Raw genomic sequence first — 249,155 nt, 5'->3', positions numbered from 1 at the left:
TATAGAAAATATTGTCAAAATTTTATATCTGTAAAAAATTTTGTCAAAATGTTATTTCTATGGAAAATTTTGTAAAAATTTTATTTCTAAATATTCTCTCTATAGAAAATTTTGTCAAAATTTCTATTTCTATAGAAAATTTTATCAAAATTTTATTTCTATAGAAAATTTCGGTTTTTTGCTATTTCTATAGCAAATTTTGTTAAAATTTTATTTCTATAGAAAGTTTTGTCAAAATTTCTACTTCTATAGAAAATGTTGTCAAAATTTCTACTTCTATCAAAAATTTTGTCAAAATTTTATTTTAATAAAAAATTTTGTTCAAATTTTATTTCTATAGAAAATTTTGTCAAAATTTCATTTCTATAGAAAATTTTATTGCTATAGAAAATTTCGTAAAAATTTTATTTCTATAGAAAATTTTGTCAAAATTGTATATCACTAGAAAAATTTTTGAACATTTTTATTTCTATAGAAAATTTTTCAAAATTGTATTTCTACAGAAAATTTTGTCAACTTTTTATTCCTATAGAAAATTTTATCAAAATTTTATTTCTATAGAAAATTTTGTAAAAATTTTATTTCTAAATATTCTTTCTATAGAAAATTTTGTCAAAATTTCATTTCTATAGACAATTTTGTCAAAATTTCATCTCTATAAAAAATTTTGTCAAAATTTCATTTCTATAGCAAATTTTGTTAAAATTTTATTTCTATAGAAAGTTTTGTCAAAATTTCTACTTCTATAGAAAATGTTGTCAAAATTTCTACTTCTATAGAAAATTTTGTCAAAATTTTATTTCTATAGAAAGTTTTGTCAAAATTTTATTTCTATAGCAATTTTTTTTTAAATTTTATTTCTATAGAAAATTTCGTCAAAATGTTTTTCCATTGAAAATTTTGTCAAAATTTCATTTCTTTAGAACATTTTGTCAAAATTTCATTTCTAGAGAACATGTTATTTCTATAGAAAATTTTGTCAAAATTTTATTTCAATAGAAAATTTTGTAAAAATTTTAGTTCTATAGAAAATTTTGTCAAAATTTTATATTGTAGAAAATATTGTCAAAATTTTATTTCTATAGAAAATTTTGTCAATTTTTTTTTTCTATAGATAATTTTGTCAAAATTTTATTTCTATAGAAAATGTTGTCCAAATTTTATTTCTATAGAAAAATTTTCGAAAATTTTTATTTTTATAGAAATTTTTTTCAAAATTTTATTTATTCAGAAAACTTTCTCAAAACTTTATTTATATAGAAAATTTTATCAAAATATTATTTCTATAGAAAATTTTGTTCACATTTTATTTCTATAGAAAATTTTCTCAAAATTTTATTTCTATAGAAAATTTTCTCAAAATTTTATTTCTATAGAAAATTTTGTCAAAATTTTATTTCTATAGAAAATTTTGTCAAAATTTTATTTCTATAGAAAATTTTGTCAAAATTTCCTTTCTATAAAAATTTATTTGAGGTTAGGTATAGTGACAGACCGTTATTTGACAATTCAGCCAATTCGCTTAGACAATTCAGCCAATTACGATACCACAATTATTCTCTTATCAATGAGTGCTGAACGATTCTATATTTAGCTCATTGGTAAGGTCACTTTCCATAAGTTCACTCTTCAATAAAAACACATGCTATAAACCTTTCGATGCTTTTCAGGAAGAATAAAAAATAATAATTGGTAATCTACTCAGATGATGTGGCATACATCTGAGTAAAAATTTTACTAAATTTTCATTATAAATTTAAATTAATTTATCAATTTTCCAAAAAAAAAAACTCATCAAAGTCAAAATTTTTTACTAATTTTTGTTATATCAATATTATTTATTATATGCCATATAACATTTATAATAAAATCTAACATTTATTTTAATATATAAATTTAAGTTTAAATTATGTATTCAAATTACTATTCTTTTGTTTTTCTTCTCTATTTAATTAATAATAATTATAATGTTCTTCCCATTTATATAATAATATAAGTATGTATGTATATGCATGTATATAAGTATGCTTGTATATATTTATGTGTATATTAATGATTTTACATTTATAAGAATAATAATAATTTGCCATAAAGTTGCTCTAATTCCGTTATTCGTTATTGTTGTATAATATCCATGTATGTATTGTGTAAATGTTTTCTTGTTGCTTTATCAATTTCTTTTTAATCAAACATTGAATGGAATATTTTTGATTAAAAAAATAAAATAAAAAACTATGCTTCCTTCTTTGGAATTATAATTCTAAAACACTTAGTATTGTGATTGTTAATGCTTTATTTTTGTTAGAAAATAACAAAATAGAAAATAAAAAAAATTGTCTAATATTTTGTTGTTTTCTTTTTTTTAACTTTCTTTTATTAATTATTTAAATTTATTTGAAATAATTTATTGTTTGTGTTCTGGGGTTTTCCTTAGGGAAAGTTTTTGCAAAACTCATTGATGATGTTCAATTCCATGGGAAAATAATAAAAGAAAAACAAAATAATTGAAACTAGTGTTACATTTTATGTGTGTTGAAATCAATATAAAATTTAAAAACAATAATATTTTATAACAAATTATAAATGTAAAAACTGAATTTACAACAATATCACGCTTAAAAAAAGAATAAAAAAAAATAATAAAATAAAAATATAATATAGTTTATTTGTATATATGTAAATGGCAAATAAATTAAATTATTTGGTTTAAAAACTACACCAAAAAAAAACGTCAACCTACCATGACAAAAATTTTGGTTTGCTTTAGAAAATTTTTACTAAAATATTTTATTACTTGCAATATGATGCAAATAAGATAATACAATTTTAGTTTCATTAAAGCGGTATCCTGTCACGGTTGCCATAGTTAGTAAAATTCTACCAAAAATAAAATTTTGTCAAAATTTCCTATAGAAATAAAATTTTGACATAATTTTCTATAGAAATAAAATTTAGACAAAATTTCCTATAGAAATAAAATTTTGTCACAATTTTCTATAAAAATAAAATGTTGTCATAATTTTCTATAGAAATAAAATTTTGCCATAATTTTCTATAGAAATAAAATTTTGACAAAATTTTCTGTAGAAATAAAATTTTATTCTTTAAGCATTGTTGTTGTTTTTTTATTTCAGCTTAAAACCATACATTGACTAAACTACAAGTGTAGTGGGCAAAGCCCTATAGACTGCAAGATGGTTGGATGGACGCACGTTTCGGAATTACCTTCTTTTCCTCTGTTGGTTAAGCTACACTTGTAGTTTAGTCAATATATGGTTTTAAGCTGAAATAAAAAAACAACAACAATGCTTAAAGAACAAAACCAAAAATAACAACACAACACGAATGGAAAAAGAAGAGGAAGCACGCTCAAAATGAACCCAGCCAGCTACACTCAAATCGATGATTTGACAGTGGCATAGGAAAAGAGATATGTTTGTTTCGAATTTATTTTGGCATAAGCCGGCTATCATACAAAACCTTTTTTCGGAAGGTTCAAGTGTGGTTCATTGTTGGGTTTAATGAATTGCCTGAATTTATTCTGATAATTGGTTGATAGTTTTGCTGCAAGTAGAGGATGCTCATGAGGAATGTGGTAATTCCGAAACGTGCGTCCATCCAACCATCTTGCAGTCTATAGAGCTTTGCCCAAATAAATTTGACAAACATTTTTTTCCTCTGTTGGTTAAGCTACACTTGTAGTTTAGTCAATGTACAAGAAATAACATTTTTACAAAATTTTCTATAGAAAAGAAATTTTGACAAATTTTTTATAAAAATAACATTTTGACAAAATTTTCTATAGAAATAATATTTTGACGAAATGTTCTATAGAAATAAAATTTTGACAACATTTTTTATAGTAACAAAATTGTTTACAAAATGTTCTATAGAAATAAAATGTTTGACAAAATTTTCTATAGAAATAAAATGTTGATAATATTTTCGATAGAAATGAAATTTTGTAAAAATTTTCTATAAATATAAAATTGTATATATAGAAATACAATTTTGAGAAAATTTTGACAAAATTTTCTATAGAAATAAAAGTTTGCCAAGTTTTTCTATAGAAAAGAAATTTTGACATAATTTTCTATAGAAATAAAATTTTGACAAATATTTCTATAGAAAAGAAATTTTGACATAATTTTCTACAGAAATAACTTTTTGACAAAATTTTCTATAAAAATAAAATTTTGACAAAATTTTCTATAGAAATAAAATTTTGACATAATTTTCTATAGAAATAAAATTTTGACATAATTTTCTATAGAAATAAAATCTTGACATAATTTTCTATAGAAATAAAATTTTGACAAAATTTTCTATAGAAATAAAATTTTGACAAAATTTTCTATAGAAATAAAATTTTGACAAAATTTTCTGTAGAAATAAAATTTTGACAAAATTTTCTATAGTAATAAAATTTTGATAAAATTTTTATAGAAATAAAATTTTTGACAAAATTTTCTATAAAAATAAAATGTTGACAAAATTTTCTATAGAAATGATATTTTGTCAAAAGTTTTCTATAAAAATAAAATTGTGACAAAATTTTCTATAGAAATAAATTTTTGTAAAAAAATTTCTATAGAAACACAATTTTCAGAAAATTTTCTATAGAAATAAAATTTTGACAAAATTTTCTATAAAAATAAAATTTTGTCAAAATTTTCTATAGAAAGAAATAACATTTTGTCAAAATTTTCTATAAAAATAAAATTTTGACAAGAATTTTCTATAGAAATAAAATTTTGTCACAATTTACTATAAAAATAATATGTTGTCAAAATCTTCTATAGAAATAAAATTTTGTCAAAATTTTCTATAAAAAAAAATGTGACAAAATTTTCTATAGTAATAAAATTTTGAGAAAATTTTCTATAGAAATGAAATTTTGTTGTTTTTTGATTTCAGCTTAAAAGCATGCATTGACTAAACTACAAGTGTAGCTTAACCAACAGAGGAAAAGAATGTTTGTCAAATTTATTTGGGCAAATGTTCTATAGAAATAAATTTTTATAAAAAATTTTCTATAGAAATACAATTTTGATAAAATTTTCTATAGAAATAAAATTATGACAAAATTTTCTATAAAAATAAAATTTTGACAAGAATTTTCTATAGAAACAAAAGTTGGACAAAATTTTCTATAGTAAGAAATAACATTTTGTCAAAACTTTCTATAAAAATAATATTTTGACAAAATTTTCTATAGAAAGATATAAAATTTTGTCAAAATTTACAATAAAAATAAAATTTTGTAAATTTTTTTTAATAAAATTTTGACAAAATTTTCCATAATAAAAATTTTTGACAAAATATATAAATATATAGAAATAAAATTTTGACACAATTTTCGATAAAAAATAAAATTTTGAGAAAATTTTCCGCAGATTTTTTTTTATGGTAGATTATTTGTGGCTCGAGGGACAACCGTGTATCCTCCCAGCAAAAAATACTTCAGCAGTAAGACTTTAATTGCGCTTTTTGGTATACAATAAAGTAGGCAGTGCATCCACACTGCGTGAATCGGTGGCAATAACGTAAACGAGTAATCAAACTACTTTATGATCATTCGTTTACGTTATTGCAACCAATTCATGCAGTATGGATGCATGGAAGGTAGTGCTGTTTTCCTTCACGCCAACAATGCTATACTCAAGATTATTATCACTTCTGAGCAATATTTCTATTAAAATGAGCAATTATATCAGCGCTATGTTGAAGCTGCTCTAAATCGGGACATCGCCCACAAAAATAAGTGCTGATTCGGTTGTTTTGTAAGCAGTTGGTACTGCCTCTCTCCCTTACAATCCTGCTGAAATACTGCTCCATTTTTTGCTGGGCTGTACAACAAGATTTAAGGAATTTAGGAATTTTAGGAAAAATATGATTATCCTTTATAATTTTACTTGGCCCGCATGGCCCCTGTCCTTATGTGTTCCCAGCAAAAAATGGAGCACTATTTCAGCAGGATTGTAAGGGAGAGAGGCAGTACCAACTGCTTACAAAACAACCGAATCAGCGCTGATTTCTGTGGGCGATGTCCCGATTTAGAGCAGCTTCTACATAGCGCTGATATAATTGCTCACTTTAATAGAAATATTGCTCAGAAGAGATATACAAACTACTTCAGCAGTAAGAGTTTAGTTGTGCTTTTTTGGTATACAATAAAGTAGTTAATGCATCCACACTGCGTGAATCGATGGCAATAACGTAAACGAGTAATCAAACTAGTTTATGATCATTCGTTTACGTTATTGCAACGAATTCATGCAGTATAGATGCATGAAAGGTAGTGATATTTTCCTTCATATCAACAATACTATAAAATAGGCAACTCAAGATTATATATCACTTCTGAGCAATATTGCTATTGAAATGAGCAATTATATCAGTGCTATGTTGAAGCTGCTCTAAATCGGGACATCGTCCACAAAAATCAGCGCTGATTTGGTTGTTTTCTAAGCAGTTAGTACTGCCTTTCTCCCTTACAATCCTGCTGAAATAGTAGTGCATTTTTTGCTGGGGCGGATCCTTGCGTTTTCCGATTATTCGTTGATCAGTTCGCGATCGAATCGTGATGACTGCCATTGCCTTCATTGCCCTTCGGCAATATGTGAAATTTTCACGTTTTGTGTTATTGCCAAGCAATTTATTTCGCCCTGGTATCTGTTCTGGGGTCTAACTCCCCCATGTTCTAGGGTCTAACTCCCCCTTACTGGCGTCAGAATGTTACACTCGGCAGCCATGGCCAACTCAGGTATTCGATCATGGATTGTTGCGGCATCCGCCATCACAACCCATATTATCCTTTGATGGTCCGTCATGTTTGGTATTTCCGTTCATTCTCCCAACATCTTCAATCCCATCGGAGCCATCGCAGGTGGCGAAAATGGTAGACCGTGTATAGTTATTACCCACAGTAATGACGGAGTTCGCCGCCCGACATTGGCCGTTATGGTCACATGATTCGATCCACAGCTTATCCGTCTATTCGTTAGCATATGGCTTTCGCAGTATTTTCCCGGATATGAAATCAATTCTAGCCTCCTACTAGGAATGTGTAGTGCATGCGAATCGAAAAAATGCTGTATAAATTTCGCTTAAGTTGGGCCCTATGTAGTACACCCACGTTTGATGTAGAGCCGGAAATATTCTATAAAATTCAGGCGATTTAAATGAGTTATGTTTATGCCTACAATCTTCCTCTCAGAATCAGATCCCTAAAATATTAATGAAAATATCCAGATACTCGTACTAAAAAACGTACGATATGTTTGACATTTATTAACGAAAAATCTTTTAATTCTCCACTAAACCATTGCACGTCAAACAGCAATTTCCGCTAAATTCTTAAGACATTCTGTCTCATTCATTTGTTAGCTTCTTACTGCTAAGAAACAATCCTCCTCGGATTCCTTTGGAGGTGTAAAGCCAACCGTCATCTATGACTTTCTGCTCTTTGTATCATAATCACCCGCTCTGCTGACTCTCTCGTAGATCCACCACTTTTCCCGTGCATCTTGCATTTTGGTCCTTCGAGCCGGATCTGAACCAGTGACCTACTGCCTACGTAAGAAGCTTTGGGCACAAATGTGGAAACGGGGGTACCATAAACAAAGATTTCCTTTCGGAGGTAAAAAAAATATTTTTACGCGTAGCTAATAACGAAATACAATGGACCAATGATCCTCTAGAATTTTCAGGAAAATATAAATATAAAATCGAAGGACAATAAACAACCATAAAAAAATTATTGAACTTATTTATTTGGCAATTGTTAGTTTCTTACTGCTAAGAAACAATCCTCCTCGAATCCCTTTGGAGGTGTAAAGCCAACCGTCGCTCTGCTGCCTCTCTCGTAGATCCACCATTTTCCCCGTGCATCTTGCATTTTGGTCCTTCGAGCCGGATCTGAACCAGTGACCTACTGCCTACGTAAGAAGCTTTGGGCACAAATGTGGAAACGGGGGTACCATAAACACAGATTTCGTTTCGGAGGTAAAAAAAAATATTTTTACGTGTAGCTAATAACGAAATACAATGGACTAATGATCTTCTAGGAATTTCAGGAAAATATAAATATAAAATCGAAGGACAATAAACAACCATAAAAAAATTATTGAACTTATTTATTTGGCAATTGTTAGTTTCTTACTGCTAAGAAACAATCCTCCTCGAATTCCTTTGGAGGTGTAAAGCCAACCGTCATCTGTGACTTTCTGCTCTTTGTATCATAATCACCCGCTCTGCTGACTCTATCGTAGATCCACCACTTTTCCCGTGCATCTTGCATTTTGGTCCTTCGAGCCAGTGACCTACTGGCTACGTAAGAAGCTTTTTACAGTCCAGTCGTTGACCATTTCATTCGTTATAATAATGTCCTCTGACTCTCTTCACCTTCTGTTTGTAACACTATGTCCGTTCGTACTGATAAACGTTGGTGAAAATATTAGACCAACGAAGTTTTGATTTGTTGCTAAAATTTGTTATCTCAGGCTAAAAACACACAATTCGTTGGGCACAAATGTGGCAACGGGGGTACCATAAACAAAGATTTCGTTTCGGAGTTTAACAAATATTTTTACGTGTAGCTAATAACGAAATACGATGGACCAATGATCCTCTGGGAATTTCAGGAAAATATGGAATCGAAGGACAATAAACAATCATAAAAAAAATTATTGAAATTATTTATTTGGCAAAATATCACAAAAATTTTTAATTCACATCCAAAATATTGAATTCGGATCACACCTTAAGGAGTTATGCAAATTCAGTGCAACGGCTGTTGAAATGATGGACATGCGTCCTATGACAAGCTCATCGCTTCTGCATCAATTTTGCACCACTTCCGGATGCAAAGGGAACATTTTCACTACTGGCGACGCTTTTTTTGTTGCTGGATTATAGCTCCTATATACACACAAAAAAAAAATTTTCTGATTCAATCACGAAATTGATTTGTCCAATTAATTTTTTAATTGAAATGTCTTCAATCACAGAAATTATAGTATCAATCAAAAAAATTAATTGGTGGACAATTAAAAAATTAATTGATCCAATTAAAAAATTAATTGCTACTATTAATTTGTGTACACACAAAAAAATTTCACGAAAATTTTTCCAATTAAAATTTTAATTGGGTTTTAAAAAATATCCAATTAAAAATTTAATTGATTCAACAAATTTTTTAATTGAAACAAAAATCAATCACAAAAATAATAGTATCAATTAATTTTTTAATTGGATCAATTAACTTTTTAATTGACCTTCAATTAATTTTTTAATTGATACTATCATTTCTGTGATTGAAGACATTTCAATTAAAAATTAATTGGATCAATTAATTTCGTGATTGAATCAGATTTTTTTTTGTGTGTAATTGATTTTTATTTCAATTAAAAAATTTTTTGAATCAATTAAATTTTTAATTGAATATTTTTTAAAACTCAATTAAGATTTTAATTGGAAAAATTTTCGTGAATTTTTTTTCTGTGTATGTATCATTAGATTTGGACAAAATTTCGGTTAACATTTGAACCCCAAAGGTGTAAGATACAAATTCCCAACTAAAAACAAAATATTTCAAATAAAATAAAAACTTGTTTTTGTTATTTTTTTATATATATAATATTTGTTTCATTTTCTTGTTTTTTTTTTTGTATTTGTTGTTTTACATTAACATAATTATAAAATTGTATTTTATAATATTATAATAATAATAATAATAATAGACATAATAAGAACATAAACAAAAAAAATTAATAATAACATAATCATAATAATAAGCATAATATAACAAAAAAATTGTATGTATTCTCTTTTAAACATATGTAAAAATATTTACAAAAGTTAATTGAAAAGAAATGTATTTTCAAAAAATATTTCTATTTTCAAAATGGCATTTTCAAAAAACAATAATATGCATAATTATGTATTATAGAATTCTATATATGTATGTAGTAACACATTCATCATAATCGATGCTTTGTGGATGTCTATTATGTATACTAGTATGTGGTGTGGTGTTATATGTGTATGTTTGCGTTTTTTAAATTTTTAATTTCTTATACAAAAGAAAAAAAATTGTTTTTTTTTTGCTTTCCTCTTTTTTTTTATTGTTAAATAAATTTATTATGCATTTTAATCTTTTTTTTTTTAAATAATTAAAAAATAATTTAATGAAATCAGTCCATAGGGTGTGTGTATTTTTTTGATTACAAAAAACAAACAAAAAATATATATTTTCTTTTTTTTTTAATAATAATAATAAAATTAAATTAAGAGAAAACAATATATAAATTTCTGGTATATTTATAGAATTTTTTATGTGTTTGTAAATATATACGCGTAATAATAAATTTAACAAATATATCTATGTATGACAAATACAGTATTGTATGCAGTATATGGATATACACATGTACATATATAACAAAACAATCGATATAATATTATTAAAACAATTTTTATAACTAATTCATATATATATGTTATTCTTCTTCTTCTTTTTTTCTTGTTAACACTAACATTTGTCACTGATTATCTTGAAACGAGAGCCTAAACAGAGTTTGTAGTTTTTTTTTAAGGGAGACATAGAGAGAATTAAGTGAGGGAGAGAGAGAGAGACAGTGAGAAAGTGTAATCACTCCAAATTCAATTATAACAAAGAGTATAAATTTCTCCCGATGATATCATAGCTTTATTCGCCTTATATTTGCAATTTATTTATAAATATAAAAATTAAATAAATTGCTGTTAAAAAAAAAAAACAAAAAAAAAAGAAATAAAAAAACACAAAATCTTTGTTTGGTATTCAAAATTTACAAATAACATGAATGACATTTGCAAAGCATAAATATTTAAAATTTGAGTAAAAATATCCCTAATCCCAAGAAGTCAATATAGAATTCGAATTTTAAATGCTTTATTTGTTTTTATTATTCAAAAATTGTTTTATTTATATCTCAAAAAATAATTATAATTATTTTTTTTTTATTTATTGTTTATTTTAAGCATACAGTAAATGTATGATCAAAAGAGAAAAACAAGCATTGGCTGCTAAGGCCATCAGCTAATATTTATAATTACTATAAATGTTTTCATATAAAAATATTCGTTAATATAACGAAGTCATTAATTATATTTCTAAATGAAAAAAAAAGAAATATATATAGAAATATATTTAGTTTTTTTTTTTACAAAACTAAACTCTGGACAAAAAAAAGTAGATCTGTATTATCTATAGGAGCAAGTAAAAAAAAAATGATTTAGAGACACCTTAATTTAGGGTTGTCATTACTTTAATTTTTTATTGCCCATGAAATTTTGGAAGATCACTTTCTTTACCTAAAATTTAATGTCAAAAGAAAATATTTTATTTTGTTATGATTTGAAAAATCTAAAATATTAAAATGGATTTGCAGAAAATTTTCATTTTTTTTTGTTTTTGAATTTTGAATCCAGGCTTGTCATAATTTCCATTTTTTATCCCCCATTAAATTTTAGAAGACGACTTTCTTTATCTAAAATTTAGTGTCAAAACAAAACATTTTATATGGTTATGATTTAAAACTTCTAAATCTAAAACATTAAAATGGATTTGCAGAAAATTAAAGTTTTCATTTTTTTTTTTAATTTTGGAGACACACCAATCGAGGGTTGTCATAACTCCAATTTTTTATTTCCCATGAAAATTTAGAAGACCACTTTCTTTATCTATAATGTAATGACAAAACAAAACATTTTATTTGGTTATGATTTGAAACATTTAAAAAAAATCTAAAATATTAAAAACGGATTTGCAGAAAATTTAAGTTTTCGATTTTTTTTTTTTAATTTTGGAGACACACCCCTGGGTTGTTATAATTCAAATTTTTTATTGCTCATGAAATTTTAGAAGACCATTTTCTTTATCTAAAATTTAGTGTCAAAACAAAACATTTGATATGGTTATGATTTGAACCGTATAAAAAATCTAAAATATTAAAATGGATTTGCAGAAAATTGCAGAAAAAAAAAAAAAAAAATATATATATATATATATATATATATATATATATATATATATATATATATATATATATATATATATATATATATATATATAAGAAATCTAAAATTGACCCATCAAGTTAAGTGGATTCGATGATATAAGCCGAGGTAAGGTTCGCATATAAAAAAATAAAAAATGTCTAACATTTAAGTACATTTTTTTTCTTTATATATATATATATATATATATATATATATATATATATATATATATATATATATATATATATATATATATATATATATATATATATATATATATATATATATATATATATATACTTTTACTGAAAGAAAAAAAACGTACTTAAATGTTAGACATTTTTTATTTTTTTATATGCGAACCTTACCTCGGCTTATATCATCGAATCCACTTAACTTGATGGGTCAATTTTAGATTTCTTATAGAATTGCTATTGTTTAATATTATGATAACTTTTTTGCATTTATAAGCATATCCCAAATGAACTATATTCAAGAGCATGACAATAATTCATGGAGAAAATATCGAATATTTTGAATATAAATTAAAATTACCAGAGATAAATATTTAAATAAAAAATTTTCACGGCCATGATAGTCGATGCTTAAAAAGAAAAAAAATCCAATTAGTCTTAATTGAGTTTTAAAAAATTAAATTAAAAATTTATTTGATTCAACAAATTTTTTAATTGAAACAAAAGTCAATCAAAAAAATTAATAGTATCAATTAATCTTTTAATTGATTTTCAATTAATTTTTTAAATGACTTTCAATTAATTTTTAATTGACTTTCAATTAATTTTTTAACAGATACTATCACTTCTGTGATTGAAGACATTTCAATAAAAAATTAATCGGATCAATTAATTTCGTCAATCAAAAAAATTAATAGTATCAATTAATCTTTTAATTGATTTTCAATTAATTTTTTAATTGATTTTCAATTAATTTTTTAACAGATACTATCATTTCTGTGATTGAAGACATTTCAATTAAAAATTAATTGGATCAATTAATTTCGTCAATCACAAAAATTAATAGTATCAATTAATTTTTTAATTGATTTTCAATTAATTTTTTAAATGATTTTCTATTAATTTTTTTTTAATGACTTTCAATGAATTTTTTAACTGATACTATAATTTCTGTGATTGAAGACATTTCAATAAAAAATTAATTGGATCAATTAATTTCGTCAATCACAAAAATTAATAGTATCAATTAATTTTTTAATTGACTTTCAATTAATTTTTTTTAATTGATTTTCAATTAATTTTTTAATTGACTTTCAATTAATTTTTTAATTGATACTATAATTTCTGTGATTGAAGACATTTCAATAAAAAATTAATTAAATCAATTAATTTCGTCAATCACAAAAATTAATAGTATCATTTAATTTTTTAATTGATTTTCAATTAATTTTTTAAATTGGTTTTCAATTAATTTTTTTAATTGATTTTCAATTAATTTTTTAATTGATACTATCATTTCTGTAATTGAAGACATTTCAATAAAAAATTAATTGGATCAATTAATTTCGTGATTGAACACAAACAAAAATTTTGTGTGAACTGTTTAAAGAAATTTGGAAATTTCCTTCGGAAATTTTTTAATTAATTAATTGGACTGCTCAGGTAGAGACCATATTGAAGCAAATAAGCGTTTTAGAGAATATTTTATTAAGGTGACACTTTGGATTTCCTCTCTCTCTCTATCTCTCATTCATCTTATTATTAACTAAATTCCCTCACAATATTATTGTTGTATATATCATAACATTTCTATATACCATATATTGTTTTTTTTTTTCAAATTGTGTGTTTCAAATACTTTTTTATGGTCTGTTTCAAATTTTATTTCATTTAAACAATATTTCCATTTAGTATTATTATTGATGTTTAATGCTTTTTGTTATTGAAAAAGGAAATTCCTTTGCGGAAAAATATTTTCTCAGCTTTTGTTTTTTTTTAATTAATTTTTTGCCAAAAATTTCCTTTATAATTTTTTTTTTTGCATTGATGTTTAACAAAACTCATAGAGTATTTTATTTAGTTGTCTAATGTGTTTGTTCTGGCTTAAATAAATGGTTAAGGGTTTTTTTATTAGCTGGCTATTTCCTGTTTTTTTCAAATGTATGCATTTTTCAATTTTTCTTTTAAGGATAATTATATAAATGAATATTCATAATTATAGAATTATTTCTCTCATAATTTTATGGTTTTTTGTGTTAATATTATATCTTTTTAACAGCTTCACAATTTTTAACAGATTTTGTTTTAAGTTTTATAGGGAAAGCTTAAAGCTTTTATTACAAAAAAATATAAACACAAGTTTTTTTTAATTTCTAAAATTTGGTTTGGAGGGGTTTTAATTTGCATTTTGTTTTTTTTTTTTTATGGAAAACAAAAATATTAAAAACAAAAAACAGATATCCTATTTTCAGGAGAAACAAAAAATATACACAGGCTTAAGAGTAGTAGATGTAGTTGTAGTAGTAGTAGTAGTTAGTGGTAAAGATTCTACACTCACATACAAAGCAATACACCACAGAAGCTTTTGACAACATACAACAAATATAATAGCTCAATATTTTGGAAATAATTAATTTCCATCCTTTTCATATCGTACAGTGTGTGTGTGTAATTTCTTTTGTATGTGTGTGTGTGTTTGTATTTTTGAGGAAGTGGTTGTTTGCTTTTCTTTCTTTTTTCTACAAAAAAAAAAGACAATATTTTCCAAAAATAAGAAGAAGACATTATGTTACCAATACTCGGCGGGCTGGCTTTCTGGTTTTTTTGTTTTTTCTTATTTAGTTTTAGGTTTTTTTTCTTGTCTAGGTTTGACCAAAACTGAGTAGTAGTAGTAGTTGTTGTATTGTTGTTGTTGTAAGTGCAGGAAGATTTTTGTAGAAACGCAAAAAAATATAGCATATCTAACCAATAAAAGGTATCTCAAACAAAAACCATCTAAAAGCTTTCTCTACTTCTTCATCTTCTTCTTCACATCCAGTATGCTTTTTTTTGCATACCTTTTGGATTGTTCTCTTTTTCATTTGTATGAGGGGGTGGACGCGTGAGCAATAGCAAACCATTGTCATAAAGGTTTTTGTTTTCATCACTACCAGAAACAAAAAAACACTTGTAATAATTCCACAAATACTATAAATGTTGTGGTTCAATGTCTGGACTCAATCGAAAGCTTAAGCTCCAACAAAACCATAAACTTCCAGTACTCGTATTTCAAAGTCACCCGATGGACAAAGAGGGGGATTATTGAATGTTTTGCAACTATCCGTTTTACCAAAACGTATATTTTCATCCATCCAAATTGCTTGACCTTCACTGTAAAAGAAAAAGAAATATAAGAAGGAGTTCAGTAAAATAAAATAATATACAGTGAAACCTCTCCGTGAATTAAGACACAGAAAAAATTTTTCTCTGATTCAATCACGAAAAAAATAATTGATCCAATTCACCACTACTGTGCTACAAGGTATAATAAGTTTGTGCATTTGTATGTAACATCGAGAAGGAATAGTCATAGACCCATCTTTTAAATGGTGATACGGTCAAAATTTGGTCAATATAAACTTGACGTATTTCTTTCAATTTTGCATTTAAAAAACCTGAACACCCCTCATTTTGAAGGTGTGTGTGTGTAGAATGTTGCTCCTATTTTGATTTTGGAATTCATTCTTCAGTTGTCAAAATGCCTTCCAAGCAAGAAGAGCAGCGTATCAAAATTTTGCTCGCGCATCGCGAAAATCCGAGCTACTCACACGCAAAGCTGGCAAAATCGCTAAAAGTTGCCAAATCAACCGTTACAAATGTAATTAAAGTGTTTGGGGAACGTTTGTCGACAGCCAGGAAGTCTGGATTCGAAAACCGGAAGCCGCTGAGACGACAAAGAGAGTTGCCGGTAGTTTCAAGCGAAACCCTAACCTCTCTATCCGAGATGCCGCAAATAAGCTGGGTGTATCGTCTACAACCGTGCATCGAGCCAAAAAACGAGCCGGACTATTGACTTAAAAGAAGGTAGTGACTCCAAATCGCGATGATAAACAAAATACGACGGCCAAATCGCGATCCCGGAGGCTGTACACGACGATGCTGACGAAGTTTGACTGCGTGGTAATGGACGACGAAACCTACGTCAAAGCCGACTACAAGCAGCTTCCGGGACAGGAGTTTTATACGGCAAAAGGAAGGGGAAAGGTAGCAGATATTTTCAAGCACATAAAACTGTCAAAGTTCGCAAAGAAATATCTGGTTTGGCAAGCCATCTGTACCTGTGGCTTGAAAAGTAGCATTTTCATAGCTTCCGGGACTGTCAACCAAGAAATTTACGTGAAAGAGTGTTTGAATAAACGTCTGCTGCCTTTCCTGAAGAAACACGGTTGTTCCGTACTGTTTTGGCCGGATTTGGCATCTTGCCATTACGGTAAAAAGGCCATGGAGTGGTACGCCGCCAACAACGTGCAGGTGGTTCCCAAGGACAAGAACCCTCCCAACACGCCAGAGCTCCGCCCAATTGAGAAATACTGGGCTATTGTCAAGCGGAACCTAAAGAAGACCAAAAAAAAAACTGCTAAGGACGAGCATCAGTTCAAGGCAACTGGCTTTCTGCGGCGAAGAAGGTGGACAAGGTGGCTGTACAAAATCTGATGGCAGGTGTCAAGCGTGAGGCCCGGCAATTCGGATTTGGAAAAGCGAAAGCCTAACTGAATATTTTTCCTGAATTTTATACTAATTGAACTTGGAAAAGAAATTTAATTAGATTTTTTAAATAAACGATTTCACCGATTTACACGCGTTTTCCCTTGACGAAATTTTGACCGTATCACCCTTTAGTATACCGATTGGCTTAGAATAAAATTCTAAGTCGATTTAGCGATGTCCGTCTGTATGTCCGTCTATCTGTCTGTCTGTTGATGTATTTTTGTGTGCAAAGTCCAGCACGCATCTTAAGTCCGATCGTCCTCAAATTTGGCATAGGATCCTTTTTCGGCTTAAAGACGATCCCTATTGATTTTGGAAAAAATCGGTTCAGATTTAGATATAGCTGCCATATATAACAGGTTGGCTGATAAGTCCCCGGCCTGACACATAGATGGCGTCGGTAGTATTAAATGCATATTATTTTTATATAGTACCAACCTTCAAATGATTTGTGTCAAAATTTGACGTCTGTAAGTCAATTAGTTTGTGAGATATAGCGTCTTTTGTGAAGCAACTTTTGTTATTGTGAAAAAAATGAAAAAAAAGGAATTTTGTGTTTTGATAAAGTACTGTTTTCTGAAGGGAAAAAATACGGTGGAAGCAAAATCTTCGCTTGATAATGAGTTTCCGGACTCTGCCCCAAGGAAATCAACAATAATTGATTGGTATGCAAAATTCAAGCGTGGTGAAATGAGCACGGAGGACGGTGAACGCAGTGAACGCCCGAAAGAGGTGGTTACCGACGAAAACATCAAAAAAATCCACAAAATGATTTTGAATGACCGTAAAATGAAGTTGATCGAGATAGCAGAGGCCTTAAAGATATCAAAGGAACGTGTTGGTCATATCATTCATTAATATTTGGATATGCGGAAGCTCTGTGCAAAATGGGTGCCGCGCGAGCTCACATTTGACCAAAAACAACAACGTGTTGATGATTCTGAGCGGTGTTTGCAGCTGTTAACTTGTAATACACCCGAGTTTTTCCGTCGATATGTGACAATGGATGAAAAATGGCTCCATCACTACACTCCAGAGTCCAATCGACAGTCGGCTGAGTGGACAGCGACCGGTGAACCGTCTCCGAAGCGTGGAAAGACTCAAAAGTCCGCTGGCAAAGTAATGACCTCTGTTTTTTGGGATGCGCATGGAATAATTTTTATCGATTATCTTGAGAAGGGAAAAACCATCAACAGTGACTATTATATGGCGTTATTGGAGCGTTTGAAGTTCGAAATCGCGGCAAAACGGCCCCATATGAAGAAGAAAAAAGTGTTGTTCCACCAAGACAACGCACCGTGCCACAAGTCATTGAGAACGATGGCAAAAATTCATGAATTGGGCTTCGAATTGCTTCCCCACCCACCGTATTCTCCAGATCTGGCCCCCAGCGACTTTTTCTTGTTCTCTGACCTCAAAAGGATGCTCACAGGGAAAATTTGACTGCAATGAAGAGGTGATCGCCGAAACTGAGGCCTATTTTGAGGCATAACCGAAGGAGTACTACCAAAATGGTATCAAAAAATTGGAAGGTCGTTATAATCATTGTATCGCTCTTGAAGGGAACTAGCATATGTTGAATTATAAAAACGAATTTTGACAAAAAAATTTATTTTTCTTTGTTAGACCGGGGACTTATCAGCCAACCTGTTATGTCCACATTTTGGTAGTGTCCGCTTATTAAAGATTAATTTTAATGTGATAATATAGCAAACGTTTCACGAAAATTGTCCACTTTTGAGAGGTATCCTCTTTTTAGAGTGTTCACTGTAATTTATTTGTTTTTTCCCCCTTTAAAACTTACCCTCCTCCAATGGTAATCATTTTCGAATCGGCTGCCATAAAAAGCTCTGAAGCATGACCCAAATCTTTATCGTTTTCAATACCCACCCAAGGATATTTGGCACGCTCTGGATATAAGGAGAATAAAAATGTTTCACCAGTTCCAAAATAGGCCTGCCGTTGGCCTTTGTCATCTTTAACATTACGTTCGAACCAGCGAGATGAGCAATAAGCACCAAATACCTAAGAAATGACAAAAAAAACAAATATTTCAAAATAAGCCACCGATCTTAATTCATTTAGAACTCACCTCATTATTGCACGTTTTAATCATCATTAATGTGGGCTCATGTTGTTCAACTCGAACATAAAATGTAGTCAAAGAGCAGCCATGTTCCTCGGTGGTATACAATAAGACGGGTTGATACATTGTTATCCGTACAGGAAGCCATGACCAAAGGGTAAAAAGCTGATATGTATATAATTAAGAATAAATAAATTAATAAATAAATGTTTTCGGAAATATATTGACATTAAAAAAAAAAACTTGAACAAAATAAAATTTTTAAACTAATTAGTGAAAATTAAATTGATAACATTTAATTTTTTAAAATAAAAACTTAAAAAATATTGATCATGCTTTATATAAAATATGTAACTCTTGCATTCTCAAAAACAAAAAACAAAACGACAACAAATTAAAATAGTATACATATTTAAAAATAAACAATTGAAATGAATTATTATAAACTATTTCATTAAAATAATAATTGTAAGAGAGAGGGGAGAGTAAACCAAAAAGTGTAATAAAACTGACAAAGATGGATTTAATTTTTTTAATATTTATTTTTATTTTTTTAGGCTCTTATTGTTTTTATTTTCATTTCATTTATATGCCCTCCACTATAGGATGGCGAAATTCAGAGTATATGTCAGAATAGTCATCACAGTTGCCATACATGTCAAAAATAGTCAACCCAAAATTTGAAGAACATTTTACCAAAAATCTACCAAATTTTATAACATTTTATTTTGAAGTTTTTGATCAAAATTTTGCCACAATTTTTTTTCTCTAGAAAATTTTGTTACAATTTACCTCAACAGAAAATTTAGTCAACATTTTATTTCTCTAGAAAATTTTGTCAAAATTTTATTTCTATAAAAAAAAAAATTTTCTACATTTTCATCTATAGAAAATTTTGTCAAAATTTTATTTCCATAGAAAATTTAGCAACATTTTTCTATAGAAAATTTGGCAAAATTTACATCTATAGAAAATTTTGTCAAAATTTACGTTTATAGAAAATTTTGTCAAAATTTACTTCAATAGAAAATTTTGCCAAAATTTTATTTATATAGAAAATTTTCCCAAAATTTTATTTCTATAGAAAATGTTGTCAAAATTTACTTTTATAGATTTTTTTTCTATAGAAAATTTTGTCAAAATTTACTTCTATAGAAAATTTTTTCAAAATTTTATTTCTATAGAAATTGTTGCCAAAATTTTATTTCTATAGAAAATTTTGTCAAAAATTTTATTTCTGTAGAAAATATTGTCAAAATTTTGTTTCTATAGAAAACATTGTCAAAAGTTTATTTCAATAGAAAATATTGTCAAAATTTTATTTCTATAGAAAATATTGTCAAAATTTTATTATACAAAATATTGTCAAAATTTTATTTCTATAGAATATTTTGTCAAAATTTTATTTCTATAGAAAATTTTGTCAAAATTTTATTTCTATAGAAAATTTTGTCAAAATTTTATTTCTATAGAAAATTTTGTCAACATTTGATTTCTATAGAAAATTTTGTCAACATTTTATTTCAATAGAAAATATTGTAAAAATTTTATTTCTATACAAAATATTGTCAAAATTTTATTTCTATAGAATATTTTGTCAAAATTTTATTTCTATAAAAAATTTTAGTTCTATAGAAAATTTTGTCAAAATTTATTTCTATAGAAAATGTTTTCAAAATTTACTTCTATAGAAAATTTTGTCAAAATTTATTTCTATAGAAAATGTTGTCAAATTTTATTTCTCTAGAAAATGTTGTCAAAATTTACTTCTATAGAAAATTTTGCAAAATATTTATTTCTAAGAAAATTTTCCCCAAAATTTATTTCTATAGAAAATTCTGTCAAAATTTACTTCAATAGAAAATTTTGCCAAAAATTTTATTTCTGTAGTAAATTTTCCCAAAATTTTATTTCTATAGAAAATATTGTCAAAATTTACTTCTATAGAAAATTTTTTCAAAATTTACTTCTATAGAAAATTTGGCAAAATTTACTTCTATAGAAAATTTTGTCAAACTTTACTTCTAAAGAAAATTTTGTCAAAATTTACTTCTATAGAAAATTTTGTCAAAATTTTATTTCTATAGAAAATTTTATCAACATTCTATTTCTATAGAAAATGTTGCCAAAATTTTATTTCTATAGAAAATTTTGTCAAAATTTTATTTCTATAGAAAATGTTGTCAACATTTTCTTCAACAGTAAATTTTGTCAACATTTTTTCTATGGAAAATTTTGCCAACATTTTTTATTTCTAATTTTTTTTTATAAAATTTTGGCAAAATTTACTTCTATAGAAAATGTTGTCAAAATGTACTTTTATAGAAAATTTTGTCAAAATTTACTTCTATAGAAAATTTTGCCAAAATTTTATTTCTGTAGAAAATTTTGCAACATTTTATTTCTGTAGAAAATTTTATCACAATTTACTTTTATAGAAAATTTTGTCAACAGTTACTTCAATAGAAAATTTTGCCAAAATTTTATTTTTATAGATAATTTTCCCAAAATTTTATTTCTATATAAAATTTTACCAACATTTTATTTCTATAGAATATTTTACCAAAATTTTATTTCTATTTATTTTATTTTGTCAAGATTTTAGCTATAGAAAATTTTCTCAAGATTTTTTCTATAGAAAATTTTGTCAAAATTTACTTCTATATAAAATTTTGTCAAAATTTACTTTTATAGAAAATTTTGTCAAAATTTACTTCTATAGAAAATTTTGCCAAAATTTTATTTCTATAGAAAATTTTGTCAACATTTTCTTCAACAGATAATTTTGTCAACATTTTCTCTATAGAAAATTGTATCAACATTTGTTCTATAGAAAATGCCAACAATTTTTTTTATAAAATTTAATTTCTATAGAAAATTTTCTCAATTTTTTTGTTTACAAAATTTTGTCAATTTTTTTTCTAGAGAAAATTTTGTCAAAATTTTCTTTCAATAGAAAATTTTCTATAAAAAAATTTTGCCAAAATTTAATTTCTATAGAAAATTTTTGCAAAAAATTTTGTTTTCTATATAAAATTTTGTCAACATTTTTTTCTATAGAAAATGTTTTCAAAATTGCCTTTCTATAAATATTTAAGTACTTCTTAGTTGGAGAGGAATATTTTGCAAAATCTACCAAAATATGTTATCAAAGTTTCTACCAATCTACCAAAGAGTATAAAATCTACCATTTTTGGTAGAATTCTGGAAACTGTAGCAACCGTGATAGTCATTCGTCCGTCCATCGGTTGAAATCAGGTTAACATTCGAAGGGAAATTTACTGTGGGCTCTGGGAATTCAGAATTCACCATATAGAGCGGCCCCCTACATTTGATTTCCTGAGCGTTCTGGAGCGACTTGGAAATTTTGAATCGATCTAGCCATAGCCATTCTTCCGTCGGTCTGTTGAAATCTCGCTAACATTCGAATCGGCCCATGCATTCCCAGATTTTGAATGTCGGAATTCATCATATAGACCGATCTCCTTGATTTGATTTATTGAGATTCTTGGAGACTTGGGAGGCTACTGAAATTTTGAGTCGATCTAGCCAAAGGTCGGACAAACACCTTTGGCTAGATCTACTCACAACAGACTCCGTCTGTTGAAATGTCGATAAACTTCTAACGAAAATTTACTCTGGACCTCTGGGCAGCCAAAAAATTTTCAGGGGATTCACGGAATTCACGCGGTAGACATAGCCTCTAGGAAAAATTTGTCAAAATTTCATTTCTATAGGAAATTTTGTAAACATTTCATTTTTGTAGGAATTTTTTAAAAATTTCATTTCTTAAGGAATTTTTTATAAAAATTTCATTTCTTAAGGAATTTTTTATAAAAATTTCATTTCTTTAGGAAATTTTGTCAACATTTCATTTCTATAGGAAATTTTGCCAAAATTTCATTTCTTTTCTCTTGGAGATTTTGTAAAAATTTCATTTCTATAGAAAATTTTGTCAAAATTTAATTTCTATAGGAAATTTTGTCAACATTTCATTTCTATAGGAAATTTTGTCAAAACTTCATGTCTATAGGAAATTTTGTCAAATTTTCATTTCTATAGGAAATTTTGTCAAAATTTCATTTCTATAGGAAATTTTGTCAAAATTTCATTTCTATGGGAAATTTTGTCCTAATTTCATTTCTATGGGAAATTTTGTCCTAATTTCATTTCTATGGGAAATTTTGTCCTAATTTCATTTCTATGGGAAATTTTGTCAACATTTCATTTTTATAGGATATTTTGTCAAAATTTCATTTCTATGGGAAATTTTGTCAAAATTTCATTTCTATGGGAAATTTTGTCCTAATTTCATTTCTATGGGAAATTTTGTCAAAATTTCATTTCTATAGGAAATTTTGTCAAAATTTCATTTCTATAGGAAATTTTGTCAAAATTTCATTTCTATATATTTCATTTCTATATTTGTATGAATTTTGTGTGCAATCATAGTTTGTTTTTAAATTCTATTAATTTTTTGTTTATAATTCATATACGTATACAAATTTCTGTGTAGCTTTTATATAAATCATCATCTTTGTCAGTTTTAAATACTTTTCAAAAGTTTATCTGTAGTGTTTATTATTGTGGTGTTTTTTGACTGTATTGGTGGTGTAGTGTGATTTATTTAATGTAGTTTATCTTTTATCCGCTCTGTTATTGGTTAATTGTGGGATTTCGTAGGATTTGATGTAGACGGTTTTGATTACGAAACGCTCGTTTAACTCTTGGGAGGAGAACACGTTACAAGAAGAAAAAAAATATTATAAATAATTTTTATATCATTTGCTTACATTATATCTTTCTTGAATAAATTGTATCAAATTCTTAACATCCATTGTATCAAAATTCTAAAGAGAAGAAAATAAAATTAACAAAAGAATATTCCATAAAATTAATTTGAAAAATTCATTTTCGTTCAATCTCAACGGTATAAATTTTTTGAAGATATTTCATGAGATTGTTGTTTGGAGCGATTTAACAACACACACACACAATTGTTGAGTAGTTTGTTGTTAGCAATGTTTTGGTTTAGAAACAAAACAATATTCTAGGACAAAAGACTTGCAGCCTAACTACTTAGAGAGGAGTAATAGAAATTGAACCTATTGCGTATGGGGCTTATTAAGGGCATTTTAACGTTAGTGAAAATATTATGTAAAACAAAACATCTGAATATTATCAAAACTTGTAGATATAAAAACCATGTTTCGTCCGTTTCAGCTAAATTAGAAGCGCAAACCCTGCTGATCATAGTAAAGGGCGAGTACAGAAAACACATTTTAGATATATAGATTAGAAGATGTTTAGGTTAGTGAAAACAGGCAAACTTCTAGGACAATACTACAATAGTTTTTGTTGGTGCTCGTCTGAGGCACAAATTAAACACAGATTTTGGAAGTATTATTGCTTACATTTTCCTTTGTAAGGCTAAATTTGTCAAAATGGAAAATTTTCTCCATTTCATTTCTATAGGAAATTTTCTCAAAAATTTTATTTCTATACAGAATTTTGTCAAAATTCCATTTCAATAGCAAATTTTGTTCAAAATGCATATCTATATAGGAAATTTTGTCAATTTTCATTTCTGTAAGAAAATTTCTCAAAAAAAAAAAATTCTCTATAGGAAATTTTGTCAAAATTCCATTTCTATATGAAATTTTCTAAAAATTTCATTTTAATGGGAAATTTTCTCAAAATGTCATTTCTATAAGGCATTTTGTTCAAATTTCATTTTTGTAAGGAATTTTGTCCAAATTCCATTTCTATAGGAAATATTCTCAAAATTTCACTTCTATAGGATTTTTTGTCAAAATTTCATATCTAGAGGAAGTTTTGTCACAATTTCATCTCTATGGGAAAATTTCTCAAAATTTTATTTTTTTTTTTAGAATTTCATTTCTATATGAAATTTTCTCAAAATTTCATTTTATAGGACATTTTTGTCAACATTTAATTTCCATAGGAAATTTTCCATTTCTGTAAGAAATTTCGTCAAAATTTCATTTCTTTAGGATATTTGGTCAAAATTTCATTTCTTTAAGAAATTTTGTCAAAATTTCATTTTTTAAGAAATTTAGTCAAAATTTCATTTCTATTGGAAATTTTCTTTGAATTTCATTTCTATAAGAAATTTAGTCAAAATGTTATTTCTATAAGAAATTTTGTCACAATTTAATTTCTATAGTAAATTTTGTCAAAATTTTAATTCTGTAGGAAATTTTGTCACAACTTCATTTTTTAAAAAACTTTATCAAATTTTAATTTTTAAGCAAAAGTTTCTCAGAATGCCATTTCTATAGAAAATTTTTCAAAATTTCATTTCTATAGGAAAATTTCTGAAAAATTAATTTCTTTGAGAAATTTTGTCAAAATTTCATCCTAAAGGCAGTTTTTCAAAATTTCAGTTCTAACGCTAATTTTGTCAAATTTTCTAAAAACTTCATTTCTATAGAAAAATTTGCGAAAATTTCATTTCTATAGGAAATTTTCTCAAAATTTCACTTCTATAGGAAATTCTCTTAAAATTTAATTTCACAGAAAATAAATAATTAATTTCTATAGAAAATTTACTCAAAATTTAATTTTTGAATGAACTTTAAACGAAAATATATCAAAATTTCATTTTTATAGGAAATTATCGCAAAATTTAATTTTTATAGTAAATTTCGTCAACATTTCATTTCTTTATGAAATTTTGTCAAAATTCCATTTCTATAGGAAATTTTCTGTAAATTTCATTTCTATAGGAAATTTTCTTTAAATTTCATTTCTATAGGAAATTTTGTCAAAATTTCATTTTTATAGGAAATTTCGTCAAAATTTCATTTCTAGAGGAAGTTTTGTCACAATTTCATTTCTATAGTAAATTTTGTCAAAATTTCATTTCTATAGGGAATTTGTCAAAATTTCATTTCTATAGGAAATTTTGTCAGAATTTCATTTCTATAGGAAACCTTGTCAAAATTTCATTTTTTAAAGAACTTTATCAAACTTTAATTTTTAAGCAAAAGTTTCTCAAAATGTCATTTCTATAGAAAATTTCTCAAAATTTCGTTTCTATAGGGACATTTGGGACATTTTGTCAAAATTTCTTCCTAAAGGCAGTTTTTCAAAATATCAGTTCTAACGGTAATTTTGTCAAATTTTCTCATAATTTCATTTCTATAGGAAGTTTGGTCAATATTTCATTTCTATGGGAAAATTTGCGAAAATTTCATTTCTATAGCAAATTTTCTCAAAATTTCACTTCTATAGGAAATTCTCTTAAAATTTAATTTCTACATAAAATTTTCATAATACCGTCGAACTCTGTTTAACGAATATCCCATTTAGCGAAAATCCTATTTAACGAACGTCCAAATTGAGTATTCTAAATAACGAAATGTTGTGCAAAATTGACGTTCGATTTAACGAAAATGCTTTTAATCTTAAGAAAATTAACAACAAAAAATCAGCAATATTTCACGATTGTGCGAGTGGCTTAAGTCCTTCGGAAATATCAACAAAGTACGGCATTCCCAAGATATATAGATTCCATCAAATGTTTGGAAACAGAAATTCAATGGCCGGGTATTTAATTTGTGTTTCCAGGTAAACATAGGTTAGATAGAGTGGCAGCTCCGCTACGGGAAATGGATATACCCCAGAACCGGTACAGGACTACTCCCAGATGTGAATGGACCAGTGCAAGGCCTGGCCGAAACGTATACGATCCATATATGGACGGGATCTGTCACTTTAACACGGTTTGTCATTGACGGGATAAATTTACACTGCAGGACACGGCTTGGACTCATTCCAAAGGACATGACCTGGGACAAACCCTTAGGAACCGGTATTATTTTGCGCATCCCAATTGCACCAGAAAGGAAAACATTTTGGAATATGTTGACCCTTAGGTAAATGTCTAGATCCAATAAGATTTTAAAATCAATAGAGTATAGAAATCAATAAATTATATGAAAATTTAAAAACTGCGACAAACTGGAGCACTGGTACTAGTCCTGTGATAGGTGGAAATATGCACCAAATTTTCGTAGGATCGGCGGTTGGACAGGTAGTGAATTTTTCTGTTATTAATGAGGGCTACCCGATTGTATATTTATCTCAATGACAAGGAACCTGAAGAGAAACTATAAAATACACAGGAATATCAGCATAATTACTTAAAGGGATAAACTACCGCCGAAAAACTTTCTTGGTGCTCGGCCGAAACTATAATCTAGCTTTGAGAGTACATCTACGCCGACAGGAACAGCAGAGTAATGGTGTATGTTGGATATTTTAGGAAGATGTTACTATGAACACTACCTATGCCTGGCCCATTTTGAAACCGGGGACTGGAAACAAATTAGGGAATTCGTCTAAGAAGATAGAGCACACATCGAGGCGAATATTGTCATGAATCTTGGATCCCCTTTTCAACCTAACCTAACCTAGATATATCAAGTTCATCAGTTTTTAAGGATTATTTAAAGTAATATTTTTTAAATGCCTCTGTAGTTTTATTTTGCCACATGCTTCTGAATTTTTACCCATCTGTTAAAAAAAAAAACTACGGTTTCAATAAAAGTTAACGATTTAACGAATGTTTCTACATAACGAAAGCGCCTGACAATATATCGTTCGTTAAACCGAGCTTCGACTGTATTTAATTTCTATAGAAAATTTACTCAAAATTTCATTTTTAAGGAACTTTTATCAAAATTTAATTTTCAAACGAAAATTTCATTTTTATAGGAAATTTTCGCAAAATTTAATTTTTATAGGAAATTTTCGTAGAATTTCATTTTTATATGAAAATTTTCGCAAAATTTCATTTTTATAGGAAATTTTCTCAAAGTTTCGTTTCCATAGGAAATTTTCTTAAAATTTCATTTCTTTAGGAAATTTTCTTAAAATTTAATTTCTTTAGGAAATTTTCTCAAAATTTCATTTCTGTAGGAAATTTTCTCAAAGTTTCGTTTCCATAGGAAATTTTCTTAAAATTTCATTTCTATAGGAAATTTTCTTAAAATTTAATTTCTTTAGGAAATTTTCTCAAAATTTCATTTCTATAGGAAATTTTCTCAAAATTTAATTTCTGTATGAAATTTTCTCAAAATTTCATTTTTATGAAAAAGTTTCTCAAAATGTCTTTTCTTTTTGCCAGTATTTAATTCCTAATGAAATATTGACAAAATGTTCAGCATTTCATTCCTATATGATATTGTGTCAAAATTTTATTTGTATAGGAAATTTTGTAGAATTTCATTTCTATAAGATTTTTTGTCAGCATTTCATTCCTATATATTTTTGTCAAAATTTCATTTCTATAGGAAATGTTGTCAAAATTTCATTTCTTTAAGACATTTGTTCAAAATTTCTTTAAAAACAAAACCAATAAAAATCTCATTTCTATAAGAAATTTTGTTCAAATTTAATTTCTACATCAAATGTTCTAATAATCCGATAAAAATCAAATTTGAAGCTATATTTAATGTAGTGCCTAAATCTTTACAGAGAATCTGGAATATGTGTAAGTGTTTTTGTATATTGAACGGGTTTTGACAACTAAAAAATATTGGACTAAGAAAAATAATTCTACAAACCAAAAATTACGACACATTGACAGAAATCACATTCTAAATCAAGGTATATTGGAGTTTTTTTTTTTTTTTGTTTTAAATACATTTTGTTATACACCAAAGTAAATAATCACACTTACATCCTCGCTAGCGCAGACTTGAGATTTTAAATTGTGTATGGGATAAACACCCATGGCAATGGCTCGATGGCCAGGCGATTTTTCACCCTAATGAAAGTCAAAATTGTTGGAGGGCAATATAGATTATAGTTGAATCCAAAGAAAACCACCGAATTTAGGGGGTTTAGAGAAAATTTAGAATTGAAACATAAAAAATAATAATAACAAAATATAGAGAGAAAAAAAGAACAATAGCAGAAATATATTTATAATGCCAAAAGCACGCGCGCCGATTTAGCCATATTTTTTTATAGTTGATTATAGGCAAAGGCAGCATTTTTGTTTGTTTAGATTTTGAGAGAGAAAAAAAGAGAAAATCATATTATAAAATTTAGTTGAAATTCTACCAACAAATATCATAATATAGTCTTATCGAAGAACATAAAATCGTGATTTCCTTATAAATGAAACAATCTCGAATTGGTTCTGGGAAGAAATTGTAAAAATGAATTTAAGCAAAGTAAATGTATAAAGCTTTTCGTTGCGATGACAAACAAAAGACTTAAGAAAGCAACTTGATTGTGAGCATATTTTGACGAAAAACAAAAAGACTTAAGAAAGCAACTTGATTGTGAGCACAGCTTAACCAAACAAAAAGACTTAAGAAAGCAACTTGATTTTGAATACATTTTGTTAGTTTTCAGGATAGAAGAGGAGAATCTTTGATTTGGCAGGAACAGCAAATTGAACACAAAACAACAATTAAAACAATTATTAAAACAAACAAAAATTCGATTTTAAACGAAAAGAAATTAACAAAGCTATTTCATACCAAGTTCCGACAAGTCTCGGTGTGATGTACCTTCTAAGGAAAGGTAATATGGTGGTGGTGGTGGTTGATTGGATGAGTTTTTTTTTTTTTTTTTTTTTTTTTTTTTTTTTTTTTTTTTTTTTTTTGGAGATTGCATTTTATGTTGGCGCATAATGGAAGTAGAAATTGGGATATTTTTTGCATTTGTGAAATATAATGCCCAAGTTTTATATCGATTCGTTACCACATTTCAACACGCACACAAACACACGCACGCACACATAGTAATGAGATAATAATCAATGGAAAAAAAGGAAAAAGAGAGAAAAAAGAAATAAGTTTTGCTGTGAGTTTTAAAACTAAACTAAAATACAAAACTTAAAAATTATTATTTTACTTAGATATAAAAAAAAACTCTGAAAATTATCTACTCATCAAAGATGGTGGGTTAGTTACTTAAAATTAAAATCTTTTTTTTGTCTATACTTTAAATGAAAAATATGCAAGCTAGCTATATGTAATTATATTATACAATATAAGCCTTTTAACTATTTATTGTGGTCATATAAACATGTGAGGAAGCAAAGGGGATGGATGTGGGGAAGGTGGGTGTGTTTTTTAGATATACAGCTGGTGGAAATTTTTTTTAAATAAAATTAAAATTAATAATTAAATTAATAATGTTTGTTATATCGAGATTGTTTTTTTTTTAATTTGGAAAAATAATGTTTTTAAATTTTACGCTTTAGTTTTTAATTTAGAAATAATTTTTTTTTTACAGGAAAAATACCACCAATTTGAATTTTATGTGAAATAATTTGTAAAAAATTAGAAAAAAATAAATAAATGACCAATAAAGTGGATGTGTGTGTTGATACACAGCTGCTGGCTATTTTATTAATTAAAATTATATTTAATAATTTTTGTTATATCGATATTGTTTTTTTGTGCTTTTTAATTAAAAAAAAATAATTATAAGTTTGTAACAGTAGTGTTTAATTTAGAAATAAAAATTTAAATTTTTTGTTATATATTTTGTAAAATTTATCAGAAAAAGAATTAATGGCCTATAATTAATTTCTAATTTTTTAATTGTTTTTTAATAATTTTTGTTATAGCGAAATTGCTTTTTTCTATGGTATTTTTGTTTGTTATGGTTTGTGATATCGAAATTATTTTTTTTTTTTGTACTTTTTAATTAAAAATTTTGAAATAAATGTTTCCGCATTAAAAGTACCACCAATTTAAATTTTTTGTGAAATAATTTGTAAAATTAATCGGAAATAAATGGCCTATAAATAATATCTTTTTTTATTGTAAAAACCATTGTTAAATATTTTTTTATATTGGTGATATTTATTTAAAATCTTAGAACTAACTTAGTTTATTTAAGTTTCCCCCCATTCTATACCAGATAGTGTTCCTTAGTGCTTTGCGTTTAAAAATTAAAAATATTTCGAAAGAAATATAAAGCTTTCGTAAACTCACCTCACGTATGGTTAATGTATGTGACATCATTTGTATATTGACTTGGGATTGACTTGTTGGTAGATTATCGCTGGAACGCGATTTTACTAAAGTTTTATTACCCGTATTTAAAACGGAACGGCTTTTCAATAGCATTTCAGTCTTTAAAAATATTCTAGAAATATATGTGGAACTACAAAAATAAAAGATAGAGAGATCATTAATAAATCATAAATCTTAGAGGAGAAATTTTGTTTGTTTACCTTAGTCCCCTAATACTAAAAGCGGCATGTAATAATTTGGCCGGTGATACTGGGATTTTTTTGCAAAACTTTATTAAAGCATTGCCAATGTCATTTTTAATATTATCTGGACTCCATTCGTTGTTCGATTGACATTCCTTATGGAATAGATTCAGAATGACCAAAGCAATGCGATAGAGAACTTTAATGCCTTCGTGAAAGAAACAATCCATAATGCGTACTAAATGCTGGAAGGGTAGACCAGCTAAAATCCACCAGCACCAATCCATGAATACACGTTCTAGCTTAACGCCAGGACAAATACGTTGAAAATATGCTACGGCATTTTTCTGTAAATAAAAAAAAAAATAATATTGAATACAATATATAAGAAAATAAATGTAAAAAATATCTTGTCCAAAAAAATGTACTAGACCTCTTCTTTACATAATCCAAATTAGTTTTCAGCATTGTTTTAATATAATTAAAAAATAAAACAAATTAAATTAAATTAACAAATTAAAAATTGTTTTGAAAAAAATATATTGTAAAAAATAAAATAAATTACAAACAAAAAAAAAAAAATAAAGAAAATAACTTGTAGAAAAAAAGAACTAGACCTCACATTGTTTTTAAGCATTGTTTTAATATAAAACATAAAAAAATAAATTAAATTAAAAAATTTTAAATAATATAAAAAAAAAATTAAAAAAAAATACTTGTAAAAAAGAACAAGACTTCTTTTTTACATTATCCAAATTATTTTTCAGCATTGTTTTAATATAATTAAAAAAATGAAATAAATTAAATAAATAATTAAAAATAATTTTGAAAAAATATAAAAATAATATCTTGCAAAAAAAAAATAAAATAAATTAAATTAAAGCAATATGTAAATAAACAAAAAAAATCTAAACCTCTTCTTTACATAACCCAAATTATTTTTCAGCATTGTTTTAATATTGAACATATAAAAAAATATATATTAAATTAAAAAGTTCAAATTAATTAAAGAAAAAAATATTACAAGACTTCTCCTTTTTCTTTTTATGAATTATTATTCAGCATTGCTTTAATATAATTTAAAAAAATAAACAAACTAAATTAAATTAAAAAAAGAAAATTTAAAAAAAATTTTAAAACATATAAAAAAAATTATCTTGTAAACAATAACAAGACCCCTTCTTTGCAATATCCAAATTATTTTTCATTATTGTTTTTTTATACCCTCCACCATAGGACGGGGGGTATATTAACTTTGAAACACATCGAAATATTGCTTTAAGACCCCATAAATTATATATATTCTGGGTCGTGGTGAAATTCAGAGTCGATCTAAGCATGCCCGTCCATCCGTTGAAATCACGCTAATGTCCGAACGAAACAAGCTATCGACTTGAAACTTCGCACAAGTAGTTGTTATTGATGTAGGTCGGATGGTATTGCAAATGGGCCATATCGGACCACTTTTACGTATAGCCCCCATATAAACCGACGACTTGCGGAGCCTCTTGGAAGAGCAAAATTCATCCGATCTGGTTGAAATTTGGTACATGGTGTTAGTATATGGTCTCTAGCAACCATGCAGGAATTGGTCCAAATTGGATCGGCCCCCATATAAACCGATCCCCCCAGCCGGAGGGGGGATCGGAGGGGGGGATATTTGGTTGAAATTTGGTACGTAGTATGGTCTTTAACAACCATGCAGGAATTGGTCCATATCGGTCCATAATTATATATAGCCCCCATATAAACCAATCCCCAGAGTTGACCTCCGGAGCCTCGTGGAAGAGTAAATTTCATCCGATCCGCTTGAAATTTGGTACATGGTGTTAGTATATAATATTTAACAATCATGCCAAAAGTGGTCCATATCGGTCCATAATCATATATTGCCCCAATATAAACCAATCCCTAGATTTGGTTTTGGAGCCTCTTGGAGGAGCAAATTTCATCCGAGTCAGTTGAAATTTGGTACGTGATGTTAGTATATGGTCTCTAACAACCATGCAGGAATTGGTCCATATCGATCCATAATTATATATAGCCCCCATATAAACCGATCCCCAGATTTGACCTTCGGAGCCTCGTGGAAGTGCAAAATTCATCCGATTCGGTTGAAATTTGGTACGTGGTATGGTCTCTAACAACCATGCAGGAATTGGTCCATATCGGTCCATAATTATATATAGCCACCATATAAACCGATCCCCAGATTTGACCTCCGGTGCCTTTTGGAGAAGCAAAATTCATCCAATCTGGTTGAAATTTGGTACGTGGTGTTAGTATATGATATTTAACAACCATGCCAAAAGTGGTCCATATCGGTCCATAATCATATATAGCCCCCGATCCCGAGATTTGGTTTTGGAGCCTCTTGGAGGAGCAAATTTCATCCGAGTCAGTTGAAATTTGATACATTGATGACAGTCTTTCGTAGAAGTTTCTACGCAATCCATGGTGGAGGGTACATAAGATTCGGCCTGACCGAACTTACGGTCGTATATACTTGTTTTTTTTTTTTAATTTTTCTAGAGTTTTAATATTTTTTCAATTGCTTTAAAATTTACTTACTGTATGTTTTTTGGCAATTTGCATTACAGTTTTCCATGTAACTTCATGCAATAATTTGGTTTGATTTATGAAAACTTTTTCCTTACTACCCACTAGGACCGCCACACAATGGTAAGCTTCTTCCTCTGTAAGAAAATTGAAAATAATAAAAAAAAACACATAAATTAAATTATTAACAAAACATTAAAGAAGCTGAAGAAAATACAAAATCTCAAATTGACTTCAAATTGAAAAAGAAATTCTTGTTTTTTTTTTATTCAAGTAAAGATTTATTGCTATCACGCGCTAAACATGAATCCCCCCACAATTCTTCATTTTTCTGCGTAAAAGGCTAAAATATTTATGAGAAACATATCAAATATTCTGAGATTGGCATCAATAGGCATTGGTTGGACCAAAGCCAATAAAAATCTGAAAAAAACTCATTTTTTTTTCATTCTTGTCTATATACAAAAAAGCCATTTAAAAATGATAATTACATATTTCACAAAAAAAAAAAAAACGCGAAGTGTTTTTGTTTTTCACAATACAAAAAAAAAACTGAAATGGGAGCATTTTTTTGCTAATATGTAGGTTGCTGTGTTTATATTGATTATAATTAAATTTTATTATAAATAATGAAGAGGGTAATTAAATTGTTGTAATTTATGATGATAAATAAAAATGAAAGAAAATTCCACAATAAAGAAAAATGAAAATTTGTTTTAAACAAAAAAACAAAATCGACATAAAATCATAAAAGCTAATGAATGGAAAATCGATTTTATTAACAAAGAAAAAAAAATTTATTTATTATTATATTTTTTATAATCGAAAAAAAAATCAAAAAAGGAATCGTTAATTAAATTTTTTAATGAAAACATTAAAAATCTTTTGATGCTATGATAAACTTTGCACATATCCATTATACATAGTACAATTATTATAGTATTTTATTTTTGTATTTATTTATTTAGCCTGCCAAAGTATACAATAGAGGAAAAATAGATATCGTACAAAAAAAAAATTGCTACACCTATTATAGTAATCCAGATGTAAATGTTTACTTTTTTCCAACAAGCAGTCTGTATGGACCTTAATGAAGAAGAACATAGTACAAATATTTATATTGCAATTATAAACTTATTTATTTTTGTAATATAAATTTCGTTATCAACCAATTTATAATTTCAAAATTGTATAAACAAACATACAAGTAGACAGAGGCTTATATCAACTGTGTTATATTTATAAGTAAATTAGCACACATACACTCAAAGAAAATCATAAAAAAATATTATTTTCAATGATACAAATTAATTTAATTTAATAATTTGTATATAATATAGAATTTATATACATGAGGATAGGGAAAATTTGTTGCAAGAAACATTGTTGCGTTAAAAAAAGTGTATGTAGTTTGATTCATGTTTAAAACAAACAGTAGTAAACTTTGTTGCTGAAACACAACGAAAATTATACGCAGGTGAACCAATGGGACAGCCGATGATGTCATAATTCCAACCAAAAAATTCATAAATCACATTCGAAGGTCTTCTAAGAGCGTTGGTTCATGTTTCATTTCATTCAGTACACACAAAAATTTTTTTTCTGATTCAATCACGAAATTAATTGATCCAAATAATTTTTTAATTGAAATGTCTTCAATCACAGAATTGATAGTATCAATTAAAAAATTAATTGACAGTCAATTAAAAAATTAATTGATCCAATTAAATATTTAATTGATACTATTAATTTGTGTGATTGATTTTTATTTCAATTAAAAAATTTGTTGAATCAATTAAATTTTTAATTGAATGTTTTTTAAAACTCAATTAAGATTTTAATTGGAAAAATTTTCGTGAAATTTTTTCTGTGTAAAAAATATGTTGCTGCAGCATCAAACAATGTTATCGAAGAAGGAAACATTGTTGCTGAATCAGAAAATGTTGTTGCTGAATCAGCAAATGTTGTTGCAGAAGTGATCAATATTTCTTCACCGTTTAAAACAAGTTCGCCATTTCGCACGGAACTGCATCATAAAAATAATATGCGAAATTATAGCTCCCACAGTAGTGAATGTAACAAGAGAAAACTCAATTTTGTCACAAATTTTACTGGTATTTCTATAGAAAATTTTTGCAAAATTTTATTTTTATAGAAAATTTTTTGCAAAATTTTATTTTTATAGAAAATTTTGTCAAAATTGTATTTGTATAGAAAATTTTGTCAATATTTTATTTTTATAGACAGTTTTGTCAAAATTTTTGCAAAATTGTATTGTATTTCTATAGAAAATTTCTGCAAAATTTTATTTTTATAGCAAATTTTTGCAAAATTTTATTTCTATAGAAAATTTTGTCCAAATTTTAATTGCTTAGAAAATTTCGTCAAAATTTTATTTCTATGGAACATTTTATGACAATTTTATTTCTATAAAAAAAATTTGCTCAAATTTTTTTTCTATAGAAAATTTTGTAAACATTTTATTTTAATAGAAAGTTTTTTTCAAAATTTTATTTTTATAGAAAAATTTTACAAAATTTTATTTCTATAGAAATTTTTTGCAAAATTTTATTTCTATAGAAAAATTTATTTCTATAGAAAATTGTATTTCTATAGAAAATACAGTTTCTAGACGCCCAAGAAGCAAAATCGGGAGATAGGTCTATATGGGGGCACACCTCTTTATGCTCCTCAAGTACCTCTAGATTTTCAATTTTAGGCTAATTGGACAAAAACTACGTTTTTTATAAGCCCATGACCCCAAATCGAGAAATCGGTTTATATGGGGACTATATCAAAACTTGGACCGATATAGCACATCTTCGAACTTGGCAAGCCTTCAACCAAAAAACGAATCTGTTCCAAATTTCAGGACGATAGCGCAATTATTGAAGACTGTAGCGTAATTACAACAGACAGACGGACAGACGGACATGCTTATATCGTCTTAGAATTTTTCCCTGATCAAGAATATATATATATATATATACTTTATATAGTCGGAAGTCGATATTTCGATGTGTTACACACGGAATGACAAACTTATTATACCCCCCATCACCATTCTATGGTGGTGGGTATAAAAATTGTCTATAGAAAATTTTTGAAAAATTGTATTTAACAATTTTATTTCTTTTGTCACAATTTTATTTCTTTTTGTCACAATTTCATTTCTATATAAAATTTTCTCAAAATTTTCTTTCTATATAAAATTTTCTCAAAATTTTATTTCTATAGAAAATTTTCTCAAAATTTTATTTGTATAGAAAATTTTCTCAAAATTGTATTTTTATATAAAATTTTGTCAATATTTTATTTTTATAGAAAATTTTGTCAATATTTTATTTTTATACAAAATTTTCTGAAAATTTTTTTTCTATCGAAAATTTTCTAAAAATTTTTATAGAAAATTTTCACAAAATTGTATTTCTATAGACAATTTTGTCGACATTTTATTTTTATAGAAAATTTTCTCAGAATTGTATTTCTATAGAAAATTGTTCGAAAAATTTTATTTCTATAGACATTTTTCGACAAATTTTATTTCTATAAAAAAGTTTGTCACAATTTCTATAGAAAATTTTCTCAAAATTCTATTTCTATAGAAAATTTTGTCAAACGAAACTTTTGTCAAAATTTTATTTCTATTTGAAATCTAAAATCTGTAGATTTTTACTCCTTTTATTTAAATGATTACGAGAAGTAAAATCTGGAAATGTTACATTCAGTTTCAAGCAATTTTCATGATCAGTGCACATTCTGTAACCTCGAGATCTCAAATCGGTCTTTATGGAGGCCTTACCAAATGGACCGATAAAAACTATATGATTTAGTTTTTTGTGGGTCTAAAATGCCAGTATAATTTCAATTTGTGGCATATCGGCTAAAAACTACAATTTCTAGAAACCCTAGGAATTAAATCGGTAGATCAGTCTAATGGGGGCTATGCCACAAAAAAAAAGAGGGATACACACAGAATTCAGCACATCTAATTGTATTTCTAGAATCTAGACCCCCAACTCGCAGGGCCGATTTATAAGGGGAGCTATATCAAAAACTGTACCGATACACAGTATATTCGGCACACCTCTTTATGGTCCTAAAATACTTCTAGATTTCCAATTTCAGGCAAATTGGATAAAACCTACGGATTCTAGAAGCCCAAGAAATAAAATCGGGAGACCGGTCTATATGGGGGCTACATCAAAACATGGTCCGACAATCACCATTTTCGGCACACCTCTTTATGGTCCTAGAATACTCCTAGATTTCAAATTTCAGGCAAATTGGGTAAAAACTACACTCAAAAAAAAGTTTACTTGGATCAAAGATTTTGACCTTCTCTTAAGGATTTTGGTATTGGTCAAACGAAACTTTTGTCAAAATTTTATTTCTATAGAAAATTTTCTGAAAATTTTATTTCTATAGCAATAAAATATTTCTGAATATTTTATTTCTAACATATAGAAAATTTTTCGACAAATTTTGTTTCTATAGAAAATTTCCAGAAAATGTTATTTCTATAGAAAATTTTCTGAAAATTTCATTTATATAGAAAATTTTTCGACAAATTTTATTTCTACAGAAATATTTCGACAAATTTTATTTCTATAGGAAATTTTGTCACAATTTCATTTCAATAGAAAATGTTGTCAAAACTTTATTTTTTATAGAAATTTTTGTCAAAATTTTATTCCTTATTGTTGTTTTTGATCTCAGCTTAAAGCCATGCATTGACTAAACTACAAGTGTAGCTTAACCAACAGAGGAAAAGTATGCTTGTCAAATTTATTTGGGCAAAGCCCTATAGACTGCAAGATGGTTGGATGTACAGCTGTTTCGGAATTACCACATTCCTCATCAGCATCCTCTACTTGCAGCAAAACTATCAACCAATTATCAGAATAAATTCGGGTAATTCACTCAACCCAAAGTGAAATACACTTGAACCTTCCGAAAAAGGGTTTAATAGTCGGCTACTGCTAAACAAACATTTTATTCCTATAGAGAATTTTGTCAATATTTTATTTTTAAAAAGTTTTTCAAAATTTTATTTCTATAGAAAATTTGTGCAAATTTTATGTCTATATAAAATTTTTGCAAAATAATAACAAACAAAACGAATGAAGATAGAGGAAGCACGCTCAAAAACAAACCCAGCCAAATACATACAAATCGATGATTTGAGTTTGGCAAAGGAAAAGAGATATGCTGGCAAATTTGTTTAGGCAGTAGCCGACTATCAAACCCTTTTTCGGGAGGTTCAAGTGTAGTTCACGTTGGGTTGAGTGAATTACCCGAATTTATTCTGATAATTGGTTGATAGTTTTGCTGCAAGTAGAGGATGCTGATGAGGAATGTGGTAATTCCGAAACAGCTGTACATCCAACCATCTTGCAGTCTATAGGGCTTTGCCCAAATAAATTTGACAAGCATACTTTTCCTCTGTTGGTTAAGCTACACTTGTAGCTTAGTCAATGCATGGCTTTAAGCTGAGATCAAAAAACAAAAAAACAACAATAACGATTGAAGAGAAGCCAATAATAACAAACAAAACGAATGAAGATAGAGGAAGCACGCTCAAAAACAAACCCAGCCAAATACATACAAATCGATGATTTGAGTTTGGCAAAGGAAAAGAGATATGCTGGCAAATTTGTTTAGGCAGTAGCCGACTATCAAACCCTTTTTCGGGAGGTTCAAGTGTAGTTCACGTTGGGTTGAGTGAATTACCCGAATTTATTCTGATAATTGGTTGATAGTTTTGCTGCAAGTAGAGGATGCTGATGAGGAATGTGGTAATTCCGAAACAGCTGTACATCCAACCATCTTGCAGTCTATAGGGCTTTGCCCAAATAAATTTGACAAGCATACTTTTCCTCTGTTGGTTAAGCTACACTTGTAGCTTAGTCAATGCATGGCTTTAAGCTGAGATCAAAAAACAAAAAAAACAACAATAACGATTGAAGAGAAGCCAATAATAACAAACAAAACGAATGAAGATAGAGGAAGCACGCTCAAAAACAAACCCAGCCAAATACATACAAATCGATGATTTGAGTTTGGCAAAGGAAAAGAGATATGCTGGCAAATTTGTTTAGGCAGTAGCCGACTATCAAACCCTTTTTCGGGAGGTTCAAGTGTAGTTCACGTTGGGTTGAGTGAATTACCCGAATTTATTCTGATAATTGGTTGATAGTTTTGCTGCAAGTAGAGGATGCTGATGAGGAATGTGGTAATTCCGAAACAGCTGTACATCCAACCATCTTGCAGTCTATAGGGCTTTGCCCAAATAAATTTGACAAGCATACTTTTCCTCTGTTGGTTAAGCTACACTTGTAGCTTAGTCAATGCATGGCTTTAAGCTGAGATCAAAAAACAAAAAAACAACAATAACGATTGAAGAGAAGCCAATAATAACAAACAAAACGAATAAAAATTTTATTTCTATAGAAAATTTTCTCAAAATTGTATTTCTATCGAAAATTTCGTCAAAATTTTCTCAAAATTGTATTTCTATAGAAAATGTTGTCCGCATTTTATTTGTATAGAAAGTTTTATTAAATTTTTTTGCAAAATTTTATTTTTATAGAAAGTTTTGTCAAAATTTTATTTCGATAGAACATTTTTGCAAAATTTTATTTTTATAGAAAGTTTTGTCAAAATTTTATTTCTTTAGAATATATTCTCAAAATTTGATATCTATAAAAAATTTTCTCAAAATGTTCTCCAAATTTTATTCCTATTTTGTTATTTTGTCACACTTCTATTTCTATAGAAAATTTAGTCAAAATTTTATTTCTATAGAAAATTTAGTCAACATTTTACTTCTATAGAAAATTTTCTCAAAATTTTATTTCTATAGAAAATTTAGTCAAAATTTTATACTTCTATAGAAAATTTTCTCAAAATTTTATTTCTACCAAACAATAAAAAATCTTCATTTTTGGCAATGAAGATTTTTTATTGTTTTTTATTGGCAACCGTGATGGCTACTCAGAAAGTATCTGCAGACTATAAAATTTATTTTTAAAGGAATAAATATAGTTTCTCAGATAACTCTTTAGAATAATTCTCCGAATTTTCCAAAAACTCAAATTTTCCGAATTATGAAAACGACGACTGTTTGGAAAATTCGACTTTTTGACTCCGATTACAAGGCAAATATTATTATTGAAACAGCTGACATAGATGCTTACATAGTCAGCAAAATTTATTGCTAGAGCAGTAAAACATAAATAATGTTCCTGAAACATAAATTATGTTGCTGAAACATAAAAAAACATTTTGCTGAACGAAAAGTGTCAGTGTTGGTTAAAATGAGACTATGATGCAAATATTTCTTATGGTAACTCAGAAAGTATCTGCAGACTTTATAATTTATTTTTAAAGGAATACATATACCTTCTCAAATAATTCGTTAGAAGACTTCTCAGAATTTTTAAAAGTTCAAAACTACAAAAAAGGCGAATTTTGAAAACGACGAATGTTTCGAAATTTCGACTTTTTGATTCTGATTACAAGGCAAATATCATAATTGAAGAAGCTTTCGTAGTCAGCAAAATTTATTGCTAGAACAGTAAAGCATAAGTAATGTTCCTGAAACATAAATTATGTTGCGGAAACATAAAAAACATTTTGCTGAACGAAAAGTGTCAGTGTTGGTTAAAATGAGACTATGATGCAAATATTTCTTATGGTAACTCAGAAAGTATCTGCAGACTTTATAATTTATTTTAAAAGGAATACATACAGTTTCTCAAATATTCCTTTAGAATACTTCTCCGAGTTTTTAAAAGTCCAAAACTCAAAAAGTTGACTTTTCCGAAATTTGAAAAAGAAAAATGTTCGAAGAGTCGAGTTTTTGATACTCATTAGAAGGCAATTTTTATTATTGAAATAGCTAACATAGATGCTTACATAGTCAGCAAAATTTATTGCCGGAGCAGTAAATGTTGTTGAAGCAAAAATAATGTTCCTGAAACATACATAATGTTGCTTAAACATAAAAAAAATGTACATTTTTAATGTACATTTTTACAACATTTTTACAACAAATTAAGTTATTATTATAATTAAAAATTATATTTTTACACGTATAACTTGCCTCAAATATTAGAATGCAATAAAATAAATCATAGCTTCTGCCAATATATTCTTTTGAGTGTTTAATGAAGAAAAAATGCCATGTCTTTCATATCATCTATAAATTCATTCAACCAGTCAACCATCCATCAAATCTAAGTATACATGGGCCATACCACTAGAGCTCGTAGAAAGCTTGATAAGAATGATGTTTTGTTTTTTTTTTTTTTTTTTTGCAAGAAAATTACTGTATGCATGACTTGATGGCTTTGCACTATGGACTGTTTTAAGCTTGGCTACTGTAGGAAGAATTAATTTGTTGTAAAAATTATATGATGCATGACAGCAAGGTTACAAAAGTCTTAATGAAAGTTGAATAACTTAATATAACACATTTAGCTTTGTTTTCTTTTCGTTTTCCTGGAAGCACTGCAAATTTGATTTATAGTCATTTTGATCTATATAGATTTCATAAAGGGAAAATAGAAAAAATGTATATTTAGTAAACAGTGAAACCTTTAAAAATAAAGTTGACACTATAGTTTGGCTGAAGAATAGGCTCCGAAATTCAGAGAAAAATTGATAATCGGTTAATCGATTAACTAAAGCCAAAATTATTTTTTAATTTTTTTTTATTTTATTAGAAGCATAATATTTTAAGAGAGAGATTTTAAACGAATTTATTTTTAAAAATATGAGTTTCATATATATATATATAGGTTAGGTTACGTGGCAGCCCGATGTATCAGGCTCACTTAGACTATTCAGTAAATTGTGATACCATATTGGTGAACTTCTCTCTTATCACTGAGTGCTGCCAGATTCCATGTTAAGCTCAATCACAAGGGACTTCCTTTTTATAGCCGAGTCCGAACGGCGTTCCACATTGCAGTGAAACCACTTAGAGAAGCTTTGAAACCCTCAGAAATGTCATCAGCATTACTGAGGTGGAATAATCCACCGCTGAAAAACTTGTTGGTGTTCGGTCATAGCAGGAATCGAACCCACGGCCTTGTGTATGTAAGGCGAGCATGCTAACCATTGCACCACGGGGGCTCCCAGTTTTCTTAAGTTCTCCTTAGTTTTTTTTTTTTTTTTTTTTTTTTTTGTGAACCTAAAATTACAAAATAAACCTCATTGAAAAATAAAATACAATTTTAAAACGCAATTATCTCTTCGGTCATTATTTGTCGAATTAATTTAAAATCACAAATGAAATTTCATGAATCAATAATCGTTCAATATGTAAACGTATATACTTACATATATAGGGACCCTTAGGTTCTCTACATCTTACTTTTAAAAGGGCATATTAGTGTTAACCCATTACAACCGGTTCTAGGTGGTAATAATTGGACTGGAATTAATGCAATACAGCAGCGACAACAACAACAACAACATCAACAAAACACTATTGAGAACAAACGGTCAAAAGTACTTGAAGATTACAATACAGTTTAGCACCACACAATACATTACCCATGCAATCATATGATAAGAGCGAGAGAGAGAAAAAAGAGACACACACACAAGGAGATAAAGAGAACATCAGAGCCTACATCAATCATTCACATCAGACAAGAAAGCATTCAACCTCAATCAAGTGATAACAAATAAATCAAATAAAAAAAATATCATATCAAATAAAAAAAAACTAGAATATATAAAGTAAGATTATAGTAGAAAAATTAATAATATAATAAATATATGAGGTAGACAAAAAAGTACAAAAAGTCATAGTAAATAAATCATAAGCCTCCATAGAGATACTCATACATCTACATATCAGTAAAGCCCACCCCTTCCTATCATAGTGAGAAGAAGTGAGCAGAAAATCGCAATTGGCCTCTTGTAAACCCTAGATAGTGCATGAATTATTGCCAGTAGAGAATCTATAATCGTTTCTTTGCTTTGGTTGGTTTGTTTTGTTTTGTGTTTTGGAATCTTTATGGTTGAGATTTGGTTCTCTTGTTATCATGGCTTATTAATTTCTAATTAATTTTATTATTTTATGGTATTGCTAAATTTTTATCAGTTTTTTGTTTCTTTGTTTTATTATGCTAAAATAGAGTTAAAATTTCAAATTCCAATTATATTTTTGGAATTTATATGATTTTTTTGCTTATAACGAAATATGCTAATTGTACTAATAAAAAATAAGCAATTTTTAATCAAATAAAGTAAACAAAAATGTGAATTGCAATATATTTATATTGGCTAACATCTGAAATGGGTCACCCCCACAGAATGTAACCATATAATTTATGGCATCACCTCCATTGGGCTAATAGATCATTTTCCTGTCATCTCAGTGAATATTTTTTTTTTTGTATAGGGAAATATACATCCGCCAAATATATCAAGTGAATGACACGAGAATTGCACAACAAAAAAACACAATATTTCCTAACATTTCAAATTGGTAAAATTTATATTACATGACGGCCTGAGTGTAGTCAAGTCAACCTTCTGTTGTCACGATTTATGATAGGATACACATACCAATGATTATTGACCAATTCTCGGATAAAAAAATGCAAATCTTATGTACATAGATATATTGTAGGGATGTAGTACGAGAGATTGAAGTATTAAACGTGAAATATAAGCATGGTCTGGACATCGTCCGATCACAAAAATAATAGATATCGATTTATACGAAAATCTATTTTTTGTAGCATCCGTTTTGGGGTTTTTAATTTACCCAAAACCGATTTACCAGTTAAAACCGAAGAAATAAAAATCAGTGAAAATAATTTTTATTTGTTTATGATTTTATTTATTTAATAATTCATTGTAATAAAATGAGTATTTGAAAAACAAAATCAGTGAAAATATTTTTTATTTATTTTTATTATCATTATTTATTTATGTAAGCAAAACCAGATGGGGCTCCAAAGAACCTTTTTGTAAGAACAAATTTCTTTTCGATTTATCAGAAAATTAAAAATTTTTTTTAATCCCAGTTTTTGGCTTTTAATTTGCTTAAAATCGGAAAAATAATATAATTTTTATTTACTTTTATTATTATTTATTTATTAAAGCATGACCGGAGGAGGTTCCAAATAACCTCCAATTTTTCCAACTCCAATTTTTTGTTAAATCCGTCTTGGTTTGTTTTTTACTTTGCCCAAAACCAAAACGATTTAAAATTTAAAACCAAAGAAATAAAAATCAGTGAGAATAATTTTTATTTATTTATTATTATTATTTATTTAATAATTCATTGTAATTAAATGAGTATTAAAATAATAAAAAATCAATGAAAATATTTGTTTTCTGTTTAAAACGCAGTTTTTAGCTTTTATTTTTCCCAAAACTTTAGTTAAAATCGAAAAAACAATTTTGTGAAAATAATTTTTATTTATTTTTATTATTATTTATTTATAAAAACATGACCAGAGAAGTTTCCATATAACCTCTAATTCTTCCAATTCTAATTTTTTTGTTAATTCCGTTTTGCGATGCCAATCGGACTCCGAAACCGGAAAATTGGCATTTTTGGTTAATCCAGAAATCAGATTATTTTCAAAAAAATAAATAAAAATAATAAATATGTTAACAAAATTAAACAATATTTTTTCTAATTTATATTAGTCCGGTAAATCGAGTTTAAGGAAAAAATATGTTTTTCAAAAAAGAGTTCTTTTGAGCCCCATTATGCTTATATAAAGAAATAATGATAAAAAAGAAAAAAAATATTTTAACTGATTTTTATGTCTTCGGTTTTAACTGGAAAATCAGTTTTTGGCAAAGTAAAACATACTTTGCCCAAAACTGAAATATATATTTTTTTGATCATTATTTCTTTATATAAGCATAATGGGGCTCAAAAGAACTCTTTTTTGAAAAACATTTTTTTTCTTAAAACCGATTTACCGGACTAATATTAATTAGAAAAAATATTGTTTAATTTTACACATAACATATTTATTATTTTTATTTATTTTTTTTAATAATCTGGTTTCTGGATTAACCAAAAAAGCCAATTTTTCGATATCCGGTTTCGGCGCCCGATTGTCATCGCTACGTCCGTTAACTCCTCAGCAGAATGTAAACCACACTTAAACCCGGGACATATTCCTCCATTTTTCTTAAAGTATTTAAACGAAACATTTAAAAAAAAACTCTTCCTAATTTATAGGGATCCCAATTAATCCAGTGGCTCTGTAAACGGCAACATTGTTTATCCTCGAAATTCTTTGGTTTTCACATTTCAGGAAATCCCTATGTTGCAATTGCCTAGCATTTCAATTGGAGTGAAATGAACATGAGAAATCAAATTGCCACTTGTAACACAGAGCATTTTAATGTCTTGTCACGATATCATCAAACAGGGACACCATCGACGAAAAATCACCAGGCATTCTAGCTTATGGCCAACTACTTCAAATGTTTGTTTAATGTGGAATGACAAACAAGATGTGAAATAGAGATATACAAAATTTATTATAGAAAAATAAAATAATTTCTATTTTGTCACCTAAAGTCTGTAGATTTTAAAAAGGAAGATAAGGAGAGAATAAAAACAACACACACACAATAAAATACGTAATAAAAAATAATATTGAAGAAAATTTATTAAATAAATTTAAGGTCAATTGGGTGATCGAAACAATGAGGGATTTTAAACGTTTAGTAGAAATGATAATAAATAAAAAGATTGAGGTAAATATTGGGTAGTGGAAAAAATATTTCAATAAATATCACTATAATTGACTAACTCCAGGGTTAACAATCACATTATTATAACATATGGTGTGGGAAAGATGACATATAAGGCGGCAAAAAATTTACTTAGGAGAAAATAAAAAATGTTACTGTTATTCAAAAACAATTTCAAATTATCTTTGCTTAACGCTTCTGTTCTGCAAACTTCGATGTGAAAGACAGACATAACTACCACCCAACTATTGTTACAAATCAAAGAATTAATTACAAATTAAAAGTATTTTCCTATAGAAATAACATTTTGCACAACTTTTCTATAAAAACAAAATTTTGCAAAAATTTTGTATGAAATTAAAATTTTGCCAAAATTCTTATAGGAATAAAATTTAAAAAAAAAATGTCTATAGAAATACAATTTTGACAAAAAATTTCTATAGAAACAAAATTTTGCGGAAATTTTCTATAAATTTTTATAGAAAATTTTTTGTAGGAAATTTTGCAAAAATTTCCTACAAAAATAAAATTTTCACAAAATTTTCTATAGAAATAAAATTTAACAAAAATTTTCAATAGAAATAAAATTTTACAAAAATTTTCAATAGAAAATTTTCGCAAAATTTTCTATAGAAATAAAATTTTGCACAGATTTTCTACAGAAATAAAATTTTCACAAAATTGTCTATAGAAATAAAATTTTGACAAAATGTTGTATAGAAAGAAAATTTTAACAAAAAATTCTATAAAAATAAAATTTTGACAAAATCTTCTATAGACATAAAATTTTGACAAAATTATCTATAGAAATAAAATTTTGACAAAATTTTCTATGGACATAAAATGTTCTATAGAAATAAAATTTTGACAAAATTTTCTATAGAAATAAAATTTTGACAAAATTTTCTATAGAAATAAAATTTTGACAAAATTTTCTATAGAAATAAAATTTTGACAAAATTTTCAATAGCCACCGTAGTGCAATAGTTAGCATACCCGCCTTGTTATACAAGGTCGTGGGTTCGATTCCTGCTTCGACCGAACACCAAAAAGTTTTTCAGCGGTGGATTATTCCACCTCGGTAATGCTAGTGACATTTCTGATAGTTTCAAAGCTTTTTTAAGTGGTTTCACTGCAATGTGGAACGCCGTTCGGACTCGGCTATAAAAAGGAAGTCCTTTGTCATTGAGCTTAACAGGGAATCGAGCAGCAGTGATAAGAGAGAAGTTCACCAATGTGGTATCACAATGGACTGAATAGTCAAAGTGAGACTGATTCATCAGGCTACCACCTAACCTAACCTAACCTTCTATAGAAATAAAATTTTGACAAATTTTTCTACTGAAATAAAATTTTGGCTAATTTTTTTGTAAAAATAAAATTTCGATAACATTTTCTATGAAAATAAAATTTTGATAAAATTTTCTATGGAAATAAAATGTTGACAAAATTTTCTATATAAATAACATTTTGACAAAATTTTCTATAGAAAAAAATTTTGACAAAATTTTCTATAGAAATAAAATTTTGGCAAAATTTTCTATAGAAATAAAATTTTGACAATATTTCCTATAGAAATAAAATTTTGACAAAATTTTCTCTGGAAATACAATTTTAACAAAATTTTCTATAGAAATAAAATTTTCACAAAATTTTCTATAGAAATAAAATTGTGGCAAAATTTTCTATAGAAATAAAATTTTGACAATATTTCCTATAGAAATAAAATTTTAACAAAATTTTCCATGGAAATAAAATTTTAACAAAATTTTCTGTAGAAATAAAATTTTGACAAAATTTTCTATAGAAATAAAATGTTCACAACATTTTCTATAGAAATACAATTTTGACAAAATTTTATATAGCAATAGAATTTGGACAAAATTTTCTATAGAAACAAAACTTTGACAAATTTTTCTATAGAGATAAATTTTTTTAAACATTTTCTATAGAAATAAAATTTTGCAAACATGTTATATTGAAATAAAATTTTGCTAAAATTTTCTATAGAAGTAAAATTTTGACAAAATTTTCCATGGAAATAAAATTTTAAAAAAAATTTCTATAGAAAAAAAAATTTGACAAAATTTTCTATAGAAATGAAATTTTGACAAAATTTTCCATAGAAATAAAATTTTAACAAAATTTTCTATGGAAATAAAATTTTGACAAAATTTTTGTATAGAAATAAAATTTTCACAAAATTTTCTATAGAAATAATATTTTGACAAAATTTTCTATAGAAACAAAACTTTGACAAATGTTTCTATAGAGATAAAATTTTGTAAACATTTTCTATAGAAATAAAAGTTTGCAAAAATGTTCTATTAAAATAAAATTTTGCAAAAATGTTCTATAGAAATAAAATTTTGACAAAATTTTCCATGGAAATAAAATTTTAACAAAAAACAAAATTTTGCAAAAATTTTGTATGAAATTAAAATTTTCCCAAAATTCTTATAGGAATAAAATTTAAAAAAAAATTCTATTGAAATAAAATTTTGACAAAAAATTTCTATAGAAACAAAATTTTGCGGAAATTTTCTATACAAATTAAATTTTGCAAAAATTTTCTACAGAAATAAAATTTTCACAAAATTTTCTATAGAAATAAAATTTTACACAAATTTTCTATAGAAATAAAATTTAACAAAAATTTTCAATAGAAATAAAATTTTACAAAAATTTTCAATAGAAGTAAAATTTTCGCAGAATTTTCTATAGAAATAAAATTTTGCACAGATTTTCTACAGAAATAAAATTTTCACAAAATTGTCTATAGAAATAAAATTTTGACAAAATTTTCTATCGAAATAAAATTTTAACAAAATTTTCTATAGCCACCGTGGTGCAATAGTTAGCATACCCGTCTTGTTACACAAGGTCGTGGGAGCGATTCCTGCTTCGAACGAATACCAAAAACAGTTTTTCAGCGGTGGATTATCCCACATCGGTAATGCTGGTGACATTTCTGATGGTTTCAAAGCTTCTTTAAGTGGTTTCACTGCAATGTGGAACGCCGTTCGGACTCGGCTATAAAAAGGAAGTCCCTTGTTATTGAGCTTAACATGGAATCGGGCAGCACTCAGTGATAAGAGAGAAGTTCACCAATGTGATATCACAATGGACTGAATAGTCAAAGTGAGACTGATACACCGGTCTGCCACCTAGCTTAACCTCCTATAAAAATAAAATTTTGACAAATTTTTCTACTGAAATAAAATTTTGGCAAAATTTTTTGTAGCAATAAAATTTTGATAACATTTTCTATGAAAATAAAATTTTGATAAAATTTTATATAGAAATAAATTTTTGACAAAATTTTCTATAGAAAAAAAAATTGATAACATTTTGTATAGAAATAAAATTTTGGCAAAATTTTCTATAGAAATAAAATTTTGACAAAATTTCCTACAGAAAAAAAATTTTGACAAAATTTTCTATGGAAATACAATTTTAACAAAATTTTCTATAGAAATAAAATTTTGACAAAATTTTCTATAGAAATAAAATTTTCACAAAATTTTCTAAAGAAATAAAATTTTGACAAAATTTTCTATAGAAATAAAATTCTGACAAAATTTTCTATAGAGATAAAATGTTGACAAAATTTTCTAAAGAAATAAAATTTTGACAAAATGTTCTACAAAATTTACCTCATATGTAATATTACGGTTCTAAGGCGTTGAATTAATTGTATTCTTGGTGACCATGTATTCATGGTATATTCATTATTGGAGACCGTATATATTGAAAATTTTCAGTTAGATTCTCATATTTAAATTTGTTATAATGTAATTTTTAAAATTAATTTTGTTTGTTCCTATTTATTATCATATTTATTATTACATTACTGATATAAATATACTAGCCTATATTAAATAATGTTAATGCGTAATATCATTATTGCAACTCGAATATAGAAAAACATTATAAAAATAGTATACAATAGCTCATATGTATATTATTAAAAAATTAGAACATTATACATAATTCCATATTATTAAACAAAAATTGATATATTCTATCTAAATTTATGTATATTTTGTTGTTGTTTACTTTAGATATTTTTTTCTTTTATTTTCACCTTTATTCTAATTACCCACTGACTGATTTAAATTTCAAATGCCATTGTGAACGTGTGAGAAAACAACAATAATATTAGATCAGGAGGCAGCAAACAAACACCATCACCAATAATAATTTATTTTTTCATCAAAAAACTTTTTTTTTTTATTCACAACCAAAAAATGTTAAATAAATATAAACAAAGTCAAACATTCAGTAAGAGTAACAGCCATAGCGGCTACCGCCTCAGCTGCTCACAAAAGTTTATATGTATATAAACAAATAGAATCTAAATATAATTTGTGAAAATAAACAATATACGAAAAACATTTTTGTTTTTTGTTTTTAGGTATTCTATCATTATTTTATGTTGCTGTGTTTTTTTTTTCGTTCTTTTCATCATCTCATTTGTAGATGGTGTTCGAGAAATTAACAAATATATATATATATATATATATGAGAATATTGCTCAATCTCAACAACATTATGACTGCTTTATATGCTGACAATGATAACGTATAGGCAAATACATTTTATTAAAAAAAAATAAAAGAAAAAAGTATATAAAGAAATGAAAAACAAAATATATATAAATTTGATTTAATTTCTTCTTCTATACATATAAATAATGAAAAATAATTAGAAATTTCGCAAAACAAAAAATATTTGAAAAACAAATCAATAATTCAACAACAGTGATCACGTGTTAAAATACAAAATTTTTCTTTGGGGAAAGATATGGGATTTGAATGAAATTTTTTTAAGACAATGAACTCTACGGCACCAATATTGAAACTTCATGTTAACAAAACTACAAGCGAAGTAGAAAATTTCGTCGGAATTTTATATTTATAGAAAATTTTATAAAAATTTTATTTCCATAGAAAATTTCGTCGAAATTTTATTTTTTATAGAAAATTTCGTTAAAATTTTATTTTTTATAGAAAATTTAGTTGAAATTTTATTTCTATAGAAAATTTCGTCGAAATTTTATATTTATAGAAAATTTCGTCGAAATTTTATGTTGATAGAAAATTTCGTTGAAATTGTATTTCTATGGAAAATTTCATCAAAATTTTATACGAAAAGAGACATGTTTGTTTCGAATTTATTTCGGCATAAGCCGGCTATCAATGTAAAACCTTTTTTCGGAGGGTTCAAGTGTGGTTTTTGTTGGGTTTAATAAACTGCCTGAATTTATTCTGATAATTGGTTGATAGTTTTGCTGCAAGTAGAGGATGCTGATGAGGAATGTGGTAATTCCGAAACGTGCGTCCATCCAACCATCTTGCAGTCTATAGGGCTTTGCCCAAATAAATTTGACAAACATTCTTTTCCTCTGTTGGTTAAGCTACACTTGTAGCTTAGTCAATGTATGGTTTTAAGCTGCAATAAGAAACGACAACAAAGCTTAAGGAACAAAACCAACAATAACAAAACAAAACAAATGGAAAAATTTTATTTCTATAGAAAATTTCGTCGAAATTTAATTTCTATAGAAAATTTTGTCAAAATTTTATTTCTATAGAAAATTTCATTTCTATAGAAATTTTTTCGAAATTTTATTTTTTTATAGAAAATTTTGTTGAAATTTTATTTCTATAGAAAATTTCGTCGAAATTTTATATTTATAGAAAATTTGGTCGAAATTTTATATTTATAGAAAATTTCGTTGAAATTGTATTTCTATGGAAAATTTTATCAAAATTTTATCAAAATTTTAACTCTTTACAAAATTTTATTTCTATAGAAAATTTCGTCGAAATTTTATTTTTTATAGAAAATTTCGTCGATATTTTATTTCTATAGAAAATTTCGTCGAAATTTTATATTTATAGAAAATTTTGCAAAAATTTTATTTCTATAGAAAATTTCGTCGAAATTTTATATTTATAGAAAATTTTGCAAAAATTTTATTTCTATAGAAAAATTTAGAAATTTTATAAATTTTGTCAAAATTTTATTTCTATAGAAAATTTCGTCGAAATTTTATTTCTATCGGAAATTCCGTCGAAATTTTATTTCTATCGAAAATTTCGTCGAAATTTTATATTTATAGAAAATTTTGCAAAAATTTCATTTCTATAGAAAAATTTAGAAATTTTAGAAAATTTTGTCAAAATTTTATTTCTATAGAAAATTTTGTCGAAATTTAATTTCTATAGGAAATTTCGTCGAAATTTTATTTGTATAGAAAATTTTATTTCTATAGAAAAATTCGTCGAAATTTTATTTCTTTAGAAAATTTTGTCGAAATTTTATTTCTATAGAAAATTTTGTCAAAATTTTATTTCTATAGAAAATTTTGTCGAAATTGTATTTCTATAGAAAATTTTGTCGAAAATTTATTTCTATAGAAGATTTCATCAATATTTTATATCTAAGAAAATGTCTTCTGAATTTTATTTCTATAGAAAATGTCGTCGAAATTTTATTTCTATCGAAAATTTCATCGAAATTTTACTTCTATAGAAAATTTCGTCGAAATTTTACTTCTATAGAAAATTTCGTCGAAATTTCATTTTGCCGAAATTGTATTTCTATAGAAAATTTTATTTCTATAGAAAATTTCTTCGAAAATTTTATTTCTTTAGAAAATCTCGTCAAAATTTAATATCCGTAGAAAAAAATCGTTGAAATTTTATTTCTATACACAATTTCGGTGCAATTTTGTTTTTATAGAAAATTGGGTTAAAATTTTATTTCTATAGAAAATTTCGTCGGAATTTTATTTTTATAGAAAATCTTGTCAAAATTTGATATCTATAGAAATTTTGTAAAATTTTTATTTTACCGCGTACGTTTATGCTATGGCTGTAATATCCCATTTTCTAAACATGTAGTTCTATAGAAAATTTCTTCTAAATTTCGTGGATTTTTTTATGTATAGAAAATATTGTCGAAATTTTATTTCTATAGAAAATTTTGTAAAATTTTATTTCTATAGAAAATTTTGTCAAAATTTTATTTCTATAGAAAATTTTGTCAAAATTTTATTTCTATAGAAAATTTTGTCGAAATTTTATTTCTATAAAAAATTTGTCGAAAATGTATTTCTATAGAAGATTTCATCAATATTTTATATCTAAGAAAATGTCTTCTGAATTTTATTTCTATAGAAAATGTCGTCGAAATTTTATTTCTATTGAAAATTTCTTCGAAATTTTACTTCTATAGAAAATTTCGTCGAAATTTAATTTCTATAGAAAATTTCTTCGAAAATTTTACTTCTATAGAAAATTTCGTCAAAATTTTATTTCTATAGAAAATTTAATCAAAATTTAATTTCTATAGAAAAAAATCGTCGAAAGTTTATTTCTATACACAATTTCGTCGCAATTTTATTTCTATAGAAAATTTCGTTGGAATTTTATTTCTATAGAATTTTTTTTCTAACATGTAGTTCTAAAGAAAATTTCTTCTAAATATCGTCGATTTTTTTTTGTTTTGTGTATAGAAAATATTGTCGAAATTTTATTTCTATAGAAAATTTCTTCAAACATTTTATTTCTATAGAAAATTTAGTCAAAATAATGTTTCTATTGAAAATTTAATTAAAATTTAGTTTCTATAGAAAAAAAATTCGTCGAAATTTTATTTCTCTACACAATTTCGTCGTTTATGCTATGGCTGTAATGTCCCTTTTTCTAAAAGAACGACTCTTCATAAAGAAATTGTTTAATGTTTAAAAATCCGATTTCATTTCTAGTGGGGACATATTAGTTTGGTTGTATACGTAATGGAGTTAATAATATAACTTATACGACCCGTGGGCCATTATATTAAAATTAATCATACAACACCCGGCCTGCTTTTAAGAAAACTATCTTAAATCAATTAGCAATTTGGTATATAGATTATATAGAATATAGATTTTGGTATTCAAGTTCGACCGAAAGGAATATTTTTGACTAAAGCCGGAGTCGAAGAATATGTTCGGCAAAATAGGAATAATTCTGCCCAAACCAAATTTTTATGTATAATTAGTCAACATTTGTATATATAAAATTTCCATAGAAAATTTAGGAAAAATTAAATAGATGGCGCGTTTACTTGCTTCTCGCTTTGTATAAGTTCAATTTGGATTCGCTAGATGGCGTTAGAAAGTACTAAAAGTCTTTTTCTGATAGTTTTATGATTGGCCGCCTTGCATACTATGGCTAATAATTCTGCTGGTGAAAAATACGCTTTTTGCCTGGGTTTTTTATGGTAAAGGCGTAATGTACTTAAGGAACATATTTTTATTAAATCCTATCATTCTAACTATGGTAATTAAAAGAGTTCAAATTCATAGAAAATAATGGTTTTCAAATGCAAAACCTGATATTTGTCTAAAAAAAATCATAATTTCATAAGAAAATTGTTCATACGCTCCACATTACCATATATAATTATAATTACTCATATAACCCATTGTACTCGATTAAAAATACTTATACGATCCCCTGGAAAATTTTAGTACAGATCATAAGAATTATTAGCTCATTCATATAATAACAAATTTGAGATTTTTATAACGAAAAAATATACATTATAAATATACTTTAAATTAAAATCGTTGGTATTAATTATCAGCACATGCTACAGGTTCCCAGATTTCAAACATATATATGTACACATGTTTAAAAACACGATACAAAATGTCGCCAGATTTAGCATTTCTTTTGAGAAAAATAAAGTCACATGATTTAATTTTCACAAATTTGCAAACATAAATACGAAAATATAATATGGGGGCCAACAATTTTATGTCACAATAAATTTGGTGGAATTTTTGCAAAATTTCCCAACATTTTATAATATATTTTCGGCGAAAACAAAAATCAATCATATTCATTGGGAATTCAAAGTACTAAAACAATGTTTTTTCTTTTTTTTTTCTATATAAAAAATCAATTTGTTAATATTTAACTTAAATATAATTGCCTTGTGATCCATATTGTTTTTATTTCACAATTTGTTAAAAGTAAGCAAATCTAAGTGACATACCCCCAATGGGGGACACACCTACGTCATACGAGCCAATTAAAATCACACCGCCGAATGTGTTAACTACAAGTGACAAAACATTATTTTAGCCACCAAACAATAAATACAAAATTATAAATCATTCCTTTTTAGAAATGTTAATTAAGCAATCACTATACAAATCATGCATTGATGATAGAGAATAAAACAGAGGTACGTCATTAAGACTAGAATACTAATTTCTCTCATTGTTTGCATTAATTACATGGTATTTATCTTATTTATAAACAAACTGATGGGATCTGCAAATACAATTTAGTATGTAAATTATTAATGAGCCAACACATGTGACCATTGCCTTGATAGTAGTAAGGAGGTAGGATTCATTAGAGCAAATATTGAGAGAAATAAAATTCCCACAAAGAAATTTATTAGAAATAAAAATTGTGAAAAAAAAAATATCTCATAAATTTTGTATATAATGTTTAACATAATAAACTCATAATATATGGTAAAGATTAAATTAGTCAAAAAAAGTAAACAAATTCTTTCTATTTTTAAATTACGCGAACTTTCAAATAACACCTTTTGCCACATTTTGTCACATTCAACTTGTATCGTTTGGGCAAACAAAATAAACCTAAGAGTAGGACAGATTTATTTAGCACGTTTTTCATATATGTCACCTTTATAAGCTTCAGGTTTAATCTAAAGATAACAAATAATAAGATCATGTCTAAATGTCTAGGGGTAAGTAATTTTTTTTATTGCAAAACAAGTAAAATTATAAGATAAACATCCGCATTGTAAATGCAAAAGATACAATGATGATTGACGTAGATCATCCAGTGAATTAAAAGCTCAAACATTTATAGAGAAAATATTGATCAGATGATCATTTGATCTTATATCACAGAGCAGCTGTAGAATGTGAGTAGAGATGGATATATAAAGGGTAAGGACCTGAATGTATAAATCGAAACAAATTTTAAAAATGATTAACGAAACAAAGTCTACAAAACCTAGAATCCATATCATAATCAAAATGGATTGGAATAAATCATAAAAAAAACACAAGAATAATAAGGCAAGAGATCTTTTAAATTATTCACTGACGAAATCATATTTTTCAGAAAATATAATCGATGTTTTAATTTTTTTATTTCTATAGAAAATAAAAATTTTATTTCTACAATTTTGAAAAAAAAATATTTCTATTGAAAATTATTGTAAAATTATATTTCTTTAGAACAATTTCTCAAAATCTTATTTCTATATTGTTGTAAAAATTTTATTTCTATAAAAAATTTTCTCAACATTTGGTTTCTATAGAAACATTTATGAAAATTGTATTTCTATACATCTTCTCTCAACATTTTATTTCTATAGAAATTTGTTTTAAAAGTTTATTTCTATCGAAAATTTATGAAAAATTTTATTTCTATAGAAAATGTTTGAAAAAAAATTTATAAAAAATGTCAAAATTTTATTTCAATAGAACATTTTTGAAAAATTGTATTTCTGTAAAAATTTTTCCAAAAATTTTATTTCAATAGAAAATTTTTGAAAAATTGCATTTCTGTAAAAATTTTTCCAAAAATTTTACTTCTATAGAAAATTAAAAAAAAAAAAATATTTCTATAGAAAGTTTTTGAAAAATTTTATTTCTAAAAAAAATGTCATTGCTATAGATTTTATAAGTTTTTAATTATACCCTTCACCACTACTGTGGTACAGGGTATAATAAGTTTGTGCATTTGTATGTAACGCCAAGAAGGAAAAGTCTGAGACCAATCGTTTAGTATACCGATCGCCTTAGAATTAAATTCTGAGTCGATTTAGCGATGTCCGTCTGTCTGTCTGTATGTTGATGTATTTTTGTGTGCACAGTACAGCTCGCAGTTTTAGTCCGATTGTCCTAAAATTTGGTATGGGGTCCTGTTTCGGCTCAAAGACGATTCCTATTGATTTTGGAAAAAATCGGTTCGGATTTAGATATAGCTGCCATATATATTTTTCACCGATCTGGTCATAATTGGCGTGTATATCAACCGATCTTCCTCAAATTCCGTACATCCCAATATTTTATGAGTCTCGAAAAACTTGCAAAATATCATCCAAATCGGTTCAGATTTAGATATAGCTCCCATATATAGCTTTCGCCCGATTTACACTCCTTTGTCCACAGAGGCCAATTTTTTTCTCCGATTTAGTTGAAATTTTGCACAGGGAGTAGAATTAGCATTATAGCTATGCGTGTCAAATTTGGTTGAAATCGGTTCAGATTTAGATATAGCTCCCATATATAGCTTTCGCCCGATTTACACTCATATGACCACAGAGGCCAATCTTTTACTCCGATTTAATTGAAATTTTGCACAGGGAGTAGAATGAGCATTGTAGCTAAGCGTGCCAAATTTGGTTGAAATCGGTTCAGATTTAGATATAGCTCCCATATATAGCTTTCGCCCGATTTACACTCATATGACCACAGAAGCTAATTTTTTGCTCCGATTTAGTTGAAAATTTGCACAAGGGAGTAGAATTAGCATTGTTGCTATGCGTGCCAAATTTGGTTGAAATCGGTTCAGATTTAGATATAGCTCCCATATATATGTTTTTCTGATTTCGACAAAAATGGTCAAAATACCAACATTTTCCTTGTAAAATCGCCACTGCTTAGTCGAATAGTTGAAAAAATGACCCTAATTTTCTTAAAATTCTAATACATATATATCAAGCGATAAATCATAAATAAACTTTTGCGAAATTTCCTTAAAATTGCTTCAGATTTATATGTTTCCCATATTTTTTTACTAACATTGTGTTCCACCCTAGTGCATTAGCCGACTTAAATTTTAAGTCTGTAGATTTTGTAGAAGTCTATCAAATTCTGTCCAGATCGAGTGATATTTAAATGTATGTATTTGGGACAAACCTTTATATATAGCCCCCAACACATTTGACAGATGTGATATGGTATCGAAAATTTAGATCTACTAAGTGGTGCAGGGTATAATATAGTCGGCCCCGCCCGACTTTAGACTTTCCTTACTTGTTTTTCTTATATAGAAAATTTTTAAAAAATTATTTCTATAGAAAGTTTTTGAAAAAGTTTATTTCTATAAAAAATTTCATTGCTATAGATTTTATAAGTTTTTAAATTTTCTTATATAGAAAATTTTGTCACAATATTATTTCTATAGAAAATTTTTGAACATTTTTGAAAAATTTTATTTCTATCGAAAATTTTTTGAAAAATTTCATTTCTATAGATTTTTCTTTCAAAAATTTATTTCTATAGAAAATTTTTGAAAAATCTTTAAAAATGTTATTTCGATAGAAAATTTTTTAAAATTTTTATTTCTATAGAAAATTTTTAAAAAACGTAATAAAAAAATGTCTATAGAAATTTTTTGAAAAATTTTATTTCTATAGAAAATTTTTGAAAAATTTTATTGTTGCAGATTTTATAATTTTTCTTATATAGAAAATTTTCTCAAAATTTTATGTCTACATTTGTCAAAATTTAATTTTAATTGGAAATCCTTGCAACTATTATTTCTATAGAAAATTGATGCAAAATTTTAGTTCTCTAAAAAAATTTTGCCAACAATTTATTGCTGTAGAAAATTTTGTGAAAATTGTGAAAACCTTATTTTGTTTCTATAGAAACATTTTTAAAAATTTTACTTTTATAGATTTTTTCATTCAAAATTTTATTGCTATAGAAAATGTATGAAAAATTGTATTTATATAGAAAATTTTTAAAAATTTTATTTTCTATAGAACATATTTGAAAACATTTTTTTCTATAGAATATATTTGAATTTCATTTCTATAGAAATTTTTGAAAATTCGTATTTCTATAGAAAATATTTGAAAATTTTTATTTCTATAGAAAATATTTGAAAAAAAAAATTATATCTTTAAAAACTTTTATTAAAAAAATTATTTCTACAAAAAATGTTGTCAAAATTTTATTTCTATAGAAAATTTTGTTAAAATTTTATTTCTATAGAATATTTTGTCAAAATTTTATTTCTATAGAAAATTTTGTCAAAATTTTATTTCTATAGAACATTTTGTCAAAATTTTATTTCTATAGAACATTTTGTCAAAATTTTATTTCTATAGAAAATTTTGTCAAAATTTTATTTCTATAGAAAATTTTGTCAACATTTTATTTCTATAGAAAATTTTGTCAAAATTTTATTTCTATAGAAAATTTTGTCACAATTTTATTTCTACAGAAATTTTTGTCAAAATTTTAGTTCTATAGAAAATTTTGTCAAAATTTTTTATTTCGTTAGAAAATTTTATTTCTATAGAACATTTTATCAAAATTGTATTTCTATAGAAAATTTTGTCAAAATTTTATTTCTATAGAACATTTTGTCAAAATTTTATTTCTATAGAAAATTTTGTCAAAATTTTATCTCTATAGAAAATTTTGTCAAAATTGTGAAAATTTTATTTCTATTGAAAATTTTGTCAAAACCTTATTTCTGTAGAAAATTTAGTCAAAATGTTATTGCTCTAGAAAAATTTTATTGCAATAGAAAATTTGGTAAAAAAAATAATTTCTATATTTAAAACTTGTATTTTGTAGCAAAATTTTATTTATATAGAAAATTTGTTCAAATATGTATTTATATAGAAATTTTTCTCACAACTTTATTTTTAAAGATATTTGTTAAAATGCAATTTTGTCGTATATATCTACGATATGGCTATAAATTTCATTTCTCGAATTTTCAAAAATAAAGTTTTATACAGTGCAATTAAATTAGTTTCGTTGTATACGTTATGGAATTAAAAATATTACGTATACGACCCGTGAACCATGATATTAAAATTAATCATACAACACCAGGTCTGATATTAGGAAAATGGAATTAACAATATAGCTATAGACAAATTGAAGTTGAACCCATGAAGGAATATTAACGTAGCAAATTATCTATATCGGTATAAGGTTCTTGTTATTCAAGCCGTTTTTTTTTCAATTGAGTCGTCTTCATGAAAACTGGGGTAAAGTTTGTAGTTCTATTTGCTGCTTATTGTATATATTACTGTCCCCGTTTCAAGATCAATTTGAGATCCTCACATAATTGAAAACAGCAAAAAAAATGTATACTCACCAGACATAAAATGCAATAAGATCGCTACAACGGGATACAATACTGGACTGTAAGTAATTTCGGGACAATCATAACCCAAAACATTGACAATACGATCGGCTACCGCTCGACCAGTACGTGTCAGATGATAGGGCAGACAATGAGTTGCATCAACAAATGAAGGTAACATAATGGGTTTCTCAGAAAGTTCCGTTGTACCGAAAACCTAAAACAAAACACAAAAAAACACATCAAGATTTAGAAAATTCGATAGAAAAAAAACTGACGTATCATAATATACCTGATGAACCATTTCCCAATAGAAACCCTCAACCATTTGGGGTTTTCGATTGTGCTGGGCGCATAATGTTGGCCATAATTGTGATCTTATGGGAGAATTTATAGGCCATGAATTTTCTCTAAGAATACTTTTAACATCACGTTTTTTGCCCTGATCCAAGAGCTGTTTTATTTCGGTATAAGAACGCAAAGCTGGTTCTTTGCCTAGAAGAGAAGAAAAATACAAAAAAACAAAACAAAATAAATATTAATTAATATGAAAACCAATATACTAAGGTCAGTTCTGTCCACATCTAAATAGAGTATTATCTAAAGAGACCATTGAAATCTTATTATAAATGTTATGTGAATGTGATATAGAAAATATGAAATTTTCAATGACCACTTGAAAACAATCATATGTTATTCAATCTACGTATTTGTTGTTATTTATACACGAAATCATTTTATTAATTGAATTTTCTAGCCAGTCTTCTTATATTGTTTTTGGTTTTGACTTTGAGTGTACGTGATTATTTTCTGTGTCATATATACACAGAGACAAACTCTTACTTCTATAGAACATTTTTGCACAGTTTTATTTTTAAGGGAAATTTTTATAAAAATTTATTTTTATAAAAATTTTTGGCACAATTGGAAATTTTGTCAAAATTTCATTTATGTAGGAAATTTTGTCAAAATTTCATTTATATAAGAAATTTCAAAATATCATTCTTATAGGAAATTGTGTCAAAATTTCATTTCTAAAGGAAATTTTGTCAAACTTTCTTTTCTATAGGAAATTTTGTCAAAATTTAATTTCTATAGAAAATTTTGTCAAAATTTAATTTCTATAGGAAATTTTCTCAACATTTTATTTCTATAAGAAATTTTCTCAAAAATTTACCTCTATAGGAAATTTTGTCAAAATTTCATTTCTATAGGAAATTTTGTCAAAATTTCATTTCTATAGGAAATTTTCTCAAAATTTCATTTGTATAGGAAATCTTGTCAATTTTTTTTTTCTATAGGAAATTTTGTCAAAATTTAATTTCTATAGGAAATTTTCTCAACATTTTATTTCTATAAGAAATTTTCTCAAAAATTTACTTCTATAGGAAATTTTGTCAAAATTTCAATTGTATAGGAAATTTTGTCAATTTTTTTCTATAGGAAATTTTGTCAAAATTTCATTTCTATAGGAAATTTTGTCAAAATTTTATTTCTATAAGAAATTTTATCAGAAATTTATTTTTAGAGGAAATTTTGTCAGTGTATTTCTATACGAAATTTTGTCAAATATTCATTTCTGTAGGAAATTCTGTCAAAATTTAATTTATATAGGAAATGTTGTCAAAATTGCATTTATATAGGAAATGTTGTCAAAATTTCATTAATATAGGAAATTTTGTCAAAATTTCATTTCTATAGGAAATTTTGTAAAAATTTCATTTCGATAGGAAATTTTGTCCAAATTTCATTTCTATAGGAAATTTTGTCAAAATTCTGTCAAAATTTCATTTTTATATGAAATTTTGTCAAAACTTCATTTTTATAAGAAGTTTTGTCAAAATTTCGTTTGTCAAAATTTAATTTCTATAGAAAATTTATTTTCTGTACAAAATTTTGTTAAAATTTTATTTCTATAAAAAATGTTGTCAAAATTTCATTTCTATAGAAAATTTTGTCAAAATTTCATTTCTATAGGAAATTTTGTCAAAATTTAATTTCTATAGGAAATTTTGTCAAAAATTTTATTTCTATGAAAAATGTTGTCAAAATTTCATTTCTATAGAAAATTTTGTCAAAATTTCATTTCTATAGGAAATTTTCTCAAAATTTTATTTCTATAAGAAATTTTCTCAAAATTTTATTTCTATACGAAATTTTCTCAAAAATTTACTTCTATAGGAAATTTTGTCAAAATTTCATTTCCATAGGAAATTTTTCAAATTATATTTCTATAAGAAATTTTCTCAAAAATTTAATTCTATAAGAAATTTTGCCAAAATTTAATTTATAAAGGAAATTTTGTCAAAATTTAATTTTTATAAGAAAATTTGTCAAAATTTTGTTTCTATAAAAAATTTTGTCAAAATTTTATTTCTATAAAAAATTTTGTCAAAATTTATTTCTATAAAAAATTTTGTCTAAATTTCACTTCTATAAAAAATTTTGTCTAAATTTCATTTCTTTAGAAAATTTTATCAAAATTTTATTTCTATAGAAAATTTAATCAAAATTTAATTTCTATAGAAAATTTTGTCTAAATTTAATTTCTATAGAAAATTTTGTCAAAATTTCATTTTTATAGGAAATTTTGCCAAAATGGCATTTATATAGGAAACTTTGTCAAAATTTCATTTATATAAGATATTTTGTCAAATTTTTATTTCTATAAAAAATTGTGTCAAAATTTATTTCTATAAAATTTTTTTGTCTAAATTTCACTTCTATAAAAAATTTTGTCAAAATTTTATTTCTCTAGAAAATTTTGCCAAAATTTTATTTCTATAGGAAATTTTGTCAAAACTTCATTTCTATAAGAAATTTTGTCAAAATTTAATTGCTATAAGAAATTTTGTCAAAATTTAATTTCTCTAGAAAATTTTGTCAACCTTTTATTTCTACAGGAAACTTTGTCTAAATTTAATTTATATAGGAAACTTTGTCAAAATTTCATTTATATAAGATATTTTGTCAAATTTTTATTTCTATAAAAAATTTTGTCAAAATTTATTTCTATAAAATTTTTTTGTCTAAATTTCACTTCTATAAAAAATTTTGTCAAAATTTTATTTCTCTAGAAAATTTTGCCAAAATTTTATTTCTATAGGATATTTTGTCAAAATTTCATTTCTATAGGATATTTTGTCAAAATTTCATTTGTATAGGAAATTTTGTCAAAATTTCTTTTCTATAGGAAATTTTATCTAAATTTCATTTCTATAGAAAATTTTTTGAAAATGTTTTCTATAGAAAATGTTTGAAAATTGTTTTCTACAGAAATTTTTTGCAAAATTTTATTTCCATAGAAATTTTTGTGCAAATTTTTATTATGGGAAGATCATCCTATTTATATTTTGTAAATTGAAATCAGTCATTCGCACTCATTACCCTGATTTTAAAATACTCATACGCCACCATTGTCCTGTGCTGTCGTAGCATTGTAAAATATAAATTTCAATAAAATTGTTTTCGTTATAAACGGCATAATTTCCTCTTTATTATGAAATAAATCTTTTATTTAACAAAAATTACAAAATTTCTTTAAACTGGAAAATAACACCTCTTATTTTAAAAAGCCATTATAACTAACTTCAAATACCACAAGTTTATAGTTTATAAAATAAAAACAAACATTCGCTCTACTGGCACTATCGTATTGTTTATATATCTTTTATTGAAAAATAATCTTAATCATGAATATTTCAAATTCATTTAAAACTTCATTGGAAAAATTTTGGTGATCTATTTTTCTGTGGACAACTACGATATAGGTTTGCCTATGTTCTGAAAAAAATGAGCATAAAAATATTAAATATTTTGTTTATTTCTTTAAAGGAGCATTTTTTATTTCTTTTTCTTTAATTTCCAAAATTCTATAAATTTTTTTTGCAAACAATATATAAAAAATGATGGGTTGCATTGACTTCCTAAACTATATATTTTTTGTTCAGTGCTGCAAACGTGCACTTCCACATTCTTTCCCAAACCCCCTACCACTGGCCTTCTCCCATCCAACCTAATCATTGCTCTTAGATTGTTTGTCTAGCAATGTCCATTGAAGTGATTTTCTTATCTCTCTCGTTTTCATAGAGGTTATAATTAATTTTAGTGTTCTACATTAAATATTTCCCTTCTCCAGTATCTGTTTTCATTTTTTTTGTGTTTCTGTACAATTGTTGTGATTTTTCGAGATTAGAGTATGCCGTCGATTTCAAGCAATTTCTGTGTAGGTGTTTGTGTGTGTATGTTTGTAGGTTGATATTATTTGTTTTGTTTCGTGTCTAACAGCTGTTAAGATTAAATGTTTACGTACAAAAATTCTGTAATCGTTTGCCAAAGATAATCTATAAATATGATTGCATTTGCCGGCTACAGCCAAAGAAAAATTCTCTTGTTTATCATATGGCAATGAAATTAAAAACAAAAATATATTAAAATTAAAATATGTAACAAAATACAAGAAAATTTAGATATTTATAATTTAGTTAAAGAAATTTACTACCAAATTAAGGAGGTGGTATAAGTAACACAAATTAATAGTACTCATTCAACCCAATGTTCTATTGGAATAACATCACTTATACGCAACCAAGGATATTTATGTTATGTAAAAACATTTTCTATAATTATTTCTATACACAAATTGGTCAAAATTTTATATCTATAGAAAATGTTGCCAGAATTTTATTTCTATAGAAAATGTTTGCAAAATTTTGATTTCTCAACAAAACTTTTGTGAAATTTTATTTCTGTAGAAAAATATCTCAAATTTTTATTTCTATATGTATATTTTTTAAAAATTTTATTGCTATAGAAAATTTTTGCAAAAATTTTGTTTTTATAAAAAATTTTTACAAAATTTTGTTTTTTATAAAAAAAATTTACAAAATTTTATTTGTTGTTGTTTTTATTGCAGCTTAAAACCATACATTGACTAAACTACAAGTGTAGCTTAACCAACAGAGGAAAATAATGTTTGTTCTTTTCCTCTGTTGGTTAAGCTGCACTTGTAGTTTAGTCAATGTATGGTTTTAAGCTGCAATAAAAACAACAACAATGCTTAAAGAACAAAACAAAAAGAAAGGAAAAATTTTATTTCTATAGAAAATTTTGTCAAAATTTTATTTCTATAGAAAATTTTGCCAGAATTTTATTTCTATAGAAAATGTTTGCAAAATTTTATTTCTTTAGTAAATTTTTGTAAAATTTTATTTCTGTAGAAAAATTTTTTCAAAATTTAATTTCTATATATTCTTTCACAAAAATTTGTCAAAATTTTATTTCTATAGAAAACTTTTGCAAAAATTGTTTTTATAAAATATTTAAAAAAAAAAATTTATTTCTATAGACAATTTTTACAATGTTTTATTTCTATTGAAAATTTGGTCAACAATTTAATTATATAGAAAATTGCGTCAAAACTTTATTTCTACAGAAATTTTTTCAAAATTTTATTTCTATAGAAAATTTTGCCAAATTTTTATTTCTACAGAAAATTTTTTCAAAATTTTATTTCTATAGAAAATTTTGTCAAAATTTTATTTCTATAAAAAATTTTGTCAAAGTTTTATTTCTATAAAAAAAATTTGTCAAAATTTTATTTCTATAGAAAATTTTGTCAAATTTTTTTATAGAAAAAATTGTCAAAATGATATTTCTATAAACAATTTTGTCAAAGTTTTATTTCTATAGAAAATTTTGTCACAATTTTATTTCCATAGAAAATGTTTGCAAAATTTTGGTTTCTTTAGAAAAATTTTGTCAAATTTTTTTATAGAAAATTTTGTCAAAATTTTATTTCTATAAAAAATTTTGTCAAAGTTTTATTTCTATAAAAAAAATTTGTCAAAATTTTATTTCTATAGAAAATTTTGTCAAAATTTTTTCTATAGAAAATTTTGTAAAATTTTTTCTATAGAAAATTTTGTCAAATGTTTTTCTATTTTCTATAGAAAATTTTGTCAAAATTTTTGTATTTCTATAGAAAATTTTGTCAAAATTCTATTTCTATAGAAGATTTTGTCAAAATTTTTTCTATAGAAAAACATGTTAAAATGATATTTCTATAGAAAATGTTGTCAAAGTTTTATTTCTATAGAACATTTTGTCAAAATTTTACTTCTATAGAAAATTTTGTCAAAATTTTTTCTATAGAAAAATTTGTCAAAATGATATTTCTATAGAAAATTTTGTCAAAGTTTTATTTCTATAGAAAATTTTGTCAAAATTTTATTTCTATAGAAAATGTTTGCGAAATTTTGATGTCTTTAGAAAATTTTTGTAAACTTTTATTTCTGCAGAAAAATTTCTTCAAATTTCATTTCTTATACTTTTTCAAAATTTTCTTTCTACAGAAAATTTTGTCAAAATTATATTTCTATAGAAAAATTTTGTAGCATTTTATTTCTACAGAAAATTTTGTCAAAATTTTATTTCTATAGAAAATTTTTTCAAAATTTTATTTCTATAGAAAATTTTGTCAAAAATTTTATTTTTATAGAAAATGTTGTCAAAAATTTTATTTTTATAGAAAATGTTGTCAAAAATTTTATTTCTATAGAAAATTTTATCAAATTTTTTTTTCTATTGAAAAGTTTGTCAAAATTTTTTCTATAGAAAATTTTGTCGAAGTTTTATTTCTATAGAAAATTTTGTCAAAAATGTTATTTCTATAGAAAATTTTGTCAAAATTTTATTTCCATAGAAAATGTTTGCAAAATGTTGATTTTATTTGGAAAACTTTTGTAAAATTTTATTTCTGTAGAAAAAATTCTCAAAATTTCATTTCTATAGAAAATTGTTACAAAATTTTATTTGTATAGAAAATTTTGTCTAAATTTTATTTCTGTAGAAAATTTTGTCAAAATGTTATTAAAAACTTTATTTCTACAGAAAATTGTGTTAAAAGTTTTATTTCAATAGAAAATTTTGTCAATAATTTTATTTCTATAGAAAATTTTGTCAAAAATTTTATTTCTATAGAAAATTTTGTGAAAATTTTTTATTTCGATAGAAAATTTTGTCAAAATTTTATTTCTATAGAAAATTTTGTCAAATTTTTTTATAGAAAAAATTGTCAAAATGATATTTCTATAAACAATTTTGTCAAAGTTTTATTTCTATAGAAAATTTTGTCACAATTTTATTTCCATAGAAAATGTCTGCAAAATTTTGGTTTCTTTAGAAAAATTTTGTAAAATTTTATTTCTGTAGAAAAATTTCTCAAAATTTCATTTCTATATATTTTTACAAAATTTTCTTTCTATAGAAAATTTTGCCAAAATCATATTTCTATAGAAAATTTTATTTCTATAGAAAATTTTGTCAAAATGTTATTTCTATAAAAAATTTTATCAAAAATTTTATTTCTACAGAAAATGTTTGCAAAATTTTGATTTTTTAGAAAACTTTTGTAAAATTTTATTTCTGTAGAAAAATTTCTAAAAATTTCATTTCTATATATTTTTTCAAAATTTTCTTTCTATGGAAAATTTTGTCAAAATTATATTTCTATAGAAAATTTTTGCAAAATTTTATTTCCAAAAAAAAATTTTGTCAAAATTTTATTTCTAAGAAAATTTTGTCAAAAATTTTATTTCTATAGAAAATTTTGTCAAAATTTTTTCTATAAAAAATTTTTCAAAATTTTATTTCTATAGAAAATTTTGTCAAAATTTTATTTCTATAGAAAATTTATTAAAATGTTATTTCTATTGAAAATATTTGCAAATTTTTGATTTTTTTAGGAAACCTTTGTAGAAATACACATTTTATTTCTATATTTTTTATTTCTATATATATATATATATTTTTTAATTGTATTTTGTATAGAAACTTTTGGCAAAAATTTTTTACATATAAGAACTTTTGCCACATTTTATTTTTATAGAAAATGTTAACAATGTTTGTTTATGTAGAGAATAAAATAAAAAAAAAAAAAAACAAAAAGATAATAATAAAATATTTAACTACGTACAAGAAAATATAAATATTTATAATATAGTTGAGGATATTACTATCAGATTAAGGAGGTGGTATAAGTAATAGAAATTAATAGTACTCATACATCCCAAGGTTCTATTGAAATAATATCACTTATACGACACCAAGGGTATATATATTAAATAAAAACATTGGGGTATGTTCTGATATTTGGAATGGCAAATCGCAAAATTTTCGTTTGGCGCTATTTTCTTAACCCTAAAAAAGACAAATTTGAACTTTGGCAACATAGTTCTCTTTGACAAGAAGTTCAAATACAAATTGAATTTAAATATGATAGTAGATTAATTTTTTCTTTATGAGAAAACTAAATTCTTATGATTTGCGATTCAGAATATCGTAACATGGGGGGATTATTTCTATACACAATTTTGTCAATTTTTTTTTTATAAAAAAATTTTTGCAAAATATTGATTTCTTTAGAAAACTTTTGTAAAATTTTATTTCTGTAGAAAATTTTCTCAAAATTTTATTTCGATATTTGTTTTTTTTTTTTTGTAATTTTATTTTTATACAAAAATTTTTCAAAATATTATTTCTATAGAAAACTAGTAAGGAAAATGCACTATCAATTTAAGGAGGTAGTATAAGTAACAGAAATTAATAGTACTCATACAACCCAGTGACCTTTGCAAATAATATAACTTATACGACAAAAAGAACAAGCATACCGTAAATTCTCAAAGTTATGCATTGTTTTCTTTAAGTGTGTGTTTAAAGTGTGCTTTGGAATTATACCAATAAATTGATAAATTCTTACCTGTTGTGAAATTCTCAGTTTTAATAATAATTCTAATCCATCTAATCGAATATGATTGAAATTCTCATTCACATTATTTGTTGAGTGTTTACGGTGAACATGAAACAAATGCCTGATCACTCAGAAGTTATTTAAGATTTGCAACTTTATTTGACCGTACGTTCGTCCACTTTTAGATTGTCTAAGCTTGATAAGAGAAATTATTGCTAATTGCAAAATAATAGGGATTATAAAATTTTATTAAATTCTCACGAAATTTAAAGCTAATAAGCAAATTAGGTGATAATCTGAGGGATTAAAATAAAAATTTATGAGTAAATGTTAACGAATATGATTCGGAAAAAAATTAACAAAAATTGCAACAGTATTTATTTATATAACAAAAAGTTGTTAAATTTTGTACAACGGAGAGATATCTCAAACCCAATAGAAATAAAAATAGATGTTTGCAGCAGTAAACGAAATTTCCACAACATATAATTTTTTCTAACATTCATATATTATGAAAAAAAAATTAAATCACTTTAACGTTATATATAGTTTGCAGTAAACGAAATTTCCACAACATCTAATTTTTTCTAACATTCATCTATTATGAAAAATAAAAATTACTTCACTGTATCGTTATTTTTTTAACAAAAAAAAAACAAAAAAAACACTTCATTGTAAGTCTTTAAACATTGCAATTTTGTTTAGCAACAACTCTCAATTAAATCGTCACTTGCCAGCCCCTCAATAACAGCAATTATTGCAATGACTTACGAAGTTATCAATCGAACGATAGCCATATCCGCCGCCAGTTTCAACCGCTTATTTAAATGCAATATGCTATTATGCAATTAATTATTGCAATAGAATAAGGGAAAAAATTTTCCATTGAAATTCGAGAACTTTACCCACTACAGGTCATTGAAACCCTCGACTATTGCAAAAATAAAAAATAAAAAAACGGTAAAGCAAAAAATAATTATAAAAATATAAAATTATAGTGTTTCTCCCCTAGATGCGGTAATAAATTTCATACATTATTAGCCACTTCTCTATATCTTATCCACTTAAGGGAGAAATTGTGGTTTTCTAGTTAGAAATTCTATTACATGCGGTTAGAAGACAACGACTGTTACAAAAATAAAAAAAAAATTGTAAAGAAAAAAAAATAAATATAAAAATATAAAACTATTTTTTTCCTCACCTAGATGTATTAATAAATTTCACATTTTATTACTGACGTCTCTATATCTTAACAATTTAAGAGAGAAAAAAAGTTTTTTGTTTGTTTTGTATTTAAAAGTTCTATTAGTTGTGGTCAGCAGATCAAATGAAACTGATGAGGCTGATCTGTTCATCTATTGTATGCCTATAATTGCAAAATACTCTTATTACCCCCATAAGATATTATTGGTATAGGTAAATGTCGCCATACCAGTTTACAATAAGGTTGTAACAAAATTTGAATTTAAATGTAAGGTAATATTGTGATAAAAATTTTAATTACACTTTTAAGATCTTCAAACTATATACATTAAGATTACCTTACAATAAAATATTTATAACTGCTACGTATCAGCAAAGGTCTATAGTGGCGTATGAGTATTTTTTTTTTATTTAGGGCCAGGAGTGCGAATGATTGTTTTTAATTTATAAAATATAAACTTATGGGATTTGAAGCTGGTTATAAGGGAATATATCACGAAAGAAATAAAATTGATTTTTGATATAAATCATTGTACCATATCTTTTTCAGTAAAGTACAACAAAAGATATATAACTGCTACATAACACCGCATGCCCATTGTGGCGTATGAGAATTTTTATTTGGGGCCAGGAGTGCGAATGATTATTTTTAATTTATAAAATATAAACTTGTGGATTTGAAAAATAAATTGATTATTGAGATACATCGTAGTACCATCTTTTTCATTAAAGTACAATAAAAGATATATAACGGCTAGTAAAATAGCGGAAGTCTATAGTGGCGTATGAGTATTTTTTATTCGGGGCCAAGAGTGCGGATGATTGTTATCAATTTATTTGAAGCTGGTTATTAAGGTTTTTTTTTAATAAGAAAAAAAATCAAATTTATCGAATTACCACCACGACCATGCTTATTAAAATCACAAAGTGTCTATTTTATGTCCTTGAGAGCCTCATTAATTCTATCTTTGAGATCTATTGGTGTAAATGTCGCCATACCTGTTTGTCAAAATTCGAATCAAATGTAGGACAATATTGTGATAAAAATTTTAATTACAATTTTATAAGCTTCAATAAATGCATTTTTAATTAAGATTATCTTACAATAAATGATTTATAACTGCTACGTATCAGCGAAGGTCTATAGTGGCGTATGAGTACTTTGTATTCGGGGACAGGAGTGCGAATGATTGTTTTTAATTTATAAAATATAAAGGGGTTTCCAATAAGAAAAAATTATATTAATGAACATTTCCATTGTCTTATGTTAATGAAAACAAACGTTGGTTTAATTTTAATGAATTTTTCTTTGGAAATTGGTTTCCTACGTCCAGACGATTTTGGTATTTTGGATGTAATTTTCCAAGATATTGAATTTTAAAAATTTCATTGCGCTGTAGGAACGTGTATCATTCAATTCATAGTAATGTCGTTGTTTTTACCCTTCAATTGTTAAAAAAAAAATAAAAATATCAAAAGGGATAACAACCGGAATATCGGGTAATTCCAACTAAGACCTTTTGTTGGAAACCCCTTTATTATATTTTATTTAACCCTATGAGATTGTTTCTACACATTTGAAGTCTAATTTTTAATTTATAATGATATATAAAATGCTCCTTATTATAATTATGAAATTGCAATAAACTACGTCGAACGAACATTGCAGCACTATTTTTTTCGCTTTGAGTCGTGGCAGCGTATGATTATTTTTAATTCGAGACATGAGGAGCGTATGAATGTCCCCAATTAATATATCACATACGGTGAGTAGGGAAATGAATGACAAGATGTTGTAATAAAAATACTTAGCCGCTATAATGATCCCGGAGAATTGCCATCCTTCGAGAAATACTTAATTTTAACGATTAAAGCAGAAGTATAACAACAGAATTTCAATGTTATGTAGAATATATCAACCTTGCACAAAGGTCGGACTCGTATTTTTGTTTTTGCAGCTTGCGAAAGGAGAAGTTCTCACAGTTGGTAGAATTCTACCAAAAATGGTAGACTTTTTACTGTTTGGCAGATTGGTACATAAAAATAAAATTTTGACAAAATTTTCTATAGAAATAAAATTTTGACAAAATTTTCTATAGAAATAAAATTTTGACAAAATTTTCTATAGAAATAAAATTTTGACACAATTTTCTATAGAAATAAAATTTTGACAAAATTTTCGATAGAAATAAAATTTTGACAAAGTTTCCTATAGAAATAAAATTTTGACTAAATTTTCTATAGAAATAAAAATTTGACGAAATGCTGTATAGGAATAAAATATTGAGAAAATTTTCTATAGAAATAAAATTTTAACACACTTTTCTATAGAAATAAACTTTTGACAAAATTTTCTATCGAAATAAAATTTTGACAAAATTTTCTATAGAAATAAAATTTTAACAAAATTTTCTAAAGAACTAAAATTTTAACAAAGTTTTCTATAGAAATAAAATTATGACAAAATTTTCTACATAAATAAAATATTGACAATTTGCTCTATGGAAATAAAATTTTGACAAAATTTTCTATCGAAATAAAATTTTGACAAAATTTTCTATAGAAATAAAATTATGACAAAATTATCTATATAAATAAAATATTGACAAAATTTTCTATAGAAATACATTTTTTGACAAAATTTTCCATAGAAATAAAATTTTGACAAAATTTTCCATACGAATAAAATTTTGATAAAATTTTCTAAAAAAAAATAAAATTTTGACAAAATATTCTGTAGTAATAAAATTTTGACAAAATTTTCTATAGAAATAAAATGTTGACAACTTATCTATAGTAATAGAATTTTGACAAAATTTTCTAAAGAACTAAAATTTTAACAAAATTTTCTATAGAAATAAAATTTTGACACAATTTTCTATAGAAATAAAATTTTGACAAAATTTTCTATAGAAACAAAATTTTGACAAAATTTTCTATAGAAATAAAATTTTGACAGAATTTTCGATAGGAATAAAACTTCGACAAAATTTTCTATAGAAAAAAAATTTTGACTAAATTTTCTATAGAAATAAAATTTCGACACAATGTTGTATAGGAATAAAATATTGACAAAATTTTCTATAGAAATAAAATTTCGACAAAATGTTTTATAGGAATAAAATATTGATAAAATTTTCTATAGAAATAGAATTTTAACAACATTTTCGATAGAAATAAACTTTTGACCCAATGTTATATAGGAATAAAATATTTACAAAATTTTCTATAGAAATAAAATTTTGACAAAATTTTTTATAGAAATAAAATTATGACAAAATTTTCAACATAAATAAAATATTGACAACTTTTTCTATGGAAATAAAATTTTGACAAAATTTTCTATAGAAATAAATTTTTTGACAAAATTTTCTATAGAAATAAAATTTTGACAAAATTTTCTATACGAATAAAATGTTGACAAAATGTTCTAAAAAAATAAAATTTTGACAAAAATTTCTATGTAAATAAAATTTTGACAAAATTTCCCATAGAAATAAAATTTCGACATTTTCTATAGAAATAAAATTATGACAAAATATTCTATAGTAATAAAATTTTGAAAAAATTTTCTATAGAAATAAAATTTTTACAAAATTTTCTATAGAAATAAAATGTTGACAACATTATCTATAAAAATAAAATTTTGACAAAATTTTCTAAAGAAATACAATTTTAACAAAATTTTCTATAGAAATAAAATTTTGACAAAATTTTCTATAGAAATAAAATTATGACAAAAATTTCTATAGAAATAAAATTTTGACAAAATTTTCTATAGAAATAAAATGTTGACAAAATTTTCTATAGACATAAAATTTTGACAAAATTTTCTAAAGAAATGAAATTTTGACAAAATTTTCTATAGAAATAAAGTTTTGACAAAATTTTCCATAGGAATAAAAATTTGACAAAATTTTCTATAGGAATAAAATTGTGACTAAATTTTCTATAGGTTAGGTTATGTGGCAGCCCGATGCATCAGGCTCACTTAGACTATTCAGTCCATTGTGATACCACAGTGGTGAACTTCTCTCTTATCATTTTCTATAGGAATAAAATATTGACAAAATTCTCTATAGAAATAAAATTTTAACAAAATTTGCTAAAGAAATAAAATTTTTAAAAAATTTTCTATAGGAATAAAATTTTGACAAAATTTTCTATAGATATAAAATTTTGACAAAATTTTCGATAAGAATAAAATTTTGACTAAATTTTCTATAGGAATAAAAGTTCGACTAAATTTTCTATAGGAATAAAATTTTGACAAAATTTTCTAAAGAAATAAAATTTTGACAAAATTTTCCATAGAAAAAAAATTTGACAAAATTTCCCATAGAAATAAAATTTTGACAAAATCAGTCGTTGATTTCATTCTTATTTTTGGAAGATCAATTTCACAGTGAAATCAATGAGCGTTCAATGACATGTTGGACGTCGCTACATCTCATCATAAATAATAAAATAATCGAGTAGGTTCATTGGTTAAAACTTGAAATGCCCATATGTAATAGGTACGTTTAGTTAATGTGGTATCATAATGGACTGAATAGTCTTAGTGAGCCTGACAATAAATCGTCTGCCACAGTATCCTATATATTAATATTTTAGGGTTAGGTTGAATATAATATTAATTCCTTTTTGGTACCATATGCCGTATGATTATTTTAAATAATAACCCATTGTGGCGTATGAGTTTTATTAAATTACCAATGTTCGTCTTATACACCGATATTATTTATTAATAAATGCCATACTTTTGTATTCACAAAATCGACAAACTTTCACCACAAAAACTCATCAAAAACTATGACATTTGATATCAAACCAAACCAAAATAAAATCAATTCATATGTCTGTTAAACTTCATTATAACATGTAGGTATTTTCAGTCTTATCATTATGGGACTACAGAATGTATAGTCATTACTGTAGCTCACTGCCATATTTAAAGAGTATTTTGGTTTTTTGTCATAAATAATATTCGTCAAGACCACGGGGCTCCGAACCAATTCTAAATTGTAGAATTATTTATCATAGCCAGGTTTCGTTTTCTTTTTTTTTTTTGTGTACCTCCACTCAATGACTATTCAAAGCGAATCGATCATACGTCAATAAACTAATTAGACATAATCACAATAAATAATCAATCTTTTAAAAATAAAATACATGCAATGTTATCTGAGTTCTTTTAGCGTAAATAAGTCTATGGAAAGCCTTCTTTTTCCAAAGGCTATCGAGTTGTATTATTATTTTTGTTATTTTTTTACTCGTTTGCTTGGCAAAGAATGACTGCCTTCAGTTCAAGCCATTGCTATATGTCATGTTGTCAAGTTTGTGTTTTTTTCTGCTCTGATAATTTTCCAAATTGATGGCAACTTTTTTCTAATTTTTCAATAGAATAAATAACAAGGTACAAGCGTTTTATTTGTATACAAAATAGTGATATTTTAATTAAATAAGAAAAAGACAAAATTAAGTTTGCTAGATATAAATATGGCAATAGTAAGAAATGAAGAATTGAAATTTATTTCAATTTATACTAAATTAATTCCAATTTTATTTAGAGCAACAATTAAAGCGGGGCTTAATGGCAATAAACTAATTTTAAACTCGTTTCAGTAATTGGAATGAATATTTCACAACTTGGATCATGGGGCGTATGATTATTTAAAATAAAAGAAAAATAAAAAAGGTCATACTGGGCGTATGAATTATATTAATTGAGATATAGTTCAGTGTACTTCAGTGCGTTTGAATATTGGAAACAATTTCTAAGGTGTGATAATGGATGCCGCTACATGACAGTAGAAAGATTCAAGCTCATACCAAAATAAAAACAGGTTTTGTTTTGATATAATTCTACACTTGAAAGTGTGAATAACGTCCTTATTCACACTTTCACACTTTATACTAAAACGCGCAATTTCCTTTTTGGATGAACAATGATGTTTTAATTCCTTTCAGCAATCCAAAATGAATATTACACTTGGGAACTTGGAGCGTATGATTATTTGTAATAATGGTCAAGGTAGGCGTATGAATTATATTAATTGAAAAATAATTCAGTGGACTTCAGTGCGTATGAGTATTTGAAATAATGGAAAAGCAAAGAAATATTTCATGTACATGCCAAATACTCTTTCGTACCCCCTAATATTTATGCAAAATCTGCAGAGAAAAAGCGACTCTGGCTTCATGTCATAAAATTTCAATAGCCAACTTGGCCAAATTCTTTGGCGACTCTTAGTCTCTCTTATTAACCTAGATTTTTATATGCCAACATGTGGATGTTCTCACTTACTTAAGAAATCGATGTTATTAGATATTCGGCTGTTAGACATAATGACACAATTTTGGCGACATTATGTCTAAAAAAATAGATTTTCTTTTTCATTTCTCTATTATTGCTTAAAATAATATCACAAAACGCAAATAGAAGGGATATTCAAATGCATTTTAGGAGAATTTATGCTACATATATCTGCCTCAATTTTTGGAGTTAAATTTTCATTGATGCTGAAGACATCATATTTAAGGAGATTCAACTAAGAGGTACTTCAATTGTTAAAGAAATAAAATTTTGCAACGATTTTCTAGAGAAATAAAATTTTGACAAAATTTTCTATGGGAATAAAATTTTGACAATATTTTCGATAGAACTAAAATTTTGACAAAATTTTCGATAGAACTAAAATTTTGACAAAATTTTTTATAGAAAGAAAACTTTGCCAAAATTTTCTATAAAATAAAATTTTGCCAAAATTTTCTATAAAATAAAATTTTGACACAATTTTCTATAGATATAAAATTTTGACACAATTTTCTATAGATATAAAATATTGACAAAATTCTCTATAGAAATAAAATTTCCACAAAATTATCTATAGGAACAAAATATTGACAAAATTCTCTGTAGAAATAAAATTTTAACAAACTTTTCTATAGGAATAAAATATTGACAAAAATTTCTATAGAAATAAAATTTCGAAAAAAATTTTCTATAGGAATAAAATTTTGACAAAATTTTCTATAGGAATAAAATTTTGACTGAATTTTCTATAGGATTAAAATTTTGACTAAATTTTCTATAGAAATGAAATTTTGGCAAATAAAATTTTGCAAAATTTTCTATAGAAATAAAATTTTGCAAAAATTTTCTATGAAATAAAATTTCCACAAAATTATCTATAGAAATAAAATTTTGACAAAATTTTCGATAGAACTAAAATGTTGACAAATTTTTTTATAGAAAGAAAATTTTGCCACAATTTTCTATAAAATAAAATGTTGACACAATTTTCTATAGATATAAAATTTTGACACAATTTTCTATAGATATAAAATTTTGATAAAATTTTCCATGAAATAAAATTTCCACAAAATTATCTATAGGAACAAAATATTGACAAAATTCTCTATAGAAATAAAATTTTAACAAAATTTTCTATAGGAATAAAATATTGACAAAAATTTCTATAGAAATAAAATTTCGAAAAAATTCTCTATAGAAATAAAATTTTGACAAAATTTTCTACAGAAATAAAATTTTGACAAAATTTTCTATAGAAATAAAATTTTGACAAAATTTTCTATAGAAATAAAATTTTGACAAAATTGTCTATAGAAATAAAATTTTGACAAAATTTTCGATAGAACTAAAATTTTGACAAAATTTTCGATAGAACTAAAATGTTGACAAAATTTTTTATAGAAAGAAAATTTTGCCACAATTTTCTATAAAATAAAATTTTGACACAATTTTCTATAGATATAAAATTTTGACACAATTTTCTATAGCTATAACATTTTGATAAAATTTTCTATGAAATAAAATTTCCACAAAATTATCTATAGGAACAAAATATTGACAAAATTCTCTATAGAAATAAAATTTTAACAAAATTTTCAATAGGAATAAAATGTTGACAAAAATTTTTATAGAAATAAAATTTCGAAAAAATTTTCTATAGGAATTTTGACTGAATTTTCTATAGAATTAAAATTTTGGCAAAATTTTCTATGGGAATAAAATTTTGGCAAATTAAATTTTACAAAATTTGCTATAGAAATAAAATTTTGCACAAATTTTCTATGAAATAAAATTTCCACAAAATTATCTATAGAAATAAAATTTTGACAAAATTTTCTATAAAAATAAAATTTTGCATAGATTTTCTATAGAAACAAAATTTTGTACAAATTTTCTATAGAAATAAAATTTTGACAAATATTGAATAGAAATAAAATTTTGACAAATATTGAATAGAAATAACATTTTGACACAATTTTCTATAGAAATAAATATTGTAAAAATTTTCTATAGAAAGAAAAATTTTGCAAAAATGTTCTATAGCACAAATTTGACAAAATTTTCAATAGAAATACAATTTTGACAAAATTTTCTATAGAAAAATAAAATTTTGACAAAATTTTCTATAGAAATAATATTTCTACAAAATTTTCTATAGAAAGAAAATTTTGAGAAAGTATTCTATAGGAAAAAATTGTTTGCAAAAATTTTCTATAGAAATAAAATTTTGACCAAATTTTTTTTAGAAAAACAAATTTTGCAAAAATGTTCTGTAGAAATAAAATTTTGACAAAATCTTACAAATTTCCTATGGAAATAAAATTTTGCAAAAATTTTGTATAGAAATGAAATGTTGACAAAATTTTCTATTGTAATAAAATGTTGACAAACTTTTCTATAGAAATAAAATTTCTACAAAATTTTCTATAGAAATAAAATTTCGACAAAATTATCTATAGAAAGAAAGTTTTTACAAACTATTCTATAGGAAAAAATTGTTGGCAAATATTTTGTATAGAAATAAAATTTGAAAAAATTTTCTATAGAAATAAAATTTTGACAAAATTTTCTATAGAAATACAATTTTGAAAAAATTTTCTATAGAAATAAAATTTTGCACAAATGTTCTATAGAAATAAAAATTTGCAAAAATTTTCTATAGAAATAAAATTTCCACAAAATTTTCTATAGAAATAAAATTTCTCCAAAATTTTCTATGGAAATAAAATTTACACAAAATTTTCTATAGAAATAAAAATTTAACAAAATGGAAATGAAATTTTGACGAAATTTTATATGGAAATAAAAGTTACACAAATATTCTATAGAAATAACATTTTGGGAAAATTTTGTATAGAAATGAAATGTTGACGACATTTTCTATAGTAATAAAATTTTGACAAAATTTTCTATAAAAATAAAATTTTGACAAAATTTTCTATGGAAATAAAATTTCCCCAAAATTTTCAATGGAAATAAAATTTCCACAAAATGTTCTATGCAATTAAGATTTCCACAAAATTTATTTCTATAGAAATAAAATTTTGCCAAAATTTTCTATAGAAATAAAATTTTGACAAAAATGTTCTATAGAAATAAAATTTTGACAAAAATTTTCTATAAATAAATAAAATTTTGACAATAATTTTTTTATAGAAAAAAATTATAAATTTTGGTATATAAAAAAATTTTGCAAAATTTCTCAATAGTTAAAGCGTCATGTGCATTGATATAGGTGAACAAATGTTGAGTTATTAAATTATTATTAAAATTTTGGGTTTAAAATAAAATTTAATATATTTAAATTATTTTATTTGTAATATGTTCAAGTATTTAATTTCTTCAGGCATTTATATTTCCTACTATTATTATTATTATTATTATTATTATTTTTTTTTTTCAAAACACTCTAATATAGGTTTATTTGTTTACACATTTTTTATACTACAAACGCCACCCTTCCCCACCTTTTTCCTGCTCCCCCTAACAATTCCACATAGCCCCAAAGCATTTCGTTTAACAACCTTCTATTGATTTAATGTTTATTTCGTTATAAAAGTTTGTTATAGTCACAACTTTTATCACTTTTGCCGTTCTATTCTAATCAGTTGATGGTGCTAATTTGCATTTACCTGGGCTAAATTGAAAACATTGGCATTTTGTAGTTATATCATTTGTGCTGGCTCCCATAAATAAAGGTAGTTCGAAGAATTTATCATATTCGGGATCGACATAGACACTACTGCGACGACTGCTTAAATGTTCCATATCCCTGATGACCAGCATTTTGCCCATCATTTTATCAAGATCATTTCTTTCCTTCATTTTGGATTGGAGAATTAAAAACAAGGAAACTCGAAAGGCGAAGGGTTGAGATCGAAGAATTTATAGATGGGTTTTGGGAGTTTTTTTTTATTTATTTATTTTTTTCTTACACAAAATATAATGAGATTTATTTTTTCACAGCCAAACAATTGCTCAATTATTTATTTTGTTACTTTTTAAATTGTATTATAATCTTGGTATTTTAAAACAGCTTTAAAATTTATTATCAGATTTAACAAATAAATTTATATTTTATTTACGTTTTGCTTCGTTGATATTTATTCAGATTAAAAAAAAGCTCTTTTTCACATTTACATAATTTGTTTAGCAGCAGCAGCTTGAATTGAAATCGCTCGAGCGTCTAAAAGCAAATTATAGATTTGCCTATGTTACTTATTTCTTTTTGCACATTTTGTTAAGATTTTCCTTAATTTATATATAATTACAAAAATTTTAATTTATTTATTTTTTTTTTTTTTTAAACAAAATTACAAATTTCCAAAGGCAAATTTTATTTCCCCACTTGCTAAAGACGACAACGACCACTGTCTTCGCACATGAAAAATTCTTGCTTTGATTTTTTTTTATTTGTTTTCGTTTTTTTCACATATACAACACCTTCTGTTTAGAGATTTTTTTCTTTAATACTACGATTAACCGACGCTTTTCTTGTATTATTTTTCGTGGGGAAAATCTTGTTTTTCACTCGATCACTTAACGAGAACGAATGACTATGAGCGAATGATTACAAAAAATATTGACCGGCATTTGTTGTGTGCGTCTAAAGCAGCTGGTCTATAGATGAAAAGAAAGCTTTTCATATGGAGAAACCTATAGTGAGCAATAGCAACAGAGAGAGAGAGACAAAGAGTACAAGAAACCAGCCACATACATATGATCAACTAGGAGGATTTCCCAAATAATTATATCGCGAGAGAGAGTGAAAGAGAGATTTAAACAGAGATTGAAAGAGACAACACAGACACATGTAAATCTAAATAGATAATTGGTATCAACAGAATATATGAGATTATGATTATAGATATCAGTGATGCCAATACAAACAAAAATAAATATAACAGCTTTGGTTTTTCAATTAATGGTCATTTTCATGTAGCTCCGTTAGGTTATTGCCAGTTAACAGAAAGAAAAATGGAAATATTTTCTATAGAAATAAAATTGTTCTATAAAAATAAAATTTGGACAAAATTTTCTATAGATATCAAATTTTGACAAAATTTTCTATAGGAATAAAATTTTAACAAAATTTTCTATAGGAATAAAATTTTGACAAAATTTTCTATAGAAATAAATGTTATCAACATGGAAATATATTTTGACAAAATTTTCTATAGAAATAAAATTTTGACAAAATTTTCTATGGAAATATATTTTGAAAACATTTTCTATGGATATAAAATTTTGAAAAATTTTTCTATAGAAATAAAATATTGCAAAATTTTTCTATAGAAATAAACTTTTGCAAAAAATTTCTATAGAAATAAAATTTTGACAACATTTTCTATGGAAATTAAATTGTGAAAAACTTTCCTATAGAAATAAAATTTTGAAAACAATTTTCTATAGAAATAAAAATTTGACAAAATTTTCCATAGAAATAAAATTTTGATAAAATTTTGTTTAGAAATAAAATTTTGACAAAATTTTCTATAGAAATAAGATTTTGAAAAAATTTTCTATAGAAATAAAAATTTGACAAAATTTTCTATAGAAATAAAATTTTGATAAAATTTTCTATAGAAATAAAATGTTGACAAAATTTTTCTATAGAAATAAAATAATGCAAAATTTTTCAATAGAAATATAATTTTAACAAAATTTTCTATAGGAATAAAATTTTGGGAAAATTTTCTATAGAAATAAAATGTTGACAAAATTTTTCTATAGAAATAAAATAATGCAAAATTTTTCTATAGAAATATAATTTTAACAAAATTTTCTATAGGAATAAAATTTTGGGAAAATTTTCTATAGAAACAATATTTCGACAAAATTTTCTATAGAATGAAAATTTTGATAAAATATTGTATAGGAACAAAATGTTGGCAAAATTTTTCTATAGAAATAAAATTTTGACAAAATTTTCTATATAAATAAAATGTTGACAACATTTTCTATGGAAATTAAATTGTGACAAAATTTACTATAGAAATAAAATTTTGAAAAAAAAATTTCTATAGAAATAAAAATTTGACAAAATTTTCTATAGAAATAAAATTTTGATAAAATTTTCTATAGAAATAAATTTTTGATAAACTTTTCTATAGAAATAAAATTTTTAAAAAAATTTCTATAGAAATAAAATTTTGACAAAATTTTCTATAGAAATAAGATTTTGAAAAAATTTTCTGTAGAAATAAAATTTTGACAAAATTTTCTATAGAAATAAGATTTTGAAAAAAAAATCTATAGAAAAAGAATTGAAAAAATTTTCAATAAAAATAAAATTTTTACAAAATATTGAAGTTGTAAATTTACTTATTTGTTCAGTTCATGGTTCTTTACTTCCAAATAAATTTCCCTGAAGACGAACATCGGAGATGTTTCGAAACATTGGAGGATATATTTAAATAAAACACAACTCAACAAAACAAAAACATCTGTTTTTATGACATGACCTTAAGCCGAATTAAACAAATATAATTATTATTGAAGAAAAATAAAAAAAGACATATAGATCTCAAGCTCGAAAAAACAGAAAAATTTTTATTTTTACAAAATTTTCTTTGGAAATAAAATTTTGGCCAAATTTTCTATAGAAATAAAATTTTGACAAAATTTTCTTTAAAAATATATTTTGACAAAATTTTCTATAGAAATAAAATTTTGGCAAAATTTTCTATAGAAATAAAATTTTGGCAAAATTTTCAATATAAATAAAATTTTGGCAATTGAAATTGGCAATGGAAAAAGTCATTAACTAGATTTTGACCACAATTTCAACATTTCATTACTAATGCGAACATGAAATAAATTTAGCAACTATAATCATATAGATCTCAAGCTCGAAAAAACAGAAAAAAAAATATTTTTAAACAATTTTCTAAAGAAATAAAAATTTTGGCAAAATTTTCTAAAGAAATAAAATGTTGGCAAAATTTTCTATAGAAATAAAATTTTGGCAACATTTCCTATGGAAATAAAATTTTGGCAACATTTTGTGTAGAAATAGATTTTGACAAAATTTTCTATAGAAATAAAATTTTGACAAAATTTCCTATGGAAATACAAATTTGGCAAAATTTTCTATGGAAATAAAATTTTGGCAAAATTTTCTATAGAAATAAAATTTTGGCAAAATTTTCTATAGAGATAAAATTTTGGCAAAATTTTCTATAGAAATACATTTTTAGCAAAATTTTCTATAGAAATAAAATTTTGGCAAAATTTTCTATAGAAATAAAATTTTGGCAAAATTTTCTATAGAAATAAAATTTTGGCAAAATTTTCTATAGAAATAAAATTTTGGCAAAATTTTCTATAGAAATAAAATGTTGGCAAAATTTTCAATATAAATAAAATTTTGGCAATTGAAATTGGCAATGGAAAAAGTCATTAACTAGATTTTGACCACAATTTCAACATTTCATTACTAATGCGAACATGAAATAAATTTAGCAACTATAATTTAATGCATTGGCAACACTATTCTGTAACAAGTACTAAGAAATACAATGCACGTGATTTGCATAAATTCCAACAAACACTGAGAATACCAAACTATACCAGGGAGAGAAAATAGTCATGTATTTACTAACAGAGAGTGAGAGTAAACTCATAAGTCAAACAGAGTTTGATCGAGTAAACAGCTGATTTCCCTATTATCATTATCATAGGTCGACACAAATACTGTTGCACTTATCACGAAACGATAACGGGCGACCATAGAGCAATAACTTTTTGTTTATATTTGAAGGCTTTTTTTATGTAAATTTGTTTATACTTGTACATATAACTAAAAATTTCATATTTGTTTACAAGTAAATAATTGCATAGTTGATGAAACTAGTTAGATAGATAATGAATAACAAATTACATGGCATTCGTATTGTTTTAATGTGAAATTGTTGTAGGTAAATAAAAACAAAACAAAAACATTTGAATACCTTACTGTCACTTGCAATGAAGGGACATGTAAACAATAGACCTTAAATTTAAAATTTATGTCGAAATAAAAATCTTATGGTACATCTTATATTTCTGACGAAATATAAGATAAACAACCATTGTTGATGGTTAATTATGCCTGAGAAGATTAAAATAAGAGGTGATATACATATTTTGTATTTTAATGCCAAATTATAATAAAAGAAATCAAACAAAATACCTTATTAATGGATGGGGTTGGGGGAGAGGATAGAACCGATAGGGTAAATAAAAAATTAAAAAAAGGATTTTAAGCACAGGGAAAATTTAAAGGCCCATCCAATTCAACGAATTGAGAGAAACTTCTATAGAAATAACATTTTTATTGTTGTTTTGAATTCAACTTAAAACCATGCATTGACTAAACTACAATAATATATTTCTCAAATTTATTTGGTCAAAGACCTGCTAGACGGTTGGATGGACGGCCGTTTCATAATTTTCACATTCCTCTACAAAAATTTTCTATGGAAGATCTTTCTATGTGGAAGATAGCAAAAATTTTCTAAAGAAATAAAATTTTTCAAAACTTTCCTATTGAAATACAATTATGAAAAAATTTCCTATAGAAATAAAATTGTAATAGAAATAAAATGTTGACAAAATTTTCATTAGAAATAATTTTTAAGTAATTTTTAGAAATACAGGCTTGACAAATATTTTTGTAGAAATATTATTTTTACACTATTTTCCATAAATTTAATTTTAAAAATTTTGCAGAAAATTTCTATAGAAAAAAAATTAGCAATTTTTTTCTCTGCAAATGATTTTTTTAAACTAAATAAATAAATACATTTTTGGAAAATTTTCTATAAAAACACAATTTTGAGAAAATTTTTTATACAATTTTGAGAATATTTACTAGAGAAATATAATGTTGTAAACATTTCTATAGAATTAAAATTTGGCAAAATTTTTCAATAAATTTTTTTGCAAAAATTTTCTATAGAAATAAAAGTTTGCAAAAATGTTTAATAGAAAAATTTTTAATAAAATTTTATATAGGAATACTTTTTCAAGAATATTTTCTATAGATATATTTTTTCTTCATAGAAATAAAATATTTCATAAATATTCTATAGAAATAATTTTCTTAAAAGTTTTCTGTTGAAATGCATGAAAATACATTTTAAGTAAATTTTCTATAGAAATAAAAGTTTGACAATTTCTATAGGAATAAAATTTTGACTAAATTTTCTATAGGAATAACATTTTGACAAAATGTTGTATAGGAATAAAATATTGACAAAATTTTCTATAGAAATAAAATTTTAACAGAATTTTCTATAGAAATAAAATTTCGACAAAATTTTCTGTAGAAATAAAATTTTGACAAAATTTTCTATAGAAATAAAATTTCGACAAAATGTTGTATAAAATAAAATATTAACAAAATTTTCCTTAGAAATAAAATTTTAACAAAATTTTCTATAGAATAAAATTATGACAAAATTTTCTATATAAATAAAATATTGACAAAATTCTCTATGGAAATAAAATTTTGACAAAATTTTCTACAGAAATAAAATTTTAACAAAATTTTCTATAGAAATAAAATTTTGACAACATTTTTTATAGAAATAAAATTTCGACAAAATGTTGTATAGAATAAAATATTGACAAATTTTTTTTTAGAAACAAAATTTTCTATAGCAATAAAATTGACAAAATTTTCTATAGGAACAAAATGTGGACAAAATTTTCTATATAAAAAAAAAATTTGAGAAAGTTTTCTATAGAAATATTTTTTTTTGTTTTTTTATTGTTGGTTTATTCTTCAATCATTTTAAAAAAATTATAAAATTTTTTCAAAATTTTCTATAGAAATAAAATTTTTACAAAATTTTCTATTAAAAAAAATTTTAACAAAATTTTCTATTAAAAAAAAATTTTAACAAAATTTTCTATAGAAATAAAATGTTGCAAAAATTTCTATAGAAATAAAATTTGGACAAAATGTTGTATATGAAAAAAATATGGACAAAATTTTCTTTAGAAATAAAATTTTAACCAAATTTTCTATAAAAATAAATTTTTCTATAGGAACAAAATGTGGACAAAATTTTCTATATAGAAATAAAATTTTCAGAAAGTTTTCTATAGAAATATTTTTTTTTGTTTTGTTATTGTTGGTTTATTCTTTAATCATTTGAAAAAAAAATAATAAAATTTTGACAAAATTTTCTTAGAAATAAAATTTTGACAAAATTTTCTTAGAAATAAAATTTTTACAAAATTTTCTATAGAAATAAAATTTTGACAAAATTTTCTATAGAAATAAAATGTTGCAAAAATTTCTATAGAAATAATATTTTGCAAAAATTTTCAATAGTAATAAAATTTTGGCAAAATTTTTTAAACAAAAGAACTTTTTGGCAAAATTTTCTGTAGAAATCAAATTTTGCTAAAAAAAAAAATAAAAAATTATAGAAACAAAATTGTGCAAAAACTTCGATAAAATTTTGCAATAGGCAAAATTTTGATACAATTTGCTATAGAAAAAAAAATTGGCAAAATTTTTCTATAAAAATAATATTTTGCAAATATCTTCAATAGAAAAAAAATTGGTAAAATTTTCTATAAAAATAAAATTTCTGAATTTTTATAGAAATAAAAATGTTCAAAACTTTTATATTGAAATAAAATCTTCGAAACATTTTCGATTAAAATAATATAATAATATAAATGAAAATAAAAAATATATAAACAAAATTTTGAGAAAATTTTCTAGAGTAACAAATTTTTGGCACAATCTTCTATAGAAATAAAATTTGGCAAAAATTTCTACAGAAATGTATTTTTTTTTTTTTTCAAAAATATTCTATTAAAATTGCAAACAAAAAAAAATTATAGAAATAAAATTTTGCAAAAGCTTGTATAAAATTTTGCTATAGAAGAAAAATATTGACACAATTTGCTATAGAAATAAAATTTGGCAAAATGTTTCTATAAAAATAATATTTTGCAATTATCTTCAATAGAAAAAAAATGGTAAAATTTTCAATAAAAATAAAATTTTTGAAAATTTTTTATAGAAATAAAAATTTTCAAAACTTTTATATTGAAATAAAATTTTTAATGAAATAAAATTTCTATAGGAATAAAATTTTTCAAAATAATATAAATAAAAATAAAAAATATATAAACAAAATTTTGAGAAAATTTTCTAGAGAAACAAATTTTTGGCACAATCTTCTATAGAAATAAAATTTGACAAAAATTTCTACAGAAATGTATTTTTTTTTTTCAAAAATATTCTATTAAAATTGCAAACAAAAAAAAAATTATAGAAATAAAATTTTGCAAAAACTTCTATAAAATTTTGCTATAGAAGCAAAATTTTGACACAATTTGCTATAGAAATAAAATTTGGCAAAAATTTTCTATAAAAATAATATTTTGCAAATATCTTCAATAGAAAAAAAATTGGTAAAATTTTCTATAAAAATAAAATTTTTGGATTTTTTTATAGAAATAAAAATTTTCAAAACTTTTATATTGAAATAAAATTTTTATAGAAATAAAATTTTTCAAAAAAATATAAATAAAAATAAAAAACAAAATTTTGAGAAAATTTTCTAGAGAAACAAATTTATGGAACAATCTTCTATAGAAATAAAATTTGGCACAAATTTCTACAGAAATATTTTTTTTTTTCAAAAATATTCTATTAAAATTGCAAACAAAAAAAATTATAGAAATAAAATTTTGCAAAAGCTTCTATAAAATTTTGCTATAGAAGCAAAATTTTGACACAATTTACTATAGAAATAAAATTTGGCAAAATTTTTCTATAAAAATAACATTTTGCAAATGTCTTCAATAGAAAAAAAATTGGTAAAATTTGCTATAAAAATAACATTTTTGAAAATTTTTTAATAGAAATAAAAATTTCCAAAACTTTTATATTGAAATAAAATTTTTATAGAAATAAAATTTCTATGGAAATAAAATTTTTCACAATAATAAATATAAAAATAAAAAATATATAAACATAATTTTGGGAAAATTTTCTAGAGAAACAAATTTTTGGCAGAATCCTCTATAGAAATAACTTTTGGCAAAAATTTATACAGAAATATATATTTTTTTTTTTCAAAAATATTCTATTACAATTGCAAACAAAAAAATTATAGAAATAAAATTTTGCAAAAACTTCTATAAAATTTTGCTTTAGAAGCAAAATTTTGACACAATTTGCTATAGAAATAAAATTTGTCAAAATTTTTCTATAAAAATAATATTTTGCAAATATCTACAATCGAAAAAAAATTGGTAAATTTTTCTATAAAAATATAAGTTTTGAAAATTTTTTTATAGATATAAAAATTTTCAAAACTTTTATATTGAAATAAAATTTTTATAGAAATAAAATTTCTATAGAAATAAAATTGTTCACAATAATAGAAATAAGAATAAAAAATATATAAACACAATTTTGAGAAAATTTTCTAGCAAAAAGTTCTACGGAAATATTTTTTTTTTTTTTTTCAAAAATATTCTACAGAAATAAAATTTTGAGACATTTTTCTATAGAAATAAAATTTTAACGAAAGCTTCTATAGAAGTTATATTTTGCAAAAATGTCTTTAGAAATAAAATTTGGCAAAAATTTATTGTATGAATAAAATTTTGAGAACATTTTCTATAGAAATAAAAATAAATTTTTTTTTTCTATATAAATAACATTTTGAGAAATTTTTTTGTAGAAATAAAATAGAAATATAATTTTAGGATTATTTTCTAATTATTTTTCTAATTATAATTATTTTCTTCTATCTTTTTTGTTAGATAAACTTAATTTATTATTCTTAAAAAATAAAATATAAAACTTCACTTATCATACCACCCTGATTGTATTCATAATGCAATACAATTTTTCATTGTAGATGAAATATACATTCTGTTTGTTTATAAAAATAAGGAATAAAATTTATAGCTTTTGTAAAAACAAAAACACCAGTCAACGAATGTGACCGAAGAAATTTTGTTTATATGATTCAACTTTTTGGTCATCTTTCTTTAGAATTATTAATATTTCTAGTATAGCAAACGAAAAAAAACACATAGTGTATTGAATAATGTATGAAGCAAAATGGCAAATCTTTGGAAAATTGTATATATTCGATTTTCTGGCAGCTGTACAAACTAACAAGTGGCTGGCCATGTTTTTCAACTTTTATGTGACTAACGAAATATTTAATAATTTTTAGTAGAATTTTCTATATAAAAGCTAATCAATGGCTGCCAAAATAATTTTCTTTTAAATTACCCACTTGTCTTTAATTTAAAACATTCTTTGCTTATTAATAATTCCGCACAGGTTTTTCCACTTAAGATTTTTTTTGGTAGGGGAAAATTTCATAGAAAATGTTTTTGATGTCTATTCGTAGTAGCATCAGAACACAAGGTAAATGACAACGAAATTAATGGATGATATGGCCACGGAAAATCCAGTCATTTCGCTTGAGATGGTCAAGAGAGCATTGCATTAATAATTACTGAAAAATATGCATTATTATGAATTAGTCAGAAAAATGTGATGTGACTCAACAGAGGAAAAAATATTGATGGGAAATTCATTTAATGGAAAATCATATAATATCATTATATATAGCACCAAATATCAAATTATATATACTAAATCTTCAATTGTAACAAGTATTTCAAACCTTTGAAATCACTTAGAAGTCAAATGTTTGAAATCAAGTTGAATCTTCTCAGGTTTGAAATTATGTTGAATTCAAACAATTTTCAAACTTTATTATTTATCGAAAGAATTCATTAAAGAATATTGGCATTTTGTCTTCGTTATTGGTTAATCGCTTTCGACCTTTGTCAATTAATCTTTCTTAACCTCTTTCGCCATTCATTAATCGTTATGACTTTTTTGAACTCACACCAAATAGAAAATCTTTGACTTGCACGTAAATAACAAGTCACGAAATTCTATTTTCACTCAATTAAATATTATTAATAATTAATGAAAACATACTCCAAAGTGTTATTTTTAGTCATTAGTACCACCTACAATTCTTCTTCCCCCCCCTGAGCTCATAATGATCATCATCTCATGACAGAAATGTAAAGAAAAAAATGTGAACGACAAATATTCGTGGTATTTGCTCTTCGTCGTCATAGGTTGGCATAAGTGATTAACGTCTCTTATTTGAAGTGAATGAAGGCAATAATTAGACGTCACAAATGTGAGACCAAAATTGGAAAACTTAAACTATATTACAAAAGACTATATGAAATTTGACTTTAGTAGAATTTTATGATTCATTTTTTCTGAAATAGATTTTCCATAAAAATAAAACTTTGACAAAATTTTCTAAAGAAATATAATTTTTACAAACTTTTCTATAGAAATATAATTTTGACAAAATTTTCTATACAAAAAAAATTTACAAAAACTTCTATAGAAATAAAATTTTGAAAAAATTTTCTATAGAAATAAAATTGTGAAAATTTTTCTATAGAAATAAAATTGTGAAATATTTTCAATAGAAAAAAATTGACAAAATTTCCTATAGCAATAAAATGTTGACAAAAATTTTTACAGCAATAAAATTGTGACAAAATTTTCTATAGCAATAAAACTTTGAGAAAAATTTTTATACGAACAAAATTGTGAGAAAATTTTCTATAGCAATAAAAGTTTGCAACAATTTCCTTTAGGTATAAAAAATATAGATACAAAAAAAATTTTTACACAAAAAAAATTTGCACAAATTTCTATATTTTTAGGTTGTCAAAAGTGATTAAAGTGTCTTATTGTGGGACCAAAATCGAAAGATAAACTTAAATTATATTACAAAAGACTATATGAAATTTGAATTTAAAAAAAAGTATGGTTCATTTTTTCTCTTTTCTGAAATAACATACAAACAAATTTTTTTCAACAATTTTCTTTAGAAATAAAATTTTGCAAATATATTTATAGAAGTAAAATTTTGTAAAAATTTTCTTAAAATTTTGCAAATTTTGTTTATAGAAAATTTGGTTTTAGTAAAATTTTATGATTTTTTTATTTTCTGAAATAATATAGGAACAACATTTTTCAAAAAAAAAATTTATAGAAATAAAATTTTACGAAAATTTTTTAAAGAAATACAATTTTGAGAAAATTTTCTACAGAAATACAGTTCAGAGAAAATTTTCTATAGAATTAAAATTTTGAGAACATTTTCTATACAAATAAAATTTTCAACAATTTTCTATAAAATTTCGACAAAATTTTCTACAGAAACAAAATTTCTTAAGAAATAAAATTTTGCAAACAATTTCAATAGAACTAAAAATTTTCAAAAATTATATATAGAAATAAATTTTTGGAAAAATATTCTATAGAAATTAAATTATGTAAAAATGTTCTATAAAAGTTTGCAAATACAAAGAAAACTTAAACTATCCACCAAAAAAGCGTCGCCAAAAAAAGTAGTGAAAATGTTCTTTTTACATCCGGAAGTGGTGCAAAATTGGCGCAGAAGCGATGAATTAAACATGGGCCTGTCATAGGACGGATGTCCACCGTTTCAACAGCCGTTGCACTGAATTCGCATCGCTTCTTAAGGTGTGAGGTGAATTCAGTGGTTTGGAAGTGAACTAAGAAATTTTGTGATATTTTGAAAAATAAATAATTTTTAAAATTTTTTATGAGTTTTAATGCATTCTTAGGTTAGGTTAGGTGGCAGCCCGATGTATCAGGCTCACTTAGACTATTCAGTCCATTGTGATACCACATTGGTAAACTTCTCTGATATCACTGAGTGCTGCCCGATTCTATGTTAAGCTCAATGACAAGGGCCCTCCTTTTTATAGCCGTGTCCGAACGGCGTTCCACATTGCAGTGAAACCACATAGAGAAGCTTTGAAACAACCGCTGATCAATTTTTTGGTGTTCGGTCGAAGCAGGAATCGAACCCACGACCTTGTGTGTGCAAGGCGGGCATGCTAACCATTCCACCGCGGTGGCTCCCAGCATTCTTACACATGTTGTAAAAAAAATTTACTCAAATAAACTTCCTGTGCAGCTAAAATAAAGAACTTCTTTGGGAGGACAAAAAAAGGCAACATTTTTCTATAGAAATAAAATTTTTGAAAATTTTTCTACAAAAATAAAATATTTTGCAAAAATTTTCAATACAAATAAAATGTTGAAAAAAAAACTTTTTCTATAGAAATAAAATTTAAGGAATATTTTCTGCACAAATAAAATTTTGGCAAAATTTTCTATAGAAATAAAATTTTAGAAACAATTTCTTACAAATGAAATTTTGCAAACATTTTCTGTAGACGTAAAGTTTGCTACATTTTTTTATAAAAATAAAATTTTTAGAAAATTTGCTATAGAAATAAAATTTTGAAAAAAAAATTTTATAGAAATAAAATTTTGAGAAAATTTGGTATAGAAATAACATTTTGAGAATAATTTCTATAGAAATATAATTTTCAAAAATTTCAATACAAATAAAATTTTGAAAAAAAAAAAAACTTTTTATAAAAATAAATGTTGACAAAATTTTCTATAGAAATAACATTTTATCTAATTATTAAAATAAAATTTTGCTAAAATTTTCTATAGAAATAAAATTTCGCAAAAATTTTCTATAGAAATAAAATTTTGCAAAAATTTTCTATAAAAATAAAATTTAAGGAATATATTCTGCACAAATAAAATTTTGAAAAATTTTCTATAGAAATAAAATTTTGGGAAAATTTTCTATAGAAATAAAATTTTGAGAAAATTTTCTATAGAAATAAAATTTTAAGGATAATTTCTATAGAAATATAATTTTGCAAAAATTTTCATAGAAACAAAATTTTGCTAAAATTTTCTATAGAAATAAAATGTTTTTTATAAAAATAAATGTTGACAAAATTTTCTATGGAAATAAAATGTTGAGAAAATTTTCTATAGAAATAAAATTTTGAAAATAATTTCTATAGAAATAAAATTTTGAAATTTGAAATTTTGAAGAATTTTGCAAAAAAATTTCATAAGAACAAAATTCTGCAAAAATTTTCTATAGAAATAAAATTTTGAGAATAATTTCTATAGATATACAATATTGCAAAAATTTTCAATACAAATAAGTTTTTGAAAAAAAAAATTTATAAAAATAAATGTTGACAAATTTTCTATAGAAATAAAATTTTGGCAAAATTTTCTATAGAAATAAAATTTTAGGAACATTTTCTACACAAATGAAATTTTGCAAAAATTTTCTGTGGAAGTCAAGTTTGCAAAAAATTTGTATAAAAATTAAATTTTGAGAAAAAAATTCTATAGAAATAAAATTTTTAAAATAATTTCTATACAAATAAAATTTTGAGAAAATTTTCTATAGAAATAAAATTTTAGGAAAATTTTCTATAGAAATACAATTTCTATTTACAATTTTATAAAAATAAATGTTGACAAAATTTTCTATAGAAATAAAATGTTGAGAAAATTTTCTATAGAAATAAAATTTTGAAAATAATTTCTATAGAAATAAAATTTTGAGAATAATTATCTATAGAAAGACAATTTTGTAAAAAAATTTTCATAGAAGCAAAATTCTGCAAAAATTTTCTATAGAAATAAAATTTTGAGAATAATTTCTATAGAAATACAAAATTGCAAAAATTTTCAATACAAATAAGTTTTTGAAAAAAAATTTTTATAAAAATAAATGTTGACAAAATTTTCTATAGGAATAAAATTTTGGCAAAATTTTCTATAGAAATAAAATTTTAGGAACATTTTATACACAAATGAAATTTTGCAAAAATTTTCTGTAGAAGTCGAGTTTGCAAAAAATTTGTATAAAAGTTAAATTTTGAGAAAAAATTCTATAGAAATAAAATTTTTAAAATAATTTCTATACAAATAAAATTTTGAGAAAATTTTCTATAGAAATAAAATTTTAGGAAAATTTTCTATAGAAATACAATTTTGAGAAAATTTTCTATAGAAATAAAATTTTGCTAAAATTTTCTATAGAAGCAAATGTTGCAAAATTTTTTTATAAAAATAAATGTTGACAAAAAATTTTCTATAGAAATAAAATGTTAAAAATTTTATATATAAATTAAATTTTGAGATTAATTGGTATACAAATACAATTTTGCAAAAATTTTCTATAGAAATAAAATGTTGCAAAAATTGTTTATAAAAATAAATGTTGCAAAAATTTTCTATAGAAATAAAATGTTAGAAAAAATTTCTCTAGAAATAAAGTTTTGCAAAAATTTTCTATAGAAATAAAATTTTGCAAAAATTTTCTATAGAAAAAAAATCTTGCAAAAAAATTTATAAAAATAAAATTGAAAAATTTTCTATAAAAAAAAAAATTGCAAAAATTTTCTATGGAAATAAAATGTTAGAAAAATTTTCTCTAGAAATAAAATTTTGCAAAAATTTTCTATGGAAATACAATTTTGTCAAAATTTTCTATAGAAATAAAATTGAGAAAATTTTCTATAGAAATAAAATCTTGCAAAAAAATTTATAGAAAAAAAGTTTTGAAAAAAATGGCAACCGTCATCGTAATCTCTTGGACCAAATCATCTCAAGACGGCGCTTCGACGGGAATGGGCAAAAATACTGCAGAGCCATTTTCATGTAGCCTGTGAGGGCAACATTTCGTGCTAGGCTAGGTGGCAGTCCGATGTGTCACGCTCACTTAGACTATTCTGTCCATTCCCTACGGAGAATGGATCATCCACAGGACCAGTACAGGACTAGTCCCTGGTATGTATGGACCAGTCCCAGTTCTGGTCAAAACGTATGGAAGGGACCGGTCACTTTAACATGGGTTTGTCATTGATGGGGTAAATTTACACTTTACGACACGTCTTGGACTCATTCCAAAGGACACGTACTGGGAAAATTTAGTAGGAGCACCTCATAAACAGGTACTCATGAACCCGCTTCGTGCAAACTATTGGGAATATGTTTCCGTTTTGGCACGAATCGCATCAGAAGTGAAAACCATTCGAACTATGTTGAACAATAGGTTATTCTGATAATCATATTTCACTAAATGTGTATATCCAATAAAATTTTAATTTCAAGCTAGTATGGAAATCAATAAATTATGACTATTTAAAATTTGCGACAACCGGGAGCACCGTTACCGGTCCTGTGATATGTCCGTCTGTGCAATTTGCACCAATTTCCCATAGTGTTGTGATACCACAGTGGTGAACTTCTCTTTTATCACTGAGTGCTGCCCGATTCCATGTTATAGCCGAGTCCGAACGGTGTTCCACATTGCAGTGAAACCACTTAGAGAAGCTTTCAAACACTCAGAATGAGGTGGGACGATACACCGCTGGAAAACTTTTTGGTATTCGATCGAAGCAGGAATGAACCCACGACCTTATATATGCAAGGAGGGGGCTTGCTAACCATTGCACCACAGTGGCTCTGTGCTAAAGGAATTCAAACAAGTCTTATTATAAAATTTTGCGTTATTTTTGATGTTTTTGCTTTTGAACAATAAAATTTAAGAGTCATAAAAATATACCGTTTTACTTGGCTTTATTACATACAAATTTAATTTTCGCTTTTAATTGAATTCGTAAATATAAAATATTAATAATAATCTATGACAGTCTAGGCAATGACTATGACAGACTTTAAATACAAATTTTTTTCAATGGCTAATTTTCTTTGTGGTCATAAGCAAAATGACCAAACAAAATGAAAACTATTCGCCAATAATGACGATTACAGCGACATCGGTAACATTTTTAGAAAATTATTTGTTCCTTGTTATTTTTTTGTATATGCCACGACGACCACCACCACCATTTGGGATTGATGCAATTGGGACCAAAAATAATTTCGACTATTATCCCATAAAGATTTTACCATCTTCTTTGGCTTTGGGCGCACACAGAGATTGTTTGTTTCGACACTTGGCTCTCTATTCTAGTTTTGCCTTTTCAAATTGTTTTTCTTAGGGATATTGCGTCAAATGCATTTTCAAATTTAAACGCCACAATCATTTGGGGTTCAACATTTTTTACTTGGCTTATGTTAACCATGCCAAAAAGGTTAACGTGAAGTTTCTGGCAACTATTGATGGTTCGTTTTCTTGTTTTTGTGGTCACTTATTTTGCTGATGCACGTTTATTTCGCTTAGCTAAATTTGATCATTTATCAAACAAGTGAACAAAAAAAGAGATCACTACAGTTTCGGATTTTTTATTGTTTTCGTCCCAAAAACTGGATCCTTTTCGTGGGACATTTGATATACTATCACACTAAGCGGCCGTGCAATTATTCAACCACCTCTCACTATCAGACTTACGAATTAACAGACTGACCAAATAAACGATAAATATCTGCATTACTGATCATAGTGTTTGCAGTGATTGCCAGAATTTGTACGGTTTCAAAAACATCAGAGTTCATTGTAACCAAGAAAAACAAAAACGACTAAGGCATAAGAAACCCAAACAAAGCCAAACAACCTCAAAGTATTTACATATAAACATTACAGAAACATTAGAATACAAATTAAATTTAATTATATTACGAAATTTTCATTTGAAAACAATTTACAAATAAGCTCAATCTAAAAATGGCTCAATTAAATCATTTCAATGGAATGCAAAGTAAAATTCATTCGAGAGGCATAATATTTTTTTTATGTATATTTTTTTGTATGAAGGTACAATCGAACACATAGAATTGCATAGTAAATGAAATATGCAGAATATATACAGGTAGCGTAGAATTGCAAATGGAACTATATGTAAAAAAGGCAAATAAATTAAAAAAATATATATATTGTAATTTATAATAATTAAATTATAAAAATTTTCTATAGAAATAAAATTTTACAACAAATTTGAATAGAAATCAGATTTTGACAAAAATTTTCTGTAGAAATAAAATTTTGACAACATTTGCTATAGAAATAAAATTTTACAAAAATTTTGTATAGAAATAAGATTTTGACAAAATTTTCTGTAGAAATAAAATATTGACAAAATTTTCTATAGACACAAATTTTTACAAAATTTTAAATCGACATGAAATTTTGACAAAATTTTCTATAGAAATAAAATTTTGACAACATTTCCTATAGAAATAAAATTATGAAAAAATTTTCTATAGATATAAAATTATGAAAAAATTTTCTATAGATATAAAATTTTGACAAAATTTTCTATAGAAATAAAATTTTGACACAATTTTCTATAGAAAAAAATGTTTGATAAAAAGTTCTATAAAAACAAAATTTTGCAAAAATTTTCATAGAAATTAACTTAAAAAAAAATGTTTTATAGAAATAAAATTTTACAAAATTTCCTAAAGAACTAAAATTTTGACACAATTTTTCTATAGAAATAAAATTTTGATACAATTTTCTATAGAAATAAAATTTTGATAAAATTTTCTATACAAATAAAATTTTGCAAAAAATTTCCATAGAAATTAAATTTTAGAAAAATTTTCTATAGACATGAAATTTGGACAAAACTTCCTATAAACTAAAATTTTGACAAAATTTTCTATAGAAATAAAATTTTGATACAATTTTCTATAGAAATAAAATTTTGATCAAATTTTCTATACAAATAAAATTTTGCAAAAATTTTTATAGAAATTAAATTTTAGAAAAATTTTCTATAGAAATAAAATTTTTATAAAATTTTCTATACAAATAAAATTTTCATAAAATTTTCTATACAAATAAAATTTTGCAAAAATTTTCTATAGAAATAAAATTTTGACAAAATTTTCTATAAAAATAAAATTTTGCTATAATTTTCTATACAAATAAAATTTTGCAAAAATTTTCTATAGAAATTAAATTTTAGAAAAATTTTCTATTAAAATGAAATTTTGACAAAATTGGAAATTTTGACAAAATTTTCTATAGAAATAAAATTTTGACAAAATTTTCTATAGAAATAAAATTTTGACAAAATTTTTTTATAGAACTAAAATTTTGACAAAATTTTCTATAGAAATAAAATTTTGATACAATTTTCTATAGAAATAAAATTTTGATACAATTTTCTATAGAAATAAAATTTTGATAAAATTTTCTATACAAATAAAATTTTGCAAAAATTTTCTATACAAATAAAATTTTGCAAAAATTTTCTATAGAAATGAAATTTTGACAAAAATTTTTATAGAAATAAAAATTTTATAAAATTTTTTATACAAATAAAATGTTCATAAAATTTTCTGTACAAATAAAATTTTGCAAAAATTTTCTATAGAAATAAAATTTTGTTATTGTTGTTTTTGATCTCAGCTTAAAGCCATGCATTGACTAAACTACAAGTATAGCTTAACCAAAAGAGGAAAAGTATGCTTATCAAATTTATTTGGGCAAAGCCCTATAGACTGCAAGATGGTGAGATGTACAGCTGTTTCGGAATTACCACATTCCTCATCAGCATCCTCTACTTGCAGCAAAACTACCAACCAATTATCAGAATAAATTCGGGTAATTCACTCAACCCAAAGTGAATTACACTTGAACCTTCCGAAAAAGGGTTTGATAGTCGGCTACTACCTAAACAAATTTGCAAGCATATCTCTTTTCCTTTGTCAAACTCAATTCATCGATTTGAATATAGTTGAATGGGTTTGTTTTTGAGCATGCTTCCTCTATCTTCATTCGTTTTGTTTGTTATTGTTGGCTTCTCTTCAATGGTTATTGTTGTTTTTGATCTCAGCTTAAAGTCATGCATTGACTAAACTACAAGTGTAGCTTAACCCAAAGAGGAAAAGTATTTTGACAAAATTTTCTATACAAATAAAAGTTTGATAAAATTTTCTATACAAATAAAATTTTGCAAAAATGTTCTATAGAGATAAAATTTTGACAACATTTTCTATAGAAAAAAATTTAAAATTTTTCCATAGAAATAAAATTTTGACAAAATTTTCTATAGAAATAAAATTTTGACAAAATTTTCTATAGAAATAAAATTTTGACAAAATTTCCTACAGAGCTAAAAATTTGAAAAAAATTTCTATAGAAATAAAATTTTGACACATTTTTCTATAGAAATACAATTTTGACACACTTTTCTATAGAAATACAATTTTGATAAAATTTTCTATAGAAATAAAAGTTTGCAAAAATTTGCTATAGAAATACAATTTTAGAAATACAATTTCTATAGAAATTTAATTTTGAGAAATAAAATTTTGACAAAATTTTCTATAGAAATACAATTTTGACAAAATTTTCTATAGAAATACAATTTTGATAAAATTTTCTATAGAAATAAAAGTTTGCAAAAATTTGCTATAGAAATACAATTTTAGAAAAATTTTCTATAAAAATTTAATTTTGAGAAATAAAATTTTGACAAAATTTTCTATAGAAATAAAATTTTGCAATAATTTTCTACAGAAATACAATTTTGCAAAAATTTTCTATAGAAATAAAATTTTCTATAGAAAAAAATGCTTACAAAATTTTCTATAGAAAAAAAATTAAAAATTTTCTATAGAAGTGAAATTTTGACAAAATTTTCTATAAAAATGAAATTTTGACAAAAATGTTCTATATAGAAATAAACATTTTTACAAAATTTTCTATAGAAATGAAAGTTTGAAAAAATTTTTCATAAAAAACAAATTTTGGAAAAATTTTCTATAGAATAAAAAACAAATTTTGGAAAAATTTTCTATAGAATAAAATATAAAAATTTTCTATAGAAAGAAAATTTGGCAAAAATCTATATATATAAAATTCAAAGTATGTTTGTTTTTTTGTACGCTCCGGGTAAGCTCGGAAACGGCTGAACCGATTTACTTGAAACTATCAGAAATCGCAGGGGGCCCTCATGTTTTGAAAATAGGGTACCTCATTTTTTATACCTGGTCGCGGAGGTTGACCTCCCCTTTGTCCGACTTTTTGAAAATTGGACAGTTGACCGATTTGCTTGAAATTTTCAATTTAAACTGAAAAAAATCAAATTTTTAAATTTTCTTGAAATTTACAAAGGCCGTGGGGGAAGGTTATGAAATATGGAGTACCTTTTGTTTGGGTGTTTGGGCGGGGAGGGAACCTTCTTCTTGCCACACGCTTGAAGGAAAATTTCTAGATTTTCTTGGAATTTTCGGGGAAGTGACATCCCTTAAAAAAATAGAGAAAAATGTTACCTTCTCCGATCTACTTGAAATTTACAGGGAACGTGGGAGGAGGTGATTAAATTACTACAGGGTACATGATTTTTCGATATCTGGTTGAGGAAGGGGAATAGTGAAATAAACTTTGTCGATTTACTGGAATTTATAGGGACCGTTGGGTAGTTTGTGAAATTAATATAGCGTTCGTGATTTTCCGATATCTGGTGGGGGTGGAGCGAAAGTGGGAAAAGGGTTCCTTTTGTCCGATTTCTTGAAAATTGAAATTAGAAGATTGTCCAAAAATGGGAACTCGGTACATAATGTTATGATTTTTGCACAGGCTTCTGCCAGACTTTTTAAGTTACTAGCGTAACCCGACCCGCTTCGCTGAGACCTCCAAAGCATATTTGGTAAGACGGACCGTTTTAAATCTGCATATTCGCCGTATTTCTGTATATAAACGAAAAAGCAAATTGTCCGAATTCAAATCTCTTCGAATTTGTTTTCAGCTCGAAGAATATGGCTGGATAAATTAACGCAAAATGTTCCTACAAATATACTTCGGAAGGCTCAGCGAAGCGGAAATTTTCTAGCAAAAAAAAAAATTGACAAAATTTTCTAGAAAAAAATTGACATTTTCTAAAAAAATTGACAAAATTTTCTATAGAAAAAAATGTTGACAACATTTTCTATAGAAATAAACTAAATTTGTTTCTATTGAAAAAAAATTTTGCAAAAACTGTCTACAGAAAAAAAATTTAAAAATTTCTGTAGAAGAAAAATTTTGCAAAACAAAAATTATAGAAATGAAATGTCAAAAGAAATAAAATTTTTGAAGAACTTTATATAGAAATAAAATTTTGCAAAACTGTTCTATAGAAATAAAAAGTAGACTAAATTTTCTGGGAAATAAAATTTTCTATAGAAATAAAGTTTAGTAATAATTTACTAAATTATATGTATAATTTTGACATAATTTTTCTAGAGAAGTACAATTTTGACAAAATTTTTTACAGAAATAAAATTTGGAAAAAATTACTACTTTGTTAGATATTCATCCAGATCAAGTTTTTTTTTTTTTTTTGTTATAAAAAGAAAACCTGTCAACAAACGAGCAAACATTTCTCACCTATATGACTCTGTTTTTTTTTTTTTTTTTTTTTTTTTTGACAAAATCACATATCAAAAAATTACTGCCATACCCATAAACATTATCAAATTAATGTTTTTTGCAAAATAATAAAATTTTGCATTATCTTCTAAACTGGCTATTAAATTAAATTTGAGGCCGAAATAAATAAAATATTATACCCATAGAGATTTCGTAATAAAATCCTATCAATGGTAGACAAAATATGGATGAAAACACATTATTGTGACTCGAGAATTTTTTCTACTCGAAATGTTTTGATCTTTTAACCCCGTACTAGGAAAAAAAAGAAAGAATATTTGCATATAAGTATATCAGCAAGTATTGGATATGGAAATGTAAACGTGCAGCGTATTTAAAAGACGAACAAATAACATTAAAAAATACTGTTTAAATTGACATCATTGGGAATGACAGAAAAAAACGGTCATAAATATTTCAGCAGGCTGAAATGCTATAAGAACTGAAGTGATTTGAATATAAAAAGCGCAAATACATGCAAATAAGTTCTACAACAATTTATTATAAAGGGTATAACGACCTAAAAGTATGCTACACATATGATTTAAGATCGTAATGATGTATTTGTTTTAGTTTTTATGTATGTGTATGATAATACCTGAATATTTTATATTTTATGGTCTATTTATGTAAAAAATAATATAAATTAATATAATATATTTATATTATTGTAAAAAAATTAAACTTCAAATACTCGCCCAATAATACGCAACAATTTTGTTTTTAGAAAACTACATTTGAAATAAACGCCTGATGATAGGCAACAATTTTTCTCTGAGAAAATTTTGGTTAAGTTAGTGCCAGTCCGGAATTTTTTAGAAGCTGATACCACATGTATTTGATTCGGAATCAATAGCACAATAATTCAAGTAAAAGGAAAATATTTTGATCTGGGCAAGCTTTTCTTGAAGTGCAAGTACACTTTATTGAATTTCATCACTCAGAAAAACTAATTCACATAAAATTCCTCAAACGGAATGGCAATCACTTGCCAAATCGTTCAAAGCACGTGATTTAGATTTACTGGTTTTTTCCAGTATAACATCAATGATACCATTAGCACATATTATTATAACATAGTCATGATAGAGTAAAGTGTAAACTTGTTAAAGCAAATTAATATATTACCTCAAATATGCGATTTGAGGTGGAAAGTAAAATTAGATTTTACAAATACATCATTTATGACAATTGTAGCAAAAAATTGCTATAGAAAAAAAATTTTGCATTTCTATAGAAATAAAAATTTGAAAAAAAAATCTATAGAAATAAAATTTTGTTGTTGTTTTTTATTTCAGCTTAAAACCTTTTCCTCTGTTGGTTAATCTACACATTTTTTTGTTTTAAGCTGAAATCAAAAACAACAACATTGATTAAAGGAAAAAAAACAACAATAACAAAACAAAACGAATGAAATAAAATTTTGCAAAAATTTTAGATAGAAATAAAATTTTTCTATAGAAATAACATTTATCAAAAATTTTATATAGAAATACTATTTTCCAACAATTTTCTATAGAAATAAAATTTTTCAAAAATTTTCTATAGAATTAAAATTTCCAAAAAATTTTCTATAGAAATAAAATTTTTCAAAAGGTTTTCTATACAAATAAAATTTTTCAAAAATTTTCTATAGAAATAACATTTCGACAAAATTTTCTATAGAAATAAAAATTTTGACAAAATTTTCTATAAAAATAAAATTACTTCAAAAATTTTCTATAAAAATAAAATTATTTCAACTGTTTTCTATACAAATAAAATTTTTCAAAAGTTTTCTATAGAAATAAAATTTTTCAAAAATAAAAATAAAAAGTTTTGAAAATTTTCAACAGAAATAAAATTTTTCAAAAATTTTCTATAGAAATAAAATTTTTCAAAAATATTCTATAGAAATAAAATTTTTGAAAAGGTTTTCTATACAAATAACATTTTTGAAAGGTTTTCTATACAAATAAAATTTTTCAAAAATTTTCTATAGAAATAAAATTTCGACAAAATTTTCTATAGAAATAAAATTTCGACAAAATTTTCTATAGAAATAAAATTTTGACAAAATTTTCTATAGAAATAAAATTATTTAAAAAATTTTCTATAAAAAAAATTATTTAAAAAATTTTCTATAGAAATAAAATTTTGTCAAAATTTTCTATAGAAATAAAATTTTGACAAAATTTTGTAAAGAAAATAAAATTTTGACAAAATTTTCTATAGAAATAAAAATGACAAAATTTTCTATAGAAATAAAATTTTGACACAATTTTCTATTAAAATAAAATTTTAACAAAATTTTCTATTAAAATAAAATTTTGACGAAATTTTCTACAGAAATAAAATGTGGACAAAATTTTCTAAGAAATAAAATTTTGACAAAATTTTCTATAGAAATAAAATTTTGACAAAATTTTCTGTAGAAATAAAATTTTGACAAAATTTTCTATAAAAATAAAATTATTTCAAAAATTTTCTATAAAATAAAAATTAAGTAAAATTAGATTTTACAAATACATCATTTATGACAATTGTAGCAAAAAATTGCTATAGAAAAAAAATTTTGCATTTCTATAGAAATAAAAATTTGAAAAAAAAAATCTATAGAAATAAAATTTTGTTGTTGTTTTTGATTTCAGCTTAAAACCTTTTCCTCTGTTGGTTAATCTACACATTTTTTTGTTTTAAGCTGAAATCAAAAACAACAACATTGATTAAAGGAAAAAAACCAACAATAACAAAACAAAACGAATGAAATAAAATTTTGCAAAAATTTTAGATAGAAATAAAATTTTTCTATAGAAATAACATTTATCAAAAATTTTATATAGAAATACTATTTTCCAACAATTTTCTATAGAAATAAAATTTTTCAAAAATTTTCTATAGAATTAAAATTTCCAAAAAATTTTCTATAGAAATAAAATTTTTCAAAAGGTTTTCTATACAAATAAAATTTTTCAAAAATTTTCTATAGAAATAACATTTCGACAAAATTTTCTATAGAAATAAAAATTTTGACAAAATTTTCTATAGAAATAAAAATTTTGACAAAATTTTCTATAAAAATAAAATTATTTCAAATGTTTTCTATACAAATAAAATTTTTCAAAAGTTTTCTATAGAAATAAAATTTTTCAAAAATAAAAATAAAAAGTTTTGAAAATTTTCAACAGAAATAAAATTTTTCAAAAATTTTCTATAGAAATACATTTTTTCAAAAATATTCTATAGAAATAAAATTTTTGAAAAGGTTTTCTATACAAATAACATTTTTGAAAGGTTTTCTATACAAATAAAATTTTTCAAAAATTTTCTATAGAAATAAAATTTCGACAAAATTTTCTATAGAAATAAAATTTCGACAAAATTTTCTATAGAAATAAAATTTTGACAAAATTTTCTATAGAAATAAAATTATTTAAAAAATTTTCTATAAAAAAAAATTATTTAAAAAATTTTCTATAGAAATAAAATTTTGTCAAAATTTTCTATAGAAATAAAATTTTGACAAAATTTTGTAAAGAAAATAAAATTTTGACAAAATTTTCTATAGAAATAAAAATGACAAAATTTTCTATAGAAATAAAATTTTGACACAATTTTCTATTAAAATAAAATTTTAACAAAATTTTCTATTAAAATAAAATTTTGACGAAATTTTCTACAGAAATAAAATGTGGACAAAATTTTCTAAGAAATAAAATTTTGACAAAATTTTCTATAGAAATAAAATTTTGACAAAATTTTCTGTAGAAATAAAATTTTGACAAAATTTTCTATAAAAATAAAATTATTTCAAAAATTTTCTATAAAATAAAATTTTTAAAAAAATTTCTATAGAAATAAATTTTTTCAAAAATTTTCTATTGAAATAAAATTTTTACAAAATTTTCTATAGAAATTAAATTGTGCAAACATTTTCTATAGAAAAAAATGTTGACAAAATTTTGAGAAAATTTTCTATAGAAGTAAATTTTTGAGAAAGTTTTCTATAGAAATAAAATTTTGAGAAAATTTTCTATAGAAATACAATTTTGACAAAATTTTCTGTAGAAATAAAATTTTGACAAAATTTACTATAGAAATTAAATTTTCACAAAATTTTCTACTGAAATAAAATTTTGACAAAATTTTCTACTGAAATAAAATTTTGACAAAATTTTCTATAGAAATAAAATTTTTGACAAAATTTTCTATAGAAATAAAATTTTCTATAGAAATAAAATTGTGACAAAATTTTCTATAGAAATAAAAATGACAAAATTTTCTATAGAAATAAAATTTTGACACAATTTTCTATTCAAATAAAATTTTAACAAAATTTTCTATTAAAATAAAATTTTGACAAAATTACAAATAAAATTTTGACAAAATTTACTAAATTTTATTTGTAGTTTTGTCAAAATTTACTATAGAAATTAAATTTTCTATAGAAGTAAAATTTTGAAAAAACTTTCTGTACAAATAAAATTTTGACAAAATTTTCTATAGAAATAAAATTTTGACAAAGTTTTCTACAGAAATAAAATTTTCACAAAATTGTCTATAGAAATAAACTTTTCACAAAATTTTCTATAGAAATAAAATTTAGCAAACATTTTCTATAGAAAAAAGTGTTGACAAAATTTTGAGAAAATTTTATATAGAGTAAAATTTTACAAAAATTTTCTATTGAAATAAAATTTTTCAAAAATTTTCTTTTGAAATAAAATTTTGACAAAATTTTCTACAGAAAAAAAAATTGTGACAAATTTTTCTATAGAAATGAAATGTTGACACAATTTTCTATTAAAATAACATTTTAACCAAATTTTCTAAAGAAACAACATTTTGCAAAAATTTTCTACAGAAATTAAATTTTGACAAAATTTTCAATAGAAATAAAATTTTGACAAAATTTTCTATAGAAATAAAATGTTCACAAAATTTTCCATAGAAATAAAATGTTGACAAAATTTTCTATAGAAATAAAATTTTGACAAAATTTTCTATAGAAATAAAATTTTGACAAATTTTCTATAGAAATAAAATTTTGACACAATTTTCTATTGAAATAAAATGTTAACAAAATTTTCTATAGAAATTAAATTTTCACAAGGCTTTCTATAGGAATTAAATTGTCACAAAATTTTCTAAAGAAATTAAGTTTTGACGAATTTTTCAATAGAAATAAAACATTGGCAAACATTTTCTAGAGAAATTATATGTTGACAAAAATTTTGATAAAATCTTCAATATGAACAAAATTTTCGATATAAACAAAATGTTCTAAAGTGTGATACGGTCAAAATTTTGTCAAGGGAAAACGCGTGTGAATCGGTGAAATCGTTTGTTTAAAAAATCAAATTAAATTTATTTTCCAAGTTCAATTAGTATAAAATTCAGGGAAAATATTCATTTAGGCTTTCGCTTTTCCAAATCCGAATTGTCGGGCCTCACGCTTGACACCTGCCATCAGATTTTGTACAGCCACGTTGTTCACCTTCTTCGCCGCAGAAAGCCAGTTTGCCTTGAACTGCTGCTCGTCCTTAGCAGTTTTTTTGGCCTTCTTTAGGTTCCGCTTGACAATAGCCCAGTATTTCTCAATTGGGCGGAGCTCTGGCGTGTTGGGAGGGTTCTTGTCCTTGGGAACCACCTGCACGTTGTTGGCGGCGTACCACTCCATGGCCTTTTTACCGTAATGGCAAGATGCCAAATCCGGCCAAAACAGTACGGAACAACCGTGTTTCTTTAGGAAAGGCAGCAGACGTTTATTCAAACACTCTTTCACGTAAATTTCTTGGTTGACAGTCCCGGAAGCTATGAAAATGCTGCTTTTCAAGCCACAGGTACAGATGGCTTGCCAAACCAGATATTTCTTTGCGAACTTTGACAGTTTTATGTGCTTGAAAATATCTGCTACCTTTCCCCTTCCTTTTGCCGTATAAAACTCCTGTCCCGGAAGCTGCTTGTAGTCGGCTTTGACGTAGGTTTCGTCGTCCATTGCCACGCAGTCAAACTTCGTCGTATTTTGCTTATCATCGGGATTTGGAGTCTCTACCTTCTTGTAAGTCGATAGTCCGGCTCGTTTTTTGGCTCGATGCACGGTTGTAGACGATACACCCAGCTTATTTGCGGCATCTCGGAGAGAGAGGTTAGGGCTTCGTTGAAACTACCGGCAACTCTCTTTGTCGTCTCAGCGGCTTCAGGTTTTCGATTTCCCCCGATCCAGACTTCCTGGCTGTTGACAAACGTTTCCCAAACACTTTAATTACATTTGTAACGGTTGATTTGGCAACTTTTAGCGATTTTGCCAGCTTTGCGTGCGAGTAGCTCGGATTTTCGCGATGCGCGAGCAAAATTTTGATACGCTGCTCTTCTTGCTTGGGCGGCATTTTGACAACTGAAGAGTGAATTCCAAAATCAAAATAGGAGCAACATTCTACACACACACACCTTCAAAATGAGGGGTGTTCAGGTTTTTTAAATGCAAAATTGAAAGAAATACGTCAAGTTTATATTGACCAAATTTTGACCGTATCACCCTTTATATAAATAGTGCCTTGTAAAAATTTTCTATACAAAAAAAAAAATTTCTCTTTATTCTTGGATCTTCGAAATTTATGATTTATTTACGTTTTGTAACAAACTACCTCAAGATAGTCATATCTAATAAATTCTCCTTGGGAGGTAGGGTGTCACAACAGCGACAGCAGCAGCAGACTTAATAATAAATAAACGCAATAAACGATCATTGAACGCAATTGAAAGTAAAAGACGACGTTTTTTTTTTTTGTTTTTGCACAAATTTATGTACTTTTCAGCTGTTCAAAGTGAACGTTGTCGTTGCCTTTTTAGCAAACGGCAAATGATTTGCCACAGCAATTATAATTTTGTAAATACCACCGACCGAGAAGTGGTCCCCAGCCCCACCACCCAATACAAAAAATAAAAATGTGTGTGAGTATGTTACGAGGCAACTAAATAAAACATACAGGCATTTCTTTCAAACACTATTCTCGCTACGCGATGATATCTTACCCTCTCACACATTCCGCTACCTAATAATACTCAGACAACGAAAAAGCTTTTTGTTGTCGTTTCAAAGCACGAGACTTTTTTATTGTTGCTGCAGGCGAATGCAATTGCAGAAACACGACATTTGATGAAATGACTTTAGAAAACACGATACTCAACAGAGATCACAATTGTATGTGAGTACACTGGCCACAATTACAGCAAGTTGTTGCTACATCATTGTGTGTATTGTGATAATAATGATGTGTGTTTGTGTGGTATTTGTGCTTCCCCCACTCACCCACCACCTTATACAATGTTGAGAAAATTGAAAAACGCAATAACTAACGAGTAATGTAACAACAATGCCAAGGCGTTATGACTCGGTCTATGGGTGGTGGATTGCATTTTTATCTGTCATGCATGGTGCCACCGCCACCATGTGACTAGAGTGGGGTAGGCTGAGAGTAAAGTTTACACAGAGATAGAATGATAAAAGATGTGTGTTATCGATACCAAGCCTATGTGTATTGGACTTTGAGTAGCCGTAAACGATGAATATTCGAATGCAATGAATGTCAATCGAGATGGATATATTTGCTATTTTTTTTAGGTACACTCAGGGATACTTGAATATGCAGATAAAGGAGATGAAAAAGAAAAAAAAAACGAAAACGTAAGGAAAAAGTCAATTGTATGGTTTCTTAAAAAATATTTTTAGAATTTAAAATGAAAAAGTGATCGTGCGATAATTGCTACAGTCACAGAATATATATTGCAGGAGGGAATGGTGATTGACAGCCTGATTGAAGATAGAGAAATAATTCAAAAAGAATATGACAGTGTTCTTAACAAATGGGGTATAGGAATTCATATGTCTTGCATTAATATTTTAATAATTAATAAAAAATCTTCATTTATTTTCCATATAAGTACCTTCAACAAAAGTAAAAAATCAATATATCAAAATTAAAAAAAAATCTAAATCTTTTTATTTTCCAAAATGTAACCCTAGCTGTGGCTTTATTTACAAATTGAAAAATATTTTAGAATGCAGAGGTAATGTAGAAAAACATTGGTGCCAGAGTTAAGTTAAAAAAAAACGACTTTTTTAAGATAAAAGAAATTTGGCGCATATTGGAAAAATCGTTATTCATACCCTGCACTTTTCACAAATATCTGTGGCTCCTGCCACTAGAAGCCCTACCTACTAATATCGAAAATTATATGTCCTTTTCTCTGTCTAGATATTTGTTTTCTTAAAAGGCATGGTAAAAATTTAACAGAATTTTTTATTACAGAAAATTTCCTGGAAATTTTAATTTTATAGAAAATTTTGTGGAAATCTTATTTTTATAGAAAATTTCATCGAGATTTTATTTTTACAGAAAATTTCGTCGGAATTTTATTTTGAAATTTTAGTTTTAAAGAACACCACGCCGAAATATTATTTTCATAGTTTTTTTTTATTTTTTAGAACTTATATTATTACAAAAAATTTCGTCGACATTCTGTTTTTATAGAAATTTTCGCCAACATTTTATTTTTATAGAAATTTTCGCCAACATTTTAATTTTATAGAAAATTTTGTGGAAATTTTATTTTTATAAAAAATTTCCTCGAAATTTTATTTTTATAGAAAATTTCGTCTAAATTTTATTTTAAAAAAATTCATGGAAATTTAAAATAGAAAATTTCGTCTAAATTTTATTTTAAAACAAATCATGGAAATTTTAGATAGAAAATTTCGTCGAAATTTTAATTTTATAGTTTTACAGAAAATTTCGTAGAAATTTTAATTTTATAGAAAAATTTGTTAAAATTTTATTTTTATAGAAAACTTCGTCGAAATTTTAATTTTAAAGAAAATTTCGCCGAAATTTTATTTTCATAAAATATTTTTAGAATTTATATTATTACAAAACATTTCGTCAACATTTTGTTTTTATAGAAAAAAATTATCAGATGTTCAGGAAATGTATTATAGAAAATTTCTATAGACCTAAGAGACTTTGAAAAGCCTGAAGCTTTAATATCACTTTAATATGTTTCAATATCCTAAGAAACTATATAAATATTTCTTTATTTTTTAATAGAACTCCAACTAATAAACCAGTTCTCAACTATTTAAGATAAAGATCGATCATAAAAACAATCACAAACTTTTAACAATTATTAAACATTTCTACTAAGAGCTAAAATGAGACCACACCGGTTTTCTAAAATTATTGTCATAGAACGTGGGAATTTCATTAATCGTTTCTAAAACGTGTTAACAATAAACTAGAATAAAATATGGAGATGATCATTGAAAAATCATATGCCTCAATAAGTAGAGTGAACAAAAAACCTGTTGTGAAATATGTGTCGTTATGGATTATCTTGATGAAAATCAATATTTTGTTTTAGACTAATTTACACTTTTAGTTTCTTTTTTTAGGCCTAAGGAAAACAGCAAATTTATTCACGTCATTAATTCGTATCAAGGGAAAATAAAAAAGGTTACAAAACCAGTAGGTTATGTTTTAAAATTTATCGAATTTTGGATTTTAGAGAAGACAACAGAAAAAAACTCTTCAACAATAAATTTAGGCGAATTCTGCAGATTTCTCCCAAATTAAAAATAAATAAATAAATAAATAAAAATAAATCGACAAAATTCTGTTTTTAAAAATTATTTTTCTTTTACAATATACTTTTACAAGCTTTTGAATAATATATACTGTTAGTTTCGTTTCTTCGGGAAAGAACAAATTTATTCAAGTCGTTAATGGAAATTAAATAAGGTTACAAACCAAATAGGTTTTATTTAAAACTTTATCTAAGGCAGCTTTAGAAGTTTACATTTTTTAGAGAAACACTCAAATGGTCAGAACGTAAATGAGATATGAGACAATAAATTCTTTAACAATAAATTTAGGCGAATTCTACAGATTTCTCCCAAATCTTATTTTAAAAACATGGTCAAATTTATATTTTTAGGGAAATTTATTTTTATAATATAATATTAAAGTTTTTGTCTAATTTCCACTTTTATTTTTGTTTCATCGGTCTAAGGAAATTTATTCAAATCTTTAATGAATATGAAGGGAAAATAAATAAGGTCACTGAACGAGTAGGTGATGTGTTAAAATGTATCTAAGGTAGGTTTAGAACTTTGGGAGCCACCGTAGTGCAATGGTTAGCATGTCCCCCTTGCATACACAAGGTCGTGGGTTCGATTCCTGCTCCGACCGAACACCAAAAAGTTTTTCAGCGGTGGATTATCCCACCTCAATAATGCTAGTGACATTTCTGAGGATTTCAAAGCTTCTCTAAGTGGTTTCACTGCAATGTGGAACACCGTTCGGACTCGGCTATAAAAAGGAGGTCCTTGTCATTGAGCTTAACATGGAATTGGGCAGCACTCAGTGAAGTTCGCCAATGTGGTATCACAATTGACTGAATAGTCTAAGTGAGCCTGATACATCGGGCAGCCACCTAACCTAACCTAACCTAGGTTTAGAACTTTAGAGAAGCATTCAAATGGCCGGAACGGAAGTAAGATATTTAGAATATAGAAATTCTATATCTTATTTTTCCTTACATGTATTTTTCGTAAAAATTTTATTTGTAAGAAAATGTTTGTATGTTGGAAATTTTGGTTTCTTTTTCGCCCACATTTTGTTTTTATAAAATTTTTTTAGAACTTATATTATTACAGAGAATTTCGTTGATATTTCATTCTTGTAGAAAATTTCGACGAAATTTTATTTGTAAACAAAATTTTGTGGAAATATTATTTTTAAAGAAAATTTCGTGGAAATTTTAGTTTTAAAGAAAATGTGGTCGAAATTTTAGTTTTATAAAATATTTCGTTGAAATTTTATTTCTATAGAACTTATGTTATTACAGAAAATTTCGTCGACATTTTATTTTTAATGAAAATTTTGTCGAATTTTTATTTCTAAAGAAAATTTCGCTAAAATTTTATTTGTAAAGAAAATTTCGTCGAATTTTTTTTGTAAAGAAATTTTTGGCGAAATTTTATTTTTATAGAAACTTTCTTCGAAATTTTGTTTTTATAGAACTTATGTTATTACAGAAATTTCGTTGACATTTTATTTCTATAGAAAACCTCGTCGAAATTTTATTTTTAAAGAAAACGAAAGAAACGTAGAAGTTTTATTTTTATAGAAAATTTATTCGAAATTTTGTTTAATAGAATTATTAAAATTTTTGGCGAAATTTTATTTTTATAGAAACTTTCTTCGAAATTTTGTTTTTATAGAACTTATGTTATTACAGAAAATTTCGTTGACATTTTATTTCTATAGAAAACCTCGTCGAAATTTTATTTTTAAAGAAAACGAAAGAAACGTAGAAGTTTTATTTTTATAGAAAATTTATTCGAAATTTTGTTTAATAGAATTATTATTATAAAAATTTTCGTCGACATTTTATTTTCATTGAAAATTTTGTCGAAATTTTATTTGTAAAGAAAATTTCGTCGAAATTTTAGTTTTATAAAAAATTTCGTAGAAAATTTTGTCGACATTTTATTTTTATAGAAAATTTTGTTGAAATTTTATAAAAAATTTTAAATTTTTGTTTTAGAAAATTTTGTCTAAGTTTTTTTTTTTTAAGAAAATTTCGTCAAAATTTTATTTTTATAGAAAATTTCGTCAAAATTTTATTTCTATAGAAAATTTCGTCGAAATTTTATTTTTATAAAAAAATTTCGTCGAGATTTTATTTATATAGAAAATTTCGTTGAAATTTTATTCTGGTAGAAAGTTTTATAGAAAATTTCGTCAAAATTTTATTTTTATAGAAAATTTCGTTGAAATTTAATTTTTGAAATTTAAATTTTGTTGAAATTTTATAAAAATTTTTAAATTTTTGTTTTAGAAAATTTTGTCGAAGTTTTTTTTTTTTTAAAGAAAATTTCATTAAAATTTTATTTTTATAGAAAATTTTGTCGAAATTTTATTTTTATAGAAAATTTCGTCAAAATTTTATTTCTATAGAAAATTTCGTCGAAATTTTATTTTTATAAAAAAATTTCGTCGAGATTTTATTTATATAGAAAATTTCGTTGAAATTTTATTCTGGTAGAAAATTGTATAGAAAATTTCGTCAAAATTTTATTTTTATAGAAAATTTCGTTGAAATTTAATTTTTGAAATTTAAATTTTGTTGAAAGTTTATAAAATTTTTTAAATTTTTGTTTTAGAAAATGTTGTCGAAGTTTTTTTTTAAAGAAAATTTCATCAAAATTTTATTTTTATAGAAAATTTTGTCGAAATTTTATTTTTATAGAAAATTTCGTCAAAATTTTATTTCTATAGAAAATTTCGTCGAAATTTTATTTTTATAAAAAAATTTCGTCGAGATTTTATTTATATAGAAAATTTCGTTGAAATTTTATTCTGGTAGAAAATTTTATAGAAAATTTCGTCAAAATTTTATTTTTATAGAAAATTTCGTTGAAATTTAATTTTTGAAATTTAAATTTTTTTGAAATTTTATAAAAATTTTTAAATTTTTGTTTTAGAAAATTTTGTCGAAGTTTTTTTTTTTTAAAGAAAATTTCAATAAAATTTTATTTTTATAGAAAATTTTGTCGAAATTTTATTTTTATAGAAAATTTCGTCAAAATTTTATTTCTATAGAAAATTTCGTCGAAATTTTATTTTTATAAAAAAATTTCGTCGAGATTTTATTTATATAGAAAATTTCGTTGAAATTTTATTCTGGTAGAAAATTGTATAGAAAATTTCGTCAAAATTTTATTTTTATAGAAAATTTCGTTGAAATTTAATTTTTGAAATTTAAATTTTGTTGAAATTTTATAAAAATTTTTAAATTTTTGTTTTAGAAAATTTTGGCGAGGTTTTTTTTTAAAGAAAATTTCATTAAAATTTTATTTTTATAGAAAATTTTGTCGAAATTTTATTTTTATAGAAAATTTCGTCAAAATTTTATTTCTATAGAAAATTTCGTCGAAATTTTATTTTTATAAAAAAAAATTTCGTCGAGATTTTATTTATATAGAAAATTTCGTTGAAATTTTATTCTGATAGAAAATGTCATCAAAATTTTACTTTATAGTAAATTTTGTCGAAATTTTATTTTTATAGAAAAGAAAGTTTTATTTTTATAGAAAATTTATTCGAAATTTTGTTTAATAGAATTATTACTATAAAAAATTTCGTCGACATTTTATTTTCATTGAAAATTTTGTCGAAATTTTATTTGTAAAGAAAATTTCGTCGAAATTTTAGTTTTATAAAAAATTTCGTACAAAATTTTGTCGACATTTTATTTTTATAGAAAATTTTGTTGAAATTTTATAAAAATTTTTAAATTTTTGTTTTAGAAAATTTTGTCGAAGTTTTTTTTTTAAAGAAAATTTTGTCGAAATTTTATTTTTATAGAAAATTTCGTCAAAATTTTATTTCTATAGAAAATTTCGTCGAAATTTTATTTTTATAAAAAAATTTCGTCGAGATTTTATTTATATAGAAAATTTCGTTGAAATTTTATTCTGGTAGAAAATTTTATAGAAAATTTCGTCAAAATTTTATTTTTATAGAAAATTTCGTTGAAATTTAATTTTTGAAATTTAAATTTTGTTGAAATTTTATAAAAATTTTTAAATTTTTGTTTTAGAAAATTTTGTCGAAGTTTTTTTTTAAAGAAAATTTCATCAAAATTTTATTTTTATAGAAAATTTTGTCGAGATTTTATTTTTATAGAAAATTTCGTCAAAATTTTATTTCTATAGAAAATTTCGTCGAAATTTTATTTTTATAAAAAAATTTCGTCGAGATTTTATTTATATAGAAAATTTCGTTGAAATTTTATTCTGGTAGAAAATTTTATAGAAAATTTCGTCAAAATTTTATTTTTATAGAAAATTTCGTTGAAATTTAATTTTTGAAATTTAAATTTTGTTGAAATTTTATAAAAATTTTTAAATTTTTGTTTTAGAAAATTTTGTCGAAGTTTTTTTTTAAAGAAAATTTCATCAAAATTTTATTTTTATAGAAAATTTTGTCGAAATTTTATTTTTATAGAAAATTTCGTCAAAATTTTATTTCTATAGAAAATTTCGTCGAAATTTTATTTTTATAAAAAAATTTCGTCGAGATTTTATTTATATAGAAAATTTCGTTGAAATTTTATTCTGATAGAAAATGTCATCAAAATTTTACTTTATAGTAAATTTTGTCGAAATTTTATTTTTATAGAAAAGAAAGTTTTATTTTTATAGAAAATTTATTCGAAATTTTGTTTAATAGAATTATTATTATAAAAATTTTCGTCAACATTTTATTTTCATTGAAAATTTTGTCGAAATTTTATTTGTAAAGAAAATTTCGTCGAAATTTTAGTTTTATAAAAAATTTCGTAGAAAATTTTGTCGACATTTTATTTTTATAGAAAATTTTGTTGAAATTTTATAAAAATTTTTAAATTTTATAAAATTTTTCGTCGAGTTTTTTGTTTTATAAAACTTTTCGTCGAGTTTTTTGTTTTAGAAAATTTCGTCAAAATTTTATTTTTATAGAAAATTTTGTCGAAATTTTATTTTTATAGAAAATTTCGTTGAAATTGTATTTTTATAAAAAAATTTCGTCGAGATTTTATTTATATAGAAAATTTCGTTGAAATTTTATTCTGGTAGAAAATTTTATAGAAAATTTCGTCAAAATTTTATTTTTATAGAAAATTTCGTTGAAATTTAATTTTTGTTTTGAAGATGCCGTGTTATCTTTATAGAACTTTTCTATTTAAAACATTTTGTTTGTTTTCGCTAAAAATTTTTTTTAAAAGCTTTTATAGTAAATTTTGTCGCTATTTTATTTGTAATTTAAAATTTTTAGTTTTACAGAAAATTTCATCGAAATTTTAAAATGTTTAGTGAAATTTTATTTTTATAGAAAACTTCGAGATTTATTGTAGAACTTTTTTATTTAAAATTATTTATATATTTTGTTTCTTCTTTTTTAATTTATAGAATTTTTGGTTCAACTTTTGTTTTGGTAGACAGTTACGAACTTTTTTTTGCAAAAAAAAAAAAAATTGTGGAAATGTTATTTTTATAGAAGAAGACGAGATTTATAGAACTGTTTTATTTATACTATTTTTATTTTTCATACTATTTACTTTTATAAAAAAATTTCGTTGAAATTTTATTTTTATAAAAAATTTCGTTGAAATTTTATTTTTATAGAAAATTTCATCAAAATTTTACTTTATAGAAAATTTCATTAAAAATTTATTTTATTTTTGAAGATGCCGATGTATCTTTATAGAACTTTTCTATTTAAAATATTTTGTTTGTTTTCGCTAAAATTTATTTAAAAAAAAAGCTTTTATATTAAATGTTGTCTCTAATTTATTTGCAATTTTAAATGTTTAGTTTCATCGAAATTTTAAAATGTTTAGTGAAATTTTATTTTTATAGAAAACTTTGAGATTAATTGCAGAACTTTTTTATCTAAAATTATTTATATATTTTGTTTCTTCTTTTTTAATTTATAGAATTTTTTGTTCAACTTTTATTTTGGTAGAAAGTTACGATTTTTTTTTTTTGCAAAAAGTTAATCAATGTAAAAAAAATATTGTGGAAATTTTATTTTTATAGAAGATCACAAGATTTATAGAACTTTTTTATTTATACTATTTTTATTTTTTATGTATAGAAAATGTTATTGAACTTTTATTTTAATAGAATATATAGAATCCCTACGGGAAATTGGTGTAAATTGCCGCTGATGGACATATCACAGGACTGGTAACGGTCCTCCCGTTTGTCGCAAATTTTAAATAGTCATAATTTTTTGATTTCCATACTCGCTTGAAATTAAAATCTAATAGGATATATACATTTACCCAGCAAAAAAAATTTGGAAGTTCTTCCAAAGGCACAACTTTTTTTATAACATGTTTTTCATATTTTTGATGGGTAATTTTAACTTTTTTTATTTCAAATTGGTTAAAAACAGTTTATGAATTCATAAAATGGTACAAATTATTTATATTATTTAATCTGAAAAAAATTGTGAAGTTTTGAAAATATTTTAAGACAAGAGTTAGAATCCATTAAAAATTATAAAAATTATTTACTTGCCAAAATATCACAGAATTTTTTAATTTACATCGAAAACATTGAATTCGGATGACACCTAAAGAAGTGATGCAAATTCAGTGCACCGGCTGTTGAAATGGAGGACTTACGTCAAAGGACAAGCCCATGTTAAATTGATGGATTCTGTATCAATTTTGCACCACTTCCGGATCCAAAAAAAAACATTTTCATTACTTTTTTGGCGACGCTTTTTTTTGCTAGAGTGTGAAATACGATTATCAGAATAACCTATTGTTCGAATGATCTTCATTTCTGATTCATTTGCGATTCGTGCCAAAAAGGAGACTGGTGCATGAGTACCTGTTTATGAGGTGCTCCTACTAAATTTTCCCAGGACGTGTCCTTTGGAATTAGTCCAAGATGTGTCGTAAAGTGTAAATTTACTCCATCAATGACAAACCCATGTTAAAGTGGCCGGCGTCTTCCATATATAAAATTTATTTATTTGTTATATACAATTTTAGTTAAATAAAAATTTTGTTGAAGTTTAATGTATATAGAAAATTTTTCCAAAATTTTAGAAACTTTTTTTTTTATTAAAGTGCTTCTTTTTTATAGAACTTTTCATTTAAAATTATTTTTTTGTTGTGAAATTTTCTTAATAAACTTTTTTTTTTATATATATATATATTTTTATATAAAAATATATTTTTATTAAATTTCTTGAACATTTTATTCTTACAGAAAATTTCATTAAAATTTTAATAAATTATATGATTATAGATAAAAAAATATATTTTTGAAATTTTATAAATATTTTATTCTTAGAGAATATTTCATCGAACTATTAATATATTTTTTCTTGTTTTATAGAACTTTTTATTTACTCGTAAATTGTTTGTATTGGTTTTAATTTTGAAATTTTTATAGAAAGCATTTTCAAAATTGCATGTCTGCAATTTCTTTTTTGTTTTCCTATAAAATAAAATTCATCGACATTTCATTTAATTTATTTAAAATTTTCCGAAAGACCTTTCGAAATATTTTCTTCGATAAATTTTTTCTACATTGTCATTTAGTTTTTTTTTTTTTAATTCTAAAAGAAAATACATCGAAGTCCCATTTGTTTATATCACTCTACATATATGTAAATTCTTAGTGATTTATTCAGGGGAAAATTTAATTAGACTGTTATAAAGAGACAGCAATAAATTGTATGAAAGCTTTTTAAATGAATATTCAAGAAAATTCCCCTTTTCAGCGGTCTTTTTACGAAAGCCACTGATAACCAGGAATTATCAACCCCTAGGAAATATTTACAAAAAAAAAAATTGGCCACTATATCACGTGGACGTCTGAATATTTCAAAGAGTTTGACTCATAGAAAATTTACCATAAAGAATCAATCAATTATAAATGTGTGTTGGCTGGTAGTTGGCAATTGAAATGAACGATGATCACTACAGCCTAGTATACAAATTCGTGTCATACGATTAAATATTAGAAATGCAAATAATTAGTCATCGTGTGTTTTTTTTTGTTTTTTGCACAGTTGCAGTCTGAAGAATAATCGATTAGAAAAATTATTTTAAAAAAATTGTCTTAAGTTCAAATTTAAAGGTTTTATTTAAAAAAAATAATGCCAAGAAGTTTTACGAATTTTTTATAGGAAAACTTACGAAAATAATGTAGTGTACCATTCCCCTATTAATTACCTGTAATAAAGAAAATCAACAAAGTTATAATTAGACAAAAGTCAAAAAGAAAACTATGGTAGATAAATTATTAACAAAAATTAATTTTATAAAAGTTATACTCTTTGTACATTTAAATATCAACGAAAATATTTTGTCAAAATTATATTTCTATAAAAAATCTTCATGGAAACTTGTTTTCTATAAAAACATTTTCATCTAATTATACGACGTCAATTGCCTGATTCCGTATCAGGCTAACATGAAATATAATAAAAACATTTTCTTCAACGTTTATTTCTATATAAAATATATGTGAACAATTTAAATTTCTATAGAAAATTTTCGCCAATTTTTTTTTCCACAGAAAATTTCGAAAATTTATTTTTTATTTGATTTCTGTAAAAAAAAAAATCATTTACAATATCTTTCATTTCAAAAAGCTTAGAATGTTCGATAAGGGAATATCTCGCATTTTCGAGAAGAATATGGAAAAACCAGATAAGAGAATCATCTGCGTTACGAATGTCTCTCTTCACTCAATCCCCAATTCAACTCAAAATTTGATTTCGAATTTATTTGTTACGCTTTTGATACCCCATTTTTTGAATTTCATTTCGATATAATTTTAATTTATTTCCATAAGTAATGGGTATGCAAGACAGATGTGTGGCTGCTTAGCTTAAATAAATTAATTCAAAATGCAATAAACCGGTTTCGAAACAAAACCCGAAACTTTGTTTTTATTTATTCATTTTTCAATATTTCAAACAAACGATTTCCAGTAACAGCCGAGACTACGTGATCACATCAACGACATACACAAAACCGCACTTTTCACGAGCTCGCCGGACGTTATTCAATTTGCGATTTCTGTTAATTTTTGTTTTAGTTTTCTCAACTAATTAATGTTTAACAAGCACTTGTATTTCGTGGTGAAGAGGTGGGTGCTGGGTTTATTCAACTCTTATAATTATGCGGTGTGGGGGGTGGTGGGCCAGGAAAAGCTCCACCACTAAACGATGAATGAAAATCCATGTGAGAATGTCAAAAGAGCAAAGCCCCACCATAAGTAAACACGAGACATAAACGCACCGATGCGAAACAATTTGAAAATGCGAGAAAATCGAGTAAAAACTGACACTTGTTGTAAACAATAGCAGATATCGAATGGAACTGACAACTGGCCCAACTTTGTCTGTCCAAATGTTTGTGAGATATACAGAAACAAAAGAGCGAGAGAGAATGAGAACAGTTTCAAGTGTAGCACGAGACTTCACTCTCCAACAAACCAATACCGGTGTTATTGTTTCAAAAAAATTACTTGAATTTACGGTATACCCAAGAAGAGGGGAAACGAATGAATGAAAATGAGAGATCAATATCGATTTTCATTGTTAGTGTTGAAGCTAACTGCAACTGCTTTAGAGGCAGAGCAGTACAACACAATTAAATACCAATGAATATACGTGTGAGATTCTGGCAATAACAACGTAGTTCCATGATGAATAATATACTCTTCCTCTCTCTCCCGATATCTCTCCCACACACACACACACGTATAAACTATAGAATATTGCTAAGAATGAAATCAAATAAAGGGGCCCGAACTGTCTATGTTAAATGAATGGTAATGATTAAGATTACCGTTGTGAGATATTCAAAAGCTTATTTGTTTATATTTTGAAAGCTTAATTATCTACATCAAAATAAAATTAAATTAAACTATTATAAACAGAGAAACATACCGTTGTAAAGTGGTGAAAAGATTTCGAAATTTATAGTAATACAATTTTGCAAAAAATCTTCTATAAAAAAAAATTGCAACAATTTTCTAGAAAAAAATTGCAAAAAATTACTATAGAAATAAAATTTTGCAAAAAAATTCCACAGAAATAAGATTTTGACAAAGTTTTCTATGGAAATAACATTTTGACAAAATTTTCTATAGAAATACAATTTTGAAAAACAAAATATATAGAAATAAAATTTTGCAAACATTTTCTATGGAAATAAAATTTTACAAAAAAAAATCCATAAAAATTAAATTTTGCAGAAAACCCTATACAAATAAAATTTTGCAAAAATTCTCTGTAGAAATAAAATTTTGCACAAATTTTCTATAGAAATAAAATTTTAAATAGCTAAAAATTATTTTCTAATTGGTACAAACAAAGTCGAATAAAACAAATTACATATATAATCTGAAAAAAAAAATTGCAAAAAATTTCTATAGAAATAAAATACATACAAATATACAAATAAACTTTTGCAAAAATTTTCTATAGACATAAAATTTTGCAGAACAAATCCATAGAAATAAATTTTTGTAAAAAACAAAATCTACAGAAGTAAAAATATCTATAAAAAAACAAGTAAGGAAAGTCTAAAGTTGGGCGGGGCCGACTATATTATACCCTGCACCACTTTGTAGATCTAAATTTTCGATACCATATCACATCCGTCAAATGTGTTGGGTGCTATATATAAAGTTTTGTCCCAAATACATCCATTTAAATATCACTCGATTTCGACAGAATTTGATAGACTTTTGCAAAATCTATAGACTCAAAATTTAAGTTGGCTAATGCACTAGGGTGGAACACAATTTTAGTAAAAAAAATATGGGAAACGTTTAAATCTGAAGCAATTTTAAGGAAACTTCGCAAAAGTTTATTTGTGATTAATCGCTCGATATATATGTATTAGAAGTTTAGGAAAATTAGAGTCATTTTTACAACTTTTGGACTAAGCAGTGGCGATTTAACAAGGAAAATGTTGGTATTTTGACCATTTTTGTCGAAATCAGAAAAACATATATATGGGAGCTATATCTAAATCTGAACCGATGTCAATCAAATTGGGCACGCATAGCTACAATGCTAATTCTACTCCCTGTGCAAAACTTCAACTAGGTTAGGTTAGTTTAGGTTATGTGGCAGCCCGATGTATCAGGCTCACTTATACTATTCAGTCCATTGTGATACCACAGTGGTGAACTTCTCTCTTATCACTGAGTGCTGCCCGATTCCATGTTAACCTCAATGACAAGTTCAACTAAATCGGAGTTAAAAATTGGCCTCTGTGGTCATATGGGTGTAAATCGGGCGAAAGCTATATATGGGAGATATATCCAAATCTGAACCGATTTCAACCAAATTTGGCACGCATAGTTACAATGCTAATTCTACTCCCTATGAAAAATTTCAACTAAATCGGAGCAAAAAATTTGCCTCTGTGGGCAAATGAGTGTTAATCGGGCGAAAGCTATATATGGGAGCTATATCTAAATCTGAACCGATTTGGCTGATATTTTGCAAGTTTTTCGAGACCCATAAAATATTCGAATGTACGGAATTTGAGGAAGATCGGTTGATATACACGCCAATTATGAGCAGATCGGTGAAAAATATATATGGCAGCTATATCTAAATCTGAACCGATTTTTTCCAAAATCAATAGGGATCGTCTTTGAGCCGAAACAGGACCCTATACCAAATTTTAGGACAATCGGACTAAAACTGCGAGCTGTACTTTCCACAAAAAATACACCAACAGACAGACAGACAGACGGACATCGCTAAATCGACTCAGAATTTAATTCTAAGCCGATCCGTATACTAAAAGGTTGGTCTATGATTACTCCTTCTTGGCGTTACATACAAATGCACAAACTTATTATACCCTGTACCACAGTAGTGGTGAAGAGTATAATGATTTTGCACAATTTTTCTTTAGAAATACAATTTTCCAACAATTTTCTATAGATATAAAATTTTGCAAGAATTTTCTATAGAAATGAAATTTTTACAAAACTTTTGAGAGACAATATATGTTTATAGAAATTTTGCAAACATTAAAACAATTTTTTTGTTATTGTTGGTTTTTTCGTCAATCATATTTGTTGTTTTGATTTCAGGATGCAGATGAGGAATGTGGAAATTCCGAAACAGCTGTCCATCTAACCGTCTTGCATTCTATAGGGCTTTGCCCAAATAAATTTGACAAACATTCTTTTCCTCTTTTGGTTAAGCTACACTTGTAGCTTAGTCAATGTATGGTTTTAAGCTTAAATATAAATAAGTTTTTGCAAGAATTTTCTAAAGAAATAAAATGTTTATAGAAATAAAATTTTAACAAACATATATACAATATACAAATAAAATTTTGACAAAATTTTTGTATCGAAATAACATTTTGACAATATTTTCTATAGAAATAAATTTTTGCAAAAAAATTCTATAAAAATCAAGTTTTGACAAAATTTTCTATGGAAATCAAATTTTGACAAAATTTTCTATATAAATGGAATTTTGACAAAATTTTCTATAGAAATCAAATTTTCAATATTTTTTAATAGAAATACAATTTTGACAACATTTTCTATAGAAATCAAATTTTGACAAAATTTTCTATAGAAATAAAATTTTGACAAAATTTTCTATAGAAATAAAAATTTGACAAAAATTTTCTATAGAAATAAAATTTTGATAAAATTTTCTATAGAAATAAAATTTTGACAAAATTTTCTATAGAAATAATATTTTGACAAAATTTTCTATAGAAATAAATATTTGTAACAAATTTTTAAAAAAATCAAGTTTTGACAAATTTTCTATAGAAATAACATTTTGACAATATTTTCTATAGAAATAAATTTTTGCAAAAAAATTCTATAAAAATCAAGTTTTGACAAAATTTTCTATAGAAATCAAATTTTCAATATTTTTTAATACAAATAAAATTTTGACAACATTTTCTATAGAAATCAAATTTTGACCAAATTTTCTATAGAAATAAAATTTTGACAAAATTTTCTATAGAAATAAAATTTTGACAAAATTTTCTATAGAAATAAAAATTTGACAAAAATTTTCTATAGAAATAAAATTTTGATAAAATTTTCTATAGAAATAAAATTTTGACAAAATTTTCTATAGAAATAAAATTTTGACAAAATTTTCTATAGAAATAACATTTTGCAAAAATTTCTATAGAAATAAAATTTTGGCAAAATTTTCTATAGAAATAAAATTTTGACAAAATTGTCTATAGAAATAAAATTTTGACAAAATTGTCTATAGAAATAAAATTTTGGCAAAATTTTCTATAGAAATAAAATTTTGACAAAATTTTCTATAGAAATAAAATTTTGACAAAATTTTCTATAGAAATAAAATTTTGACAAAATTTTCTATAGAAATAAATAAAATAAAATTTTGACAAAATTTTCTATAGAAATAAAATTTTAACAAAATATTCTATAGAAATACAATTTTAGTAAAATTTTCGATAGAATGAAAATTTAGAAAAACTTTTCTTTAGAATTTTGGTAACAATTTTTATGAAATACGATTTTGATAAAATTTTCTATAGGAATAAAATTTGGATAAAATTTTCTAAAAAAAAAATGTTTACAAAATTTTCTAAAGAAATACAATATTTTTATAGGAATCAAATTTTGAGAACATTTTCTATAGAAATAAAATTTTGACCAAATTTTCTGTAGGGATAACATTTTGACAAAAATTTTCCATATAAAGAAATAAAATTTTTACAAAATTTTCTGTTAACAATTTTCCATATAATTTTTTTGTTTTCATAATATTATACATGTTTGTAACTCGTAATATGCTGATTAAAATAAAAGCAGCTCTCACGTGTGTAATGACAATGCTATATAAATAATAAGAATGTTAATACTTGAATATTTATTTAAAAACAGATTAGATTAATATTCTTTACATATAACATTCTGATGGCGATGATTCTCCCACTAGTTGACAATGCAGACGGCAGGTATTAGACAATACGGCAGCAATTTCTGTGGATCATAGTTCAATTGAATTTTAAATATAGAATCAGGCAATCCTAATTTAACTGAAATATGCTTTCATTTATTTGCTCAACAATAAAAGTTGCTATAGAGACTATTAAATTTGAAAAACATAAATCGAATGCACAATTTATCTATTGTATTTTTGAGCTGTTTGTTTGCACAAAAAATTTGGTAAACAAATTTTGCCTACTTTTAGTTCATAATATACAACAAAAGGGCGCTGGAGCAGATTATATCGAATTAAGAATCGATATACAATTTTGACAAAATTTTCTATAGAAATAAATTTTTGACAACATTTTCGATAGAAATAAATTTTTAACAACATTTCCAATAAGGGGTGTTGGGTTTCAGAGTGTTCAGCATTGAGGGGTTTCAGTCGCCCTCTCCAAAAGACAAATGACACATTTATAACTGTTATATAAGAGTTTTCTAAGAGTTTAAAATAAGTTGTAATAATTTTCAATTAATTTTATACTCTTCTAACAGTTATAAAATTATCATAGAACTTTTGTTAACTGTTATAAAAAATATATTTTATTCTTTCTTTTAAATTCTTGAAACTGTTATAAATATATTCCTAAGAATTATTTGGTACGAACAGATATTGTAATAATTTTATAATTGTTATAAAAGTTTACAACTAATATGGCTTCTTTTAATCTCTTATAACAGTTATAAAAATATTACAGAACTTTTATTAACTGTTGTATTATGTTTGTTTTTAAACTCTTGAAGCTGTTATAAATATATTCTAAAAGGCTATTTGGCCTTGGACGAGAACATATTGGAGAAAATTTTATTTATTTATTAATATGAAAAAACAACAAATTTTCTGTAATAATTTTATAACTGTTATAAGAGTTTGAAAATAACCGTATTAGTTTTCAACTGACTTTATAGTTTTCAAATTAGACAAATTTGTTAGGAATGGAAGGAAAGTGGTAGAACACATTACGGTCACTAAACGATTAACAAATTAATTTGTGGTGAATGTAACTGTAATAATAATATACAAAAGAAAATAAATGTGATTTTCCACCATTCATAAACCGATAAGTTAATTATAAAAATTGAATAAACTTTTATAACTGTTACAAATTAGAATTATGACATACGACTTCCATTATAAAAGTATTATACAGATTTTTTAACTGTTATACAACTATTACAATAAACCATTTAACGCGGTTTTGGCCTTTGAAATAGAAATAAGCTTTCATATCTTCATGATGTTGGAAAATTAATCAAGTGTTAAAAAAAGTTAAACCACGCAAAAAGTGTCACAACACATCACAGTCAATAGGCGGCTAACGAATTGATTTGTGGCAAATAAAACTGTTATAATATGCCAAAAAAAGCAAATGTGCTATTCTACTGTACACTCATAATCGATAAGTTAATTATACAAATTAAATAAGAGATGTATATTATCATACGAATTTTCTTGTTGAGGTGTTGTAAAGAATTTATAATAGTTGTATAACTGTTATAACTACTACTTTAATCGCTATGATCACAAAATAAAATACCATAAACTGTTATATGTAGGTTAGGTTAAGTGATGTATCAGGCTCAATTAGACTATTCAGTCCATTGTGATTCAGTCAATTGTGATACCATATTGGTGAACTTCTCTCTTATCACTGAGTGCTGCCCGATTCCATGTTAAGCTCAATGACAAGGTACCTCCTTTTTATAGCCGAGTCCGAACAGCGTTCCACATTGCAGTGGAACCACTTAGAGAAGCTTTGAAGCCCTCAGAAATGTCACCAGCATTACTGAGGTGGGATAATCCACCGCTGAAAAACTTTTTGGTGTTCAGTCGAAGCAAGAATCGAACCCACGACCTTGTGTATGCAAGGCGGACATGCTAACCATTGCACCACGGTGGCTCCCAACTGGTATATATATGAAATATACAATAAAGTTACTATTCCGAAAGTGTTATAACGATTTTGGAACTGTTATACAAGCATTTAAATAAACCAATTAACACAGCATTGGTCTTTGATTTTAAAAAAGGAGTCATATCTTCATGGTATAGAAAATTTTTTAATTTTTTAAACTCTTTCTCACAACTTTCATAAGATTTTTCTTTCTACTATTTATTCCAACATACAGGCTTTTTATTCTGGGGCATTATCTATTTTCATATACGTGTATATGGAAATGGAAGAGCAAAGTCTAAGAAATCTTTTAATTACGTCTAATTATTCCATTAGAGCCCATCTAATGAAAACATTACCACCTAAATCTGCCTTCTTCTTTTTGTTATTATTGCATATAATGAATGAACTTTAATCATCAGGCAACAGTGAATAATTATAAACTTCCGCAGGTCATTGGAAACACAAACACGGTAGACAAAATGTGCAAACAATGACAACGACTAAAAAAAGCAACTTTTGAGGCAAAATATTATGTCTGTTTGCACAATGATTCCATTTTCATTTTCAAGCTTTTCAGACTATCACAAAGAAGAAAGCGGGAGAATGTGTAGAACAAAACGTTTTCTGTCCCCTATATAAACTAAAGAATTAAATTAAAAGCATAATTGAAGAATTTGTCTATGACACACAAACCCGTTTAAGTGCCTTTGCCATCTACTCATGCAGGTTTATGCCCTACCTTTGTCAATATTTTTTTCATACATTGAGGAAATAAGAAATTCATGTGTGTGAAGATAAATTCGAATTTAAAATTGCGGCAGAGGCCTTAGCCGAGACACAAACCAGCACCTTCAATGTAATTTTATATTCGAATTTAATTTTTTAAATTCGAATTTAATTTTACAAATATATCATTTTTTTGAAAACGCTAAGAATTTTTAAGTGGAATTTGATAGAATTCGTTAAAGACGGCCCTGAGTATCCTTAATTTGAACAAATTTCATCACAAAAATAACTTAGAAACCGGCAAAATTAAAATTTTGTTTAACAAAAAAGGGACCATTGTGCGAAAACCGTTCGGGGTTCCAAAACGAAACTACCACCATTGGATAGGGGTTAGTGCGTACTATTCAAATTCGAGACAATTTCATTAGAAAAGTATTTCAGAAAGCGGGAAATTGAAAAATATTTTCCGAGTGAATTTACATCAACGGGGCCACTGTGCGAAAACGGTTCGGGGTTCCAAAACGAGACTACCACCATTGGATAGGGGTTAGTGCGTACTATTCAAATTCGAAATCATTTTATTAGAAAAGTATTTCAGAAAGCGGGAAATTGAAAAATATTTTCCGAGTGAATTTACATCAACGGGGCCACTGTGCGAAAACGGTTCGGGGTTCCAAAACGAGACTACCACCATTGGATAGGGGTTAGTGCGTACTATTCAAATTCGAAATCATTTTATTAGAAAAGTATTTCAGAAAGCGGGAAATTGGAAATTATTTTCCGGGTGAATTTACACAGGTGAGGCCACTGTGCGAAAACGGTTCGGGGTTCCAAAACGAAACTACCACCATTGGATAGGGGTTAGTGCGTACTATTCAAATTCGAAATAATTTCATTAGAAAAGTATTTCAGAAAGCGGAAATTTGAAAAATATTTTCCGGGTCAATTTTCACAAATGAGGCCACAGTGCGAAAACCCTTCGGGGTTCCAACACGAAACTACCACCATTGGATAGGTCTTAGTGCGTACTATTCAAATTCGAAATAATTTCATTAGAAAAGTGTTTCAGAAAGAGGAAAATTTAAAATTATTTTCCGGGTGAATTTAAATCAACGGAGCCACTGTGCGAAAACCGTTCGGGGTTCCAAAATGAAACTACCACCATTGGATAGGTCTTAGTGCGTACTATTCAAATTCGAAATAATTTCATTAGAAAAGTATTTCAGAAAGCGGGAAATTGGAAATTATTTTCCGGGTGAATTTACACAGGTGAGGCCACTGTGCGAAAACGGTTCGGGGTTCCAAAACGAAACTACCACCATTGGATAGGGGTTAGTGCGTACTATTCAAATTCGAAATAATTTCATTAGAAAAGTATTTCAGAAAGCGGAAATTTGAAAAATATTTTCCGGGTCAATTTTCACAAATGAGGCCACAGTGCGAAAACACTTCGGGGTTCCAACACGACACTACCACCATTGGATAGGTCTTAGTGCGTACTATTCAAATTCGAAATAATTTCATTAGAAAAGTATTTCAGAAAGCGGAAAATTGGAAAATATTTTTTGGGTGAATTTACACAAATGAGACCACTGTGCGAAAACGGTTCGGGGTTCCAAAACGAAACTACCACCATTGGATAGGGGTTAGTGCGTACTATTCAAATTCGAAATAATTTCATTAGAAAAGTATTAAATTAATTTCAATTAATTTTTTAGATGATTCAATTGAAAATTTAATTGATGTTGATTGCAATTTCAAATAATTTTTCATTAAAAAAGGGCATATTTTCAATAAAATTCTTAACTGACTTAGTGTTTTTAATTTGATTAAAAAATTGTTTTTTTGGAATAAATTTTTAGTTAAAAATTAAAAAAAATACATCACTTTGTCAATTACATAGTCTTCCGAGTTTGATTAAAAAGTATCAATTAGTTTTTTATTTAAAAATTTTAAGATTATTAATTAACTTTATGTTTCCATTTTGAAATTAATTGTATCAATTAATTTATTAATTGGAAAAATTTTCAACTTCTATCAAATGTGTTGGTGATATTTTTTCTGTGTAGGACTCACACTTTGGGAACAGGTGATATTTATCAATAAACTTTTATGTTCACTAGGTTTAAATGCGAAGAAGTAAAGTTTTTCAATAACATACTTTTACAAGAGAAAATATCGCAAAATTAATTGCTACAATCAATTTTTAATTCAAATTGTTTCTAACACGAAAATGATAATATCAATCATCTATAACAAATACAAAATTAGTTGTTCCAATTAAATTTTGTAATAGATTTTTATTTTAATTAAATAAATAATGGAATCAATTAAATTTTGATGAAATAGATTTTAAATTAAAATATTAAATAAAACTTTAATTTAAAATATATTGGTTGTATTTTTGCTGTGTGACGAAGATTTTGTGCCGAATCGCAAATTCACTTAAATCCATTGGTTCGATTAAAAGTGTAATTGATTAAGATCGTAAAACACAATTTTCTTCACTGAAGCAATTTTTTATTAATTTATTTAATTTTTTTATTGAAACTGCTTACATAAGGAAATAGATAGCATCAATCGCAGAATTAATTAGAAATTAATAAATTAAATTAATTAATTCGGAATTTACAATCAATTGTAGTGTTAATTTAATTAATTTTTAAATTAAGCTAATAAACTGCTTATTGTATCATTACTAAAAATTAATTAATTATATATAAAGACTCTTTTATCGGAATGACAATTTTTCATATTCAGCATCCGTCTGTGGATTTGCAAACAATTAGCAATGCTAACACTTTCAAAATAAAATTAAATAATTTCTTAAACTCGCAGTAATTCTTAGTAATTTATAAATTTTGTATATATCATTGTACCTATTTATACATACACTTTTTTTTGTTAATTTAACATTATTTTTGATTGTTTTGTGACAAAATTACATTTTGTATCACAACTTGAAACTAGTACTGCCACTTATAAGATGTAAAACTTGTTGTGCTGGTTTTTCAAATAAAATAAAATAACTAAATAAAAAATAAAATAAATTACTCATTTATAATTATTTAAACTAAAAAAATAATAGTATTTTTCAATTGGATCAATTAATTTCGTGATAAAAAAAATTTAAAAAAAAATTGTGCAAAAAACTAAACATTAATTAATTATATATTGCAACCAAGTATTTCAAAATTTTCGATTATATTTTGCATTGAAAGTATTTCTTATTCAATAAAAATTGTTTAATTATTTTCTTTTTTTTAATTTTGTAATTAATTGGGGTTTCAACTTTTTAATTGGAAATATTTTAGAAATATTTTTTCTGTGCAAACATTTCACTTTAAGGTTTCTTTTAATTTCATAACAGTGCATACACAGAAAAAATACCACCAAAATATTTCCAGTTAAACTTTTACTTGAATTTAAAAAAATATACAATAAAAATTTAATTGTTTCAACAAATTTTTAAATTGAAATAAAAATCAATAAAAAAACTAATTGTATCAATTATTTTTTTAATTGGAACAATAAATTTTTTAATTGATACTATCATTTCAATGATTTAAGACATTTCAATAAAAAATAAATTTGATCAATTACTTTTGTGATTGAATACAAAAAATATTTCTTTTTCTCTGTATGACTGTACATAAGATGGCTTTTCCGTTTACAATTGTGGTTGGATTTTTTTTTTCTGGAATTTGTGAATATGAAAATATTTACATAGAAACTACAATAATTATTTCTACTAAATTTTCAATTATAATTTTAATTGCACTGGTATTTTTTTCTGATTCAATCTCGAAATTAATTGATCCAATTAATTTTCTAATTGAAATTGATTCAATCACAGAATTAATTTGAAATTAAAAATATTCTTGGTTAAAAAGTAATTGCTTTCTTGGCACTTTCACTTCATTTTTAATTGCTTCAATTAAAATTTTGATTGATTTTGGTAGAAAACTCAATTTTTTTATTTGAGACAAATCCATTGAATAATTTTTTATTATTTATTTATGTTATAATTATTTCGCCAGTCGAAGAAATATTTTTATGCAATTGTTTAAGAGTTTCACTCGGAAAATATTTTTCAAATTTCCGCTTTCTGAAATACTTTTCTAATGAAATTATTTCGAATTTGAATAGTACGCACTAACCCCTATCCAATGGTGGTAGTTTCGTTTTGGAACCCCGAACCGTTTTCGCACAGTGGTCTCATTTGTGTAAATTCACCCAAAAAATATTTTCCAATTTTCCGCTTTCTGAAATACTTTTCTAATGAAATTATTTCGAATTTTAATAGTACGCACTAACCCCTATCCAATGGTGGTAGTTTCGTTTTGGAACCCCGAACCGTTTTCGCACAGTGGTCTCATTTGTGTAAATTCACCCAAAAAATATTTTCCAATTTTCCGCTTTCTGAAATACTTTTCTAATGAAATTATTTCGAATTTGAATAGTACGCACTAACCCCTATCCAATGGTGGTAGTTTCGTTTTGGAACCCCGAACCGTTTTCGCACAGTGGCCTCACCTGTGTAAATTGACCCGGAAAATAATTTCCAATTTCCCGCTTTCTGAAATACTTTTCTAATGAAATTATTTCGAATTTGAATAGTACGCACTAACCCCTATCCAATGGTGGTAGTCTCGTTTTGGAACCCCGAACCGTTTTCGCACAGTGGCCCCGTTGATGTAAATTCACTCGGAAAATATTTTTCAATTTCCCGCTTTCTGAAATACTTTTCTAATGAAATTATCTCGAATTTGAATAGTACGCACTAACCCCTATCCAATGGTGGTAGTTTCGTTTTGGAACCCCGAACGGTTTTCGCACAATGGTCCCTTTTTTGTTAAACAAAATTTTAATTTTGCCGGTTTCTAAGTTATTTTTGTGATGAAATTTGTTCAAATTAAGGATACTCAGGGCCGTCTTTAACGAATTCTATCAAATTCCACTTAAAAATTCTTAGCGTTTTCAAAAAATGATATATTTGTAAAATTAAATTCGAATTTAAAAAATTAAATTCGAATTTAAAATTACATTGAAGGTGCTGGTTTGTGTCTCGGCTAAGGCCTCTGCCGCAATTTTAAATTCGAATTTATCTTCACACACATAAGAAATTCCACAATATACATTTATATATTAAATTATTCCTCTAATTCAGAGCTTACAGCTCTCCTATAAGCCACTGCGTGATCAGTAATGATTGTATTATGGACAGTGAATAAAGGAAATAATCTATTTCTGTTCATTGTAAGTCTGCTTGTCTGAATGCCAAGGTGAAGGTGTAACTTAAGATGCACAATTTGTGTTTATTATAATCAATACGATAAATAATATATGTATATATTCTAATGGATTCTCTAAAAAATTCGGCTTAACACCGTAATCTACAAACAAATTACCAAACATATAATTCTTAATTTGGAAGATATTATTTATATCGATAATTTGTCAAAATTGTATTTCTATAGAAAATTTTTTATGGAACAGAACAAAACATTAAAATCAATATAAATTTATTATAAAAAATTTGATAAATAATATATGTCAAAATTTTATTTCTATAGAAAATTTTTGCAAAATTGTATTTATATCGACAATTTGTCAAAATTTTATTTCCATAGAAAATTTTGTTAAAATTTTATTTCCATAGAAAATTTTTGCAAAATTTTATTTCTATAGAAAATTTTTGTCAAAATTTTATTTCTATAGAAAAATTTTGCAAAATTTAATTTCTATAGAAAATTTTTGCAAAATTTTATTTCTATAGAAAATGTTTGCAAAATATAATTTCAAAAAAAAATTTTGCAAAATTGTTATTTCTATAAAAAATTTTGTCAAAATTTTATTTCTATAGAAAATTTTTGCAAAATTTTATTTCTACAGAAAATTTTTGCAAAATTTTATTTCTATAGAAAATTCTGTCAAAATTTAATTTCTATAGAAAATTTTTGCAAAATTATATTTCTATAGAACATTTTTGCAAAATTTTATTTCTATAGAAAATTTTAGCAAAATTATATTTCTATAAAAAAATTTTGTCAAAATTTTATTTCTATAGAAAATTTTGTCAAAATTTTATTTCTATAGAAAATTTTGTCAAAATTTTATTTCTATAGAAAATTTTGTCAAAATTTGATTTCTATAGACAATTTTGTCAAAATTTTATTTCTATAGAAAATTTTGTCAAAATTTTATTTCTTAGAAAATTTTGTCAAAATTTTTTTCTATAGAAAATTTTGTCAAAATTTTATTTGCAAAATTTTATTTCTATAGAAAATTTTTGCAAAATTTTCTTTCTACAGAAAATTTTATCAAAATTTTATTTCCATAGAAAATTTTTGCAAAATTTTATTTCTAAAGAAAATTTTTGGAAAATTTTATTTCTATTGAAAATTTTATCAAAATTTTATTTCTATAGAAAATTTTGCCAAAATTTTATTTCTATAGAAAATATTTCAAAATTGATTTCCATAGAAAATTTTTGCAAAATTTTATTTCTATAGCAACTTTTGTCAAAATTTTATTCCTATAGAAAAATTTTGCAAAATTTTATTTCTATAGAAAAATTTTGCAAAATTTTATTTCTATAGAAAATTTTTGCAAAATTTTATTTCTATAGAAAATGTTTGCAAAATTTTATTTCTAAAAAAAATTTTTTGCAAAATTGTATTTCTATAGAAAATTTTGTCAAAATTTTTTATTTCTATAGAAAATTTTTGCAAGGATTTATTTCTATAGAAAATTTTCGCAAAATTTTATTTCTATAGAAAATTTTTGCAAAATTTTATTTCTATAGAAATATTTTGCAAAATTTTATTTCTATACAAAATTTTATGTCTATAGAAAATTTTGTCAAAATTTTATTTCTATAGAAAATTTTTGCAAAATTTTATTTCTATAGAAAATTTTTTGCAAAATTTTATTTCCATAGAAAATTTTGTCAAAATTTTATTTCTATAGAAAATTTTGTAAAAATTTTATTTCTAAAATTTTGCAAAATTTTATTTCCATAGAAAATTTTTGCAAAATTTTATTTCTATAAAAAATTTATGCAAAATTTTATTTCTATAGAAAATTTTTGCACAATTTTATTTCTATAGAAAATTTTGTCAAAACTTTATTTCTATAGAAAATTTCGTCAAAATTTTATTTCTATAGAAAATTTTGTCAAAAGTTTTTATTTCAATAGAAAATTTCGTAAAAATTTTATTTCTTAGAAAATTTTTGCAAAATTTTCTGTCCACAGAAAATTTTGTCAAAATGTTATTTCTATAGAAAATTTTTGCAAAATTGTATTTCTCTAGAAAATTTTGTCAAAATTTTTTATTCGTTATAAACGTGCTCGACTGTATATAAGCTGCGCCTAAAGGTATGCTATATATTTTCTTAACGTATCTCATTCTCAACGTTATTTATGCTCGCAACAATGTATCCGAACTTGTTTCTTACCTTTCTACAGTTCGAATTCAAAGGAATAAAAACATTTTTAACACAAGCAAATTGGAATTGATTTTGAGATTTTTATTGAAAATAATTATGAATAAAATACGTCAAATGTATAAGTATGATACTAATATGGGATTAATAATTGATTCAGACGATAACCTTTTTATGATAACAATTCGAATGAATGCATGGATATTAATTGAAACCATTATCACCAAGCATTAATATGCGATAAATTATTTTCATTTCGTTTTTAAATATATATAATGTTTTAAAATATAAGCTATAAATTTATCTCTGTTTTTATATATTACATATTTTAAAATAACAAAAAATACTTTGCTTTGTCAATTTGATTTTCTATAGAAAGACAAGTCGACATTCAAAATTATTGATTTGCGTAAATGAATAAAAAAAGTTAATTTATTTTAAATGTGAAAATCGTAAATATATATAATGCATTAATATAAAAAATGTCACTGAATAAAATTTTTAATAAATGGGTCTAATACTTTTTTCTCATAATTTAAGAATTTTTAAAATATTTTTATCTGTAGAAATAATACATTTATAGAAATAAAATTTTGACAAAATTTTCTATAGAAATAAAATTTTGAAAAAGTTTTCAATAGAAATAAAATTTTGAGAAAATTTTCAATAAAAATAAAATTTTGCAATATTTTGACAACATTTTCTATAGAAAAACAAATGTTCGCAAAATTTTCTATAGAAATAAAATTTTGACAAAATTTTCTATAGAAATAAAATTTTGACAAAATTTTCTATAGACCCGTGTAAAAATTGGAGGATCCAATCCTATCTAATAATATCAAATTGGATCTAATTGGATCTGTTCAGATATTGGTTCAGACATAATTAGATATGCACAGATATGCTATATATGGAGCTAGATCTGGTTAGATATAATTGCAGATCTCATCATATATAGTATAATATCTAATTATATCTGGCATATCTAATAATATATGCTTGGATAGGACCATATATAGCACTATATCTAATAAGATATGGTAGATATAACATCATATCTGACTATATATAGGGTTAAATACGGTCCAAAATATAATAAAAAAAATCATGAACAAGTTAAAAAGATTTTTGAAATACACGTCTAAACCTCAATGTCATTATGGCAAATGTCAACGCCGTCAGGGGCATCACTTCTAAACAAATTTAACGCCAGACTAGCTGAGAAAATTAAGAAATTTAATATAATTGTTTTCAATGTGTTCCTTTGATAAAGTGTATATCGTTTCCTTTATTGCGGAGATTATGTAGGTAAGTAGATTGTATTTGTTATTTCCTTAGTAGTCATTTTCATATTGTTTTACTATTTTCTAGATTTGGAAAAAAAGGAAACCTCAGTGGTGTACTGGTTAACATGCCCGCCTTGCATTCAAAAGGTCACGGTTCAATCCCAGTTCCGACCAACACCAAAAATTATTTCGGCGGTGGATTATCTCCTCGCAGTAATGTTGGTGACATTTCTGCTTCAAAGATTCTCTAAGTTGTTTCAGCGCAACGTGAAATGCCGATAGGACTCGATTATAGCAATGAGGTCCCATGTTATTGAGCTAATTATTGAATCGAGCAGCAGTCAGTGATAAGTGAGATGTTGATCACTGTGATGTCATGATGGTCTGAATAGTATGTATGAGCCTAAAATAACAGCCTATCGCTATACCTAACCTAATCCCGAATACACTTTAAATGTGAGTATTAAAAGCAACATAAAATTATATGGCAATTTTTATTGCAACTTAAAGAAGAATGATCCAAAACAATACTAATACTTGCTTACATAGTTCAATATATTCCCATATTTGTTTATTCCTATATTTGTTTAATAATTGTTTTTTTACTTAATTTCATTGCAGATTGCCTTAACGCTGTAATACTTTAGTCGCGTGTCTAAGTCCAAAGCAGAAGAAACAAACGAAAAACCCTTGGACAACACTCTAACTCAACTGTCAATACTCTTAAATAGCTTTGATGGATCAATTTAAATTAAACATATTTATTATGCACATACTTTTTGTCTGTATTATTAAATAAAACAATTGATATATGTGTTGAAAGATCTCGAAAGATACAATTGTATCAAATAATATACAATTATATCAAATTAGATCTGATTAGATGTGTCTCATTTTTGAGATCTGATCAGATCCAATTTCATAGTATTTAGATCTGACCAGATATAACCATTTTTCGGATCTGCTCAGATCTGACCATATCTTGGCTCAGATCTAACCATATCAAATCAGATCCCCCAATTTTTACACGGGAAAATAAAATTTTGACAACATTTTCTGTAGAAATAAAATTTTAACAAAATTTTCTATAGAAATAAAATTTTGACAAAATTTTCTATAGAAATAAAATTTTCCTTACATGAGCTTTGTAAGGAGAAAGTCCATAACTTTGTAAAATATAATATCTCGCTGAAGATGATCACCGATGGTGTATCGAAATATCCGAGAACAGCAACATTTCCATAAAAAAAGTAATGAAAAACAACAACACCAGCATTTTTCATTAGTCCATGACCTCAAGCCAAACTAATAATCCCAAAATTGTATAATTTTCTATAGAAATAAAATTTTGACAAAAATTTCTATAGAAATAAAATTTTGACAAAATTTTCTATAGAAATAAACTTTTGACAAAATTTTCTATAGAAATAAAATTTTGACAAAATTTTCTATAGAAATAAAATGTTGACAAAATTTTCTATAGAAATAAAATGTATACGAAATTTTCTATAGAAATAAAATTTTGACAAAATTTTCTATAGAAATAAAATATTTTCTATAGAAATAAAATGTTTCTATAGAAATAAATTTTTGGCAAAATTGTCTATAGCAATAAAATTTTGCAAAAATTTTGTATAGAAATAAAATTTTACAAAAATTTTGTATAGAAATAAAACTTTGTACAATGTTTCTATAGAAAAAATTGTGCAAAAATTTTCTATAGAAATAAAATTTTGACAAAATTTTCTATAGAAATAAAATGTTGACAAAATTTTCTATAGAAAATTTTGCAAAAATTTTGTATAGAAATAAAATTTTACAAAAATTTTGTATAGAAATAAAACTTTATACAATGTTTCTATAGAAAAAATTGTGCAAAAAATTTCTATAGAAATACAATTTTGACAAAATTTTCTATAGAAATAAAATTTTGACAAAATTTTCTATAGAAATAAAACTTTGACAAAATTTTCTATAGAAATAAAATTTTGACAAAATTTTCTATAGAAATACAATTTTGACAAAGTTTTCTATAGAAATAAAATTTTGACAAAATTTTCTATAGAAATAAAATTTTGACAAAATTTTCTATAGAAATAAAATTTTGACAAAATTTTCTATAGAAATAAAATTTTGACAAAATTTTCTATAGAAATAACATTTTGACAAAATTTTCTATAGAAAACAATTTTTGACAAAATTTTCTATAGAAATAAAATTTTGACAAAAATTTCTATGGAAATAAAATAAAAATGACAAAAAATTTTTTAAAAATAAAATTTTGACAAAATTATCTATACAAACCAAATTTTGACAACATTTTCTTTAGAAATAAAATTTTAACAAAATTATCTATAAAAATAAAATTTTGATATATTATCTATTACGGCCATTTTCATGTAGCTCCGTTAGGCTTTAACTGCCAGTTAACAGAAAATAAATTGCAAATATCTTCTCACCAGTTATCTTTAACTGAAAAATTTTCGTCAGTTAAGTTCCTAACTGGCATATGGAATATATATGCAAGATGACAGCTTCGTCCATAATACGGTTTAAAAGTTGGTTAGTTAACGGAACACTAACGGAGCTTCATGAAAATGGGGGTTAGAAGTATAGGAAAATTAAAGTACTTTTTAGAAATTTTCGACTTAGCAGTGGCGATTTTACAAGGAACATGTGTGCATTTTGGCTATAGTTTGCCCAAATCGGAAAAACATACATATGTGGAAGCAGTATCTAAATCTGATCTAATTTCAACCCAATTTGGCATGCATAAGTACAAGGTTAATTTTCCCCCTGTGTATGAGTAAAACTTTGGCCTCTACTGGTTTATGAGTGTAAATCGGGTGAAGGATATAAATCTGAACCGATTTGAATCAAATTTGGCACACTTTACGACACTATCAATTGTACACCATCAGCAAAACTTCAACGAACTTAGGGTAAAACTCTAACTTCTGGGGCCATATAAGTGAATATCGGGCGAGAGGTATATATGGGGGCTATATCTATATCTGAACCGATTTCAGCCAAAATTGGCGGCATAGTCAGAATGTTAATTCGATTGTGCTAAAACTGCGAACTGGACTTTGAATGCAAAAAATGTGTTCACAGACAGATTGACGGACCGATACTGAGCAATATTGCTAACATATAATACCACAGGGTGACGCAGGGTATAACAAGTAGATACAAAGAGTTTAGCAACATTGTTAAAAACATCATGTATCTGTTTATGAATGTATCCATCAACATGTATGTAAAGGTATATGTTAAGCAAATGTGTAGCATACTTTTAGGCATAAAAAAAATGTGCTTCATTATGGGTAAGGGAAACCAATTCGCACACCTCATTTTGAATAACAGAAAACATAACCGATTGAATAAACTGCTTTAATTAAACGACAAAATTATTTGCAATGAATGGCAAATGAAATTTATGTGATATTCGTTTCGGTTATTAGTTTTTGTAATAATACCAAACAGTTACGCCATTGCAATGGTCACCCACTCTTGCCTAATTTTGTTCATATTTCGAAAATGTCCACTTATGAGGGGTTAATTTTAATGTCATAATACAATATAATATGACCTACAATTTGTCCATATTTTGGAGGTGTCCACCCATTAATACAGAGAAGGAATATAATTAGCCCAAACATATACAAAGCGCATAATGTTATTTTGTCAGGGAAAAAACGAATCATGTTTGTCGCGACCATATTATTTTCTCGGAAATCTGTCTGCTTTCGGCAAACATTTTATGTTTGGAGAGAAAAAAATATTTTGCAACATCTATATTCCATATTCTCCGTTAATATAGATATATCGACAAGAGATAAAAATCCATGACCCATGCGTTAACCCATATACGAAAGCCTTCATTTTTGACAAATTGAAGCACATCAGGCGAATTCCAGGAAAATCAAGATGCTCAAAATAAAATTGGGAGGATGTTTTTGTTGAGGGCTAGAATTTTAAAGTAGGGCATCTAAAAAAAAATCTTATCAAATAACATCATCAACTCCAATAATTCTATATAACTACAGAAAAACAAAACGTTAATATGAAGGTTTGTAATTTTATTTCATTTATACGAAACTCCCTATTTATTGTTTATCTATGAAGGTAAATTCTTAGTAATATATAATTCATTATTTCCATTTTTTAACAGAGTGTGTTATCGGTCGTACAGAGTGTACTTGCCCACATACAAACATTCTCTCGCAAATAATCTCTCAAAAGTTCGTGTGTAAACATTAATAGGGCGATAATACAAAACAGTCACATAAGTGTGTGTGTGTCTTTCGTATTTGTAGAAATACAAAAAAAAGAATTTCTTTAATTATTTTATTTATTTTTGTTTGACGTTTATATTTACTCATAAGTAGGTACTTACTAATGTATTTCAATAAGAATCGGCTGTAGTTGTTGATTATTGTTTGTAAAGGGTGATTTGTTAAGAGCTTGATAACTTTTTTTAAAAAAAAAACGCATAAAATTTGCAAAATCTCATCGGTTCTTTATTTGAAACGTTAGATTGGTCCATGACATTTACTTTTTGAAGATAATTTCATTTAAATGTTGACCGCGGCTGCGTCTTAGGTGGTCCATTCGGAAAGTCCAATTTTGGGCAACTTTTTCGAGCATTTCGGCCGGAATAGCCCGAATTTCTTCGGAAATGTTGTCTTCCAAAGCTGGAATAGTTGCTGGCTTATTTCTGTAGACTTTAGACTTGACGTAGCCCCACAAAAAATAGTCTAAAGGCGTCAAATCGCATGATCTTGGTGGCCAACTTACCGGTCCATTTCTTGAGATGAATTGTTTTCCGAAGTTTTCCCTCAAAATGGCCATAGAATCGCGAGCTGTGTGGCATGTAGCGCCATCTTGTTGAAACCACATGTCAACCAAGTTCAGTTCTTCCATTTTTGGCAACAAAAAGTTTGTTAGCATCGAACGATAGCGATCGCCATTCACCGTAACGTTGCGTCCAACAGCATCTTTGAAAAAATACGGTCCAATGATTCCACCAGTGTACAAACTACACCAAACAGTGCATTTTTCGGGATGCATGGGCAGTTCTTGAACGGCTTCTGGTTGCTCTTCACTCCAAATGCGGCAATTTTGCTTATTTACGTAGCCATTCAACCAGAAATGAGCCTCATCGCTGAACAAAATTTGTCGATAAAAAAAGCGGATTTTCTGCCAACTTTTCTAGGGCCCATTCACTGAAAATTCGACGTTGTGGCTCGTTAGTAAGTCTATTCATGATGAAATGTCAAAGCATACTGAGCATCTTTCTCTTTGACACCATGTCTGAAATCCCACGTGATCTGTCAAATACTAATGCATGAAAATCCTAACCTCAAAAGAATCACCCTTTACATGTAACACACATTGTTGTTCTTAGATTTTACACTAGAGGTCAAAAACCACTTGTATCGCACAACATCATCATCATCGTCATCATTGTTGAACAACATTTTCAAGTTGTCGCAGCAATGTGTTATCGCCATCGCTGCTCTGCTTTCTTATTGAGTTGAGCCGATGTTTGCTTAGCACTTGTCATTCGGTTCTGTTTAGAATGCAAAGCTCTTACAAGATACAATGTGTACCCGGCAAATGTAAATAAACCGAATGATACGCACGATGCAAATGATCAGAGATGGGAATATTGAAAATTTTCTATAGAAATAAGATTTTGACAAAATTTTCTATAGAAATAAGATTTTGACAAAATTTTCTATAGAAATAAATTTTCACAAAATTTTGTATAGAAATAAAATTTTGACAAAATTTTCTATAGAAATAAAATTTTGACAAAAATTTCTATAGAAACAAAATTTTGCCAAAATTTTCTATAGAAATAAAATTTTGACAAAATTTTTTATAGAAATAAAATTTTGACAAAATTTTCTATAGAAATAAATTTGCACAAAATTTTGTATAGAAATAAAATTTTGACATAATTCTCTATAAAAAAAAATTTACAAAATAAAATTTTGTTAAAATTTTCTATAGAAATTAAATGTTGAAAAATATTTTCTATATAAATAACATTTTTAAGAAAATCTTCTATAAAAATAAAATTTTGACAAAATTTTCTATAGAAATAAAATGTTGACAAATTTTTCTATAAAAATCTAATATTTATAACATTCTCCATATATTTAAAATTTTGACAAAATTGTCTATAGAAATAACATATTGACGAAATCTTCTATAGAAATAAAATGTTAACAAAATTTTCTATATAAAAAATGTTTGACAAATTTTCAAAAGAAATCAAATTTTCTATATAAACAAAATTTTGCCAAAATTTTCTATAGAAATAAAATTTTGACAAAATTTTCTATAGAAATAAATTTTTGACAAAATTTTCTATAGAAATAAAATTTTAGCAAAATTTTCTATAGAAATAAAAATTTGACAGATTTTCAATAGAACTCAAATTTTCTATAGAAGTCATATTTTTAATAGAAATCAAATTTTCTATAGAAGCAAAATTTTGAAAAAATTTTGTATAAATATAAAATTTTCACAAAATTTTCTATAGAAATACAATTTTGACGAAATTTCCTATAGATATAAAATTTTGACGAAATTTTCTATAGAAATAAAATTTTAACAAAATTTCCTATAGAAATAAAACTTTGACAAATTTTCAATAGAAATCAAATTTTCTATAGAAGTCATATTTTCAATAGAAATCAAATTTTCTATAGAAGTCAAATTTTCTATAAAAATAAAATTTTCACAAAATTTTCTATAGAAGTAAAATTTTGATAAAATTTCCTATAGATATAAATATTTGACAAAATGTTCTACAAAAATCTAATTTCTACAACATATATTTAAAATTTTGACAAAATTTTCTATATAAACAAAATTTTGAGAAAATTTTCTATACAAATAAAATTTTGACGAAATTATTTATAGAAATAAAATTTGTGACAAAATTTTCTATAGAAATAAAAATTTGACAAATTTTCAACAGAAGTTAAATTTTCTATATAAACAAAATTTTGCCAAAATTTTCTATAGAAATAAAATTTTGACGAAAATTTCTATAGAAATAAAATTTGTGACATTTTCTATAGAAATAAAAATTTGACAAATTTTCAATAGAAATCAAATTCTCTATAGAAGTCAAATTTTCTATATGAACAAAATTTTCTATAGAAATAAAATTTTGACAAAAATTTCTTTAAAAGTAAAATTTTGACAAAATTTTCTATAGAAGTAAAATTTTGACAAATTTTTCTATAGAAATAAAATTTTGACAAAATTTTCTATACAAATCAAATTTTCTATAGAAACCAAATTTTCTATATAAACAAAATCCTGCCACAATTTTCTATAGAAATATAATTTTGACAAAATTGTTTATAGGAATAAAATTTTGACAAAAATTCTATAGAAATAAAATTTTGACAAAATTTTCTATAGAAATAAAATTTTGACAAAATGTTCTATAGAAATAAATATTTGACATAATTCTCTATAAAAAAATTGACAAAATTTTCGATAAAAATAAAATGTTGACAAAATTTTCTATAGAAATAAAATGTTGACAAAATTTTCTATAAAAATCTAATTTTTACAACACTTTCCATATATTTAAAATTTTGACAAAATTTTCTATATAAACAAAATTTTGACGAAATTTTCTATAGAAATAAAATTTTGACAAAATTTTCTATATAACTAAAAATCTGACGAATTTTCAATAGAAATCAATATTTCTATAGAAGTCAAATTTTCTATATAAACAAAATTTTGCCAAAATTTTCTATAGAAATAAAATTTTGACAAAATTTTCTATCGAAATAAAATTTTGAAAAAATTTTCTATAGAAATCGAATTTCCTATAGAAATCAAATTTTCTATAGACATCAAATTTTCTATATAAACACAATTTTGCCAAAATTTTCTTTAGAAATAAAATTTTGACAAAATTTTCTATAGAAAAAAATTTTGACGAAATTGTCTATAGAAATAAAATTTTACACAATTTTCAATAGAAATAAAATTTTTACAAAATTTTCTATGGAAATAAAATTTTGACAAAATTTTTTATAGAAATAAAATTTTGTCAAAATTTTCTATAGAAATAAAATTTTGACAAAATTTTCTATATAAACAAAATTTTGACAAAATTTTCTATAGAAATAACATTTTGACAAAATTTTCTATAGAAATAGAAATTTCCTATAGAAATAAAATTTTGACATTCCGTTTGTGATACATCGAAATATCGATTTCCGATTATATAAAGTACATATATTCGTGATCAGGGAAAAATTCTAAGATATAACTATGTCCGTTTGTCTGTCTGTTGTAATTTTATTAAATTATCTCATGATGTTATTTTTTTGCCCCATAAAAAGAGTTTACAATGAATCCTCTCAAACGTGGAAACTCTTAAAAAGCGACTTACTCTCTCAATAATTCTCAAAATATTGTTTGTACCCACTTGACCACAACGTTCCTTATCGTATTCGATATAGAAATATTTTATACTCTATAGAGAAAAGTTTCAGAGAAGAGAAGAGAATGAGAATTTGCCATCAGACACAATATAAGCCTGCTGAAACAAAAAGCCGTTAATGCATAATTTTTTTATTTATTTAAAATTTATTAAATAATAAGCCTTTAAAATATAAAAAAAATACTATTAGCAAAAATATCCGGCTAACTAATCAATTTAAAATTCGCACCACACTTCCCTCAACCACATATTCATACAAAATACACCCACACTTTAACTCACTCTCTTCCCTATCAATGCTCTATTGACACTCCCTATTGACTCTCAAACTGTTTGAGTGGCTGTTGTTTAGCTCCGGCCGATCATTGAATTTAATTACAATGAGTGTCAAACTTTTTTCCGTGAGCATTTTTAAAATAACTGGATCCCGTTTGTGAAAAAGATTTCTACCATTATGTTACTCGTATATATCAACCAAAATGAGTTCAAAATATTGGTTGATTTGACTTTGGCGACGACGTAATTTGTAATTTCTCTAAAATGTATACCTAATGCGACCATACCGAAATACACGCAGCAAACAACTAAATAACCGCCACTCAAACTAACGCAACAAGGGGAACTTACTTCACTAAAATTTAATCAAATTAAAAAATTAAATTAATATAGAATAGGACATGAAACTATATGTAAATTTTGAAATAAAAATCAATAACTTGTTCTTGTTATTTTTTTCTAATTATATTATTAAGAAAAATTGCAAAATCCATCCTCGTATGTGTGTTGGTGGTGCCACCAAAAATCTCATCATATACTCTAACATCATCCATAAGAATTTCGATAGGTACATATATAATATTTTTTGGAAAATTTTCAAAACTCATTTAATATGAATTTATTTGTTGTTGTTTTTATATGCAAAGGAATTTGAATTTTATGCCAACAAAAATTTAAATTAAATCATAAAAACCAAAAAAAAATACAATAACATCTTAAAGAACGACATGAATAACAAAGGCAATGCAATCAAAAAAAATCAGAAACGAAACCAAAATGATTAAATTTTTCTTTTTGGTTTTTTATTTTGATTACGCAAATTGTTTATAATGGCGAAAACAAAATTTTGAGTATTTTTTTAATGTTTCTTTTATGGGTAAACAAGAAATCCATGGTGATTGTTTCTTGGTAAGGAAAACTATGAAAATGTTAAGAGTAGTTTTTTATTTTCTAATTTTGGTTAAGCAATAAAAAATTGTTTGTTTACAAAATCAAAAATGATAAATTACTTTTTAACTTACTTACGCAAAAAATAATACCATCCATCATTTTGCCACACCCTTATCAATGAAGGCGCCAGGATGACCCTTTGAGGTCAAGTTTCTAGTAAAATGTGCGTAGGTAACCAATTTTTCTAAACTAAAATCTTTGAACATTAAAATATTTTTTAATAGCCAATTTGGGGCATTATTTGGCATATGTTTATTTAGGGCCAATAAAATATCCATTATTTATACCAAATTCTTTTGTATACTACACAAACGCAAAAATGGTAACTTCTGTTATAGTTTGCATTTGTGGGGCCTTTCTGGTAGCAATATATTATTTTTCTATTTATATGGCAAAATGCCAGAGATATATTATGTCAGTACTCATAGGATGATTTTTATTTGATTTTATATGTAAAAAAAAAACAGAACAAAACAAAACAATTTTGCTTTTTTGGGGTGGTTTGTTTTTCTATACCTACACAATTATTGTTTTTTTGTTTTTTTTGGTTTTTTTTTTTTTCTTATATTAATATTTTGGAAACGCATAACTTATGCCTCCGCAAATAATTTTTGCTTATGAATTTTAAATTTATGTTATTCCAATGTATAAGAAGTCAATCAATTATGATCAGAATTGGTTTTTTATTTTAATAGAATATCGACAAAAATTTCTATAGGAATATTTTTTTTTTGCGAAAATAATAATATAGAAATAAAATCAATGATATGTTATATAGCAAAACATTTGCAGAATGTGGTACCATAATCGTCGATGCATTTACATAATTAATTTCATGTTAATATCCTGTTAATCTTAAACCTCAGTTAAGATGATTTATGTTAAATGTTACTATCATTATTATAACCTGACTAAGGTTAAGTTAGGTTAGCTTGTAGTATTCGGCTTGTTGTGCGCTCTAACTTCTTTTCATCTTACCCTTCTTTCATTCTCACTAACACAATGATAACGTTATGCATCTCAATTTTACTCTTACATTGAGAGATATCTCATTTGATTTGCAGGATATTTTCTCACTGAAATAACTATTCGCTTTGATTCTAAACTTTTATTCGATAACATGGGTATTGTACTAAGAAATAGAAAAAAAAAACATTTGTTTCTTATTTTTATTAATATAAAAAAAAATCATTTAGTTTTTATTGAAAATTAAAGCCATAATCGTTGATAGCATTAAGATCGTTATTATGTTTTACATTTGATGTTAAACATAAGTTAAAATGATTCATCTTAAATATGACTATCATTGTTCTCCAGAATCTATTGGTTATCTCACCAACACAATTAAAGCATTATGTTTTATCCTATACTATTCTAACAATGAGAGATATCTAATTTTATATGCATGATATTTTCTCACTTTCTCAGAAACGTTTAATGAGTACCATGACTGTTGTGCTCCTAACATTGTTTGTTATTTGATTTTGATAGTCTGTTAACAGCATATGTATCTCTTGTGATAAGTTTAACTCATATTACATTAATGGTAAAAATTGAGAGCTTAGCTTTGTACATACATAGTTAATTTTGTGAAATTAATTTCGAATAAATTCGAAGAAAAGTGAATAACTCAATTTTTGAATTATTCTTTAAAAAAAATTTAAAAAATATATATAATACAAAAGTGGCTTATATTCTAAAATTTTAAGTCTTTAGAAAATTAAAAAAAAAAAAAAACTTTAAAAGATTGATCCCTTTAATATTAGGGAGATTTTCCACCAAACAAGAGAGTTTTCATATATGTAGTATATTCAGGAAATTTTTGGTACAACAAAAGTCTCGAATAAGAAGGAATGCTAAAAATATAAATTAAAAAGACATCTAACAGTTTCCAAACCTATTTTAAAAAGTTTTTGTTTCTTTGAAAAATTGGAAATATTTTTTAAAGAAATAAATTTAAAAAAAATGACAATCCATAGAAATAACATTTCCAAATATTTTTGAAAAAAAAAATCCTCAAGAAATGATATTTCAAGAATCGGAACAATTTCGTTCCATTAACTTTTTTCTTCACACTTACATTATTAATGTTGTCAGGCGGAGATTGTATCTTTTAGGCAATTGTGTTACCGCTTTCAAAGGCCCAATTTCATTTTCGTAAAATTAGGCTTTTTAAAATGTTGCGTTGAAGATAATAATAGATGTCATTAAGGCGTAGTGTTCTGGTCTTATCTTCGAATTGTTATGCAAAGGTAGACAAAGACAGGAGTTCATTTTATTATCATATCTACATTTTTTTGGAACACTAGCTTACAAAAAATCAAAAATATTATTAATCAAAAAAATCATAGGCTTTATTAAAAAAAACTATTCCCAAAATTTTATTTCTATGAAATTTCATGAAATAATTTTTTTTTTAAGAATTTTATTTTCAAAACATTATATCTGTAGGAAATTTTGTCAAAACTTTATTTATTTAAAAAAATTTTGCAAAATGTTGTTTCTATAGAAAATTTTTGCTAAATTTTATTTCTGTAGAAATTTTTTGCAAAATGTTATTTCTATAGAAAATTTTTGCTAAATTGTATATAGAAATTTTTGTCAAAATTTCATTACTGTAAGAAATTTTGCCAAAATTTAATTTCTATAAGAAACTTTGCCAAAATTTCATTTCTATAAGAAATTTTGTCAAAATTTCATTTCTATTTAAAATTTTGCCACAATTTTATTTCTATAGACAATTTTGTCAAAATTTTATTTCTATAGACAATTTTCTCAAAATTTTATGTCTACAGAAAATTTCCTCAAAATTTTATTTCTATAGAAAATTTTCTTAAAATTTTATATCTAAAGGGTGATTTGTTAAGAGCTTGATAACTTTTAAAAAAAAAAAAACGCATAAAATTTGCAAAATCTCATCGGTTCTTTATTTGAAACGTTAGATTGGTCCATGACATTTACTTTTTGAAGATAATTTCATTTAAATGTTGACCGAGGCTGCGTCTTAGGTGGTCCATTCGGAAAGTCCAATTTTGGGCAACTTTTTCGAGCATTTCGGCCGGAATAGCCCGAATTTCTTCGGAAATGTTGTCTTCCAAAGCTGGAATAGTTGCTGGCTTATTTCTGTAGACTTTAGACTTGACGTAGCCCCACAAAAAATAGTCTAAAGGCGTCAAATCGCATGATCTTGGTGGCCAACTTACCGGTCCATTTCTTGAGATGAATTGTTCTCCGAAGTTTTCCCTCAAAATGGCCATAGAATCGCGAGCTGTGTGGCATGTAGCGCCATCTTGTTGAAACCACATGTCAACCAAGTTCAGTTCTTCCATTTTTGGCAACAAAAAGTTTGTTAGCATCGAACGATAGCGATCGCCATTCACCGTAACGTTGCGTCCAACAGCATCTTTGAAAAAATACGGTCCAATGATTCCACCAGCGTACAAACCACACCAAACAGTGCATTTTTCGGGATGCATGGGCAGTTCTTGAACGGCTTCTGGTTGCTCTTCACTCCAAATGCGGCAATTTTGCTTATTTACGTAGCCATTCAACCAGAAATGAGCCTCATCGCTGAACAAAATTTGTCGATAAAAAAGCGGATTTTCTGCCAACTTTTCTAGGGCCCATTCACTGAAAATTCGACGTTGTGGCAGATCGTAAGTCTATTCATGATGAAATGTCAAAGCATACTGAGCATCTTTCTCTTTGACACCATGTCTGAAATCCCACGTGATCTGTCAAATACTAATGCATGAAAATCCTAACCTCAAAAGAATCACCCTTTATTAAAATTTTTTTCACAATTTTTTTTTTCTATGGAAAATTTTCCCAAAATTTTTGTTACACAGTTTAATTTTAATTGTCTTATATTGCACATGTTACTACGGCTACCGGAGAAGGCTATATAAAAAACATTTACATTTTAATACCCATTAACATTATGACTTCTCTCATATAATTATACAGAACACATTTTGGGACTATTCTATGAATGTGTCTACGCTACTGCAACAGTGGATGATGGGTGGGAAACAAAAAGTATAATACCATCAAAAACATTTTACTTTCCATTGTAGAAGAATTTATTTCATTTGTCATTTGTGCATATATTTATTTGTACGCTCTTCATTTCACATAAACAAATAATTAAGACCGAATGAGAAATGAAAGTGAAATGAAAATGAAAATGAAGAAAATTTTACTTATACACTAAATGTTTGCAAAATTTTATTTCTATAAAAAAATCTATTTTTAATTTTGTTTATGATTAAATTTTATTATATATTTTATTACATTAATTTGATTACTCACCTGTTGACTTTGGTAAATTGTAGAAATCAAGCACCTTTATCTCCGATGTCTCAACATGAGGAGCAAATCCCTCATACAAATCGCTTTCCTCCACAATTCCGCTCAATTTGTCAGCTTGCGCCGAAGCAGAATCCCGACTATAAGGCATGATTCAAACCGTTGATTTCTTTTATTTAAATTATTTGTTTTTGTTGTTTTATATTAACTGGCGTATATATTCTTATAACTAGATATAGATATTTATTTTATAAATAACACACGCGGTAAATCTATTTTTTGCAATTTGTGGTTATATAGCAAAGGAAATTTCTCTTTTCGTGCAATAAAATATTTTTATACTAAATATTAAATAACTCGTTGTATATTTGACTAGATATTCATAAATTTATTAACACAATGGGATTTATGGGTATTTGTTTTGATTTTTTTTTTTTTTTTTTGACTGGCTTATTAGATCATTGATTATTTTGATTTTATGATTCTTTATTTTTTTAATTTAAAATTATTATATATATATTTTTTATTTTCGCAATTTATTTTTATTTATTTAATTTATGGAGATAGAAATACTCCAATTCGATGATGCTTTACTGAATTCATTTCTTTTCACTCAAAGTTCCACGCAAACATTTGCTAAATTTCCAAAAATCATAATGCGGATGTAGAGTCTAATAAATCGCCAAGTGTTGATGCATAGAAGAGCTAAAAGATAAGAAACAAAAACAACATTTATTAAAATTATTAAGTCCATATTTATGCTTATTATAAAGAAAAACATACAGAAACAATTTATTATAAACTAAAATATAAAACAGACATCAGCTATTTATACACCAATAACAAAGTGGTATCGACAACAGAAAGATATATTTTTTCCAAAAATATTTTAGATTTTTTTTTTTTTTCAAAAAATTTCTATAGAAATAAAATTTTTCTAAATTTTCTATAGAAATAAAATTTTTCGAAAATTTTCTATAGGCATAAAATTTTGCAAAAATTTTCTGTGAAAATAAAATTTTGCAAAAATTTTCATAGACATTAGATTTTCCAAAAATTTATTGTGGAAATAAAATATTGCAAAAATTTTCTATAGAAATAAAATTTTGGGAAAAAATGCTATAGAAATAAAACTTTTTAAAATGTTCTATAGAAATTTTGGCAAACTTGTCTGTAGAAATTAAATTTTAGCAAAATTAGCTATAGAAATAAAATTTTGACAAAATTTTCTATAAAAATAAAATTTTGACAAAACTTTCTATAGATATAAAATTTTTCGACAATTTTCTATAGACATAGAATTTTGCAAAAATTTTCTGTGGAAATAAAATTTTGCAAAAATTTTTATAGACATTCAATTTTCCAACAATTTATTGTGGAAATAAAATTTTGCAAAAATTTTCTATAGAAATAAAATTTTGGAAAAAAAATTCTATAGAAATAAAATTTTTCAAAAATGTTCTATAGAAATGTTGGTAAAATTGTCTGTAGAAATTAAAATTTAGCAAAATTAGAAATTAAATTTTAGCATAATAAAGAAATAAAATTTTGACAAAATTTTCTATAGAAATAAAATTTTGACAAATTTTCTATAGAAATAAAACTTTGACAAACTCTTCTATAGAAATAAAATTTCCTATATAAATGAAATTTTGACAAAATTTCGGATAAAAATTAAATTTTGTCAAAATTTCTTATAGTAATAAAGGTTTGACAAAATTGTCTTTAGAAGTGAAATTTTAACAAAATTTATTATGGAAATAAAATTTTGGCAAAATTTTCTATAGAAATGAAATTTTGGACAATTCCCTATAAAAAATAAATTTCGACAAAATTTCCTATAGAAATAAAATTTGGACAAAATTTCCTATAGAAATAAAATTTGGACAAAATTTCCTATGGAAATAAAATTTGGGCAAAATTTCCTATAGAAATAAAATTTGGGCAAATTAAAATTTAGCAAAATTAGAAATTAAATTTTAGCATAATAAAGAAATAAAATTTTGACAAAATTTTCTATAGAAATAAAAATTTTACAAAATTTTCTATAAAAATGAATTACCTATAGAAATGAAATTTTGACTAAATTTCGGATAAAAATTAAATTTTGTCAAAATTTCTTATAGACATAAAGGTTTGGCAAAATTTTTTTAGAATTGAAATTTTAACAAAATTTGTTATAGAAATAGAATTGTGACAAAAATTTTTACAGAAATGAAATTTTGACAAATTTTCCTATAGAAATGAAATTTTGAACAATTGCCTATAAAAATTAAATTTCGACAAAATTTCCTATAAAAATGCATTATTGGCAACATTTCCTATAGAAATGGAATTTTGACAAATTTTCCTATAGAAATGAAATTTTACAAAAAATTTCTATAGAAATAAAATTTTGACAAAATTTTGTATAGAAATAAAATTTGGACAAAATTTCCTATAGAAATTACATTTTGACAAAATTTCCTATAGAAATGAAATTTTAACAAAATTTCCTATAGAACTGAAATTTTGACAAAATTTCGCATAGAAATGCATTTTTGGAAAAATTTCCTATCGAAATGGAATTTTGACAACATTACCTATAGTAATGAAATTTTATAAAAAATTTCTATAGAAATAAAATTTGGCAAAATTTTGTATAGAACAAGAATTTGGAATTTCGAAAAAATTTCGTATAGATATAACATTTTGACAAAATTTCTTAGAGAAATAAAATTTTGACAAAATTTTCTATAGAAATAAAATTTTTCGACAATTTTCTATAGACATAGAATTTTGCAAACATTTTCTGTAGAAATAAAATTTTGCAAAAATTTTCTATAGAAATAAACGTTTGCAAAAAAATTCTAAAGAAATAAAATTTTTCAAATATTTTCTATAGAAATAAAATGTTGGCAAAATTGTCTGTAGAAATTAAATTGTAGCAAAATTGTCTATAGAAATAATATTTCTTGTAGAAATTAAATTTTGGCAAAATTTCCTATAGAAATAAACATTTTAAAAAATTTTCTATAAAAATAAAATTTTGACAAATTTTCTATAGAAATAAAACTTTGACAAACTCTTCTATAGAAATAAAATTTCCTATAGAAATAAAATTTGGGCAAAATTTCCTATAGAAATAAAATTTGGGCAAAATTTCCTATAGAAATGAAATTTTGACAAAATTTCCTATAGAAATGAAGTTTTGACAAAATTTCCTATAGAAGTGAAATTTTGACAAAATTTCCTATAGAAATGAAATTTTGACAAAATTTCCTATAGAAATAAAATTTTGACAAAATTTCCTATAGAAATAAAATTTGGACAAAATTTCCTATAGAAATGTAATTTTGACAAAATTTCCTATAGAAATGAAATATTGACAAAATTTCCTATAGAAATGAAATTTTGACAAAATTTCCTATAGAAATAAAATTTTGACAAAATTTCCTATAGAAATGAAATTTTGACAAAATTTCCTATAGAAATGAAATTTTGACAAAATTTCCTATAGAAATGAAGTTTTGACAAAATTTCCTATAAAAATGAAATTATGACAAAATTTCCTATGGAAATGAAATTTTGACAAAATTTCGGATAAAAATTAATATATAATATATTAATATATAGAAAAGCATTATTGTCAAAATTTCCTATAGAAATGGAATTTTGACAAAATTTCCTATAGAAATTAAATTTTACAAAAAAAATCTATAGAAATAAAATGTTGACAAAATTTTGTATAGAAATAAAATTTTGACAAACATTTCCTATAAAAATGTAATTTTGACAAAATTTCCTATAGAAATGAAATTTTGACAAATTTTCCTATAGAAATGAAATTTTGAATAATTCCCTATAAAAATTAAATTTTGACAAAATTTCCTATAGGAATGCATATTTGCCAAAATTTCCTATAGAAATTAAATTTTACAAAAAATTCTATAGAAATAAAATGTTGACTAAATTTTGTATAGAAATAAAATTTGGACAACATTTCCTATAGAAATGAAATTTTGACAAAATTTCCTATAGAAAAGAAATTTCTACAAATTTCCTATAGAAATGCATTTTTGACAAAATTTCCTATAGAAATGAGATTTTAAGAAAATTTTTGTAATATAGAAGAAAAAACTAAAATTGTTGTGTTTTTTATTTCGAGTGTCTATCGGTATATTTAGTTTGAAAACCACTACCGATATCATATATACACTATCCAAATTCAAAATTGTATAAAAATTTGTTTATAGCAAATATATTGGATCATTTAATGGCATCGGTTATGGCGTTGGTGGTGTTGTAATATTTTATAAATCGCCTCCGGCCTAATGGGCACTTTTGTTGTTCTTGGATAATATTGAAAAATACATTTTTATTTCAACATTTTCTATTTGGCACTTATTGTTTAAGATCTTAAATGTGTACATTTAAATCAAAAGCAACAAATAAACATTTTTGCCCATCCTCATCAATTTTTCCTTCGATAAAATAACAGAAAATTTTCATTTTCGTAGCAGTCAGCCAATGAAAACAAATCATTAGCGTTGATTTTTGTGAAAAAAATCTCGAATTGAAAAAATTTAAATTGATTTTGCCAATTGATATTTCAGAGGTCGTATGGATCGCAATGTAATATATATGAATAATGTTGAGTGATTTTAGATGTTTGAAGGTCGATCGATGAAGATTGATATAATGACCAAGGAATGTTCTATAATGCGAATGAAAATAAATTCATATTCATATGAAAGGGATTTGATTGAAATCAACATATTAAAAAAGCAATTTTTTATCAAAATGTTTGATGTAAGTTGATATAAAATTCTTGCAAAATTGTAATTCTAACGAAAATTTTTGCAAAATTTAATTTCTATAGAAAATTTTATCTAAATTTTATTTCTATAGAAAATTTAGTCGAAATTTTATTTCTATAGAAAATTTTGTCAAAATTTTATTTCTATAGAAAATTTTGTCAAAATTTTATTTCCATAGAAAATTTTGTCAAAATTTTATATCTATAGAAAATTTTGTCAAAACTTTATTTCTATAGAAAATTTTGTCAAAATATGATTTCTATAGAAAATTTTGTCAAAATTTTATTTCTATAGAAGGTTTTGTCAAAATTTTATTTCTATAGAAAATTTTGTCAAAATTTTGTTTCTATAAAAAATTTTATTTCTATAGAAAATTTTGTCAAAATATGATTTCTATAGAAAAATTTGTCTAAATTTTATTTCTATAGAACATTTAGTCGAAATTTTATTTCTATAGAAAATTTTGTCAAAATTTTGTTTCTATAGAAAATTTTATCAAAATTTTATTTCTATAGAAAATTTTGTCAAAATTTTATTTCCATAGAAAATTTTGTCAAAACTTTATTTCTATAGAAAATTTTGTCAAAATATGATTTCTATAGAAAATTTTGTAAAAATTTTATTTCTATAGAAAATTTTGTCAAAATTTTATTCCTATAGAAAATTTTGTCAAAATTTCATTTCTATAGAAAATTTTCTCAAAATTTTAGTTCTATAGAAAATTTTTTCACAATTTTATTTCTATAGAAAATTTTTTCACAATTTTATTTTTATAGAAAATTTTGTCAAAATTTTATTTCTATAGAAGGTTTTGTCAAAATGTTATTTCTATAGAAAATTTTGTCAAAATTTTATTTCTATAGAAAATTTTGTTAAAATTTTGTTTCTATAGAAAATTTTATCAAAATTTTATTTCTATAGAAAATTTTGTCAAAATATGATTTCTATAGAAAATTTTGTCAAAATTTTATTTCTATAGAAGGTTTTGTCAAAATTTTATTTCTATAGAAAATTTTGTCAAAGTTTTGTTTCTATAGAAAATTTTATCAAAATTTTATTTCTATAGAAAATTTTGTCATAATATGATTTCTATAGAAAATTTTGTCAAAATTTTATTTCAATAGAAAATTTTGTCAAAATTTTGTTTCTATAGAAAATGTTATCAAAATTTTATTTCTATAGAAAACTTTGTCAAAATATGATTTCTATATACAATTTTGTCAAAATATGATTTCTATAAAAAATTTTGTCAAAATATGATTTCTATAGAAAATTTTGTCAAAATATGATTTCTATAGAAAATTTTGTCAAAATTTTATTTCTATAGAAGGTTTTGTCAAAATTTTATTTCTATAGAAAATTTTGTCAAAATTTTGTTTCTATAGAAAATTTTTTTTCTATAGAAAATTTTGTCAAAATATGATTTCTATAGAAAATTTTGTCAAAATTTTATTTCTATAGAAAATTTTGTCAAAATTTTATTTCAATAGAAAATTTTGTCAAAATTTTATTTCAATAGAAAATTTTGTCATAATATGATTTCTATAGAAAATTTTGTCAAAATTTTATTTCAATAGAAAATTTTGTCAAAATTTTGTTTCTATAGAAAATGTTATCAAAATTTTATTTCTATAGAAAATTTTGTCAAAATATGATTTCTATATACAATTTTGTCAAAATATGATTTCTATAGAAAATTTTGTCAAAATTTTATTTCAATAGAAAATTTTGTCAAAATTTTGTTTCTATAGAAAATTTTATCAAAATTTTATTTCTATAGAAAATTTTGTCAAAATATGATTTCTATAGAAAATTTTGTCAAAATGTTATTTCTATAGAAGGTTTTGTCAAAATTTTATTTCTATAGAAAATTTTGTCAAAATTTTGTTTCTATAGAAAATTTTATTTCTATAGAAAATTTTGTCAAAATATGATTTCTATAGAAAATTTTGTCAATTTTTTTCTATAGAAGGATTTGTCAAAATTTTATTTCTATAGAAAATGTTGTCAAAATTTTATTTCAATAGAAAATTTTGTCAAAATTTTATTTCAATAGAAAAATTTGTCAAAATTTTGTCAAAATTTTGTTTCTATAGAAAATGTTATCAAAATTTTATTTCTATAGAAAATTTTGTCAAAATATGATTTCTATAAAAAATTTTGTCAAAATATGATTTCTATAGAAAATGTTGTCAAAATTTTATTTCAATAGAAAATTTTGTCAAAATTTTGTTTCTATAGAAAATGTTATCAAAATTTTATTTCTATAGAAAATTTTGTCAAAATATGATTTCTATAAAAAATTTTGTCAAAATATGATTTCTATAGAAAATTTTGTCAAAATTTTATATGTATAGAAAATTTTGTCAAAATATGATTTCTATAGAAAAATTTGTCAAAATTTTGTTTCCATAGAAAATTTTGTCAAAATTTTATTTCCATAGAAAATTTTGTCAAAATTTTATTTCTATAGAAAATTTTGTCAAAATTTTATTTCTATAGAAAATTTTGTAAAAATTTTATTTCTATAAAAAATTTCGTCAAAATTTTATTTCTATAGAAAATTTTGTCAAAATATGATTTCTATAGAAAAATTTGTCAAAATATGATTTCTATAGAAAAATTTGTCAAAATTTTATTTCCATAGAAAATTTTGTCAAAATTTTATATGTATAGAAAATTTTGTCAAAATTTTATTTCCATAGAAAATTTTGTCAAAATTTTATATCTATAGAAAATTTTGTCAAAACTTTATTTCTATAGAAAAATTTGTCAAATATGATTTCTACAGAAAAATTTGTCAAAATATGATTTCTATCGAAAATTTTGTAAAAAATTTATTTCCATTCGTTTTGTTTGTTATTGTTGGCTTCTCTTCAATCGTTATTGTTGTTTTTTTGTTTTTTGATCTCAGCTTAAAGCCATGCATTGACTAAACTACAAGTGTAGCTTAACCAACAGAGGAAAAGTATGCTTGTCAAATTTATTTGGGCAAAGCCTGCAAGATGGTTGGATGTACAGTTGTTTCGGAATTACCACATTCCTCATCAGCATCCTCTACTTGCAGCAAAACTATCAACCAATTATCAGAATAAATTCGGGTAATTCACTCAACCCAACGTGAACTACACTTGAACCTCCCGAGGTTTATAGTTTTGCTGCAAGTAGAGGATGCTGATGAGGAATGTGGTAATTCCGAAACAGCTGTACATCCAACCATCTTGCAGTCTATAGGGCTTTGCCCAAATAAATTTGACAAGCATACTTTTCCTCTGTTGGTTAAGCTACACTTGTAGTTTAGTCAATGCATGGCTTTAAGCTAAGATCAAAAAACAAAAAAACAACAATAAAAATTTATTTCTTTAGAAAATTTTGCCAAAATTTTATTTCTATAGAAAATTTTGTCAAAATTTTATTTCTATAGAAAATTTTCTCGAAATTTTACTTCTATAGAAAATTTTTTCACAATTTTATTTCTATAGAAAATTGTGTCAAAATTGTATTTTATATAGAAAATTTTGTCATAATTTTATTTCTATAGAAAATTTTGTCAAAATTTTATTTCCACAGAAAATTTTGTCAAAATTTTATATCTATAGAAAATTTTGTCAAATTTTTATTTCTATAGAAAATTTTGTCAAAATATGATTTGTATAGAAAAATTTGTCAAAATATGATTTCTACAGAAATTTTGTCAAAATTTTATTTCTATAGAAAATTTTGTCAAAATATGATTTCTATAGAAAAATTTGTCAAAATTTTATTCCCATAGAAAATTTTGTCAAAATTTTATTTCTATAGAAAATTTTGTCAAAATTTTATTTCTATAGAAATTTTTTGAAAAATTTTATTTCTATAGAAAATTTTGTCAAAATTTTATTTCTATAGAAGGTTTTGTCAAAATTTTATTTCTATAGAAAATTTTGTCAAAATTTTATTTCTATAGAAAATTTTGTCAAAATTTTATTTCTATAGAAAATTTTGTCAACATTTTATTTCTATAGAAAATTTTGTAAAAAATTTATTTCTATATAAACTTTTTGAAAAATTTGTTTATGGAAAAGTTTGTCAAAATTTTTTGATAGTTTTGTCAAAATTTTATTTCTGTAGAAAATTTTGTCAAAATTTTATTTCTATAGAAAATTTTGTAAAAATTTTATTTCTATAGAAAATTTTGTCAAAATTTTATTTTTCTTTTATTTCTATAGAAAATTTTGCCAAAATTGTATTTCTAGAGAAAATCTAATTTATTTCTACAGAAAACTTTGTCAACATTTTATAAAAATTTTATTTCTATAGAAAATGTTGTCAAAATTTTTTTCAATTGAAGCTTGTCAACTATTTCTTATAAATCTTTCTCAAATTTTTATTTCTATATAAACTTTGTTCATTATAAAAATATCTCAATATTAAATCAATTAGAAAAATCTATCACAATATTCTCCCAATGCCTCTCAAACTGTTTCCTCCATGCAAGCTAATACAAAAGCAACACAGAACATATCAAACACCAGTCACTAAAACTAAAAAACTTCATTTTTGAAAAGTTCTTAGCTTACACTAAATCAAACTAAATGCTTAAAATGTTTACTAATATCTAAGGGAAACTTAGTTTCGGTTGATACCAAAACTGTATCCCGTAAATTTTCCCTAGTGCAACTACTATATGTATACAAAAGAATCGTTTTTGTATTCCCCATACATTATCAGGAACTAAAATTTCAAATCCATTGCTCATTTCTATAAATCTTTTGTATTCTATAGATTTGAAAATGTTCTGTTAGAAGTCTAAAATTTCAGTATGTTTATTTTAACATTTCATGGAATAGAATTGAATTATGTATGCAAAATAGTGAAAGAAATTTTTGAAAGTCATCATTTATACAAATCCTAAATCATTGCTGTCTTTAAAATATATTACCATGACATGTAACATGCACGAATTTTAGACATTTTCCTTTTAAATCCATTTTTTCTTAAATTTTAATATTTACATTGAACTTTGAATTATTTCCATTTTTCCCCCGGTTGACGTCAACAGCATTATCATGTGGCACGTGTGAATTGAATATTCACATTTATTTAATAAGCATTTGGATGCAATTTCAAAATAGATCCGATTCGGATGATTGAATGTTATTTTAGCATATATCGTCGTTGTCGACATTGTGGCAAATGCTTTATCATTATCCAACGACTACATGATAATTGTTTCATTATTGAAAAGAATTCAAACTGAAATACCGTTTATATTCATATATGAATTAAATATAAATTTAAATTCAAATTAAATTACAATTCTTTATGGTAAATGTATGATGGGATGAATACAAAATTCTTATATAGGGGAGAGTACATTAACATTGGAATCATTGTCAATTATTAAACGGATTTGGCTTAGAACAAAAGGCCCCATGCTGGGAATTCGAGTATTGAGACATTATTATTAAGAAATAATTCTTCAAAGATTTACGAGAATTAGCAAATTAAAATACGCATCATTTTACTCAAATGTACACAAACAACATGTATGATGATGACAGAAAAACCAATAAAAAAAAACAATTTTATTTGAAATAAAATTTGGTAAAAAATTTCTAGGAAATAAACTTTTGTAAACAATTTTCTATACAAATAAAATGTTGTAAAAAATTGTCTACAAAAATAAAATTTTGTAAAAATTTTGTATAGAAATAAACTTTTATAAAAAATTTTCTACAAAAATAAAATCTTGCAAAAATTTTCTATAGAAATAAAATCTTGCAAAAATTTTCTATAGAAATAAAATTTTGCAAAAAAAAATCTATAAAAATAAAATGTTTTAAAAAATTTTATATAAAAATACAATTTTGCAAAAATTTGCTATTGAAATAAAATTCTGGAAAATTTTTCTTTAGAATACAAGTTTGCAAAAATTTAGTATTGAAACAAAATTAAAAAAAAAAAAAACTTTGAATTGAAATAAAATTATGCAAAAATGTTTATAGAAATAAAATTTTGCAAAAATTTTCTGTAGAAATAAAATTTTGCAAAATTTTTGTTTATTTATTTCTATTTACAATCATGATAAATTAAAAAAAAAAACAAAAAATATAGGTTCTAACAACAATAGGTTTTTGTTTTTTTATACAAATAACACCTTTCTATGGAAATAAAATTTTGCAAAAAAAATCATAGAAATAGAATTTTGTAAAAAAAAAATTATAGAAATATAGTTTTGCATAATAAAAAAAAAATTACATAAATAAAATTTTGCATAAAGCAATTTCCATAGAAATAACAGTTAACACTTTCTATGAAAATAAAATTGTGTAGAAAAAATCATAGAAATAAAATTTTGTAAAAAATTTCTGTGGAAATAAAATTTTGCATAAAAAAATTTCCATAGAAATAAAATTTTGTAAAAACTTTCTATGAGAATAAAATTTTATAAAGAAAATTCTATAGAAATAAAATTTTGCAAAAAATTTCTATGGAAATACAATTTTGACAAAATTTTCTATACAAATAAAATTTTGGCAAAACTTTCTATAGAAATAAAATCTTGCAAAAATTTTCGATAGAAATAAAATCTTGCAAAATTTTTCGATAGAAGTAAAACTTTGACAAAATATTCTATAGAAATAAAAATTGACAAACACTTCCAATAGAAATAAATTTTTGACAAAATTTTCTATAGAAATAAAATGTTGACAAAATTTTCTCCAGAAATAAAGTTTTGACAAAATTTTCTATAGAAATAAATATTTAACAAAATTTTCTATAGAAATAAAATTTTAACAACATTTTCTATGGACATACAATTTTGCAAAAAAAATCTACAGAAATAAAAATTTACAAACATTTTCCATAGAAATAAAATTTTGACAAAATTTTCTATAGAAATAAAATTTTAACAAAATTTTCTATAGAAATAAAATGTTAACAAAATTTTCTATAGAAATAATATTTTAACAAAATTTTCTATAGAAATAAAATTTTGCAAAAAAATTCTACAGAAATAAAAATTGACAAACATTTTCTATAGAAATAAAAATTAGACAAAATTTTCTATAGAAATAAAATTTTGACAAAATTTTCGATAAAAATAAAATTTTAACAAAATTTTCTATAGAAATAAAATTTTAACAAAATTTTCTATAGAAATAAAAATTGACAAACATTTCCTATAGAAATAAAATTTAGACAAAATTTTCTATAGAAATAGAATTTTGACAAAATTTTCTATAAAAATAAAATTTTGACAAACTTTTCTATAGAAATACAATTTTGACAAAATTTTCTTTAGAAATAAAATTTTGGAAAAACTTTCTATAGAAATAAACTTTTGCAAAAATTTTCGATAGAAATAAAATTTTGCAAAATTTTTCGATAGAAGTAAAACTTTCACAAAATTTTCTATAGAAATAAAAATTGACAAACACTTCCAATAGAAATAAAATTTTGACAAAATTTTCTCCAGATAGAAGTAAAACTTTGACAAAACTTTCTATATAAATAAAAATTGACAAACACTTCCAATAGAAATAAATTTTTGACAAAATTTTCTATAGAAATAAAATTTTAACAAACTTTTCTATAGAAATACAATTTTAACAAAATTTTCTAGAGAAATAAAATTTTGCCAAAATTTTCTAGAGAAATAAAATGTTGACAAAATTTTCTCTAGAAATAAAATTTTAACAAAATTTTCTCTAGAAATAAAATTTTAACAAAATTTTCTCTAGAAATAAAATTTTAACAAAATTTTCTATAGAAATAAAATTTTGACAAAATGTTCTATAAAAATAAAATTTTGACAAACTTTTCTATAGAAATAAAATTTTGCCAAAATTTTCTAGAGAAATAAAATGTTGACAAAATTTTCTATAGAAATAAAATTTTAACAAAATTTTCTATAGAAATAAATTTTTGCAAAAAAAAAATCTACAGAAATAAAAATTGGCAAACATTTTCTATAGAAACAAAAATTTTGTCAAACTTTTCTATAGAAATAAAATTTTGACAAAATTTTCTAGAGAAATAAAAAGTTGACAAAATTTTCTATAGAACTAACATTTTGACAAAATTTTCTTTAAAAATAAAATTTTGACAAAATTTTCTTTAAAAATAAAATTTTGCAAAAATTTTCAATAGAAAAAATGAAATAAAAGTTTTATAGAAATAAACTTTTGTCAATAATTTTCTTTAGAAATAAAATTTTACAAAAATGTCCTATAGATTTTTATAAATTTTCTAAATTTTACACAGGGTCGCACTGAGCAAATATTTGACAGAATTCGAAAAAGAATCCGTCGCCACAGCCAAACCAGCAAACATTTCATATTTTTCATTTCACAGTTCATATTGGATATATACTATCTTAGACCCCCCCAGAAAAATTTTAGCCCCCCCAGAATTTGAAAACCTATTTACGATTTTCCATTTTTATAAAAAATAAACAATCCCAGCCAAAAAAGCGTCGCCAAAAACGTAATGAAAATGATCTTTTTGGATCCGGAAGTGGTGCAAAATTGGGCTTGTCATAGGACGGAAGTCCTCCATTTCAACAGCCGTTGCACTGAATTTGCATCACTTCTTTAGGTGTGATCCGAATTCAATGTTTTGAATGTAAATTAAAAAATTCTGTTATATTTTGTCAAATAAATAATTTTTATAATTTTTAATGGATTCTAATGCTTGTCGGAAACGTTTGACCTCAAATATTTTCAAAAATTCACAAGTTTTTCAGATTGGATTTAGATTTTTTTCGACAAAATTTAAATTATTTGTACCATTTTATGAATTCTTACTTCGTTTTTAAGGCATTTGAAACAAAAAAGTTAAATTTCCCATTAAAAGTATGAAAAAACCAAGTTAAAAAAATTTAATTTAAAGAACTTCCTGAGTAGTTAAAATAAAGAACATCATTGGGAGTACATTGGGAGTACTTCCAAATTTTTTTTGCTGGGAAATGTGTGGAACTACTTTTAGTTGCTTTATTTTAAATTAACTTTCGAGTTATTTTGATGTCTAATTTTTTTATTCATTTTTATGAAATAAAACATTAATTGAAATATAAATAAATGAAATATAAATTTTTAGCTAGGGGGGCTATAGCCCCCCCCCTAGGAAAATTGCCTAGCTACGCTAATGACTATCATGGTACGGATATTTTCAAAAAACCTTATTCAGATATTGGGAAAATGGTTTTGGAAAAATTGTTGACATTCATTTTGGTCAAATATTTGCCCAGTGTAACCATAGCCTTAGTTTAAGTAACTGATGTTTGATATGTTACGTGTGACTTTTGTATTAGCCCGCATTGAGAAAACAGTTTGAGAGGTATTGGGAAATTACTCTGTTCTCCCAAACCGGTGTTGTGTTGGTTTTCAACTGTTCTTTAATGTTGATGTGTTGCTTTTGTATTATTAGCTTGAATCAGGAAGCTAGTTTGAGAGGATTTGGGAACAGAAAATTGATATAGATTTCTGTCATTCATTTAACATTAATATTCTCAAAATTTCTCTCAAACTGTTTTTATCATCCCATAGCAATAAAACGATTTATTTTGGATGGCTATGTAATTAGATGTTTTAGATGTTAGAATGATCGCAATGAAATAGAGATATTAGTAAATATTCGGCTATTTATTCTACTTTGTACTGATACCCTATCCTCTGTTGTTATTTTGATTTATTAATTTAATTTTTTTTTTTTCATTTTGGAACATCTTTTCTTCATCATTTAATGGACGTGTACATCTATCGACTTTCATTTCCCATGGCATCTTTAATTGTTATGCTTTCACAAAGACCATTTAAAATGTCAACCTTTCGATAACATTTTATTAATTGATTTGCACAATTTTCCATATTGAATTTGTCATAATTCAATTATGATATTTGACTTAAGAGGGCGATGACGGGGACATACACAAAAAAAAAACAGAAATAGTTGACGTGATCTATGTATGTACATAGGAGAACCCTGCCGGCTAGTCTACTTATATGGTTATTAATTAATTTATGGCTAACTCAACAACAAATCATTGAATTGTTATCAATGAAGGAACCCAACGAACCAACCAGAACCAAATGAACGAACCTTCCTAAAAATAAACCCCTAATAAATGTCTCAATAATTTATATGGGGTAGTAGAAAACCGTAGTTGACAATTTTTTGCTAAGATTGTTATATTTAGCAGGTATTATAAAAACGTCATAAATGAGAAATACAAAAAAAATACTATTTCACTGACTGATTGACAAAATTGATGAATGATGAATATATTCTTGCTAATTGGTGAGTCACTGGAGGAAACTACTGTTCAACCACAAACACAACCAACAAAGTGTTGTAAATAAACAAATACTATTATTCTAGGTCAGTCAGTCAATGACTTTTTGTATGAATTTTATTTTTTTTTTCAATAAATGTTAGTAAATAGTTTGTTTTCGTGAGAAAAAGGTTAATTTTTAAACAAAACTAACATAACTATGTTAAGAAAATATCATCTAATGTGTAAGAACAATCCAACAGAGCTACTATATTCAGTTGGATGAATATAGAAGAAAGACGATTTAATAAATTGGAGTACTATCTACAGTGGAGCTGATATGCATTGCCACAAAAATTCAGGTTTCTATAATTTCTAATCCGTTTATCTGCCAGCTGACGGATTTATTTCAGGATCATTTTATTATTTACAGGCTTACAAGAGCGTTTTGATCTATTACATTCATATTGAAATTCAAGCGTGATAGTTTTATATTTGACTGGCAAACCCACAAGTGGCTATCGTTAGAGTCACTCTCCAACATTAAAAAGTGAATAGATATTTGTTTCTAGTGTCATTGCTCATTACCGTGAAACCAAATAATGGACTAAAGGCCAGAAATGATCCGAAAAGTTAAGGCCAGATTTGATCGAACTCCACGCCGCAACATATACACGGTTACAACTCCTGCTAAAACTAAACTACCAAAATTTGAAGAATAATTTCCCAAAAATCTACAAAATTAAAACAAGATTTTATTTTCAAGTTTTTGATCAACATATGTTGATTAGTATAAAACAAATGTTTTTTCTTTGACATAAATGTTTTATAAATGTTTAATATAATTTAGAGGTTCATTTCAATATAAATCCCAGCAAAAAAGCGTCGCCAAAAAAGTAATGAAAATGTTCTTTTTGGATCCGGAAGTGATGCAAAATTGACGCAGAAGCGATGAATTTAACATGGGCTTGTCATAGGACGGAAGTCCTCCATTTCAACAGCCAGTGCACTGAATTTGCATCCCTTCTTTAGGTGTGATCCGAATTCAATATTTTGGATGTAAATTCAAAAAAGTTTATGATATTTTGTCCAATAATTTTTAAAATTTTTAATAATTTTTAATGGATTCTAAGGCTTGTTTGAAACGTTTGACCTCAAACATTTTCAAAAATTCAAAATTTCTTCAGATTGGATTTATCACTTTGTTCGACAAAATTTAAATAATTTGTACCATTTTATGAATTCTTAAACTGTTTTTAACCAATTTGAAACTAAAAAAGTTCAAATTACCCATTAAAAGTATGAAAACCCCAAGTTGTAAAAAATTGAATTAAAAGAACTTTATTTTACATTATTTTAACTACCCAGTTAAAATCATTGGGAGTGCATCTTCTGGAAGTGCTTTTAAAGTTGTGCCTTTGGAAGAACTTCCAAATTTTTTTGCTGGATTATTATGATCTCTCTTATTAGCGAAAAATTTTTTGGGTATATAAATATCTCTTCAATTGTAAATGTGTGGAAGTTAAAATGTTTTGTCAAACTTTAATCTATATAGAGAATTTTGTTAGCATTTATTTCTATAAAAAAATTTTAAATTTTTTATTTCTATAGAATTTTTTTTTTTTTTTAATTGTATTTCAATAAAAATTTTTTCAAAACTTTATTCCCATAACATTTTTTTTCAAAATTTTATTTCTATTGAAAATTTTGTCAAAATGCTATTTCTATAGAAAATGTTGTCATACTTTTATTTCAATAGAAAATTTTTCAAAATTTTATTTCTATAAAAAATTTTGCAAAATTCTTTTCTTTTCCTCTGTTGGTTAAGCTACACTTGCAGTTTAGTCAATGTATGGTTTTAAGCTGCAATAAAAACAACAACAAAATTTTATCTCTTTAGAAAATTTCTGCAAAATTTTATTTCTATAGATTTTTTTTTTCAAAATTTTATTTTCATAAACAAATTTTTTAAAGTTTTGTTCCCATATAAAATTTTATTTCTATATGTTGGGATATTTTCTCATAATTTTATTTCGATAAAAAAAATTTGTCAAAATTTTATTTCTCTAGAAAATTTTGTAAAAATATTATATCTATAGAAAAATTTGTCACAATTTTATTTGTATAGAAAATTTTGTCAAAATTTTATTTGTATAGAAATAAGATTTTGTCAAATTTTTATTTGTACAGAAAATTTTGTCAAAATTTAATTTGTATAGAAAATTTTGTCAAAATTTTATTTCTATAAAAAATTTTGTAAAAATTTTATTTCTATAGAAAATTTTTGCACAATTTTATTTCTATAGATTTCTTTTTTTTCAAAATTTTATTTCCATAAAAAAATTTTTTAAAGTTCTGTTCCCATACAAAATTGTATTTCTATAGAAAATTTTATTTCATTTCTTTAGCAAATTTTGTCAAAGTTTTTTCTCTATAGAATATTTTCTCAAAATTTTATTTCGATAAAAAAATTGTAAACATTTTATTTCTATAGAAATAAATTTTTGTCAACATTTTATTTGTATAGAAAATTTTGTTATATTTTATGTTAGCCTGATACCGAAACAGGCAATTGACGTCCAAATGCATTATATCTAATTATACAATTATTTTTCGAGCTTTATGGACAGATATAGATTAAGGAACATGGTTAATAGAGCCATTGAAAAGAAAACGCCAGATACAAATCTATACACGCCTGGACTGTACATGTTTCGGTTCGGGCGAATGAACCTTTCCACAATTTTGTCAACATTTTATTTGTATAGAAAATTTTATTTCTGTAGAAATAAAATTTAGTCAAAATTTTATTTGTATAGAAAATTCTGTCAAAATTTTACTTCTATAGAAAATTATGTCAAAAATGCATGTCTATAGAAAATTTTGTAAAAATGTTATTTATATAGAAAATTTTATTTGTATGGAAAAGTTTGTCAAAATTTTATTTGTATAGAAAATTTTCATCAAAAATTTTTTTTTTTCTATAAAATTTTTTTTTCAATATTTTTTTTCTATACAAATTTTGTCAAAATTTTATTTTTTGGAAAATTTTGTCGAAATTTTATTTCTTAGGAAAATTTTATTTCTATCGAAAACTTTGTCAAAAATGTATTTCTATCGAAAATTTTGTCAAAATTTTATTTCTATAGAAAATTTTGTCAAAATTTTATTTCTATAGAAAATTTTGTTTCTATAGATAATTTTGACAACATTTGATTTCTATAGAAAATTTTCATCAAAAAAAAATTTTTTTTTTTTTATAAATTTTTTTTTTCAATATTTTATTTCTATACAAATTTTTGTCAAAATTTTATTTTTTGGAAAATTTTGTCGAATTTTTATTTCTTTGGAAAATTTCGTCAAAATTTTATTTCTATCGAAAACTTTGTCAAAAATGTATTTCTATCGAAAATTTTATCAAAATTTTGTTTCTATAGAAAATTTTGTCAAAATTTTGTTTTTATATATAATTTTGACAAAATTTTATTTCTATAGAAAATTTTCATCGAAAAATTTTTTTTTCCATAAAAAATTTTTTCAATATTATTTCTATACAAATTTTTGTCAAAATTTTATTTTTTGGAAAATTTTGTCGAAATTTTATTTCTTTGGAAAATTGTATTTCTTTGGAAAATTTCGTTAAAATTTTATTTCTATAGAACATTATGTCAAAATTTTATTTCTATAGAAAATTTTGACAAAATTTTATTTCTACAGAAAATTTTGTTTCATTACATAACAACCACCCTGTGCATATCTATTTATTTTACGGTTATACCTAAACTCTATTTATACCCTGCTCCACACTGTGGAACAGGATATTATAAGTTAGTGCATATGTTTGCAACACCCAGAAGGAGACGAGATAGACACATGGTGTCTTTGGCAAAAATGCTCAGGATGGGCTCTTGAGTCGATATAGCGATGTCCGTCTGTCCGTCTGTCCGTGAACACATTTTTGTAATCAAAGTCTAGGTCGCAGTTTTAGTCCAATCGACTTCAAATTTGGCACAAGTTTGTGTTTTGGCTCAGAATAGATCCCTATTGATTTTGGAAGAAATCGGTTCAGATTTAGATATAGCTCCCATATATATATTTCGCCCGATATGGACTTATATGACCCCAGAAGCCAGAGTTTTACCTTAATTTACTTAAAATTTTGCACAAGAAGAACAATTAGTACTATAGTCAAGTGTGCTAAATTTTATTATAATGTGTTCAGATTTAGATATAGCTCCCATATATATCTTTCGCCCGATATGGACTAATACGGTCCCAGAAGCCAGAGTTTTACCCCAATTTGGTTGAAATTGTGCATAGGGAGTAGAATTAGCATTGTAGCTATGCGTGCCAAATTTTTTTGAAATCGGTTCAGATTTAGATATAGCTCCCATATATAGCTTTCGCCCGATTTACACTCATATGACCACAGAGGCTAATTTTTTGCTCCGATTTAGTTGAAATTTTGCACAGGGAGTAGAATTAACATTGTAGCTATGCGTGCCAAATTTGATTGAAATCGGTTCAGATTTATATATATCTCCCATATATAGCTTTCGCCCGATTTACACTCATATGACCACAGAGGCCAATTTTTAACTCCGATTTAGTTGAAATTTTGCACAGGGAGTAGAATTAGTATTGTTGCTATGCGTGCCAAATTTGGTTGAAATCGGTTCAGATTTAGATACAGCTCCCATATATATGTTTTTCTGATTTCGACAAAAATGGTCAAAATACCAACATTTTCCTTGTAAAATCGCCACTGCTTAGTCGAAATGTTGTAAAAATGACTCTAATTTTCCTAAACTTCTTATACATATATATCGAGCGATAAATCATAAATAAACTTTTTCGAAGTTTCCTTAAAATTGCTTCAGATTTAAACGTTTCCCATATTTTTTTACTAACATTGTGTTCCACCCTAGTGCATTAGCCGACTTAAATTTTGAGTCTATAGATTTTGTAGAAGTCTATTAAATTCTTCCAGATCGAGTGATATTTAAATGTATGTATTTGGGACAAACCTTTATATATAGCCCCCAACACATTTGACGGATGTGATATGGTATCGAAAATTTAGATCTACAAAGTGGTGCAGGGTATAATATAGTCGGCACCGCCCGATTTTAGACTTTCCTTACTTGTTTTATATTATATTTATATTGTTTTATTATTTATATACACTTGAATGTATCATATCTTGAATTAAATAAATCTGACACTTCATCTTTTGTAACACTAATGCCGTTTATTCAAAATTCACAAACGAGCCCATCATTGTTCGATTATCAAACCATTCAATAAATCAAAATGTCGCACAAAAGGAAGACAGTCGACATTTGATGTCACGTCATGACACTTTCATTTGATTCAGAGATAAAGAGAGTATACGGACATCTATTTCATTTCGAAAAAAGCCATATTGTAAAACAATTTTTGTGAATAAACAAACAAACAAAACACAGTTGTGGATATAGGTTAAGTGTTTTATGATTATTGGATAATAGACGATAAATTCTATCATCGAAAAGACTTTCAACACATTGAAAATGGAATAAGAGAACAAAAAAAACTAAATTCAATTTGTGAAAGTGAAATTGGCAGGATATTCAACACAAAACGAAAAGAGAGAAAAAATTACATTAACCCCCATTTTCATAAAGCTCCGTTAGTGTTCCGTTAACTAACCAACTTTTAAACCGTATTATGGACGAAGCTGTCATCTCTCATATATATTCCATATGCCAGTTAGGAACTTAACTGACGAAAATTTTTCAGTTAAAGTTAACTGGAGAGAAGATATTTGCAATTTACTTTCTGTTAACTGACAGTTAAAGCCTAACGGAGCTACATGAAAATGGCCGTAAATTCGATTTAAAATTAATTTTGATTTAATACTAATTTTGTGAATTTGAATAAAATTAAGTGAAATTGTATTTAATATAGTAACTAAAGTAAATTTAATAAAGACTCCTCAATTTCAGGACATTCAGTATGAAACGGAATGACGGAACAAATAAATTAAATTTGATTTAAAATTAATTTTGATTTAAAATTAAGTGAAATTGTATTTACAAAAGTAACGGAAGTAAATTTAAAATCAATCATCAATTTCCTTTATACATTAATTTTATTTCACTCTAATTCTTATTTTGCATTTACACAGTTATGTTAACTTGTTTGTAATGTAAAATTGCATTTACCAGAGATCATTCATGTTAAGTACTCATTAGAATGTTGTGTTGTCCATAGCTATGCTAGTGATCATTTGCCGTAACTTAAATATTAACTCTCCTGCTCTCATTAGTTTTATGTTAACACGCTTATGGTACTCGATATATAAGCAAGGTTGACACTCGGGACAAAAATAGACAACCAAAATTTGAAGTAACTGTTACCAAAAAAAAACCTTATTTTGCAGCTTTTGATCCAATTTTAGTGAATATTATGAACAAAATGTTTATTCGAAAGAAATGATTCATTGTTTTATTTTAGAAGTTTATTTATTATTTTATGATCACGTCTAATAGCGAAAATTTGGGTGTAGAAATATCCCTTGAGTTAAAATGGAAATTTTATCAACATTTTAATTGTACAGAACTTTTGGTCAATATTTTATTTCTAGAGAAAATGTTGTCAAAATTTTATTTCTATAGAAAATTTTGTAAAAAAATTTTTTCTATAGACAACTTTTTCAAAAGTTTGTCAAAACTTTATTTCCATAGAAAACATTTTGAAAATTTTATTTTTATAGAAAATTTTTGCAAAATTTTATTTCTATAGAAAATGTTGTCAAAATTTTATTTTTATAGAAAATGTTTGCAAAATTTTATTTCTATAGAAAATTTTGTCAAAATTTTATTTCTATAGAAAATTTTGTCAAAATTTTATTTCTATAGAAAATTTTGTCAAAATTTTATTTCTATAGAAAATTTTGTCAAAATTTTATTTCTATAAAAAATTTTGTCAACATTTTATTTCTATAGAAACTTTTGTCAAATTTTTATTTCTATAGAAAATTTAACCAACATTTTATTTCTATAGAAAATTTTGTCAAAATTTTATTTATATATAAAATTTTGTCAAAATTTTATTTCTATACAAAAATTTTGTCAAAATTTTATTTCTATGGAAAATTTTGACAAAATTTTATTTCTATAGAAAATTTTGTCAAAATTTTATTTGTATAGAAAATTTTGTCAAAATTTTATTTCTATAGAAAATTTTGTAAAAATGTTATTTCTATAGAAAATTTTGTGAAAACTTTATTTCCATAGAAAATTTTGTCCAAATTTTATTTCTATAGAAAATTTAGTCAAAATTTTATTTCTATAGAAAATTTTGTCAAAATTTTATTTCTATAGAAAATTTTGTCAAAATTTTATTTCTATAGAAAATTTTGTCAAAATTGTATTTCTATAGAAATTTTTGCCAAAATTTTATGTCTATAGAAAATTTTGTCAAAATTTTATTTCTATAGAATAATGTTGTCAAAATTTTATTTCAATAGAAAATGTTGTCAAAATTTTATTTCTATAGAAAATTTTTTCAAAATTGTATTTCTATAGAAATTTTTGCTAGTTTTATTCCTATTAAAAATTTTGTCAAAATTTTATTTTTTCTATGAATTTCAAATATTTATATTCAAATATAATGGTCGGCGTACTCTCTCATGGAATATATACCTAAAAATGTACATAGACACAGGTCGTTTGATCAGGCTGTGCCATATATTTCGATATATATATGTCCCCATATCATATTTGGTTAATGAGCTATTTTTTTCGATATATCAAAGAACGTGCGAAATGGTCATTTTTACTGTGCCTTGCCAGAAAATAGCCAACCATAATGACCACCAGTTGATTCATTCATTCGGTTTATCATAGATTCTCGTCATCGACATCTGGTCTCATACTCACGTACTACTGCTAAAGATTGCATGCGAATAAATTTGCTAAGAGGCTACGCCACCGCCACTTCCTCTAAACGTTTTGTCTTGGAAAAAGCCAGACGTTATTATTAAGTCTAACGAAAATTTCCAAAACAAAAACACACCTGTGAATATTCTTTAGTTTTTCTTTTTTTTTGCCAAAATGAATTGCCTTACAATGTGTAAAGGTATGGTTATAAATTATCACAAATTTTGGTGATATTTACAAAAAAAAGTTGAATTGCCATTTATAACTGGAGTAGCATTTGTAAAATGTGGATTTAACAAAAATTATGTCTATAGCATGATCTGAAACATATGTGGTAGCTTAAATTATTCGAGTTCTCAGATAGCTTGTGTAAAGACTTGTCTTTAGATTACTTTAATATGACATTAACCTGCCATGTTCAATTTACAAAAGTTTTATTCTTAATATGCTTATGGGGTGAGGAGAAATAAGGAAACGAGAAATTTTTGATACAGGACAATTTTAAAAAAGTTTGTAGCACACTGAGGGACCAAGAAAAATCAGACCAGTGATTAAAGATGACTGTACCGTGTCAATAACTGGTGAACGGTCGATCTTGGTTTCGTGAACATCTGTTCACGATTTGGCAGCTTCGTTTTTCTATTGTTATAGGGAGCTCTCTAAAATACCTAACCTAACCTAACCTTGTGTTTGGACGCCCATAGGCGAGAAACAATGAACGTTTGGTAATGATGTGTGGTGAACGCCCATTCTTGGTTTCGTGAACAGCTACTCACGATTTGCCAGCGTCGTTTTTCTAAAATATCATACTCGACACAAATGTATCTGAACTATATATGTCCGGTCATGTACGTCCATACGCGAAACGATGAAAACTGTATTTGGTAATCGGTCGTTCTTGTTTTCGTGAACATTTATTCACGATTTGGCAGCGTAGGAAGTACTCTAAAATATCTTAATGGACCAGATGGGGCCCACCTCTATATATATGGCCATGAACGCCGATACTCTTAAAGAAAAAAACCTTTGGTGTTAGTATTTAATGAACGACCCATTCTTGGTTTCGTGAACATCTGTTCACGATTTTGTAGCGTAGTTTTTCTATTGGCGTAGAAAGTACTCTAAAATCTTATACGTGACTCAGATGTGGCTCACCTCTTTTTGTCTGGTGATGGACATCTTTATGCGAAACAATGGACATTCGGTGTTGATAGTTATGTGATGAACGGCAAATCTCGGTTTCGTGGACAATTGTTCACGATTTTGTAACATCGTTTTGCTGTCGATACAGGGAGTACTTTCAAATCTCATACACGCCACAGACGTTGCTCAAAAATATGGGTCTGTTTATGAGCCCCCATATGTCATACTCGAAAGACATGTGGAACAAATCTAGGTGTCGGATCATGAACACCTGTTCTTAGTCTCGTGAACAACTGTTCATAATTTTGCAACGAAGTTTTTTTTTTGTATTTGTGTGTGGAGTACTATGAAATTGCATATGCGTTCATACGCGAAACAATGAACATCCGTTGCGGATATGTGGTAAACGGTCATTCTGAGTTTTGTGAACATATGTTCACGATTTTTTGTTTGTTTTGAAATTCGGACTATTATGTTGCACCTTTAGTAGTTTTCAAGTCTTCTTACTGTTTGGGTCCTCCCACAATTTTTCACAACCTCTGGCATTCGAGGTTTTTTCATAGAATTTTGTATCCATTCTTTTATAATTTTCTCTACTTCCCCTCTTAAAACTACCAAATAACCAATTCGCTTTTATGATGTTGCGATCACGTACTGCAATGCATAAAATTCCTTATGCATTTTCAAGTCTTCTTACTGTTTGGGTCCTCCCATAATTTTTCACAACCTCTAGCATTCGAGCTTTTTTCATACAATTTTTTTATCCATTTTCTTATAATTTTCCCTACCTCCCCTCTTAAAACTACCAAATAACCAATTCGCTTTTATGGTGTTGCGATCACGTAGTGCAATGCATAAAATTCCTTATGAATTTTCAAGTCTTCTTACTGTTTGGGTCCTCCCATCATTTTTCACAACCTCTAGCATTCGAGCTTTTTTCATACAATTTTTTATCCATTTTCTTATAATTTTCCCTACCTCCCCTCGTAAAACTACCAAATAACCAATTCGCTTTTATGGTGTTGCGATCACGTAGTGCAATGCATAAAATTCCTTATGAATTTGAGTGCATTTTAAATGTCATCGTAAAAGACTTTTAACAGACATAATTGGAGTGTACAGGCCACCAGAACAATCAGCAGCGCCACCACCTCCCAGTATGGTACAAAATACCAGAACACAAAAAAAATATGGTGGCCAAAATTTTGTGTGATTTTTGGTGATGACCGGCACTCAACTGCTCAGAATGAATCGTTCATGATTTTTTGTAAATGTGTTTGTGACAAAGACAAACTGCATTTTAATATAAATAAATTATGATAAATGTAATGTCATGATTGATTTAGTCCACTTGTAAATGGGTGAAGAAAAACAATGAAAACGAAATTACGACCACACGGACGAAAAAGACTGTTTTTTATATGGTTGGGTGTAAAAATTATATGTTTGAAACTCACATTTTTTAACGCAATATTTTTAAGTGCAAGCATATAATGTTCATAAACTAGCAAAACATGTTTGGGAAATATATGTCAATAAGTTAGAACATATTATGTTTGGGTCATCAAATGTTTGTAAATATAATATGCTTAGATGCAAACATATATTAATTTGGAAATAGTCTATAAACATATATGTGTTTAGAAAGAGAGACATAGGGAGTTTGCTGCAAGCAAAAGAATGGAAGTAACGAATTGTCGCCCTAAAAATATATCCACACAAAGAAAATTTCATTAAAATTTTTTACTACTAGTGTATGCCCTAAGGTGAAACATAATATGTTTGAACAATACAAACAATATTTTGTTTGCACCAATCTTGAAAATATATATGCATGAAGCAAAATGTGTTTGGGGGGTATATGTTACAGAAGCGATTTTTTTGAGGGTGCATTAGCAATTTGGCAAATATTTTATTTTAGCGTCAATAATAACATACTTTTGTAGCAACCATATTTTTTAACGGCGTACAGAATTTGTTCACCGTAACAGTGGTATTATAAGTTATAAGTTAGTACATATATTTCATCCATAAGGAGACGAGATAGATACATGGTGTCTTTGGCAATAATGCTCAGGTCCGGCCCATAAGCTCGGTAGTCACAGTTGGTAGTATTCTACCAAACATAATACATCTTAATTAAATAAATATTCCTCTCCAAATGAAAGTTACTTCATAAATAGAAATAAAATTTTGAAGAAATTTTTTAAAGAGATACAATTTTTATAAAAAAAAATTAAAAAAAAAATAGAAATAAAATTTTGCAAAAAATTTTCTATAGAGATAAAATTTTGCAAAAATTTCTGTAGAGAAAAATTTTTTCAAAAAGTTTCTATAGAAACAAAATTTTGCAAAAATTTCTATAGAAATAAAATTTTGCAAACATTTCTATAGAAATAAAATTTTCAATAGAAATAAAATTTTGACAAAATTTTCTATAGAGATAAAATTTTCTATAGAAATACAATTTTTGAAAACTTTTCTATAGAAATAAAATTTTTGAAAACTTTTCTATAGAAATAAAACTTTGCAAAATTTTTTTATAGAAATAAAATTTTACAAAAATTATGAATAGATATAAAATCTTGACAAATTTTTCTATAGAAATAAAATTTTTGAAAACTTTTCTATAGAAATAAAACTTTGCAAAATTTTTTTATAGAAATAAAATTTTACAAAAATTATGTATAGATATAAAATTTTGCACAAATTTTCTATATATATAAAATTTTGCACACATTTTTTATAGATATAAAATTTTGTAAACATTTTCTATAGAAATGTTGACAAAATTGTCTATGGAAATACAATTTTGACAAATTTTCTATAGAAATAAAATTTTAACAAAATTTTCTTTAGAAATAAAATTTTGACAAAATTTGCTATAGAAATAAAATATTGACAAAATTTTCTATAGAGATAAAATTTTGCAAAAATTTTCTATAGAAATAAAATGTTGACAAAATTTTCTATAGAAATAAAATTTTGCAAAAATTTTCATAGAAATAAAATTTTGCAAAAATTTTCTATAGAAATAAAATTTTGCAAAAATTTTCTATAGAAATAAAATTTTGCAAAAATTTTCTATAGAAATAAAATTTGACAAAATATTCTATAGAAATAAAATTTTTGAAAACTTTTCTATAGAAATAAAATTTTGCAAAATTTTTTTATAGAAATAAAATTTTACAAAAGCTATGTATAGATACAAAATTTTGCAAAAATTTTCTATAAAAATAAAATTTTGAAAAAATTTTCTATAGAAATAAAATTTTGGAAAACTTTTCTATAGAAATAAAATTTTGCAAATTTTTACATAGAAATAAAATTTTACAAAAATTATGTATAGATATAAAATTTTGCACAAATTTTCTATATATATAAAATTTTGCACACATTTTTTATAGATATAAAATTTTGTAAACATTTTCTATAGAAATGTTGACAAAATTGTCTATGGAAATACAATTTTGACAAATTTTCTATAGATATAAAATTTTGACAAAATTTCTATAGAAATAAAATTTTGACAAAATTTTCTATAGAAATGTTGACAAAATTTTCTATAGAAATTAAATATTGCCAAATTTTTCTATAGAAATAAAATTTTGACAAAATTTTCTATAAAAATAAAATTTTTCGAAAATTTTCTATAGCAATAAAATTTTTCAAAAATTTCCTACAGAAATAAAATTTTGCAAAAATTTTCTATAGAAATAAAATTTTGCTAAACATTTCTACAGAAATAAAATGTTGACAAAATTTTCCACACGGACGAAAAAGACTGTTTTTCATAGGGTTGGGTGTAAAAATTACATGTTTGAAACTCAAATTTTTTAACGCAATATTTTTAAGTGCAAGCATATAATGTTCATAAACTAGCAAAACATGTTTGGGAAATATATGTCAATAAGTTAGAACATATTATGTTTGGGTCATAAAATGTTTGTAAATATAATAATCTTAGATGCAAACATATATTAATTTGGAAATAGTCTATAAACATATATGTGTTTAGAAAGAGAGACATAGGGAGTTTGCTGCAAGCAAAAGAATGGAAGTAACGAATTGTCGCCCTAAAAATATATCCACACAAAGAAAATTTCATTAAAATTTTTTACTACTAGTGTATGCTCTAAGGTGAAACATTATATGTTACAACAATATTTTGTTTGCACCAATCCTGAAAATATATATGCTTGAAGCAAAATGTGTTTGGGCTATATGTTACGATTTTTTTGAGGGTGCATTAGCAATTTGGCAAATATTTCATTTTAGCGTCAAAAATAACATACTTTAATACCAACCATATTTTTAACGACGTACAGATCACCGTAACAGTGGTATTATAAGTTATAAGTTAGTAAATATATTTCATCCATAAGGAGACGGGATAGATACATGATGTCTTTGGCAATAATGCTCAGGTCCGGCCCCTTAGCTCGGTAGTCACAGTGGGTAGTATTCTACCAAACATGGTACATCGTAATTAAATAAATATTCCTCTCCAACTGAAAGTTACTTCATAAATAGAAATAAAATTTTGATAAAATTTTTTAAAGAGATAAAATTTTTATTAAAAAAAAAATAGAAATAAAATTTTGCAAAAAATTTTCTATAGAGATAAAATTTTGCAAAAATTTCTGTAGAGAAAAATTTTTTCAAAAAGTTTCTATAGAAACAAAATTTTGCAAAAATTTCTATAGAAATAAAATTTTGCAAACATTTCTATAGAAATAAAATTTTGCAAAAATTTTCACTAGAAATAAAATTTTAACAAAATTTTCTATAGAGATAAAGTTTTGAAAAAATTTTCTAAGAAATAAAATTTTGCACATTTTTTTTATAGAAATAAAATTTTGCAAATTTTTTATAGAAATAAAATTTTACAAATATTATTTATAGAAATAAAATTTTTGAAAACTTTTCTATAGAAATAAAACTTTGCAAAATTTTTTTATAGAAATAAAATTTTACAAAAATTATGAATAGATATAAAATCTTGACAAAATTTTCTATAGAAATAAAATTTTGACAAAATTAGCTATAGAAATAAAATTTTACCAAATTTTCTATAGAAATAAAATTTTGACAAAATTTGCTATAGAAATAAAATATTGACAAAATTTTCTATAGAGATAAAATTTTGCAAAAATTTTCTATAGAAATAAAATGTTGACAAAATTTTCTATAGAAATAAAATTTTGCAAAAATTTTCTATAGAAATAAATTTTGACAAAATATTCTATAGAAATAAAATTTTGCAAAATTTATTTATAGAAATAAAATTTTACAAAAATTATGTATAGATATAAAATTTTTCGAAAATTTTCTATAGAAATAAAATTTTTCAAAAATTTCCTACAGAAATAAAATTTTGCAAAAATTTTCTATAGAAATAAAATTTTGCTAAACATTTCTACAGAAATAAAATGTTGACAAAATTTTCTACAGAAATAAAATTTTGACTAAATTTTCCATAGAAATAAAATATTGACAAAATTTTCTATAGAGATAAAATTTTTCGAAAATTTTCTATAGAAATGTTGATAAAATTTTCTATAGAAAATAAATGTTGCCAAATTTTTCTATGGAAATAAAATTTTTACAAAATTTTCAATAGATATACAATTTTGACAAAATTTCTATAGAAATAAAATGTTGACAAAATTTTCTATAAAAAAAAATTGACAAAATTTTCTATAGAAATACAATTTTGATAACATTTTCTATAGAAATAAAATTTTGGAAAAATTTTTGAAAAATTTTCTATAAAAATAAAATTTTGACAAAACCCCCTATACAAATAAAATGTTGACCAAAATTTCCATAGAAATAAAATTTTTAAACAAATTTTAATAGAAATAAAAACTTGACAAAATTTTCTATAGAGATAACATTTTGCAATAATTTTCTATAGACAAAATTTTTCGAAAATTTTCTATAGAAATAAAATTTTGCAAAAATTTCCTACAGAAATAAAATTTTGCAAAACTTTCCTATAGAAATAAGATTTTTCGAACATTTTTCGTGGGGATAAAAGTTTGCCAAAAATTTCCTATAGAAATTAAATTTTGCTAAAAATTTCTACAGAAATAAAATGTTGACTTAATTTTCTACAGAAATAAAATTTTCTATAGAGATAAAATTTTGCAAAAAAATTTCTATAGAGATCAAATTTTGCAAAAATTTTCTATAGAGATCAAATTTTGCAAAAAATTTCTATAGAGATAAAATTTTGCAAATATTTTCTATAGAGATCAAATTTTGCAAAAATTTTCTATAGAGATAAAATTTTGCAAAAATTTTCTATAGAAATAAAATTTTGGAAAAATTTTCTATAGAAATAAAATTTTGACGAATTTTTCTACCAAAATAAAATGTTGACAAAATTTTCCATAGAAATAAAATATTGACAAAATTTTCTATAGAGATAAATTTTTTTTTTGAAAATTTTCTATAGAGATAAAATATGACAAAAAATTCTATAGAAACATTTCTTCTTTTTACGTACATAAATCTTTGTGGTGCACATATGTATATCAAGTCTACTTTATGCCTTTGGACTCGCGGCAAGTTTTTGAGGTCATCAACCGAGAAATTACATTTCCCCCTTGGATAGCACCACATGCCTATCACTACTACTATTAATCCCAATGGGTAGACAAAGAATTCAAAAAATATATATATTAAATGTGAAAATTAACATATGGAAAAAAGTGTTAATTTAGTGTTTTACTTTTTAATTATTTATATATATATATACAACCAAACCAGGAAAGAACATTTAAATGCATTGTGTGTCTCTTCATGAATTATTTAAATATTTATACAATGATAAATAAGTAAAATTATTTACGCACCTTAAAGCAAACATTGCTTTGTAATGGTATTTTTATTGAACAATAAAAAAAAGTATTTTTTATTTATATTTTCCATAGATAATTAAAGAAATTGAACATCAAAGAAATTTAAAAGAACGGTAGTATGACAAAAAAAACGCATAGATAAGAAAACTTTTAGATAAGAATATCCGCAGAAGGTATAGAAAATTATCTTCAAAAACTATTCATGGAGGAAATTGGTTTTAAGCATCTTAAGAAAAACGCACAATTACGTATTACGTATTATTGTGGTATTTATATACGAGATTGCTACTGTTCCCATCTACTATAATAAGAACTATAAAAAATGTATCGTAAAAAATTATTCATGAAGGAAATTGGTTGCAAGCACCTTTTAAACTATTTAATAAAAACTCACAGTTTTCTTCCGAATTACTTTGGCAGTTAAGCCAGAGATTCCTACTGTTCCTATCTACTATCATAAGAACTATAAAAAATTATTTTAAACATATTGTACCAACTACCATGAAACACTTAAGCAGTATATATATGGTTAAAATTCTGTCATACATCTTGGTTGAAATCCGTTGGATGATTTCAGTTAATACCTTATTTTAACCCTCTAAAATCCATTTTTGTCAGCTGGTAAAATCGTTAAGGTCATTTAACACAATCAGTAAAAATCAATACAGTAAAACCCAACATTTGCTGTAAAGCCTCTTTTAGGCAAAACTATAAAATAGTTTTACGTAAATCTTGTTTGTATTTCAATTTTGTTGTCTTAAAAAGTATCACACCAAAAACTTCCCATTTTAGCGAAGACTGCCTAAAGGAGGACTTTATCATTAAAGGGTAAAATTTATATAACAAAAATACCTTTTATTGCAATAACTCAGCATATCAAATATTATTGGTTTTCCGTTCTTTCCCGATTTTTTTTATTATATTTTTTGTCTAATTATATTTTAGTAGTATGGTACAGTAGGAATCTCGCACCATTTTAGTATAAAAAAGCCCTTTATTGCAATAACTCAATACAACAAATATTCTCGATTGCTCGAATTTTTCAGAATTTTTATTTTATTTTATATAATTTCTTGTTTTTTTTTTGTATAATTATATTCTAGTAGAGTGGGAGAATAGGAATTTCGCACCATATTAAGTAAATTTTATGATAAAAAAGCCTTTATTGCTATAACTCAACATATCAAATATTATCGATTTATCGTTTTTTAGAATTTTTATTTTATTTCTTTGTCTAATAATATTCTAGTAGTATGGCACAGTAGGAATCTTGCAAACTATTGTTATTTAGACCCCGAGAAAACTTTTACAAATCGACTTTCTAAAATTTTTTAAATTCGACTTTTTGATTCTCGTGTCAATTCCTAGGATTGCAATTTCATCCTTATTAAAGAAAAACTATAAAGTGTATGTTTTCTTTAAAAACTGAAAAAGGCTATCACAAAACTGTCACAAAAGCTTTTTCAGTACAAAATGTCGTATTTCTAGAGGAAAACAATACAACCTTATACAAATCGATATACCAATTGATTACACCATCAATTAAAAAAAATTGTTCAGTTTATACTACAGCTAATACATACTAATAGTATAGCACAGTAGTAATCTCGCAGACCCCGAGAAAGCTTTTAAATATCGACTTTTTTATATTATAAAAAATATCGAAAAGTCTATAGTCGACTTTTCTGGACTTTTTGATTTTCATTAAAATTCATAGGTTTGCGTTTGGCCCAAATCAAAGAAAAACTGTAAAATATAGCGTATATGTTCTATGAAAACTGAAACAACTAATGCCAAACAATTTTTTTGCAGGAAATGTCGCCTTTCTTTCATCAAACACGATACCGATTAATAAGGCCATTTATTACAAAAACAAATTATTTTACTACAGCTTAATAGTAGTATAATAGTAGTATGGTACAGTAGGAATCTCGCAGACTTTGAGAGAACTTCTAAAACTTGTCTAACTCATGGCTACATAGAAATTCAATAAATATTTATGACTTTTTGCCAGGAAATTAAACAAAATATCTTACACCTGGTGACAATGACCTAAGGTATAATTATTAGATATCCAGCCACGTGTAGTACCATTTAACGATACTATATTTAACTATAAATGTTAAAAGCAAACTATTAAATCTAAATGGTATTTTCCTTTTCTTTTAAATGTCTGGCGGGGTTCTTATGTTTGTGACGTAGATTTTTTTTTATCTACTACCCAATTATCTTCGAAATTTGTTCAACATTTCATAGCCTAATTACTTATATTTATTCATAAGCTTTAAAAGCTTATTGCTATAGGTACTTTTTTGTGAAATAATTTACCATGCCTATTAAAATAAGCTTAACGGAGAGACTATATTTTTGCTATTTTGTGCAAAATTACTAAAATAATGAATAACATCCAATTATGTACGACATACTCAATACATCAAAAGGGACGACGCCAACGACGACCAACTAAGGAAGAGAAGGAGGTCACATTGAAAAAAAGGCCCAAACATGAGTACTGCCCTTTATGAGAAGACTGCACTTCAGAATTTGAGTGCTTTTTTTACTTAATAGCCTTGTTAATGTTGATGTCATTTAGAGAATATGAACAATTCAACTATATACTCCTACACATCGCCACCACCACCGTGTCTACCTCCTCAAGATCCTTATCAAGACACTAAGGTCAGAGATGTGACTAATGGTCAACACTTGAATATAAGTGACGCCTTTTTTACGGAAAATATCAGTGGGTGGTAGTAGAACATTGCCGCCGACTCTCAGAAGGCAAATAATCAACAAAAAAGGGACTTTATAAGGACAGGATTATGTAGACAGACGACAATATTAAATTACAGTAAAACTAATGAGCTGATGCTGTCAATGGACTGCAAAAAGGTCTGACAATTTCAGTGCCAACAAATGTCTCCAAATCATTGTAAAGGTATTACAACGTTTGAGATAAGCGGGGAACAAACACTAGAAGAAATATGGATTATCAAAACGTGAAACAATAATTGCTGCAAGTGTTGGGGATAACACACAGAAATAAAGTTAAATGTTTTATGGGAAAAATAAACCTAGTGAGAAAATTGAAGAAAATGTTACTCCACATTTTTCTATAGAAAATTTTGTCAACATTTTATTTCGATAGAAAATTTTATCAAAATTTTATTTCCATTGAAAATTTTTTCAAATTTTATTTCTATAGAAAATTTTTTCAAAATTTTATTTCTATAGAAATTTTTTTCAAAATTTTATTTCAATAGCAAATTTTTTCAAAATTTTATTTCAATAGTAATTTTTTTCAAAATTTTATTTCAATAGTAATTTTTTTCAAAATTTTATTTATATAGAAAATTTTGTCAAATTTTTATGTCCATAGAAAATTTTGTCAAAATTTTATTTCTATAGAAAATTTTGTCAAAATTTTATTTGTACAAAAAAATTTTTTCAAAATTTTATTTCTATAGAATTTTTTTTCAAAATTTTATTTCTATAGAAAATTTTTTCAAAATTTTATTTCTATAGAAAATTTTGACAAAATTTTATTTCTATAGAAATTTTTGACAAAATTTTATTTATAGAAATTTTTGTCAAATTTTTATGTCTATAGAAAATTTTGTCAAAATTCTATTTCTATAAAAAATTTTGTCAAAATTTTATTTCTATAGAAAATTTTGTCAAAATTTTATTTCTATGGAAAATTTTGTCAAAATTTTATTTCTATAGAAAATTTTATTTCGATCGGAAATTTTGTCCAATTTTTATTTCTATAGAAAAATTTGACAAAATTTTATTTCTATAGGCAATTTTGTCAAAATTTTATTTCTATCGAAAATTTTGTCAAATTTTTATTTCTATAGAAAATTTTGTCAAAATTTTATTTCTATAGAAAATTTTATCAAAATTTTATTTCTATAGAAAATTTTTTCAAAATTTTATTTGTATAAAAAATTTTGTCAACATCTATAGAAAATTTTGTCGAAATTTTATTTCTATAGAAAATTATTTCTATAGAAAATTTTTGCAAAATTTTATTTCTATAGAAAATTTTGTCAAATTTTTATTTCTATAAAAAATGTCAAAATTTTATTTCTATAGAAAATTTTGTCAAAATTTTATTTCTATAGAAAATTTTGTAAATTTTTTATTTCAATAGAAATTTTCGTAAAAATTTTGTTTTTATAGAAAATTTTGTAAAAATTTTATTTCGATCGGAAATTTTGTCCAATTTTTATTTCTATAGAAAAATTTGACAAAATTTTATTTCTATAGGCAATTTTGTCAAAATATTATTTCTATAGAAAAATTTGTCAAAATTTTATTTCTATAGAAAATTTTGGCAAATTTTTATTTCTATGAAAAATTTTGTCAAATTTTTATTTCTATGAAAAATTTTGTCAAATTTTTATTTCTATAGAAAATTTTTTCAAAATTTTATTTCTATAGAAATTTTTTTCAAAATTTTATTTCTATAGAAAATTTTGTCAAAACTTTATTTCTATAGAAAATTTTGTCAACATTTTATTTCTATAGAAAATTTTGTCAAAATTTTATTTCTATAGAAAATTTTGTCAAATGTTTATGCCTAAATTTTGTCAAAATTTTATTTCTATAGAAAATTTTGTCAAAATTTTATTTCTATAAAAAATTTTGTCTAAATTTTATTTCTATAGAAAATTTTGTCAAAATTTTATTTCTATAGAAAATTTTGTCAAAATTTTATTTCTATAGAAAATTTTGTAAAATTTTTATTTCTATAGAAAATTTTGTCAAAATTTTATTTCTATAAAAAATGTTCGTCAAAATTTTATTCTATAGAAAATTTTCGTCAAAATGTTATTTCTATAGAAAATTTTCGTCAAAACTTTATTACTATATAAAATTTTGTCAAAATTTTATTCCTATATAAAATTTTCGTCAAAATTTTATTTCTATAGAAAATTTTCGTCAACAATTTATTTCTATAGAAAATTTTCGTCAAAATTTTATTACTATAGAAAATTTTGTCAAAATTTTATTTCTATAGAAAACTTTGTCAAATTTTTATTTCTATAGAAAATTTTGTCAAAATTTTATTCCTATATAAAATTTTCGTCAAAATTTTATTTCTATAGAAAATTTTCGTCAACAATTTATTTCTATAGAAAATTTTCGTCAAAATTTTATTACTATAGAAAATTTTGTCAAAATTTTATTTCTATAGAAAACTTTGTCAAATTTTTATTTCTATAGAAAATTTTGTCAAAATTTTATTTCTATGCAAAATTCTTCCAAAATTTTATTTCTATAGAAAATTTTGTCAAAATTTTATTTCTATAAAAAATTTGGTAAAAATTTTATTTCTATAAAAAATTTTGTAAAATTTTTATTTCTACAGAAAATTTTATCAAAATTTTATTTCTATAGAAAATTTTTTTCAAAATTTTATTTTTATAGAAAATTTTGTCAAAATTTTATTTGTATAAAAAATTTTGTCAACATCTATAGAAAATTTTGTCGAAATTGTATTTCTATAGAAAATTATTTCTATAGAAAATTTTTGCAAAATTTTATTTCTATAGAAAGTTTTGTCAAATTTTTATTTCTATAAAAAATGTTGTCAAAATTTTATTTCTATAGAAAATTTTGTCAAAAATTTATTTCTATAGAAAATTTTGTCAAAAATTTATTTCTTAGAAAATTTTGTTAAAATTGTATTTCTATAGAAAATTTTGTCAAAATTTTATTTCTATAGAAAATTTTGTCAAATTTTTATTTCTATAGAAAATTTTGTCAAAATTTTATTTCTATAGAAATTTTCGTAAAAATTTTATTTTTATAGAAAATTTTGTAAAAAATTTTATTTCTATAAAAAATTTTGTCAAAATTTTATTTTTATAGAAAATTTTGTCAAAATTTTATTTCTATAGAAAATTTTTGCAAAATTTTATTTCTATAGAAAATTTTGTCAAATTTCATTTCTATAGAAAATTTTGTGAAAATTTTATTTCTATAGAAAATTTTGTCAAAATTTTATTTCTATGGAAAAATTTTCCAAAATTTTATTTCTATAGAAAATTTTGTCAAATTTTTATGCCTAAATTTTGTCAAAATTTTATTTCTATAGAAAATTTTGTCAAAAATTTATTTCTATAGAAAATTTTGTCAAAAATTTATTTCTTAGAAAATTTTGTTAAAATTGTATTTCTATAGAAAATTTTGTCAAAATTTTATTTCTATAGAAAATTTTGTCAAATTTTTATTTCTATAGAAAATTTTGTCAAAATTTTATTTCTATAGAAAATTTTGTCAAAATTTTATTTCTATAGAAAATTTTTGCAAAATTTTATTTCTATAGAAAATTTTGTCAAATTTCATTTCTATAGAAAATTTTGTGAAAATTTTATTTCTATAGAAAATTGTGCCAAAATTTTATTTCTATAGAAAATTTTGTCAAAATTGTATTTCTATATCAATGAAATTTACAGGTGACCCCAATTGCATTATCCTCCACTCCCTTTTCCAGACGCAATCAAAAAGGCATTTTGCGCACTAAACCAAAAACCCACAAAAAATAGATACATCCATCATCGCGGAGACATTGGAATGGGCATTGTCATCATCTGCTTACACAACACCAAACAAAAAACACGGCTTTTTATTTATTTTTCTTTACCAAAGCAGCTTTTACTCCATCAAAATAGACCCAATGGCGTCAATGAAATATATGCCTGCTTTGACTTGGGTCTGGGCTGGGCTGCTGCTGTAAGTGGCACGTGAAATCTTTGGCCGACAAGCTAAAAATAGACCTGGTCCCCGCGGCTAACGAGTGTGAAAAACTGGTATGGGCAGCAGGAGGAGGACAACTCAATTTTCCATTTTTTTTTTATTTTTTGTCGTGTTTGGGATAAAAATAACACAAAAGACAAAAGTTTGGCAAAACATGAAATGGGAAGACAAACGACATCAACTTAATGACTTGGTGATATCTACTCATGCAAAAGGAAACCTGAAGACCACAACGGAAAATTTGGCCAACAACGGCTGTAGTGAAAAAAAGACTAAAATTTACGAAAAATTTTACAAAAATCCAGTGTAGCATGCCAACATGCGGGACGCGGATAAACTAGCCCCATGGCTCATGATTAATTTGCAACATTTTGTGGTGATTTTTCTTTTGCCTCGTTGAGTTGATGTGCAAGACTCTTTGTGAGGAAACGACGGCGGCAATGCAACTATGCAGACAAGCAACCATGCGATCCACTGCATACACTTGCTGTAATCTGCGCTGGTGGGAATAGGAAAAAAAATCGCAATCACTAATGCAGGTCAATGAACTCCTCTCAGTGTATACATTCAATACCACAAAATAAAATCTTTGAAAAAAAAATCTTACAGTTGTTCAAACTTTTGCTATTAAGCGGAACTGACAAAAACCGTAAATCTCATTAGGGTTTGTGAACATTTTGATATTTCGTAACTAGGAACCTTTTGACAATTACAAAACTTACAAAGATATAACAGCACAGTCACCATCAATGACGGGGGTCCAATAGAAATTTTGGTACATGAAAATAAATTAAATAAATTTGGGTTGGTACATTAGCTTGTATCCTGCTGATCGAGCAACTCTGCGACTAAGATGATATACGTCCTAAGTGATCTGGTAGTGAAACGATTAGGCTAGCCTTGGAAAGCAAAAAGGTGACGCGTGTCATGGTGTCCTAGATTACTGATACATGTCAGCTACGCTGTCATCATTCACCGATTGGTAGGAATTGGGGCGACTGTAGCTTTCTCTTCTTAGTTGGGCCCAAATTACCCTGGCGTGGGATGTCTCTTTCCTCCGATGATATGGGCGGTGGTCGGATTCGGAGAACCTTGTACCTTACACCGTTTCAGCTACAGCTTTCTCATGAACTCTGTTCACACCTGGTAATGGTCGGGCTCCGAGAATAGGACTAACTTTGTGGTTTCTCACCGCTTCAGCTCATGGATCCTGTTTAGAACTGCCTGGTAGAGGCCCTCAAATCCTACTGGTGATTTGGATGGTTATTTTGATTACAAGCGAGAAGATGCTGCTTTGACAATATAAAATTGTATCTTCGCACGGGAAGGATCTTGGTCTCCACATAATAATGATCCAGAGGTATAGTGTGGAGACAAACTGTCACAGTTCTCAGGGCCGCGTCCTGGCAGGTCGGTAGGTTGATAAATTGTGTTATCATTAATTTTACGCTATTGGTACATCAGCTTGTATCCAGATCGAGGTATTCCGCGACTAAGATGAGATGCGTCCGCAGTGATCTGGTGGTGAGACGATGAGGTTGGGCTGGGAAAACAAACAGGTGATGCGTGTAATGGTGTCCTAGATTACATATGAGACATGCCAGCTACGCTGCCGTCAATCACTGATAGGTACGAATTTTGGGCGACTGCACTTGTCTAAGCTCAGTCTGGCGGTCTCATTCCTCTTTCCGGTGTTATGGGCCGTGGTCGAATTTCGAGAACAGGATTAACCGTGTAGCTTCTCACCGCTTCCGCTAGAATATCTTCATGAAACCTGGCGGTGATCGGACTTTGACCGTGTAGCTTCTCGCCGCATTCCTCTACACTATCCTCAAGAATCTTGTTAGAACTACCTGGTTTGTTGCATGATCTTGAGACACTCCATTGTAACGCTAGATCTCGCGGTCTGTAGGTGAAGATCGACCTTGACATTCCTTGGTGGTGATTGTATGTCGATGAATGGTTATTGTGATAACACATGTAAGCCGTCAATCAGCGATAGGAATTGAGACGACAGCACTTGCCTGACCTTAATCGAGTCTGGCGAGGGAGGTCTATTTCCGCCTATGCTATGGACGATGGTCGGACGATGGGTATGGTATTCGGATGGTTGGTATTCGAGAACAGTATTAACCGTGTAACTTCTCACCGATTCAGCTGATAACGATGGGCCTGATGTGTCCCTAGATTACCGACGGCACACAATGCAGCCAAGCTGCCGTCAATCACTGAAAGGTAGGAATTGAAGCGGTTACACCTGTCTGACCTTAGTTGGGCCAAAATTTCCCTAGTCTGGCGTGGGAGGTCTCTTTCCTCCGGTGCAATGGACAGGATTAACCGTGTAACTTCTCTCCGCTTCAGCTGATAACGATGTGCCCGAGACGTCCCTAGATTACAGACTGGACACATATCAGCTACGATGCCGTCAATCACTGCTGGGTAGGAATTGCAGCGGCTGCACTTGCCTCGCCATATTTGGGCCTAAACTAACTTAGTCTACGGTGGGAGGTCTCTTTCCTCCGATGCTAAGGGCTGTGATCTTACTCACAGAACTTCTAGAATTCACACCGCTTTAGCTAAAGTATCCTAATGGATCTTTCTCCAACCTATCTGGTATGCTGCCTGATCTAGAGGTCTCTTTTGTAACGCTGAATCTCGCTTTCATATTCAGCGAAGATCAACTCTTACAATCCTAGCTTGTAGTGGCATTCAATCCACTAGATGGTGGTTTTGTATGGTTATTGCGATAAAAAAAACCTAGAAGATACAGCTTGGACAACATTGTATCTGCGCGCGGGAAGGTTCTAAACGTAGAGTGATAACCAGTCGCAGTTCTAAGCGCAGCTTTCAGGCAGGCCTGTATGTATTCATTTGTCTCAGCTGCCCAGAATGGTGCTGCATACTTTACCACTCACCGGCATATTGCCTTATAGGTTTCTGAGGATTTAGTTGCGAAGATCCTCAAGTTTCTAGCAGTGAAATAACTAGTAAAATCACCATGGAAGATTTTTAACCGATCGCTGAAGTCATCAACAAGGTACCAAGTTGCCATGATTAAGATACATCGCAATCAGGAGGGAGCGGAATAGAGGAAATGTGGAGGTAGAAAACTGTCGCAGATATCACTCCACTCACCGGCATATTGCCTTATAGGTTTCTGAGGATTTGGCTGCTAAGATTCTCAAGTTTCTAGCAGTGAAATAACTAGTAAAATCAGCATGGAAGATTTTTAACCGATCGCTGAAGTCATCAACAAGGGACCAAGTTGCCATGATTATGATACAACGCCAACAGGAGAGAGCGGAATAGAGGAAATGTGGAGGTAGAAAAGTGTAGGATATATCACTCCACTCACCGGCATATTGACTTATAGGTTTCGGAAGATTTGGTTGCGAAGATCCACAAGTTTCTAGCAGTGAAATAATTAGTAAAATCAGCATGGACGATTTTTAACCGATCGATGAAGTCATCAAAAAGGGACCAAGTTGCCATGATTATGATACAACGCCATCAGGAGGGAGCGGAATAGAGGAAATGTGGAGGTAGAAAAGTGTCGGATATATCACTTCACCTTACGGAACTTCCTGTTTCAATCTTCCACATACGACTGATGCCGGCTCAGATAATTTGTAATCCAACGCTTGGTTCCTGGCGGTAGGGACGTGTGTTCGTTATCTTCGAAAAGTTTGGCATGGCTAACCTCCCATAACACGCCTTGGCCTGGTTAAGTTCTCTATTTATGTATGCTGTAATGAAGTGGAAAGCTGTTGTCGTGCTAGGTACTTTGCGGAATCCATGTTGATGATTGGCAGTTGGATAATGCTCGACAAGGCTGGGAAAGGAGTAATGCCTTAAGAGAAGCGGGATCGGTCCGTACGATTCACTCTTGCTCGAGTCTTTGCCTGGCTTCAGTATTGGGATCACCCTATCCATTTTCCATACATCGAATATAATGAGTGATTCCAAGGACAAATTGAGGAGCCTGGTCAAATACTCAACTCCCAGCATTCCTATTAGCATAGAAATTTTGTCGAGAGCCCAGCGTCTTGGATGGTTTGGGCTGTAGTAACTTCGGCTGCGTTAAATTGTGGTGTGTCTCTGGCTCGGAGACCACGGATGCGACGAATGGCTCTCCTTTTCACTCTATCACTCTCGAGATGCTCGACAAACTGTCTGCTGAAAAATTTCGCGCGTGTTTTCAGACAAATCACCATCACTTCGCCAAAGGTGACTGAAATCCTATCATTCCTAGCCGCGGGTCCGACTGTTGACCACAACTTACCTGTTCCTGTGCATACGTTACATTGCTTCAGGTGATCTAACCATGTGTTCCGCTTGTGCTCGTCGACTATCTTACTAATCCAGGGATTTAGTTCACTGATTCTAGAATCGGCAAGGTTAGCACGACGGCGTTCATCATGCTCATCTGCGAGCCCCGCCTCTTCTGTTGGGAAGTTGGGCCTCACTTACACAATTAGACAATCGGGAATAAAGCGATCGGCTACAGCGTTGATGATATCCCGGCACAACCTATGGGTAACATGAATATGGAAATCACTGAAGCGGTGATTCTTTGATTGCGTCCCAACGGGCTTTTTTTTTTTTTTTGGTTGAAAATCCTCTTTCCGCCGTTCAGTGTTACTGAAATCGGATGGTTGGTCAATGAAGAGAATTATAGGGAGTTGGTCGGATCCCAGTGAAATGAAGAGTTGCCAGGACATGTCATTTAGGCAAGGCTAAGGAAATGTCTGGCGAACTGGAGCAATCACCCATAGTCATTTTGAGGACCTCTTGGCTTTCCATACAAAATGTGGAGTCACCTATCTGCTCTGCCAAAGCTATGTCTCTCGGGGCATTACCTTGAAGGATAAGGTTGGCATTGAAGTCTCCTAGCATTAGTCGGTTATGCGCACACAACATGCACTCAACCTGTGGAATATAACCTAGAGCATAGGTACTAATCTGCGGTATATACACATTGTCTATATCGGCATCCCCAGACTTGACTGCTACCACCATACATTCCATGTGGGGATCACTAGTGTCTGACACAAGCAAGATAGGTCGATACTGTACAAAACGATACAATTTCTTGTGCGATCCTTACGTAGCATATTGTATCCATCACAACTGGCATTCGGATTAATCACTTGGATCGTCAACCTTGATTCTCTTCCTATTCATAAAGTCTGCAATCTCAATAATCTTTACCTGGATCCCGTTTCAAAACAAATTGCAGAAACGATGTACTTTCCGGAACATAAACATTGTTGGGTGTTAGATGCTGCATCGGAGAATATTGTTGTGGGGGAGACGCACAGTCTGACGACCCACTGCTGCTCCGGAGCAGTAACGGAAGAGCACCCATCCCAGCCAACGGTTACGCCTAGACGAAGCCGAACGGTGTTGAATCTGGTTTAGGCTGACTGAACAGTACGATGATCCGGAGGTTTTCTCTATCCCGGGTCGGACCAGAAGCAAACGGAGGATGCACCTACCCGGGATGCACCTACACAAAAAGATGGAGGAAAGAACACTTCCACTGATGTGACAGACGGTGAGTTAGCGCCATCAGGTCAATCCGATACTGAGAACTTGACGCCACACCTCAGTATTATAAGTTAGTGCATATGTTCGAAACGCCCAGAATGAGACGAGATAGACACATGGCGTCTATCTCTGCCAATAATGCTCAGAGCCTACCCCTGAATCGGTTTAGCGATATCCGACTCCCAGTCTTTTGTGAACGCAATTTTATAATCAAAATCTAGATCACAGTTTAAGTCCAATTGACTTCAAATTTGCCACAAGTATTGTTTGGGGTTTTATTTGATTTCAAATTGAATTAAGTCATATTATTTTTTTTGAGAATTTTTCATTTCTCCGGTTATGAGATTGGCCATGATAGATTGCCAACTATCAATCAAATTGTAGTTAATTTTGATTTATAGTCAAATTGTACTTTATTTTTAGCCTTTGCAATTGTTTATACCAACCTCATATATTCGCTAATAATTCATCCACTAAGGAGTCATCATCCACCATTGCAATCGTAGGAAAAATCTATCGTTCCAAAGAAGTACGACAGAAACTTTTTTAAAGCCCAGCTAATTCAACCACAAACAAAAACTAAACATTCTCATGATTTTTCCACGTAGGACGGAAAATCATGAGCATGGAAAATATGCACAATCAGCAGCAGCAGCAACATTGGAGGTAATCAAACAACAAATCATGGATGTTTGTTGGAATTCATGAGAGGGAAACAAATCTAGGAAAAATGATTTGAAAAAAAAAACTAGAGAGAAAAAAACAATGGAAAAATCTTTGTAGGAAAAACAACCCAACAATGTTGGTTTATTGTTTTTGGTCAATGTAGGTTGAGCGTTTTTTTTTGTGTGTTTTTGCGAAATTCCAAGAAGCAATAAATAAAAATGTAATTTCTTAAGCCTAAAGCAGCAGCAAGTAGTGATGTAATCTAAGCCTAACCATTTGCTGAAATTGCGCAAACTACAATTAAACAACGAAAACAACTACAGTACGTTGTGCCAGAGGCTATAGATTTATAGAAACGAATATGTATGTAAAAAAATAAATTGGAATTTCTCAAAATAAAAGAAGATTGTCACTGTTTTGTAAAAGTTTCTACAGTTTATGAAATAGTTCATTTTATTTATGAAATATTTCATTCATATTTATGAAATTTTTATTTTTTACATACTTCATAAAACCTGTTCCTCTTGTTATTGTTAAACTGTAGGTACGTTTTTGAAACTTTTCCTATATTCTATGAAATAGTTCATATATATTGTGCACTAATTTTATAGGATTGTAGGCGTTTAATTCTTTCCACCCATTATCCCAGAGAAAAATTCTACCTATGCCAATGGCTATAACATGCGTATAGCCTGAGAAATTCCCTATTTAGTAGCGTAGTATTAAAACATCTTGCGAAATAAATCTCATTTAAACTTTTCAGTTCACTTCACATTCATGGGTGCATGAAGGGAAAATCGTGTAAATAAATAAATCATTGAGAAAAATAGGCATTTAATTGGCATCATTGCTTTGAATACAAATATGTGTCATAATCGTGTCAGCAATCGTATTTGGTCAATTTGACTAATTTGCCTATTAAAACGCTAGGGAATAGATATGCGTTCAAAGCGAATATGGTTATGAATATAAAATATTTAATTTTATTTTTCTAAGCATCAAATACACAAGGGAATCTTGATTCAACAAATGTTTGAAGCATAAATTGTAATGCCTCTGAGAGAAATTAATTTTGATAACATTTCTTAATTTTTCACAATTTCCTTAAAAAAAAAATGAAATGTTTCCTAAAATTTCTGATAGAAATGAAATTTGCTAAAATTTCCTATAAACATGAAATTTGGCTCAAATTTTGACAAAAATTCCAAGAGCAATGAAATTTTAAGAAAATATTTATGGAAATGAGATGTCGAAAAAACATCCCTTAGAAATAAAATTTGTTAAGGAAATTTCCTATAGTAATGAAATTTTCTATAGAAATTAAATTTTGTAACTGTTTCCTGTAGAAATAAAATTCTGGAAAAATTTCCTATAGATATAAAAGTTTGCAAAAGTTCCCTATAGAAATGAAATTTTGCAAAGAAATTGTGACAAAATTTCCTATAAAAATAGAATTTTGCAAAGAGATTGTGACAAAATTTGCACCCAGAAAAAAGGGGCTCTAATGCCAACTGAACTTTATTTTAGATCTTGATTTTAGTTAAATTTTGCACAATATCAGCAAATGTTCCTTATTTGAATAATTTTTTGCTAACTTTAATGACGTGAACTAAAAGTAAGAAAAAAAGTTGTATACAAATATAGTGCACAATTTTACTAAAAAATAAAATAGTTCATTTTTTCCTAAAATGGCAGAAGTTTGCTTAAATTGAGTTCATAAGTTTCTCAAATGAGTAAATTTCACTATTTGTACCTGCCATGAACTTCGTATAGCGCTAAAGACATTTTAACAATTTTTAAATCCAATTTTTTCTTTCAACATATGAAATTTTCTTAAGCACCAGAAAAAATCAATTACTTTTAATAAATTTTCTTCAATTTGACAAAAATTATAAAATTATTTGTAACATGTTGCAATTAGAAAACTATTTTAGTTAAAATTTTCTAAAATAAACCTACATTCTATTCCACGGTGGGTTCACTTTTTTTTGTGTGTGCTATAAAAATGGAATTTTGACAAAATTTCCTATAGAAATGAGATTTTAAGAAAATTTCCTATAAAATGGAATTTTGGCCAAATTTTATATAACAATGAACATTTGACAAAATTTGTAATAAAAATTACATTTTTGACAAAATTTCTTATAAAAATGAAATTTTTATGAAATTTCCATATAGAACAAAATTTCCTATAGAAATAAATTTCTGGAAAATTTTTCTATAGAAATAACAATTTTCAAAAGTTCCCTATAGAAATGAAATTTAACAAAATTTTCTATACAAAATGAAATTTAGCAAAGAAATTGTGACAAAATTTCCTTTAAAAATGGAATTTTGACAAAATTTTCCATAGAAATGAGATATCAACAATATTTCCTATAAAATGGAATTTTGATCAAATTTCCTATAAAAATGAAAATTCAAATTTCAAGTTTCATTTTTATGGAAATTTCGTAAAAATTTCCTATAAAAATGAAATTTTTACGAAATTTCGATAAAAATGAGATTTTGACAAAATTTCCTATAAACATGAAATTTTGCTAAAAATTTTGACAAACATTCCAAGAGCAATGAAATTGTAAGAAAAAATTTTCATTTTTATAGGAAATTTGATCAAAATTCCATTTTATAGGAAATTGTGTTAAATTTTGACAAACATTCCAAGAGCAATGAAATTAAAAAAAAATTATGGAAATGAAATTTTGAAGAAAAAAAAAATCCTTTAGAAATGAAATTTTGTACAATTTCCTATAGAAATAAAATTTTGGAAAATTTTCCTATAGAAAAGTTTCTAAAAATTACTTTGCTATAGAAAATTTTGTCAAAATTTCTTTGTATAGGCAATTTTGTCAAAATTCATTTCATTTTTAAAAATTGCTTTGCAATAGAAAATTTTGTAAAAATTTCATTTCTATAAAAGATTTTGTAGAAATTTAATTTCAATAGGAAAATTTGTCAAAATTTAATTTTTATAGGAAATTTTGTCAAAATTTCATTGTTTTAACAAATTTTATCAACAATTCATTTCTATAGCAAATTTTGTTAAATTTTAATTTTTATAGGAAATATTGTCAAAATTTCCTTTTTATATGAAATTTTCTCAAAATTTCATTTCTAATAGAAATATTGTCAAAATTTTATTTCTATAGAAAATTTTGTCAAAATTTTATTTCTATAGAAAATTTTGTCAAAATTTTATTTCTATAGAAAATTTTGTCAAAATTTTATTTCTATAGAAAATTTTGTCAAAATTTTATTTCTATAGAAAATTTTGTCAAAATTTTATTTCTATAGAAAATTTTGTCAACATTTTATTTCTATAGAAAGTTTTATCAAAACTTTACTTCTATAGAAAATTTTGTCAAAATTTCATTTCTATAGAAAATTTTGTCAAAATTTTATTTCTATCAAAAATTTTGTCAAAATTTCATTTGTATGGGAAATTTTGTAAAATTTTTATTTTTATAGGAAATTTTCCAAATGTTGTCAAAATTTCCTTTTATAGGAAAATTTTGTCAACATTTTATTTCTATAGAAAATTTTATCAAAATTTTATTTCTATAGGAAATTCTTGCAAAATTTCATTTATATAAAAATGTTCGTCAAAATTGCATTTATATGAAAATTTTCGTCAAAATTTCATTTATATAAGAAATTTGGTCAAATTTGATTTCTATAAGAAATTTTCTAAAAATTTAATTTCTATTGGAAAGTTTCTAAAAATTTAATTTCTATTGGAAATTTTCTAAAAATTTAATTTCTATTGGAAATTTTCTAAAAATTTAATTTCTATAGGAAATTTTGTTAATGGGTCATTGATATGAATGAAATATTTGTAAAATTTCATAATGTTTATAAAATGAACGAATGAGATATTTGTAAAATCTCTGTAAAAAAAATTTTATAAAATTTCCTACACAGAAAAAAATTTCACGAAAAATTTTTCAATTAAAATTTTAATTGAGTTTTAAAAAATATTCAATTAAAAATTTAACCGATTCAACAAATTTTTTAATTGAAACAAAAATCAATCACAAAAATTAATAGTATCAATTAATTTTTTAATTGGATCAATTAATTTTTTAATTGACCTTCAATTAATTTTTTAATTGATACTATCATTTCTGTGATTGAAGACATTTCAATTAAAAAATTAATTGGATCAATTAATTTCGTGATTGAACCAGAATTTTTTTTGTGTATAGAAATCAATTTTTTATAACATTGTCTATAAAAATTAAATTTTGACAAAATTTCCTATAGAAATGAAATTTTGACAAAATTTTCTTTAGAAATAAAATTTTGAGAAAATTCCTGTAGCAATTAAATTTTAAAAAAATGTCCTATTGCAATGAAATTAAAAAATAAAAATTGTATTAAAATTTTGACAAAATTTCGTATACAAATGAAATAATGACAAGATTTCCTATAGAAATAAAATTTAAAAAACCAAAATAAAAAAATATTCATTAGAAATGAAATTTTGACATTTTTTAGAATTTTTTTGAAAAAAAAAATTAAATTTGCTTTGAAGAAAATTTTCTATAGAAGTTTTGTTACAAAAATTAAATTTTGACAAATTTTCCCATAGAAATGAAATTTTCAGAAAATTTCCTAAAGAAAATTTTTGAAAAGTTTAAATTGAAATTAAATTTCTTGTTATATGACATGGTACAGAAATTTCTCTACGAAATTTCGTCACAATTTCATGTCTATAGGAAATTTAGGCAAAATTTAATTTTATAAGAAAGTTTGTCAATATTTCATTCTATACGCAATTTTTGTCTAAAACAAATTTTACCAAAATTTCTTTTCTATTAAAAATTCTACCAAAATTTCATTTCATAGGAAATTTTTATCGAAATTTAATTTCTAGAAGAAAATTATGTGTGTGAAGATAAATTCGAATTTAAAATTGCGGCAGAGGCCTTAGCCGAGACACAAACCAGCACCTTCGATGTAATTTTAAATTCGAATTTAATTTTTTAAATTCGAATTTAATTTTACAAATATATCATTTTTTTGAAAACGCTAAGAATTTTTAAATGGAATTTGATAGAATTCGTTAAAGACGGCCCTGAGTATCCTTAATTTGAACAAATTTCATCACAAAAATAACTTAGAAACCGGCAAAATTAAAATTTTGTTTAACAAAAAAGGGACCATTGTGCGAAAACCGTTCAGGGTTCCAAAACGAAACTACCACCATTGGATAGGGATTAGTGCGTACTATTCAAATTCGAAATAATTTCATTAGAAAAGTATTTCAGAAAGCGGGAAATTGAAAAATTATTTCCAAGTGAATTTACATCAACGGGGCCACTGTGCGAAAACCGTTCGGGGTTCCAAAACGAAACTACCACCATTGGATAGGTCTTAGTGCGTACTATTCAAATACGAAATAACTTCATTAGAAAAGTATTTCAGAAAGCGGGAAATTGGAAATTATTTCCCGGGTGAATTTAATCAGGTGAGGCCACTGTGCGAAAACGGTTCGGGGTTCCAAAACGAAACTACCACCATTGGATAAGCCTTAGTGCGCACTATTCAAATTCGAAATAATTTCATAAGAAAAGTATTTCAGAAAGCGGAAAATTGAAAAATATTTTCCGAGTGAATTTACATCAACGGGGCCACTGTGCGAAAACGGTTCGGGGTTCCAAAACGAAACTACCACCATTGGATAGGTCTTAGTGCGCACTATTCAAATTCGAAATAATTTCATAAGAAAAGTATTTCAGAAAGCGGAAAATTGAAAAATATTTTCCGAGTGAATTTACATCAACGGGGCCACTGTGCGAAAACCGTTCGGGGTTCCAAAACGAAACTACCACCATTGGATAGGTCTTAGTGCGCACTATTCAAATTCGAAATAATTTCATAAGAAAAGTATTTCACAAAGCGGAAAAATGAAAAATATTTTCCGAGTGAATTTACATCAACGGGGCCACTGTGCGAAAACCGTTCGGGGTTCCAAAATGAAACTACCACCATTAGATAGGGGTTAGTGCGCACTATTCAGATTCGAAATAATTTCATTAGAAAAGTATTTCAGAAAGCGGAAAATTGAAAAATATTTTCCGACTTAATTTACATCAACGGGACCACTGTGCGAAAACCCTTCGGGGTTCCAAAATAAAACTACCACCATTGGATAGGGGTTAGTGCGTACTATTTCAATTCGAAATAATTTCATTAGAAAAGTATTTAAGAAAGCGCCACAGTGGCCTCATTTGTAAAAATTCACCCGGAAAATATTTTTCAAATTTCCGCTTTCTGAAATACTTTTCTAATGAAATTATTTCGAATTGAAATAGTACGCACTAACCCCTATCCAATGGTGGTAGCTTCATTTTGGAACCCCGAAGGGTTTTCGCACAGTTGTCCCGTTGATGTAAATTAAGTCGGAAAATATTTTACAATTTTCCGCTTTCTGAAATACTTTTCTAATGAAATTATTTCGAATTGAAATAGTACGCATTAACCCCTATCCAATGGTGGTAGTCTCGTTCTGGAACCCCGAACGGTTTTCGCACAATGGCCTCATTTGTGTAAATTCGCCCAAAAAATATTTTGCAATTTTCCGCTTTCTGAAATACTTTTCTAATGAAATTATTTCGAATTGAAATAGTACGCATTAAGACCTATCCAATGATGGTAGTTTCGGTTTGGAACCCCGAAGGGTTTTCGCACAGTGGTCTCATTTGTGAAAATTTACCCGGAAAATATTTTTCAATTTTCCGCTTTCTGAAATACTTTTCTAATGAAATTATTTCGAATTTTAATAGTACGGACTAAGACCTATCCAACGGTGGTAGTTTCGTTTTGGAACCCCGAAGGATTTTCGCACAGTGGCCTCATTTGTGAAAATTCACCCGGAAAATATTTTTCAAATTTCCGCTTTCTGAAATACTTTTCTAATGAAATTATTTCGAATTTGAATAGTACGCACTAAGAACTCTCCAATGGTGGTAGTTTCGTTTTGGAACCCCGAACAGTTTTGGTGCAGTTGTCCCTTTTTGTGTTAAACAAAATTTTAATTTTGCCGGTTTCTAAATTATTTTTGTGAGACATTTGTTCGAATTAAGGATATTTAGGTCCGTCTTTAACTAATTCTATCAAATTCCATTTAAAAATTCTTAGCGTTTTCAAGAAAATGATATATTTGCAAAGTTAAATTCGAATTTAAAATTACATTGAAAGTGCTGGTTTGTGTCTCGGCTAAGGCCTCTGCCGCAATTTTAAATTCGAATTTATCTTCACACACATAAGAAAATTTCATTTCTATAGAAAATTTTGTCAAAATTTTCCGCCATGTTCTGGTTTACGAATTCCCAAAAATTTTCTGAACCAATACAATATATAATATGAATTTTTCACAAACTGTTCCTATCGATATGGTATTTAATTTGTAAAAATTTTAGGTCTAAATATGTATCGGTTGACGAGTTATTGACAATTCAAAATTTTGCGTTTTGCGAATTCGTAAACAAGAACAGGGGGTGTTTATTTCTATATAAAATTTTCCCAAAATTTCGTTTCTATAGAAAATTTTTTTAAAATTTTTTGCAATAGGAAATTTTATAAAAATTTTATTTCCATAGAAACTTTTTGCAAAATTTCATTTCTACAAGAAATTTTGTCAAACTTTCATTTTATAGAAAATGTTGTCAAACTTTCTATATGAAATTTTCCCACAATTTGGTTTCTATAGAAATTTCTTTGCTATACGAAATTTTGTCAAAATTTAATTTATATAGGAAATTTTCTGAAAATTTAATTTCTATAGGATATTTTCAAAAAAACTTGTTTATATAGCAAATTTTTGTAAAATATATTTTCTATAGGGAATTTTCTAAAAAAATTCCTTTCTATGAGAAATTTTCCAAAAATTTGATTTCTATAGGAAATTTCCTAATAATTTCATTTCTATAGGAAATGTTCTAAAAAATATATGTGTTAAGAAAATTTTCTAATAATTTAATTTCTATAGGAAAATTTTGAAAATTTGTATTTCTATAGGAAATCTTTTAAAAATTTTATTTCTCTAGGAAATTTTCTAAAAAATTCATTTCTATGGGAAATTCTTGCAAAATTTCATGTATATAGGAATTTTTGTCAACATTTCATTTATATAAGAAATTTTGTCAAATTTTATTTCTATAAGAAATTTTATCAAATTTGATTTCTAGAAGAAATTTTCTAAAAATTGTATTTCTATTGAAAATTTTCTAAAACATTAATTTCTATATTATAGGAAATCTTGTTAATGGGTCATTGATATGTTTTGTGCTTCTCTTTCAAAGCATTCGCTTTGTATTTCAATTCATTTTTGCGAAACTAGATTTTATTGGTATAAAATACAATAATCCCAATGGTATTTGCTTGCTTCGAAATTCCAGATTGAAATTCAAACCATTGGACTACGTGGTTTGTTGACGTTTTTTTGGATTTGTGTTTTTATTTGTATTACTTAGAATCAGCAATAACCTCCCATGTACTGGTATTCCCGGTGTTGCCCACATTGCCTGCCAACAAATGATTTTTGCTAATCCGCAAAAACAAAAAACAAAAACCTGAAGTGCTTGAAGAAAATAGAAAGATTCTACGTAATACAAAGTAAAGACATAACAATCACATATAACTACAAAAATTGGAGCTAACCCATATGGCCTAAACGTATGGAGTATAACAAAAAATAAAATGCAACAATATTGGGAAAAATTCAAAAAGTGATAAAATTTTTCGCATATTTCCAGATTTTTTTAATTTTAGATTTGAATTTGGTCAAGCGCTTGTATAGCTCACTGAACACCATTGACAACAAGTGAAACGTTGAGACATATTGTGAGGTCGTTATATTCGTTGGTGTTTTTTTAGTGCCGGCATCACGTGCTTCAACCGTTTCATTTTTTTCCAAACGCCCCGGAGCAAAATAACATTTAATACGAAATTCAACACCAAAATATCAAAGTGAGAGAGAACAACAAAAAAACACTAAAAATAAAAATAATACAATTGTCAACAAAAGGTGGGATTGTTTATAAATAATTAAAAAAAAAAAAGTTTATATCAGCAACAAAAAAAAATTAACTACACAGAAAATTTGTGTAGCAATGTAATTGAAAACCGGCAAGCTGTTGTTTAGAAGGTACAGTGAAGTGCTCTTCATGTAATTGTTATGACTATCGGCGAAGATAAGAAAAAATCAGTTGCCGCCGACGGTATCATACATTTCTCAAAAGTTTATTGTAATAATTCTTGAATTTTGTATCGATAAAATCAAAAGTTGGATTCATTGTTGAGCTTCAGACAGGTTTTATTTACAAAAATATTTTTTGTAAGGTAATAAAGGCTTACCAATTTCTACGCATTGGATTAACACATACCTGCAAAGAAAAAAGAATAATTTATTTAATTAAATTAAATTTTGGCAAAAATTCTATAGAGATGAAATTTTTGAAGAATTCTATAGATATGAAATGTTGAGAAACTTTCCTGTAGAAATTAAATTTTAAAATTCTCTATAGAAATTAAATTTGGCAACAATTTCCTAGAGAAATGAAGTTTTGAGAAAATTGCCTACAGAAATGAAACTTTGACAAAATTTCTTAAGAAATGAAAATTTTACCAAATTCTCTAAGCTCTCTATTTTGACAAAATTTCCTAAAAAAAATTAAATTTAGACAAAATTTTCTATAAAAATGAAATTGTGACATAATTTCTTTTAAAAATTAAATTTTGACAATATTTTCGATAGAAATGAAATTTTGACAAAATTTACCATAGAAATGAAATTTTGACAAAATTTACCATAGAAATGAAATTTTGACAAAATTTACCATAGAAATGAAATTTTGATAAAATTTCCTATAGAAACGAAATTTCCACAAAATTTCCTATAGAAATGAAATTTTGACAAAATTTCCTATACAAATGAAATTTTGACAAAATTATCTATAGAAATGAAATTTTGACAAAATTTCCTATAGAAATGAAATTTTGACAAAATTTCCTATAGAAATGAAATGTTGACAAAATTTCCTATAGAAATGAAATTTTGACAAAATTTACCATAGAAATGAAATTTTGACAAAATTATCTATAGAAATGAAATTTTGACAAAATTTCCTATAGAAATGAAATGTTGACAAAATTTCCTATAGAAACAAGTTTTCCGATAGAATTGAAATTTTGAGAAAATTCCCTATAGAAATGAAATTTTGAGAAAATTTACCATAGAAATGAAATTTTCACAAAATAGAAATGAAATTTTGACGAAATTTCCTACAGAAATGAAATTTTGACAAAATTTCCTATAAAAATTAAATTTTGACAAAATTTCCTATAGAAATGAAATTTTGACAAAATTTCCTATAGAAATGAAATTTTGACAAAATTTCCTATAGATATGAAATTTTGACAAAATTTCCTATAGAAATGAAATTTTGACAAAATTATCTATAGAAATGAAATTTTAATAAAATTTCCTATAGAAATGATATTTTGAAAAAAATCCTATCAAAATTAAATTTTGACATTGCTTATAGAAATGTAATTTAGACAAAATTTCCTATAGAAATGAAATTTTGACAAAATTTCCTATAGAAATGAAATTTTCACAAAATTTCCTATAGAAATGAATTTTTTATAAAATTTCCCATAGAAATTAAATTTTGACAAAATTTCCTATAGAATGAAATGTTGGCAAAATTTCCTATAGAAATGAAATTTTGACAAAATTTTCTTATAGAAATGAAATTTTGACAAAATTTTCTATAAAAATGAAATTTTGACAAAATTTTCGATAGAAATGAAATTTTGACAAAATTATCTTAGAAATGAAATTTTAGTAAAATTTTCTATAGAAATGAAATTCTGACAAAAATTTCTTATAGAAATGAAATTTTGACAAAAATTTCTTATAGAAATGCATTTTTGCAAAAATTTCCTATAGAAATGAAATTTTGGAAAAATTTCTTATAGAAATGAGATTTTGCAAAAATTTCCTATAGAAATGAAATTTTGCAAAAATTTCTTATAGAAATGAAATTTTGACCAAATTTCCTATAGAAATGAAATTTTGACAAAATTTCATATAGTTACAAAATTTTGACAAAATTTCCTATAGAAATGAAATTTTGACAAAATTTCCTATAAAAATTAAATTTTGACAATATTTTCGATAGAAATGAAATTTTAGTAAAATTTCATATAGAAATGAAATGTTGACAAAATTTCCTATAGAAATGAAATTTCGACAAAATTTCCTATAGAAATGAAATTTTGACAAAATTTCCTATGGAAATGAAATTTTGGTAAAATTTCCTATAGAAATGAAATGTTGACAAAATTTCCTATAGAAATGAAAGTTTGACAAAATTTCCTATAGAAATGAAATTTTGAAAAAAAAAAATCCTATAGACATGACAAAATTTCTTATAGACATGAAATTTTGACAAATTTACTTGAAATGGAAATTGAAAGAAAATTTTCTAAATAAAAATTCAAAATGAAGCTTAAATGTCCAATCCATCATAAGTTAAAAAAAAAACTATGTTTATTGTACTTTAATAGAAACTGTTCGTTAACCTTTTACATCAATTCAAAAACAAACAAAAATCTACCCGACATCAAAATGTCAAAAGAAATTAAACCATTATTCCACTATTTACTTTTCAATGATAAAAATTATAAAACTCAAAGTCAAAAATGTATGTACATCACGTTCATGACACATTCTACCAGGCGTAGAAAAATTACTTAGCTGCGTAGTAGACCACATAATGCGTATATTTTTCTACGTAACTTCAGGTTACAGGATACCTTGTGATGCCAATCACGCGAATTAATGGAATGGATGCGGCCAATTTGCAATGCCATCATTGTTGGTGTTGGATTGTTTATTTTTAGTAACAAATAATTTATACAACGTCAAGTGAACTAAAGTGGAAAATTTAACATGAATTCTCCATGGAGAGCAAAAAACCAAACTATCGAAATCAAATGTGCCATTTTTAATAATCTCCTACAATGGACAGAGGACACACATCATCATTTGCTGACTGACCACCATGGACAGACATGGGGATATGGGCTCAGAAATGACTTTAATGTCCAGTTTAATTGGAAAAAATCAAACACAGTTAATGATCATTTTCACTTTATTTTATTAAGCTTTATTAAAATGTGTCAACGTTGGAATGGTAGAAAAAAAATTGACAAAATGTGCTATAGATATGAAATTTTGAGGAAAAAAACAACTCTGAAAATGAAATTTTAAAAAAATTTCCTTAGAAATGAAATTTTGAGAAAATTTCCAATAGAAATGAAATTTTGAGAAAATTTCCTATACAAATGAAAATTTGACCAAATTTGCTATAAACCTGAAATTTTGATAAAATTTCTTAAACAAATAAAATTTTCATAAAATTTCCTATAAAACTGAAATTTTGAGAAAATTTCCAATTGAAATGAAATTTTGAGAAAATTTCCTATAGAAATGGAAATTTGACCAAATTTGCTTTAATCCTGAAATTTTGATAAAATATCTTAAACAAATGAAATTTTCATAAAATTTCCTATAATACTGAAATTTTGAGAAAATTTCCTATAGAAATATAATTTTAAGAAAATTTCCCATAAAAATGAAATTTTTAGAAAATTGTCTATAGAAATGAAATTTTTAGAAAATTTCCTACAAATATGAAATTTTGACAAACATTTCTTATAAAAATGAAATTTTGACAAAATTTCCTATAGAAATACAATTTTAAGAAAATTTCCCATAGAAATGAAATTTTTAGAAAATTTTCTATAGAAATGAAATTTTGGGAAAATTTCCTACAGAAATATAACTTTAAGAAAATTTCCTATAGAAATAAAATTTTGAGAAAATTTCACATAGAAATGAATTTTTTAGGAAATTGTCCATAAAAATTAAATTTTTAGAAAATTTCCTGCAAATATGAAATTTTGACAAACATTTCCAATAAAAATGAAATTTTGACAAAATTTCCTATAGAAATGAAAATTTGACAAAATTAGCTTTAAACCTGAAATTTTGATAAAATTTCTTAAACAAAGGAATTTTTTTTATAAAATTTCCTATAAAACTGAAATTTTGATAAAATTTCCTATAAAACTGAAATTTTGGTAAAATTTCCTATAAACCTGAAATTTTGATAAAATTTCGTAAACAAAGGAAATGTTGATAAAATTTTCTATAAAACTAAAATTTTGATAAAATCACCTATAAATATGAAAATTTGATAAAATTTCCTATAAAACTGAAATTTTGAGAAAATTTCCTATAGAAATAAAATTTTAAGAAAATTTCCCATAGAAATGAAATTTTTAGAAAATTTTCTATAGAAATTAAATTTTTAGAAAATTTCCTACAAATATGGAATTTTGACAAACATTTCCTATAAAAATGAAATTTTGACAAAATTTCCTATAAAAATGAAATTTTGACAAAATGCCCTATAGAAATGAACTTTTGAGATAATTTCCCATAGAAATGGATTTTTTTTTGGAATATTTTCTATAGAAATGAAATTTTTAGAAAATTCCCTATAGAAAGAAATTTTTAAAAAAATTTCCTACAAATATGAAATTTTGACAAACATTTCTAATAAAAATTAAATTTTGACAAAATTTCCTATAGAAATGAAAATTTGACAAAATTTGCTATAAACCTGAAATTTTGATAAAATTTCTTAAACAAAGGAAATTTTTTATAAAATTTCCTATAAAACTGAAATTTTGATAAAATTTCTTATAAAACTGAAATTTTGAGAAAATTTCCTATAAAACTGAAATTTTGAGAAAAGTTCCTATAGAAATATAATTTTAAGAAAATTTCCTATAGAAATAAAATTTTAAGAAAATTTCCCATAGAAATGAAATTTTTAGAAAATTTTCTAAAGAAATGAAATTTTTAGAAAATTTCCTACAAATATGAAATTTTGACAAAATTTGCTATAAACCTGAAATTTTGACAAGATTTCTTAAACAAAGGAAATTTTTATAAAATTTCCTTTAAATATGAAATTTTGATAAAATTTCCTATAAAACTAAAATTTTGAGAAAATTTCCTATAGAAATTAAATTTTTAGAAAATTTCCTACATATATGAAATTTTGACAAACATTTCCTATAAAAATGAAATTTTGACAAAATTTCCTATAAAAATGAAATGTTGACAAAACTTCCTATAGAAATGAAATTTTGAAAAAATTTCCTATAGAAATGAAATTTTTTGAATATTTTCTATAGAAATGAAATTTTTAGAAAATTCCCCATAGAAAGAAATTTTTAGAAAATTTCCTACAAATATGAAATTTTGACAAAATTTCCTACAAATAGGAAATTTTGACAAAATTTCAATAGAAATGAAATTATTAGAAATTTTTCTATAGAAATTAAATTTTTAGAAAATTTCCTATAGATATGAAATTTTTAGAAAATTTCCAACAAATATGAAATTTTTACAAAATTTCCCATAGAAATAAACTTTTAACAAAATTTCCTCTATAAATGAAAGTTTTGGAAAATTTCCTATAGAAATGAAATTTTTTGAATATTTGCTATAGAAATTAAATTTTTAGAAAATTCCATATAGAAATTTTTAGAAAATTTTCTATAGAAATTCAATTTTTAGAAAATTCCCTATAAAAATGAAATTTTTTGAATATTTGCTATAGAAATTAAATTTTTAGAAAATTCCATATAGAAATAATTTTTTTAGAAAATTTCCTATGGAAATGATATTTTCAGAAAATTTCCATAGAAATGAATTTTTGACAAAAATTGTGTGTATCTCTCTGTTATTTAATTTAAATTAAAATTAATTTAAAATTCGTATATGCAATGAAATGCATCAAATGAAACCTTGTCAGCCAAATTCACATGAGAATTAGCTCTGATTGAACAACGACGGAAACTCTGCTTTAATTTAAATTCATGATTTTCCACACCAACAACATTTACGTCGAATGTATTGCTCTGGTGTGGACTGATGGATGGATGGATACATGGATGGATGATATACATGCATGACATTCTGGGCAATTTAATCAAACCATGTGGGATTTCATCCAGGCAATTTGTTTGCCAAGTGGAAACAAAGTATGGTTGGATATGGATATTAAATGGTGGGCGTCAATTGATTCTTTCTGCCTTTACGGCATCTATCTCGGGGTTGTACGAGATGCATGTTTACGTTAAGTTTAATAAACATGAAGAGTAGGGAGGCAATTTCGAGTAAAAAAAATAAATAAAATAAGAATTAAACTATGACCATGTCGGAGGGACAGTATTCACAGATATTGACACTATGTTATATATTGAAGACATTTCAAAACCAAATATTTTGTAAGTATTATCGCTATTCCCAGAGTTTCGTCTAAACTGGCATCCCTAAGCCTAAACCACATACATACATACATACAACTCGAAGATATTCGCTTATGTAGGAGTAAAAGAAGGAGGAACAGAAAACTCTGTACATACTGCATTTATTTGATTTTATTAATCTAATTAGAATTTATGAGCAATATCCGTCTACGGTAGAATATATGGATTAATGACGATAGACGGTGACCGAACACGCCATGGTCGTCAATCTGTCTTCTTTCAATCCAGATCTGCGAAAAATACATACCCCATGGACAAAGATTTCAAGAATGGAAAGATGAATGAATGACTCGTTTATACTATCGATCAATGGATATGGGATATGTGTGAATTGAATTTTTTATTACAATTTCACTTTGCAATATTTTGTGTGTGTTTACGATACAATTAAAGGAGGCATAAGAGTTTTTTCTGTAAATATTTAGATCGCAATAGAAACTGTATGGCTGATCAACTGGTTGTCGCATGTTTTTATTAATTTCGATTTTTTTTTTGTAATACACATTGCAAAATTTCATTTCTATAAAAAATATTTCTGCAAATTCATTTCTATAGAAAATTGTATCCCAATGTCATTTCTATAAGAATTTTTTTCTTAAATTTCATTTCGATAGGAAATGTCACAATCTCATTTCTATGAGAAATTTTGAAAAAATTTCATTTTTATAGGAAATTTTGTCAATTTCATTTCTATAGGAAATTTTGAAAAAATTTCATTTTTATAGGAAATTTTGTCAATTTCATTTCTATAGGAAATTTTGTCTACATTTCATTGCGGTAAGAAATTTTGTCAAAATTTTTTCTATATGATATTTTCTAAAAATTTCATTTCTAAAGGAAAGTTTTTAAAATTTCATTTCTATATAAATTTTGTAAAAATTTCACTTCTATAGGAAGTTTTCTCAAAATTTTATTTCTATATATTCTCTCAATATTTGATTTCTATAGGAAATTTTTTCAAACTTTCATTTCTATAAGAAATTTTGTCCTGATTTCATTTTTATAGAAAATTTTGTCAAAATGTCATTTCTATAGGAAATTTTTGCAAAATTTCATTTCTATAGAAAATTTTTCCAAATTTCATTCCTATAGGAAATGTTTGCAAAATTTCATTGCTATAGGAAATTCTCTCAAACTTTCATTCCTGTACTAAATTTAGTTAAAATTCGTTTTCTACAGAAAATTTTGTAAAAATTTCATTTCTGTAGGAAATGTTTGCAAAATTTCATTTCTATAGAAAATTTTCTCAAAATGTCATTTTTTAGGAAATTTTGTCAAAAATGTTATTTCTACAGAAATTTCTCTACAAAAAAATCGTTTCAACAGAAAATTTTCTCAAAATTCCATTCATTTAGGAAAAATCTAACTTCTATAGGAAATTTTTGTCTAAATTTTATTTCTATAAAAATTTTCTTAAAAGTTATTTTCTATAGGAAATTTTGTAAAATTTTCATTTTTTGTCAAATTTCTATAGAAAATTTTGTAAAAATTTTCATTGCTTTACCAATTTTTGTCAAAATTACGTTTTTATAGAAAATTTTCTCAACATTTCATTCCTATAGGAAATTTTTACAAAATTTCATTTCTATACGAAATTCTCTCAAAATTTCATTCCTGTAGGAAATTTTTCCAAAATTTCATTACTATACGAAATTCTCTCAAAATTTCATTCCTATACGAAACTTTGTTAAAATTCGTTTTCTACAGAAAATTCTGTCAAAATTTTATTTCTATATGAAATTTTGTCAAAATGTCGTTTCTGTAGGAAATTTTGTCCTAATATCATTTTTATAGAAAATTTTGTCAAAATTTCATTTCTAAGGAAATTTTTGCAAAATTTCATTTCTTTAGAACATTTTCTCAAAATTTCATTTTTTAGGAAATTTTGTCAAAATTTCATTTCTATAGGAAATTATTTCAAAATTTCATTGCTATGGGAAATTTTGTCAAAATTTTTTCTATATGAAATTTTCTAAAAATTTTATTTCTACAGAAAATTCTCTACAAAAAAATCTCTTCAACAGAAAATGTTCTCAAAATTCCATTCATTTAGGAAAAATCTAATTTCTATAGGAAATTTTTCTCTAAATTTTATTTCTATAAAAATTTTCTCAAAAGTTAATTTCTATAGGAAATTTTGTAAAATTTTCATTTTTTGTCAAATTTTTATAGGAAATTTTGTAAAATTTTCATTTCTGTAGGAAATTTTGTCAAAATTTTCATTGCTTTACGAAATTTTGTCAAAATTACGTTTCTATAGGAAATTTTGTCAAAATTTCATTTTTATATGAAATTTTGTCAAAATTTCATTCCTATTGGAAATTTTTGCAAAATTTAATTTCTATATGAAATTTTCTTAAAATTTCATTCCTATACGAAATTTTTTAAAATTCATTTTCTACAGAAAATTCTGTCAAAATTTCATTTCTATATGAAATATTGTCAAAATGTCGTTTCTATACGAAATTTTGTCCTAATTTCATTTTTATAGAAAATTTTGTAAAAATTTCATTTCTATAGGAAATTTTTGCAAACTTTCATTTCTATAGAAAATTATGAAAAATTTCATTTTTTAGGAAATTTTGTCAAAATTTCATTTCTATAGGAAATTATTTCAAAATTTCATTGCGATGGGAAATTTTGTCAAAATTTTTTCTATATGAAATTTTCTAAAAATTTTATTTCTACAGAAAATTCTATACAAAAAAATCGTTTCAACAGAAAATTTTCTCAAAATTCCATTCATTTAGGAAAAATCTAATTTCTGTAGGAAATTTTTGTCTAAATTTTATTTCCATAAAATTTTTCTCAAAAGTTATTTTCTATAGGAAATTTTGTAAAATTTTCATTTTTTGTCAAATTTCTATATAAAATTTTGTCAAAACTTTCATTGCTTTACGAAATTTTGTCAAAATTACGTTTCTATAGAAAATTTTCTGTCAAAATTTCATTTTTATAGGAAATTTTGTCAAAATTTCATTTTTATAGGAAATTTTGTCAAAATTTCATTTTTATAGGAAATTTTGTCAAAATTTCATTCCTACAGGAAATTTTTGCAAAATTTCATTTCTATATGAAATTTTCTCAAAATTTCATTCCTAAACGAAATTTTTTAAAATTCATTTTACAGAAAATTCTGTCAAAATTTCATTTCTATATGAAATTTTCTCAAAATTTCATTCCTAAACGAAATTTTGTTAAAATTCATTTTCTACAGAAAATTCTGTCAAAATTTCATTTCTATATGAAATTTTGTCAAAATGTCGTTTCTATAGGATATTTTGTCCTAGTTTCATTTTTATAGAAAATTTTGTCAAAATTTCATTTCTATAGGAAATTTTTGCAAAATTTCATTGCGATTGGATAATTTGTCAAAATATTTTCTATATGAAATTTTCTAAAAATTTTATTTCTACAGAAAATTCTCTACAAAAAAGTCGCTTCAACAGAAAATTTTCTCAAAATCCCATTCATTTAGGAAAAATCTAATTTCTATACGAAATTTTTGTCTAAATTTTATTTCTATCAAAATTTTCTCAAAAGTTAATTTCTATAGGAAATTTTGTAAAATTTCCATTTTTTGTCAAAATTTCATTTTTATAGGAAATTCTGTCAAAATTTTCATTGCTTTACGAAATTTTGTCAAAATTACGTTTCTATAGGAAATTTTGTCAAAATTTTATTTCTACACTGGTAGAAAAAGTTTCGTTAATACGATGAATTTCTACGTTGTATTAACGAAATTCTTCATTAAAAGTCAGCCAACGTAGCATTTCGTTATAACAACGTAATTTTACGTTATATTTACGAAACACTTTATGGAATACATTTCGTAGTATTAACGAATAATTACGTTGCTATTACGTAGCCTTTTCGTTGTATTAACGAATATTATTCGTTGTATGAATGAAATTTATTCGTTGTATCGGTGCAGCTTATACGTTGTATGAATGAAAATTATTCATTGTATGAATGAAAGGCGAACGTTGTATAAATGAACACAAACGTTATATTAATGAAACCCAACCAATTAGCGCATTTGAGTGTAGTAATTGGTAGTGTATTATTTTTTGTTAAGATCTTTGAAATATGGTTTATATAAAGTAAGAAATAATATATAATGATAAATTAAGTAAAATAATAAACATATATTGTGACTTTCACTTAAGAAAAAAAGCCTCTTATTTCTAAGATCAAAAAATGATAATCGTATCACCGTGTCCATTTATCCAATTTTTGTGCAACCAAGGTTCATCACCGTAATTGTTCCGCCTTCTTCATCTGAAAGTTCACTTCCCCGGGGTATTTTCACTAAAGATTAAAAATGTACACTAAATTTCTTGCGAATATACAAAAAACACCAATTTAACTCAACTCACCTATCTATGTTTATTATTCACAACGAAACTGTAATGAGCGTGTGCACTCTTCAGCGAAAAGAACGTAAATGTTGTTAATGTTTGCCCATCAGACAAGTTTTCTGTTGAACTTTTTACCGTTTGTTTTTCAAAACGCACACGCACACATGTGCTTATTGCCATACTAAGATGTGTATGTACCAATTACATACACGCTAGAGAGAGTATGAAGAGATGTTTTAGAGAGAGAGAGTAAGGAGAGGCAGAAATACTCAAACTCCCATTCGTATTATTAATGAACATATTTCATTAATATGACGAAATATAACAATTTAAAATTTATTTTTTAACGAGCCATATCATTATATTAACGATCGATTTCGTTTTATAAATGAAATTTTCAATTCCAGTTTCAGAGTATATAAAACGACTGTTTAGTTTAAAAGTTTCCAAAAGTTACTCTCTATGTGCAAATGATTATAATAATTTCATCTTGGAAAATTTTTTTATTCTAATTCTTGAAAAAATTACAAAGTTAATATTCGTAATATTAACGAAACGTGTTTCATTAATATAACGAAAAACCAAAACACAAAATTGTCTTTTAACGATTGATTTCGTTGTATTAACGATCACTTTCGTTCTTATAACGAAAAATTTCGTAATATTAACGAAAAATAATCAACGAAGCCCGTTCGTTAATAATACGAAACATTTTTCTACCAGTGTATAGGAAATTTTGTCAAAATTTCATTTCTATAGGAAATTTTGTCAAAATTTCATTTCTATAGGAAATTTTGTCAAAATTTCATTTCTATAGGAAATTTTCTCAAAATTTCATTTCTATGGGAAATTTTGTCAACATTTCATTTCTATAGGAAATTTTGTCAACATTTCATTTCTATAGGAAATTTTGTCAAAATCTTATATCTCTAGGGAATTTTGTCAAAATTTATACATTTTTATATATTTTTATTTTATACTTTTGCATAATTTCACTTTAATTTTGTAAGCTTTTTTTCTATGTACTTAAACCATGTCCAGCTATTAAACTATAATGCTGTTGGTATTGGTTTTTGTTTTAATTTCCCTAGACATTGTTTTATGATTATTAAAATTAATAACTCGCCATGTGTTAATTGGGATGATATGATGAACATATGCGAGCGAGCATTTACGATAAAAACAAAGTATACTATTGTATGAGGGTTTTTTTTTGCGAAAAAAATAAGCGACCTAGATTATAATACACTATAATAAATATAATATTTGTTTAGAAAGAAAACTGTGCAATTAAGGTCACTATTTTCCATGAACTTTTTAGTGCATATAAATCCATGGTCACAAGCAAAAAAAAAATAAACGTGGTTATCCCAAATTCTAGAGAACTGCGCATTTGGATTATTGAAATGAAAATAAAATTTTTGCCCTTGTATTTGTTAGGATTGTGCTTGAATATTTGAAGTGGGTTAATTAATACCCACATAGAAACAAAAATTTATTTTAATCCCAAAAAATTCTTTGGAACTAGGTAAGCCTTTTTCACGTTGTCTTATACCCCCTACTTATGGAGGATGACTTTTTATAGACTTCAACTCTTAGTAAGGCTTATTTTTCTTAATTTAGAACAGCTATTATATGTTATTGATTTATATAGTTCTCCATTACGACAATACAGGATATAAATATCCCTTTTTTCATGAAAAACACTATTCAGACTAAAATCAAGAAAGAAAACAATATGACCCATTCACAGAAATAAAATCAAAACAACGCAATAAAAATTCAATGTAATTTAATCTTTTTTTCTTATGCTAAACAGGGAACGTTACACCAATGTTCAAAGGGACGGACAAACGAAAGGAGAGACCTTTTTTGTTTTGTTACCATTATGTTCGTTTTTTCTGTTTATTCGTTCATTGGAAGCTTCATTCTTGCTTCTACTACGCATTTTATTTTTATACAATTCATGACAAAAAGCATATGCAAAGCATTGAGAATAAATGTCTTGGATTCCTTTTTTTTGTTCTTCCTATAATCTTCATTGGTTTTGTTGTCCAGCTAGCTTATTTTGCATTTCAATGCCAAAGTTGTGTGCCTTTTTGTAGTCAACAAGATGTGTTTTTTTTTTTGCATTGATTGTGATGAAAGAAGTTCGTCCCCCGCATTGCTCAATGTTTTTTTTTCTGAATATAGAATATTGCAAAGCGAAAAAAATAAAAATAATATAAATCTCCATAAATAGTTTATAGTTGAACAATTCTATATGGCCACAGTACAATAACAAACCACACAAGTCTCAGAGGTTTCGTATTCGCTATTATCAGTGAGGACAGTACTAAAGGAGACTAATGCAAATTTTTATCAATTGAAATGTTGGAAATGATATGCAAAATCAAATGCAGGCACACACACGAAAATAACTATCATCTACAATTTTTCTAATTATTTTTTAATTGAATTGAAAAAATATTTAATTTGTAACTTGACTTTATCGCTTTCTATTATATACTTTCCTTTTTTCTCGCATATATTCATTTTTCGTTTACCCATGTATGTTAACTTGTTTCCAATGTTAAATTGTATTAACAGAGATCATTACAGTGTTAAGTAGTCATTGCTATGCTAGTGATCATTTACATTAACAACAAATTTAACTATCTTCCTCTCAATAGTTAAGTTAAAAATCTCAACTGCATTTGTATTGTATGTGCTACAAGTGATAAGTGCTCTCAATTGTATTTTATACATCACTCTCAAGTTCTTACTGCATTTCCATAGTGCTCTCAAAATTTTATTTCAATAGACAATTTTCTAAAAATTTAATTCCGTTAGGAACTTTTCTCAAAAATTCATTTTTATAGGAAATTTTTTCAAAATTTTATTTCAATAGAAAATTCTGTATAAATCTCATTTTTATAGAAAATTTTTTTACAAATTTAATTTCTTTAGGAAATTTTGTCACAATTTCATTTTTATAAGAAATTTTGTCACAATTTCATTTTTATAAGAAATTTTGTCAAAATTTCATTTATAGGAATATTTCTAAAAATATAATTTTGTTAGGAAATGTTGTCACAATTTTATTACTATAGAAAATTTTGTCAAAATTTTATTTGTACAGGAAATTTTCTAAAAATTTAATTTCGTAGGAACTTTTCTAAAAATTTCATTTCTATAGAAAATTTTGTCAAAATTTCATTTTATAGGACATTTTGTCAAAATTTCATTTTTATAAGTAATGTTAGTAATTTCACTTCTATAGGAAATTTTGTTAAAATTCCATTTCTATAGGAAATTTTGTCATAATTTCATTTCTGTAGGAAAATTTGTCATAATTTCATTTCTATAGCAAATTTTGTCAAAATTTCATTTCTGTAGGAAAATTTGTCATAATTTCATTTCTATAGGAAATTTTGTCAAAATTTCATTTTCATAGGAAATTTAGTCACAATTTCATTTCTACAGAAATTTTTATCAAAACTTTATTTCTATAGGAAATCTTGTCAAAATTTCATTTCTTTGGGAGATTTTGTCAAAATTTCATTTCTATAGGAAATTTTGTCAAAATTTCATTTCTATAGGATATTTTGTCAAAATTTTATTTCTAGAGGAAATTTTGTCAAAATTTTATTTCTAGAGGAAATTTTGTCAAAATTTCATTTCTAGAGGAAATTTTTCAAAATTTCATTTCTAGAGGAAATTTTGTCAAAATTTCATTTCTATAGGAAATTTTGTCAAAATTTCATTTCTATAGGAAATTTCGTTAAAATTTCATTTCTTTTGGAAATTTTGTCAAAATTTCGTTTTTATAGGAATTGTTGTCAAAATGTCATTTCTATAGGAAATTTTGTCAACATTTCATTTCTATAGAAAATTTTGTCACAATTTCATTTCTATAGGAAATTTTGCCAAAATTTCGTTTCTATTGGAAATTTTGTCACAATTTCATTTCTATAAGAAATTTTGTCATTTCTTTGGGAAATTTTGTCACAATTTCATTTCTACAGAAATTTTGTCAAAATTTCATTTCTATAGGAAATTTGGTCAAAATTTCATTTCTATAGGAAATTTTGTCATTTCTTTGGGAAATTTTGTCAAAATTTCATTTCTATAGGAATTTTTGTCAAAATTTCATTTCTATAGGAAATTTTGTAAAAATTTCATTTTTATAGGAAATTTTGTCATTTTGTCATTTCATTTTTATATGAAATTGTGTAAAAATTTGATTTCTATAGGAAATTTTGTCAAAATTTTATTTCTGCATAAAAATTTGTCAAAATTTCACTTCTATAGAAAATTTTGTCAAAATTTCATTTCTGTAGGAAATTTTGTCAAAATTTCATTTCTATAGGAAATTTTGTAAAAATTTCATTTCTATAGTAAATTTTGTAAAAATTTCATTTCTATAGTAAATTTTGCCAAAATTTCATTTCTACAGAAATTTTGTCAAAATTTCATTTCTACAGAAATTTTGTCAAAATTTCATTTCTATAGGAAATTTGGTCAAAATTTCATTTCTATAGGAAATTTTGTCATTTCTTTGGGAAATTTTGTCAAAATTTCATTTCTATAGGAATTTTTGTCAAAATTTCATTTCTATAGGAAATTTTGTAAAAATTTCATTTTTATAGGAAATTTTGTCAAAACTTCATTTCTAGAGGAAATTTTGTCAAAATGTTATTTCTATAGCAAAGTTTGTCACAATTTCATTTTTATATGAAATTGTGTAAAAATTTGATTTCTATAGGAAATTTTGTCAAAATTTTATTTCTGTAGGAAATTTTGTCAAAATTTAATTTCTATAGGAAATTTTGTAAAAATTTCATTTCTATAGTAAATTTTGTAAAAATTTCATTTCTATAGAAAATTTTGCCAAAATTTCATTTCTATAGGAAATTTTGTAAAATTTTAATTTCTATAGTAAATTTTGTAAAAATTTCATTTCTATAGAAAATTTTGCCAAAATTTCACTTCTATAGAAAATTTTGTCAAAATTTCATTTCTGTAGGAAATTTTGTCAAAATTTAATTTCTATAGGAAATTTTGTCAAAATTTCATTTCTATAGGAAATTTTGTAAAAATTTCATTTCTATAGTAAATTTTGTAAAAATTTCATTTCTATAGAAAATTTTGCCAAAATTTCATTTCTATAGGAAATTTTGTAAAATTTTAATTTCTATAGGAAAATTTGTGAAAATTTAGCTTTTATAGGAAATTTTGTAAAAATTTGATTTCTATAGGAAATTTTGTAAAAATTTCATTTCTATAGAAAATTTTGCCAAAATTACAATTCTATAGGAAATTTTGTAAAAATTTCATTTCTACAGTAAAAAATTTTGTAAAAATTTCATTTCTGTAGAAAATTTTGCCAAAATTTCATTTCTATAGGAAATTTTGTAAAATTTTAATTTCTATAGGAAAATTTGTGAAAATTTAGTTTTTATAGGAAATTTTGTCAAAATTTTATTTCTATAGAAAATTTTGCCAAAATAATATTTCTATATCGAAATCTGATCCGTCAACATTTTATTTCCATTGAAAATTTTGTCAAAATTTTATTTCTATAGCAAATTTTATCACAATTTCAGTTTCATAGGAAATTTTGTAAAAATTTGATTTCTATAGGAAATTGTGTCAAAATTTTATTCCTCCATAAAAATTTGTCAAAATTTTATTTCTGCATAAAAATTTGTCAAAATTTCACTTCTATAGGAAATTTTGTCAACATTTCATTTCTGTAGGAAATTTTGTCAAAATTTAATTTCTATAGGAAATTTTGTCAAAATTTCATTTCTATAGGAAATTTTCTAAAAATTTCATTTCTATAGGAAATTTTCTAAAAATTTCATTTCTTTGGGTAATTTTGTCAAAATTGCATTTCTATAGGAAATTTTGTCAAAATTTCATTTCTATAGGAAATTTTGTCAAAATTTCATTTCTATAGGAAATTTTGTTAAAATTTAATTTCTATAGGAAATTTTGTCACAATTTCATTTTCATAGGAAATTTTGTAAAAATTTCATTTCTATAGGAAATTTTGTCAAAATTTTATTTCTGTAGGAAATTTTGTCAAAATTTCATATCTGTAGGAAATTTTGTCAAAATTTCGTTTTTATAGGAATTTTTGTCAAAATTTCATTTCTATAGAAAATTTTGTCACAATTTCATTTCTATAGGAAATTTTGTCAAAATTTCATTTCTTTGGGAAATTTGTGAAAATTTAGCTTTTATAGGAAATTTTGTCAAAATTTTATTTCTATAGAAAATTTTGCCAAAGTAATATTTCTATATCGAAGTCTGATCCGTCAATATTTTATTTCCATTGAAAATTTTGTCAAAATTTTATTTCTATAGCAAATTTTGTCACAATATCATTTTTATAGGAAATTTTGTAAACATTTGATTTCTATAGGAAATTTTGTAAAAATTTTATTTCTGCATAAAAATTTGTCAAAATTTCATTTCTATAGGAAATTTTGTCAAAATTTCATTTCTATAGGAAATTTTGCCATAATTTCATTTCTATAGGAAATTTTGTCAAAATTTCATTTCTATAGGAAATTTTGTCAAAAATTCATTTCTATAGGAAATTTTGTCAAAATTTCATTTCTATAGAAAATTTTGTCAAAATTTCATTTCTATAGAAAATTTTGTCAAAATTTTATTTCGAAGAAAAATCTTTAAAAATATTATTTCCATAGATTGCATATATTAGAAATCTTAAAAGATAAGTATGTTTGATTTGAAAATGTCCCATTATCCTTCTAATTCGAATGCTGAATCTTACACTGTAATTTCCTATTACAGTAATATTTTAGTAATGTATATTACAATTTACATTTTTTCTAAGTTCAATATACGACATTGGAATTTCAAATAAGCTATGATGAGCAAAGTGCAAAGATTTCTGCAGTGCGTAATAAAAGAAATGAAAATACTTCAAACGAAGAGAGGTATTAATAAATTCAATTAAACCGGACGTTATTTATAAAGACAAGACAAAAAAAAAACAACTAAAGCTAAAACCACAATCACACGTATAGACTCTATAGCTGATTGCATTCAATGAGAAGTTTGAGTTGCGTTTTTTATGTTCATGACTAATTTCGAAAGAAATATTTACACGTGAAAAAAACAATGTCAATAAAATAGAAGAAAAAATTTTCTGAGGTTTTTCAGTACACGCAAACAAGTAACATGTTTGGAAAATGGTTATAGAAAACGTTGTTTATTTTTACAGATTTTGTTTATCTACGAAAAGTTTGTTTAGAAACAAAAGAATAAATAAAAAATTTTTAGGGTCAATTTTTTTTATTGAAAAGATAATTCCATAGAAAATGTTTCGATCTTAAAATTTTTTTCTTCAAATGTTTCTTACGAAAAATTAACGTGTTGTAAACCTCGCTTTTTTATTTTCTTAGGAAAATCATGTGATTCTTATGATTGATCGTTGCCTTTATTGCATGTTAGTTTCGTCGATGAAAAACGCCTTTTAGGCTTATTACATACATTTTGTTAATTTGTTGTTGTTGTTGTTGTTGCTGATCATTGATCAAATTCAACATATTTTGTCACCCTGAATGTTTATTAATACAAGTTTTATATGGCAACTATTAAGTACATGGCTGGCTGCTGAAATGGCCAAATATCGATTGAATGATTGAAAACAATAACTCTACGAGTTGTTTAACAAGACATCGATTAATTGGAGTGTTAATATCTTGACAATTTATGAGATTATCCAAATTAGTTTTTAAATGTGAGTTATCCATGTTGTAATATGTGAGTTATACACCGAAATAAATAACATAGATAAAATAATAAATTAGTAAGAATTTAATTAATTGAAATATTTTTAAAATATTTTTTTTTTTACTAAAATGATTTTGTAATAACAGATTTTGTAATTTTTAATTAACGTTTATATGGAATTTCAAATTATGTTAAGAACTTAATTCTTTGAATTATTTTTTAAAGAAATAAAAAATCATATTTATTTTGTCAACATTTTATTTCTATAAAAATATTTTGTCAATTTTTTTTTTTTTGCTATAGAAAATTTTGTTAAAGTTTTATTTCTATAGAATATTTTGTCAAAATTTTATTTCTATAGAATATTTTGTCAAAATTTTATTTCTATAGAAAATTTTGTCAAAATTTTATTTTTAAAGAAATTTTTATCAAAATTTTATTTCTGAAGAAAGTTTTGTCAAAGCTTTACTTCTGAAGAAAGTTTTGTCAAAATTTTATTTCTAATTTTGTCAAAATTTTATTTCTACAGAAAATGTAAAAATTTATTTCTTTAGAAAATGTCAAAATTTTATTTCTATAGAAAATTTTGTCAAAATTTTATTTCTAAAAAAAATTTTCTCAAAATTTTATTTCTATAGAAAATTTTGTCAAAATTGTATTTATATAGAAAATTTTGTCAAAATTTTTTTTCTAAGAAAATTTTGTCAAAATTTTATTTCTATAGAAAATTTTGTCAAAATTTTATTTCTATAGAAAATTTTGTCAAACATTTTATTGCTATAGAAAATTTTGTCAAAATTTTATTTCTATAGAAAATTTTGTCAAAATTTTATTTCTATAGAAAATTTTGTCAAAATTTCATTTCTGTAGAAAATTTTGTCAAAATTTTATTTTTATAGAAAATTTTGTCAAACATTTTATTGCTATAGAAAATGTTGTCAAAATTTTATTTCTATAGAAAATTTTCTTCAAAATTTTACTTCTATAGAAAATTTTGTCAAAATTTTCTTCAAAATTTTACTTCTATAGAAAATTTTGTCAAACTTTTATTTCTATAGAAAATTTTTTCCAAAATTTTATTCCTAAAGAAAATTTTGTCAAAATTTTACTTCTATAAAAAATTTTGTCAAAATTTTATTTCTATAGAAAATTTTTTCCAAAATTTTATTCCTATAGAAAATGTTGTCAAAATTTTATTTCTATAGAAAATTGTCAAAATTTTATTTCTATTGAAAATTTTCTTCAAAATTTTACTTCTATAGAAATTTTTGTAAAAATTTTCTTTCAATAGAAAGTTTTGTCAAAATTTTAGTTCTATAGAAAATTTTGTCAAAATTTTATTTCTATAGAAAATTTTCTTCAAAATTTTACTTCTATAGAAAATTTTGTCAAAATTTTATTTATATAGAAAATTTTGTCAAAATTTTATTTCTGTAGAAAATTTTGTCAAAATTTTATTTCTATAGAAAATTTTGTCAAAATTTTATTTCTATAGAAAATTTTGTTAAAATTTTATTTCTACACAAAATGTCAAAATTTATTTCTATAGAAAATGTCAAAATTGTATTTCTATAGAAAATGTTGTCAAAATTTTATTTCTATAGAAAATTTTGTCAAAATTTTAATTCTATAGCAAATTTTGTCAAAATTTTATTTCTATAGAAAATTTTGTCAAAATTTTATTTCTATAAAAATTTTGTTAAAATTTGATTTCTATACAAAATTTTGTCAAAATTTTATTTCTATAGAAAATTTTCTTCAAAATTTTAGTTCTATAGAAAATTTTGTCAAAATTTTATTTCTATAGAAAATTTTGTCAAAATTTGATTTCTATAGAAAATTTTGTCAAAATTTTATTTCTATAAAAATTTTGTTAAAATTTGATTTCTATACAAAATGTTGTCAAAATTTTATTTCTATAGAAAATTTTCTTCAAAATTTTAGTTCTATAGAAAATTTTGTCAAAATTTTATTTCTATAGAAAATTTTGTCAAAATTGTATTTCTGTAGAAAATTTTGTCAAAATTTTATTTCTATAGAAAATTTTGTCAAAATTTTATTTCTATAGAAAATTTTGTTAAAATTTTATTTCTACACAAAATGTCAAAATTTATTTCTATAGAAAATGTCAAAATTGTATTTCTATAGAAAATGTTGTCAAAATTTTATTTCTATAGAAAATTTTGTCAAAATTGTAATTCTATAGCAAATTTTGTCAAAATTTTATTTCTATAGAAAATTTTGTCAAAATTTTATTTCTATAAAAATTTTTGTCAAAATTATATTTCTATAGAAAATGTTGTCAAAATTTTATTTCTATAGAAAATTTTGTCAAAATTTTATTTCTATAGAAAATTTTGTTAAAATTTTATTTCTACACAAAATGTCAAAATTTATTTCTATAGAAAATGTCAAAATTGTATTTCTATAGAAAATGTTGTCAAAATTTTATTTCTATAGAAAATTTTGTCAAAATTGTAATTCTATAGCAAATTTTGTCAAAATTTTATTTCTATAGAAAATTTTGTCAAAATTTTATTTCTATAAAAATTTTTGTCAAAATTATATTTCTATAGAAAATGTTGTCAAAATTTTATTTCTATAGAAAATTTTGTCAAAATTTTATTTCTATAGAAAATTTTGTTAAAATTTTATTTCTACACAAAATGTCAAAATTTATTTCTATAGAAAATGTCAAAATTGTATTTCTATAGAAAATGTTGTCAAAATTTTATTTCTATAGAAAATTTTGTCAAAATTGTAATTCTATAGCAAATTTTGTCAAAATTTTATTTCTATAGAAAATTTTGTCAAAATTTTATTTCTATAAAAATTTTTGTCAAAATTATATTTCTATAGAAAATGTTGTCAAAATTTTATTCTATAGCAAATTTTGTCAAAATTTTATTACTATAGAAAATTTTGTTAAAATTTTATTTCTATAAAGTTTTTTGTCAAAATTATATTTCTATCGAAAATTTTATTTCTATCGAAAATTTTATTTCTATAGAAAACTTTATTTCTAAAATTTTGTCAACATTTTATTTCTATTAAAAAATGTGTCAAATTTTTTGCTATAGAAAATTTTGTTAAAATTTTATTTCTATGGAAAATTTTGTCAAAATTTTATTTCTATAGAAAATTTTGTTAAAATTTTATTTCTATAAAAATTTTTTTTCAAAATTTTATTTCTATAAAAAATTTGTCAAAATTTTATTTCTATAAAAAAAATTTGTTAAATTTTGGTGCTATAGAAAATTTTGTCAAAATTGTATTTCTATAGAAAATTTTGTCAAAATTTTATTTCTATAAAAAAATTTGTCAAAATTTTATTTCTATAAAAAAATTTTGTCAATTTTTTTTTGCTATAGAAAACTTTGTCAAAATTTTATTTCTATAGAAAATTTTGTCAAAATGTAATTTCTATAGAAAATGTGTAAAGTACATTAGTTGAAGAGGAATATTTTGTAAAATCTACTAAAACATCAAGAATTATACCAATCTACGAAATAGTAAAAAATCTACCATTTATGGTAGAATTCTACCAATTAGAGCAACCGTGGTCAGAATAGAAACGTATTGATTTTGAAAGAAATCGGTTCAAATTTAGATATAGTTCCCAGAAATTTTTCTGGAACAAACTTTCAATATTTTCGTTATGATACTTTTATATTTGTATTTCGAATTTATTATTACAGGATTGTATAATAAATTGATAATTGAATAGGCTTCATTTAAGGTATCATATAATCGGTGCCGTTCTCTTCTTTACTTTTTTTCAGAATGACTCAATGATTCAGATTTTTTCTAATAAAATTGCAATAGTATTACACCATAAAAGTTCTGTGAAAGGAAACTAAAAAAAAAACAAATCTACAATAATTTGCAATGGAATTGTATTCTCACACTTTTATCGAGATCTAAAGAAATCAACTTAAGACATTTGACATAAACAACATAGTAAATGGACGTGGAGGTTTATAGGGGTAAAGAGTTAGGCTTTGTTTTTAATTAACATATGTAGGCACACTTCTTCAAATCTAGGTTTATTTCATCATTTTTATTGAAACACCTCCTCAATTCACTAAAAGATTAGTAAACTACGTCTCTGTTTTTGTTTAAGTTTAAAATATTTTTAGCTCTTAAACACTTTGCCGACATCTCATCGACTCCAGCATAACAGTATAAAAACCCACATCATTCCATGTCGGTTTATTTCGAATGCATGTTGTTTGTGGTAGTTTAGGTTTTTGTGAAATTCTTTGATGTCAATCACTCTATTGCTAATGTCCGGCGATGATTCACAATTCTCCAGACTCGATCTATTATCGATGAGAAATTGTGAATTGAACAGAAAAAAATACAAAAAAACTAAACCATAGCAACAAACTCACTACCAACTATCATCACTTTGCAATGCCATTGTGGGGAAAATGACATCAAATGTTCACGACAAGATCCTAAGACAATATCGAAGAGAGTGATATAATACTTGACCAAATAACGAAATACCTTATCTCTGGATTGTGAAATGATTTAGAATTGGTCTTGACAAATTAAATATACGAAAAATATACATTTGGTATATTTATATAAAGATAAAATTTCGACAACTTTATCTATAGAAGAAATATTAACCAATAATATTTTCTATAAATATGCATTATTTATACCCGTAGAAAATATACAAGACTGTGGTAATGACATTCGAAGAGAGAGAGAGAGAGAGAGAGAGAGATATGAAAAGAGGATTTTTCATAACATATCTCCTCAATGCACTCTCCGATAAACTACTTTCCTATGGAACGAAATTTTAGAAAATCGAAATTCTACTTTCCTATAAAATGTTTTCTTTAAGAGCAAATAAGTTATGATGTTATGGAGAATTGATTTTGTAGAAGTGTTAGTGAAGCCAGTCTGTTTGAAAGTGAAGTTAACACCCACCAAATCTTGAATGTAAATAGAGAGAACAAAATGGTTTACAATAAAAACTATGTTAAAAAAGATCTCTGATGTTGTACGCAAAAAAGAAAACTCTTCAGTGTTCTCTTTACATAGCAACTATATTCTGATTAATATTAGTAATTCTAAGTACTGCTATTTGGTTGCTTATTTTTTAGGGTAAAATTATTTCATAAATTTAATTTTTATTTAAATGATGTTTTGGTAGATTTTGCTAAATATTCCACTAACAGGTTCTTCAATTTTTGATTTAAATAAAATTTTTACCAAATTTCCTATTTAAATAAAATTTTGATCAAATTTCGTAGAAATCTTATATAGAAGTAAAGTTTTTACAAAATTTTCTATAGAAATAAAATTTTGACAAACTTTTCTATAGAAATAAAATGATGACAAAATTTAAAAAAAAAATCTATAGAAATAAAATTTTAATAAAACTTTCTATAGAAATAAAATTTTGACAAAATTTTCTATAGAAATAAAATCTTGACTAAATTTTCTATAGAAATAAAGTTTTGACAAAATTTTCAATAGATATAAAATTTTGACAAAATTTTCTATAGAAATACAATTTTTAACAAAATTTTCTATAGAAATAAAATTTTGACAAAATTTTCTATAGAAATAAAATTTTGACAAAATTTTCTATAGAAATAAAATTTTGACAAAATTTGCTATAGAAATAAAATTTTGACAAAAATTTCTATAGAATTTTGACAAAATTTTCCAGAAATAAACTTTTGACAAAATTTTCAATAGAAATAAAATTTTGACAAACTTTTCTATAGAAATAAAATGATGACAAAATTTAAAAAAAAATTCTATAGAAATAAAATTTTAATAAAACTTTCTATAGAACTAAAATTTTGACAAAATTTTCTATAGAAATAAAATCTTGACAAAATTTTCTATAGAAATAAAGTTTTGACAAAATTTTCAATAGATATAAAATTTTGACAAAATTTTCTATAGAAATACAATTTTTAACAAAATTTTCTATAGAAATAAAATTTTGACAAAATTTTCTATAGAATTACATTTTTTGACAACTTTTCTATAGAAATAAAATTTTGACAAAATTTTCTATAGAAATAAAATTTTGACAAAATTTTCTATAGAAATAAAATTTTGACAAAATTTGCTATAGAAATAAAATTTTGACAAAATTTTCTATAGAATTTTGACAAAATTTTCCAGAAATAAACTTTTGACAAAATTTTCTATAGAAATAAAATTTTGACAAACTTTTCTATAGAAATAAAATTTTGACAAAATTTTCTATAGAAATAAAATTTTGACAAAATTTTCTATAGAAATAAAATTTTGACAACATTTTCTATAGAAATAAAATTTTGACAAAATTTTCTATAGAAATAAATTTTTGACAAAATTTTCTATAGAAATAAAATTTTGACAAAATTTTCTATAGAAATAAAATTTTGACAAAATTTTCTATAGAAATAAAATTTTGACAACATTTTCTATAGAAATAAAATTTTTACAAAATTTTGACAAAATTTTCTATAGAAATAAAATTTTTGACAAAATTTTCTATAGAAATAAAATTTTCACAACATTTCTATGGAAATAAAATTTTTGACAAAATTGTGTATAGAAATAAAATTTTGACAACTTTTCTATAGAAATAAAATTTTGACAAAATTTGCTATAGAAATAAAATTTTGACGAAATTTGCTATAGAGGAAAAAATTTTGACAACTTTTCTACAGAAATAAAATTTTGACAACTTTTCTACAGAAATAAAATTTTGACAACATTTTCTATAGAAATAAAATTTTGACAACATTTTCTAAAGAAATAAAATTTTTACAAGATTTTCTATAGAAATAAAATTTTTGACAAAATTTTCTATAGAAATAAAATTTTTGACAAAATTTTCTATAGAAATAAAATTTTCACAACATTTCTATGGAAATAAAATTTTTGACAAAATTGTCTATAGAAATAAAATGTTGACAACTTTTCTATAGAAATAAAATTTTGACAAAATTTACTATAGAAATAAAATTTTGACGAAATTTGCTATAGAGGAAAAAATTTTGACAAAATTTTCTATAGAAATAAAATTTTGACAACTTTTCTACAGAAATAAAATTTTGACAACTTTTCTATAGAAATAAAATTTTGACAACATTTTCTATAGAACAAAAATTTTGACAAAATTTGCTATAAAAATAAAATGTTGACAAAATTTTCTATAGAAATAAAATTTTGACGAAATTTGCTATAGAGGAAAAAATTTTGACAAAATTTTCTATAGAAATAAAATTTTGACAACATTTTCTAAAGAAATAAAATTTTTACAAAATTTTGACAAAATTTTCTATAGAAATAAAATTTTTGACAAAATTTTCTATAGAAATAAAATTTTTGACAAAATTTTCTATAGAAATAAAATTTTCACAACATTTCTATGGAAATAAAATTTTTGACAAAATTGTCTATAGAAATAAAATGTCAACTTTTCTACAGAAATAAAATTTTGACAACTTTTCTACAGAAATAAAATTTTGACAACATTTTCTATAGAACAAAAATTTTGACAAAATTTGCCATAAAAATAAAATGTTGACAAAATTTTCTATAGAAATAAAATTTTGACAAAATTTTCTATAGAAATAAAATTTTAATAAAATTTTCTATAGAAATAAAATGTTAATAAAATTTTCTATAGAAATAAAATTTTGGCAAAATTTTCTATGGAAAGAAAATTTCGTAAAAATTAAATTGAGATACGAGGGTGACCCAGTAAGTACCCTCACGGATTGATGTAATTTAATATGGTGAAGATGGTCGTAAACGCCTATGGTCGAAGTTGGCTCGGTGGGAACCACAGTTCCACACTCTTCAAGAGGACAATTCATTCAGATCATTCCAAAACAGAGTTTGAAGCGGCTCAAGCGAAATCCTATAAAGTTTCTGTGTCGACGCAACGTAAACCCACTTATACACCGAAGCCCAAGAACACTGAAATGCGTTCGGCGAACTAGCTCACCGGTGAGATCGATATGATCAAATTGGTCCATTTGAGCTGCTGAGTCATCCAGTGTATTCAATGAATTTTGACCCATGAGACATTTTTGGTTTCTAAAAAAGTTATTCGATGGGCACAAATATCAAAAATTTAAATAAATACCACAAAATTTTTCTTTCCCGGAACAAATCGGTCATAATAAATTTTTCAAAAAAAAAAAAAATAATAATACAAATTATAATTTTAAAAATCTTTAAACTAAAAATGCAAAATTCTAAAAAATAATTTAATTTACATTTTGTCTCTATATTCTCTATATTTCTCTAAGTCAAAAATTTTTTTCTTCAAATTAAGGAATAGTATCCTTACTTCAAAGACACGTGACTTTAACGGAGTGACGCAAAATTAAAAAAATCGTGTCCCAATTTTAATGAAAAAATTCAAAATAATGTTTTTAAAGGAATCTATCCTTAAATTGTGTCCTAAAATTTAGGTTGCATAATATATAAATATTATAAATATTTTTTAAATGTACCTAGCCTTACCTAAGGAAATTAACACAAAAAAAAAACAGTTAAATTTCGCATTTTTTAATTAATTTTTTTTTAATTCGAATAAAATCAATTATTTGGTAAATGTACTTCCATCTGTAGTATTAATACTCCATAAATATTACGTCTTAAATTATTTTTTGCAACAACTCAAAAAATGCAAGCTTTCATCTATAATATTATCGCATCATGTAACGCCATAATGGCTGCATCATAAATCTTTATCGCGATGTGGTGGTGACCCATTTGTAAGAATAGAATATTTTTTCATACTCTTCTCTATCATTTTTAGATTTTCATATAATTTGATAAATTTTATTTTGTTTTATTCCACTCAAATGTTGGCAATATATCAAGCAAATAAAGTCATTTTTTTCGTATTTACAAATTCGGTTAATAGGTTGAGAATGTTGCCACCAGTAATAGACGCCGAGTGGTCTTCGGTTATGGTTTTTCAATATTTTGGTAATAATTTTTGGCCTACATTACAAACTTATTCTTTCACGACCATCAACCCATAGCTCCCTCCCTCACGCCCAAATAAAATCAATAAATCTCATTTGGAAAGTAGAGCCAGCAAAACCATCAAACACTATAGAGAGAGAGTATAAAGAATCCTCCCCTTTTGCTCTGTCATTCATTCTCTCTCTCTCATTTACCAAGGGCTTGAAGGGATATTTGGAAAAGTTTTTGAAATTGCTTCGCAAACTTGCAAACCAATGCAGCGAAGGAAAATATGTCACGAACGTGGTTGTTTTTCATAACAAACATGCGTAAGGAATTTCAAATTCTATTTGCGGGAGTCTTTGAAATTTCCATAGTGACGACATAGTTTCAGTCAATTCAAACAAAAGTTGCTAACCACAAAGTTTCTAGATGACATTTTGTTTGTAAACGTAACGAACGAATTGCATATTTTAAGAGAAATGAAAATGAAAACAATTAGGTCATTGCAAAAGAAAAGAAAGCAACATCCTGTAATAAAAGGTGTTTTATAGAAAACTTTTGATAAGAGCTCAATAGGAATTGGAGCGGAAAAGGTTTTAGTAATGCTTTTAAATTGTATAGAAAATGTTGTAAAAATATATAGTAGAAAATTATACCATGATTTTATGTCTATAGAAAATTTTTATAAAATTGTATTTCTTTAGAAAATTTTTGCAAAATGTTATTCCCTATAGGACATTTCTTCAAAATTTTATTTCTATAATTTTTTTTGCAAAATTTTGTCAATATTTCATTTTTATGGAAATTTAGTCAAAATTTTATTACTATAGAAATTTTTGAGTCAAAATTTTTTTACTATAGATTTTTTTATTTTTTCAAAATTTAATTTTTATAGGAAATAGTGTCAAAATTCCATATATATAAAAAATTTTGTCAAAATTCCATATCTATAACAAATTTTGTCAAAATTTAATTTCTATAGGAAATTTTATCAATCTTTCACTTAATAGGAAGTTTCATCAACATTTAATTTCGTAGAATATTTTGTCAAAATTTCATTCATAGGAAATTTTGTCAAAATTCCTTTTCTATAGTAAATTTTGTCAAAATTCCATTTCTATAGTAAATTTTGTCAAAATTTCATTTCTATAGGTAATTTTGTCTAAATTTAATTTCTTAATGAAATTTTGTCGAAATTTCATTTCTATAGAAAATTTAGTCAAAATATAACTTCTTTTGGAAATTTTGTCAAAATTTCATTCATAAGAAATTTTGTCAAAATTTAATTTTATAGGAAATTTTGTCAAGATTTAATTTTTTTAGGAAATTTTGTCGAAATTTCATTTCTATAGGAAATTTTGTCAAAATTTAATTTTTTTAGCAAATTTGCCAAAATTTCATTTCTATTTATTTACAAAATTTTATTTCTATAGAAAATTTTTGCAAAAATTTTATTTCTATAGAAAATTTTGTCAAAATTTTATTTCTATAGAAAATTTTGTCAAAATTTTATTTCTATAGAAAATTTTGTCAAAATTTAATTTCTTAATGAAATTTTGTCGAAATTTCATTTCTATAGGAAATTTAGTCAAAATATAATTTCTTTTGGAAATTTTGTCAAAATTTTATTTCTATAGAAAATTTTGTCAAAATTTTATTCCTATAGAAAATTTTGTAAAAATTTTATTTCTATGGAAAATTTTTGCAAAACTTTATTTCTATAGCAAAATTTGTCAAAATTTTATTTCTATAGAAAATTTTGTCAAAATTTTATTTCTATAGAAAATTTTGAATATCTATGAAAAAATAAAATAAATAAAATAACAATGAAATATGTCTACAATTTTGTATACATAGACAAATAATAAAGATTTTTATGATGTTATTTCAAATTTTGGGGATATATACCATTTTTCATTTTGTAAGCGTTTATATAACAAATTTTGTCAAAATTCCATATCTATAACAAATTTTTGTCAAAATTTCATTCATAGGAAATTTTGTCAAAATTCCATTTCTATAGTAAATTTTGTCAAAATTTCATTTCTATAGGTAATTTTGTCAAAATTTAATTTCTTAATGAAATTTTGTCGAAATTTCATTTCTATAGGAAATTTAGTCAAAATATAATTTCTTTTGGAAATTTTGTCAAAATTTCATTCATAGGAAATTTTGTCAAAATTTAGTTTTATAGGAAATTTTGTCAAGATTTAATTTGTTTAGGAAATTTTGTCGAAACTTCATTTCTATAGAAAATTTTGTCAAAATTTTATTTCTATAGAAAATTTTGTCAAAATTTAATTTCTTAATGAAATTTTGTCGAAATTTCATTTCTATAGGAAAATTAGTCAAAATATAATTTCTTTTGGAAATTTTGTCAAAATTTCATTCATAGGAAATTTTGTCAAAATTTAATTTTATAGGAAATTTTGTCAAGATTTAATTTTTTTAGGAAATTTTGTCGAAATTTCATTTCTATAGGAAATTTGTCAAAATTTAATTTCTTTAGCAAATTTTGCCAAAATTTCATTTCTATTTATTTACAAAATTTTATTTCTATAGAAAATTTTGTCAAAATTTTATTTCTATAGAAAATTTTGTCAAAATGTAATTTCTATAGAAAATTTTGTCAAAATTTTATTTCTATAGAAAATTTTGTAAAAATGTAATTTCTATAGAAAATTTTGTCAAAATGTAATTTCTATAGAAAATTTTGTCAAAATGTAATTTCTATAGAAAATTTTGTCAAAATTTTATTTCTATAGAAAATTTTGTCAAAATTTTATTTCTATAGAAAATTTTGTCAAAATTTTATTTCTATAGAAAATTTTGTCAAAATTTTATTTCTATAGAAAGTTTTGTCAAAATTTTATTTCTATAGAAAATTTTGTCAAAACTTTATTTCTATAGAAAATTTTGTCAAAATTTTATTTCTATAGAAAATTTTGTACAAATTTTATTCCTATAGAAAATTTTGTACAAATTTTATTCCTATAGAAAATTTTGTAAAAATTTTATTTCTATGGAAAATTTTTGAAAAACTTTATTTCTATAGCAAAATTTGTCAAAGTTTTATTTCTATAGCAAAATTTGAATATCTATGAAAAAATAAAATAAATAAAATAACAATGAAATATGTCTACAATTTTGTATACATAGACAAATAATAAAGATTTTTATGATGTTATTTCAAATTTTGGGGATATACTCCATTTTTCATTTTGTAAGCTTTTACATTGTGAAATTGATCCCCCAAAAAAATTGTGTACATTTTTCATTTACGTTTGCGAGGTTTTATTTCATATCCTAAGCGACATTGAGGATTTATACCATAGTTAAATATGTCCCCAATGCGGGGAACGTTATTCATTTCTGATTTTTGGTATTTATCTGATGGGGACTCATTTCGTGCCGGCGGTATTTTAAGCTGCATTCTAACAAAATAATTAAATACGGAGAAGTACATATTTTTGATTTAAAAAGAAGTTTCCCAAATTTTTGATTTAATAAGGGGAAAAATGTCACTTAAGCTACCAAGGAAATTTGTAAAGTTTAAGGTGAGTATTAAGTTCGAGTTTAGCCGCTAAAATCGTCATTTTTTCACGATTACTTTTCTTTAATAATCCATTTTATGGAATACAAACTTTGTGAAAATTTGCTTTGGGCTATTCTTCCCCATCAAGTTATAATGAAATCTGCAACAAATATGTATAATTTTATGCCTTTTTTTACTGATTTAGTTTTCACTTTAGTGAAAAACGACGATTTTAGCGGCTAAACTCGAACTTAATACCCACCTTTACCGTGTAATACGAAACCACACACTTTTTAATAGAAAAATTCTTTCGAGTGTTTATTTGTAAAGCAAATTTTCATTTCTATTTGGAAATTTTTTATTTCTATAGCAAATTGCGTCTACTTGTAGAATAGTTTATTGAATTAAAAAAAAATGTTATAAAGTTGTACTTTCTCAATTTTGGACTAAAGAGTAAAGTCTTTTGAAACAATCAGATATTATTCTCACTCCTCCCTTAAACTAATTTTGTTTCTTATCTTATCGGTTTTTTTCTGGCGTGTCGTTCTCTTTTCCTCTGTGATAAGAATTAACGGGAAGTGCTTGCGTTGCTAACACCCATATCACAATCACTGTATTTATTAAATTTTAGTTTTAGAAAGATATTTTTTTTTTGTAGTTCAAAAAGAAAAATACAAAAAATTGGAAAAAAAAAACAGATTGTTTTCTGCATGCCATTTTTTTTAGTTTTTAATTACCGTCATTATCTGCAGTAAAGCATTTACAAGCTGTAGTTTCACATCGCAAAAATAAAAGATTAGCAATTCTTATAAAAAAATTGTGTAACGTTTTTTTTTTTTTTTTATGTGGATGCATCTGTTATTAATGAAGCGTATGATTTTATTATTTAAATCTGTCAATTTGATGATAAGAATGTTATTATGACAATTACACTAAAAAAAAAACAAGAATTTCCTATAGAAATGAAATTTTAGATATGTTGAGAAAATATCCTATAAAAACAAAATTTGGAATTTTTTTTTAGAAATTAAATTTTGAAAACAAATCCTATACAAATAAAATTTTGCAAAAATTTTCTATAGAAATGAAATTTTTAGAAATTTTCCCAATGAAATAAAATTCCAATAGAAATGACATTTTGACAAAATTTACAATAGAAATGAAGTTTTGAGAAAATTTCCTATAGTAATACAATTTTGACAAAAAATGTTTATAGTAATAAAATTTTTACAAAATTTCCTATAGAAATTAAATTTTTACAAAATTTCCTATAGTTAAAAAATTTTGACAAAATTTCCTATAGCAATAAACTTTTGACACAAAAAAAACTTCTATAGTAATAACATTTATAAAAAATGAAATTTTGGCAAAATTTCCTATAAAAATGAAATTTTGACAAAATTTGTAATATATATCTAATTTTGACAAAATTTCCTAAATATTTTCTATAAAAAAAAATTGGACAAAATTTTCTATAGAAACAAAATTTTGACAAAAGTTTTCTATAGAAATAAAATTGTGACAAAAATTTTCTAAAGATTTAAAATTTTGGAAAAATTTTGTATTGAAATAACATTTTGCAAAAATTTTGTATAGAAATAAAATATTGACAAATTTTCTACAGAAATACATTTTTGGCAAAATTTTCTATAGAAGTAACATTTTCGAAAAATTTTCTAGAGAAATAAAATTTTTGAAAGTTTTCTATAGAAATAAAATTTTGTCAAAATTTTCTATAGAAACAAATCAATAATCGATTGTTTCTATGAACTCAAGCCGAACAAAATTAATAATCAGAATAGAAATAAAATTTTGTCAAAATTTTCTATAGAAATAAAATTGTGGAAAAATTTTCCATAGAAATAAAATTTTGGAAAAATTTTCTACAGAAATAAAATTTTACCAAAATTTTCTACAGAAAATAAATTTTGAAAAAATTTTCTATAGAAATAAATTTTCTATAGAAGTAACATTTTCGGAAAATTTTCTAGAGAAATAAAATTTTTAGAAAATGTTCTATAGAAATAAAATTTTCAGAAAATATTCTGTAGATGCAAAATTTTGCAAAAAAAAATTGCTATAGAAATAAAATTTCGCAAAAAATTTCTATAGGCATAACATTTTGACAAATTTTTCTATAGAAATAAAATTTTGACAACATATTCTATAGAAATACAATTTTGACAAAATTTTCTATAGAAATACAATTTTGACAAAATTTTCTAAAGAAGTAAAATTGTGATAACATTTTCAACAGAAATAAAATTTTGACAAACCTTTCTATAGAAATAAAATTTTAACAAAATTTTCTATAGAAATAAAATTTTGACAAAATTTTCTATAGAAATAAAATTTTTTTTGTTTGTTATTGTCGGCTTCTCTTCAATCGTTATTGTTGTTTTTGATCTCAGCTTAAAGCCATGCATTGACTAAACTACAAGTGTAGCTTAACCAACGGAGGAAAAGTATGCTTGTCAAATTTATTTGGGCAAAGCCCTATAGACTGCAAGATGGTTGGATGTACAGCTGTTTCGGAATTACCACATTCCTCATCAGCATCCTCTACTTGCAGCAAAACTATCAACCAATTATCAGAATAAATTCGGGTAATTCACTCAACCCAAAGTGAACTACACTTGAACCTCCCGAAAAAAATTTTGATAAATTTTGAACCTCCCGAAAAAAAATTTTCTACAGAAATAAAATTTTAACAAAATTTTCTATAGAAATAAAATTTTGACAAAATTTTCTACAGAAATACAATTTTGAAAAAATTTTCTATAGAAATAAAATTTCAACAAAATTTTCTATAGAAATAAAATTTTAACAAAAATTTTCTATAGAATTAAATTTTTGAGAAATTTTTCTATAGAAATTAAATTTTGACAAAAACTTTCTATTGAAATTAAATTTTGACAAAAATTATCTATAGAAATAAAATTTGGACAAATTTTTCTATAGAAATAAAATTTTGCAATAATTTTCTATAGAAACAAATTGTTTTCAAATATATTCCATAGAAATAAAATTTTGTAAACATTTTCTACAAAAAAAATTGGACAAAATTTTCTATAGAAATAAAATTTTGACAAAATTTTCTATAGAAATAAAATTTTGACAAAAATTTCTATAGAAATAAAATTTTGACAAAATTTTCTATAGAAATAAAATTTTGCAAAAATTTTCCATAGAAATAAAATTTTGTAAACATTTTCTACAAACAAAATTGGACAAAATTTTCTATAGAAATAAAATTTTTACAAAAATTTTCTATAGAAATACAATTTTGACAAAAATTTTCTATAGAATTTAATTTTTGACAAAATTTTCTATAGAAATAAAATTTTGCAAAAATTTTGTATAGAAATAAAATTTTGTCAAAATTTTCTATGGCAATAAATTTGTGGCAGTTTTTCTATACAAGTAACATTTTCGGAAAATTTTGTAGAGAAATAAAATTTTTAGAAAATTTTCTATAGAAATAAAATTTTCAGAAAATATTCTATAGATACAAAATTTTGCAAAAAATTTTCTATAGAAATAAAATTTCTATAGACATAAAATTTTGACAAATTTTTCTATAGAAATAAAATTTTGATAAAATTTTCTACGGACATAAAATATTGATAACATTTTCTATAGAAGTAAAATTTTGATAAAATTTTCTACAGAAATACAATTTTGACAAGATTTTCTATAGAACTAAAATTTTGACAAAATTTTCCATAGAAGTAAAATTTTAATAAAATTTTCTACAGAAATAAAATTTTGACAAAATTTTCTATAGAAATAAAATTTTGACAGAATTTTCTATAGAAATAAAAAGTTGACAAAATTTTCTATAGAATTAAAATTTTGACAAAATTTTCTATAGAAATAAAATTTTGGCAAAATTTTCTATAAATAAAATTTCGGCAAAATTTTCTATAGAAGTAACATTTTCGGAAAATTTTCTAGAGAAATAAAATTTTTAGAAAATTTTCTATAGATACAAAATTTTGCCAAAAATTTTCTATAAAAATAAAATTTCCCCAAAATTTTCTATAGACATAACATTTTGACAAAATATTCTATACACATAAAATTTTGACAAAATTTTCTATAGACATAAAATTTTGATAAAATATTCTGTAGAAATTAAATTTTGACAAAATTTGCTATAGAAATAAAATTTTGACAAAATTTTTATTGAAGTAAAATTTTGACAAAATTTTCTATAGAATTAAAATTTTGACAAAATTTTCTATATAGAAATAAAATTTTGGCAAAATTTTCTATAGAAATAAAATTTCGGCAAAATTTTCTATAGAAGTAACATTTACGGAAAATTTTCTAGAGAAATAAAATTTTTAGAAAATTTTCTATAGATACAAAATTTTGCCAAAAATTTTCTATAAAAATAAAATTTCCCCAAAATTTTCTATAGACATAACATTTTGACAAATTTTCTATACACATAAAATTTTGACAAAATTTTCTATAGACATAAAATTTTGATAAAATATTCTATAGAAATTACATTTTGACAAAATTTGCTATAGAAATAAAATTTTGACAAAATTTTTATTGAAGTAAAATATTGACAAAATTTTCTATAAAATAAAGTTTTGACAACATTTTCTATAGAAATAAAATGTTTACAAAATTTTCTATAGAAATAAAATATTGACAAAATTTTCGAAAGGAATACAATTTTGGCAAAATTTTCTATAGAAAGAACATTTTCTACAGAAATTAAATTTTCTGAAAATTTTCTATAGGTATAAAACTTTGCCAAAAATTATTTATAAAAATAAAATTTTGCCAAAAATTTTCTATGAAAATAAAATTTTGCAAAAATTTTCTATAGAAACAAAATTTTGACAAAGGTTTCGATAATTTTATAGAAAATATGGAAAACAAATATAATATAAATTTTAACAAAAATAGCAAACGGTTATTTAGTCCTGAAATTAGTTCATGGACCACATGGGAAGAACCATGGATTTATAGCAAATTTTAAGAGGGCGAGTATCATACATATGTAGACCAAAAAATGAATCATTTACTTACCTTTTATATTTTCTGTTGATTTTGCAAAAGTTTTGTGATGTGATAATAATGACGAGTTTTTCTGTGTTGGAGGGAGGCTTATGCGTTGACAATGCTCTGTTGTCGTTGTCGGCTGATGTGTATGATTTTTTTTCTTGTGATTTTTTTTCTTGTTATTGTTGTATAGGCTTTGTTTATGTTTTCTTATGGCCTTTGTTTTGTTCTTCACTTCGTTTTGCTATTCTTTAACAAATTTGTCTCACTTTTCTTCTATGTTGTTTATTTCTTTTTGTTTTGTCGTTAACTTCTTTTTCGCGTTTGTCGTTTCGAAAATTCACGTTTGTTCTTTTGCGATTCACGTTTGGCTCACGTAATTTCTTTCGGAGGGGTGTGTGTTTGTTTTTATAGTTGTGTGCAAGTAAAGGAATCCTTGTTGATTTCTTCCTTTTGTTTATGGAGATTGAATTTCACAACAGAGTACAAAGTATCTTCTCGTAGGTAGTATTTTTTGTTTTTATATCTTTTTTTGTTTGCTTCAAGCTCTACTTTCGTTGGTTCTTCAATAAATCATTTTTTGTTGTTTTTTTTTTGGCAAATTTTTTTTCACAATGTCATTTGATAAACACACACTATTGTGGTCTGGTATTTTCTGAAAAACCCCTGTAAGAATAAAAATATAGAATAATTATAATCATAACATGGACCATCAAAAAATTCCATGCATTTTTTAAAGGATTTTTTCTTGGTTATGCATTTTTTTTTAATTTTCAGATTATCACATTTTTATCCAAAACAAGCGATCCAACGAACAATCTACTTCAATATCACGATGGGAACTAAACATTTTTTTTTGGCCGTATCACTTTGGATATAATTCGGAAGTAAACAAGCGTACGTGTGTGTGCTATGTTGTGGGGCATGGGGCATGTGCGTTGTGTTTGCTGTGGCTATTATTCTTCGTTCTCGTTATTGATGGTAAAAGAACTCTCACAAAAAACCTCACAACACAGTAAATGCATAGACAATAGATTCATATAGATGTCCCATGGGTGTCAAACTAAGTTTGACAGTTCCGAAGATTAAGAATAAACGAAGAAAATCAAGAGAATTGAGAGATTTTTGGTACTCTTTTTAACACAACAGGGTGTTCTGTAATAAAAAACTCCTCATAAAAAATTTATTGTGAATGGACAACGAATACAAAAGAATCTCTCTTAACGAAAAAAAACAAAACGAAATGTCAGAAAATTAATTTTTGGAACTGACACTTTGTTTTTGAAGAGAGGTGTGGGACATCTATATGAATCTATTGTCTATGAGTAAATGCTGTAATGGGGCTAACAAGAGAATGTACATTGTTATGATATAAGAGATGAATGCAAGAGAAACCCATAGACAATAGAAATCATAGACAATAGATTCATATAGATGTCCCACACCTCTCTTCAAAAACAAAGTGTCAGTTCCAAAAATTAATTTTCTGACATTTCGTTTTGTTTTTTTTCGTTAAGAGAGATTCTTTTGTATTCGTTGTCCATTCACAATAAATTTTTTATGAGGAGTTTTTTATTACAGAACACCCTGTTGTGTTAAAAAGAGTACCAAAAATCTCTCAATTCTCTTGATTTTCTTCGTTTATTCTTAATCTTCGGAACTGTCAAACTTAGTTTGACACCCATGGGACATCTATATGAATCTATTGTCTATGATAGAAATCTCTCTCCGGCTGTATCTCTCTCTGGCTGTCAAAAAAGCGTATGTGACAGAGTTGTAAAATTTGGTAGTGTAAACATAGAAAGGGTTGCCATTTTCACTAAATAATAATAATTGTTATAATTTATATTTTTTTTTATAGGGTGGCTGATATATAATGCAACAGATTAAAGCGTTATATTTATACCCGGTGCCACACTGTGGAACAGGTTATTGTAAGTTAACGTCTTTGAACGATTTCACCATGGGCACTCGCAAGACCTCTGTGTTGACGTACATTTCTCTACTTGGCCTCGATGCCGAGCTGTAGGCTAATATTATGGTGGATTGATGCTATATATACCGATTTAAAGGGAATTGCCGTGGTGAAATTGTAGGCATGTCATTCTTACAAGCAAAGGACATTCCCAGTTTTGTATGAACACCATTGATAAGAGGGATGTTGTCCTCATGTGGTAATGCAACATGTATACGCAGTGTCTGATATACAGTATGCAAAATCCGGTTGGCTGATAAGTCCCCGGTCTAACAAAGAAAAACACATTTTTTTGTCAAAATTCGTTTTTATTATTCATCAGGAGCGATACAACGATTATAACGACCTTCCAATTTTTGATACCATTTTGATAGTACTCCTTCGGTTTTGCCTCAGTTTCGTTGATCACCTCTTCATTGCAGCCAAATTTCTTCCCTGCGAGCATCCTTTAGAAGTCTGAGAATAAGAAAAAGTCGCTGGGGGCCAGATCTGGAGAATACGGTGGTTGGGGAAGCAATTCGAAGCCCTATGCATGAATTTTTGTCATCGTTCTCAATGACTTGTGGCACGGTGCGTTGTCTTGGTGGAACAACACTTTTTTCTTCTTCATGTGGGACCGTTTTGCCACGATTTCGACCTTCAAACGCTCCAATAACGCCATGTAATAGTCACTGTTGATGGTTTTTCCCTTCTCAAGATAATCGATAAAAATTATTCCATGCGCATCCCAAAAAAAACTTTACTTTGCCAGAGGACTTTTGAGTCTTTCCACGCTTCGGAGACGGTTCACCGGTCGCTGTCCACTCAGCCGACTGTCTATTGGACTCAGGAGTGTAGTGATGGAGCCATGTTTCATCCATTGTCACATATCGACGGAAAAACTCGGGGTGTATTACGAGTCATTTTGGACAGAGCTTCCGCATATCCAAATATTGATGAATGATATGACAAACACGTTCCTTTGATATCTTTAAGACCTCTCCTATCTCGATCAACTTCATTTTACGGTCATTCAAAATCATTTTGTGGATTTTTTGATGTTTTCGTCGGTAACCACCTCTTTCGGGCGTCCACTGCGTTCACCTTCTCATTTCATTTCACCACGCTTGAATTTTGCATACCAATCAATTATTGTTGATTTCCTTGGGGCAGAGTCCGGAAACTCATTATCAAGCCAAGTTTTTGCTTCCACCGTATTTTTTCCCTTCAGAAAACAGTATTTTACCAAAACACGAAATTTATTTTTTTTTTCACAATAACAAAAGTTGCTTCACAGAAGACGCTCTATCTCACAAACTAATTGACTTACAGACGTCAAATTTTGAAACGAATCATTTGAAGGTTGGTACTATATAAAAATAATATGCATTTAATACTAACGACGCCATCTATGTGTCAGACCGGGAACTTATCAGCCAACCTGTTATGTCTCAAACATTTTATGAACTATACGTGGGTATGGATTTCAATGACCTTACGCATAAGTCCAATATGAACTAAAGCAAAAGGGAATTTTTGTACGCCTCCCAAAAATAGTAAAAATGAACTACTGTATGGTTAAAATGGTCATGATTTGGCGCAAATGATTTTGTTCTTTACTTATAATTTATTGTTTCTACTATGAGAGGGTGTAATTTCGTGAATTGTAGTTATAAAATACAACAGGGAATTAATTTTTCCTGGTTTGTGGAAATCGGGACTATAATTTAGTTCAATTTTCGCACGAGGTAGTTCATTCTTGCTATAAAACAGTTAACTTTTTTCTATGTAGTATGAAGCCGACCCATTTTTGTCGGCGGCGGCTAATACTAATTGTTTGCCTCCGGCGGCGGCGGCTTGATGGCTAAGCCGATATAAATTTGTCTTATCGACGGCGGACAATTATCCATAATAAAATCAATTTGATGTTATCCGAATGGTAATGAAATTAGCTGTACAACTTATCTTACAATCACATTTACACATAATTCCAATGTTCTGAGCCAAATTTCAAATTCAAATTCAATTCGAAAAAAGCCAAATCAAATCTAATGGCTATCAAACCTAAATTAAAGGAAAAAGAGGAAACAAAAAAAGTATTTGTAAATGATTTTTTAAGCCGTGAAACACTAAGCTTGTACAAGTATGCTAAAGTACTGAAGAATATTGGGTTCCGCTCTATTTATACAAGTGGAAGTAAAGTTTTTGCTAAGCGAAGTGAACTTTCGAAACCGAGGCTCTTGAGAAGTGAGGAAGAAGTTGATAAAATAATTTCGGAAGCCACAACATATCAACAGCAGCAACGGCGACCACGTCAAGTCATCCAGCCAGACGAAGAGTCTGAGAATGAGTATGGATCTGCTACTTAAATATTATATAATATACGGTATTTAGATTTATTGCTTACATACAATTAATTATTTTGGATTCTATGTTAGATAGTTACTATTTTTCGAATATAGATGAATTTAACAAATTTCGTTTTTTAAATAATACAGCTCTTCAATTTATCTGTGTTAACATAAGAAGCATTTCGTCAGTTACAAAATTCAACAAATTTAAAAGTTTAATCGCAAAGTTTTCTGTATTGCCTGCATTAATTGCAGTGCAAGAAACGTGGTTTAAAAGTGAGGTTTGTCAGATATATAACATACCAGGATATAAATCAATACATTGCTGTCGATTGGATGGGTATGGGGGAACATCAATATTTATTCGTGAGGAAGTATGTTGTACTGCGTTGGAGTGCACTAGCATTGGTTTTATAGACTATATTATAATCAGTCTACCGGGTATTAAGGTGGACCAGAGTCCAATTATATTTATTTCATTTTATAAATCGCCGAAATGTAGTCCCCAACACTTTATAAATTTTGTAGATAAATACCTTGAGCGTTATGGCAGAAGGCCCTCTGTCTTTGTCGGGGATGCTAATATAGATGCTCTGGAGGAAACTTCTTTTGTTGATGTGTTGAATACACTATTGTCTTATGGTTTTAACAATTGCCACAACATTATAACACGACCAGTTAGTGGTAGCTGCCTTGATCAGGTCTATAGCAATATTTCAAAGCCAATGGTCATTGATTCTATAGTATGTAGTTTGTCGGACCATAATATACTATATGCAATAATAGATATTAGACTACAACTAAACGAAGTTGTACAAAGAAAATATGTAGTTTGCGATTATGATCGATTAAGATATGATCTGGATGCTCGGTTGAATTCACTTATACATGACGGTGACGCATCACGCGATACCAATGGTTTGTTAAGTTGTATTCAAACGGCAACGAACAATTCGATTTCTTTGAAGTTTCGTAGTGAAAGATTGAAAGATAATCTTACTCCTTGGATCAATGGAAACTTGTTTAAGATAATGCACTATAAGAAACAACTTCTTAAGCGAAGAAAGAGACAACCAGATAATGATGGTCTAAAGGAACAGCTGAAAAGGATTAGTAAAATTGTAAGAAAGTCTTACAGAGATTCATTGAATAATTATTATGAGACAAAGTTGTTAAGTTGTCAGAATGATCCGAAGAAGACCTGGCGTTTCATTAATAATACACTTGGCAGGCATTCTGAACGTCGAATAAATATTAGTGATGCGGATGGTAACATTATTGTGACTGATACAAACAAAGCTGAAGTACTGAATAGACATTTTTCAGATTCTGTCTGCAAACTTAAGGATGAGATAGAAGTTTGTTCGGGTGACCATTTTAATTTCTTGAGAACTATGCGTGTCAATACAACTGCATTCGAACTTATTGAGATTAGCTCAAGTGAAATTGAGGATGAAATATTAGGCTTCTCGGTAGATAAGTCTTGTGGACATGATAACATTTCTATAGCTACATTGAAGCATTGCAGCGATACAATTAGTCCACATTTAGTACAGATTTTTAACTGTATGATTCAGACCCAGAAATACCCTGATATCTTCAAAATTCATAAAATAGTACCAATACCGAAGGAAAAGGGAGCTACAGGGAATTAATTTTTCCTGGTTTGTGGAAATCGCAAAATATGGACTATAACTTAGTTCAATTTTTCGCACGAGGTAGTTCATTCTTGCTATAAAACAGTTAACTTTTTTCTATGTAGGGTAGGGTACAGAGTATGAAGCCGACCCATTTTTGTCGGCGGCAGCTAATACTAATTTTTTGCCTCCGGCGGCGGCGCCTTGATGGCTAAGCCGATATAAATTTGTCTTATCGACGGCGGACAATTATCCATAATAAAATCAATTTGATGTTATCCGAATGGTAATGAGATTAGTTGTACAACTTATCTTACAATCACATTTACACATAATTCAAATGTTCTGAGCCAAATTTTTGCAAAATTATTATAGCAACTTGTACTGACGGATTTTGGGTGGATAGTTAAACATTTTGACAAAAAATGCAACCATTATTAATAATTTTTTTTGATTCAAATCAATTTTTTTGATTAATTGGCGGCTAACTTTGAGTCGAGATGAGTCGACAAATTCGGCGACGGCTTCGACTGGTAAAAACTAGTCGTCGGCGGCTAAAATCGGCGGCGCGACTCGGCGGCTTCATTCTCTGGTAGGGTACCTACGTTAGTTCGGGTTTTAATAGGATTACTTTTAGCTATTTAAGACCCTCTAAACAAGCTGCTGCTTTAAAATAGAGAAGTCTGAATAGAAAGTTTAAACTTCACCTTGACTTTTGTCGCTGATAAGTAGGTAAAATTTTAAAATACTGTATTTTCTTTATTGCATATATTCCATATTTAAAAAAAAAAACAAGTATATACGGCCGCAAGTTCGGCCAGGCCGAATCTTATGTACCCACCACCATGGATTGCGTAGAAACTTATACGAAAGACTGCCATCCACTGCCATTGGGTTGTGGTATCTTAAAACTTCTTATTCCTGCATGGTTGTTGGATACCATATACTAACATCACGTACCAAATTTCAACCGAATGGGAAGAATTTTGCTCTTCCAAGGGGCTCTGGAAGTCAAATCTGGGGATCGGTTTATATGGGGCCTATATATAATTATGGACCGATATCGACCAATTTTTGCCTGGGAGTTTGCGGCCATATATTAACACCACGTACCAAATTTCAACTGAATCAGATGAATTTTGGTCTTTCAAGAGGTTTCGGAGGTCAAATCTGGTGATCGGTTTATATGGGGCTTATATATATTTATGAACCGATGTAGACCAATTTTTGCATGGTTGTTAGAGACCATATACTAACATCACGTACCAAATTTCAGCCGGATCGGATGAAATTTGCTTCTCTTAGAGGCCTCGCCAGCCAAATCGGGGGATCGGTTTATATGGGGGCTATATATAATTATGGACCGATGTGGACCAATTTTTGCATGGTTATTCGAGACCCTATACTAGCACCATGTACCAAATTTCAGCCGGATCGGATGAAATTTGCTTCTATTAGAGGCCTCGCAAGCCAAATTGGGGGATCGGTTTATATGGGGGCTATATATAATTATGGACCGATGTGAACCAATTTTTGCATGGTTGTTAGAGACCACATACTGACACCATGTACCAAATTTCAGCCGGATCGGATGAAATTTGCTTCTCTTAGGGGCCTCGCAAGCCAAATCGGGGGATCGGTTTATATGGGGGCTATATATAATTATGGACCGATGTGGACCAATTTTTCAATGGTTGTTAGAGACCATATACTTACACCATGTACCAAATTTCAGCCGGATCGGATGAAATTTGCTTCTCTTAGGGGCCTCGCAAGCCAAATCGGGGGATCGGTTTATATGGGGGCTATATATAATTATGGACCGATGTGGACCAATTTTTGCATGGTTGTTAGAGACCATATTCTAACACCATGTACCAAATTTCAGCCGGATCGGATGAAATTTGCTTCTCCTAGAGGCCTCGCAAGCCAAATTTTGGGGTCCGTTTATATGGGGGCTATACGTAAAAGTGGACCGATGTGGCCCATTTGCAATACCATCCGACCTACATCAATAACAACTACTTGTGCCAAGTTTCAAGTCGATAGCTTGTTTCGTTCGGAAGTTAGCGTGATTTCAACAGACGGACGGACGGACGGACATGCTCAGATCGACTCAGAATTTCGCCACGACCCAGAATATATATACTTTATGGGGTCTTAGAGCAATATTTCGATGTGTTACAAACGGAATGACAAAGTTAATATACCCCCCATCCTATGGTGGTGGGTATAAAAACATAGTGTTGTGATTAAAAAGGGACCTCCAAATTTCTTAGAGTGTACAATCAATGTAATGATCATATTTTAATAGAGATGGCATCCCTGTAATCAAAATCTCAAACAATCTCGCTCTCTGTCCAATGTGACGTCATAAAGGATTTATGTGAAGAGAGCGCGATGATTGTATTTGAATCTGAGTTTTTTTCCTTATATTGTTGTTGTTGTCATTTCCTATGGGGTATGACAATTATGATGACCACCACCACGACAGCATGGTTTCAATGGATTTGTTGCTCATTAACTATGTGTTGTTGTATTTGTAGAGATTTCTAAGAGGATAATAATAAATTCGTTAAAAGAAAAATGCTACAACAAACTAATACAGCAAGTATATGTATACAAAGATTACGTTTGCTTTACTTCTATCACCGAATGTTTCCTTCTTTTTTCTACTTCATTTTTACCGCTGTTCTATAAGTACGAATGCAAATTGAGAAACAGAAAATTAAAACCAAAAAAAAAGATGGTTCAAATTGTGTGCTTCTATTTATTTTTGTTGATAGTGAACTGTTGCCGTAGTTGTATTGTTGCCTGATTAGACAAAGATGGGGAGAGAGAGGGTTTTTGTTGTTGGTTTATGTTAAGGCATTTATTGCTGTTGTTTTTTTTTTTTTTTTGCTGTTTATTGTTGGCCTCTTTTATTGATTACTCCATAGACAATAGATTCATATAGATGTCCCATGGGTGTCAAACTAAGTTTGACAGTTCCGAAGATTAAGAATAAACGAAGAAAATCAAGAGAATTGAGAGATTTTTGGTACTCTTTTTAACACAACAGGGTGTTCTGTAATAAAAAACTCCTCATAAAAAATTTATTGTGAATGGACAACGAATACAAAAG

At 25.3% G+C, this 249,155-nt stretch overlaps 1 protein-coding gene across 7 annotated transcripts; it reads right to left on the bottom strand.

The window, feature by feature from the left end:
• Positions 1 to 13,843: 13,843 nt before the first annotated feature.
• Positions 13,844 to 240,974, bottom strand: sky (GTPase-activating protein skywalker). 7 transcript variants are annotated; one of them, XM_075297197.1, is made up of 13 exons: positions 240,875 to 240,974; positions 240,117 to 240,755; positions 151,067 to 151,768; positions 60,833 to 61,035; positions 60,553 to 60,757; positions 33,635 to 33,759; positions 31,082 to 31,410; positions 30,840 to 31,011; positions 29,373 to 29,405; positions 28,562 to 28,648; positions 18,859 to 19,017; positions 18,571 to 18,791; positions 13,844 to 15,389 (listed from the first exon to the last, which is right to left on the bottom strand). In XM_075297197.1, the coding sequence occupies exons 3-13, from the start codon at positions 151,212 to 151,214 to the stop codon at positions 15,248 to 15,250; spliced, it is 1,824 nt and encodes a 607-aa protein (XP_075153312.1). In that variant the 5' UTR covers positions 151,215 to 151,768; positions 240,117 to 240,755; positions 240,875 to 240,974; the 3' UTR covers positions 13,844 to 15,247. The 7 variants fall into 7 exon arrangements, with proteins under 7 accessions (XP_075153312.1, XP_075153308.1, XP_075153305.1 ...); XM_075297193.1 differs by lacking the exon at positions 28,562 to 28,648 and adding an exon at positions 23,646 to 23,702; XM_075297190.1 differs by lacking the exons at positions 28,562 to 28,648; positions 151,067 to 151,768; positions 240,117 to 240,755; positions 240,875 to 240,974 and adding exons at positions 23,646 to 23,702; positions 80,444 to 81,062; positions 81,255 to 81,359.
• Between the last annotated feature and the right edge of the window lie 8,181 nt (positions 240,975 to 249,155).

This window comes from Haematobia irritans, chromosome 2 (genome assembly GCF_050003625.1).
Source record: "Haematobia irritans isolate KBUSLIRL chromosome 2, ASM5000362v1, whole genome shotgun sequence".
Lineage (NCBI taxonomy): Eukaryota > Metazoa > Arthropoda > Insecta > Diptera > Muscidae > Haematobia > Haematobia irritans.
The sequence above is the reverse complement of the archived record's forward strand: the minus strand, read 5'-3'. Positions and strand labels throughout refer to the sequence as shown.

What these genes read in the sequence shown, in the direction of transcription:
- sky (XM_075297190.1), bottom strand. Translation starts at nt 80,636, where the DNA reads ATGAAGGAAAGAAATGATCTTGATAAAATGATGGGCAAAATGCTGGTC. An exon ending in TTTAGTATTAGGGGACTAAG is followed by an intron (nt 31,012 to 31,081) that starts GTAAACAAACAA and finishes TTATTTTTGTAG; the next exon opens with TTCCACATATATTTCTAGAA. An exon ending in ATACATTAACCATACGTGAG is followed by an intron (nt 29,406 to 30,839) that starts GTGAGTTTACGA and finishes ACCTTTCCTTAG; the next exon opens with AAGGTACATCACACCGAGAC.